Source organism: Lacerta agilis, chromosome 16 (assembly GCF_009819535.1).
Source record: "Lacerta agilis isolate rLacAgi1 chromosome 16, rLacAgi1.pri, whole genome shotgun sequence".
Taxonomy (NCBI): domain Eukaryota; kingdom Metazoa; phylum Chordata; class Lepidosauria; order Squamata; family Lacertidae; genus Lacerta; species Lacerta agilis.
In genome coordinates, this window is record NC_046327.1 from 39,433,496 (window position 1) to 39,685,628 (window position 252,133).

At 46.7% G+C, this 252,133-nt stretch overlaps 8 protein-coding genes across 16 annotated transcripts; 3 read left to right on the forward strand and 5 right to left on the reverse strand.

Moving 5' to 3' along the window:
- The first annotated feature begins 272 nt into the window (after nucleotides 1-272).
- Nucleotides 273-12,141, forward strand: LOC117061053. The gene is made up of 5 exons (XM_033173724.1): nucleotides 273-693; nucleotides 5,251-5,419; nucleotides 10,038-10,215; nucleotides 10,301-10,372; nucleotides 11,793-12,141. The coding sequence occupies exons 1-5, from the start codon at nucleotides 627-629 to the stop codon at nucleotides 11,955-11,957; spliced, it is 651 nt and encodes a 216-aa protein (XP_033029615.1). The 5' UTR covers nucleotides 273-626; the 3' UTR covers nucleotides 11,958-12,141.
- A 1,518-nt stretch (nucleotides 12,142-13,659) lies between these two features.
- Nucleotides 13,660-30,464, reverse strand: CFP (complement factor properdin). The gene is made up of 10 exons (XM_033173684.1): nucleotides 30,366-30,464; nucleotides 25,744-25,894; nucleotides 24,088-24,260; nucleotides 22,606-22,776; nucleotides 21,273-21,470; nucleotides 20,480-20,653; nucleotides 18,754-18,948; nucleotides 15,435-15,546; nucleotides 14,304-14,443; nucleotides 13,660-14,193 (listed from the first exon to the last, which is right to left on the reverse strand). The coding sequence occupies exons 1-10, from the start codon at nucleotides 30,442-30,444 to the stop codon at nucleotides 14,189-14,191; spliced, it is 1,398 nt and encodes a 465-aa protein (XP_033029575.1). The 5' UTR covers nucleotides 30,445-30,464; the 3' UTR covers nucleotides 13,660-14,188.
- A 21,997-nt stretch (nucleotides 30,465-52,461) lies between these two features.
- On the forward strand, nucleotides 52,462-79,713 carry LOC117060983 (leucine-rich repeat neuronal protein 1-like). Its single transcript, XM_033173615.1, has 2 exons — nucleotides 52,462-52,562; nucleotides 76,541-79,713. The coding sequence occupies exon 2, from the start codon at nucleotides 76,655-76,657 to the stop codon at nucleotides 79,151-79,153; it is 2,499 nt and encodes an 832-aa protein (XP_033029506.1). The 5' UTR covers nucleotides 52,462-52,562; nucleotides 76,541-76,654; the 3' UTR covers nucleotides 79,154-79,713.
- A 19,775-nt stretch (nucleotides 79,714-99,488) lies between these two features.
- On the reverse strand, nucleotides 99,489-114,028 carry ELK1 (ETS transcription factor ELK1). 2 transcript variants are annotated; one of them, XM_033173439.1, is made up of 6 exons: nucleotides 113,925-114,028; nucleotides 108,030-108,238; nucleotides 105,750-106,175; nucleotides 103,428-103,838; nucleotides 102,438-102,539; nucleotides 99,489-99,833 (listed from the first exon to the last, which is right to left on the reverse strand). In XM_033173439.1, the coding sequence occupies exons 1-6, from the start codon at nucleotides 113,968-113,970 to the stop codon at nucleotides 99,735-99,737; spliced, it is 1,293 nt and encodes a 430-aa protein (XP_033029330.1). In that variant the 5' UTR covers nucleotides 113,971-114,028; the 3' UTR covers nucleotides 99,489-99,734. The 2 variants fall into 2 exon arrangements, with proteins under 2 accessions (XP_033029330.1, XP_033029332.1); XM_033173441.1 differs by lacking the exon at nucleotides 113,925-114,028 and adding an exon at nucleotides 110,455-110,490.
- A 2,518-nt stretch (nucleotides 114,029-116,546) lies between these two features.
- Nucleotides 116,547-124,434, reverse strand: UXT (ubiquitously expressed prefoldin like chaperone). 2 transcript variants are annotated; one of them, XM_033173685.1, is made up of 7 exons: nucleotides 124,307-124,430; nucleotides 123,987-124,103; nucleotides 123,774-123,855; nucleotides 123,532-123,599; nucleotides 118,165-118,272; nucleotides 117,498-117,561; nucleotides 116,547-116,924 (listed from the first exon to the last, which is right to left on the reverse strand). In XM_033173685.1, exons 2-7 carry the CDS (start codon nucleotides 124,064-124,066, stop codon nucleotides 116,859-116,861), a joined length of 468 nt encoding a protein of 155 aa, XP_033029576.1. In that variant the 5' UTR covers nucleotides 124,067-124,103; nucleotides 124,307-124,430; the 3' UTR covers nucleotides 116,547-116,858. The 2 variants fall into 2 exon arrangements, with proteins under 2 accessions (XP_033029576.1, XP_033029577.1); XM_033173686.1 differs by lacking the exon at nucleotides 117,498-117,561 and having other exon boundaries at nucleotides 124,307-124,434.
- A 446-nt stretch (nucleotides 124,435-124,880) lies between these two features.
- On the forward strand, nucleotides 124,881-141,524 carry LOC117061026 (ER membrane protein complex subunit 3-like). Its single transcript, XM_033173687.1, has 8 exons — nucleotides 124,881-125,070; nucleotides 134,812-134,869; nucleotides 136,407-136,500; nucleotides 138,082-138,186; nucleotides 139,393-139,474; nucleotides 139,621-139,700; nucleotides 140,136-140,221; nucleotides 140,993-141,524. Exons 1-8 carry the CDS (start codon nucleotides 124,913-124,915, stop codon nucleotides 141,101-141,103), a joined length of 774 nt encoding a protein of 257 aa, XP_033029578.1. The 5' UTR covers nucleotides 124,881-124,912; the 3' UTR covers nucleotides 141,104-141,524.
- Nucleotides 141,525-143,822: 2,298 nt separating this feature from the next.
- USP11 (ubiquitin specific peptidase 11) lies at nucleotides 143,823-176,088 on the reverse strand. The gene is given in 28 exon segments (XM_033173688.1): nucleotides 143,823-144,073; nucleotides 144,076-144,118; nucleotides 144,971-145,059; nucleotides 147,165-147,280; nucleotides 148,869-148,891; nucleotides 148,893-149,018; nucleotides 149,759-149,872; nucleotides 150,115-150,185; nucleotides 155,976-156,302; nucleotides 156,396-156,493; nucleotides 160,086-160,131; nucleotides 160,134-160,236; nucleotides 160,238-160,294; nucleotides 161,371-161,469; nucleotides 161,645-161,697; nucleotides 161,700-161,727; nucleotides 162,186-162,407; nucleotides 163,425-163,502; nucleotides 163,504-163,587; nucleotides 163,678-163,848; nucleotides 165,027-165,126; nucleotides 166,238-166,274; nucleotides 166,277-166,298; nucleotides 167,332-167,477; nucleotides 168,055-168,172; nucleotides 170,037-170,167; nucleotides 170,610-170,719; nucleotides 175,947-176,088. Coding segments are annotated over 28 exon segments (2,856 nt in total). The 5' UTR covers nucleotides 176,066-176,088; the 3' UTR covers nucleotides 143,823-143,948.
- Nucleotides 176,089-181,308: 5,220 nt separating this feature from the next.
- Nucleotides 181,309-240,438, reverse strand: CDK16 (cyclin dependent kinase 16). Of its 7 annotated transcripts, none has more exons than XM_033174014.1 (18): nucleotides 240,336-240,438; nucleotides 206,455-206,597; nucleotides 202,512-202,652; nucleotides 200,526-200,659; nucleotides 199,390-199,515; nucleotides 198,384-198,440; nucleotides 197,229-197,343; nucleotides 195,558-195,652; nucleotides 194,703-194,765; nucleotides 194,205-194,328; nucleotides 193,988-194,108; nucleotides 191,894-191,991; nucleotides 190,899-191,004; nucleotides 190,163-190,205; nucleotides 189,643-189,733; nucleotides 186,821-186,898; nucleotides 186,255-186,299; nucleotides 185,187-185,546 (listed from the first exon to the last, which is right to left on the reverse strand). In XM_033174014.1, exons 2-17 carry the CDS (start codon nucleotides 206,573-206,575, stop codon nucleotides 186,262-186,264), a joined length of 1,551 nt encoding a protein of 516 aa, XP_033029905.1. In that variant the 5' UTR covers nucleotides 206,576-206,597; nucleotides 240,336-240,438; the 3' UTR covers nucleotides 185,187-185,546; nucleotides 186,255-186,261. The 7 variants fall into 7 exon arrangements, 5 of the variants coding, with proteins under 5 accessions (XP_033029905.1, XP_033029904.1, XP_033029903.1 ...); XM_033174013.1 differs by having other exon boundaries at nucleotides 186,250-186,299; XM_033174012.1 differs by lacking the exon at nucleotides 186,255-186,299.
- Between the last annotated feature and the right edge of the window lie 11,695 nt (nucleotides 240,439-252,133).

Genomic DNA, 252,133 nt, shown 5'->3' on the forward strand with positions numbered 1-252,133 from the left:
AAAATGCAAACACCCCCACAGACACTGAGATGAGCAGATCAGAATCTCCCCAAATTTATGCTCAAACCCCTGATCCCCCCCCCAGTGCTTCCTTGCTCTTCCAGCATTTGTCAATGGAAGCTCTGTACAGATCATCTCCTTGGAATATCCCCCCCCCCTATTTGCCATCTGCTGCACACCTGCCTCTTTGGGGGGCACTGCAATCTCTTTCCCCTCCCCACAAGGGTGTGACATAGTGCATAGACACACACACACATGCCTTGAGGGGGCTAACAAGAGAGGGGAGAGGAGGGTGTCAGGCCTGTTGGAACTGGCCAATTCTAGCCCCACCTCTCTGCCTCTGCGAGGTAGAAATCCAAAAGTTCAAGAAGGGATGCTGTGGGTGGTGCAGGAAAGTTGCACTCTTCGAAGAGCAATCTGTTGGGTCCAGAGAACTACTGGTGGTCCCCATCAGCCCTGGGGAGAAAAGGGGGCGCATTCAGAGCCTCCCTTTGCTGGAGTAGGGAAAGATCTCGAAATACCCACAGCTTGAGCAGATTAAACATTTAGATTCAGGCTGGCCCTGATTTCTGCAGTGAATTTCTTCTGAACAAGCTGCAACCCCCTGTGAGGACCTCCTAGCAGAGATGGCCTTGGCTGATCTTCACTACACCACAGGCATGAGCAGTGGATTCAAGGTCTACATCTTGGAAGGTGAGTCCCATGCCTTGCCTCTGGCTTTAATGCAGTTTGTGTGCAACTTGCAGGGCTCCCTTTTGCAGCCACAGGGGCAGTGGGATGTAGCGGTTAAAAGGAGCACATCCCCTTTAACCTGCCTGAGTGCTGAGGCTAATGCTGTCCACGGATCCCTGTTCCTATGCAGCCGCCACCGCCTACACACCACTTGTATCCTGAGGGCATGAAAAGCAATTGAAAAATTGAAAAAGCTGTGCTGGGCCTGGGAGAGGCAACACCCTGCCTGCCCCCCCCCCATATCTCAGCTCTCCTTAGATTCTCCTCCTCAGTGGCCCACTTCACAGGGCTCTAACACTGCCTTGCTCCACACACCCCACCGATTCACCCTTAGAAGTGCGTGTTTGAGTGGAAGTATATTGGGGGAGAGAAAATTTTCCATTTTTAATTTGAATCTGCTTACAATATTTTGTTCACGCATTCACCTCCTTCTGATTTTTAAATATGCATACTTTATTTTTATTTGTTTTATAGAATTATAGGCTGCCTTTTGAAAAGGAGAACAGTTTATCCCCACCAGCTGGTGGTTCCTTTTAGATTTGCACACATTACCCTTGTCTGTGTCTATCCTGCTTCCCCCGCTGTTGTCTTCACGGTTGGAATTTGGATTGTATGCTCTCTGGGGCAGAGACTTCTGTCTTTTACAGTGATGATGGTAACGCACCATGTGCTCATCTTGACCGCAGCCCCAAAATACAAGGGGTGTTAGAATCCCCTTTGGGTGGGGGAGTGTTCTGTCTTACCTGCCTAGAGCAGGAAAAGTGGGGTTCAGTTAGGGAAAATAATGCATAGCTGAAGGGGGTCAACAAAGGGTCTCTTGGCACACTGAGACCTATCGGATGTATTGCACAGTAGCTTTCATGGACTTGAACTCACTTTGGCAGATCCAGGCAGCATTGTCATTAATGTTTCACGCATATGATGTGAAGTTGGCTCTCATCCCCACCATAAATCTGGGCAAGCGCTCTGAAACAAGCGAGAACTGGCATGAATATGGGACAAGGTGCACTGCTAATTAACTAATCCCACAACATATGAACGCAGGTCTAGAGGCACAATGCGTTCAGAAGTGGTGTCGGGTGCCACACCAGTACCTGTCTGAACAGGAACCATTAGTCAATGCCATTGTTCCACCCACTTCGAAAACAGGAAGGAGCATTCAGCCCAGACATTTCCTTTGAGGTCCAGACTTATGCACTCAGAAATGGCAAGTGGCATTGCCTATCTAGAACTGCACATAGGATGCAGATGGAGGGAACTGTGTATGTATCTGAATGGTTTGCCTTAAAAGGGATATCAGGTGTTTTTTTTTAAAAAAAAAACCAACAACAACAGGGGTGGGGAAACTGTGGCTCTCCAGATGCCATTGGAATACAGCTCCCATTATCCCGACCTTTGGTAACACTGGCAGGGGATGATGGGAGCTTGAGTCCCAACAACCTTGGGGGGGGGTACAGGTTCCTCATCCCTGTTTTAAATAAATGATGAATCAAAATGAATGAATGAAAGCCAAGTCTCCCTGCACATGGCTCAGCTAGGCTCTTTCCCCAAATGTGCTCATTTTTATGGGTATAGGATTTTTAATTTATTTTCTTATTCTTTTTTGAATGAGGGGCATTCAGAATGGGATCTGCACCCTGAGGCAGTTCAGTCCTAGGAGGGCTGTAACAAGTCCTTTTTCTGCATCTGCCCTAAGACTTAGAATGTTGCCGTTCTCAGCAATTGCTCTTCACAAGCCGCAGGTGCAGCCCAGACATGGCAAACGGGGGGGGGGGAGAAGTACTGCTGTTCAAAACTCCCCTGGTCTTTTGGAGTGGGTCTGTGGCCAAGCAAGAAGGAGGAGGAGGAGAGTTTGGATTTGACATCCCGCTTTTCACTACCCGAAGGAGTCTCAAAGCGGCTCACATTCTCCTTTCCCTTCCTCCCCCACAACAAACACTCTGTGAGATGAGTGGGGCTGAGAGACTTCAGAGAAGTGTGACTAGCCCAAGGTCACCCAGCAGCTGCATGTGGAGGAGCGGAGACGCGAACCCGGTTCACCAGATTAGGAGTCTACCGCTCTTAACCACTACACCACACTAGTCGTCAAAGGGTTCTGTGATACCTGGTGCTACTGGAAGGAAGTTTTTTAATTTTTTATTTTGTTTTGGCTATGGCAGACCAACACGGCTACCTACCTGTCATGGGAAATCAAGGTCAGCCACTTCTCTGGCATTTCCCAATGTGTTGCTCACACCTTTTTTAGATGAAAGCAGAGGTGCCCATTGCCATGTTCTGTGCCTTTTCTGTGCTCCTGTGGAATCATGGCAGGCACACACTCAAGAAAACAGATGCACACTTATAAGATGGCTGTTTTTCGTAATAAGGATCCCTGCCAGAGCCACAAAGCCTGACATTAGGATTGCACTGCTGCTGGACTCCCATTCCCCCTGACTGTTGGCCATACTGGTGGGAGCAGGAGTGCCATAGAAGAAGAAGAAGAAGAGTTTGGATTTGATATCCCGCTTTTCACTACCCGAAGGAGTCTCAAAGCGGCTAACATTCTCCTTTCCCTTCCTCCCCCACAACAAACACTCTGTGAGGTGAGTGGGGCTGAGAGACTTCAGAGAAGTGTGACTAGCCCAAGGTCACCCAGCAGCTGCATGTGGAGGAGCGGAGACGCGAACCCGGTTCCCCAGATAACGAGTCTACCGCTCTTAACCACTACACCACACTGGCTCTCGCCATAGCATTCTTTGCTCTAGAGCAGTGTTTTTCAACCACTGTTCCGCGGCACACTAGTGTGCCGCGAGATGTTGCCTGGTGTGCCGTGGGAAAAATTGAAAAATTCAAGAGAATTACTTTATATATAGTCAATATAGGCACAGAGTTAATTTTTTTAAACATTTTCTAATGGTGGTGTGCCTCGTGATTTTTTTCATGAAACAAGTGTGCCTTTGCCCAAAAAAGGTTGAAAAACACTGCTCTAGAGGCCCTTAAAGACTGACAACTGTTGCTGTCTCATGCTGAGCAATCTTTTAATCTGCCCTGCTATAAGGCAAAAATAGGGAAAAAATAATGAAAGTGAGTTAACAGGGAGGGAGAGAAACAAAATAGGAAATTCTTTCCAGTAGCACCTTAGAGACCAACTGAGTTTGTTCTTGGTATGAGCTTTCGTGTGCATGCACACTTCTTCAGAGGGGAGGGAGAGGTACAAGTCAACTAAGTCTCTCCACACCAAATAGGATGTTTAGGAACTACTTCTTATGTCAATTGCCTGCCCCCCCCCACCGGCCCATATTTCTTCCCTACACACAGGGGTGCCACCTTGAATAAAATATTGGGGGAGGGGGAGAAAGGCCCTGCCCTGCATAATCAATCACATGGTGCAGTGCATATTTTATTAGGGTGGTGAAGCCCCCTTGGCCCCTAGGAGTTGGCTCCAATGCCTGCACATTCCAGTTTAAAACATAGCTCCAGAGAAGTGAGCACAGAAAGCACAGTGTATGACGGCAGAGCAGAAGTCAAGTGTCACACAAATGTGAAATTTGGCAAGAACTTCAAATTCGGTGTTTTGAATTTGAACATGACCAATTTCTGCTTCGGAAAATCAGGTGCTGCATGACAATTTTAATATATATTACAAGCTGCACATGTGCACATTATGAGCCTAGGTCAGCTTTCAACAGTTTGATGCCCTCCAGATCTTTTAGACTGCATCTCCTGTCATTCCTGACCATTGGCCATGCTTGCTGGGGCTGATGGGAACTGGAGTCAAAAATATGTGGAGTGCTCCAGGTTGGTAAAGGAAGGAAGCTGGTCTTTTTTTTTCTTTTTTAAAGGCAACAATTTAGTGCCCAACTCAACGGTTTCCAAATGGCACCATCCTCCATAAGTGCAGCAGAGGCTGGGCCTTTAGGACAAATGCATCACTGTCCCAACAACCTCCATCTGCCTGCCCTTACTTCCACACAGCTCAGGCCACGATCCTGCCTGCCTGCCTGCTTCCCCCTCCGTAGGCTCCATGTTGCCATTATAGAAGTCAGCAGGGAGGAAGAGGTCTGAGTTGGCTCTGCTTCTCCTGGGCTCCACCTTCTCTGGGTCTCCATGCCTTCTGCCCTACCAGTCTCAAGGGCCACCAGTCACCGTTGCATCATGGGAAACCCACATTTGCAAACACAGCCACGTTAGGAAAGAACTTGCTTGCTGCCACTGTGCCGGGTCCATTTTTGCTCTCGTCTCGTGCCTAGTCCCAAACCACAGCACTCAGGGCCAGCCCCGGACATTTTGGTACCTGAGGTGAACCACAAAATGGTGCCCCCTTTTCACCAGGAAAGAAGGGAGCAGTGAAGCTCAACACCAGGAGCAACGGGGTTATCCTTGGGATCCACTGCCTCCGGGGATCTTGCTGCCTGAGGCGGTTGCCTTGCCTTGCCTTGCCCCGATGGCACCCACCCCCACCCAAGCGTGCCTCTGTCTGTCCATCCTGCTGTCAAGTTGCACTGCAAGCAAGACGTTTCGTTGGCGCTCTCTTTGCAGGTCAATCGTCTTTCGAGAACGAGCCGAGGTTCCCCCGCTTCCCAGCCCATCGCCTGCCCGTCTATGCGATCAAACGCAAGCCCAGTGTGGATGTGAGGAGCCCCGAACGAAGCTTGCATGGGCAGAGGGCTTCCAAAGTCAAGCGATCGACCTGCGGGCCTGTGGCAGCGTGAGTGACCTTGAGGACCACCAGGGGGCGCTGTAGCATAAGGGGAGGGAGGCTCGGCAATTTTAATGCAACTTTTGAAATGTTTGGGCTCCAGCCTCTGGCAACCCTTAAAACAGCCCTGTAAGGTGTGTCAGTGTCACCCTCGCCATGCTGTTCATGGCCAGCCAAGACTTGAAGAACAGAGGCCTGCTGATTTGTAGGGTTCAGAGATCCGGTTGTGCCACAATCTCCAAGCACAGCTTTGCTCTTTAGAGCTCCATGTCCCCCAGGAAAACTCACGCTTTACCAGTGAATCAGAGCAAATGGTTCTCCATAGAAAACTGCTGGTTTTGCCAGGGTAGGAGCAGAAACAATGGCTTCAAGTTGTAAGACAGGAGATTCTGACTTAACACCAGAAAGAACATTCTAACATTAAGAGCTGTTCCACAGTGGAACCGTCTCCCTCAGGAGGTGGTGGACTCACCTTCCTTGGAGGTTTCTAAGCAGAGGTTGGGTGACTTGTATGATGAACTAGTTGGGATTCCTGCCTTGCAGGGGGTTGGACTAGATGACCCTTGGGGTACCTCCCAACTCCGTGATTCTATTATTCTCTCCCAGCCCTACCTGGAGACGCTGGGGACTGAACTAGGGGCCATTGCATGCAAAACAGGTGCTGTTCATCTGAGCTATGGCATGCAATGGGGTGTCCTGTGTAACATCCACTTCCTCTAATCCCGTCAGCTCCCCGTTGTGCAAGAAGAGTGAACCCACAATGCACAGCCCAGAGGCATCTGTCACACGGCAGGGTTTCCTGTGTGCATTCTGGGCGCTCTGTGCTGGGTGCTGCCCAAGTCACAAACAGATTATTGCCACTTCCAGGTTGATGGTTGAACAGCTAAAGCTCTGAACCGGGCCTGGAAAATACCATCTGCAGTCCTGGTGGAGCTATGTGTAGAGGGAACGTTGCTAGGAGAAGACATTGCAGGAAGCAAAATGGGTGTAAAAGCGTACATATATGAACATACAGGATTTGATTTATTATAATTATGAAGACAGCTCTCTCAGTTCATTGACCAAGTATTTCGTCATGTTTTATCCAATTTGTGGAGTACTTTTGTGGAGTAGGTCACTGTTATTCCCATTTCATAGATGGGGGAAATCAGCCTTGAGTCCAGAGATCATGATTTGTCCTCACCTAGTCCATCTTTCAATGGAACTGAATACCACTACTTTTGCAAAGCATGTTTTTATTCAGAATTAATTTGCTCTAACACCTGCTTTTAGAGCTATGCAGTTGCTGGCATAAGTTAGAATCACCAATGCACTGATAAATGTGAGAGAGGCAGTGCAGCATAGTGGTTAGAGAGCTGGACTAGAACTTGAGAGACCAGGATTCAAATTCTCACTCAGCCATGAAGCTCCCTGGGGGACCTTGGGCCCATCCTATTTTCAGACTAACCTACCTCACAGGCTTGTTGTGAAGATAAAATGGACACTGTGCTCTGTAAAAGCCATGTACACTGTCTTGAGGCCCTTGGAGGAAGGGTGGCATATAAATGCAGTGTAGGAAGTAAAACAAAAGCCCTTCCTCATTCCCCGTGCTATTTTTCTAGAAAAAGAGGTGCTGGAACTCACCATACCCAATGGCACCACCTGAGTTGTGGCTGAAAAAAGCCCTGCTCATCCCCACTCTTCAGTGCAGGTAGCCATGTTGTTCTGACGCAATCGATATATATATATATATATATATATATATATATATATATGTCCAGTGGCCCCTAAGAGACCAACTAAGTTTGTTCTTAGTATAAGCTTTCTGAAGAAGTGTGCATGCACATGAAAGCTTATACCAAGAACAAACTTAGTTGGTCTCTTAGGTGCCACTCGACAATTTTTATTTTATTTTATATATATATTTCCACTCTTCAGTGGTGAGAGTATTGGACCTGAGAGACCACGGTTCAAATCCTCACTCAGCCATGAAGCTCACTAACTAGTCATCCTCAGGCCAGTCTCAGCCTCTCAGCCTAACCTGCCTCACAAAGTACCTGTAGTTGTGAAGATTAAATGGGCAGGAGGATAATCATGTTTGCCACAGTGCACTTCTTGGAGGAACAGTGGCATACAAATGTACAAACACACAACTTTATCAAATGTATTCAGAGTAGAAGACTAAATTTCTTTTGTAAATTAGGCATTAATTATATTTTCTCTAGTTAAGCCTAAAGGTGCACATATTTACAGGTATATGCATGCAAATTGTCTGGAAACGATGGTTTCCTATTTTAAAATGGTTCCAGTTCCATGGGGACCAGGTGCATTTTAAATGGGATGGAAGAGCCTTGGGCAAGTCAACAATTTCTCAGCTTCAGTCCCTCAAGTGTAGAATGAATAAGCTGTATAGACTATTTTATATTAATTGTATAAAGGTAAATGGACCCCTGACCGTTAGGTCCAGTCGTGGGTGACTCTGGGGTTGCGGTGCTCATCTTGCTTTACTGGCTGAGGGAGCCGACGTACAGCTTCTGGATCATGTGGCCAGCATGACTAAGCCGCTTCTGGCGAACCAGAAGGTATAGGTATAGGTTGTATAAGTTATGCTTATATTTAAAACAAAACTGGGGGTGGGGATGAATACAAGCTGTAGTTCTGTAGTTAAAATGACTTGCACAGTGACACCCACATGAACGGGTGGCCTCTTGAAGATGCTCTGAGCCATATTCTGAAGTCTCATCTCTCTAGATGCCACCTTCTCCTCTGCCAGTGCATGAAGACTAACAGAGGACATGGGTTTCTGCTCTCCTCCCAGTTTATGGTCACAACAACCCTGTGACCAGGCTGAGAAACAGGGACTGGTCCAAAGTCTCCCAGACAGCTTCATATGGCCACCTCCTGACGGGCAAGTTCTGGCACAGGGTCACTGCTTAGCCTGGCATCCAAGTGGCAGAGAATTGCCAAGAGATCTAGTGTGGGGTCAGGCATGCCCCCTTCCACATTGCAGACAGGGCTTAACTTCCACAGGGAAAGTGACAAAGTGCAAGACCCATGACACTCCATCCCTGGAGCGAGAGCTGGGGGTTTTGGTGGGTGAGGGGAGAGCATTTTGCACATCATTAAGGAGCAACCACTTCCTCACTGCTGTTTCCTGTGATGTGAGGCTAAGACCACAAATTCCAAAGAGAGACTCTCTAGATTATTATTATTATTAATTAGTTAATTAATCAAATGTACCTGTATATGCTGTCTTTCATCCATAGATCTCAGGGCAGTCCACAGCATGGCCATTGGCCCTCAAATATGTGGGATGTAAAATGCAGGAGCAGTCAAACACAACATTGCTAGAGTGGACATAGAAGGGGAACTCTAGGCCAGCCAGTCGGAACTCGCTTTTCCCCCTGGGCTGGGATAGACTTCCTCTGTGTAACTGGAGATGGGTGTGGTCTCACCTGGGCAGGTGAACACAAAACCACAGGGACCACACTCCATCTTCCTCTTTTGGACCACGCTCTCAAACAAGCTGTATTGCTAAGATGCTTCTAGCCAAGAGAGGACAAAGGGGCTGTTTTCCCTTATGGAACAGTGTCCTGAGTAAATGTTACTTTTACTAAGTTTAAGTCTGCCATTTGGAATCCAATTGTGAACAGATGATTTCTCGTGAGTAAACATTTTATGCTTTTATAGAAGACTGTGTATTGTCTTATTTTGAGAGGGATTAATGGGGGAAATACCAGGACATTTTAACAAACCTGAGCAAGCTATCTGCTGCGCGTGTGTTTAAAAGGGGAATGAGAACTCTGCTAATTTCTGGGATTTGTAAACACAAGTTGGAATAGGATATCTTAAACAATACCGGTATATCCCCTCCTGCATCCCAAAAACATTCCCACAAAATAGGCTGTGGCTCAGTGCAGAGCAGACTTCACGTATGGATTAATCCAGCCCTGTAATCCAGTATCCTTTGTACAGCAGCGGAGCATATGCCCACGCTGCCCAGGGCAGGGCGCGCTCCTGAGGGGGTGGAGCGTGGAGGGTGCCCTCCCAGGTGCGAGGTAGCCTCTCAGGTGCACGGAGCGGTGCATGCGCCCTGCAGCCAGGGGCGGAGTGAGCTGCCCACGGGGGCGGAGCAAGCCACTGATGGCGGGCATTTGGCATGCCGCCCACCCGCGACTCCCAAGCCTCCCCTGAGCTGTCAAAACAAAGGGGGAAGGGGGGAATGCCGCTGGCAAAGCAGCGCAACTCCCCCCCTTCCCCCGACGGCTCATGGTAGGCTTGGGTGTCGTGGGTGAGCGGCACGCCAAATGTCACCCCCCCTCTGCGGAGACACCCGGGGTGGTCCGCCCCCAACCGCACCCATCTTCCTCCACCCCTGCATTTGTATACTGAAGTGGTTTTCAACCAGTGTGCCGTGGCACCCTGGGGTGCCTTGAGTGACAGTCAGGGGTGCCGCGGGCAACACGGGCCTCAGTCCCTCTTTCCTCCCCTCTCATGCCCTCTCTTGTCTCTGCCTCCCAAAGGCTTGAGCCCTACGGGGTTCCGCAGAAAGAATGTAGTTGGTTAGGGAGCCATGGACTCAGAAAGCTTGGAAACTTCTGCTATACTGTATAGGTAACTCTCTCTCTCTCTCTCTCTCTCTCTTCAGCTCCCTGGAACAGAGGGTTCCTCCTGCTGCACAGATCCCGGTTGCTGTTCCCTGTGTCACCACATCCAGACCTGAGCCTTGCAGAGACTCTCGAGCGCTTCACCCATCCTGCCCACATAAATGCCCCCTGAGGAAGCCCCTCCTGGATCCAGCCCTCACTGTCTCCCAGTTGCAGCAGGTAAGTCCTGGCTAAGTGCTCCTTCCACCTTCGCCTTGTCGTTCCTCATCTCCCGCTCAAAACACCTCTTTCCCTGCTCTTTCAGATGCGGCCTTCAGTTATCACCTGCGCACCCCGCCGGAGCCACCCAGAGAAACCTGAAAGCACCAGCCCTGCAGTAAGTGCCCATTTCCTGTTCTCTCTCTCTCACAGTCTCTTCCCCAACCTGCTGACTAAGGATTGATGGGAGTTGTAGTCCAAGGCGCAGAGAACTAAGCTTTTCTTAGGCAGGAAGCAGGGGGTGCTTCTAATTATTTTTATTCTATTTTTGTAAAGTTGTATATTATTATTTCATGTTATAATGTATATAAAAAAGAGATGAAAATTATAAAACCAAATGACCTGTTTATCGAGCATTCATCCCGATTTGTTTGCAAGCAGATCATACAGTGTTGGATATTTAGTGAGCAGCATCCATTCTCATTTGTTTGTGGGAAGATTTAGAGGGTGGCTGCATCAAAGAAAGTGCTATCCCACACTTCCCAGGACATTTTCCTGACCTGCTACTTTCCTTCTGGCAAAAAAAATCTGATCTCTTAAGTGGGTTTGTTGTGCAAGGCCTCCCAATCAATTATAATTGGGCAGCCTGAATGACTGAACCCAACCCAAAAACAGCAGCTGCCTGGAAGTGTCCTCAGGTGACTTTTATGTCACTGTAACTGTCATGGCTTCTCCCAAAGGATTGTGGGAATTGTAGTTTGGTCACATTGCTGAGAAATCTGTGTTAGAGACCCTTAGTTTTGCCAGACCCTCAACATAACTGCATTTCCCAGGGAATTTCCAAAATTTGTATTTGAGGCCCCCTTTTACAACAGAGGGACGCGGGTGACGCTGTGGGTTAAACCACAGAGCCTAGGGCTTCCCGATCAGAAGGTTGGCGGTTCGAATCCCCACAATGGGGTGAGCTCCCGTTGCTCGGTCCCTGCTCCTGCCCACCTAGCAGTTCGAAAGCACGTCAAAGTGCAAGTACATAAATAGGTACCGCTCCGGCGGGAAGGTAAACGGCATTTCCATGCGCTGCTCTGGTTCGCCAGAAGCAGCTTTGTCATGCTGGCCACATGACCCAGAAGCTGTACGCCGGCTCCCTCAGCCAGTAACGCGAGATGAGCGCCGCAACCCCAGAGTCAGACATGACCCTTTACCTTTACCTTTACAACATAATGTCAAATATTTGTTTGGGCAGAGTACATGCAGTCCTGATTCTAATTCACACACAATTTCCATATATTTTTGCTCAGATAAGCGTGCTGTTCATTTGGAAGGCAGAGAGGGGATGGTAGAGAAGGAGCTAGAGGAGAAGTCACCCTTAGTCCCCCCGTGGAGCCCCCTTTAACCCCCCTGCTGCTCTCACAGCTGGGGGGGGGGGGTTTGAGGGTTGCCTTCCATACATCTGTTCACCACCAGATTTTCAATTCACTTACGGGAATATGAGCACAGAACCAGATGCTGGGGGGGCAGGAGAGGATGCCAGGTTATGGCTTTTTGCAGGTGTCATCAGAAACCCAGATTTCCTGACCAAACCTGTTTTTCCCCAACAGATCTCCCCATCAGACCACAGGACCATGAGCTCTGATCCTGCCCCGTCACAGAGGCTCCATGCATGGACCACGGGCTCTGTGGGGCCTTCAGCACAAGTCAGCAGAGAAGCATCTCCCAAGCAAAGAATCCAAGCTGCAGACAAGAATCCCATCCCCAGCGCTTGAAGCTCTTTGGCTTTGACATAGCAGATCCCTCCTGTGTCCCTATTGTCCAGCAATGAGGAATCCTCCAGATGTTGCTGGACTCCCGATTCCCATCAGCCTCAGGCAGGGGAGCCAGCAGGGAGAGACGATGGCAGCTGCCGTTCATTAACATCTGGAGGACCACAGGTTCCCTGCCCATCTGTATTATAAAAAGGGATGGGGTGGGACTTAGGGGTCCATCCTTGGACCCCTAAGTCCCACCCCCATCCCTTTTTATGGCCTAGTAGGTGTTCATATTCCTACACCACGTCCCTGGCTCAGTGCCCTCCTTCCCTACACCTTGTGTTCTCATTCCCCTTCTAGCCCTACAAATTGAACTGCCTTTCCTGTCTTCAAACCCATTTATGTGACAACCCCGCTGGTTCCAATGGTCCTTTAACACAAGAATTGCTCTTGCCCGGTCAGACACCACGGAGGGTCCATTCCAGTCCCATTTTGTTTTCAGCGGAAGCTGGGCAAGGTGCTCCTGGGAAGTGAAGATGGAGCAGGTGTGAAGGCAAGAGCCCTGTAGTGACCCGGGTTCCATAAGGATGATGTAGACAAAGCCTAAAATTCCAGCCTACGGTTATCTACATGCGTGATGCCGCTCTGCAGTAAAATGGGAAGGGGGGCTGAAAGAGGTTCTTGCTTTGCACAGTGACTGCAACTGGAACTGAGAACGGAAAGTCTGAAAACCTCATACACTCCAGGAGTCCAGGTGATGTGCAGCCAGCAGGTGATGGCTAGAAACTTCCCACCTTGGTTTCCCCAGTGCAAACAAGCAGATAAATTCCAAGAAAGTACAAGAAAAGAAGAAATAGTGCCCGATCCAGCACTCATAGGAGGATCCAAGAGTCACAAGTAGCCTCTGACCGAGGAACCAAACCTAAGACAAAATATGGAACCTTTCCTAAGTGGGACTCAGCCCTGAAAGTGGAGGACAGCCATTTTAAAAAACACATCATTTTATATTTCTCTAATTCATGAGTGTCAATAAAGTAGCGTTGAACTGTGTCTTGTGTGTGCAGTAAGATTTCTGCTTGTGGTGCTTTTGGTTTTTTTGGCCTCAGGTTTGGTAACCAGCGTTGGATCTCCATTCACTTTATAGAAGTAACTGTTGCCAATTCTGCCCTAAATTCAACCTAATGTTTTAGTCCTGTTAAGCCTGTGCCATTACCATGGGGAAAACAAGCCCTGAATTCAAGTTGATATATACTCAGAGGCCTAACAGAGACTGACGCAAAACCCAGAGGTCTCCACTTTATTGTGTCAGGGATATGCATGTTAGATGAGCCCAGATGCAACGACTCAAATAGATGATTGTCTACCAGGACATCCCTTCCTACTCAACTAATCACTACAATGGAATGTATTGCCCTACTGTTACCTCTGCAACCTCAGCACACAGCCCAGCCCAGTAAATGCTTTTCACTCTGGAACACTTACAACCTTTAAGAGCACTCCAGGACAACACAGCAGGCAAGCAAACAGCTAGAGAGGTTACTGTCTATTTTTACAAAGCTCCTATCATTGTTACTAATTTTTTAGCATATTGTCAAAGATGCTATTTTTCAGCAAATCTACATAGAATCATAGAATTGTAGAGTTGGAAGTCCAACCCCTTGCAATGCAGGAATCTCAACACATTGTCTCCCATCCCATTTGAAACCAAACGGGACCCTGCTTAGCTTTGCAAATGTGTGAGCAGTTTTATTGCTGCACCACTAGGAGGCACATACTTTTACACCATATTCAACTGTCTGCAAACAGAGCTCTCAACAAACAGCCTAAAACACCCAGATGCAGAGTAGTGGTTGTTTTTACAGTAAATGAAAACAGCAGAATCCCTAATGTGATTAAAATCTCCCACCTAGGACACACACTGGCTTGATATGCTAAACATTTTTTTTTATTTCAAAAATAACCATCATATATAAAACAACAACCAACAAGCATACAATGAAATATATCTATGTGAAAATGAAAAAAATGCTTACAAAATGGGGGAAAGCTTATATGAATTAATATCCACATTACACAGTGTGTTGACATATAAGAAAAAAACACAACCTATGGTACTGATTATTCCTCATTTCTCAAGGTCACCATTTCAAAAAGAGGAAGCAACTACTGGGGGTTGCAAAGATGAAAGGAAGCTGACATTCACTGGCTCCTGGTAATCTCCAGCACTGAAATCCACAGTTTCTTCAAAATCAGTCTGGGGGCGGGGGGGGGGGGGAGAGAGAGAGAGAGATGTGGTTAAATCCAGGGGAAATTGCTGGGCTCCCCCACTGTTTTCTCCTCCCCAGAAGATCACCACCACCTCACCTTCACAGGGCGGCACATTTTGGCATGGTTCTTGCTCCTCCACCACCAGCCTCTGTCCATCCAGCGGCTGGCAGTTGGGTCTTGGGCGCCCCCAGAAGCTGACGTTCTGTATCTTCCCGTTCTCTCCTTCCACTGTCATTCTGCAAGCCAGAGAGAAAGGATCACAATGAAGGGGCTGCTTGGCTTTGGAGAACACACTCCCCTACCCTGTTCCTCCAAACTGGCTTCTCTGGGACAATAACAACACAGCAACTCCAGCAGGATATGTCTTCCCCCACCTCCAACACAGGGTGGGTGGGTGGGTGGGTGCTGTGCCAAACCACTATAAACAGTCATGGTATCCCCCAAAGAATTCTGGGAGTTGTAGTTTTTTAAGGAGAGCTTGTAGGAGACCCTACCCCATTCCCCTCACAGAGCTGCAACTCCCGGAGTCCCCGGGAAGACCAATTGACTGTCCCAGAACTGTTCTGGGAACTGCAGTTCTGTGGGGGGAATAGGGGTCTCCCAACAACTCTCAGCCCCCTTAGCACACTACAGTTACCAAGCCATGACTTCACCCCACTGGATTCCAGCTCAGAGCACCCCACATATTGTTGCTGGCTACCTTTTGTACCGGTTTTGCATGTGACAGCGAAAGGCTCAGGTGTCTTTATATTCAGGGCCAGACTTAGGGGGTAACTAGGGCCCTTTCCTGGATAATCCAACAATGGAATCCTCCGTTGGATTTTAACCTTTGCTGGATCCAGGACCCCAGGAATTAGAAGGGACTCAGTCATCATACCGCCTAGCCCCTCCCGGCTCAAACTCACAACAGCCTATTTGTTTCCAATCTGATTTTATTTATTTTGATAAATTGTATGCCCATTTGTTTTCCATGTGTGATTTTTATCACTATTATTAGTGAACATTCAATATTGTTTTGTGCAAACTGCCAAGCAGTTTTTGCCTATTAACTCTTGTCAGATAAATACATGAATTCTGCACCAGCTGCAGCTGGCCAGCTAAGCAAGTCAGAAAGTGGTTTCGCAGGCTTGCCCTTCAAAAATGAAACAACTCCCTATTTCTCTCTCTCTCAACTCAGCTCTCTCTCACACACACACGCACACTGCCCTTCCCTCATTTCATACTCACGGGTAAGGGGGGTAGATGGCTTTGCACTCCCTCTTGCGAGATTTCATGGGCTTCTCCCCACACGGCGGGTTGCAGAGGCCCCATGGGCTCCATTCTGTCCAGGCTCCTTTCACTGAGAGAAGCCACACAAATCAGACCCACAGGCTTGGCATCCCCTTGGTTCCACCTCTGCCTACTGAACAACTACCATTCAGGGAACTGTAGCTCTGTGAGGGTTCTCCCAACAGCTATCAGAACCCTTAACAAACTACAGCTCCCAGGATGCTCTGGGGGAAAGCATTCCAACTGTTAAATCAATATGGTGTCAATATGACAAGTACAGTATCTGAAGAACCAGTGGGGCATGGCAGTGAGAGCCTCAGAAAAGGACCGGAAAGACATGGGACTCAGCTACATTGGTAAAAATAAAACATTATAAATGCATTATAACATGTAATACCAGAGGGTGCTGTAGAGCTGGAATCAAAACTATGAAATTTTCCATTATGAGTTTTTCAAAAAAAATCAGAGCATTTCTTATAGTTGTGTAGATGCAGCCATGGGTTCAAAGCCGTGCTCAACCTGAAGCACACTGGGTGGCTTTGGGCCAGGCATTCAAAAGCAAGGGGCGGTGATCAGGTAGGGAGACGTGGCTGGCTCACCTACCCTCTGCCATCGTGCCTCGAGGGCTGCATCTGTTTGGAAAGAGATATCAGATACTACACTTGATCTTAACCAAAAGGCCTAACACAGGGGTCGGCAACCTGTGGCCCATGGACCAGAGGCGGCCCACAAAGACCGTTTTACCGGCCCACGAGCCGCCTCTGAACGGAGCTACGTGCTCGGTGAGTCCCCCGTGCGCTGCGCTAAACCGAGTGGTACCGGAAATTGCACCTGCGCATGCGCAGATACTGGAAATCACGCCTGTGCATGTCCAGATACCAAAAATTGCTTCTGTGCAGGTGTCTGGGCATGCGCAGAAGCAATTTCCGGTGCCGCGGACATGCGTAGACGCGATTTCTGGCACCGCGCTGTGCCAGTCCAGCCCACGAACGATCTCTGTGGGAGTGATCCAGCCCATGGCCGGTAAACCTTGCCAACCCCTGGCCTAACAGATGGGAGTCTGTTACAGAGAACTCATTGTGAGCAGACAGGTGTAAGGTTGCACAATATGAGAACTGAAATTTTAGGTTGGAGATCTGGGATTGGATAAAACTTGGATCCGGGACTGGATAAAATTAGAAAACACAGATTTATTAGATTTGGAAGGGGACAACAATAGATTTGGTTGGCATGCGTATTTGTGGTACAACAAAGGGAGAATACATAAAGCGTTTTATAATCATATAATTATATGATTTTAAGGGCATGGGAAAAACATAAAGAACTATTAGAACAAAAGACCCCATGGTGGGTCTCCCCTGCAGAAGTAATTTCAATCAAAAAATAAATTGGGAGAAAATATGGCCTACATACAGAGGTGTGCTATTTTCTATTGAAAAGGAAGGGAAGTTAATACTGAAATAATATGAGAAGATTAAAGAATATGTGTATGATTGGCTGCAATATCGTCAATTAAATGATGTATTTAAAGAAGATTTTAAAAGGTTTTAGCTTGAGTATTTCAAGTTTCCAAAGAGAAATTATAGAAGATAATACCAAATTGTTGAAGAAAACATAATTTACTGTACTATTAGAATGGGAAACAAAGGATGAAGAGGTAAAAAGTGCAATGATTAAATGGGCGCAAGATATAGGACACAATATACAAATGGAAGAATGGGGAAAATTATGGAGAGTAAATTTAAATTTACTGATTGTATTTTAATAAAAGAGAATTACCTGTACTGTATATGAAAATGATGTATAGATGGTATATTACACCAGAAAAAAATAGCAAAAATGTATAAACAGGTTCAAATAAGTGTTGGAAATGTAAAGAAAAGGAAGGCACCTTTTTCACATGTGGCAGAATTGCAAACTGATTAAGAAGTATTGGGATATGATTTATAATGAAATTAAGAAAATGTTTAAATTGACTTTTATTAAAAGACCAGAAGCTTTTTTATTAGGTATTACAGGTTAAGATTTACCAAGAGAAAAGAAAAAACACTTTATGTATACAACAACTGCGGCTAGGGTGTTATTAGCCCAAAGATGGAAAAGTGAAGAAATACCAACTAAGGAAGAATGGCTACAAAAATTAATGGAATATGCTGAAATGGTGAAGTAAACAGAAAGACTCAGAGATAAAGACAATAGAGAATTTTAGAAAGATTGGGAACTTTTCATGTTGTACTTACAGAAACAATGTAATGATCTAATGAGTAAACATTTTCAATTTTGAACAGAAATAATAATTATCAATATGGAGATATCATGTACAATATTTGAAAGCAGGCAGGGTTTAATTGGGGACGACGACTAGAAAAGGATGTTGAGGGAAGTCGGGGGGAAATGTATTTTGTTGATTTTGATGAATTGATATGTGGCAATGTGATAAAAATGTAAAATCCAATCAAAATTTATTTTAAAAAGGGAAAGAGATATCAGAAAGTAGAATGTTGTTGTTGTTGTTTTTAAAAATCCACATGATAGAGGAACCATGAATGGCCTTATTAGATTGCACCATCTATGCCCAGCATTCTGCTTCCAGTGGAGGAGCCGTTGGGCTCTCAGAAGCAGGACTCAGCCAGCCTCTTATTCACCACCCAGCACCTCAGGAGTATTGTCCAGGAGGCCGGAGCCCCAGGTGTTTGGCACTTTCCTCCCTTCCACCTGAATTGAAAACCCTCTTTTTTATATACTGTAACGCCGCTTTCCCTCAACGTTCACATCTGTGCACATCTATACATCAGCACATGCTGGTTTTAGCATATGTGTGTTATGGGCCAGAGTCTTTGGGGATGTAGCAACACCCCTATGGCATTTTATTCAAATAAATACTGCTTCTTTCATATGGAGGTTCCATTTAGATATCCTGGCTAGTTTTTAACTGAGTGACCTATACTCAAAACAAGTGCCTAATTCTTTCTTTCTTTCTTTCCTTCCTTCCTTCCTTCCTTCCTTCCTTCCTTCCTTCCTTCCTTCCTTTCTTTTAAAAAAGCCACCCAAGAAATGGCCATCACATTGTGGGTGGGGAAGGTGGGAGGAGGGGAAGACAAAAAGTAAACTCAGATTATCTAGGGCTCCTAGCAGCCTCCCATCATCCAGGCTCGCCCATAAGTGGCATTTCTGAAGCTTAGCCTTTCATAAATTCTTGGGCAGGGCCGCTCCTTCCACCTCTTTTTATCCCCAATACTCACAGAAGCATGACTGTCTTTTTATCCCCAATACTCACAGAAGCATGACTGGACATTGTAGCAGCTTCTGATATCGATGGTTTGCCCCACACAGCGCTTGCCCTCATGTGCTCGTCCAATGCATGTCCTGGTTCTCTTCTGAAGTCCAGTCAGCTCATCGCAGGCGATCCTGATATTGGTGCCTTTGTTCTCGCAGTCACTCCATTCGGACCACTCCTTCCAGCGCCCGTCCACTGTGTGGCATTGCGGGAGAAGGAGGAGGGTCAAGAAGAATGCCAGGCAACCTCGATGGTGGGCAAGGTCAGCCAGCCCCATAGTCCAGGGATGGGACTTGAGGGCCACCCACCACCGTAGTCAGACACACGCACCCCATCTAGGCAAATGAGGGTCACCATCCCAGTTCAAGGACACAGCCAGGCAAAAATCGCTACAGGAGAGAACAGAAAAAGGGGCATGTTCTGGCCAGAGCAGGAGCTATGTGGGGTGCAGCCGGAGCATTCCAGGGGCCAGATAGAGAAGTCTGGGGAGCCACATTTGGCCCCAAGGCCTGAAGTTGTCTACCTTGGTGTCAAGCAGATTCATGGGGAGGGGATACTGTAACTTGGAGCAGCCCTTGGTACTAGGGTTACAATTAAATATAAATTATTTCCTAGGGGTACGAATCAAAGAAATTACACGTTGTTTCACACACATCCATATATGTAGTTGTTAAGTGTGTACCTCCACCCCAAATTACCAACTGAGCTTTAAAACTAACTTATAAAGCATTGATTGTTCAAATTATAAAAAGATTTTAGCAAGTTACAAAAATATAGCCTAAAGTCAGAAACATTACATGACCACAACCCGCAAGCAGGAAGTCCCAGCAAAGCAGGAAGTTCCCATGGCATGAAACTTTTCATGATACCCGTGTTAATATATTCTATTAAGATTTTAATTAAATAAAAGGTAAGTTCCAGCTATCCAGATGTCTGCGAAATGTACCAGGCCCAGAGTCAGCATGGAGCATCCATCTGCAGCACCCCAGCAGGAGCCCCCCATGTTGGCTGCCCTGACCCCACTTTTGAAAAACATGTTCGCTTCCTGCCATATATATCCCCGAAATAGTGTCACTTCAGGGCATGGTAGGAAATTTACATGGCAGTTCCCAGACGTAGCCACGAGGCAGGGCAAGGGAGATAAGGAGACCCCCTCAAACCTGGAGCTGACCAGGCCTCACACACACTCATTGGTCAGCAGGCAGGAGCAGGTTGACCTCTTAGCAAGCAGCTAAGCAGAGTATTTGCTTGGTGTCTTTTTAAAGGGAAACCGAATAACTCACAGAAGAAGCCTTGCAAAAGCCCTGAGAGATAGACAGACCTCCACAGTCTCCTCAACATGTGACAGCTCAGAGTTGCCAGAGTTTTTCTGGGATCTGGCAACAATCCCAAAGCACCTAATTCAAAGATATACGGCCTCTGTACATGGAGGTTCCATTTAGTTCTTCTGGCTAGTTTGGGAATATGTGGGGGCTCCCCTTCACCTCTTGATTCCTGAATTTCACACCGTAAGGGATACAAGCCTTCTGAAGAAGGGGCAATATTCACCAACAGAAGAAAGCCAGAAAGTGTTAGCAGGAGGGCCGCAGATGACAGTGGGCATTGGAGGGCTGGAGGAAATGGAAGCAGCCAGGCAAGGGCAAGCGAGCGGGCAAGCTTGGTGGTCTGGCTCTAGATTCCCTCCCACAAGAGCTGCCCCTGCCACACCTCCTTCCTTCCCCATTACCTGGGCAGGGCATCCTGGTGTTACAGGTATCGGTGTGGGTGTCTGGACCAGGGCAGAACTTCCCTCCATGCTTTGGCGCAGGACTGTCACACAGACGCTTCTTCACCGTTCGGCCAACCCCGCAGGTCACCGAGCAAGAGCCAATGGGCTTCCAGCTGCCCCAGCCGCCGTCCTCTGTGGGGCAACACAAAGAACTCTGGACCTCCAGCCGGACTTGCTCAGACAAGCACAAGCTCCAAACGGGCATCACTGTGGCCCATAAAGTGTGGAACTACATTGTCCAGGAGACACAACAGAAATTCATTTGGAAACTCCCTGCAGCAGGACTGGGAAAACTGTGGTCGCTGAGAGGTTCTTGGACTCCCAGCAGCTCCAGCCGTCAGCATGGACAATGGTCAAGGGTTATAGGAGTCCTTTCTGCAACATCCATCCCCAGCCTATAAACTAGGTCTGTCACTTTGGAAAGCATTGGGACAGGCCAGTCTCTCTGGCCATTTCCTTTCAGGATCACGATCCGGCCGGCCAGAGATGGCAAAGAATCTAACATTCACATATGCATTAATTTGTATATGTTAACTGTACTTTTGTAGTATTTTCTGTTCTTTGCATTGTTGTTGCTTTAGTTATCTGTACACCGCTAAGAGATATTTTTAAAATACACTTTGCGATATAGAACTGGCATAAATAGGTACACAGTAAATAAATCCATAAGGGGGGGGCCCTTGTCTCTCCATCACCCGCAAGCTGCTTCCATGAGGAGGGCTGGGTCAATGAGGCGGCTTTCTTTCCTTACGTGGACAGAAGGGCAGTCCGCTGCAGGAGCGGTAATCTCGGTCAGCTCCAGGACAGGGGTTTCCAGGGGGGTCTCTGGAAGGTGGGGGGCTGTTACACTGACGCTGGCGCTGCTGCCTGGGCTGTGGCCCCGAGCCATCGGGAACGCAGGTGGCAGGGCAAGGCTCCCAGTTGCCCCAGTTGCCCCAGTTTCCATGGGCTGTATGAAAAGAGAAGCAAGCACAGAAGATGAAGGGTGTCAGGATGGGCTGTGCAGAAAGAGGGCAAGCAAACCTCGCCTCAACAAGACCTGTTTCCCCTCCATCCTTGCTCCAGACCTCAGTCTGTCCTGTCTCTCTCTTCTCCATCAGAGAAGCTCTTCCAGCCATATTTCTTTTCATGCATTCAGCACCCCAACCCCCCACCCTGATTCCCTCTCCTCCATTCATTCCCATCGCCTTTTTAACGGAGCAAAGGAGTGTAAGAACTTACACTTTTTAATACATAAATGCTGCCATTCATGGACAGAAGGAAAGATTGATTCTACCATTTTCATTTTTTTTGTACTGCACCACAGTTTAAAAAAAACTACCCCAAAAGTAAAACAGCCTTTAAAAAAAACCCCACTATAACCATTTCTTGGATCATTTTGTATGGCTACCTATCAGTGAAATTCTTTTGGCAGCTTACAAAATAAAAATAAGCATCCGGTATTTTTAAAAAGTCAAAATACAATAATTGAAACAAAAAGTCAATAAACACAGAAACCCACCAAAAAAAAATCCTAGAAGAAGCAGAATTAAAGAATTTGCTGCTCATTTCAAAACCCCACTAAGAGAGTGATCCTATAGAAAAATCTACCATGATGAGTGTGGTTAGGATCCAGTGGATCTGTGATGGCTTGTTTCCCCAGCTCAGCTGGTAGTAGCCCTGCTCCTGAACAGAATTTGGATCTGGTGTACTTTACATGAGCTTAACTTACGCTGGCTTATTGTGTATAGGATTTCTCCCTAAAAGATGGTGAGCATAAGCTTTATTTAAAACAATATTAAAACTGTGAAGGCCTAGCCCTAGGGTTTGTTTTGAAACACAAGTTTAAGCTTTATTTACCTTAGTGAACAAAAAGGTACCAGAAAGACCACAAAAACGACACCAGGTGACCTCTCTGGGGAAGGCAATAATCCACTATATACAGTATGTAGTTGGATCAATCCATATTCAACCTTCCTGTGCATCCTTGCTCCCTCCTCCATTTCATGCCTCTGACCTCTCATTCCATCCATTTTCCTTCCCTTCCTGACATCCTTTGACCCAGTTCTTATTTTCCAATATTTCTCCAGCTGTCAAAGACCTACTTGGGCAGATCAGGTTGGTGTCACAGGGCTGTTGTTCCGCACTGTCTCCTAGGCAGCTCCCTCCACAGTCTGGTGTCGGATTGGTGCAAGTTCGCTTCCTTGTCTGCAACCCTCTGAGGCAAGTCACGGAGCAGGGACTCCAGGCAGCCCAGGCTGACCAGCCTCCCTCCCCTGCAAGGAGATAAGGGGCGGCATCAATCATGAATAGCTTCCTTGACATGCTTTTCTGCAGAAATGCTCTTAGGAACCAAGCAAGCTGCTTCATAGTGAGTCAGATCACCGGCCCATCTAACCCACTGATGTCCACAGACTGACTGGTAGCAGCTCTCCAGTTAGCTGATATATTTAGAAGACAGAAAGTGGGAGCTATTAGCGAAGCTGAAAGCTGAAGATTCAGCTCATATATTTAAATCAAATTAAAGTGGGTGGGAGAGAAATTCAACAGTTACAAGAATCCACATTAATGGGAAATTGTTGTCATATAAACAGACAGGTGTGCTAGAGGTGTGATCAGGATGCGATCCATATATCCACTGGCGGAGGAAGATGGGGGCGGGGGGAGTGCACCGCCCCCGACAGCACGATCCTGGTGGGGTGCCAGCGCGGCTGCCCCCAGCCCCTGTGGTGCACCACACCCGTGACGCATGCCATGCCCCCCGGGACACACGTCAGCCACGCCGCTGCCTGCTCTCTGCCCCCGCCCCCACCCCCACCCCGGTGCCGAAGCATGAAGCTCTGCCACTGCATATATCAGGGATGGGGAACTGGGGGTCTTCCAGATGTTGTTGGACAGTTGTTGGCTCAGAACAGATCCAGCTGGCAGGCCCAGGGGTCAGGACGATGGGAGCTGAGAGCCCAGCCCCATCTCGAGAGCCACAGTTTCCCCACCTGTACTAACACACTTACTTGGGAGCCTGTTACAGAGAACTCACTTGTGAGCAGACAGGTGTAAGGTTGCACTATATGAGAACTGAAATTTTAGGTTGGAGATGCACAACTTGTGGGCTGGATTCTAGTTATGTGTAAATTTTACCTGGCCCTGTATGACCCTACAAAATGTTAAGACAAACAAAAAACCCTTGGTTTTACAGATAAGGAAGAGAAGCAACTGGTTTCCATGTGGATTTAATTATAAATATTAATGATTTGTTTACAGCATTTTTACCCTGCTCTTCAGTCAAAAAGGCTCCCAGAGCAGCTGGCAGAAGATAAATAAGAGCAAGGCAGCCCCTGACGAAGACTGACAAACTAAAAGGGGGAAATGGATGAGGAGGAAAGAGGAAAACCAGTCAGCTCAGGCCCTAGATCTTAGCATACCTTCTTAAAAACCAGATGGAATGGAAAACAACCTGATAACAAGAGTGTATATCTGAGCAAGAAACTGTGTAGCTGAAAGGAAGCTGTGTTCAGCCCAAGTTAAAGGACCCTGGGGGACTTCAAGGTGACACCCCAAGTTCAAGAGAAAAGAGCCAAGATGCTTACTGGGGCAACAGGCCATCAGGCTGCAGGTCTGCATCTCCCACTGGCGGGTGCTGGCCTCACAAAAGCCGGCCGGGCCGTCACGCCCATGACACGTCCGGCTGCGCCGTTGGACGCCTTCCCTGCAGGAAACAGAGCAGGGGCTCCAGGGGGACCAGCCACTCCACTGAGCTGCCCTGTGCGAAAAGAAAAAGGAAAAGGAGGAGGTTACAAGTCCTCCCTGCTATGGGGAGTCGTAAAAATCCCCCAGGGAAATTCCACAGATAGCCCAGGGCAGAATTAAAGTACAGCGACTCCCCACTTGCATGGGGGTTATGTCATGGGCCCCCACGCACTTCAGTGAAACTGCGTTAAGTGGGGAGCACCCTTTAAACACCCTCTCTCCCGCTCTCTCTTCAAACCATACCAAAAAATACTGCATCCAAAAATATCTGCAAATGGAGTTGAAGCTCTGTGTCCTGCAGAAAGCCCCAGAAGCCGAAGCCTCTGGAAGGACTTCCACCAGCTTTTCCTCCCTCCCCTGCCCCATACACACCACCACTGCTACCCCAAATTGGCTCTGGAGGGTCAGAGGAACTTCCCAAACAGCATGCAGCAGGAAGGAGAGGGGAGATTCAGGCCAGCAGGCTTGCTGGTGCTGACAGAGCAATCTGCAAAAGGCTATACTGAATTCCTCCCTTAGCTGCGCACTCACAAAGTCTAGGTGCAAATTTGTACTACGGTGAGCTAATTCCCAACGCACTAGTTAGACAGCAATGAGGGCAGCACCCTACTTAGATTTTCTGTTCACAAGGAAGCCATATCCTTGCAGGGAAAATATTTGCCTCTAACAAAGTGTTTGTTTGAAATTAGCACACACACTATCACTGTCAAATTGTGGTGTCACAAAAGCTGTACAAAAAGCAGGGGGGTGTCATGCTGGTTGATTAACCAACATTCCAAATTTCACAGCAGGACAATACCTTTACTGGGGGACCCCCCCCCCAATGTTGTCTGTGTGTAGCTGGCCTGGTACTAGGCAAGGCAGCTACAGCCACACCAGGGACTCAATTGTCCCCTGTGCTTTAAGGCCCAACCCGTGGCATAGTGTCTGGGGTGGGGGGCGGGGGTCCCATTGGGGATAATGAGGTTGGTGGCTGAAACAGCTGAGCATCCAAAAATACTTTTAAGGGGGCCAGTGTTTGGCCCTCCGGAGCCCATGGGCCTTGGCATTTGCCAGGTGCCCCGGCTGGAGTGGGAGAAAGAAAAGAAGCGAGTTCCATGCTGTAACCACTTATACACAATCCATTGACAGCAAATTTGGTGCACTTTTAAAGCACATGGCTTCTTCCAGACAATCCTGGGAAATATAGTTCACCCCCTCATACAACAACTGCAATTCTCAGCACCCTTAGCAAACTATAGTTCCTGTGATTCTTTGGGGGGAAATCCATGTGTGTAAATGTGCTTTGAGCATATGGTGCAAGTCCTGAGCACAACAGCATCCTCCCTACTTGTGATCCTGAGCAACAGCTATTTGGAGGAAGAGTGTGCCATTGTGGCTCGTAGCCACAGAAGGTATTTGGGGATCTCCAGCAAGAGAGATTGGGTGAGCTAGAGAAGGTGCTGAGCGAAACATGGGTGCGGTGCTTAGTGATAGGATTCTCGTGCGACACTCACTGGCAGGCCTGGCAAGGTCCATTCCTGTCCAACTGGAAGCCGTATTGGTGGTTTAGGCAGCAGTCGTCCTGGGCAACCCCTTCCCCCAGCAGGTCATTGCACTTCCCTGAAGTCGCATCAAATGCCCCGTAGCAGAAAACGTTTTGCGCTCCTGAAATGAGAAAACCCAGCTGAGAGCAGGCTGCAAGCAGGAGGATAGCAACCCCCCTCCTAAGCACAAATGGGTGCTGTAAGTTTCCTATGTGGACTTGGGGACTCTCTTCAGGCCACACCCTCCTTGACGCCTTCCACTTGCCTGGAAGACGAACGGACAGAGGTGTGAGCGTAGAAATCTCTGGCTTTGACACAGTTTTTTTTTTTAAATTTATTTAATCATTTTTTTTATACAAACATCAACCGCAAAAGACACAAACAACAAAAGCCATAATAACAATAAGAACACAATTTTACAATTCAGAATTGAATACACTGATACACCTATGACTGCACCTTTTAAAGCAATATTTCCCCACCTCTCTCTCCTCCCCCAACTTCCCACCACAATCCGCCTTATCGCTTAAATATTCATTCCAGATTTCTTCATATTTATCCATTCTTATTTTGCGTCAACATGCAATTCGTTCATATGTAGCTAATCTGTCCATATTATCAATCCATGTTGTGCTGGTCGTTGACCGTAATAAAGGAATCTAAATCTAAATCAATCCATGTGCTCAATGGAATCTTTTTTGTGGCTCTTCCAATTTATCAAAACAAGTTTTTTTTGCTTCTAATATAGCACCGCAATCCATATTTTTTATCCCTTGAAATCTCCCACATTTCTGGAATATAATTTAGAATTAAATTCAGTTCCCCTAAATAACAATTTATCTTGCTATAAATATCCTCACCTTGCACCAAAATGATCTTATCATCGGACAGTTAATCAACATATGTACATACAAGTCTTAGATCCATAGAGGCTATTTCAGTTGATTTTATATTTAGAATCATAGAATCAGAGTTGGAAGAGACCCCAAGGGCCATCCAGTCCAACCCCCTGCCAAGCAGGAAACACCATCAAAGCATTCCTGACAGATGGCTGTCAAGCCTCTGCTTAAAGACCTCCAAAGAAGGAGACTCCACCACACTCCTTGGCAGCAAATTCCACTGTCGAACAGCTCTTACTGTCAGGGAGTTCTTCCTAATGTTTAGGTGGAATCTTCTTTCTTGTAGTTTGAATCCATTGCCCCGTGTCCGCTTCTCTGGAGCAGCAGAAAACAACCTTTCTCCCTCCTCTATATGACATCCTTTTCTATATTTGAACATGGCTATCATATCACCCCCTAACCTTCTCTTCTCCAGGCTAAACATACCCAGCTCCCTAAGCCGTTCCTCATAAGGCATCGTTTCCAGGCCTTTGACCATTTTCGTTGCCCTCCTCTGAAGGAAGGAAGGAAGGAAGGAAGGAAGGAAGGAAAGGTCGGCCAGCCCTGGCCCAGAGCAACCTCACTCACCCTCACATTCTGTAGTCCAAAGCAGCAACTGGTTGCCAGTTTCCTCCACCTTAGAATAATATTATAAATATTTAACTAGAGATTTTTTTATTTTTTTATTTTTATAATAAAAAAAGAAAACACATGGTGGCGGATCCAAAGGACCATATGTCTTCCTCCATGTCACTCCAACTGGTCCTAAAAGCCTGAGCACTTGCAGTTGGAGGGGGAAATTGTAGAAGCCCACATAATTGCTTAAGTCATTGGCTCTTGACTGTTTTCACATACTAATACCACATTCTGTAGAATTCTTTCAGTTATATTTTATCTGCACAATCATAATGAATTCGAGGAACCAAAATTCGAGGCTGAGCAGCAGCAGCAGCAGTGAACAGGGTTATAGACTAGTGAATTGCAGTAGCTCATCTTCATCCCCTCCCCCCCCCCGCCCTGCTCACAGTCGTGAAGAATATCCCTACGTTATGAATGGTCCATGTCACCATTAAGAAAAATAGGTCACAATAGGCAAATATATATGTGGACAGTCCCTGGAGCAAGTGACTTTTCTTCTTTATGTTCTCAAAGCTCTTAACTTAGCTGAAGGTTGTCATCTGAACGGGCCAGGTGTTTAACTGAGAATCGATCAGAGTCAGTCCAACATTTGGAAAACAAGACTTTAGAACTGTTTTGCCCCAAAATGGCAACTAGAAGATGTTCCATTTTGGCATTGGCGGAGGAAGAAGAGTGCGGGGGGAGTGCACTGCCCCCGGCACCGTGATCCCTGTGGGGTGCCATCACGGCTGCCCCCCCCCCCCGGCGCTGAGTGCCACGCCTCCATAGGTGGCGTGCCACGCCCCCATGACGCATGGCAGCCATGCCCCCACCTGCTCTCCGGCCCCCCAGTGCCAGAGCATGAAGCTCCACCACTGCATTTTGGCGACTGTAACCTTGGTTTAAGGAGCCATTTGGTGCCTAGCTTATAAATCTGTTTCTAACACTGCTTTACAGACATCTGCCAAGTGAGGTTAATGCTTCATGCAGCTGCCAGGTGGGCAGACCCTAATGAGGTGAACTGTTTTGCTAGCATGCATCTGGCGAAACTACCAATTGCCCATGGCCATTTGTGCCATAGTAAACATCAGGAAGCCACAAGACTCACTTGTCATTTCTCATCACTTCAGGCCAGAAAAAGTTTCTCTGACTCAACAGCTCCCTGCCGGGAAGCTGTTATTACCTTCACCAAAGCTCTACCAGGAAAGAAACCTGGAAACCCTATGAAGGATGGAGCAATTTTTTCAACTATCCCCTTTGCTGCAAATTAAACAAGAAGCTGCCATAGCACCGCCAGCAGATAGGGCTTCCTTGTAGCAGTCCAAAATCCTGAAAGAATTCCCTTCCAGGAAGTTCCAGCTCTCTCTTCCCTGCTGGTTTTCAGAATATGGGTAAAACCTTTGTTGTTTGGGTTGGCCCTTGAGAACCATCAGCTATAATCTTTGCATAGGAAGGACTATTGCTCAGTGGCAGAACAGCTGCCTGGCATGCAAAAGCTCCCTGGCATTTCCTAGGAGGAGGTGCCTGAAACCCAGCCTGCTTCTTGACAACACTGATCTAAATGGATCTGACCCAGTATTAGGGCAGCTCCCTATGTTCTAGTATTCCTTGCTTCATATGGTTTTGCTGCATCCCCCCCCCCGTTATTGGTGTTCAGAGGTGAGTGGTGCTGCTTATGTAGCCAAAATATGCATGGCAAAGCATGACATGACAAAGCTTTAGTGGGAAAATAACTATGGGAAAGCCCCCCCCCCTCAAAAAAAGCCCAATGAAGACTGAGCTGCATTGCCATTAAAAACTAACTGTTGGGTTGAGGGAAAGGATCCATTGCATTGTATTTTGGTTTGGGTATTTTATTCTAATTTTTGAAGTACCATTTATATATTGGTGAACAGCAACATATTTATTATTTAAATAAATAAATGCCTCAGGTTATAAAGGGATTGTTCTGCATCAGTCCTCCTCCTGGACAACAGAAGGTCTCTGCTGAAACCACATGAGAATCCAAGCCCTTCCAAGGGAAGATTTGGTAAGGAGCGATAAGCAAGTTCTATACCCGTGGGATACTTTGGTCACATAATAGGCAGGTTTCGCACTATTTACCTTTGCCATCTCAGGTTGCATGGAAATGTTTAAGCCAAACCTGTGGCTTGCAGGGGCCTGAAATCTTCCTAAGCACCCCTAGATGCAGCCTAAATATGCCACCCTTTTCCCATGGTGAGGTTCCTGGGCTTAACATCTGCAGGACAGGCAGAAATCCAACAGGCAAAGTATTCCCTGTCACATATATGGGGGAAAGGATTGTGTGCACAGAATTCCTGCCTGCTGTGCAGCTGCTGCTGCTGCGGAAATAAAAAGTGGCAACTAAACACAACAGGATTGTCACTTAGCTACCAGTACACAAAAGTTAAGGACATCAAGCTTTCCCCTGAATGCAGCTCAGAGGAGTCTGTGCGCAGGAGGACATTCTTGGCTTAATTTCTGCTTGCTTTGCAGGCACAGGAACAGGAACAGGCCCTGCCAGAGAATGGTGGCAACTCTCCCTCACTACTAGGGGTGGGTGGATTTGTCAATTTCAATTTCTCTATTTTCTCATTTTTCTAACCTTGAATTCAGTTCTCCATACTTCCACATCAGATTGTAATGATTTTTTAAAATTCCTCATGAAAATTAATCATCAAGTTGGTGCATATTTATCCTAATATTTTATTTTTATTCTGAAGCATTTATAAACCAGTTAACACTTCAAAAATCTCCAAGCAGTCACTTTTATAGATATTATTGTATGCAGTTTTGCCTAAGGCACACATTCTTGCAAAACAATTTCCCCTAATACACTGAATTTTGCATATTATTTTCACAAATATATGCAATTTTTTTGCACAGTTCACCCTGTTATATGCACATTACTTGGCAGGAGAACTGCCCTGCAAAAATTGCAGAATCCCAGATTTCAAAGGATGGTTGCATTTCAATTCACATATTGTTTTAGAGAGTGCAGATTAGGCAGGTCAGCCTTTAAATGCAAAGTGAAGCAAGATTCCCCCCCCCCCCTGCAATTGTTACTCATTACCAAAACATTCCTGTCCCCTTTACCTGCAGGAGCCTCCAGGACCCCAAACCACCAAGACACCACCACCAGGAGCTGGAACTCTTTCCCCCCAGCCATCACCATGGCTGCCTCTGGAGCAGAGTGAAAGGGAGAGAGAGAGAGAGAGAGAGAGAGAGAGAGAGAGAGAGAGAAGATGACATGGCCAGCTATTGGGGAAGTTTGGAGCAGGGGAAGTCCCTGGCCAGCCCCTCCTGCAATACTCCCTTGGAGTGACTCAGCCCTGATAGGTGGGGCAGCACCCTGATCAGATACCTACAGCTGAAGAGGACGGAGTCCAAGGAGAGCAACAAAGCACTCAGAAGGAGGTGCCTGGATAGCTCCGTGTGTTAGAGTGTGGTGCTGATAATGCCAAGGTGGCAGGTTCAAACCCAATGTGAGAGAGTGGCATATTCCTGCATGGCAGGGGGTTAGACTAGATGATCCTTGGGTTCCCTTTCAAATCTGTGATTCTATGAAGCAAAGACCCCCAGGAGATCACAAGTTTGCACCAATATAAGTAAGGTGGGAACATATAGACCAGTAGTTTTCAACCAGAGTTCCTTGGGGTGCCTTGAATGGTGGCCAGGGCTGCTGTGGGCAACATCGGCCTCTGTCCCTCTTGTCTCTGCCTCCCAAAGGCTTGCACAGCTGTTTGTTGCAGCAGCCCTGGCTACAAGCTCCCCAGGCAAAGGGTGCCTCTGGGGCTGGCCAGGGGGTGCTTCCCAGGCCCCTGTGGGGAGAGGAGGCTGAGGGAACACTCCACAAGGGGTGAGGGGCTGCTGGCTCTGCAAGCAAGGGGTGACATAACTGAACTCCTGAGCCCCACAGGGGTGCCACAGAAAGAGTGTAGTTGGTCAAGGGAGCCATGGACTCAAAAAGGTTGAAAGCCTCTGATATAGGCATATGTACACTGACCAGACAAGGACACCATTTCCTGCGTCATCTGTCGATTCATAATGGACCCTGAGATTCATCATGCCTTGATGAATTCATTAGTCTTTGAGGGGTTGCAAGACTCTTTGTTCTCTGTAGGCAGAGCTGTGGATCAATGCACAAAATCTCAAGCATGAAGGAGGAACCTGTGGCCCCCAAGCCATTGTCACACTACAAACCCCGAAAGCCCCAGCCAACATGAGGAATGGTCAAGAATGGCCACAGGTTCCTCACTGCTGATGTAGAGCATAGTCTGTTGGGGAGATGGCAGGAGTCTGTAACATCAGTATCTGAGCTGGGTATTGTTAAAGGTTTGGGTTGGAGTCAATCTGGATGGTACCCTGGGGTCCCTTCCAAACCTGTGTAGGTGCAGTCTGACTCTATAAGAGGAAACCAGCCAAACCAGTTTATTAGTTAAGATAATGGCCTTAGCCTTCCATTTACATTAGAGAGATGTTGCCATGGAGACAAATGGGGTAACTACCACCCCCCACCCCCCATCTAGCTAGAAGCAACATCACCTTGTAAGGTCAAAGAACACTAGCCAGAGTTATGTACTTACTGTGAGTTTTTGGCTGATGCTGGAAGCTGGAGACAGAGGCGGCATGTCTTGCACTGTGCTGGGCCCAGAGCTGAGCTTGGGGCTTCCCTGGAAACCTCATGGGGAGTCAATATCTCTTAGAATGTTAATGCCTAGAGCCCCTCCATCCTGTGCTCAAATAAAACAATATAAAACCTTGGGTAGACCCAGGAACCCCCTAGGTTTCTCACCCCTCCATGATTGGGATGCGCTGTTTAATGACAGGAACCCCAATAGCCTGACAGCCACTAGACAGAGCAGACACACCAGGGCTCTGACAGGCAGGGTACAGGTGAGGCAGAAAGGAGTTCAAGAAGAGAAGGGGGTGCACCTGGTGATACATTAAAGGCACCCTGTCACACAACACCCTAAGTTGGGGAACCTTTGCCTGGTTGAACTACAGAGGCTGTTACAGGTACTACCATTCTGGACCATTGGTGGTGCTTGGTGAGGCTGATGGGAGCCCAACAACATCTCAAAGGCCATAGGCTCCTCCCTCTCTCTCTCTCTCTATATATATATATATACAGACACACACACACACACACACACACACACACTCAAAGGTAAGCACAAAAGGAAATAACAGTAACAATGGAGAGCATAAATTTCATTGTAAGATGTAATCAGGTTCAGTGCCTTTGAAAAGACAGGAGGCTCTTTGGCGTGAGCTTTCATGGGCCAGATCCCAAGTCATCCGGTGTCACCAACACACACAGACTGGGCTTATTTTAACAACCAGGCTCCCCAACTCCGAGCAATCATAAGAGGTCCCACCCTGGCTCACACAAAAGGTCCATTTTAGTTCAGCAACATTGCATCACAGTAGATAGTCAGATGGCTATGGAGAAGCCAGGAGCAGAGCACAAAGGCAGAAACAACACCCACAGGCTTCTGCTTTTTCCTTTCCTTTCTTTCTTCAGAACTGAGAAAATTCAGCTTTAAAAAAATACAGTAGAACTCACTTCAACAGACATCGATGACCCCTTGTGACCCTTCAGTAGTTTGGTCACTTATATAACCTCTAAGTACATAAGGAGAGCCTGCTGGATCAGGCCAATGGCTCATCTAGTCCAGCACACTGTTCTCACACCAGCATCAGAAGCATTGCTGCCTCCAACAATGGAGACAGAGCCACCATGGCTGGTGGCCATCAATGGATTGCTTTAACCATTTTGAGGCTGCATACACATTCTACCTCTAAGGCACATTGGAAGCCCACTTCCCCCCTCAAAGGAGTCTGGGCACTGTAGTTTGTTTGTTTGTTTTTTAAATAAATTTTTATTAATTTTCCAATTATACAACCAATCAATTCAATATCTAACACAAATTATATTCAACCATCGCTCCGCCGAGCTATGACTTCCCTCCCCCACGTCAGTTGGTTTTCTAGTCCAATCTTATCGCACAGTTTTTATTCCTTCATATTAACCAATGTCAAAGGTTTATTCCAATCCTACCAGTGTTTTCAAACTTCCTCTATTCAATCTTAAGTACTCCACAAATTTACTCCATTCTTTTCGAAACCTCGAGTCGTCCTGGTTTCTGACCCTGCCGGTCAGTTTTGCAAGTTCAGCGTATTCCGCCATCTTCGTCTGCCACTCATCAATCGTTGGTAGTTCCTGTAATTTCCATTTTTGGGCAAGCAATATTCTCGCTGCAGTTGTTGCATACATGAACAGTCTTTTGTCCCTCTTAGCTATTTCGTCTCCCATCAAACCCAATAAGAAGGCCTCGGGTCTTTTTGGAAAAGTATATTTAAACATCTTCTTAAGTTCATTATAAATAGATTCCCAAAAGGTCTTGACCTTACCACAAGTCCACCACATGTGATAAAAACTCCCTTCCTCCTGTCTACATTTCCAACACATCTTATCATGCGTTCTATACATTTTTGACAATTTTACTGGAGTCAAGTACCATCTATACATCATCTTATAAAGATTTTCCTTCAAAGCTACACACGCAGTAAATTTCATCGTCTCTTTCCATAATTTTGTCCATGCATCATATTCTATATTATGCCCAAAGTCTATGGCCCATTTTATCATCACTTCTTTCGTCAACTCATACCATTCTAACAACAAATCATACATTTTTGTAAGCAATTTGCCTTTACTTTCCAGTAGCTCAGTTTGTAATCTAGATTTTTTCTCCTCAAAACCAATTTTTTTATCTTCTGACAACAGATTATTCACCTGGTGATACTGTATCCATCCTGTAAAAGTATCTTCAATCTGGTGATATGGCTTTAACTTCCAACCTCTTTCCGTTCTCATTAACAAATCCCCATATGTAGATCTTTTACCTTCCATATTAACTTTCTTTAATGTAAGTACATCAATTGGTGAGATCCACCATGGGGTTTTTCTCTCCAGAAGTCTCTTATTCCTATCCCACACTTCAAAAATGGCCCTCCTTATCACATGGTGCAAGAAACCTTTATGAACTTTTACTTTGTCATACCAAAGATAGGAGTGCCATCCAAATCTATTATCATATCCTTCTAAATCTAAGAGATCAGTATTCTGTAATGTCATCCATTCTTTTAACCAACACAGACAGGACGCTTCATAATACAACTTCAAGTCTGGTAGGGCAAAGCCCCCTCTTTCCTTCTTATCTATCAACAATTTAAATTTTATTCTTGGTTTCTGCCCTTGCCAGATAAATCTTGACAATGTTTTTTGCCATTCTTTGAATTGTCCTGTCCCTTTAATTATCGGAATCGTTTGGAATAAAAACAACATCCTTGGAAGAACATTCATCTTGATTGCAGCTATTCTTCCACTAAAGGATAATTTAAATCTAGTCCAGACTTCTAAATCTTTCTTGATCTCTTTCCAAACTGGTTGGTAATTATCTTCAAATAAATTTATATTTTTGGGGGTTAACCAGATTCCCAGATACTTCACCTTCTTTGATACCGCTATACCAGTTTTTTGCTCTAATTCTTCTACTTTCTCTTTCTCCATATTCTTCACCATCATCTTTGTTTTGGTTTTGTTTAATTTGAAACCTGCAAGTTGACCAAATTTCTCCATCTCTTCTAATATTTTTGGAACACTGCTCTGGGGTTCTTCTACCGTTACCACCAAATCATCCGCAAAGGCTTTTAACTTAAATTCTTTTGCACCAACTTTAATTCCTCTTACTTCCGGGCAATTTCTCAATCTTTTGGCTAAAATCTCCAGGACCATTATGAATAATAAAGGTGACAACGGGCAACCTTGTCTGGTGCCTTTTGTTATATCAAAGCTCTCTGTTATTTCATTGTTGACTATTAACTTTGCTCTTTGATCTTTGATCTGTAGTTTGTTAAGGGTTTCTGGGAATTGTAGCTTGGGGTGGTAAACTACAGTGCCCAGAATCCTTTGAGGGAGGAAACATGCTTTGAATATGCTTTAAACAGGGCCAGCTCACCCATGAGGCATGGTGAGGTGACCACCTTGGGCAGCACAATGCACAGAGACAGCAGATCCCAATGTAGATCCCTTTGACCCCCAGAGCACCCCCAATTAAAACCACCTCTCTCCATATTTTGTGCAGGGGGGTGAGGCTCACTTGGCTACAGATTGTTATTTGAATTATGAAGCCTGGAAGCAGAGTTGTTATTCCACTTTCAGCTTGCAGAACAGCAGCTGTTGAACTGCCCACAGTCTAAGTGGTGGCGGCGATAACTATTTCCTTTCCAGTTTCATTTTTGCTCAAGATCACCCCTCTGTTTCCAGCTGCTTTTTTCCTTGAGAGGTAAAATATTCAAGGTATGTAAAAGAGGGGATTTTGGAAGGTGCCCCAGCCCTCCGGGGGGGGGGGGAGTTGCAATGGCCTACAGGTGCATGAATCTTCCATAGTCACAAGGCTCTGTTGCTGTTTCCCTACTCTGGCATCACTGATGTTTGTATAAGCTGGAAAATGAAGTCATCTCTGCATTCCTGGAATCTGTCACTGCACTTTAGTCTCAAGGCTGTTTTGTTTTTAAGGCAAAATCTTGTACTGCCGTTAGAGTATTTGCATATCTAGCTTGGGCAAACTTTTGCCAAACAGTCCAGACCAGATTTCAAGCTCCTGGTACCAGTTACCAGATCAAGAGAAAATAAATCCAGGACCCAAAAAAGGTGTGATCATTATGTGTGGGGCAGGGAGTGGGGTAGGCACTATTTATATTCTCAAAAACTATCTGTGGTTATTATTATTATTTTAAGTGACTGTGTTGGAATAGAAAGTCATGCTCAGAAACATTCTGGTTCACCGGAAGCGGCTTAGTCATGCTGGCCACTTGACGCAGAAGCTGTCTGTGGACAAACACTGGCTCCCTCAGCCTATAGAGCGAGATGAGCGCCAGAACCTCAGAGTCGTCCGTGACTGGACCTTACAGCCAGGGGTACCTTTACCTTTACTGTCCATACCAGCTAGGTATGAACTTCTACTTTGATTTAATACAGTGGTACCTCGGGTTAAGAACTTAATTCGTTCTGGAGGTCCGTTCTTAACCTGAAGCACCACTTTAGCTAATGGGACCTCCCACTGCCGCTGCGCCACCAGAGCACGATCTCTGTTCTTAACCTGAAGCGTTATTTGTGGGTTAGCAGAGTCTGTAACCTGAAGTGTCTGTAACCTGAGGTACCACTGTACTGCCTTTGTGTTGCTGTTTCTCTTTCTTTGAAGCCTCCTGGTCTTCCTCTGAAGGTCAGCTCATCCCCGCTGTTGTGTGCCAAGTGATAATGAAGCAAAGGGTCCAAAAATGTAGTTATGCTAGGAAAAGACAGAAAATGTTATTTCTATTCACAGATGGGGGTGCGGAGAGAAAAGGCAAAGCTGCAGTTTAAGCAACATGGGGAGAAGACAGCTTATTCACCTGGCCCTCCCCACTCTCTGACCTGGGCTGCCGATCAGCTACAAGACCGGGTTCAAAGTCTTATTGTTAACTCTGGGAACACATGAGGGAGGGCCAGGTTCCCTGAAATACCACCTTCCCTTGTACAGACCTGTGAGATTTCTTTGGGTGGGACTCACCTAACCAATACCATCCCTGTGTACAGTGGTGGAGGAAGCCTCTGCGCTGCCCGGGGCGGAGGTGCGGATGCACCCCCTGGGGGCGGGGCACCACGGCACGTCGGATGCACTGCGCATGCGCAGTGGATCTGGCCGGCACTGCTGCGAGGCGGCGAGCAAGCAGTGGGTCGTGGGGCTGCCCCGTCCATAAAGAAGCACGGACGGAGTGCCGGGTGGCGAGGGAGGGGCCGGGGAGTGTCACCCCCCTCCCCTGGAACCCGGGGCGGAGCGCTCCCTACACCCCGCCCTTCCTACGCCACTGCCTGTGTAAAGACTTCCTGCTTGCACATAGAGACTTTCCCCCATCTCCTCCCCCTTTTGGCTTTGTTGGGGGGGGTCAGAGGAACCCCCAACCCGCACGCAAGGCAGGAGAAGGGGTTTGTTCAGTCCAGCAAGCCAAAATGCACGCCCTGATGGAACAATCATATGGGGAAATTCCACTCCTGGCCCAGAGCCCTGTACCATTCTCTGCCATTGTCCCTGTATTACAGAATGGCCTCGTCTCTGCCTTACATGATGCTGCACCCATCAGCTGCTTCATACATCTTGTAAAGACTTATCTTTTAGCCCAGGCTTTGACCCATAATTTCAGATCGTATCTTATGCGTTTGAATTCCCCAAATCCCTGTTGTAATGATTGTATAGGTTTTTACATTGCTGAATTTTAATGAGTCCCTTCCCCTCCAATAATGTACACCACTGAGAGATTTTCAAAATTGTAAGCAAAATTGTAACTAGCCTGCTATATTGCCAAACCAATCTTCAAGGCTCAGTTTCTCTAATAACCAGCGCATGTACATTGAGATCTTCCTCAAAGGCACCTTTCTCAGTGGTGTTGCCCAGTTTATTGACTGCTCTCCCCAGGGAGGCATGGCTGGTACCTACTTTGTTCTGGTGGTTACATTTTAGTACATTTTAGCAAATGTTTTTAAATTGCTTTAAACAGCATGTGTAATGGGTTGTTTTTAATTGTTATTGCTGTGTTAAAGTTTATTGTGCATTTTGTGGTCTGTGGTTTGTTAGATGCTCCAGGAACATTGAGAAATGTTCAAATATTATAATTGCTGTTGTTTGTTTTATTGATAATAGTATTAGTAATTAGTCTTCATTCATTCATTCTTAAGAGCTGATAACAACAAGCACTGCTTATTAATATTTGGGCAAAAGGGGGGTTAAAATATCACCACACCACATTTGGAAAAGAGGTTTTTCTTTCCTGTTTTGCACAATGGCTTCTGGGAACAACCTTGATAATGATCTAAATTAAGAGGCAAGAGCTGAGACTGAAACTGCAGCATGGAAATTTAACTTCTTCTTAAGAACTGAAAGGGGATTGGAAGAGCTATTTAAGTCAAGGAAATAAGACACATTATTGGAAGAATGAGGAAGCTAGCAGAGGCGGGGGGGGGGAGATCTCCTTGGCAAATAAATCTCTGCTCTGCAAAAAGAAAGAGATGGAACCTCTTCACAGCTCAAACAAAGCAGCTTGGGTGGCTGATACCCCACAGAACTGCAGCAGTAAAGAGATGCTTTTCACACCACCGAGATGAGTGCTGTTCCTTCCTAATGTCTGCAGCTCAAGCTGCTACTAAAGATGTGGGGACCAATTACAACATATTTATTTGTTGGCAGCTCCTACCTGGATAGCACACATTTACGGCCAGGCTGCTGGACTCACAACTTTCATCAGCCCCAGCTGGCCTAATCAATGGTCAGGGATGATGGGAGATGGCGTTCAAAACCATGCAGCATGTTCCTGACATGGTGGTTGTCAGGAGCAAGCTGGCAGTAAATCGCACTGTGCACAGGAGCCCACTCCTAGGGGCAACGGGGGCTTTGGCCCCTGCAATAAAATATTTGAGGGGCCTGGGCCCCCAATTTGATCAGCATTGCTATTCAAATGGTGTACATGCACAGTGCCATTAGTGAGCATTCCCAGGTGTGTTCAAAAACAGGCCTGCATGGCGTAGAAGACCCTGAAAGGCTTATTCTGCTGATTGTTGCAAATCAAGCTGCTGTTTAATGACATAGCAGCAAGGGCAGGACAAGAAGTTGACAATCCTACTTGAGCCACTGCAAACCATGAAATCCCAGTGCAGTCCTTTCCCCTTTCATTGGGATCACATCCACACACAATGTTTGAAGCACTTCCTTTCACCTGTCTTAAATATCCCAGCATTCAGGTTCCATTGGGTAAACTCTGGGTTCTAGTCTTACACAAGTGGGAGAAGGTCTTCCCACCATCCATTTTTCCACACCATGTCCTCTGTAAAGTCAGACAGCTGTAAAGCAACTCTGTGAATGAAGAAGGCCATTTCCAGACTCCCATTATTTTCAGGTGGGATTCAAGCACATACTAGCTACTGGTAATTCAGGTTATGCAATTACAGCAGATTTGGAGATCTTGCACAACAAACCCGCTCTCACCCCCCTTTATTATTTTTTTCCTTTTTGTAATAAAGAACGTGATAGGGAAATGAATGCTCAATAAACTGTTCATGTAATCTAAGCTCCAGGAAAATTTTGTTCAAACAAATCAGGATTAATGTTTGATAACCAGTTCGCCTGAAAGTGACGCCAGTTGGTTTCTGAAATGGTAGACCGTATCACTTCAGTCTTAACTGATACTTTGAATGCTCCACGCTAGTTGGGAAAAGTGCAGGAAAGAGCTTTTCACCTTGGTGTGCCACTGGCTGGCTGGCTTGCAGAGAGCTGATGTGGCTTTGTGATGAAGGGAATAGTTAATAAAAAGTGATTTGCCCCACCTACCTCCTGACATGGTACAGTCCAGTTGCCATCTGTCTGTTTTATGAGTCACCCTGGCTTTTGTGGCTGGAGAAGTCTGGCAAAAAGGTGACCCAGATATAAAGAACATGAGCCACTCCAAGAATGGGAACGTGTTTCATTCCATTCTCCCAACTAGTGTGTGTTTTGCTTTGTTTTACACTACAGCCCTTCACTGTGCTGAATCATTGCTGTTCTGCAATTGCTGAGAAGCAGAATCATATCTGTGGTTCTGAATGGCATTCTATTCCAGTTAAAATCCTGCAGAGCAGAGCTCATCCTGACGGCAAAGACAAGCCACTCCTGCTGCAAGCAATTCTGACTGGAAAAGGCTGCTTGTCTTTTTGTGAGCACGGTTCCATTGTAGGGGCACCTCCAGATGTTGAAAACAAAATAATCTGCCCTTATTCCCTTATGGGGTACACAAGAGCCCTTTGTAGATTCTCCATCGGTAGGAGAATATAACAGAGGCCAACCAGAGAAGATTGAGAAGCAAAGTCTTTATTATCGCTGTTGCAACAGAAGTGTGCATGCACACGAAAGCTCATACCAAGAACAAACTTAGTTGCTACTGGAAAGAATTTTTTATTTTGTTGCAACAGGGTGACTCCATTCACACACAGGAGAGCAGGGGAGGGACCTAGAACAAAGGGGCGCCTGCCCTTATATAGAAATTTGAAATTGCCCACGCTGCCGTTCAAGACCACCCCCAGAAGCATCATCACAGAAGGGGAGTATCCCAGGACCACCTCTCAGATACATCACACCTACATCACAGAAAAAGGCGGTCTCCAACAGATCTGAGAGTGTTGTTTTTTCTCCTGCCTGCCAGTTTATATGATAATGGGTCCCGTCTGTTTGGCTGATTCTGCTTCCCTCCTGGAGCCTCCAGTTGTTGCATTCTAGGATCCTACCTGCCTATCGTTCTAGGATCCAAGCTCAGTACATAACAGTGGGGTAACAGTTGCTTTGACGTAAGTGTCCTTGCAAACAGATTGGAGTGAATGCTCTTTAAACAGCCAACTGCTTTCTAATCTCCCTGCAAACAAATCAGGATGAACACTCAGTAAACAGTTACAGGCAGAGCCGTCTTAAGAAGATCGGCCGCCCTGGCGCGGCTATCCCTCCGGCGCCCCCACCATGCCGCCTCTCCGCCGCCTCCCTCCCGCGCTTGCCGCCCCTTGGGAGGGGGGTGGACGAGCGGGGGATGAGGGGCGTGGCGTTGGAGCGGCGCGGGGCTCTGCGCGCCCTTCCAGCGCTTCCGGGAAGGGAGGCGAGGGTGGCCGGCTCGCGCTCCCGCGCTCCGCGGGGCAGCCGAATGGCGCAGCGCAGCCAGGCAGCTCACGCTGCGCCGGGCAGCTGGAGGGCGTGGCGTGGCCGGCCAGCTCCCTTGCTCCGCTGGGCAGTCGGAGGGCGCTGCCGGCAGGCGCTACCAGCGGGGCTGGAGGGCGGAGGCACCCTCCAGGCCATTGCGCCCTGGTGCGCCGCGCCACCAGCCCCAATGGATGAGACGGCTCTGGTTACAGGTAGGTAGCCGTGTTGGTCTGCCATAAAAGGTAAAGGTAAAGGGACCCCTGACCATCAGGTCCAGTCGTGTCCGACTCTGGGGTTGCAGTGCTCATCTCACTCTGTAGGCCGAGGGAGCCGGCGTTTGTCCGCAGACAGCTTCCGGGTCATGTGGCTAGCATGACAAATCCGCTTCTGGCGAACCAGAGCAGCACACGGAAATGCCGTTTACCTTGCAGCTGGAGCGGTTCCTATTTATCTACTTGCACTTTGACGTGCTTTCGAACTGCTAGGTGGGCAGGAGCTGGGACCGAGCAACGGCAGGGATTCGAACTGCCGACCTTCTGATCAGCAAGCCCTAGACTCTGTGGTTTAACCCACAGCGCCACCTGAGTCCCTTCTTGGTCTGCCATAGTCAAAACAAACAAATAAAAAATCATTCCAGTAGCACCTTAGAGACCAACTAAGTTTGTTCTTGGTATGAGCTTTCATGTGCATGCACACTTCTTCAGATAAACAGTGACTGGAAGCCTGGAAGCAAGCCTGTTGAATTCAGTAGAACTTACTGCTGGACAGACACGGTAAATATTGTGCTGTCAAGTAAGAGGGGTTGTTTTTGCAAATACTATAAGGTAGTGAACACACACACACATTCATTAACTGTATTTAGGGAAGTGACTATGACTCTGAGGCTATGCTTAAATTATGCAAGTGCATTGTGCCACTCCACTGGCAAGTACACTTTAATTCTGGCAAATCTAGGGCTGCCATATTTGAAATAGGAAAAACCAGGTCACTCAAAAATGGTTAAATTGTTGAGGTTTTTATTTTTTTACAAAAAACACACCAAAAAAATGCGATTTTTAAATTGAGTTGCCTAAGATATCCCCCCCCCACGTCAATTTCGCCTTTGAAATCCCAGTGATGTCTGGGAAAATCTGGACATCCGGCAGCCCTAGACGAATCCCTTTTCTGCAGCTGAGAGAAGCAAAGGGGGAATCACCTGGAGCTGAGTGTGAGCTCCACTCAGAGAGCCTTGCAAAGCTGCAGACCCCAAACCCTCCTTTCCCACCAGCTCAGAGTTGCACTGGAGACACCAAAGAAACCATTTCAACCACTTTTTTGTTCCCCTTTTTGATCCCTTGTGCTACGTTCAGCACAAAAACAAACTTTAGAAGAAACACCTAACGCTGGCTCTGTAAATGTAAGTAGGAAAAGAGACACATCTAGGCTGAAGAGCAAGTCAGCTGCATCAATAGTGCTTTGCTAGCACACATGTGGAGATACCATTCAAATTAGGGTTCTCTTCCGAGAGAAAGAAGTTTGGCAGTGCAGGGGTTAAGAGTGTGGGACTAGGGAACAGGGTGCAAATCCCCACTCAGCTTATCTGAAAATAATATTCCAATTTCCTGTTCAGCCAGTGTGGTGTTGTGGCTGGCATGACACACGAAGAGCTGGGAGACCAGCATTCAGCTCTGTACTCAGCCATGAAGCTCACTGGGTGACCTTGGGCCAGTCATCATCCTGCAGGGTTGTTGTGGGAATAGCAATGGAGAGGGGAAGAACCACATAGGCTACCTTCAGCTCCCTGGAGGAAAGGTAGGCTGGAAATGTAATAAATAAAATAGACCTTACATGCATGATGGGAAATAGCGTCATGTAGCTTAATTTCCTGACATGAATTCTCCAGAAACCCTGAAATGGAACCTGAAACATGGGTTGATATCAATTCTGGAGAAAACACACAGTTATCCTGGTGAATTTAGGAACTTCAATTGTTTTCACACAACAAAGGGCTCCATAATTTGACCTGCAACATTTCCTGCACGTGGAATCATTTTGTTTCTCCTGTGCTGTTCTGCCTCATGTTTTCAGCAGGTCTCCTGGGGATACTGGTGTGCGTTCCTGCATTCTAAATGTGTTGATTCAGGCTGCAAATCCTATCCACACTTCCATGAGACTAAGTCCCCTGAACTCATGAGGACACATAGGGGATTGCCCCATTGTTAATTTCAAACAAACAAACAAACAAAGCCTTCATTAATCAGTTTTCATATATAGTAGACCTACAGCTTATGCTTGGTTTACTTATGCAATTGCAGCCATTATACAATTTTAGGGTGCACACATATAGCAGACACACGCTCCACAGAAAACCAACCCTTCACCCTTAAAATTTTAGAAATTATTCCCTGAGAAAATTGCACTTTACTTTAGCACACACAGAACAATCCCCCAAAAGTCATCTTGGCTGTCCTAATGACTCTAAATATTTCCTCTGCAGAAGGAAATATCTTGGAGAAACCTTTCCCAATAGTTATTTCAGCTACAAATCCTTATGGGCATATTTTGTGTATGTATACAGTATGAATCCTGTGACTTGGATTAAAGAACTAAAGTATTTGCCATCTCAGAGGAAGGGCCAGGCAACCAGCAAGTATTATCTTGACAGACAGGAAACAAGCCACACTCTCAAATTTCTGCTGCAGACCACCTCTTTCTGTGTATGATGCTTTTTGGGTGGTCTTTGACTAAGGGGCTGGGCAATTTCAAAAGTCCCTTAAAGGTTCTTTTACACCTTTGCTCTGGGTCTTCACCTCCTTGCAATGCAGTGGGGAAACTCTGTTGCCATGGAAAAATAAAGCTCTACTTTGCTTTCACTGAATTCTCTCACGAATAATGGACTTTGCGGACACTTGATGGAGAGTTGAACTGTAAAAGCCAATCCCAATATTTTCTATAGCACAGCTTTGCACGGGTTGTGGGGAAACGAATAAATGGAGAGGGGGGAGGGGGGACAGTCCGAAGGGGTTGTCCCAGTCAGCTTCAGGAGCTCCTTCTGGGCTGCCTTTCTCACACAACCTTGTCAGAGCATGGCAATGTAGGGATAGTCACAAGGTGGGGCGGTTCTAGGGGTCTTCCTGACTTTGCCTTCTGAGATTTTTGCCTTTGCACACAAATTCCCACAATGTAAGTCAGAGGCCTGTCAATCAGAAGGTTGAAGGGGTTTTTTAAAATCATTTTTTATTGAAAGTTTCTCACACAAAATGCAATAAAAGCCAAGCTAATCTAATGCAAAAAGATTTATGAAAGAAAGAAAGAAAGAAAGAAAGGGAAGAAAATAAAGAATAAAAGTAAAAGTAAATACAAAGCCCTCTAGCCCAATTATATATTAACGTTTATTCCACACACGAAAGAACGAACCCTCCCAGGTCACAATCACGCAGGGCCCTTCATCTCCTGTCTATCACCTTCCTGTGTGTATCTGCATTAATCCAAAATAGAGAAACTCAAAAATCAACACAGAATGAAAGCATGAATTGGAAATCACAAAGAGCTAAGATATGTTTTTGGATGCAGCCAAAACCACCATCATATCCAGACGAAGGGCATCAGGTTATGATTTGGGTGTCTGTCAATTAATATTTGGGACCCAAGTGGCGCTGTGGGTTAAACCACAGAGCCTAGGGCTTGCTGATCAGAAGGTTGGCAGTTCGAATTCCTGCCACGGAGTGAGCTCCCGTTGCTCGGTCCCTGATCCTGCCCACCTAGCAGTTCAAAACCACGTCAAAGTGCAAGTAGATAAATAGGTACCGCTCCAGCGGGAAGGTAAACGGCGTTTCCGTGCGCTGCTCTGGTTCGCCAGAAGCGGCTTTGTCATGCTGGCCACATGACCTGGAAGCTGTCTGCGGACAAACGCCGGCTCCCTCGGCCTATAGAGCGAGATGAGCGCCGCAACCCCAGAGTTGGACACGACTGGACCTGATGGTCAGGGTCCCGTTTACCTTTACCAATTAATATTCACCTAGAACACAAATTGTATGCTGTCATAAGAAAATACATTAACTAACAGGCTGAAAGATAATAAAGTATAAAAATTGCATCTAATTATTTGACATTAAGAAAGATTATAAACAGGTAAGGATGCTCGGGTTATTAAGAATCGTTATTTTATATTACTTTTAACCCTCCATCCTTCCTGTGAGTGCTGGTTGCAGAACTGAAACTACATTCCTTAGCATGGGGAAAGTACTTCTTTCTTAAAGAGACAGATGCAGGTTTTGAAGGCAGAGACTGCTAAATTGGAAACTAATGGAACCCAACATGGCACAGATATTGCTGGTTTTTTGTATCATGAAGCAATTATTTAATGAGCAATTGGAAGAGCTCATCTTTTGCCTTAGGGATCATAGATCTCTCTCTCTCTCTCTCTCTCTCTCTCTCTATCTATCTATCTATCTATCATCTATCTCTCTGTGCTGCTCTGGGCTTTGCTCAAGTGGCTTGACCTCATGAGAGCAGACCGCTCCTGCTCTAGCTAGATCACTTCCCTTGCCACTTCTCTGCATTTATTGCTTTCTTTGGGCTAGTTAGGACCCTGAAAGGAACACAACAGAAGCCTCATGCTCACCATTAAATAAAGTTTATTATTATTATTATTGGGAGGTCCCAAGGAGCTCAGTTTGCTTGCCAGGGCAGTGCAGAGCCCAGGGCTTAAGGATAACCTAGAAAGCCTGCCTTATGTGTTCAGCCAATGTTCTGAACAATACTCAGTCTCCTTGTTATTATCTGCAGACTGTCATACATTCATAAGACTTGCTGCCTGGCACTTTCCAGAACTCCAGTATACAACTGCAATGCCCGCAGGTCACAGTGACATTCAGGAAATTGCTTCATCTTCTTCTCCTTTCCTTGGAACAGTTTATTCCAAGTCATGATTTATTATTTCCCCTTTTCTCTGTCATTTCCATTTCCAAAAAAAGGCTGTCTTTTTTGCTCTCCATGTGCCTGAAATGTGGATCTTGCATTCAAGTATTTCCCCGCCCCCTGATGCATCTAGGACTCCAGTTCAAGTCACCAGCTTCTCGTCCCCCTCCCAGTTCATCATACCGCAACCATTAGGCTCTCTGCTTCTGCATGCTTCTATCAATTTCATAGGCAAATCTATGCTATTGGTCCAGGCAATGTGGGCTTGGAAGGTAAGTTGTGTGTGACCTTGCTGTGATGAACCGTTTGGCCATTTGGCCCTGCAAGCCACAAAGCCATTTTACACCACTGACTGGCATGTTTAAAGGTACCCCTGACCATTAGGTCCAGTCGTGTCCGACTCTGGGGTTGTGGCGCTCATCTCGCTCTATAGGCAGAGGGAGCCGGCGTTTATCCACAGACAGCTTCCGGGTCATGTGGCCAGCATGACTAAGCCACTTCTGGCAAACCAGAGCAGCGCACGGAAACACCGTTTACCTTCCCGCCAGAGCGGTGGTACCTATTTATCTACTCACACTTTGACATGCTTTCGAACTGCTAGGTGGGCAGAAGCTGGGACTGCACCACGGGAGCTCACTCCGTCACAGGGATTCGAACCACTGACCTTCTGATTGGCAAGCCCTAGGCTCTGTGGTTTATAGGTACATAAATAAATTGTTTTATTCAAACTCAGATTTGGTCTCAGTGGTTCTCACCAATTTCCCCCCAAGAACTTAAGGCAAAATTCAATATTCCCCAGGGCACGCAATTAATCTCCAGTTCAAAGTTCTCCTCACCCCCCACCCCAAATTGCCTGTAAACGCACAGGCAAGTGTGAGAACACAGTTTCCTTCTGTCATAGTGCCTTCCCTGGCTTCTGCTTTCTCCCAAAGGTGCTGCTTCAGCAGGAAATCCTGGCCTGTGGTCATTGCACCAGCAGAAAATGCCCTCTCTGAAAGGTTGTTGGCCCTCTTGACATGGATAGGAGTTTGGGCTTAGTATTGCCACCTTTTCCATTGGCCCTGCTCCTCTGCCTTTAACAGAGGGAGGGAGGTACCATGGCCTTCTGTATGTTACTGGTCTCTGCTTCCCACCAACCCCTGCAAACATGGCCGAGGGTCAGGAAGGATGGGCCACCTGCAGCTCCCCCCTCTCGGCTTCACCTGCTAAACCACAGTGTGCTCGGCTGCTGGAAAGGGCACAGCAACAGGGCCAATGCAAAAGGTAGGCATTCTGGGCACACCTTGACTCACCTGCTTCCCTCCGTCTCTCCACCCTCTTTGCCCCTCAAGGATCTCAATGATCAGCAAGATATGTGGAAAGTGAAGAGAAAGTGAAGGGCCAAACTGCATCTAATCAATTTAACTCTGTATGAACTCCATTCCCCCCCCCCTTTCATAAATGCTTCTCTTGAGAGTTTTATGGAGGGGCTCTTTTAATGGTTTGCACATCTTTCAAATCACATACTGTACAGTAACCATTTGTTTTGTTGTTGTTTTATTATACGGCACTTTTCAAAATATTTTTTTCAGAAAAAATGATTTATTAATTATTGAGGTAATTATTAAAGGAGCTTGCTTGTCCCCACCCCCGTTTTCTCTATCTCTGTTGGCCTCACTTAAACAAAAAAAGAAAAGCAAGAATTAATGGATGTGTAATAGCCATGTCTGGCCACACGAGGGAGGTACCAAACCACAACAACACACCATGTGCAGCAATAAATGAGATGCTGGGGGGGGGGGCCTCCCAGCGAAGGGTTTGGTGCGCTGTGTCACATAACTCCATGCCCTCCAACATTTTTCAAATGAAAATAAGGATGTCCTAAGGAAAAGTGGGACATTTTGGGATCAAATCAGAAACCAGGACAGCTTCTGTAAATCTGAGACTGTCCCTGAAAAATAAGGACACTTGAAGGATCTGAAGACAGCCTTTGTCAAATGCAAATTTGAAAACAACAACTCAAAGTACAGTGGTAAGCAAGCAGCATGCATCTCCCTTTCAGATAATTGCCAAATACCCTTTATTATTTGGAAACCCAGACCCAGGGAACAAATGCAGCCTCCATGTCTCTCTGTCTGCACTTTGGGACTCTTTCGCAGCCCCGCCCCCCCTCACTGCCCTTGCTTCACCTGCCTTGAGGGTTGTGGGGGGGGGTGGGGGGTTGCCCAGATGCCTTGCCCAGATGGGGGTTGCCCATAATAACATCCCGTGAACACCTGGATGGATGACAGAGTGAGAGTGTGCAAGTGTGTGTAAACTAGCCTGCTGTACAAAGGTACAATTCACATTCATTATTCTGAGCATTTTGGCCTCTGGACCTTCCCATCACTGGAAGATCTGCCAGAAGAGACCACCGCCTCAGGCTAAACATGCTTTCCACCCCATTACAGCATCTTGAGTCATGCTGCTGTGACGCTGTGCTGTACAAAATGGGGAAATGTAGCATCCCATAGTCTTCCATATATCTCTGTCACAGATGGGAACTAGATAATGGACAGTAATGGACAGAGAACTGTTCTAAGCACCTGGAATGCAAGTCATGTCCCCCTGCCACAGTGAATGCTCTGGCAGTGCTCCTCAGAGATCTTGCGGAGTGAGAGTCAGGAAGGTAGAACCCCAGGGTACTGATGCTGCCTTGATGTGGCACTTGCCTGCCTGCCTGCCTGCCTGCCTGCCTGCCTGCTTCCATGATTAAGACCATGGCCTTTTTTCAAGAGCAGGTCACCCATGGGCAAAGGTCAGGGGTGATGGGAGCTGTAGTTCAGAAACATTCCGAGAAACTCAGGTTTCCTGGATCTGCTTGGGGGGACAGAGCCTAAGATAGCAGTTTTCACAACCTTGGACCCTCAGGCAACTGAGCAGACAAAAATTTCCAGAGCAAGTTCTGTGGCATCATCACATGTGATCTAGAAGATACTCAACACTTGTCTACAGCTGCACATTATTGTAGTGGCTGAGATGTATTTCAAAGCAGCTCTTCCACCAGGATCTCTTGTCTCTTTGAGAAGCCATACATAGCTTCTCTCTCTTCTGCACTACTGTTAAAGGCATGGGAAGTCTGTCCATTTAGATCAGTGCTTCCCAAACTTGAGTCTCCAGCTGTTTTTGGACTACAGCAGGGGTCAGCAACCTTTTTCAGCCGTGGGCCGGTCCACCGTCCCTCAGACCACGTGGTGGGCTGGACTGTATTTTGGGGAAAAAATCATGAACGAATTCCTATGCCCCACAAATAACCCAGAGATGAATTTTAAATAAAAGGACACATTCTACTCATGTAAAAACACGCTGATTCCTGGACCGTCTACAGGCCAGATTGAGAAGGCAATTAGGCCGCATCTGGCCCCCAGGCCTTAGGTTGCCTACCCCTGGACTACAGTATCCATCATCCCTAGCTAGCAGGACCATTGGTCAGCGATGATGGGAATTGTAAACCAAAAACAGCTGGAGACCCAAATTTGGGAGATCCTGATTTAGATAGTGCATCTCTATTTTCAGATTCTGCATGTAGCATCTATGAAAGTGCACCTCATTTGTCAATAGTGCAGCCTTTCACAAGCTGGTGGCCTCTGGATGTTTTGGAATACAGCTCTCACCAGCTCCAGCCAGTAAGTCTTTGCCGACTGGAACTGATGGGACTGAAACATCGAGGGGAGGGCAGTAGGTTGGGGCAGGTTGGTTTGTAGGCGCTGGGTGCAAGAGCTCCATAGCTGGAAATCTCTTCTTGCTAGATGCTGCCAGATTCATCGTGTGCTGTGGCTGCTAGCACTGGGAGATGAATTCAATCTGCAGGGCACCATATGCTCCCAGCTTCTGAAACGCCACCTGGAGATTAGTGCAGTCACTGAGACTAGAAAAGTTGGTCAGCTGCAATATAATTACACCCCACTGCAGCCTCCCTCCCATTTGCTACCACACAAACACCCATCATCCCAGAACCCTGGCCAGGCTGGATGGGGCAGGTGGGACTTTGAGGGCATGAGCAACATCTGAAGGGGACACACACGAAAGCTGTACTTTCTTTGTAGGAAATGCAGATGACTCAGGTCCCAGAAACCCTTTTCAGGTCTGCTCTCAACTCCTTGTGACAATTGTTTTTACTGCTTCTTTGATTAAAACGTGAACCACATCTGTGAACCACATCTGTGTGTCTGAAGAAGTGTGCATGCACACGAAAGCTCATACCAAGAACAAACTTAGTTGGTCTCTAAGGTGCTACTGGAAGGAATTTTTTATTTTATTTTGTTTTCACATCTAAAGTGTTATTGTGTAATACACTTTAAAGTGGGTGGGTCCCAGCCATATCGACTCACCATCTAAGAGCTCCTTCCATCCAGCATTCCCATCATGCCCTTATCAAAAGCACACACAGAGGGGAGAGGAATGTCAACCTTTGGTGATGTCATCTGTATGAAATCACCTCCAGCCCTCCAACTGCCACTTATCCCTCAGGTATCAGAGCTGATTGTATTTTTATAAATTGCAGGATGACATCATCAGGGCCCCCAGTAGCACATTTTCTTCCCAGCCTGTTCCTGACATTGTTAACTGCCCAAATGTACCCCCACTAGAAGCAGAGAATGGATGTTTGAGCCCCTATTCCCTGTCTTTCACCCCTGACCTTCTCATATCCATTAAAGACAGTCTGTTCTTGGACAGTTACAGGTGGGTAGCCGTGTTGGTCTGCCATAGTCGAAACAAAATAGAAAATTCTTTCCAGTAGCACCTTAGAGACCAACTGAGTTTGTTTTTGGTATGAGCTTTTGTGTGCATGCACACTTCTTCAGATACACTGAAACAGAAGTCACCAGATCCTTAAATATAGTGAGGGAGTGGGGAGGGGTATTACTCCCAGGACATTCTATAAAAGATCTCAAAGTAGCTGTCTTAATACAAAGAAATTTCAGAAATAGACTGGAAAGAGAAGTGGCTGAATTGAAACTAATTACCAAACTTAAAACCATGGAGAGACCTGGTCTGAACAAAGACATTGGATTCTTATCTCATTATACATGACAAAGCTATCTTTAGCCATCTCACCCCTTGCCTTTCCCTGCAAGACTAATTGCAGCCATTAAGAGTCGCCAACAGGTTTTCCATACCTATCAGCTGATCACCCATTCCCACCACCCTTCTGAGTAATACCCCTCCCCACTCCCTCACTATATTTAAGGATCTGGTGACTTCCGTTTCAGTGTATCTGAAGAAGTGTGCATGCACACAAAAGCTCATACCAAGAACAAACTCAGTTGGTCTCTAAGGTGCTACTGGAAAGAATTTTCTATTTTGTTCTTGGACAGTAAGGCTCAGCAGCCCCTCACAAGTTTATAAACACCCATTCCCAATCTGACAAATGTGTTGAATATGGAACATTGCAGGGAATATCAGTGTGATCCTATGAATGTGGTGTTAGAGGAGCCCAGGTGTCCTGGCCTCACCCCCCCCCCCTGGACCCAGACATCAAACAAGAATCTCATCTAGTTCTTGATCTGAGAATAATAAAAGCCCACTTCAATTGTTCAAAGCTCTTTGCATATATTATTTTAGTAATCCTTCTAGCAACCCTGTAAGGTAGACCAGTATGGGTCAGTGCATCTGGCTGTAAACCAGAAGATTGGTAGTTTGAGCTCACCCAGGGGATTGGACCAGGTGACTCTTGGGTTCCCTTCCAACTCTACAATTCTGTGATCATTCCCCATATTACAGACTGGGAAGGCACTGAGGAATAGTAGCTTGCCTAAGGTCGCCTCACCCCTACATGGTACATTAAAAGTGCTATCATCATACCACTTTGACAGTCATGGGGAATCCTGGGAACTGTAGCTTCTTAAGGGTGCTGGGAACTGTAGTTCTGGAAGTTCAGCACCCTTAACCACACTGCTCAAGATTTCCCATGGCTATTAAAGTGGCTTAACTTGAGATTCCTGGCTCACACTTGGGCAGGTGAACTTGGAAATAAGTTTCCCTGGGTTCAGTGAGGCTTACTCCAAAGTGGGTGTGCACAGGACTGCAGCCTTTGCTTCCAAGCTGCACAAGCTCTAGCAGAAGGGATTCCGTGAGCTCCTTCTATGCCTACCCCTAATAAGCCTATCCCCGATTTCTTAGGAAACTCCCCCTTCCCCAGTCTGCCCCCCAAGACTTAACAGGCGCGTTCGCAGCCCAGAGAGAGCCCGGGTGTCCTGGTCTTGTGTGTTCCCCAGCTCAGTCTGGAGCAAAGCCCCGGAAGGAAGATACCTCGCCAACGTATTCTTCAGCAGCCTAGCTAGTGCCCCCCTTTCCAGAAAAGGCGGCGGCGGAGATTGAAGTCAGTCTAACATCATCCCCCTACCTCTCCTCCATACATCATGACATCATTTCTGTTCCCTGCCCACCCCACGGAGTGGTGATCTCCATCTGGGCGGTCCCTCGCCTCCCCATTGGCTAGGAAGCTATGTCCGTCATTCCCTGAAGTGGGCGGCCCCCACGCTGCTCTCCTTACAACGCCCCCCCCCCGCTTTGAAATCTGGGACTTCAGAGCGTGACAGCTGGAAGCAGGAGTTGGGTACCTACTGACCCCAGCAAAAGAAGCCGGACCCCGGCTGTGCCATAGGCAAGGCAGCGGGTGAGTGAGCCTGGGTACTACAGTTCACGGTCGAAGGATGCGGTTGCTGCGGGAGACGGGATGCAGGAGGTGGAAGGGGAGGAGTGGGGAAGCAGCTAGGCGGAAAGTTCCCCGGCTTCATCTCGTCCTCTGTACTGACCTAATTCCTCAGCTCCCCTTCCTCAATCCCAGCACCATTCTTCCAGCCCATCTGGGGCTTCTTCTTTTTAACCCATCCACTTGGGTACAATCCAACGATCTGCACTATTCCCCCATCCTGCTTACTGCTCCAGGGACAAAAACCTCAGGGATTCCCTGGTGCCCTAACACCCCACTCCCCACCCACCTAGGACAGAGAATATAAGCAAGCCAGGAGTTCTGCCTGGCTTTTGCAGCCCACCTTTCCCCGCCCTCTAAAGTCAAATCCAGTCGAAGCAATCATTGATTCTGGCACAAAAGGGGAAATGCTATGCTTGTGGTATTTGAAGTGATTTTTAAAGCTGCCCTTCTTTTGTCACCATGGTGCATGCTACATCTAGGACTGGGCAAAAAAAGAGAGAGAAACATCTCCTTGGATCATCCCTGGAGTGTTCCCATCCTAAACTGAATAGGCAGGTGAGGTGGGGCTGGAAGCCAGGGCTTAAGGGATCCATCACAGCCAGGAAGGTTGGTGAGGGAACCCTGGGACTCGACTAACTGGGGGCACAGACTTCCATCCCTGTGCACTTTCAATGCAGACAAGCAGGCTGGGCCATTTTTAAGGGTTAGTTTGACTCCCTGTGCCTGCCTCCAACCAGCTGGTAGCCATCAACACATTGCTTCCTAGTTTCGTTCCAAGTGCTTTGGAATTAACTGAACAGCCCCAATATGCACTGAAGTGCATGGTGTGCCAACTGGCAGCAGGTTTAGCTCTGCTGTGTTACTTCACTGTGCTGTCACTTATGTTTTGATTCATGGAATGGCGAGGTTGAAGTGGTCTTGCTCTGTTCCCAACCTTAAAAGCCTCTAAAATGGCAGCAAAGAAGGAAAGCTCTTTGAGGGTGACCACCGGAAAGGGGAGCATAGTTCAGGAAGAAAGCACCTGCCCAGGTGCATCTCCAGGTGGGGCTGGGAGAGACTTCTTGCCTGAAACTGTAGGAGATGCCGCCAGTCAGTGCAGGCAATACTGAGCTAGAGGAGTCAACAGTCTGACTCCACTGCTCACTGCAACTCTTGAGAGCCTGGGCGGAGACTCTGAAGCAGTGCAGAAACTCAAAGTGGAGGACAAAGTTTCACTGGGAGAAGCCACCCTCCTACATGGGACTCTTTTGTCCTGCCCCAGCTTCCCAAGGAGAACATGCGTTGGATGAGAGCAGGTCCCATGTCCAGTCCCCTAAGATGTCTTCTAGACAGAAGCAGAAGTCTTGGGCAGATGGGAACCACCCATTCATCTGCGCCCTCTCTGCTTTTCAGTGTCATCCTGTAATCACCCTGCACAGGTTGCGAAGGAATAGAAAAATGAATTCCACATGGGGAAGGCGCAGCTCAGAGTATGAAGGGCAAAGGCTGTCCTTTGCTAAAGGCCAGTCCTTCCCCGGAGATGACCTTCTGGGATGGGGGGGGGAGCAATCTCATCAGAAACAAGGAGAGAAACTAGCCATGCTTTCCCTTGAGCAGACAAGAGCTGCAGCCTCACTGGTTAAAGAAAACAGAGGCAAGAGAGAAAGAGAAGTTAGAAGAGCTCTTTGGGATTCTGTGGATATGGTCATTCAGTAATTGTCCACTGATTCATTCATATCCCCACCCCCGTGTCCCCATTTCCTCTTTTTAATGCAACTGAGCTCATTTATGAATTATTATTTTTTGCCTGGGTGCCCTCACATAGGTTAATTTTGGAGATTTTGTTCATGTCCCATAAGAAAAGAAGCTCAGCACATAACAGATAATTTAGAAAGATTCCCAGCCGCGAAGGGGGCTTCGAATCAAAGAGCAAAGAAGAAAAGTTGAAGGAACTGGGCAGTTTTTACATTGGGATGAGGAATGCTTCTGTGAAGAAATTACTAGTTCTGTGAGATGTGCACTGTAATGGGGCCCAGGACTCCCTGAGGCCACCTAGGGGTCAATGAGAGGGAGTAGGCTTGGATACCAAATCAAATGCGAGAACAAAACAACTTTCCTGCTACCAAAAAATCGGTCCCAGTTGCTGGAGGCACATTGGATACACATTCATCCAGAAAGGTTTAGGATAAAATTATCTCTACTTGATGCAGTGACAAATCTCTCAAGGTGCCCTCAGAGGCCGAGGTTCTCCCTGCACAAAGTAGCACCTGAGTGAGTCGCTGGATCAGCTGCCGACTCGGCTTGCTGGCTGCACTGTGTTTTCCCCATCTGTTCATAATAATACTTGTTACTTGCCTTTCCTATCCATGGACTCAAGAGAAGCAAACAGGTTTTTTAAACAAACTAACTAACTAACTAACTAACTAACTAAATATCACAGCAAAAACTACACCAAAAAATAAACTACCTTTTTTAAAAAGCCAACTGGCACTAAAAAAACAACCAGCCCTGAAAAAAAAGCCTTCAATATATGACAAAATGTAGTTACCGGTACTTGTGTTCTGCATATACAAAGCAAAACTCAGGTAAATGGTGTTTGAGGTGCTTATAGAAAGTGCCCTGCCTGCCATGGGAGGATTAAAGAGCCTTTGGATTATGCTTCTTGGGGGAGGCTAGGAGAGCCTGCTTACACTCTTCCTTGCACAACTGCCTTGCAAAGTAGGCCTGTTGCATCTGCAAACTACCCAGGAATTGTGGGAATGTTGAGGGATGTGGGAGAGGATATATTGTTTTAAATATCCTATCCCAACTTGCGTTTACAAGCTCGATAATATCAGCAGAGCTAACATTCCCTTTTTACCTCACACGCACAGCGGATAGTTTGCATAGACTCGCTAGAGTCATAAAAATGTTATCCTTTTTATCCCTCTTTCAATAAGACACTTCACAGTCTTCGGTCAAGTGAAAAACGTTTACTCACAAGTAATCATCTAGTCACACACAGGATCCTAGAGGCAGGCTTAAAAGTTACTAAACAATATACATGTGGTGACTTTCTCCTTATGAGAGAAAGTCCCCCTTTTCTACTCTTTTAAACTGTCAGAGAGAGAGATCAACACGACAACTGAACAGCAACAAAATGGAGCCCGGCCTGAGCTACAGTTGGCCGCTCCCAACTGTGGAGTTCCATATAAGGAAGTTTTGTCTCAGTCCAGGTAGACAGGAAGTTCCGGCTTGAGGACTGAGACAACCTTCTAGAAAAAGTTGGGTTTGACTGCCCCTGTTCTTTTTACATCCCACAGGAATCACTGCCATCAAACCCCTTAATTCAGCTAATCAGAGCATAGGTCATGTTTGCCAGGTAACTAACTTCTTTCTAGAAGTTGAAGATCTGGCAGAGGTCATGGTTATTGTTGGTGGAGATTGCCAGTGGGATATTCTCAATCTCCCTGTGCTTATGATTTCAGTAGTACATGCCTCACCTGCTCAGGCTAAATGGAGGGGGAGGGGGGAAGCAAGACAGCAGGGCTTTTATCCACACTTGGCTCATGCTGGAGTGAGTCAATGGCCAGAGCCAAAGTCGCTAGCCTTTCAGACCTTGCTCAGTTCAAAATATGGTCCTTGTTAGAATATTAGTTGCATACAGGAAGGATGTAATCTTCTGCTCCTAGGGTAGGTAGCTCACAAAAAGAAGGCACTTCTATGCACAATCTGTGAATTCACTTATAGAATTATAAAATCATAGCACTGTGGAGTTAGAAGGGACTCCAAGGGTCATCTAGTCCAACCCTTTGCAATGCAGGAATCTCAGCTAATACACCCATGAGAGATGACCATCCAACCTCTGCTTAAAAATCTCCAAGGAAAGAGTCCACAACCTCCCAAGCAGCTGTTACTGTCAGAAAGTTCTTCCTGATGTTTAGTTGGAATCTCCTTCCTTGTAACTTCAGTTCATTGGTTCAAGTCCTACCCTCCAAAGCAGGAGAAATCAAGTTTCCTTCATCTTCCATATGATAGCCCTTGAGATATTTGCAGATGGCTATCATCTCCTCTCAGTCTCCTCTTTTCCAGGCTAAACAACCATTCCTCATAAGGCTTGGTTTCCAGACCCTTGATCATCTTGGTTGCCTTCTGTATTCCAGGTGTGGTCTGTCCATGACAAAATAGAGCAGGACTATGATTTCCCTTAGGGGATGCGGGTGGCGCTGTGCTCTAAACCACAGAGCCTAGGGCTTGCTGATCAGAAGGTCAGCAGTTCGAATCCCTGCAATGGGGTGAGCTCCTGTTGTTCGGTCCCTGCTCCTGCCAACCTAGCAGTTTGAAAGCAAGTGCAAGTAGATAAATAGGTACCGCTCCGGCGGGAAGGTAAACAGCGTTTCCGTGTGCTGCTCTGGTTTGCCAGAAGTGGCTTTGTCATGCTGGCCACATGACCCAGAAGCTGTATGGCAGCTCCCTCGGCCAGTAAAGCGAGATGAACACCGCAACCCCAGAGTCGTCCACAACTGGGCCTAACGGTCAGGGGTCCCTTTACGTATGATTTCCCTTGATATGGACACTAGACACCTGCTGATGCAGCCTAGAATAGCATTAGGGTTTTTTGCTGCTTCATCACCCAGCTGAGTCATGCTAAGCTTGTGATCCACCAAGACCCCTAGATCCTTTTCATGTGTATTACTGGCAATCCCTCATTTTATATTTGTGCAGCTGGCTGCTCCTGCCTAAGTGCAGAAACTTACATTTATCCCTATTGAATTTCATTCTGTTAGTTTGGGCCCATTTAGTTCTCCAATTTGTTAAAGTCACTTCAAATCCCAATTCTGTCTTCTGTGGCATTAATTTATATGAGGGGGAGACCATTTTCCTTTCAGCATCCTTAAAATAATGACATCTGACTCTGAACATGATTCATTTTGGAGACAAATGAGTCTTAGCTAAATCCATCCCGAAGGCGTGCAGGATTTCAGCCGATGCCATGATACTGACGCCTGACAATGGCTCTCAAAGTCAACCATTCACAGGGTTGTGTTGTCGCCCCAACTCTATTATTTTCATTGTCAAGATCCTACTCTTTGTCAAAGGGAAACTCGCCACTGGGGTAGAAATCATATATCAAACAGATGTAGAGCTCTTTAATCTGAGCAAAGAGTAAGGTTACCATAACTTCTGTCACAGAGCTTCAGTATACTGATGACAACGTAGTGTGTGCACACTCAGAGGATGACCTCCAAACCATCCTAAATATCTTTGTAGAAGCATACAAAAAGCTTGGCCTGTCACTCAACATCCAAAAAACCAAAGTGCCACAACAACAAGCACAAAACAACCCTTCTGCAGTGCCACAAATCCAACTCAATGGAATAACACTGGAAAGTGTCAATCACTTCTCCTACCTGGGCAATTATCTCTCCAGAAGGGCTAACATTGTTGCTGAAATCCAGCATTGCCTGAGCTCTGCGAGTGCAGCTTTTTCCTGACTGAAGTGCAGAATGTTTGAGGGCCAGGAAATTTGCAGGGAAACCAAAATGCTTAAATACAAAGCTATTGTAATACCAATCTTACTGTATGCTTCTGAAACATGGACCACTTATAAACGCCATCTCCAACTCCTTGAAAGATCCCATCAATGGTGTTTCCAAAAAAAATTACATATCACTTGAGAAGACAGGCAAACTAATGCCAGTGTACTGGAAGAAGCAAAGATCACCAGTGTCAAAGCAATGATTCTTCAACATCAACTTTGTTGGACTGGTCATGTTGTGCAGATGCCTGATTATTGTCTTCCAAAGGAACTACTCTATTCTGAACTTAAAAATGGAAAGCGTAATGCTGGTGGTCAACAAAAGAGGTTTAAAGACTCTCTCAAGGCAAATTTTAAAAAATGTAGTATAAACACCGACAACTGGGAAACACTGGCCTGCGAGCGCTCCAATTGGAGAACAAGCCTTTACCAAAGGTGTCTTGGGTTTGAAGACGCTCGAACTCAGGATGAAAGGGAGAAACATCCTAAGAGAAAAGCATGCTTGGCAAACCCTCACCATGATCAACTCCCACCCGGAAACCCCTGTCCCCACTGTGGAAGGATGTGTGGATCCAGAATTGGCCTCCTTAGTCACTTATGGACTCACTGCTAACACTGTGTTCATGGAAGACAATCTTGCTCAGTTACAGGTGGGTAGCCGTGTTGGTCTGCCATAGTCGAAACAAAATAGGAAATTCTTTCCAGTAGCACCTTAGAGACCAACTGAGTTTGTTCTTGGTATGAGCTTTTGTGTGCATGCACACTTCTTCAGATTCTTCAGGTATCTGAAGAAGTGTGCATGCACACGAAAGCTCATACCAAGAACAAACTCAGTTGGTCTCTAAGGTGCTACTGGAAAGAATTTCCTATTTTGTTTCGGATCTTGCTCAGGTACGAGGGATTATCAAAGAAGAAGAACTGGTGCCTGACCCTGTGAACTGGCTTTGGAACTTCCTCCCCAGGGAAGGCCACTTTGCCACCTCCATAGAGAGCTTTCGCTGCAAAGAAAAAGCCTTTCCTTTGTGGGTTATTCAGTTGCAAGCTGTTTTAAGTGTTTCATTTGATGCCTTTAGATTGCTTCAGCCTTGGCTATTTTTAATTTTTGGAAATCTTCTGTGTTGTTTTGATTGGCTGTTGTCAGCTGTCTTAAAGTATTTTTGAGGAAAAGTGGGATTTTAAAAATTTCTTTACATGGATATATGGCTCAGAAATAAAGGAAATGAACTGCAACTGGCACGTGCTGAAGTGTATTCTTCTCTGCTGCTGCTTCACTTACAAATATTCTGGCAATTGCATATTCTTGTCATCCATAGCAGAGCCTCCAGATATCCGCATTCACCAGGGCATCTCCATATTTTCTGATGCTTGTCTCTGTGAAATTTTTCCTTTTTTGTCTCTATTTTTGCCTTTTAAAATTTGTGTTAGTGTGAGATGCTAGAGTCATACAGGTGGACTTCTGATAAAAGAAAGAAAGAAAGAAAGGAGTTGTCTTCTCTATCTGGGGAGGGTCATTGCAGGCAGACAATTTCTGTGACCCTCAGCCTCGTTTTATGCAACACTCCAAGGAGGAGTGGTACAGAGAGGGGTGGGGTAGTACAACGGGAGAAAGCGGTTCATAGAACTGTAGAGTGAGAAGGGACCCTGAGGGTCATCTAGTCCAACCCCCTGCAATGCAGGCATCTTGCCCACAGCCATCCCTGGGTGAGCTCAAATCACCATCCTTCTGGTTACCAGCCAGACTACAATAATGCAAACCCCACTTGTTCATGGGTGAAGCCAGGGGGCAGCTGCTCCCCCCCCCCAAATCAAGCAAATAAATAAAAATACTTAACTAACTGACTGATTGCGTGGCAGAACTCAGTTCACACACATACCACATAAAGCCTCCCTCCCCCCCCCCCCCCGAAAATAAAGCCTGGCTACATCCATACACTCGCTTTTGTCCCTGACTCTGCCCAGACTGCCTGAGGCTGGCACTTAACCAGGGGTGGCTGGTTTCCATGGGGAGGTCAGGAGGCCAACAATAGGGGGAGCCAGAGGCAATGACAATTAATTCTCATTCCTCTCCCACCCTCTGCCCCCTGATGCCTACAATGACAGCCACGAGACTATGGAGGTGGAAACTGATAGTCAGGGCCTCCCTTGGGCTGGTTGCAGGCAAGAAGGCAACAGGTTGGCTCGGAAGAATCAAGGCTGAGGCTGGTGGGGCAGTGCCCCATTTGTCCTCACGGACAGCACTTAACTTCCTGTTCTCTAGTAGTGCAGAAGAACTATATGACCAGGTGGAATTTCCTGGGTTCCTCCACTTGGGTTGGGTGAGCTGGGTTGGGGGACAGACATGGCCAGCTCAAGGTTTCTTGCCGCCTTAGGGGCAGCACCAGACTCAGCGCAGTGGGGGTGGTTCTCTCGCACAGGGCGCTGAGCCAAGGGGGCACAAAATTGAGAAGATGCATTTCAGGGTGCCAGATTTTGTCCTCACACATAGTCCGACCCTGCTTAGGGCTGATGCTGCTTGCTACCTTGACTATGGCATCACAGGCTCCAGGTGTGTGCTGGTTGACTTAACGGGCTAAACTTGCAGGGTGGGGCTCTTAAAGTAGTCCTGAAGGATAGTTCCTTCCCCACTCTGCACAGCCTAAATCCTAACACAAAAAACTCAGTGGTCAGTACAGTCAGATAATGTAAAATCACACTCTGTCAGCATCCAAAAGCCTTCTGAAATAAATAAAAAGTCTCCACCAGCTTCCATTAAACCTACCAAATTCGCATTTGTGTCTCTGCCCACATACCCATAGGTTTCTGCAAAATGTTGCTTGCTCCTTTTTCTCAGTTTTCCCCAATTCTCTGGACTTTTGTTTTTGCCTGTGGAGGAAACAAAAATAAACTGAAAATGGGCAGTGTGTGTGTGTGTGTGTGTGTGTGTGTGTGTAAGCTTCATTAAATGAATGGCTTCCACTGACATGGGGGTTATTTTTCTACTCCAGATCTAGAATTCTTCCTCTGCAGCAATGGCCTTACTGTTTAGGCTTATAAATTTCTCCTGACAGCTGTTCTCCCTCTGGATTAGCATCAGGGTAACAACTATCAAAATAACAGAACCCTCATTTGGGCAATGAAGCCTCAGGACTGTGATATGTTTAAACAGGAACACACAGACAATATCCACTTATCAGTTAGGCTGGCCTTTTCTCAAAAGGGGACAAGACACACATGCCGTTGTCATTATCATCACTTTTCATGTACATATGCTCCTTTACTTATAGAAATTTACTAATTGTCCAACATTATTTTTGGGCTTAAAGCAACAACTAGATAGCACCTTCTCATTAAAGCATGAGTTATTATTTTATATTATACAAGAAACCTCATTCCCAGTGTTGCTTGAGAATTCTAAGAAACAAAAACAAAACAAAATCAATTCTGAGTTAAAATCATTGCAATTTTGAAAGGTTCAGCCCGTCATCTTGTTTAATGGCATGCAATGGTATACAAATTTGGGCAAAAACATTCTCCTTGATCTGAGGAACTACCATGCAAGATTTGGTTACAATATCTTAAATATCCAAATACATGGTGAACAGACAAACAACTTTTAAAAATATTTTGTAGACATATTACAAACCCTGACTCTGTGCTCAAGGGCTTAAGGAAGATCACCCAAAAAACATTCAAAATGTCTAGCAAATGCCCATCCAAATATACTCATGCTGTTAGATCACCTGTCCCACACCAGTGAAACATCCACACAAAAAGGAAACATATTTAGTGCACAAAGACACATTTTGAACTACACAATATTAAGACAAAATATGCAAACTCCTGATTCCAAACCCAGCCAGCTGTACAATTTAAAAAAGCTAAAGTACCACATATGAAAATGAATGAAATAAAGAGATCTGAAACGCTAAACTTCTACATTACACCTTAGAACAAGCCCTTTACTTGTGCAAGGTCCGGGGGCAGGGCCGTAGCTAGAGGGTGGTGAGGTAGGCCCCCACCAGGGGCGCAAGTGGTGGTGGGGCACAAAATTGGCTAAAAATATGTCCATAAATATAAATATTGATTATTGCCTCATAAGAAATGGTTTTAAATAGAGGGTGAATTGAATGGGTGGAAGGGGGAGTTAGTTGGAGGAAAGAAGAGCTAATTTGTCCGTGGCTAGGGGGTGCAAATGTGGACGGTTCTGCCGGGGGCACCAGATCACCTAGCTATGGCTCTGGTGGAGGGACAGTGGCAAGGGAAACTAACTACAGGTTTGGTTTGCACATAAAACTAAGCCATGATTGTTTAGCCAAAGTGTGGCTTGTTTGAATGTCTGAAACCAGTTCAGCAAACTAACTGTGGCACGTTTTCCAGCACAAATTATGATGTGAAACTATGGTTTGTTGTTGGCTTACAAACTATGGCTTCTTTGAACTATGGGTTGGCATTATGTCTGAACCCAACAGCCTTCCTTGACTACAGTTTGTTTGATCACCCCATCCCAGATGCTCACCAAACTATAGAGGCATGAGGGAAAACCAAATCAAGCTTTGCAGAAACACATCATGGCTGGTTTGCTCTTCTGTGAGGTGATTCATGGTTTGTTGAACAAATTCTGCTTAAAACAAACCATAGCTTTGTTTTGTCTGTCTGGCTGTCTTGCTATATCATGCTGTATCATGGCAATATAAAAGTTAAACCACAGAAGACCTCTGAAGGCTGCCCTGTTTTGTGTCATGTTTACTGTTTTATTATGTTTTTATATATGTCAAAAGCCCCCCAAGTGGAGTTAGATGGGTGGAGTATAAATAATAAAATTGTTGTTGTTGTTGTTGTTGTTGTTGTTAAATAGGGTGTCACTATGAGAAATGTTGGAGGGTATGGCAGAAGCCTAACTATTTGGGGTTCTTGAGGGAGAGATGTACAGTGCATTTGTTTGTTTTGCAAAAAAAACAAAAACAAAACGGGGGGGGGGGGACAGATCCCCAAGGGGCTTACAATCTAAAAATAGACAGAAGGGAAGAACAGATGAAAGATTTTATCTCTCTCTCTCTCTGGCTTAGTTCAGTCAGATGTTGGTTCTAGGGGCTTGTTCAAATGGCTTAATGTAACATTATGATTATGTTGTTTTATCATATAAAAAGTGCCCAGGTCCAAAGGAAGGCAGTGCCCCTGTACCTTGGATGAGAGAATGTTGGTAGGTTTTGTTCCCCCCCCCTCCCCTTTGTGATGAGCAGCTGCACCTGCCAAAATCCCTGCTTTCGTAGATCCATTTGACAAGGAGCCTGGTTCTTCTCTGCATCTAGTTACCTGCCAGCGCAGCCGTTGCAAACACATGCAAATAACCACAATGCACAACCATCAATGGGCAGTCACAAGTGCGCCCCCCCCCCCAGCCATAACTATGGGAGGCCTTGTGCCAACACACTCCAGACCCGAGTCCTTCCTGGCATCATGCGCTGCACATGTGAGTGTGTACAAAGAGGGTCAGTTCAAGTTCGGGATTGATGGGTGTGAGGATCAATTATTCAAGGGGCCCAATTAATATTCATAAGCCTCCGGCACCAAACTGTCAAAGACAAGGAGGGGAAATGAGAGCAAGCATCAATATGCTGTGTTTGTGTGTTGCAGGGCAGAGAGAGAGAGAGCAGTTCCATCCCAGTACTTGCAACCCAATACTCCCAGTATTAATAGTCTGTCCATTAAGCTGGGCTCTCAACCTTGGCCCAAGAAATGATCCTAATTAAGAGTAAGAAAAGCTATATTTGTGCATGTTCTGTCCCAGTTGCAGGGATTCCAAAGAAAGCTGAACAAAGTGCCTGGAGATCAGTTCTAAAGCTTACAGAGACTTACAGTGAACCACACGGTCAGGATTCGTATTTGGGCCTGTGGGAGAGAGCAATGCATACGCGTCCTCAGGTGTGTTAAGTGGGTAAACCAGCAATCCAAAGCCTCACTCACACAGGAGCAAAGGAGCCACTAAAAACCTTACTGAGTAGCAACTACAAGTCTTCCCAAATTTCCAAGCCACTGGGGGAATGTTGACTGCATGGCCTGGGGCTGTGACCACAGTGGAATCACTGCTACCGTGTGGCAAACCTTTAAAAGGCATGTGCAAGTGCTTCTCTGTTCAGCATGTCTGTATTCAAGGTAAAGGTAAAGAGACCCCTGACCGTTAGGTCCAGTCGTGGACGACTCTGGGGTTGCGGCGCTCATCTCATGTTACTGGCCAAGGGAGCTGGTGTACAGCTTCCGGGTCATGTGGCCAGCATGACAAAGCTGCTTCTGGCGAACCAGAGCAGCGCACAGAAACGCCGTTTACCTTCCCGCTGGAGCGGTACCTATTTATCTACTTGTACTTTGATGTGCTTTCAAACTGCTAGGTTGGCAGGAGCAGGGACCGAGCAACAGAAGCTCAACCCGTTGCGGGGATTCAAACTGCCAACCTTCTGATCGGCAAGCCCTAGGCTCTGTGGTTTAACCCACAGCGCCACCCATGTCCCATCTAGCAGACGGAGAGTTTCTGAGTTTCTGAGTGATAGGAAGAACTTACCGGTAGCTTAAAATGTCCTGCATGTCACATTGATGTTTGAGAAAACTAGAAGGGGGTAAATCAAAAAGAAAGCAACCCTGTCTTTGTTAGTTGTGGCTGTGGATCTAAGCCCCTGCTCAACACACATACAAACAGAGTTTCTCATTGCTGCTTGCTCAGACCTGCTAAAATTTAGTCTTTGAGAGCAGTGGTTCCCAATAAGCTAAGTGCTGCAGATCCCCCTGTTTTTAAAGCCAAGCCATGGACCCCCTACTTTTGAAAAAAAAAATATGATATCTCTATGGTAGTTTGTGTTATGCAAATGATGCCTGGACCCCCTGCATGGGTTACACAGACTTCCTGGGGGCTGCGGACCACCAATTGGGAACCACTGAGAACAATTCAGGATTCCTGTTGTGACTTTTTTTCTTTCTTTTGCATGTTACAGGCCAGCACATCTCACAGCATGCATGCACATGTGAAATCAGCATATCGCACAGAGTGCTCATGTCGCACAGCGCAGGCCCCCTCAACTGCAGAGGCAAGTCGGCACACCTGAACAGAAGTCTAGTGTCCTGATCAAGGGAGGCCATAGTATCACTCTCTTTTGCCTTGGTCAGACACATCTGGAGTCCTGTGTCCAGTTTTGGGTCTCACAATTTAAGAAGGATGTTGACAAGCTGGAATGTGTGCAGAGGAGGCAGACCAAGATGATCAAGGGTCAAAAAAAAACCAAGGCTTATGAGGAATAGTTGAGGGAGTTGGGTATGTTTAGCCTGGAAAAGAGGAGACTGAGAGGAGATATGATTGTTGTTGTTTAGTCGTTTAGTCGTGTCCAACTCCTTGTGACCCCATGGACCAGAGCACGCCAGGCACTCCTGTCTTCCACTGCCTCCCGCAGTTTGGTGGCTTCGAGAACACTGTCCAACCATCTTATCCTCTGTCATCCCCTTCTCCCCTCAATCTTTCCCAACATCAGGGTCTTTTCCAGGGAGTCTTCTCTTCTCGTGATGTGGCCAAAGTATTGGAGCCTCAGCTTCAGGATCTGTCCTTCCAGTGAGCACTCAGGGCTGATTTCCTTAAGAATGGATGGGTTTGATCTTCTTGCAGTCCATGGGACTCTCAAGAGTCTCCTCCAGCACCAGAATTCAAAAGCATCCATTCTTTGGCGATCAGCCTTCTTTATGGTCCAGTGATAGCCATCTTCAAACATCCAATGGGCTTTCACATAGAAAATGGAGAAAGCTTGTTTTCTCCTGCTCTGGAGGCTAGGACTCAAACCAGTGGCTTCAAGCTGCAATAAAGGAGTTTCGGACTAAGCATCAGAAAGAACTTTCTGACAGTAAGAGCTATTGATAGTGGGGGGGGGGCTCTCTTTCCTTGGAGGTTTTACAGCAGAGGTTGAAGGGCCACCTGTCATGGGTACTTTAGTTGAGATTCCTGCATTGCAGGGGGCAGGACTAGATGACCCCTGGGGGTCACTTCCAACTCTACAATTCTTTGATTGTGAACGAAATTAACAGGATCAGCTGCCTTTGAGAGAATCCACAGGAAATATATGGTGCCTTTGGAATCATCTCGGCTTTGTTTGTTTTCTGCTTTCACAAATGTCCCTGCAGAGCAGGCCTTGAGACAAATCTTATCCCCTGCTAATGTTTGCCCATCATGCTATTGTTAAAGCCACAGGTGTAGGAATCAGAGAGGTTGGCAAGCCTACTTTAGATCCAAACCAACAAATGTCCCTTCCCCTGTATCAACTACCAGGCTATGGCAAAGAGAGCAAGAGAGAGTTTTCTGCATTTTGCACAACAGCATGGCTCTCAACAGTTCAGTTTCATCAAATCCAGGGATTTCCCCTCTTTTGTTTTCATTCTTTATTGCTACGGCTTGAGCAGCAGGCTGACACAGCAGGTGACGCTTCTCCTGATAGGAAGTGGTTGGGCAGGTGCAGCTTGCCCGGCCAAGGGTAGCACAAACTGCAGCTGCCCAAGCTCTTCTGCAGGAGCTGCCTGCCTGTTGTGCCTGCTCACCCCAGTCACCACAGGCCATTTCCCCTTATAATGGCAGGCAATTACCAAACAACAAAAGGCAAGCCAAACAGTAGGTGGTCGTGCTGCATCTGCTGCTCAAACTGAGCCTGTGCTTTGTGACCCTTGCAGTCTGGACCATTTATGCAGCCATTAAAAATCTGTGGACCAGAGACTGTTGAAGGTTCCAGTTTATAGGCACACTTCCATGCAGGGAACAAATCTGCCAAGTCCATTCTGGGACCAGTGTGTGTGTGTGTGTGTGTGTGTGTGTGTGTGTTCATTCACTTCCTATGGGAAATGAGACACAGCATCATTGGAGTGTCCCATGTGCTTCCTCTGTCTTTTCTCAGACTGCAGAAGGCAGACTTTCTTTTCATTGCTGTCAAGAGAATGGAGCCCTTATCACCATCTCTAAAGGCTAGATTGGAGGAGACTCTTGAGAGTCCCATGGACTGCAAGAAGATCAAAGCTATCCATTCTTAAGGAAATCAGCCCTGAGTGCTCACTGGAAGGACAGATCCTGAAGCTGAGGCTCTAATACTTTGGCCACCTCATGAGAAGAGAAGACTCCCTGGAAAAGACCCTGATGTTGGGAAAGATGGAGGGCACAAGGGGACGACAGAGGATGAGATGGTTGGACAGTGTTCTCAAAGCCACCAACATGAGTCTGCCCAAACTGCGGGAGGCAGTGGAAGACAGGAGTGCCTGGAGTGCTCTGGTCCATGGGGTCACAAAGAGTCGGACACGACTAAACGACTAAACAACAACAACAAAAGGTTAGATTGCTTTAGTGCAGAGATGAGCAACCTGTGGCCTCCCAGATGTTGTTGTACTGTAACTCCCATGGTCAGGAATGGTGGAAGCTGTATTCTAGAAGCCTCTGGAGGGACCCACCGGGTTCCTCACCCTGATCAAGTGCTCTTCCTCTTTTTATCTCTTGGGTTTCTTAAGAGGTGTGCAATGAGGCATCAGGTGGGTGAACCCATATACCTTAGTGCACTTTCACTGTTACATTTCTGGTCAGGATCGTTTTAGCAGTATGGAATTTTTAAAAAAAAAAACCTGATATTTTAATTTGTATTTTTCAGCTCTATACTTTTTGAAAAGCTAAGTATTCATGCCTAAATATGTTATTGTGCAGTTTTGAACTTATTTATTTTTGGCCAAAATTATTGCCTTATCTATTGGTGTAATTTTTGAATCATATTTGCTTTTTTAAAGTTTTCCTTCTGGTTTTTAACAATACTAAAGTAAAACATAGCAGCAGTTGTCTTTTGAAGCTCTTTAGTGCCAGCTTGAAAAATCATTTAAAATTTCAGCAAAACTGTTTTCAAAAATTGAATGCTAGGTGAACTTTCACATATCTTCATGTCAGTGGCAATTCTGCATGTAGCACACAGCATTGATTGTGTAACCTCTGGGAAGCATCAGCCTAGGCATACATTCAAAATCACTTCAATCTGATTAGTCCTCAGACTCACCAGCCTTTGACTTTTCCAGATCGAAGCCTGACTTTTAAGTCAAACTTGCAATGTATGACCCACTTTAATTTCTATACACTGTAAGATCTCCCTCTGTCTGTCTGTCTGTCTGTCTTTCTTTCTCCTCTCTCTTTTCTCTCCAGAAGATTATCATGGCAGTTCTTGTGTGAACCACTTTAAATCGAGCCTCAATCCAGTTCTGGGTCACATTCTACCCAGGGAAAGATAGATAAGTCTAGATCCAGTCCATTTCCAGTACTTCACATTTGTTCACTGATAAATCTTCATCCCCTTTTTGTATCAATCTTCTCTTTTAAAGAAATATGCTCCCCAAAACTGTATTTAAATGTGTGCTTTCTCACAAAATACACATTTCTAAATGTATTTTATCTTAAAACATAGACTTATATATGCTTTTAAAAAACTTTTATTTGCTTTTTGAGCCAAGAACCACATCACAAAATTTGGAGAAGAGCAATACCTGAAATATATCTTCATACTGATCACACATTAGTCCAGGAGATGTGGATCAGATCAGTCTGCAAACTGGCAGAAGTCAAAATTCCTCCAGTCTTTGTCATTCTACCTGTTGAACATCAGTGGCCATATTCATAAGCAGTGTAGTTAAACAGAGGTTTAAAAGGGATGTCAAACTCAAAAAGTGGTTTGAGAGCCAAAATTCATCATTCAGGAGATGCCATTACTACAATAATGTCACTTTTTGTGATTGCAAAGTGAAATTATTAAATCTACCTCAACCTGATACAGTGGTACCTCAGTTTAAGAAAGGTCCAGTTTAAGAATGATTCGGTTTACAAACTCCGCAAAACTGGAAATAGTGTCCCGGTTTGCGAACTTTACCGTGGTCTAAGAACGGAATCCAAATGGTGGAAGGGCACCGGTGGTGGCAGGCCTCATTGGGGAAAGCGTGATGCGCAGTGGGAATTATTTAAGCAGAGTTTTCATTGAAACAAATAAAAACCTTTATTAAGTTTAAAATAAACTTCTTCTGAAAAATAGATCACATGTAGAATACAGGCTCTTCTCTATACAGGCACACACTCTGGAGGCACACTTCTCTATCCAGGCGAAGTCTGGAGGTGTGTGGTTAAACATCCACCTTCAGGTAGCACAGTTCTGTACAGCCTCCTAGTTAGTCCAATTATTGAACCAGCGCTGTCAGACAGGTGTATCTGACGCAGACGATCCCAATATTGTTTGGCAGAGTCCAAATCTGCAATATGCAGAACCTGTGGTTCCTCTAGAGCCAACAAAATTTGCACTCTGGCTCTATCATCTTCATCACGTTCTCTCTCAGAGGGTTGTGGATTCAAACCATCTTTTACACAGTGCCAAGTTTATCACGTTTTAAAACTAATTCAAGCTTGAGAGCCCAAGTCAAATAGTTGTTATCATTCAGACGTTCCATCTGGGCAGTGTTGGCAAGATTAACAAACTGCGCAGGTTGCTGAGCTGACATGGCTTCTGCTCCTTGCTGCACCGGGTGGTCTGCTTCTTCGGTACGCGGCCTCAACACTGGACTTTCAGTCCCCTCGAGGTCCTCACCGACAGCACCCTGATTCTCCAGCTTTAGCAATTCACCAACCATAAAACTCTGGGCCCATAACCTGACGCGCAGCGGGAATTATTTAAGCAGAGTTTTCATTGAAACAAATAAAAACTTTTATTAAGTTTAAAATAGACTTCTTCTGAAAAACAGATCACATATCGAATACAGGGTCTTCTCTATACAGGCACACACTCTGAGAGAAACTAGTCACCACAGTCAAGGTAAGTAACTCACACAGCACTGAAAGACATCTACAGACTAGAATGGCAGTTGTGGCAGTTAGACTCCAACGCATGTTCCTGCTGTCATGCATCTTTGTCACGTGACAAAGCGTGCCTCGGTTTAAGAACAGTTATGGTTTAAGAACGGACTTCCAGAATGGATTAAGTTCATAAACCGAGCTTCCACTGTACAAAAATTGCAGGGCATGGGGGAGGGATGTTAGTTTTTTCTGCAGCTGAGGCAACTTGGCTGTTCTCAAAGCACTTGAATGTGAAATAAAGAATATGTTATGTGTACACACATTTTACCATGCGGAGTGCTGGGCACATGTCATGTGGCTTGCAAGGAGTCAGACTGTTAGGCCACATAGCTCAGAACTAGTTGCCCCAAGAGCATTCCACCAACTTAAAGTCATCTTTAAAACAGCATGCAGGGCCATCACACAACACGCACACTATCCATGAGAGCAGAAGGATCAAGCAGTCATAGGACAGGAAGCCCACAACTATGTTCCAGGAATCACATGTATAGTCAAAACTCATTGGGTAAAATGGCAGGCATTTTTCCTGGAACTCCACCTCCTTTCCATATTATTATTATTATCATGGGTGTAGTGAGCCGCTTTGCCGCCCCCTAGCGCACCGCCCCCTAGCGCGCATGCGCGCTGTGACATCACAGTGCGCACGTGCTGCAGCCTTAAAAGTTGCCGTGCGCTGGCAGCGCCGATCGCGGGGGCGGGGCGCTGCCCCAAGTGTCACCCCCCAGGGCGGTACCCGGGGTGGACTGCCCTCTCTGCCCCTTATTATTATTATTATTATTATTATTATTATTTGCCACATGTGTAAAGCTGAATGTGCACAAGTTAAATGCGTAAGTTGTGAGCTTAGTGTAACTGGCAAGAGTCAGTTCCTGTGGCTTACTAAGGGGCCTTTGGCTTCCATGAAGATGGCTCTGTGCACCATGAGTGGAACACACATTTGCAACCATGAAAGAGCTTTGTGTTTTACACCACGAGCTTAAAGTGTGGATCTCTCCACCCTGTGACTCAGGGGCAGCCAACAGGGTCCCATCCAGATGTTTTGTACTGGACTACAGCTCCCATCATCTCTGTTCCCTTGGCCATGCTGCCTGGGGCTGATGGGAGTTGTGATCCATCTGAGGAGCACCCCATTAGCTCCTCCTGCTCTAGCAGCAAGCCAGGTGGCTCTTGCGTAGAGTCCCAAGGGGGAGTACTTCTGCCCATGGAATGCCAGAGCAGAACTCATGGGAATTTCAACATTGCACAGCACTATACTTTCCCTAAACAGATCTCCCTTAAAAAAATTAAAAACCTTTTTTTTAAGAAGCTGCTCTTCTTTAGTGACCAGCCACAGAGCAATGTTTCCCAGCAAAGCTGACAGCTCTGAACAAGAGAGCCGGGGACAAGAAGGGATGTGAAGTCAGGATTAAGAGCATCGGTGGTAGAGGGGGGAACATGCCTTCATCACAGGCCTTGTCAGCAAACAGATATAACGCCCCACCCTGCACCTTGCCACTGCCACAATTTGAACAAGGGAAGCACCCAGATGAGGACAGAGGGCCAGGATCTTTGTGCCATGCCTGTTCTGAGTCCCTGACAACTTCCATCCGCTGTTTTCCAGTGCTGCTCACCCTCAATGCAAGTCCTCTTAAAGTCACAGTCCTAGTCATAAGCTCTACTCTCCACCTCCCCCCTCTACCTCCCCCCTTCTCTCTCTCTCTCTCTCTCTCTCTCTCTCTCTCTCTCTCTCTCTCTCTCTCTTTGACACATCTCTATTTTTAGCTTCCCCTTCACAGCAGCATTTGGCTGCTGTTGCTGCTCTCGGCCCTCGTGCAAATGAGCTCACGCTCTGCCTCACATACTGCCTCAATCGCAGTACCTTCCAGGCCGGCGCCAGTTCTGCGGCTGCAGGAGAGGGGGGGGAACGAGGAGTCTCAAAAAATCCCCCAGCTTCTGCTGGCCCTCTGCTTAGTGGTAGACCTTGTGGAAGGCACCTGTGTGGCACAGTGTCTTGGTCGTTGGGCTAGGACTGAGGAGACTTTGGGGGCCTCAAAGCCTGATGGCTGGACTTGGACCAGTCACTGGGGTCCTCTATTGAGCACAAGGCTAAAATTGGCTCTGCAATGCCATACCCTCCAACATCTCCCCAATGAAAATACTATTGAAGTGTTGTTGTTGTTGTTGTTGTTATCATGCCTCACCCATCTGACTGGGTTTCCCCAGCCACTCTGAGCGGCTTCTAGCCATAACCATAACAAAGCATTAAACATGAAAAAGCTTCCAATCCAGGGCTGCTTTCAAATGTCCTCTAAAGGTTGTCTAGTTAGTCCTCTCCTTGACTCGGGGGTCGCGTAATTCCATACCCTCCATAACCTCCAACATTTCTCTGATGAAAATAGGAATGTCCTAAGGAAAGTGGGACATTCCGAGATCAAATCAGGAACCAGGGTGGCTTCTGTAAATCTGGGACTGTCTCTGGGAAATAGAGGCACTTGGAGGGTCTGCAGTGTTTCTGGATGCCAGATGCTGGGAACCTCAGGAGAGAGGAGAGGGCTCCTGTGCTTGGGTCTTGCTTGAAGGTTTCCCCACAAGCACCTGGGAGGACAGGCTGCTGGACTAGAAGAGCCATTGGACTGATTCAGCCGGTTCTTCTTCATCCTGATTTGTTTGCAGAAAGGTGACATGGTGGTTAGATGGTGTATGGTATTTATTGAGCAGCAGTTCTGATTCATGACCATGAGCATTCACCCAGATTTGCTTCTTGAGATCTTGCAGTCCTAAGAGGGAGAGAGAAGCCTGAGATTGGCCAGAGGCACCTAGCTCTGCTCAGTCCTTGCCCCATCTTCCTATTGCGCTTGTAGTCCAGTCACCCAAGGGGAATATGGGCAGGGGACAGCATTGCTGTGCCCTTCAGAGCAGACAACAAGCAGAAGCTGATTGTGGGTGGGAGATTCAAGGGCCTACATGCAGGCTGCAATATCCCTCAGGCAGAATCCATCACTTAGGTTGCTCCTGTATCACCTTCATGGATTGCAAAGCAGAGTGAATATAAACAGGCGTCTCCTATCCTAGTGTTGCCATGAAGGGAAAAATCACACCTGGTGAAGTTCTCTTTTCTATGCAACCCTCAAGACAGAGGTGGCTAACTTGCGGCACTCAGCTCCCCTCCTCCCCTCCCAGCAAAGCCAGTAGCCAGGACTGATGGGAGCTGAAGTCTGAGGAAGGGCACCAGAGAATGAACTTAGATGGACAAAAGCTCTCTCATGGGTTCTGAATTTGGCAATCCATCATCCTTCCTGATGGGATATAACTTATTGCTCCCGGCATCCTAAACCCATGCCTCTACTTTGCTCTCTCCTCCGGCCGTCCACAAGTCCTGCCCTGCTCCTCACATATCGCACAGGGTCGTGTCTTCTCATCTTCTGTCCCCTGACTCTCTCTCTCCCCCCTGCCCCCACCCAGAGATCTGCACGGCTTGTCAGGACCCAGCTGTTCCACACAGTGGATTATCTAGGTCACCAATTACTCAACAGGCCCTCTTGCTGCCAGCACCACTGTCTAGAAAATCCCATCCTGCACAGATGGGACAGATCAACAGCACCCAGGGTTCAGGAGCTGGTCACTGATTTTTGCTCCCAAGGATGAGGAGGGAATACAGCTCACCCCCTCAAGCCCCCCAAAGCAGGAACAGAAGCGCCAGCATCTACACCAGCTGTTTTCCTTGGGATTAGTCCCAGAACAACCCAAGAAAAGCTGGTGTAATCTGCATCTCATCTGTTGTATTGGCACTGATCAGGGTACCAAACCAGGTTTATTTCATGGCCATTACAGCTTCCTCATAGATGTATTATGCTCACCTATGACATTTTTCATCTCCAGAGACCTCCCAGGGAAAATGAGCACTTACAAACAGTTACAAACAGAGAGAGGGAGACAGAGAAGCTGCACTTGCTAAAATTCCATCTTATTAGAGACCCCCTTCCTCTTTTTGCATCCGGTCATCCTAGCTTTAGAGACAGGAATTTACCTGCTTTGGGCCAGATCAAATTCCTCTTAAATGGAAGAGACAACCGTGTAAGTAGGAGTGTGACTTTGTTTTCAAGCAGCGAAAGCTCTTAAGGATTTTCTTAAGTAGGAATGTGATTGATTGCAGCAGTGACAATGTGCTTCAGCAATGCACTTGGGATGTATAAACACATAATTCTTCTCAGATTTGATCTCTGATTGATGTATGGAGTTACAGATACATTTCTGGAAAGGGTTGTATTCCTTGCACGCTTTTGACTTTGGGCATTCATTACTTTTTAGCCTATGGCCAAGACCAGGGGTCCCCAAACTAAGGCCCGGGGGCCGGATGCGGCTCAGTCGCCTTCTAAATGCAGCCCGCGGACGGTCTGGGAATCAGTGTGTTTTTACATGAGTAGAATGTGTCCTTTTATTTAATATGCACCTCTGGGTTATTTGTGGGGCATAGGAATTCGTTCATATTTTTTTTCAAAATATAGTCCGGCCCCCCACAAGGTCTGAGGGACAGTGGACCGGCCACCTGCTGAAAAAGTTTGCTGATCCCTGGCCAAGACAAATAAAAAAAATCCTACATTTTAAGAGAAGTGGGGAAAATCTATCCAAGCAAAGCCTTTCTGCCTCTTGATTTATTTGGCATCACAAAGACTCTCTGTAGCTATTAGACCATCAACAGAAGCAGGGACTGGGCTTAAAAGGTTCAAATTAGGGGCATTTCCAAGTATTTGGGGGTGGGAGAGCTGTGCCTGGGGGAAGAGAAGGGGATGGGGAATGTGCTTGGAGCAGACACAGCTGAACTGCAGCAAACCAGGAGCTGCTGTCTGCGACACACCGCAGAAAAGTTGGTTTGAAATTCAGATCCCTTTCCCAACAAAGGGCACATATTGCACACCAAAAGAGGAATTCTCCCAAACAGAACTCTTAGCAGGGAAGTCAGATTTAACCTTTTAAGAGTGGTGGAGGAGAGGACCAAAAATGTTGCCTGCTGTGGACATGATGCCAGGGAGCAAAAATGGCCCCACAGCTCACCTTGAACCGCAATGGATGAGAGTTGGTTGCACCAGGAGAGCACCATGGAAACCCCTCCCTCTGCTGCTGACCTCTCCCCATCTTTTTCCAATTGACACCAACTTTTGTGCCTTGGACCCTTCTCATGGCTGTGACATTGTAGCGCCTTAGCCAATGGCTTGTATAGTCTGTGTTTTCATCAGGTTTTGCCCTTTTGTGACCATTTTTGCAAAAGTGCCGTGTGCACAGATGTTGTTGTTGTTAGCCCCTAAAATTCCACTTACTTAGAAAACCTGAGTTAAGAAATGGGATGGGATATAGGCTTTGGGGCACATAATGGGATCTTGTGTAGAAAGCAGCAGGGACTTCTCTACGGATATTTGCACACATTTTCTTACTCTAATTCATTCTGTACTAAAATAGTGATGATTGGAGAAGAGTTGAGAAATAGTTATGTGAAAAACTTGAGGTGGGGCAGGAGACAGGGAAGGGGGGAGCTGTAAGGAACAGCACAGGCCACGCACGGGCTGCTTACGTCCTGACCACGGCTAAATTCCTACTTGTGATTTCCAGACCAGATGTTGCTCACATTGTCCACTACAGTATTGAGGACTAGAAACCTACTCTTAAAAAGAGACAGAGGGTGTGTTCACATTACTCCTTTAGAGCACAGTGAAGTTGTTGTGGTGGGTTTGTTTGTTTGTTTGTTTGTCATTTCACTGCTCTCCCCACTCCCAGCTGTTCACATTCTTGTGCTTCATGTGCCTCTGTTTGTGTGCACTCCAGGGGGCATTGGCTTCCTTTACTCTGTGAAGACGGGTTCACACCTGGTCTTGAGATGAGCTAGGAATGGCTTAATGTCTCCTGCAGCGCATGGGGGCAGCATTCCATGTAGCAAGCTGAAAAGCTGGTGTGGACAGAATGCTTGCCATGGTGCTACCTTGAATTCCTCCACCAGCACTGGAAACACAGGGAGTTCACAGTCAACAGGAAGCAGAATACAGCCAGAGACAGGAAGCTAGATTTGAACTCAGAATACATGCCTGCTCTGAGAAACCCACTTTCATATCTGTCTAACCCAGTGTTTCCCACAGTGGGCAATACCACCCCTTGGGGGGGCACTGGAATGATCCAGGGGGCGGTAGTAGCCTTGGGTGCAAATGGAGGACATTGAAGGGGGCAGTGGAAGCATAAAGAAAGAAGAGAGAAGAATTTTTTGAAAAACCGTTTGTACATGTTTCATCTGTTGTGTAATGACCCTTACTGACAAGTCTGGCGCCTTGCGGGACAGCAACAGTGCCTCCCCTGGATCTAGCAGTCATGCTAGAGACAAGGGCTTCTCCCTTTCCAGCTTCACCCAGGCCTGGAAATTGGGAAGTGTTGTAGAGCATAGGTAGAAATATAAACACATTAAAAAATCACAAATTTGTCACTGCACCTTTCTGTTTGCTTGCTTAAAGAAGGTAGATTTCTGGGAGGGGGGGCGGTGAGTAATTTTTTTTCTGTAAAAGGGGGTGGTAGGCCAAATAAGTTTGGGAACCTCTGGTCCAACTCATTCTCTCTTTTACCTTCCAGAGATGAGCTTGCTCCATGGACTGCCCTAGAGCTCACATCTGACAGATCAAGATTTTCTCCCCAGCTAGACCCCAGCCTGTGGGTTGCCAAGGGAGCCTGTCTGGGGAGGGCACAATGTCCTCCTTCCCGTTCTGCGCTCTGCTGGTGCTGCTCCTGCCGGGATTGCTGCCTGCCACTCTCACCTGCCCGCCACAGTGTGTCTGCGAGACTCGCCCGTGGTTCACGCCACAGTCAGTCTACCACGAGGCCCGTACAGTGGACTGCAATGACCTGCTGCTCACCCGAGTGCCAGGGAATCTCTCTTCAGACACCCAGGTTCTCCTGCTGCAGAGCAATAAGATATCCAGCGTCAGCGGGGAGCTGCAGCACTTGCTCAACCTGACTGAGCTTGACCTCTCACAGAACCACTTCTCCAGAATCAGCGATACCGGGTTAGCTAACCTCTCGCGCCTCATTACGCTTTACTTGGAGGAGAACCAGGTGGAGGAGCTACCTGACCACTGTTTGCATGACCTCACGTCACTTGAGGAACTTTACATAAACCACAACCGCATCTCTTCCATCGAGCCATTGGCCTTTGCTGGTTTGAGCAGCCTACTTCGGCTACATCTCAATGCCAATCATCTCCGTGTCATTAACCATCGCTGGTTCCTCTCTCTCCCCAATTTGGAGATCCTGATGATTGGAGAGAACCCCATCTCGCAGCTAGAAGGGGGCAGCTTCCAGCCACTGGGACGGCTTCACAGCCTCGTCTTGGCTGGGATGGAGCTAAGTGAAGTACCTGCTGATGCTTTCCGGGGGCTGGATTACCTGGAAAGTTTGTCCTTCTATGACAACCATCTTCCACATGTTCCCACCAAGGCACTGAAGGGCCTTCCTCTCCTGAAGTTCCTGGATCTCAACAAGAACCCCATCACAGAAGTTCGGACAGGGGACTTCAAGGACATGCTGCACTTGGAGGAGCTGAGCCTCAACAGCATGGAGGATCTGACCAGCATCCACAAAGGCGCTTTTGAGAATCTCCCGGAGTTGGCAAAGCTCGAGCTGTGCAACAACCCGCGTCTCTCCTACTTGCACCCTGGAGCCTTCTGGGAGGTACCAGCTCTTCGCACCATTCTGGCCAGCAATGCGGCCCTCAGTCTCTTCCCTTTAGGCCTGACAGGGGCCTTGCCAGCTTTGGCAGAGCTCAGTCTCTACGGAAACCCACTACGCTGTGATTGCTCAGAAGCCTGGCAGCCGTTGGCCATGGGACATGTCCGGTTGATTGAATCCCAAACCACGCTCTGCACCCTGCCTTCGGAAGCCGCTGGGCAACAGCTCCAAGAAGAGCTAAAAGGTGTCATGGAAGGGTCATGCCTGCCAGAAATCTCCTCCAAGGATCTCTCCGAGAGGCTGGAGGTATCGGCCGGCTTGACAACAGCTCTGGATTGCCCAGCCAGCTCGGAGCCGCCACCGCAGTTCCACTGGATAACGCCATCGGGGGAGAAAGTCACCACAGGGTCTGGGAGGCTCCATCTGAGGATAGGGGGAACTCTAGAGATCAGTGCCACCAGCCCAGCAGACTCAGGAGTCTACACTTGCGTGGCGTGGAATGGGCTGGGCTCTACCAGCCGCAGTGTGGTCCTTGCTGTGACGGAAGACAGACCCATTGCCCCCATCCAGCTGCTTGTCCTTGCTAAGAAGGTTCAGTCACATTTTGTGGTGGTGGAATGGACGACATCCTTTGCGGAGGGGAGGATGAGAGAGAGGAGTGGTGAGTCCTCCACAGCCCACCCACCTCCTCCACTGCTGCCGTGGTCGTCAGCTACCATGCGAATCCATAATCCCCACCTGAGCTACACAGCACGAGTCCCTGTGGGCATCAAGGAGTTCAACCTCACACACCTGCAGCCAGCCACCCGCTATGAGATTTGCCTTACTGTTGTGTCCTCTGTTCCCAGGTCCTCAGCCGCTGCTGGTTACGTGGATGTCCCCCCATCCTTGGGGACCTCCACCAGCTCTTGGGAAGCTGCCTTAGCAACCCCACATGCTTCTGCAACTTCTCTGGGTTCCTGGGCAACCCAAGAAGGGTCTTCTGCCTCTTCTGTGGGTCATCTGACAACCCCGGTTTCTTTGGCAGTTTCCAAGGGCTCCTCAGCACCCCCAACAAGCCCCTTGGCAACCTCTGCCATGACACCACCTCTTCTGCAGCTGCCCCGCACCCAGCGCTCCTGCCTCAATGTCACCACCAAGGAGGCCTCGCTGGCAGTGGAGCTGATGGGAGGTTGGGCTGGAGGGGCGGCCTTGGCTGCCGTCACCGGCTCCTTGCTGGCGGCCCTGAGTGCAGTGCTGCTGCTTCTCTGCGCCTCACGGCGACTCAAGGAGAAAGGCTGCCGCCATTCGCTCAAGAAGTACATGCAGCATGCGGCGGCCATCCCGCTCAACGAAGTCTACCCGCCCCTCATCAGCTTGTGGGATGCTGAGGGGGACCCACCCCTGCCCATGGCACCGCTGGCACCACCCATGTCAACTCCGCCCCCTCCTCCAGCCACAGGAGGGGGGCACCCTCTCCTGCTGCCCCCTCCACCAGGCCAGATTGACACGTCCAAGACCTACCTGTGGCAACAGGCGTGAAGGAAACAGGCGGCAGGTGGGCACATGTGCCTCGGCCTCCTGCTCCTGGTGGAAGAACTCCCTTCCCCATGGATTTTAGGGTATGGGGCTTCCCAATCCATGCCCTTTCCCCCCACTTTTCTTCCTTGCACACCCACCTTTGCATACACCGCCTCTAGAGAGCACCAGGAAGCTGGGTGTTTATTCTTTAGTCAAGGTCTCACTGTGTAGTCGTAGCCAAATAAGGAGGGGAGTGTAGCAGGTGGATGACAGAGCCCCTGGGACAGGGTAGCCCCTGGGGGGCAAGGGGGGAGAGAGATGAGTTTTTGAATAAAGCTGTGGTATTAAAGAACACAGAGAGTGTTTGGGTGTGTGTTGGTTGGGGAGGAAGCCAACACAGAACATCCCCGTGCAAGCTGTGAAATGCATCCATCTTACCCAAGGTAAAAAAAGAAGTTGCTTTTAGAAACTAAGGTTGAGATGCTTCCCTCTTGTGGGCATTTGGGGATTAACAGGCCAATTTCTCCAGCTGGGCTGGACTGCCGCTTCAGTTTCAGAAGGAAGGGGTGAGAGAGACCTTAAGCACTGGGGAGGGGGGAATATGGTGCCCCCCAAATTCATGATGCAAAATTAAAACAATACTAATCCCCTAAAATATTTTTTTGTTTTTCAAAATGACACAAAATTTACACATATGCTGAAATGCACATGCATATAGGTCCTGTGCAACCTCACATCATTTTGATCTACTTTAGTAGGACACCCCCTGGTTTAGGTGGGTGTTAGGAAGAGAACAGGAAAATGGGAGAAGGGTGCCTGGGAGAGTGTAAGGAAGCCTAACAAAGTTCTGAGTTTTCACATGATTTTTTAAAAATATCAAATCTCATTTTATTTTATTTTTAAAAATCTCATTTGGTGCCCCTGCTTTTCTGGTGCCCTAAACACATGCTTAGCCTCCCTGTTGGATAATCCAACGTTGCGTTTTCCACTTGCTGGCTTCTGGCTAGCCTCAGTCAAACCCCATAGACTCTCTTTGTCGGAAGATGATGAGTCTGCCAGACCTGACCACCTTTTACCATTGAGAGTTGGCTGAGCTTCCTCAGAAGACAGCTGGCAGTTGCTGAGTGCTAATCCCAGGGCCCCATCGTTATCATTTTCCCAATCATTTCAAGTTGTTTGAAATTCCTTGACCAATTGAAGATGATTCTCACACCAAATCCAGGCTACAGAAAAGGTTGGCACAAGGATCATAGAATCGTAGAGTTGGAAGGGGCCACGAGACTCCTCTAGTCCAACCCCCTGCAATGCAGGAATCTTTCACCCAACATGGAACTCAAACACACAAAGTCTCATGCTCTACTGACAAAATGTTATGGCAGAAGCAGCAGAAACAGGAATGGCCATCCCATTATGCATAATTTCAGAGGGGAACATGCATTTGCTGCTGCAACAGTGTGGCTATGCTGTCTCAGTACACACCCTTCTGCTCTTCAGGAACACCAGAAGGCAGAGTCAAGACCGGAAACTGTGTGCTATAATATGGCCATTGATAGGATATTATGCTTGCAGCACTGAAGCCTCTGTTTGGCTCAGCTAGTCCACTGGCACACAACATCACAATCCTGACAGCAACGTTGACATGGTTTGCAGTCCAAACCCTGCAAGGTAATGGGAAATTGTCAGTTTGACTGCAATAAAAAAAATATTGGACTGCAATAAAAAAAATATTGTACAGGAAGAACCTTGTAGGGCAGGCTGAGGGCTAGAAAAGGATAGGACAGGGAGCCAAGGGGCAAGATGGCAAAAGAAAGGGTCAAATGGAAGCAATGGAATGAGAAAGAATAACCTGGGGAAAGGATAGGTTGAGGACAAGACTTGAGGCAAGGAAAGGGGCTAATGAGAGGGGGGCTTCAGATGATGAAATTCTTAAGATCAGCTTGCCTTCCGGGGCGGGGGGGGGGGTAGAAGGATACAGAAGGTACCAAGGAGTAGGGCTGCCATACATCTGGATTTCCACGGACATTACCAGGATTTCAAAGTCAGAATTGGCATCCATGTGGGAATGTTAAGGATAGTAGGAAAGGATATATTGAATAAGTACAGTGGTACCTCGCAAGACGAATGCCTCGCGCAACGAAAAACTCGCTAGACGAAAGGGTTTTGCGATTTTTTAGGTGACTCGCAAGACAAATTTTTCTATGGTCGTGCTTTGCAAGACGAACATTTCAATGCATTCCTATGGGAATTAAATTTCAATGCATTCCTATGGGAAACCGTGCTTCGCAAGACAAAGAATTAATTTCGTCTTGCAAGGCACCGTGTATTATCCTTCCTTCACTCACACCAGTGAGTAATGTAGCAGAGCAGATTCCCCTCAATATAGTAGGAAGCTGGTCTGCAGATTCGTTTGAATCTCTTTAGTTAAGTAATCCAATCTGTCTTGTCCAGATGGATTATTCCTAGTGTTCCCTTTGATCCTTCTTAATAAAGACACAAGAGTCTTTCCTTAAAGTAACAAGACGTTTACTCACATTTCAGTTCATGATTTGATCCCTGAAAGGCTGGCTTTAATTAGTTACATAACAAACTCTGAGTTCATCTCACATGCAGATGGAGCTCACGTGCTGCTGGCTAAGAACCAGCAGACAGCAAAATTACATTAAGAGAACAAAATGGCAGCAAGAGAGCAGCAAGCAAGAGATCTGTGCGAGAGAGAGAAAATGGCTGTGTGACTCGGCTCTTTTATGCAGTCAGCCAGGATCACACCCATCTCCCAGGTCACACGAAGGGGGAGGATGCTCCAGACCAGCGGAACAGGAAGTTACACTGACTGGAGTAACATCCCGCTGCCTGTGCCCACTCTAGGGAAATAAAGAATGTTGTACTTGACTGTTCCAATGGATTACATCCCACAATCCAAGCGGCACTTTGTCTGGATTTTAGGCAAGTCAATTGAAAAATCGTGGTCTTTTGGTGTTTTTGTTAAAAAAATAAAATAAAATAAAAAAGCTCAGCAACTTGGTTGTCCTAGTTTTTACTTTTTGAAATATGGCAACCCTACAAAGGAGGAGGAAGTATAAATGAAACAGGGAGTGGGGCAGAGTAGGAAGTGGGCTGAAAAACCTGGTGAAGACATGGGACTGAAGGTGTGCCAACTCCAAGGGGCCGAGGTGCCTTTGGCCACCTCAGTGTTGGGGGACGCTGCAGAAACTGGTGCAGCCTAGCAGAAGGCTGCCCTGACCTGTGCGGTGCCGAGAGACATGTGTGATGTCAAGCACATGCAACGCACCCTGGGGCCCCTCAATCTTGGGGGCAATGGGGTGCTTCTGAGCCAAGGAGAAAGAAGATTGTGGTGAAGTCACGCTCATGGCCCAGGAGAGGAGGAGCCATGTCCCGTGGCCAGGAAGGAAATGTCCAGACAAAGGAGGAGATTTGGGGGGCTGGGTAATTGTGGGCCAAAGACAGAAGGGAGAGTCATACCCTGTCACCTGTGTGAGGCAGAAATGGGACACTTGTGGCCCTCTAGGTGTTGTCCCAACTCACATTATTCGCTGACCATTGACCACGCTGCCTAGGTCTGGTGGGGGCTGGAGCCCAGCAGCATCTGAAAGGGCCACATGCCCCCTTTGCCACCATCCCTGCTGTAAGAGCTGCTGGGCAGGGATTCAACTCTGCCAGTTCTGTTCTCAGCTACCACTGCAAGAGTGTGGCCTGGCAACCCCATAGAGGATGAGGATGAGGATCAAACTCAGAAGGTGGGTGGGGCAAGCAGCAGTGGTGCTGGCAGGGGAAATGGGGAGACTTGGAGGGTATGCAATGAGATCTGAATGAGCCTCTTACCCACAGTGCTACACCACCTCTCTGAAGATCTCCCCCACTGAAGATTTTAGATAGAGTAGACTCGACTCTGTGGAGCTGGGGGTGGCCAGGGGGTGGTGTGCCGGAATGAAGGAGCGCCCTAGGGAGTAGAGGCCTTTATCTTGGCAGCCAAATTTGGCTTCCACCCCCACATCCCACCAACATGACAGTCAGCCAGAAATAGATCAGCATGCGTTAAGGAACAAAGAGAATGGCTGTGGCAACTACAAATTTGCGCTCACTTTTAAAGCAAACAGCTAATGAGTGCTTGGGAGAAAGGAAGAGGAGGAGCGAGGGTTTCACCCACTTCATTAGGCCCAAGATTGCCAACTTTTCTGCTATTTGCTGGCAGGCCTCTCCACTTAGGTTTTAACAGCTGCATGGCCGGCTGAAGTTCAGAAACAGAAGTTCAGCAAGTGAAGACTCCTGCAGTATTGCAGTGTGTGTTATTCTGAAGGGCTCCGTGTTTCCCTCCGAAATTCTGGAGCCCAACTGAACTGCCCTTCTGCCTACCAATAAATTTCACAAGTCCACCTGAGCAAACTAGAAAGCAACAGGACTTACTTCCCTCCAGTGAATGTGCAGAGGAGAACACAATAGTTTAAAACTTCAAAGTGGGGGAAATGAGTGCAGCAACTGCAGGCCGATCCAGGCTGAGTGTTAGGGCTGCTAAATCTCAAAATAAATACAGTGAGTCCAACAGCAGAGCCCAAGGAGTTTTTTTGGGGGGGAGCAATGCCCAATAGTTTTCGACATCTGAGTGTGAATCCTGCTACAAAAACTCATGCTAGAGGCACATCTAAAAGCACAGCAGGGTGGGTAGGCCTCACTCAGTGCTTTCCTGGAAACGGGTCCAAAAGCAGGAAATCCAGCGAGACTGGCTTTCCATGTGTGTCTGTGTGTTTTGGGTTGGCAACACTACTGAGGACATAACTACACATTCTGTACATGCCCAGGCACTCTCTTCCACCTCATCGTTTCTCCGCTGCCAATCACCCCTTCCTGAAGCGGCTTTTCTTGGGGTGCTGGAGGGAGATCTCTGGGTGCTGATAATGTAAGTCAATTAGGCCCTGAGAAAGAAACATTAGCAAGGCTGGTTAAGGGCTGGTTCTTGCCTCAGGTGTCATCTCCATTATGTAATGGGGACCCTTCTCAAGAGAGAAAGAAATTTTAGGTTTTGAGGTGGTGGTGGGGAACACAGCACAAATATTTTCCCTTTGCAACAGATGAAGGTTGTTCAAGAGTTACTGTAGATGGTTTCTGCTCCTCAAGGCCACCATCGTCAAAGGCCTCTCAGACAAGGTGCCCAAGATAGGGAGCTGGGTGCAGTTTAGGAGCAACGGTTTGTCTGAACTATGCCACTTCTCTCTGGGTTCAAACTCACCAACTTCGGCCTTTTGGGGGTGCGGGGGAGAAGAGACTCTTGCCAAAGAAAATACACAGAATGGGAGAAAGCTCCTAGATCATTGCACATATATACTTGAGTCAAGGCATACTGAGGCATGAAAGAAATGTGTAATGGTCAGAGTTATAGAGATTCACAAAAAACGAAGTAGCATTCTGTTAAATCAGTGCAACACAGCCACATTTAGGATAGGTATTTTGTTTTTCAATTCTGAATATTTATCTTTTTTGCTGAGGAAGAAGTAGAAAGAGATACTTTGGGCATAGCTCACTGTGGAAAAGCAACACAGAAATAAATTGAATTAACACTTTCTAGACTGGCTAAAAGTCAGTTGTTTTAGAAACTGTGTGTGCATAATCCAGCTATTCAGTGGTTCCATCTTGGTCATTCCTGCCCTGCCAGCTTCAGCCAACTAGATGGAGGCAGAGGAGGAGGAGGAGGAGGAAGCAACCACCCTCCTTTACATGTTCTACTCCAAGAAATGCTTTTGCTCCTGGGGATGGGAGAGAAATGATTCCGTTTGCCTTTGAAGACAAACCTATTGAATCCACACTCTCCAAAACAATACGTTAAACCAAAACAGGTATCCTTTAGAATTCAGTTATCCAGATTGTGCAATTCTCCGAGCAATGCATTTACAAAAATGCACATATTACGGTAAAGTGTGCATAAAAAGAATATATTAGTGAAAATTTTAAAAATGTATTATATTAGGGGAAATTGCTTACAAAAAGGTGTACATTAGTCAAAATGGCAGACAAAATGTGTGTAGTATGCTGATGAATTATCACGAGGATGTTGTGTTGTTTTTTCTTATGCTTAACTTGCAGCAGAAATGAAGGAAACTGAATTTAAGATTAGAAAAATGGGAAATCGAGAGAACTGAAATTAACAAACCTGCCTATCTCTAACTGCTACTGCCACGTCACTCCAGGCATGTGTACAAGACAGCCACTTAAGGCCAGCCCTATCTTTGGGCAAGCCGAGGCAGCTGATTGTGGTGGTTAGGCAATGGCAGCAAATGGTTAGTTATTTAACGAATTCTTTTTGTATTTTTACTACCGGGGTGGACTAAGGTAGGAGCAACTGTAGTGAGAGCTCTGCATCCCATGTGAAAAACGGTGTGTGTGTCTTTGTTGCCTATAGGTTCCCTCTGCTCTCCACGCCTGGCTGAAGCATCAGCTGCAAAACCACAGCTAGAAATTCCTCATAACTCCTCTCCCTACAGGGACAAGCTACACATTACACAGCAACTTGGCCTAAAAGAGACATCAAGAAGGCATGCTTTGCATCAGAGAAAGGGAGCAGAAAGGGATCCCTTTATCACCTTCGTCCCTTGACCCCCCCCCCCTTAGCAATATTAGCACAGGCTGTGGCTATTTGGGAAATGACTGCAGAGAAGTGAGAGGATTTGCACGGGGGGGGGGGGGCAGACCAGAGAGAAATTTATCAGTTCTATTCAATAAAATGAGTTGTAGAGAGGGGCACTGCTCCCCAGGAGCCATTAGCTGCAGGTGGCATCCCAGTCTGGACTGAGTCTCCCATGCCCCCCCAGGCCCCCGATACAGAGCATGTGCATTGGGGTACACTTCCAGAGTAACATGGCTTTGGGTTATTGAGGCAGGTGCCACTACCCCCATGAAAAGTGACATTTTGTGTGATTTACATTAAGTAGCCCAAGGGAGAAAGAGGCTTCCAAGAGACTAAGGGATCTGGAAACAGTCAGGTAAAAAGAAAGAGTCAGCAATGAGAGGGTTTTGTTGAAAAATAAATTTATTTACAGGGCAGGATCCCAGAGAGAGTCATCATAAAAAATAAAACAGGATCCAAGCCCCAGTGCAGAGGTAACCAGAGAGGGACCCCTGGCTCAGGGCACAAGACCAGGTCAACAATGAAGAAGATCAGGAAGGGGGAAACTGCAAACTGCAGTACATCTACTTCAGCATGTTGCAGGATCCCCCTGCCCTAGAAGGAACAGGATCCCAGCAGATTATCTACTTCAGACCATAGTGCTGAATCCCTGGATTTTGCCTGGGTCTTCCCATGTGTCTCAACCAGTCCCTGCCACATTGGCACTCTGTAGGACTCAAAGTGCCACTGAGATAAAAAAAGAGAAATCCTGAACAGCACAGACCCAACAAAATTGACAGAGTCCCCAAATACAAAGAGAAGCATGTTCAAGCGAGGAAGGCAAAAAAAGTCACTTCTTTCCACGGACAATTGTTAGTTACTGCAGCAGGTTCCCTTGCTATACATTAGATGCAATTCTTTTGGAATCAGTGGTACAAGTCCCTTCCTCATAGCCCATAAGAGAAACAGGTATAGTAGCATTAGGTCTGAATGTGATGTGAGGCTCAGGGAAAACTGGTGCAAGCCTTTTAAAAAGAGGAAGACACCACATTCCCATCTCTTGGGCACACGTTACTGGGTGGCCACATCCAGAGGCTATTCATTTGGACGTGGTCAAGATGTGATCTTACATCCTCAACAAAGCTTTGCAAAAAGTCTCTGGGCACCTTAACACCATGAGAGATTTAGTGCAGCGTAAGATTTCATTGACTAAAACTCACTTCATTAGATGCCATTTGATTTCGTGACTTGTCTTCAAAAGCTTGTATTGCAATACTGTAAGCCACAAGACAGTTCAGTTCAGTTCAGTTTATTAGTCACAACCAAAAAGATTTTACCCACTGTGACTCTGTTTTGCTTTAACTTGACTTTTCTACTTGGCCCTATCTCAACTGACACACTGGCCAACAGACTTAGCTTTGAAATTTGACAATTATTATATTTGTTTATTAGCAGCTTTATACAATATTGTAATTACCAGTGAAGTTAAACCAGCTTCTTCACTTAGCAAAGTGAAGCTGGTAAGGTTGGAGAAAGGGCTGCAATTTCCACCTTCTGCCTGTCATGCCTACTATACAGAGATTTTACCTAGTCTCTCTATATAATAACAGCCACTCCCTGGTACCCCATTGTTACTTTATTCAAAATCATAAAGGAATCAGTTGGTTTGGGAGATGTAAAGGAGGCAATAAATGGAAGGGTTGGGCCTCAGCTGAGATGAAGAAAGGAAACAATGTGGTTCTAAAAAAGAATGTTTAGGTAGGGGTACTCTTATTTTAACTCAAGAAAATCACCGAGGTGGTAACAACGAAACTGACCAATCACCGTGCTAGACTCCAACTCCTACCTCACACACATTAAACGCTCGCTTCCATCTAAGGACTCAGGAAACACTGTGCCAGGAAATGGGACGGCCATCAGGGGTAGCAGCAGAACTGATGATTCATCGTGCTAGAGAAGAAACTTTTTTTTTTAAGTTTCTTCTCCCGTTAGATTCACAAAATGTTTAGGGGTATGCGTATCCCTGCATATCCCCAGGGGGGAAAGCACTGCTTCTGGTTCTTGCTTCTTCCTGGCTCCCCAATAAAAGGGAGGCAGTGCACCAGAAAACTGCTTCCTTTCTCATCCACCAGTGGAACTCCGGTCTCAGGAAGTGCAAGAGGTGCTCAGCTAGGCTTACTAGGCTGGAGAAAGAGACTTGAGTTGGGAATAAGGAAAGGAGGATAGGGCTACACACCCACACCCACACCCTGTATATTTAAAGAACATTACTCTCCCCAAATAATACCAGGGTGTGTAGCTTACCCCTCACAGAGCTACAGTTCCCAGCACCCTTAACAAAGTATACAGTTCCAAGGATTATTTTAGGGAAAGCTATGTGCTTTAAATGTATGGCATATGCAGCCCAAGCCCATGCTTGGAACCCTAGAAAATAATCAGCTTCTAATTCATACTATGTGATAACTCCACTACCTCCTAATACAGCTTATGATTTCTGTCTCTCAGGATTCTATCTGGTCAGGAAGGGCATATAATGATCCCAGTTACAGTTTAGTGAAACTGCCGCTTAAAGTTATTTCTGCTTTGAGAGCTTGCACCCACACATCTGATTACTCCTCAGTTTCACCATGATGTTGGCATAAAGGGATTCCAACATGGTGACACAGCAGTTTCCCCTCAAATGTGCACCAGCAGCCCAATCCTGTGGAGAATGCTGTAAGTAAGCCCATTGAAATCAATGGGCACACTTTTAAGCACAATGAACTCCACAAAGGATGAAGCTGCAACGTGTACAAGACTCTTGATAAAAACAAAATTACTCCCAATTAGAACACTGCCCTTTAAAAATCAAACACTCCCACTTCTGGGTACTGCAGAATGGTGGATGGAGCAGGAGCCTGCTCTCTCTGACAGGATTGATCTTCGCTAGGGGTTAGGGGAAGTGCAAAGATGATGCACACCCCTTAAAAAACCTAAAAAGATTCCTTTTAGGCTCTTCAGGGTCCTGCTGCTCAAGACATGAGGTCTCTTGTGCTCCCCCGCTGCTCTGAAAGGGGGGGGGGGGATCGAGCCACCAGGCAAAGGCACCAGCGCAACCCAGCGAAGAAAAGCCTCAAGCTCCAGCCAATAGCGGTTACCTTCCCCCAAAACTGTAAAGCTGAAGATAAAAAAAACTTCTGGATTATTTGGAATACCAGCTGTGGCTTCCTTTACTCTGCATGGGAACATTCTACAAGTGTAAGAGAATCTTTATTTGACTTTCACTTCTTTTCTCCTGCTAATGACTACCAAAGGATTAAATAATTAAGGAAATTTGGATAGAGGACTTGACTTTGACCTTACTTAATATTATTTTATAAGGTTAAGTTTTTCCTTTTATTTTTTATGGTTTTTTCCTTTTATTTACTTTTTTCCTGCTAATGATTAAGTGTTAAAGGATTGAGTAATTAAGAAGATTGGATAGGGGACTTGGTTTCAAGTCCACCCCCACCCCCACCCCCACCCCCATATTTTTAAAATTTATCTTGCAGTGGTGTGAAGGTAAAACCATTCCTTTGTGTTATTTGGAAATGAGTAACCTTCTTGGGGAACTGAACACCCAGCTCAGTTTTGGGAGTTGAAATCTTGCTAAACAATTATTATTTACTTTTTTTTTACTTTTTTACTTTGAAAGTTGAGGCATTGAACTGGAGACATTTAATTTGGATTTATTTATTTATTTATTTATTATCAAAAAGTTGAGACTTTTTCTCTCTGCTAGGGAATTGTGAATAATATTGAATGACTTGGCTTGATCATCATTGTAGACATTAATTATAAGACATCCAATACACATCTTGTAACCTGACCTGCCAAAAACTTGGAATCTTCTCTATTATAATTTATTTTTAAAATCTATTTCTTCATTATCATTATCTTGATTGATTTGGTCCAGTGGGGAACAAACTAAAAAAAAACCCTGGGAACACTCCTGGATTGAGCTTTAAGAAGCTGGAGAAATATTCCTCTGGAAACTGTGGGTTCCTGGCTCTCTGGTTTTATCATTTTTTTATTTTTATCCTGTGAGTTTAACATTGGATTTGATTCCTGGGTGAAGGGTACCCTTTCCCTTTTCTTGTTGGGGGGGAGAATTGAATTTGCCTCTTAAGGTGTTGTTTGGTTGGATTAAGAAAAGCTCAGAGAGTAAAGCCATTTTACAGATTTTCTTCCATTTCCCCTGTGTATTTCACTACAGAGAATAACAGGAAAGACTATAAATAACCTTTCCCTTTGGGTGAGCAGAACTTTGTTTTGAGAACAGTCAGGTCAACAGAAGAAGTGTTTTTAAACAGCGAGAGGTAGAAGGTGAGGGGAGGAGAGGGGAGGAGGACATCTGTTGGTGGGAAGTTGTAATTGCACCTGGATTTTTTTCTCTGTTGAAAAGAGAAAGTGTAACAGTAGCAGACATAGAAAAAAGTACATCTGATAAAACTTGTGATAAAATTGGGACAGATTGTGTTAATTAATAGAAATAAACCATAGAATTATAAATATTTAGATATGGCAGCAAAAACAAACACAACCCCAACAGGAGCCTCAGTGGCAACTCCAGGACAGGGGAGAAGGGGTTCCACCTAGGAATTAGAACCAAAAACTGATATTGCAGAGATGATTATGGATTTAAGAAAAGAAATGAGGGAGAATGCAAAAACATTGGGGGGGGGGGTCAATTGGATCAGAATACAAAATTGGTACTAGACTTGACAGGACAAATTAAAGAATTGACAAATAAGATGACAGCTTTGGGAATATCAGTACAGGAGCTTAAAACTAAGACACAAAGTTTAAAAGAAAAGACAAAGAAAGCACAGGCAGAGGGGAAAGTACTAATAAAAGATCAAGAGAAATTGAGGGAGGAGTTTGCAGAAGTGAGGGCCTCCAAGGAATCATCTTGGGATGCAGTAGCAGTATTGGAAATGCACCAGTAGGAAATGACTCTTCGCTTCTGAGGAATTCGAGAAGAATGAGAGGAGGATATAGGATCTAAATCAGGCATGGCCAAACTTGGCCCTCCAGCTGTTTTGGGACTACAACTCCCATCATCCCTAGCTAACAGGACCAGTGGTCAGGGGTGATGGAAATTGTAGTCCCAAAACAGCTGGAGGGCCAAGTTTGGCCATGCCTGAATTCTACATTAATTAAGGAGCTGTCAGAATGGACAGGGATTCAGGAAGAACTGGTGGAAAATTTGATAGACAGAGCCTTCAGAGTTACATCAAGTTATGCCAAAGCAAAAAAATTGCCAGGAGATTGCCTGGGAATTTTTAATTCATGTATAATAAAGGATACAATATTACAAATGAATTATCAAAAAAGATTACAAATAGGAGAACAGAATTCAATCATCCTGGAGATACCTATTAGATTACTTTAAAAACAAGCTAATTACAAATTTCTGACACAGGCTCTGAAAAGTAATCAAATTCCACATAGATGGGAATTCCCAGAAGGAGTTTCCTTTACATATAAGGGTAAAAAACAAAGGTACAGAGACATATCAGAGGCACAGAAATTTTGGAGAAAGTATAAAAAGTGAAGTGAAGCCCTTGACAGAAGGAGAAGGGGAGGGAAGACAAGAAGAGGTAGAAAAGCAACAAGATTCGTAATTAGATAACTAGAAATAATAAAATTTTAAAACAAATCAGAATGGTGGATTTAAAAGTATTAATTTGGAATGTAAATGGCCTTAACTAAGGCAAAAAGAAATAAGAAAGAACATGTGCCACAGGGTTCTGTCTTGGGCCCACTCTTATTCAACATCTTTATCAATGACTTGGATGATGGGCTTGAGGGCATCCTGATCAAGTTTGCAGATGACACCAAATTGGGAGGGGTGGCTAATACCCCAGAGGACAGGATCACACTTCAAAATGACCTTAACAGATTAGAGAACTGGGCCAAAGCAAACAAGATGAATTTTAACAGGGAGAAATGTAAAGTACAACACTTGGGCAAAATAAAAATAAAAATGAAAGGCACAAATACAGGATGGGTGACACCTGGCTTGAGAGCAGTACATGTGAAAAGGATCTAGGAGTCTTGGTAGACCATAAACTTGACATGAGTCAACAGTGTGATGCATCGGCTAAAAAAGCCAATGCAATTCATCTAGATCAAGGGAAGAAATAGTACCACAATAGTTCTGGGCACCACAGTTCAAGAAGGATACTGACAAGCTGGAACGTGTCCAGAGGGGGGCAACCAAAATGGTCAAAGGCCTGGAAACAATGCCTTATGAGGAACGGCTTAGGGAGCTGGGTATGTTTAGCCTGGAGAAGAGAAGGTTAAGGGGTGATATGATAGCCATGTTCAAATATATAAAAGGATGTCATATAGAGGGAGAAAGGTTGTTTTCTGCTGCTCCAGAGAAGCAGACACGGAGCAATGGATTCAAACTACAAGAAAGAAGATTCCACCTAAACATTAGGAAGAACTTCCTGACAGTAAGAGCTGTTTGACAGTGGAATTTGCTGCCAAGGAGTGTGGTGGAGTCTCCTTCTTTGGAGGTCTTTAAGCAGAGGCTTGACAGCCATCTGTCAGAAATGCTTTGATGGTGTTTCCTGCTTGGCAGGGGGTTGGACTGGATGGCCCTTGTGGTCTCTTCCAACTCTATGATTCTATGATTCTCTGTGTTACAAAAACAGAATTTAGATATAATTTGCTTAAAAGAGACTCATGTAGCTAAAAAACATAGAAGAGTCTTGATAAATAAAATAATTGGTTTGGAATTTGTAACCTCAGATAAGAGAAAGAAAAGAGGAGTGGTATTATATGTAAAACCCAAACTGGAGCCGAAACAATTATTTAAGGATGAGAAGGGAAGAATGATTGCAGTACAAATAACATCACAAGGCGAGAAAATAATCTTAATTGGAATATATCCACCAAATGAGAGAAAGTCGGATTTTTAAAAAATGTTAGAAGATAATATGTTGGAATATATGAACCAGAAGATAATTTTAATGGGAGATACAAATGGGGTAGTCTCCCTAGAGATGGACAGAACAATAAGAAAAACAGAAACAAAGGAAGGGAGACTACCCACAACCTTTTTAAAAATGGTGGAGAATTTTGGTTTGAGAGATATTTGGAGATTTAAACACCCACTGAATAGGGAATTCCCATTTTTTCAGAAACACACCACTCCAGTGGAATAATTGACTCAGTATGGCTCTCGAGAGAATTATTGATACAGGCTAAAAAGGTAGAGATACAACCAAGAACACTTTCGGACCATAATTTAATAATACTTGAATTAAAAGGAGAGAAAAATACCCCATGTAGATGGAGATAAAAGAGGGAATTCTGGATAACCAGAACATCTTGCAAAAAGCAGAAAATGCTCTGAGGGATTATTTTGAGCTAAATTTAATCAAGAAACAGATAGATAGATGGTCTGGGATGCTATTAAAGCTGTAATGAGAGGATTCTTTATTAAACAAAATGACAATAAGAAAAAAATTAGAGAAGGAAAAATGAAAGTATTGGAAGAATTGATTAAAAAAGAGAAAGAGTTGGTTAAAAAACCGGGGAAAGTAAATAAAACATACAATAAAGATGCTACAAACACAATATTCAATGATAATAAATCAGAAAATAGAGTGCAAAATAAAAGGGATGAAACAGAAAAATTTTGAATATGCCAATAAGCCAGGTAGATTACTGGCATGGCATTTAAAGAAAAAACAGGGCATAAATTTAAATAAGAAATTAAATATAATAAAATAATAATAATAATAATAATAATAATAATAATAATAATTTATTTACACCCCCACCCATCTGGCTGGGTTTCTCCAGCCACTCTGGGCGGCTCCCAATCAAATATTAAAAACAAAATACAGCATTAAACATTAAAAACTTCCCTAAACAGGGCTGCCTTCAGGTGTCTTTTAAAAGTACTTGGAAAGAAATAAAGAGAGATTTGAGGTAGGATGAATTTATCTTTTTGGGGAAGAATATCAGTGATAAAAATGAATGTATTGCCAAGAATGTTATTTTTATTTCAGTCAATACTGGTGATCAGCAGTACAAGACACTTCAAGGAATGGCAAAAATATATTTCTAGATTTATTTGGTATGGGAAGAAAGCAAGGATAAAATATAAATTGCTAACAAATGCAAAAGAGAGAGGAGGCTTCGCCTTACCAGATTAAAAATTCTACTATAAGGCATCCTGCATTTGCTGGATCCAGGAATGGAAAACATTGAAAAATACAGATATTTTAGATTTAGAAGGACATGATAATAGATTTGGATGGCATGCATATTTATGGTATGAAAAAGCAAAGGTACACAAAGGTTTTCAGAATCATTTAATAAGAAAATAATTTTTATGGTATGGGAAAAATATAAAATTTATGAGAACAAAAAAACACCCACCTTGGTGGCTCTCCCCTTTAGAAGCAATATCTTAAAGAGAGAAAAACTGAATATGAGAAGTAATTGGCTGACACATAGAGAGCTGTTAACCGAAGTAGAACACCAGGTGAAACTAAAAGACTATGAGGAGATAAGGGATTTATTAACAAATTGGTTAGAGTTTCACCAACTAAATGATATTTTTAAAACAGACAAAAAGAAAGGTTTTAGTTGTGAGATATCAAGATTTCAAAAAGATCTGTTAGAAAATAATACCAACTTATTGTCGAAAATGTACAGTTTGCTCTTAGAATAGCATACAAAAGATGAACAGTTCAAGTCGGTAATGGTACACTGGGCAAAGGATTTAGGACATAATATTTAGATGGTAGATTGGAAAAGGTTATGGAAAACAAACTTGAAATTTACGGCATGTTTGAAATAAAATTATATGAAAATGATGTACCGGTGGTATTTGACTCCTAGTAAGTTAGCAAAAATGTATAGGACAAGTACAAATACCTGCTGGAAATGTAAAGAAAAAGAAGGTATTTTTATCATATGTGGTGGACTTGTAAGGTAATAAAAGCCTTCTGGGAGATGATATATAATGAAATAAAAAAATGTTGAAAATAACCTTTGTTTTAAACGAAACAGGTTTCTTATTAGGAATTATAGGTACTGACATCCCAAAGGAGCAGGAAATCCTTTTTATGTATGCGACAACAGCCGCTCGGATTTTACTACCCCAGAGATGGAAAGAAGACAAAGTCCCTACCAGAGAGGAATGGCAAGCTAAGCTGATGCCGAAATGGCAAAGCTGACTGGAAAACTCAGGAACCAACAGAACAAAAACTTTTTAAAAGAATGGGAAATTTTTATAAGTTATCTAGGAGACCACTGATGGAAACATTAGCAGGATTTTAATCCCACTTGTAATGTAATAAATACTTTGGATAATATGGATTGATATAAAATTTAGAGTATGGAAGAAGTTGAAAATGTTGAAAATAGGACCCCATGGAGGGAGTGGGGGGAAGTCGCAAGATTCAGAGTAATTTCAATATATGGATATGTATTTGGATTGTTATAATTTCATATTTGTCAAATCAAATAAAAATTTCAGAAATATAAAAATTAAAATTAAGCAACCCCAAATGCTAAAGTATTTCCTGATTGTTTTGGCTTATAAAATAATTCAGATCCACTGATCTCACAGAATTACTCTCAATTTACAAGATAACTGAACTTGAGAAGGAAAATATACGCAGAATATGCTATTTGCTGCAGTATCGTGTTCCACGGTCCTTTTGCAGTCACCTCTTGAACATGCCACCACATGAGGATCCTTTTGTCACGTGGGTCAGCACTGATATATGGCTACAAAAGTTGTTTTACTCCAGCACAAAAAGTTATTGAAAGCTGTGCATGTTGAAGGGAGGAGGGGGAGCAAAATACCACCCTAGGACTGTGTGCCATTCCTTTGGCTCCTTCGGAGCCGCACCCTCCTAAGTCTCCCCAGGGACTTTCAAGCAATTAACCCCGAAGACACAGGCTTCAGGATGGAGAGCGCCAAAGAGGCCGTTTGTCCTAGGCAAAAGGTTTATAAAGCTACTTTGCTGGGTGCTCTCAATAAAACTGGGACAAGCCCAATGGCACCTGCATGAGAGAGAGGCTCCATGTGGAGAGCCAGCGATTGGAGAAAGCCCAGCTCAAATGGTTCTAAGCATTGTGCAGGCTCCCACATGGCTTGACCATATTGGTCAATCATGGCTTACTTGATCTCCTCACTGTTTGCATATGGTGTACTCAAAGTGTAACCATATTTCACTTAGTTTACATGAAATAATATTTGCATTTTACTGATTGTTTACTCATGGCTTACCTGCGGTTTGCATGTTGGATGGCTAAAGCTAAACCACAGTTTATTGATGAAATCACGTCACAAGTTCATCGTTTACAAATACTTACACATGATGTATTATAGCGTTACACAATGTCTCGCCATAGTTCACTCGTTCCTTGCCTGCGCTTTGCCAATGGTTTATCCTTCCGTCTGCCACTTGGATACATTGGGCTCAGCCACAATGTATTCTCATTCCCACCTGTTTTGCTTTCATGTAACTCATGGCTTAGGATGGTGTATTCACAGTTTGCACTAAATCACAAATTTATACACAAATCACACATGATTTGTTCATAGTTAACACTCATGGTTTGTACCTGATTGAGCTGCAGATTGCTGTTTACACAAAGTGCCTAATTTATTAAATAAATCTGTAAACCACCCCTTGTAAAGCACTTTAGATTTCTCCCGATGGGAGGCAATATGGAAGTGCAAAAAGTATAATCATTATTACTATTAAATGCTACACAAAGGGATGATTAAAATTAACCACATATTTCTTTTAAAGCACAGAAAATCTGCCACTTAAAATGCTCTTGGGCCACATCTTGTCTCTATCATTCAATCTCTACTCCCTTTTGGCTTCCTCTGGCTTCATAACTTGCGGTAGCAAGAGCACATTTAGCATCATCGGCCACAAAAGAGCCAAAGGAATGAAGTCTGTGCATCTTAATTACTTCTAAAGTTACAACTGGGTGTAAGTGAATCAGGGCCAAACTGGACACAAATGCAGCAGGTGTGTGTTTTCAAACTGCAAGAGGGGCAGATGGGTGGGGGCGATAACCCCTTACCCCACCCTTTCCATAGTTTTCTCACAGCTAAACTCACTTTCCATATGGGATCCCTGCTGGTGGAAAAACCATGCAGAACAAACTGAGGGGTGGTGAGCTGTGAATCAGGGAGGGTTTGATGCTCCTCATGCAGAAGACCTCCCTTTGTCAGCTCCTCCCCAGCCCCAGTTTCAAGGTGGCGTGGGGTCATTTCCATGTTTAAATACATGGGCCTGTAGTAACTAACCTGTCACCACAGCAAAAGCCAGTGCAAGGGCTCCCGCTAGTGCAAAGGGGCTTTCTCCCCTCCCCTCGCAGCCAGCCTCCCTCAAATCTGCTCTGGAGGGTCAGGAGAACCCCCAGAGCGCCCCCCAGGGGGAGGAGAGGAGTGGCTATTCCATCTGGCAAGCAGAAATGCTGGCACTGACAGAACAATCACAAGAGCATGACACAGAATTCCTCCCCATGGATTTCATGCCATTGCTCTAGTTTGGCCCTCAGATACGAGAGAGAGAGAGAGAGAGAGAGAGAGAGAGAGAGAGAGAGAGAGAGATTTCAATGAAGTCACTCTTCATCCCCACATCCTGTGTGACCCAGGTGTACAGCTTGGCACAGACAACTATTTTCTTCATTCAGCGAACCCTTCCCACAAGGAGGGATGAGCTGCTGAGCACCTGCTACCAAGTCCCTGAATGTGCCAGGGCATGCATCCAGGGCTCTGGACAGGCTCCCTGAGCTCCCCTAAATAAATGCTCAGTGTTTCCCTGTTGCTGAAGTTGGGGGAACCTCAGTAATGGTAGGCAAGTTGTCTCACAGAGCAGCCTATCCATCATTGCTGAACTTCTGAGGGAACGTTATGGGAACAATCTGAAAACCACTGCCCTGAAAACATGTCCCATAGTCTTCTGTCCACTTAAAAACCAAACACAACTGGAGAGCCAAGTGCTTCTCCTTCCCACCTTGCTTCTTTAAAATAAATCTTGATCTCCCACCCCCACCTTAAAAAATAGATATAAAAAATGGACGGATAAAAAGATAAATATAACTTTAAACCATCTACTTTTCTCTCAGTATAACTTTTTTGATAATAGATAAAACTGTGATATATACTCTGTGAAAAAATAGAAGGTGCCAGGAGTTCTGATTAGGAATCATAAGATATTTGTGAAACAGCATCTTTTCTGCTTCATTAACAAATACTTCTGAGAAATCCCCACAAAAACCTCAAACCAGAAGGGATGATCTGAGGACCCAAGTTAAAAACTCACCTTATGAAAAGACACAGCCCTTTTGTAAAGAGTCACAAATTCCCTTTTGATGTAACTGGAAGGAAGTGGGAAGCTGCAGAAAGAGGCTTAACTTCCTTTTCACAGTTTCCATAGAAAGCCTCCCCCCTCCCCGCCCCCTTGTTTTGGTTGCAGGAAATGACCAGGATACCCTCTAACATGGGAATTTGTCACTGTGGCTTCCAGGGTGACTTGAGATCTGGAAGTAAGTGAGGAGGTATGTGAGGACTTTCTCTTTAGTGACCAGTCAGCAAGTTAAACTTCCCCAGAAGATGGTCAACATCTGATATTTCTCCACTGAAGAAAGAAATGAAGCCATTAAGACCAACTCCCAAGTTGAGAGGATTAAGACTTCTCACTTGGTCATTTCTGTGGTGACCTTTGTCGTCAGCAAATAAATTAAGGAAACCATTCTGTAAAGTCGGTGGGACTTCCATTTTCTGGTCTCCACATTGACGAACTGGTGACCTTTGACCTTTAGGTGCATCAGTACTGAGGTGCATCAGTAGAATAAAACAAAAAGAGGGCTTCCTCAGCTGTAGTTGTGATGTCGAATGGAATGTCTAACGTATCCAAAAGAATCGCCAGAAACATCTCCCACCTCACGGAGCCAAAGGACTCATGGACAACATTGTTTAGCCAGAACTATCATGGCTGACACTGCTACCTTATCTGGCAAAAGTGAACATGACTGGCAGTGCTTCCTCCTCTGGTGTTGACCAGCAAACACACCCAACGCTTTTTCCTTTGCCATGCCAAGCCAATCAACACCCTGTGCCAAAACCATATTTTGTGAAGTCTGAAGAAACATGACCATCTGTGCTTCCTCTTCTCCTTTCAGCCACAACAGATGTGGTTAATTTTGACATCCTTATTTGCACCCAGCCACAAACATGGCTGAAACTCTTTTGGCCCCAAAATAGCTTGCACTCCAACATGCTGATCATCCATAGTTGAAATCAACACACAGTCAACACAAATATGGCTGGTGCTGCTTCTGCCCCCCTGTAGACAACCAAAACAAACATTGCTGGCAGGGTCTATACCTTTCTAACTTTGAACCAAGGCTCTCCTGAGCAAGGAGAGAGGGAGATGATGAGATGAGATAGTTGATTTACCTTGTAGGATGTTAGGAGATAGGTCGCCTTCTTGAACTTGGACCATCACCTCAACTCATCTCCATTATGAGACTGAATACCAAAAAAGAGAATACAAACGACAGCCCATACTGCTATACTAAAGGTACATATGGGCAACCCCTTAATTGGGGCGGCGGGCAGCAAATAACCGAGGTTATAACCTCTTTGCCCCCAGAGAGGTATTTGAGGGTCACATGAAGCTTTTCAGAAGCAAGTAGGTGCAGCACAACAACTTCTTGGTGTTAGGGAGACACCATTTGGTTTCAGAGGAACATCCTGGCCTATTCGAGGCAATTGGATGAGATCTGTTTGCTACTCCATTTCCATCCTTCAAGCAGCTCATTAGTCCTTGGCTCACCAAAGGGATCCTCCGGCCAGTGAAGAAACACACAGTTGTCCATCCAGAGAAGTAATCCCAACTGCTTGGAAAGAAACTCAAACCAGCTCTTTGGCAGGAGTACAGGACACAGCGATGCTGAGCCAAAAAGCTATGGCTTCTGGGGTCCAGGAGAGAGGACTACAGGGGTGGAGAGTCCATCCACGCTGAGAGAGGGGATGTGAACTTGGGAGCTGGAATTGCTGGGAAACTGGAGAGAGAGAGAGAGAGAGAGAGAGAGAGAGAGAGAGAGAGAGATTAAGATCTGCATACACTTATAACAAAAGCCAAATACAGCTTTTCCTGAGCTTTGAGGGGTGGGGTGGGACAATTTTGACCACAAAAGCAGAGAAGTGCAAATCTCCTCTGCTCCAAATCCCCCCCCCACCAAAAAAACCCCCACACACATAGAGGGCTGCAGATGCCTGGAAATGGGGTAAAAAATTCAATTCAGTTCACTTTTACAGGTGAATCTACCTAATTTGCACACAAAATGAAACACAACCATCCTTTGAAATTCACACCTCTCCAAATTTTGCAAGGCCGTTTTCCAGCCTAGTAATGTGTGCAACAACAGATACACTAGGGTAAAGTGTTATGAAAATATATATAAGAATGAAGATAACATACAAAAATGCTTTGTATTAGGGAACACTACTTTGCAAAAATGTGTGCATTTAGTAAAATTTTCTACAAACAGCTGTATATTAAAAGTAATTCACACTGAAATGTTGATGGATTTTAATAAATTTTAATACAAAATCACAGACTGATATGGAAATGTGGAAAAATGAGAAACTTAGAGCAACCAAAATTGACAGTTTCACCCATCAATCCCTATTGAAGCTCCACCAGAAGCAAGTGGCTGCATGAGTATGCAGAGCCTACCTGGAGCAAAGAACTGGTGAGATGAGATATCCCCCCCCCCCAAGCTTTCATTACATACACCACAGCAGAGACACATCAGGTTTTATGCATCGTCCCTCAGATGCCACATCCGTCTCCCCCATGTCCCTCTATTCTTGCCCAATGCTAGGGCATATTTCACATGCATTCCCCATATTAAACATTCAGTTATTTTTGTTTGTGAAGCCATGTAGATACCATGTTAGCCACAATTCACATCTATCCTGTAATTTCTTGAGAAACACTGCATTTTGATGCACTGCCCCCCCAAAGCAACTTCAGATTTGAAAATGTCTATAGTGTGGACAGTGGGCGACTTTGGAACGTATCCAACCATCCTGACACCGCAACAGGGTGCAAATGTGTTTTGAAACACAGCAGAAAACCTGCCTTTGCTGCATTTTAAGTTGGCAATGTGTGCGCAGCCTCAGACTTCCACTCCTTTTCAGAACCCACCCAACCCTTCAGCAATTAAGCAATTAAGCTGTATAAAAGCCTCAAAGAAAGGTCATCTCCACACATTGTGGGGCCCTTACAAACCTTTGCCTTTTTGTTTTCTCCCTTAAATTCTAAATGTGCACCATATGAATGACTGCAATGGCATTTCACCCTAACCAAAATAAATGAACAAGTAGGCTGTTTTTTAATGAAGCACAGCACAGCCACTTCTAAATCCCCAGAGGTGGTATAAAGTTCCCCCCTGTTCTTCTGTCGATACCCATCAGTTAGCAGAAGGTCTCTTAAGACCAAAATGTTGCAGTGTCCTTGTGGAGACTGGCTGGATGAGGAAGAGTGGTGGGAGCCGCCCACCCAAGAGCCCCCAGGGAGGGCACAGAAGACGATGACTTAGATCCCGGATTCTGGTGGTGGGACACTGAACAGCAGCCTGTGGAAAGGACAAGCTGGGAGGTGCTAGAAGCAAGGGGGTTGAGCGATGAAAGGGGGTCAGTCACAGTGAGGGCACAGACTCAGACAGAGGTTGCCCTTGCTACGTGGCAATGGGACAATCCCAGTCCTGCTGTCTCTCCTTCCCCTCAAGAAGAGTCCTGCACGTTGCTGAGCAACAGGCAAAACAGGCCCTGAGCTCCCCCCTTGATGCAAGCCTTTGTCTACTTAGGAGGGAACCAGAGTAACAGGCTAGAGGGGGAAGAGTGGGGTCAGTTTCAGCAATGTCTCAGCTCTGAAGTAAAGCGAACCAAAGGACTCTGCTGTGTTGTTATTTTCAGTTAATATAGAGCTAATTGCATTTCATGCCTTCCATGTGTGCCTGCCCTTTGGTTGATCTGACTCACTGACAGCTCCTTGACACAAAAGGGACCTTGGGAAGAGGGAAGGAAAGAGTGACCTTCTTCCCCCCCCCCCCAGAGTAGCAGCAATGGCAGCAGCAGAGCAGGTGGGATGTGGCACACTTTACAGGGAAACTGGTGGCCAGTTCAAGTTCCCCAGTAGCAGCAGCAGCAGGTACTCTAGTTAAGGGAGGTGGAGTGGGTCAAATCTGCATGGCAAAGCTATCCCTCCGGTAAAACCAATGATCCACTGCAATGCTTGCACATTAGCACTCAGGTGAGCCATTTGGTCTCCAGACACCACTTGCACATTTCCAATTTTGTCCCAGCTATGAGGATGCCAAACAAGGAAGGAAGGAAGGAAGGAAGGAAGGAAGGAAGGAAGGAAGGAAGGAAGGATATACACACAAGTGGTTAAATGCATGCTGGATACCAGAATTTACACTTGCACAGGAGGATTCCAGATGTGCGAGATAACACACAGCTTGTTATATTCCCATTGTAACCAAGCACCAGACTCCCCCCAAAAAACCAATTGTCTCTCTGGCTCCACCCACAATCTTCCACCCTCACCCCCCCCCCCGCCTCAGTCCTCCTGTAATACCTAGGATCTTACACCATACCTGGAAGGAGAGCTTGGCTGGGCTGCGGGGTGCAATGGGGCTGAGCGTGCTCCAGAAATGGATGGTGGGTGGCAAGGAACTCGGAGTGAGCAGCACTGGGGTCTGCAAAGAAAATCAGGACGTCACAACCAGAACATGAAATGGTTGGTGGCAGAGAGAAAACAGCACTCCTTTAAGAATCCTAGTCCAGCTCCATTGGCCTGTTTTCTGTGTCTGGCTCTGAGAAGGCAGAAGGCAGGACTAATGGATTAGATTTTGGCACAGAGAAAGGTAAGAGGCAGGAGCAGCTGCCCTTGCCATTTAAAGACAAGAAAGTGCATTCTGCCTTCTCCTGGAGCACAGGGTTCTAGGTAATAGCTGAGAACAACGAGGCTAGTTGGCTATAGGAAGTGGGTGCAATTTTATGAGGCCATTCTTCTTCATATGTGTTGCTCTTTGGAGCTATTTGTACATAACATTACCAGTGGCAAAGGGCTCCTGACCTGCACTGTTGACTGCCACTCAGAAGAGACCATTTTGGCAGAGTTGGCATGTTGTGTGAAGTGAAAAGGCAACCTCCTTTGCACCCGATCATCCAACCGGCGCAATTCACAACTTGAGGTTAGGACAGTGGGTGGTGGGTGAGAACACCCTTTCCCAATGCCATAAAACAAACTGCCAGCAAATCCCTTTGCTGCACAAAATAGTCTCTCTGGGTTGGTAACCAAAGTGCCACTTGATGGGCCAGATTTGGCTCTGGAGCCCCCATTTGCCAATTCCTGCCTTACTGAGCCACGTGCATATCTGTTGTTTGTTTGTTTGTTTATTTGTTTGTACAAAGCAGAAGTCACATTTGCCATCCAGGGGAAATGTTAAGCATCCCATTCAAATCAGGCACATCCTCCCAGACAAAAACAATTTTGGAAAAGATACCCTAGTTCTACCCCCCAGTTTTCTGGGAACCGAATGGAGTCCAGTCCCAATGGGGCCTACTGATAAACATGGTCTCACCAGTGCATGAGAAGAAATGACCGTGGTTGGGGTCAGTGTGCTCCCTGCCCCTCCAGGTGCCAAGAGACTGTTCACAGCGGCATTCACTTTCTCCTGGGTTGGGAGTGATGGTAGCTCCAGGACTTTGGGCTTCTTGCCCTTTTGGGGCTGTCCCTCAAGAGACACGGTTGCTGGGCTGGGGGACTGAGCTTCCTCTTTCAGCAGACCACCCCCCTCCTCTGGCAGCTCAGCCTCCAAGGACACCTTCTCCAAAGAGGCCTTCTCTGAAGGCAAGGTCTCCTCCTTGACTCCAGCCTCCATTAAGACCAGCAGAGCAGCTGCTTCCCCATCAAGGTCAAGGTTCTCTTCCACCTTCACCAGAACCTTCTCATCAAGGGGGGGAGGATCCAATGGGCTGGGCTCCACTATGACCTGGATGGACGGGAAAAATAAATAGAAGGAAGGGAAGAATCAGTCAGGTAGTATCTCATGCAAAGAGAGGGTTGGGGTCGTCCCCCCCATCAAGCAATATATACATGTTATGAAATTAATTATGAATTTGCTACTGCCCTCCCCAGCTTCCCTTAACCCCCAACCTTGCTTTCAGGAATCCTTCCTCAATCCTGCTCTGCTTTTCAGCTATGCTCACCTGGGACCCATTCATTTACTCTGCTCTCCTTGTTGGCGTACAACCAAATTCTTGCCCTAGCACAGGAGTGGCCAGCTCCCAAGTGACTGCGATCTACTCACAGTAGTGATCTACTCACTGGCAATGATTTACCCCCTTTTGGGGGGTTCAAGTCAAAGTTGTTGAGCTTTTCTTAGGAACAAAAGCCCTGTTTTTTAGGTTTCAGGTCAAAGAGTTGTTGAGCACTTTTTTAGGAAGGAGGAAAGCCCCGTTTTTGGGGGTGCGGGGAGAAAATCTTGACCTTTTTTTAGGCGAGCCAAAGTTGTTGTGGTGAGCCAGTGATCTACCACAGACGTCCAGTGATCTACTGGTAAATCACGATCTACCTGTTGGAAGTGCCTGCCTAGCAAAAGGATTAGAGGGATTCCCTCCCCCTCAGCCTCAACCTGTGCCATCCCCAAATCTGCTCCAGAGGGATTGGGAGAAACCCCAGAACATATTTAGGGAGAGGAGAGGGGAGAGCATTCTGCTACACAATGAGAAATGCTGGTCTCAGAAAAAGGAATCCTACCAGACATATATGGCTGTTACCAACTTTTTTTCCTAATACTTCCTTCACTGTGCCTCATGTTCTGCCTGTATCCCTGCAGATGCCTGTTTAAGACCTCTTCTGTTCCATCCATTTGCTGTTTCCTGAATGCATTGTGGCCCCCAAACCATGCTGCTGAGTCACACCTGCTGACCTGGTCCCTGGTTTCTGCTTTATGTTCTCCTGCTTTTGCCCACACAAACCTCCCCAGCTCCCACTCCCATCCCAGCAAGTCCTCAAGTCAGAGGCAGAGGAAGAGGGTGCGGTGGGGGCAGTCCGCCCTGGGTGTCACCACTGAGGGGGGTGACAAAATGCCAGGCGGCACTCACCGTGGGGCCTGCAGCGTGCCCAAGCCACGCGTCTCTCCTGGGAGTGGCACGGTGGCTTGGGCACCCACAGGCTCTGCGCTGCCCCAAACAGTCCTCCCACCGCCTCCCCCTCAGCTATAGGGCAGCTGAGGGGGAGGAGGCAGGCAAACTCCTCGGAGGCCTGCCCCAGCTTGCTGCTGCCTCTTCAACATCCCTGTCTGAGTTCGAGAGCAGTGACAGCAAGAGCTTCTACCTCCAGGCCCAAATTGGGCCCAGGGGGAGAGAACATGGAGATGGACAGCTGTGACCATGGGAAGGAGGAGGTGGGTCCAGTCAGGGCATCTTGCTGCAGGGCCTCCAAAAGCTGAGGCCAGCATTGTCTCTTCTCCAGTCTTGTTCACTTATTGTCAGCATGCTTCCAGACAGTTGCTGTTTTCTGATGGGATTCAATCACATACTGTACCATCAAATAATGGATTGGGAGGTCTTGCACAATAAAGGTTGGCCTTTTTGCTATGAGGAAAGTGAATGGCAGAAATGCACTGGGAAGTGTGGGATAATACTTGCTTTGACACAGCGTCACCTAACTTCTAGCAAATAAACCCAAATGAATGCTCATTAAATAGCCAATGCCAACTACTCTGCCTGCAAACAAATCAGGAGGAACACTCAAAGAACAGGCCTTCTTTTGAAATATATAGAACCTCCAGCCATCTATCCCTTTGGAATCAAAGTCCTGTCCTTCCAGCAAAGTGGAACACACTACCTGGAGTCGCTTGCGGCTCTGAAAAGCAAAACCTTCCACTTTTGTGACTTACCTGCAGGGGCTCCTGAGACTCCTCTGGCTCCTCAATCCTGATGTGCAGCTGAGGCAGATCATCTACTGTGGCCAAGGAGGGGGATGGTGGTTCAGAGGCGGCGGCAGGGGGTGGCATTGTGGGCAAGAGCTCTGTCTCCTGGCGGGAGGCCCGTCCAGCGGGCGAAGGAGCCTGCAGCGACTGAATAGTGAAAGTGGAGTAGAGCCCAGAGCGCATATATTCATTCCGGCTGCTGCGTGGGGCACCCCCACCTCCACGCAGGGCTTTGGGGGCCCCAAATGACCCCTCGCCCCCTTTTGCTTCACTCTGCACCTGCTCAGGCCTTTTGGCTCCTCCCTCATCCTTTACTCCCTCCATGCTTGAAAGCTCCGGGTAAGAGACAAATTTGTAGACGAATTTCTGCCCACTGACTTTACGGATGATATTCTGGAAGGAACAGAGGGCAGCAAAATTAGCACAGCACAGGGTACAGTGATCAAACTACATCTGCCATGCATCTCACAGAGGCTCTGTCAATGGTATCTTCCAGAAAGGGAGTCTGGTGTGTCCTAGACTTGCTAGGCTACAATTTCCATCAACCCTGAACTTTCCCAATGTTCATGGGAGCTGATGAGATTTGGAGTCCAACCACATCCGGAAAACACCGCATCGGCCACCCCTGATTTGGGGCATACATGAATGCCAGGCTGGCACCTGAACTGCCTCTGCTTGCTGCTGAAACCATACAACCAAGACCAGGCATACTCTGTGCTTTGTACATGAAAACTACGTGGCACAATAAAACTCAAATTCTGCACTGAGAAAAGCTTAATACTCTGACCAGCATTCATTATGTCATCTGTAAATATTTTCTTGTATGGCATGATTTATTATTTTTGTGGAGAGAGACAAGCTCTGCCCCTTCCCTCACTGTTGTTGTTTTAAAAGTGAAGATAGTTACAGTGGTACCTCAGGTTACATACGCTTCAGGTTACAGACTCCGCTAACCCAGAAATAATGCTTCAAGTTAAGAACTTTGCTTCAGGATGAGAACAGAAATCGTGCTCTGGCGGCACAGCAGCAGCAGGAGGTCCCATTAGCTAAAGTGGTGCTTCAGGTTAAGAACAGTTTCAGGTTAAGAACGACCTCCAGAAGGAATGAAGTTCTTAACCCGAGGTACCACTGTATTTGAAGAGAATTCACAGCAGGTTCTTCACCCCTGGCAACAGCATACTTTTGTAGATTTCTTTATTTTATTAAAGAGAAAAATGGATTTCTTTTACAGATGATGTCCCAGACATTAGCCAGTCTATGCTGTGTACTGGCTGCTTTGCAGAAACAGAGACACACACACACACACAACCCCCAGCCCTGGGTAGGTAAGAAATACAGTTATGGTCAACGGACAACCAGCAATCCACCTGATGAAAGCTAAGAGTCCCTAGATGTCTCTTTAAGGGAGTTAGTCGCGGAGATGTGGTTTTGATATTGCTTGAAAGTAAAAGTAATCAGACTTGGTTACAGGTGTATGGGTAGGTATAAAGGAACAGTAGTTTTGAGACACGCACAAAGAAATCCTGTGCAAGTTTACTTAAGAGCAAAGTCCCACTGTATTCCGTGGGGCTTAATCCAAGGGCAGAGATAGAAGCAGAGAAGCAGAAGACACCTTATGGGAGATCTCTCTGGAGATCTGATATCAGGTGGTGGATTAACTGGGTGGTAGGAGCATGTGCTCTTTGCCTCCACTAATGAATCATCTATACATTTGTAAAACAAAAACAAAAAAACCACCAAATATTACACAAATGTCATAGGTTTCCAATGCTGTCTCTTCCAAAGGTAAAATGCCCTGTGTGGTGGTGTGCTGTCCCTGGAACTTCTTGCCACTTGGGGAAGTGGGGAGCCCTGCTGTTCTGCCTCTGTCTTCACCCTTACACAGCCAACACTCAGCCTTCCGAGATTTCACACACTTTCAAGCTTCTCATTGCACAAATAAGGACTAGACATGTGCTTTAAAGAGAGAGGGAGTGATGGGGTTGAATGTGAGAATCTCATAATGCTGAACTCTACTTTTGATAGCCCTGCCCACCAATCCTTCTCTTTTGATAAATATGCAAAGACTGCACACACACCTCACCCCAAATACCCTTTTTTAACTTTCCAGTGCATTCTCCTTCACAGGTAACTGATCCTGAAAAGGCTGGTCTGAAGGGCAAAGAAAGGCAGGGATGGGGTTAATCTAGGAGTCCTTGGTCTTCTTCTGCAAGGGAGATGCTGGGAAGCCAGACTGCGGACTCCCACCTTGTCATAGTAGTAGCGCAGGGCCCGACTCAGCTTGTCGTAGTTCATGTTGGTCTTGTTCTTCCGCAGCCCCCAGAGCCGTGCGACTTCTTCAGCATCAACTAACTTGAACTCTCCATCATTGGATGTCCATGCGATGAGATGTCCGTTGCTCTGCTGCTCCAGCAGCTGCAGGAGGAACTGCCACAGGGTGACTGAGGGATCCATGACTAGAGGAGACAAAGGCAGCCAAGTCAATGGTGCTGTTTATGACATGTTACTGGGGCAGTTTATACCGTCAGGAGAATCAAGCAGTACAGCTTTTCCTAAATGACAGGTTAGGAAAGCATCTATTTAAATGCTCCTGGGTCCAGGAGGGAACAATTCCCTTCACAGAAAAATGCCATATCAGGGGAAAGGTCAGGCTAAATGCTGCTTGACACGCTAGAATTCTGTATGCAAGGAGGTGCCCTCCCTTTCCTCCTTCGGGAGCAATGATGTCATCCCCTCACTCGCATCCTGAAGTGATCCAGCCCCAAAAAGCCGCTTTATGTGTTGCTTGATGTTGCCTCAGCTTTTCTGTGCTGAGGAGCCAGCAGGTGTGTGGGCCTGATTCTACACACGTTCCTGTCACTTGCCTGGGCCACTCAGAGTTACACTCCACTTTTGCAGATCACCTGTTGACCTACAGTCTTCCTGGGAACAATTTAATGACAATTCAACCCACTGTACAAACACAGCACAAAACACAACATATGCACCTGAGCCCACCAGCAGCAAGAAAGCAAATGCAGTGATACCTTTTCCATCATTTTGTTGACTGTATCCTTTTGGGACCAGCAAATTAAGGAGGCTGAAAGTAACTCACTACACAGCAGTCAAGTTACCACTAGTGACAGTTGGAAACACCGGCTGCCAAGTTGTGCATGTGCTTCCTTACAGGGTTAAGGTTATGTCACAAGTTCTATGGTGGTAGCAAAATGGAGTGAAGAGTTAGGGGTACAGATAACAAATGATATATGGGAGTCAAGTATAAAATCAACAGAAATAGCCTCTATGGATTTAAGACTAAGACTTATTCAACAGAAGATAATATTTAGAGTCCACTGGACCCCAGCAAAACTATACCAGAAGAAAATAACAAGTGCAGACAACTGCTGGAGATGTGGGAGTAAAAAGGCGAACTTAGTATATATGTTGATTAATTGCCCGATGATAAGATCATTTTGGTGCGAGGTGAGGAATTGTTATTTAGGGGAACTGAATTTAATTCTAAATTATATTCCGGAAACTTTGGAGATTCCAGGGGGTCAAAAAATATGGTTGTACCGTGCTATATTATAAGCAGAAAAACTTGTTTTGATGAATTGGAAGAGCCACAAAAAGATTCCATTGAGCACATGGATTGATAATATGGACAGATTAGCTACATATGAACGAACTGCATGTCGTCACAAAATAAGAATGGATAAACATGAAGAAATCTGGAATGAATATTTAAGTGATAAGGTGGACAGAGGTGGGAGGTAGAGGGAGGCGAGAGAGGTGGGGAAACAGTGTTTAAAAAGAAAGGTGTAGTCATAGGTATATCAGTGTATTTAAATTTGAATTGTCAAACTGTGTTATTATTGTTGTTATGGTTTTTATTGTTTGTGTTTTTTAAAACAAGTTCTATGGTGGTAATTGATTATATGTCTCAGGCAATTCACTTGCCACTAGAAGATGTGCAGTGATCATTTGCCCATAACTGTTCCTAATAATATTCTACATACACTTGTAGAAGATGCAAAGATAACAGTTGAAAACATAATCGCTGACTGCCCTGCCTTATCCAGGCACAAAACACTTTGCAAAAATCGTTTGCCACCAATCAATGCTCTTTTTCTTAAAAAAAAATGTTTAGGGGTTTTCTCATTTTTCTACTCTTATTGAAATACCGCCCCTCAATGAGGTCAAACATAGATTCACAAAATGTTTAGGGGTATGCATACCCCCGCGTTCCCACAGGAAAAAAGCACTGCTGCCAACTGAGTATGCAGTAACAACTTATCAGTTCTTGCTACAAATTTAGTTCTGGCCCACTTCTTGAGAATAATGATTACACCTTGTTCTGGGATAAACCTGTTATACCAAAACAATAGATTGCAACAGAGCAGACATCATTCTGGTATACAATGCACAGGAACACAGAAAGCTGCCTGTGACCAAAGTAGATCATCTGTATTGTTGATGCTAACTAAAAGCTGCTCTTCCGAGTCCAGGATCCCACCTGGAGATGCCAGGGAGTTAACCATGGGTGTTTTGCAAAGCATCTGTTCTACCTCTCAGCTCCAGCCCTTGCACCTAAACACCCCAACTGCTAAAACAGCTACTATAATAGATCTTTAAATACTTCTCTCTTTTACACACATGCACAGACACAAAACAGCAGCATTCACAAACTAGCCTTGGAAATAAAGTGTGCCAGTAAGTTCACTGCAACTTATACCATAAGTTATCTTATACCATAAGATATCAGCCCCAGGAGTTGTTCAAAATGTCCTGAAGCAAAACTTACTGCATGTGTGCCAGCAGACCTATGAAATACAATACAGGAAGTTGTCATTCTCCAAGCTTGTCATATATACGTAAGTCTAAAACCAGGATTTTCCTAAATAACAATAGACAGTTCTTATACTAAGAGGCTGAGGAAATCAGATTTCTACCTGAGTAAGCAGCACAACATCCCAGAAGAGACAGGATGGATGGATGGGGCACCAATGTACACCATGCTTTACAGTGGAACATAAAAAGGCAGGTCTCTACACTGAGTAGCTTACAATTGACACCAGGAAAGGAAGGAGAGCTGGCTAAGAGCCTATGGCAAGTGCTTCACAGAAAGGTGTGTTTTAAAGGTAAATTTGAAAGAAGAAATAGGAATGACAAAGCAGTAGTAGTAATCAGTACTTTTTTCTTTAAAAAAAAAAGTGTTTAGGGGGACTCTCATTTTGACTCAAGAAGGTCACCATTTTATAGTTCAAATCAGGAAAAAGAAACACAGTAAATGGACAAAGATTCACAAAATGTTTAGGGTTTATTTGTACCCCGTCCATCTTACTGGGTTGCCCCAGCCACTCTGGGCGGCTTCCAGCATACAGAAATACATTACAACAACAAACATAAAAAACTTCCCTTCAGATGTCTTCTAAAAGTTTTGTAGTTCTTTATCTCCTTTACATCTGATGGGAGGGCATTTCACAGGATGGGCGCCACTACTGAGAAGGCCCTCTGGCTGGTTCCCTGTAACTTTGCTTCTTGCAGTGAGGGAACCACCAGAAGACCCTCAGAGGAGGACCTCAGTGTCCCGGCTGAGTGACGGAGGTGGAAACACTCCTTCAGGTCTACAGGGCCAACACTGTTCAGGGCTTTAAAGGTCAGCACCAACACTTTGAATTGTGCTTGGAAACATACTGGGGGCCAGTGGAGATCCTTTAGGACTGGTGCTATATGGTCCCAGCGGCTGCTCCCATTCTGGATTAGTTGTAGTTTCCAAGTCATCTTCAAAGGTAGCCCTAAGTAGAGTGCATTGGAGTAAGTGGGAGATAACCAGAGCATGCACCACTCTGGCAGGACAAGGCACAGGCAGGGAGGGTCTCAGCCAGCGTACCACATGGAGCTAGTAGACAGCTGCCCTCAACACAGAATTGACCTGCACCTCCATGGACAGCGGTAAATATATATAGCATGGCCTATACAGGCATTCATTCATATATATATATATATATATATATATATATATATATATACAGCATGCCTATATAGGCATTCCTTGGAGGGACTTCCGGGAATAAGGGGCAGCAAGAGAGTAAAGGGCAGACATTTAACTATGGCAGTTCCTGAGGTGAATGTCTTAATTCAGGCATTACCGTTGTCATATATGGGACGCGGGTGGTGCTGTGGTCTAAACCACTGAGCGTAGGGCTTGACGATCGGAAGGCTGGCGGTTCAAATCCCCGCAATGGAGTGAGCTCCTGTTACTCTGTCCCAGCTCCTGCCAACCTAGCAGTTCGAAAGCAAGCCAGTGCAAGTAGATGAATAGGTACCGCTGTGACGGGAAGGTAAATGGCGTTTCCGTGCGCTCTGGTTTACGTCACAGTGCTCCATTGCACCAGAAGCAGTTTAGTCATGCTGGCCACATGACCTGGAAAGCTGTCCGTGGACAAACCCTGGCTCCCTCGGCCTGAAGCAAGATGAGCGCTGCACGCCATAGTGAAGTTTCATTAGATTTAACCATCCAGGGGTCCTTTAACTTTACCTTTTACATGTGCATGTATGAGGAGCCATGGGCAGAGGGGCTCTGGGAGGCTGTGCAAGTGACATTTGCAGGCTGCGCCAGAGCCCAGTATGACAAGAGACAGACAGATCTGTTCCACCAGTGCAAGGGAAGGACACTCTCCTTCCTGGCTGGGATTGATACATGCTCAGGCCATGCACTAGAGGCAGGATCCGTGCACGGGAGGGAGAAGCTGGAATAACAACTTCCTTTGGCAGAATACAGAGTCCACAACCACCAGACAGTAATCAGAAAATGTAAGAGACTATTCACTCGTGTCCCCTAGACTTTAATCTCCAGCTGTCCCTGTCTCATATCCTATTGGTAGCCCTCAAAGAGTGATTAATTTCTAAAATGGAAGCAAATGGTGGTGGGGTGTTGTTATTTTTTGGTCACCTCCCACTACTAGATATGTGAGGAGCAGTTGTGGTTATTCAGTGTTAAATGAAAGGTAACTCTGCACATGCTCAGAATCACACACTCTGGACAGCAGTCTTGCTATGGCCTGGCTAAGTCCAAGCCTGAATCCTGGACCCAAGCTGGGGTGGTCCTCTTAGCTCCCCTTTGCATCCCCATCAGCTCCAGACTCACCCCCCCCCCCCACCATTGCTTCAGCTGACAACCCCCGAATTGTCGCAGTGAAGGGTCCTCTGTTAGCTTCTGGTTTACCTTTCCTCCTGGGAGGCAAAGCAACCGCCCCCCCCCATCTAACTCTGGGGAAAGAAGGGCTTGCGCCGGAAGAGGAGCTGCAGGGATGGACAGGAAAAGAAGGCTGATTTTGCTCCTCTGCTGCTGCTCCATCCCCCCCCCCCCGCCCCGAATCTTTGGATTTGGCCTAAAGAAAGGATTTTCTGGTGCTGGATTTAATACAAAACCCCACCAAACACTCAGTAATCCGGCAGTTAATGCAGAGTGTGGAGGCGGCAGGGGGAGGGGGGCGGAGAGAAGCTCCTGGGTAGGATTGGGGGAGAGGTGGGGGGGGCGCAGGTGGTGAGGGCAGGCAGAGGCTGGGAAGAGTCTTTTGGCATCCACAGCGCAGGAGACCTTAATATCGAAGTGGACAGACGAGCAGCTGCAAGAAGCGAGGGGGCTGAGCGGCTTTTTGCAGGAGATCCACGGAGCCCCGAACAGGAGGAGAGCTCGCCTTTCTCGCGAAGGATTCTCTTCCCGACAAGAAGTGACTCCAACTCCGTCGGATGGAGACTCCACTCTGGGTGCCGCTGCTGCTGCTGCCAAGGGACACCCACCTCCCCGCATGCCCACGCGTGAAGCCCCTCCCCAGCTCCTTGAAAGGTGTCCTGCCTCCCGCCCCCCATCAATGATGGCGGTCGGGGGGGGGGGGAGAAGAGACCGGTGCTAGGGATCCCCTGGCCACTTTTCGGGGATGGCGCTGGCAGGCAGCCTGACGGGGCCAAAGGGCTCTGCCCCCCCCCCCGGTGCCCCACAGGCAGGCAGCTGCGGTGCGCGGGGCAGGGAGCAGCAGAGGGAGAAAGGAGGCAGAGGGGGAATCCTTTCCTTCCGCAGGCTCCGGCCCTTGAGGGAGGGAGGGAGGAAGGAAGGAAGGGGCGTTTTCCTGGGGTCCCCCTCCATCCCCAGTTACTCACCCGTGAGCAAGGCGGCAGCCGCCGCACCCGACCCGGGAGGCTCCATGGGCTGCGCTGCGCCGGAGCCCCCAGCTCGGCCGCCGGGGGTGGCGGGCCCCTCTCCCCTCCGCCGAGCGCTTCCCGGTGACAGATCCGCGCTCCTTCTCCTCTCGCCCGGGTCGTCGGCTGGTCCCGAGGCTGCCACTGTCCCGGGCGAGACTGCCGGCTGGCTCCAAGTTGCTTCTCGCCCCCTCGGGACGCGCGGGGTCCCCCTCTTCGCTGGGGGAGGCGGCGGCCCCGCTCTTCTTCTTCCTGCCTCCGACGGAGCCGCGCAGGCCGGGTCCCTCGTCGGGGAGGCAGAGCTGACGGCGCTGTCACATGCAAAGCACGGGAGGCGGAGCTGGCGCCCGGACGCCTGGGTCCTTTCCCGGCGGCGGCTGCTTCCACACCGTCGGCGTGGGGTGGGGTAGGGGAGAGAAGTTCCGGCCGGATTCCTGGGCCCCTCCTCTCGCTGTTGCGTCGGCGGGCGGAGGGGTTGCGGGAGCCAGGAGGTGCCAAATCTCCTGGGTCCTCTCCGTACTAACTGGGGAGGAGTTAAGAGAGGGCGCCAGGACTCCTGGGTCCTCTCCCAGTTCAGGAGGGAAGGATCTGGACCCAGTGATCCTTGCTTTGAGGGAGGGAACTTGAGGGGGAGCGCGAGAGCGAGCGCCAGGACTCCTGGGTCCTCTTCTCCCAGCTGTAGGGGGAGAGTGCGCGGAGAGGATCCTAGCCAAACTACTCCTGGGTCTCTGCGCTAGGAACGAGGAGGGAAAAGAGGCGTGCGGCCACGGGGAGCCGGGCCCATCTGGATCGGAGGGCTCCCATCTTCGGGTCCAGAAGGTAGCGGGGAGAGAGGTCAGGTCCTCCCGGGGTCTCGCCTCTGCGCTGGGAGCCGGGACTCCTGGGTTCTAAGCACAGTGCTGGAGGGGGCGGGCGGGAGCTTGTTCTGCCCCCTCCCTCGAGCCAAGCTGGAAAAGCCCCCCCCCCAACTGCGGAGCCGCCCTTTGACCTCCTCCTGCCCCCACGTTGCGAGGGGGCTGCCTGGCACAACTGCCAGCCCACGACCTGCTCGCCCCCATGCCATCTTTGCGCGCCCCCGCGGTTGCCGCGGCAACGGAAAGCCACTGCGACGGAAGGAGGGGATGCAGGTGGAGGCACGCGCGGGGTGCGGGGCGTCGAGAGCAAGTGAAGGAGGTTGCTGTCATGGGAACCTCTCTGCCTCCTCCAGGGGCCCGCGCCGCCCAGGGCCTCGATTGCTATGGAAACCAGGCTGAGAGGTGGACTGGGCGCCAGAATGGCAGGGAGACCTGTGCATCCTCGCCAGACTCCGGTGGTCTTGGCAAGCTGCTCCATCCCAGGTCTCAGCCCACAAGGAGGAGAACAGCCGCCTACCTTGCAAGATTGTTGTCAGGATAACCAACCTCATGTGTGTCAAGTGCTCAGATTTAGGGCTTAGGCTGCAATCATATCTACACCCCAGTGCAAATCTTTACTTCTGAATAGACATGCACGACTGATCTGTTTCCCATGAAATATATCAAAGACGGAGAGATGAGTGGCCCAGAGCAATTGCAAAGTATATTTCTTTAACCACTGAAAAACTACAGAGTCCACACACATCAGGGTTTAGGACAGAGGTTGTCAGCGTGTTGTTGGTGTAGGACGGTTTTTAATGGATAGGAGAGGATAAGCACTCACTAAAAGGTTGCCTGCCTGTTGGGGATAAAGCATAATAATCTTTGATTTGGTTTTCTTTAAGGGTAGAGCCACAAACTTGAACCTCTAGTGGTAACTCAGGGACACAGTCCAAATGAAGACCCACCTAACATATATTTTCTCCTATCAGATGCTTAGGTTTGGAATGCCATTTGGACTTTCCGTCAGCACTGTGGTTGTCAAGTGGCTTGGCAGGGGGTTGGACTGGATGGCCCTTGTGGTCTCTTCCAACTCTATGATTCTATGATTCTTGTACTGCGAATTCAAGCAGTCAGACATTTGCACGTCTTAGTACCCAAGATTGTCCACTGCATTTTATTTTTTTAACTTTCACAAAAAAGAACCATCTACAAATCAATAGAGTTCAAAACAAGGCGAGTAACAGTAATATTTTTGAAGTTACTTAAACTGTAGTATGGGAAAAGTTCACAGATGTAATGGCTATAATGCTGCTGAAATCTCAAAACAAGGGATAGAATTGTTTACAATGGCTTGTCAATTAAATTATAAACCAGCTGGATCCATGCAGGGGGGGGGGACACATTTCCTCCACTGCTGAGGGAAAAACTCCGCAGAGGTTCAATCCACTTGATTTGGCTTCTAAGGAAAATACCACTTACAAAGCAGAATTTCTGCAATGCTGAAAATTTCTGCCAACATGAAAAGGTATCAGTTTTTGAACAGGATAATAGAAAAGTGAAAGCTATCCTTGTTTGGATACTCAATCTCCCTGAGTATACCCACTTTCTCCTCACAATTGCCTTTCAGTGGTTTAATATTCAGCAAGGTAAAAACAAATATGGGCCAATGTTCTCTAAGACACAAATGACAGAGATTCCTACAGGAATGGGAAGGTGGGTGGAAGAATGGGGCAAAAAGACAACCAACTGGAATAATCATCTTTATTTATTACTTTTGCAAATTGAGACGAACTTATACGAAGACACAGTTCCTGGGAAAACAGAGGCAGAGAAGGGTTGAATATTTGGAGCAGTGAAATCAACCACCCCAAGAGAAACTGTTCTCTCTCAAACTCTGCAATCTGCTGTCCCTGTAAGTACATTCACCCTACCCAACTAACTCATAAGGGTTTCCTCAGTTACAAACGCAGTTCCTGCTGCCACCACCAAAATGCCCAAGAGACTAACTCTTCTTCCAGCATATCACATTGAAAATGTCCCCTCTAGGAAGGGCTGGCGCCTAAAGGAAGATGTCCCTTCTGGTCTCCTCAGGCAAATCTTGGAGACCTTGGAGTTCATGCAAGCCCTGCAGAGAGGAGTTGGGAGTGGGAGAAAGACAGTCTGAGCCTAGGATGGTCTACTGATTTCCTAGAGCATCTCTTTCATACTGCACCAGAGGTTAAGTGGCTATGGGGTGCAGCACTCATCTTGCTTTTCAGGCTGAGGGAGCTGGCATTTGCCCACAAACAGCTTTCCGAGTCATGTGGCAGCATGACTGCTTCTGACACAACGGAACATCACAAGTGCCAGAGCACATGGAAACGCCATTTACCTTCCCACAGCAGCGGTACCCATTTATCTACTCGCGCTGGTATGCTTTCAAACTGCTAGGTTGGCAGGAGCTGGGAGAGCAAAGGGAGCTCACCCTGTTGCGCAGATTCGAACTGCCGACCTTCCGATCGGCAAGCCCAAGAGGCTGTGGTTTAGACCCCAGCGCCACCTGCCAGTCCTATGCACCAGAAGTAAACACGCTTCCCACACCATAGGCAGCACTCCAAGGAAAAGCAGCCCACAACTCTCTGCTGCTTTCCTCCTCCCCATGCTGGATTCCTGCCCAATAGGAATCTGTCTGCTTGGAGCAAGGAACACCCATCATTACCTCTAAAACCATCCGAATATTGGCTTTGATCTTGGCAGAGTCTTTGGTAAGGGCTTCACTGAGCCTGTTGGAGACAGAAGAAATTGTGGGTGAGGAAGGAGGGTGGATGCAGCCTGAAACTCTAAAGCAGGCTTCCTCAACCTCAGCCCTCCAGATGTTTTTGCCTACAACTCCCATGATCCTTAGCCAGCAGGACCAGTGGTCAGGGATGATGGGAATTATAGTCTGAAAATATCTGGAGGGCCGAGGTTTAGGAAGCCTGCTCTAAAGACTCTTGGACCATTCACAGATTAGGGCAACATGGTATACCGGGAGGAATTTGCCTGAGCCCAACTGAACACAGTGGAACTTTATTTTCAAACAAACATGCTCCAGACTAAGTGGCACAAAGAGAGAGAGAGAGAGAGATGGTAGAGTATGCTTGTTTCCATCTAAGAGATCTCACCTGTGCTTTTCTGGCTCTTCTCATTGCTTTGGGGGGCTCCTGCCATCTGCATTCCCACAGCATGGCTTGGAGCAGCCAGATTATTGGTTGCAAGAGATTGTCACCCTAAGCTATTGAAGAGTGCTCTTGTGAGGCCTGCCAACTAAGATTCAGTAGTGTTAGACCTCCCTTGGATAGCATGGGGGGGGGGCAGAGTGGGACAACTGAATACCTTCTACTCACTCTGTTAGTAGCTTGTTCTTCTTCTCAATGAAGGCAAGCGCCTCAGGAAGAGTCAACTCCACAAAGAACCCATAACCCAGTGCTACAAATATGGTGGAGGCATCAGGCCTGCAGGAAGAAAAGGTATTTAAAATGGCATGAATTTATACCACTGAGTAAATGGGAACACTTACTTTGGAAGAATGAACTATTAAAAATATGGGATAATGGGTGCATGGTGAAATTAATGAATATGTTTAATGAATGTTATTTTCTCCTTGAAAGAGAAAACAACTGTTTTCCCAAGGGCAAAATACTTACACCAGCTGAGTAGACAGGTGTTTGGCCTTGCAAAGGTTGAGCCTGAGCTACAGCAGCTACTCTGCCATTCCTCCCTGAAAAACCTGGCTTTTAACTTCCTGGTTTCTTCTGCACAGATTGAGCCGATCTCCCTTTTCCACTTCTCCTGATCCAAAGGCCCAGAGGAGGGTCTGTGTGAGTGGTCTGATGCAGGGCTACACAAAATGCTAGTGATGATGATGATAATAATTTATTATTTATACCCTGCCCATCTGGCTGGGTTTCCCCAGCCACTCTGGGTGGCTTCCAACAGAATATTAAAATACAATAGCCTATTAAACATTAAAAGCTTCCCTAAACAGGGCTGCCTTCAGATGTCTTCTAAAAGTCTGGTAGTTGTTTTTCTCTTTGACATCTGGTGGGAGGGCGTTCCACAGGGCAGACGCCACCACCAAGAAGGCCCTTTGCCTGGTTCCCTGTAACTTGGCTTCTAGTGCTTTATTAGAAAAACGTGAAAATGGCAAGCCCTCCTCATAATTTGTCCGCAAGAGACTAATATGTTAAGCATTACTTATACAAAATGCAAGCTAAGTTAGTTGGCCTCAACAGCCCAATTAACTCACCCATAATTTAGAGGCCCCTTTCCAACTCTCACCCATCTCTCAGAAAAGGAAGTAGCTGACAGGCAGGCAGCTAGTCTCTTGACTAGCTAAACCAAAACTAAGGCTCAAAACTTCTAAGCAAGCAGATAGGCACATATGAGCTCATTCTTGCAGCAAATAACCATTAATCCTGTGGTTATCTTGACTACCATGATGGCATTTACAGGACTTCAGGAACTTTTTCACTGTTTGGTACTACACACCACTGCCTGATCCAGTTAGCCCTTCGATTCTCAGACAGCTGAAATCCTCCTTAATCCTCCTTGGTATCTGAAGAAGTGTGCATGCACATGAAAGCTCATACCAAGAACAAACTTAGTTGGTCTTTAAGGTGCTACTGGAAGGAATTTTTTATTTTATTTTGTTTTGACTATGGCAGACCAACACGGCTACCTACCTGTAACTGGAACTCCTTAAACTGCTACTCACATTCTCATGAATAACATTTATAGAGCAGTGTAAATGTTCAAAGTATTTCACACAGCTTGTTCCACTAAATCTTATAACAACTCTGAAAAGCAGGCTTTGTTACTATCCCCATGCTACCGATGGGAGGCTGAGACTCAGAGATGCTGGGTTACCTTGTAGCAAAGGTAAAATATGCCTTCAATGACTGACAGATGTTCAGTGGCTGTACGCTTTCTTCCAATAATGAGGAAAGCTATCTACTTCCCCCTCCATAGTAGATTCCTCAGCTTCCCTCAGCTAGAAGCACTATTTGTCTGCCTGCCTGAGGCATCTGAAGCTTGAAAAACATCATACACAACACATCTGCTTTCTGATTGTGGAACATAATCTGGATTGAGTAGGATTATCTAGAGATGCCTGCTTTGTTAGAGGGAGTTGGATTACTGGCTTTCTGCCCTTTCTCAACTTTTAGGATCCTAGTGTCACACTTTCCTTAGATGCAAGGATGCCATGAAAGAGATGTGCAGAACATTTTTCAATGGAGAACTAACTACATTCCCTTGTGGGGCACATGCCAATTGTGGGTGATGCCATAGGCAAAACATTAGATGCAATTCTTATATTTGTATAGTAGTTTATATTGTAGTTGCACAATTGAAATAAATATTCCACATGGCAAAAGCACTTGAGGACAGTGTGAAGAAGGTCAGGTGATGGGTGTGGTCTGGGGAGAATCCTTAGGGCAGATAAAGACCCTGCAATCATCTTCTGAGGCCCTTCTTCGTGTTCCTCCTCCACGTGAGGTCCGGGGGGTGACAACACAAGAAGAGGCCTTTTCTGCAGGGGCTCCCCATTTGAGGAATAATAATAGTAATAATAATAATTTTTTTATTTATACCCCACCCATCTGGCTGGGTTTACCCAGCCACTCTGGGCGGCTTCCAACAGAATATTAAAATACAATAGCCTATTAAACATTAAAGGCTTCCCTAAACAGGGTTGCTTTCAGATGTCTTCTAAAAGTCCGGTAGTTTTTCTCTTTGACATCTGGTGGGAGGGTGTTCCACAGGGCGGGTGCCACTACTGATAAGGCCCTCTGCCTGGTTCCCTGCAACTTGGCTTCTCATGGTGAGGGAACTGCCAGAAGGCCTCGGCACTGGACCTCAGTGTCTGGGCAGAATGATGGGGGTGGAGATGCTCCTTCAGGTATACTGGACCGATTTAAAGGTCAGCACCAACACTTTGAATTGTGCTCGGAAACATACTGGGAGCCAATGTAGGTCTTTCAAGAGCGGTGTTATGTGGTCTCGGTGGCCGCTCCCAGTCACCAGTCTAGCTGCCGCATTCTGAATTACACTGGTACCTCTGGTTACGTACTTAATTCGTTCCGGAGCTCCATCCTTAGCTTGAAACTGTTCTTAACCTGAAGCACCACTTTAGCTAATGGGGCCTCCCGCTGCCGCTGTGCCGCCAGAGCACAATTTCTGTTCTTATCCTGAAGCAAAGTTCTTAACCTGAAGCATTATTTCTGGGTTAGCGGAGTCTGTAACCTGAAGCGTCTGTAACCTGAAGAGTATGTAATCTGAGGTACCACTGTAGTTGTAGTTTCTGGGTCACTTTCAAAGGTAGCCCCACGTAGAGCGCATCGCAGTAATCCAAGTGAGAGATAACTAGAGCATGCACCACTCTGGCGAGACAGTCTGTGGGCAGGTAGGGTCTCAGCCTGCGTACCAGATGGAGCTGGTAGACAGCTGCCCTGGATACAGAATTAACCTGCGCCTCCATGGACAGCTGTGAGTCCAAAATGACTCCCAGGCTGCGCACCTGGTCCTTCAGGGGCACAGTTACCCCATTCAGGACCAGGGAGTCCTCCACACCTGCCCGCCTCCTGTCCCCCCAAAACAGTACTTCTGTCTTGTCAGGATTCAACCTTAATCCGTTGGCTGCCATCCATCCTCCAACCGCCTCCAGGCACTCACACAGGACCTTCACCACCTTGACTGGTTCTGATTTAAAAGAGAGGTAGTGCTGGGTATCATCCGCATACTGATAAACACCCAGCCCAAACCTCCTGATGATCTCTCCCAGCAGCTGCATATAGATGTTGAAAAGCATGGGGGAGAGGGCAGAACCCTGAGGCACCCCACAAGTGAGAGCCCAGGGGTCTGAACACTCATCCCCCCCCCACCACTTTCTGAACACGGCCCATGAGGAAGGAATCGGAACCACTGTATAACACTGCCCCCAGCTCCCAACCCCTCTAGATGGTCCAGAAGGATTTTATGGTTGATGGTGTCAAAAGCTGCTGAGAGATCCAGCAGAACTAGGAAACAGCTCTCACCTTTGTCCCTAGTCCGCCGGAGATCATCGACCAGTGCGATGAAGGCAGTTTCAGTCCCATGATGAGGCCTGAATCCCAATTGGAAGGGATCCAAATGGTCCGCTTCTTCCAGGTGTTCCTGGAATTGTTCCGCAACCACTCGCTCAATCACCTTGCCCAAGAATGTAGATTTGAGACTGGGCGATAATTGGCCATACTGGCCACATCTAAAGATGGTTTTTTAAGAAGCGGTTTAATAACTGCCTCTTTCAGCGGGGCTGGGAAGGCTCCCTCACAGAAAGAAGTATTCACCACCCCACAAAGCCCACCACCCAGCCCTTCCCGGCTAGCTTTTATAAGCCAGGATGGGCAAGGATCAAGGAGACAGGTCGTTGGTTTCATTCGTCCAAGCAGCCTGTTCACACCCTCAGAGGTAACAGATTGGAATTGATCCCACGCAACTGGACTAGACAGGACTTTAGCACTCTCCCAACCCGGCCCTGCTCCCACGGTGGAGTCTACCTCTTCCCGAATCTGAGCGACTTTATCTGCAAAAAACTTTGCAAAATCATTGCAGCAGATCATGTGGTCCGTACTCTGCCCCGATGGAGCAGGTGGTTCCGCTAAATTGCGAACCACCTGAAAGAGTCTCTTGCTGCTGTTTCTACAGATGCAAGAGGCAGTGAAGAAAGTCTTCTTTGCCATCGCTACTGTCACTTGGTAGGCTCGACATTGAGCTCTAACCCGTGTCCGGTCAGATTCAGAATGAGTTATCCGTCACGGCGCTCTAGCCGTCTCAGCGATTGTTTCATTGCCCTCAGATCCAGGGAAAACCACGGGGCTGTCTGGGCTACATGCAATCGGAGAGGGCACTTTGGAGCCAAACAGTCAGTAGCCCTGGTTAACTCCACATTCCAGCGGGTCACCAGGGAATCAGCTGAAAGGCCATCAACATGGGATAAAGCATCCCCTACCACTCTCTGGAAACCATTTGGATCCATTAAGTGGCGGGGGCAGACCATCCGAATCGGTCCCACCTCCCTGCAGAGGGGAAGGGTCGTGGAGAAGTCCAGTTGCACCAGGAAGTGATCTGACCATGGCACTTCTTTAGTTTTGCTTTTACTTAGTGTCAGATCACCAACATCCAAAGAGATGAACACCAGGTCTAAGGCATGTCCGTAACTATGAGCTGGGCCAAACATATTCAGGGATAGCCGCATGGAGGCCATGCTTTCCACAAAGTCCTGAGCGGCCCCTTGTAAGGTTGTGTCAGTGTGGGTGTTAAAATACTCCAGGACAACCGAAATAGGTGTCTCCAGGGGTTTTCCCACATCGTGATTTTTTGCCTGCGCCTATTCTTGTGATTCACTGCCCAATGCAGGAGGCAGGGGAGAGCTGAGCCGTTAAGAGTTAATAGGGGCTGTAGGAATCACGTCCGTCCCCCGAGTGTGATTTTTGCATAGCAGACACACCATGATTCATGATACATTGCCAGGTCAAAAGTTATGAAAGAGAGATCACAATATGGATTTCAAACCAGTTTTGGACGATATATTTATATATCACCCAGCCCTAGGCATAATCCTTACTTTTTATATCAAAGACAGGTCTCTCCTGTCACTGGAGCAGACAGGAAGTCAAGGGGCAAGAATACACATGAAAATGGATCCAGATGAGCTCTGTCTTTGTGCTACTCACACTTCTGCATTGACATAGAAATTGCAGCCTAGATCCACTTGAGTTGTCAGCTCCTGGCTTCCTGTCTCCTGAGAGAAAAGGAAGAAACGTTTACAGATCGATCTGTTCTCTGGAGTAAAACAGCTGTTACGGTAAGTAACACGCAATGTCCTGCTGTCTCCTGCATCTAAACCCCCGCAGAACACTGCTGCAAATCTTTCTGTGTAAAGTGCTGTAAGCAACTTAAAGAAGTTTTTAGTTACCTGCAACCGCTCAATAATATTCTTGAGCTGCAGGTACTGAGCCATCTTTTCATAGACCTGATCCCGCTGCTGCAGAACCTTCCTGGGGAGAAACACCAACAACGGTCTGGAAGTATGAACAATAAGTAGAGCAAAAGAAACCGAGATCTCACAGCCTGGGGGTTTGCATGAGATGGGAGAGGCAGAGGATGGGCCTGGGAAGGAGACACTCACTGGAGATCCCTCTGCAAAACATCACTGACGAAAGCTTCGTACTGAAGCACTTTCTCCTGCACCTGCCGCTCGCCCGGCATTGCGGCGAGGTTCCCGCGGGAGCTTCGATGCCAGAGCCTGCAGGGGAGACCAGCGGGGCAGTTAATCGCCGTAACTCGGGGCCCGCCCACCCGCCTTCCTCCCACGGAAACAAGGGGAAGCGGGACGCTCCGCCATCCAGCCGGGAAGCGGGCCTGTGGCGGGGACGCGGGCGGGCCACCCTCCCTCCCTTCACGCGGAGGCTTCCCGCCTCCCGGCCTCGTGCCCGCCCCGCCCTTTACCCGGCAAGTCTCTCAGCTCATGGCAGGGACCGGGGAAGCGGCGGAGGGGAAACTCGGGCGCTGCCTCCGCCTCCCTCTTGCGGCGCCCGCTTCCCGCCCCGGAGCCGAGAGGGAAGATGAGGCGCGGCGGGCGCTCTGCTCGGCAGACTCTATGGCGCGCCGCTCGCAGGGAGGCGACTCCATCGCGGCGAGCGTCGGGGCACAGACTGCGCAGGTGCGGAAAGCGACTTCCGGCTGCTACATCCGGGTTCCCTTCAGAGGGGGACTCTTGTAACTGAAAGAAAACGTGCCTCTTTAACGCCCAGAAAAGGATTCCTCTCATTAGAAACTGCTCGCCCGTCTACGTAATTCAAGATAAGTTTCTTTTGCTAAACAAAACTGTGTTCTGAGGCAGCAAAAACGGTGTAGGAAGTGATGTCGTTTACGCAGGGTCAACTTCCGACCCCCTTTCTCCTGAGCATATACATATCAATATCACCACAAAGCTTGAGAACCGCGGTGGGGCACAAGAGAAAGGCGGCCGGAAGGCGGCGGTGAGTCAATAACGCCACTTCCGGCGCCACATTTGTGCGTTTCCCGCCCCAGGAGGCTCTTCTCTCAGATGCCATGGCGGCTCCGGAGCTGCGTCTGGACGGCTCGATTCGCTTCTGGGTTCTGCTGCCCGTGGCTTGGATCGCGCTCGCCATAGGGGTTCTGCGCCTGCGCATAGCGGGCCTGCTGCGCGGCGAGCGCGTGCTGGGCTGGCTCGAGCAACGGCAGGACACGTGAGCGGCTGTGGGGGCGGGGCTGCGGGAGGCCACGCCCACACTCCGCGCCGATTAAGATGGAGTCAGGGTAGAGGACGTGAAAGTGACGTCTTCCTATTTTGGGCCACCTTAAGCTGGGAGGGGTGTTTCTGGGCGTGTGCACATGTGCTCGCAAGTTTTTAAGTCTTACAGAAGTCTGAGCTACACTAAGGTTACCACATTTTTTCAATGAATCTGGGGACACTTTTCAACTTCCTACTAAATTCATGGGTTTTATCAGGGGACTGATTTGTAAATCCGGGGACTGTCCCCGGGATCCGGACGTCTGGTAACCTTAAGCTACACATGACCAAGAGTCCTGTGACACTTTGTAGCCTGCATGTTTGTTTTCTTTATTTATTGTTACAGGTGGGTAGCCGTGTTGGTCTGCCATAGTCAAAACAAAATCGAAAATTCTTTCTAGTAGCACCTTAGAGACCAACTGAGTTTGTTCCTGGTATGAGCTTTCGTGTGCATGCACACTTCTTCAGATACCAATATCTGAAGAAGTGTGCATGCACACGAAAGCTCATACCAGGAACAAACTCAGTTGGTCTCTAAGGTGCTACTAGAAAGAATTTTCGATTTTGTTTTTTCTTTATTTATTGATCAGTTTAAAATAGTGTTTTTGCTACAATCAAGTGTAATAGCATCTTGCTGACAATCCAGAAAAATATGCACACTTAGAATAAAAAAGCACAAACCACAACTACCAGTAATAAATGACAACCTTCCATATGCCATCTTCCTCAAATAATAGAATCATAGAATTGTAGAGTTGGAAGAGACGTCTAGGGTCATCTAGTCCAGCCCCCTGCAGTGCAGGAATCCTGCCCACAACCGCCTCTTCCAGTTAACAGCCACACACCCTGACCCCTTGTGTTGCTGGGCTGTCTGTGTCTCAGCCACAAGGGCTATGTTCTACTTCATCGTCAGAGGCGTCACACCTCTGAATACCACTTGCTGGGAATCGCAGGCAGTGGCAGAGCATATGCCCGCGCTGCCCAGAGCGGGCACACTCCCAAGGGGGGCGTGGTGTGGAGGGTGCCCTCCCAGGCGCAGGATAGCCACTCAGGTGCAAGGAGCGGCACACGCGCCCTGCAGCCTAGAGCGAGCCGCCAATGGCGGACATTCGGCACGCTGGCCACCTGCAACTGCCAAGTGTCACCTCTCTCAGTGAAGACATCCAGAGCGGTTCGCCCCCATGGCACCCCCCCTTCCTCTGCCCCTGATCACAGGTAGATAGAGTACTGTGTGTTCATGTCCAGCTCACAGGCTTCCCGAAGGTGCCAAATATTGAAACCCTGCCTCCCTCCAAAAACAATCTGGAGCAGGAATGCTTTAACCCAGGGGTTGGCAAGGTTTACACCGCCTGGGTCGGTTCACTCCAGTGGAGATCCCTCTGCGGGCCACATTCCGCGCACGTGTGAGTGCATGCACCCGCGATTTCCGGTGTCTGCGTTTGTGCAGAGCAGACATGATTTCCGGCGCCATGGACATGAGTCCTTGTGCTGGTTTAGCGCAATGCGCAGGGACTCACCAAGCGGGTGGCTCGGTTGGGGGGTGGCTTGTGGGCTGGTTAAACAACCCCTGTGGGCCGCTTGTTAGGTTGCCAACCCCTGCTTTAACCTGTTTTCTGATGAAGAGGAAAGAGGCCGCTAGATAGGCTTTGTTGTGGAGGGTGTTCCAGGACTGCTGCAAAGGCTCTATACCTGCTGGCCACTAACCCCCAAGGAAAAGCAGATGATGTAGAATGGAACAGGGAAAGGGAAATTGATACTATATCTCTCATTTGTGCATGTCTCCACTTCATGTAACTATATGTAACTACTACTATATCCTTAAGGGATGCGGGTGGCGCTGTGGTCTAAACTACAGAGCCTAGGGCTTGCCGATCAGGTTGGCAGTTTGAATCCCCGTGACGGGGTGAGCTCCTGTCAGGGTGGATAAAAAACAATGATTTTTTTAAAAAAACCAAAAAATCAGATTTTTTTAAATTTAAATCGGATTTTTTAAAATAAAATGCTTTTTGGGGAAAATATATTACCATCCAAAGGTTATTCAATCATGAAATAAAGATTAGTTTTTTAATTATGTAGAATAAGGCTGTATATGTTTAATTTTTTGGTAAATAAATTCCATTAATCCATCCATCAACCTTTTATTGGCATCAAACACACAAACATACATATAAAAGAGAAGCGGATTAATACTTACACAGTGGCACAGACTATGTTAGAAGAGAAAAGAGACAAGACTCTGCTGACCACGATCACATCTCTGGGACTCCTGATAACTCAGACGACTGCAGAATATTATGACGAGAAAAGAGGAAATGTAGGTATTGAGCTACCAATTTGGTAAGCTCCTGGTCAGTCCCCGTTAGTAGGAAACATAAGACTTCCCGCTCTGGTCTCCTTCTAGGGATACAGAGCTGGTCCAGGAATTGCTGGCGGAGATTGTCGTAAAGTTTGCAGTGAAAAACCATATGAACAAGGCTTTCCACCTGGTGGTCATCACATGGACAAATCCTCTCACCCTCCACCCTGCCTGAGAACCTTCCCCATAGGAGGTTTGGTGGATTTGCATTGAACCTGGCCAACGAAAAAGCCCTTCTTTCTGGGGGGTTCAGTAGAAAATCAAGATAATTACAATTTGTTTCGTGTGCCCACGGAAGATGAAAATACAGAGGGGGAAATGTTTTGCCTGCTGCCTCTATGAGTTATTGGTGCTCGATGTCCCACAACCTAGTTTTTATTGTGGCCTTGGCAGATAGTAAGGACATTGTGTGCAGGAATTCCACTGATAGCCCCAGTTGTTGAACCTTCCTGTTGAAGTGTTGTAGCCCAATGGGGAGGAAGGTGTCCAATAACATTACCTGGAGAAGAGGGTCTCTATCAGAGTCGAGGCAGATGTTTAGCCAGAATATAAGAAATCTTACCCAGGCAACCCTCTAAACATAAAACTGCATATGGTACACATCGTGGGACTGAAAAAATCTTGTAGAGGAAGACTGATTGCACTCGTTCTACTGTCTGAGTGAACCCTGGGATCCAGACTGGAATGCTGTAGAGCAGTTGAGAGATAATTTTGGCATTAAAAACCTTGAGCGCAGAGGGGATATACGAATTACCCCTTGTTGTAAAAAAGCGCATTATAGCTTGCATAGCCAGCTTACTGGCATTCACCTCCGAGTCTCGGTGTGGAGACCAGAAGAGCCTATGGTGGAAGGTGATTCCTAGATAATTGAATTTAAAGACCTGCTGAATGGATTTACTTCCAAAAACCCAGCTATAATTCTTGTGTGAGTTACCAAACACCAGGATTTTGCTTTTCTCAAAGTTTAAGCATAATTTCATTTTGGACATGTACTCAATACAGGCGTTAACCAGTCGCTTTAGACCTATTCTGGTCCGTGACAGCAAAACCATGTCATCCGCATGGAGAAGAATGGGCGTACTTAAGGCTTGGAGCTTTGGACTGTGAGCGTCCACCTGCTTTAGTAAGGGGGCAAGGTCATTAAGAAAAAGATTGAAAAGCGTAGGAGCAAGTACACAGCCCTGTTTTACTCCTCTGTTTATAATGACTGGTGCTGTCAATTCGTTCCCAGGATGAATTCTTATTCGGCAGGTATTATTAGTATAGAGCTTTTTGATCAGATAAAGTAATCTGGGTTCTAAGCCCATAGCCTCCAATTTGGTCCATACCAACCTGCTGTCGATGGTATCAAAAGCAGCCTGGATATCCAGGAAGGCCACATAGAGATGTTCTTTATAGAGTCGTGTGGACTTAGCGACTAAGTGAGACAGCACCATACAATTGCGAGTGGTTGATTTCCCTGGCCTGAACCCAGCCTGCTCAGGGCCTATGATGTTGTTGTCCTCAATCCAGGTGGTTAATCTGTTTAACAGATGCTTAGCGTATAGTTTCCTGATGTTAGATAGGAGACATATAGACCGATAGTTAGCCGGCAGCTTTTGGTCACCTTTTTTAAAAATAGGGATAATTATAGATTGCTGCCAGGAGCTGGGCATAGTTCCTGGTCTATCGACCAGCGTAAACAATTCTGCCAGAGTCGGAGCCCACCACTCGAATTTAGTTTTAATCAGTTCAGGTGGAATGGCGTCAGGGCCTGCAGCCTTTCCTACTTTCATCTGGCCAATTAAATTTATAACTTCTGAATTGGATACTGGAGGCCACTCATCTAGGAGAGAAAGGGTGTCCTGATCCATTCACAATGTCATTTATGCTCTTCCAGAGATTTTTGTAAGATTATTGGGCAGTTTCTCTGCCTACAAGATATTATCACAGATGCTTGGTTTACTTTTGCAGTTCTCAAAACTGAATTTGACTCAGCAGAGATCACATGCCTCTTCTTCAGAGCAAAAATGTTATAACATGAACAGAGTTGAGAAAAAGACCTTAATCCTATTGTTCTACAAACCTATGAATACAGAATCAACCCCTTCAGTGTTAAGTTTCAAGAAGTTCAGTGAACAGAATAGAAACAATATTTTTCTGATTGTTTGGAGTGGAATGGATCTAATAAATCTATTTAAATTGTTATTATTAAGGTAATGATTATTTTTCTCCTTCCTAAGTACAACAGAAAAGTTGTCCAAATATGAATGATTAACCTATTAAACTGGGGATAAAAAACTAATATGAAAAGTTGTTATTCTAAAAATCTTCATCTACTTGCATATTAAAGTTATACCAGCAAGAATTAGTCTTTATGTAGAAAACTGTGGTTTAAATCAAGCCTTACTGACTAGTGATTTAAATCAAATACACCCTGGCTCCTGTTGTTTGCTCCCAGCTCCTGCCCACCTAGCAGTTCGAAAGCACATTAAAGTGCAAGTAGATAAATAGGTACCGCCCCAGCGGAAAGGTAAATGGTGTTTCCGTGCACTGCTCTGGTTTGCCAGAAGTGGCTTACTCTTGCAAGCCACATGACCCGGAAGCTGTCCGCGGACAAACGCCGGCTCCCTTGGCCTATAGAGCGAGATGAGCGCCGCAACCCCAGAGTCGGACACGACTGGACCTGATGGTCAGGGGCCCCTTTACCTTTACTATAACCTTGAATGATAAAACGTAACTTAGGTAAAATAATAATGTTGCTACCTAGGATAGTCAAACCAACACACTCTGTCTAACTGCCTCGGCAACCTTGACAGGTCCTCAACGCCACCTACTGGGTCTACAAAGAACCACATGAATCCATAAACTAAAACGCTCTTTATTGAATGGGTCATTCATAAAAAACAGATACACCATTCAGAAATGTCAATAGCCCATTCACAAATCCTTCCTTTCCCCTTGTACAATAGCTGTCAATTGTTAATGGCAGGATTTGGGAACGCCTGATCTTTATCGATAACCTCAGAATTCTTTTGCCCACCAAGCATTACCCCTGGCGTCTCCGTTCCTGCAATCATAAACAAAAGAGTGATCGTTAGCACCAGGATGGGCGGTACGGGACTCAATATATGTGCTCATGCTTTTGTACTATCACCGAAACGTCAACATTCTAGCAAGCTGCTTTTGTCTAACGAACACTTACCTGTAATCTCGCCAATATGTGTTTTTCCTTCCTCTTCGCATATCCCGAGGCGTGGGAACCAGCGACTCCACCTGAAATGAAACTATACAGTGGTACCTCTGGTTGCAAACGGGATCCGTTCCAGAGCCCCGTTCGCAACCTGAAAGGTCTGCAACCTGAAGCACCACGTCTGCGCATGTGCGCAACGCGATTCGGCGTTTCTGCGCATGCGCGCACACCAAAACCTGGAAGTAACCTGTTCCAGTACTTCCAGGTTCGGTGCGTTCGTAACCCATAGCGAACGCAACCCGCAGCGAATGCAACCAGAGGTATGACTGTATAAGGCTCTACGTTACAGCCGCATCAGTTCCAACTTTGCAGACAGGGATTCTTATCTAAGATATCTACAGCAAACCTTTTAGGAACTAAAATATCCGCCCAATGAAGTTAAACAATAGATCAGCAAAGCAAGACTGATACCCAGAGAGAACTTGCTGCAAGACAGAACCAAAAAATAACAGAACACCACTAATAAACACATACAGCTCCCAAGTTAAAACAGTACAATGCATCATCAGAGATCTACAACCTCTCCTAGACAATGACAGTTCTCTTTCTCAAGCTCTGGGAGGAAGACCTTTCATCGCCTACAGACAGCCACCCAATCTTAAACAACTCCTCACTCACAATAATACAACAACAGGACTTAACATGGACACTGGTACCAGAGCCTGCAATAAACCCAGATGCCAATTTTGCTGCCACATAAACCCGGACAACACCATTACTGACCCCAACAACATCAAACATACCAAATCAGGACTATTTAATTGCCCATCTTCTAACATTGTATATGCCATCAAATGCCAACAGTGCCCTTCAGCTCTCTATATTGGACAAACAGGCCAAACCCTACGCCAAAGGATAAATGGACATAAATATGACACCAGGAATCACAAGACAGAGAAACCAGGAGGAGAACATTTCAGAAATAGACTTGAAAGAGAAGTTGCTGAATTACAACTTATTGTTGTTGTTCAGTCGTTCAGTCGTGTCCGACTCTTCGTGACCCCATGGACCAGAGTACGCCAGGCACGCCTATCCTTCACTGCCTCTCGCAGTTTGGCCAAACTCATGTTAGTAGCTTCAAGAACACTGTCCAACCATCTCATCCTCTGTCGTCCCCTTCTCCTTGTGCCCTCCATCTTTCCCAACATCAGGGTCTTTTCTAGGGATTCTTCTCTTCTCATGAGGTGGCCAAAGTACTGGAGCCTCAACTTCAGGATCTGTCCTTCTAGTGAGTACTCAGGGCTGATTTCTTTGAGAATGGATAGGTTTGATCTTCTTGCAGTCCACGGGACTCTCAAGAGTCTCCTCCAGCACCATAATTCAAAAGCATCAATTCTACGGCGATCAGCCTTCTTTATGGTCCAGCTCTCACTTCCGTACAGAGCCATCTCATCCATAGAAGCCGGTGGCGCGGTGCGCCAGGGCGCTGGGCGCCCCAGGGGCGCCCCCGCGAGCCCGCCGGCATACCGGGCTCCTCCTCCCCAACCCGCCCCCGCCCCCACGGGCAGGCGGGCACTCGCGCGCCGGCGGGCGGGCTGTAAGCAGCCCGCCCTCACCTCCCAGAGCCCCAGCTGGAGCGCTGGAGCGGCGCGGGGCTTTGCGCGACCTTCCAGCACTCCAGCTGGGGCTCTGGGAGGCGAGGGCGGCCGGCTCGCGCTCCCGCGCGCAGCCGGCCGCCCGCCCGATGCAGCGCGAGCTGCCCAGCAGCGCCGCGCCGTCCAGCTGCGCGCGGAGCGCGAGCTGCGCGGGAGCGCGAGCCGGCCGCCCTCGCCTCCCATCCCGGAAGTGCTGGAAGGGCGCGCAGAGCCCCGCGCCACTCCAGCGCCACGCCCCTCACCCCCCGCTCGCCCACCCCCCTCCCAAGGGGCGGCAAGCGCGGGAGGGAGGCGGCGGAGAGGCGGCATGGCGGGGGCGCCGGAGGGATAGCCGCGCCAGGGCGGCAGATCCCCTTAAGACGGCTCTGCTTCCGTACATTACTACTGGGAAAACCATAGCTTTAACTATACGGACTTTTGTCGGCAAGGTGATGTCTTTGCTTTTTAAGATGCTGTCTAGGTTTGTCATTGCTTTTCTCCCAAGAAGCAGGCGTCTTCTGATTTCGTGACTGCTGTCACCATCTGCAGTGATCATGGAACCCAAGAAAGTGAAATCTCTTTACATTCCAGGTTCCTATGCAATACTTTTCTTTACAGCATTGGACTTTCCTTTCGCTTCCAGGCATATCCGCAACTGAGCGTCCTTTCGGCTTTGGCCCAGCCGCTTCATCAACTTATTACCAAACTGAAAACTATGGAGAGACCTGGTCTGAATAGAGATATTGGATTCTTGTCTCATTACAAATGCTAAAGCTATTTTTGGTCATCTGCATACTATCCCTTGCTTTTTCCTGTAGGACTAATTGCAGTCGTTAACAGTCATTAACACTCGTCAGCAGGTTTACCATACCCATTAAGCCAATCACCCATCTCTACTACCCTTCTGAGAAAACCCCCACCCCACCCTCCCACTATATATAAGGGTCTGGTGACTTTTGCTAATACCAGAACAAACTTAGTTGGTCTAAGGTGCTACTGGACAATTTTTTTATTTTAATTTAGGTATGTGTGTGTGTGTGTGTGTGTGTGTGTGTGTGTGTTTTGCCCTTTTGTTCAAGGTTTCTCCTCCATCCTGCATGTGTGAGTGTGGACCCTGTTGCAACAGACTGTTTTCCTGACAATAAAGATCGGGCTTACTTGCTGCCTTGCTTCATCATATCTTAGGTTGGTCTCTGTTCATTCTCCAACTGATAGAGAGTCTAGCGACCTCTATATGGGCTTCTTGTGTACCTCCTACAGGGAAAGAAGCAGGTTTTTAATATTTCTTTATACAGTGTTATAAGAGAAAAAAACCCTGCTAGTTTTCTTTTATGGGGTACCCAAGAGCCCGTATAGAGCCCTCAAGTGGGTTCCCTATCGGTAGGAGAAAATAACAGAGGCCAGCCAGAGTATATTGAGAAGCAAAGTGGCTAGTAAGCCTGATCTTTATTGCAACAGAAAAGTATTGTTGCAACAGGGTCCCCACTCCCCACACAGAGGGAGGAGAGAACCGAAAACAATGGTGCAAAGTCCTTATATAGACTTTTGAAATTGCCCACCCTGTAGCCCAAGACCACCCCTCTGAAACATCATACATACATCACAGAAGGAGGCGGTCTACAGCAGAAATCCTGTTTGCCATGATTACCTGGACAGCCTGGCCATTCTTTTGTGATGGCTCACCCTATTCATACACAGATACGCCCTTAAGACAGGATTTGTAAGCAAAAAGACAATGGGGAGGCTTTCCCCATTTTCTTCCCTTACTGCAGAGGAATATTTGAGGTCACTGGAAGAGTCAAAATGGCTTCAGGATCGCTCTCCTGTACTATTTCAGACATGTGGTTTATATACTTATGTATGTGTTTGCCTTGTACATTTATGTGCATTTATTTTATATTTGAGACCTTAGAATTCTTATAACAACAGTATGGCCTCAGAGGATGGATGCCAGGAGCATGGAACCCTTTTAGGTACCCTGGACCAGCACATTTAAGGCTTTAAAAACCAAAATCATCCACTGAAAACAATTTTTTCCTTGCAATATTTAACTTTAACCATAAGGAGAGGTGGTGTGATGCAGTGGTTTGAGTGTCGGACTAGAACCTGGGAGACCAGGGCTCAAATCCTCACTCAGCCATGAAGCTCACAGGGTTGTTGTGGGGATTAAATGAGGGGAACGGAACCATGGAGCTCCTTGGATAACAGGTGGGATATGGGTGCAATAAATGAATACATTTTCTCAAAGTGGTTCACAATATTGAAACCAGATGCATAGATGACAGGTCCTGTGAAATGTGTCCAAATCATACTGTGTTCTTAAGTGTGGAATTCTAGAATTGCACAACTGCTTTGTTCGCACCCCTGAACACATTGCTCCAAGCAGCTGTTTGTATGTAGTCATGTGGATTGCATGAGTAGATGTGAGCAGGCCAGTCTTTTACTGCCGTATTTGGTTTGATGATTTGATCCCATTACTTTTGTTTGCAAATTCTGTTGTACCTACAGCTGAGTTGAGTGTTCTTTGTCTGTCAGGCAGATTCTGGCTCGTAGTCGCCTCCTGAGAGAAAACGGACGTTTCCTAACTCATCAGGTAAGGGAGAGTGTGGGTGCAGATGCTTCTGAAAAGCCACTTGCCTCCTTGCCCAGAGAGAGGCCTGTCACTGGCTCCTCAAGGGATAGGCCTTAGGCAAGGGTACAGACATAAAGCTAGGAAATTTAATGGTCCACACACAACCTCCTTTGGCTTATGACCCAAATGTGATCTATTCCCCACAGAGGTTCTGGATTAATACTGGAACCACTCGATAGATGCAAGTCAGAGGGGTTTTTGTCAGGGCCGTCTTAAGCTTATCTGGTGCCTGTGGTGCAAGGATCCATCCGGCGCCCCCGACCCCCGGGCACAGCACGGCACTAATTTGTTGAGCAGCCTTCCCCAAGCTGGTGCCCTCCAGATGTTTTGGATTACAACTACCATCTGCCCTGACCAGCATAGCTATACTAGCCAAGACTGATGGCTAAGACTCATCCGCTTTTCCAACAGCGACAAGCTGAAGAAGAGCGTGCGAAGAAGGGAAGGGCTTCGGCGGCTCCCAAATCCAGGATCGCCTTCCCCTGGTGGTGGGCTGGCCTCCTGCCGGGCCGCCAATCTCTGCTTCTTTGTACCGCCGGGATCCTGAGCAGATCCTTCCCTGCCTCTATCTCTCTGTCTGCCCCACCCCGTCGTGGTGCCTGCAGCCCGAGAAGAGGCAGGTGAGGGGGGCGCTGCCGGCGGGGCTGGAGGGCGGCTCCTCCGGCAGGGAGGTGGCTGCAGGGGCGGCGCGGCATGGCGGAGGCGCCCTCCAGAACTTGCCGCCGTGGCGCCTTGCACCACAGGGCTCTATGGCTAAGACGTCCCTGGTGTTTGTTTTGCTTAGACTGCTGGCCTAAAAAGAACTGATTTGAGGGTTTGAATACCAGAAGTGAAACTTGATTCCCCCTCTCTGAATTTTGTTTGTAATTCTGTCTTGTCATTCTTGATAAGGAGGGTAGAGCACAAGGGTGCTTCTTTGGGAAGGGGGTTGCGGAAAATGCTTGAGACCATAACCATAACAAATGGGGTTTTTTAGTATGTTGTTTTTTAATACATCTTTGCAATGTAAATATATTGAAGGGCAGGCCTCTGCACCTCTCCTGCCTCCACCCATCCTGGCACCCTCAAAAAGGCAGGTGACCAAGACTTCACACCTGTGTGCTTTTACCTGGAAGGAAGCCCCACTTAAGATTTTATTTATTTATTTAACTTCTGAGGACGTATGCATAGCATTAACATAAGAAACTGCATGCCCTGGTTCAGATCTTTCCTCTTCCATGAGGCCATTCTAAGGTCCTATCAGGGAACCTGTAGATGCTGCCACTGCTGCTGCCCTCCCAGCTCCCTTGGGTCCTAGACATCACAGCCAGCAACCAGGGGTGAGAGGAGTTGGTCCAGCATTGGAGACCACAGGTTCCTTTTCCCTGATAAAAGATGCAAGGCTTCCAAAGATAATGCATATGAAACCCTTCAAACCATCTAAAATGCAATGATAAACTTCCTTGTTGAAAACACCTTTAGCTCATCTGGATTTCTGAGGCCCTTCCTCTTTCCCCAGGGCTTCCTCATGCGTAAGCATCACTTCAATAACCCTGAAAGTGGCTTCTTCCGCCAAACCAAGCGTAAAGTGCAGCCCCGAAACCTGCTAACAGGTAACCATGGGAACGGGCATGGGAGTACAAGGGGCAGTGAGAGGGTTCTGCTGTCTCCCCCCCCCCCCGTCCCACTTACTCAATCAGTGCTGCTGTCCAACCGTGGGACTGCTGCCTGGAAGCAGTGATGGACTTGATGGGGCCCAATAAGCCGAAGTTGATAAGGTGGAGGTCCTGTGAGTGGGTGCCTTCTGTGTCCCGCCTTCTTCTTGGAGTGGTGGAACTCCCCTTGAAGGAGCAGCTTTGTACTGTGGGAATACTCTGGGATTCCAACTTGCCGCAGGTGGCTTCTCAGGTGGCTTCTGTGACTATGTGTCCTTTGGCCCAGCTTTGGGCAATCTGCCAGCTACAGCCTTTCCTGGGCCATGATAGCCTTGCCTCAGTTGACTGCCCATCTGGACTACCATGACAGCCTACGTGTGAGACAGCCCTCAAAGGTGGCCCAGAGGCTGCAGTTTGTGGGTAAGTGGGGCACCATGTGGCACCGGTTCTGAGGGTGCTGCTGCACTGGGCCCAATTCAAGTGTTAGTACTAGCATAAAAGGTAAAGGTAAAGGACCCCTGACAGTTAAGTCCAGTCGCAAATGACTCTGGGGTTGCAGTGCTCATCTCGCTTTACTTGCTGAGGGAGACGACTTTTGTCCGCACACTGTTTTTCCGGGTCATGTGGCCAGCATGACTAAGCCACTTCTGGGGAAACCAGAGCAGCGCACGGAAATGCTGTTTACCTTCCCGCTGGAGCGGTACCTATTTATCTATTTGCACTTTGACGTGCTTTCAAACTGCTAGGTTGGCAGGAGCTGGGACCGAGCAACGGGAGCTTACCCCGTCACAGGGATTCAAACTGCTGACCTTTCAATCGGCAAGCCCTAGGGTCAGTGGTTTAGACCACAGCGCCACCCGCATCCCTACCGGTAGTACTAGCATAAATAGCCCTAAATGGCTCGGGGACCAAGCACTTTGTTCTCCAGTATAAACCACCTTGGCAGGTGAGGCTTTGGCGGCAGCATTGGAGACGAGCTGCCAACCATTAGTGGGCTCGGTTCTGTGTGTCCTTGGGCTGGTCCTTGTGGACAGAACCTGATTTGCCCTCCAGTCGCCAGCTCTGTGGGTTAAACTGAGATCAGTTTAACAGATGTCAGGTGCCTCGGGTCCTGTACTGGGAGCAAGGCAGGATATCAAACCAACAAACGAACCAGTTTTGTTTTTTTAAGGCAGGGCTGTGAGCGCTCTGTGCTCAAGTTTATTCTCAGCTGACGTGGTGCAAAATCTGCAAGAAAATGAGCGGTTGGATTCTGTGGTCTGTATATAAATTATGCTATTTAAGCACCCTTCCCTTATTTTGGACATTTTGTTTGAGTAGACCCCTACTTGTGTTTGAGATTTCTGCAGCTATCATACGTCCCCACACGCCCACAAACCCCAAGGAGCTAGAACTTGTTTTTGTTTTCGAAAGATGCTGATATTCACATAAAACCAAATTTTGTTCCTGGCACTTCCTTCTGTGGTTTCCATGTGTCCCTGTGGAATCCCAGGCTGCACAGTGCCCTGTTTGACACACACCTCTCTCCCTCTCTTGCAGATCCCAGCCTGGTTATGGAGATGATGAAGGGCAACTTGGTCCATGTCCTTCCCATGGTCCTAGTTGGAGGCTGGATCAATTGGGCCTTCTCTGGCTTTGTGGCCAGTGAGTGATACGGGGATTTAACACAGGCCTGGAAGCTGCAGGGGGGTGCCCTTGTGGAGACCCATTCCTTGTGCAGCAGAAGATGAGGGGGAACGGTGGCCCTCTAGCTGGTTGCTGGACTACAATCCCCATAACCCCACGCTGGCTAGGATTGATGGGAGGTGGGAGCCCAATAGCCCTTGCAGGGCAACAGGGGGTCCCTCCCCTGGTGGACAGTTTTAGTATTGCTGTATGTGCTATTTGATTACAGTGGTACCTTGGTTTAAGGACAGTCCAGTTTAACAATGATTTGGTTTACAAACTCCACAAAACCGGAAATAGTGGTCTTGGTTTGAGAACTTTAACTTGGTCTAAGAATGGAATCTGAATGGTGGAAGGGCACCAGCGGCAGGAGGCCTCATTAGGGAAAGTGCGCCTTGTTTTAAGAACGGTTTCAGTTTAAGAACGGACTTCTGGAACGGATTAAGTTTGTAAACTGAGGTACCACTGTATTTTGTTTCTAAATCTGCTGCTGTTTTGTTTTTGTTTTGCAGTATAGAAATATTTTAAAATAACAATATTTAAGGCAGGCATAGGCAAACTCCGGCCCTCCAGATGTTTGGGACTATAATTCCCATCATCCCTAGCTAGCAGGACCAGTGGTCAGGGATGATGGGAATTGTAGTCCCAAACACCTGGAGGGCCGGAGTTTGCCTATGCCACCAAGATGCATTCTTCCAGAATCCGGTGTTTCATAGCCTTTGGCTCAGCTTGCCTGTAAACAGACCACCACCCCTAGTCATCCTTTTATTCCAGACCAGAGAGCTTGGGCTGATGGCAGGTTGCCTCTAGCTACATTAGGCGTAGTTATGAATCAGGAAGACCCCCATCCAAATCTGCCCCCTGCCCTGAACTCTTAGGAAAGTGATCACCCTTCTCAACCTCTTTCCCTCCCAGCCACCCACCCAGTCTAGTAATTTACTGGGATTCTGTGACCTGCATGAGGAGATTTGGTAAGAAGGTATTGTAGGCCCTTTAAGTTGCTCCTTTGCTTGCAAGGGGGGGCTTTAGCTTGGGATCTGAGCTGATCTGGAGGGTGGCACCATGCGCAAGAAAGCTGGGAGCTGTAAATCACTGGGGAGGAGGGTGGCGGGGCAGCAGCTGTAGAGCTTGGAGTGGGTGGGTCCAGCTCTAACACCTCTCCATCCCAACCTCCCTCCCTCCCAGCCAAGGTTCCCTTCCCCCTTACCCTGCGGTTCAAGCCCATGCTGCAGCGTGGAATTAGCCTGCCTTCCTTGGACCCCTCTTGGTAAGCACCTGCCTGCCCTCAGGCCCAGCCAGCCCCTCCATGGGTTTGGGGTGGGTGATGGCCTCTGGCCTAGTTTCCACCCTTGTGGGACTGGGGGCCAGGAAGGCTCCCTGAGATAGTCACTGACAGATGTTTTCACTTCCCAGGGTGAGTTCGGCCTCCTGGTACTTCCTCAACGTTTTTGGCCTCCGCCGAGTGTACAGCCTCGTCCTGGGAGAGGAGACCGGTGAGAGACAGCTTGGGGACAGGGAGTGTTGGGCTTTTAAGGTGGGGTGGGTGTCTTGTGTGGGATGTACCTCTTCATATTGCAAAGTGTAGGGTGGACGTTGGGAGTGCTTATTGAGGCACGAGCTTTCATGAACTAGAGACTACTTTGACTGCTGCATGAAGTGGTGCTGATACTTTGGGAACCTGTTTGAAACCGTGGGGGGCAGCGCCGAACCTCTCAGGATTGTAGCGGTCACACGTTGGAACTTGCTCTGTACAGCCACTCACTCCTGCATTCGGAATACTCTTTGCTACTCCACTATTGCTCTATATGTCAATGCAGAAGAACAAGTATCAACAAAAACCCATTTCTGCTGAGAGTTTACACCTAATCAAAGGCAGCCAGACTGTTAGTAGCTGACAGTTACCTCTTGCTGTGTTGTTCTCTCCACAGCTGCAGAGCAGAACCAGCTGCTCCTGCAGGACCCGTTCCTCAGCCCAGCTGTCCCCACCCCACCTGATCCCAACAAGGCTTTCAAGGTACTGCCCTAGATTGTTTCAATGGTTTCACTTAGGTGAGAGCACGTAGCTGATAAGATTAGATGCAGTCCATTTGATGCAAGACTAATTGGCTGGGTGGCATCTTATCTGCAGGGCTACAGCTGTGCCACTCCAGCTGCTGTGCATGCGCAGGATCTCTGCTGTGCCAGTGTGGGCGTAGGCAGCCCTGCATATCCCGAGAGATGGTGCTGTGGCCCAATATGTGCGCTAGACAATATCTGTTTAAAGAAATGACAGGAGAACCCTCTCAGCTATCCTCCCTCCACCCTCAACAAGGAGACAGTGCTGACCTTTCCTATGGGATCATTGTAAAACAGGATTGTGAGTGAGAATGGGAACACTTTGGAAGTTAAGGGCCATAAAAACACCTCGGGAACAGTCAGCGCTGCTCATTTTGAAGTTTAGAGCTTTGTGCTTGCCAGGGCTGCCACCTTGCAAACATCTCTGATGGCAGTGGTGTTTGCACACACAGCCGCACACATCCTGTTCAGCACAAGGATTTCTGTTTGTGCAATGGGACTTCCTTCTCTCCCCCCCCCCAAAGTGTCCCCAAGGGCTGGGGGAACCATATGGAGCAGATTTAAGGGGCACATGGGAGAACATGCACAACCAGGGGTCCTTACGCTGACGGAACGATGGTCTTGGTGTTGTTGGATCCCACCCTCAGATTGCAGCTTGATGCAGAGCTTGCACGTGTGTTCCTGTGGCGATAAGCTGCTCAAGGCTGACAAACTCTTTTTCTTTATCCAGGCTGAGTGGGAAGCTTTAGAGTTGGTTTCTCACCACTGGGCTCTACGGGATGTGGAAGAGCAGTTGATGTCACAGGACCTCAAGCTGGCAGGGATGCCTGGGCCTGACTGATCCCATCCTGTGACCGCTGCAGGCTACTGCTGTCCTATGGGACAAATGTGTGCGCGCAAGAGACCCTTTCACCTCCTTGGGAGGTGGAAGAGGCTGACCCTCCCTGCGTAATCAGCGTGGAACGGCTTTTCGTCTTAGAGGCAGGAAGGTTGCAGCAGAGAGCTTGAAGTCTGTAGCATGACCCCCCCCCCCCAATCAGTCAGTCAGAGCAGTGGGCAAATAGCCTCTGTGGAACTGGCTCTGGGTGCCTGAAGTCTTGCAGGGGTAGCTGGAGCCAGCAGGTTAATGTCAAAAAGCTCCTTTTCTTGTTCTGCTTGCATGCAGAGAGAGAAGCCCAGTGTGGCAGACAGCTTTATGGGATGCCAGTCCCAAGTGTGTGTAGAACAAGTTTGGCTATTAAAATCAAGGTAGCTGCAACAAACCCTGCTTTACTGTCCTTATTTGCAATCTCCATGTCTGGCCTGCCCTTGGTGGCTGGTGCATAAACGCTGCCTAGGTTCTTCCACGCTGCACCATGAAAGAGTTTTCGAGAAAAGCGGCACCTCCTTAACCTTTGCAGGGAAAGGGAGGAGTGCTCAGGGCCAGTGTAACTTGAAATATAAGGCACCAGTTTTGAACGGGGGACACACACACAATGTTTTAACTGAGAGAACTCCAGCAATGCTTCCACCAAGTTGAACAGGCTACTTAGCACTGTCAAAGGCCTCCACCTCCAGCCTCTCCAAGCACCCAAGTTGAATCCCATCCTGCAATGTGGGGTGTACTCTGCCCACCCAGTGGAGTTCTTTCCTCCTTTCAAGAGAGAATCATGGCCTCCAGAGCACAAGCTGGCCACCACATTGGAGGTTGCTGTCCAGAAGTTGGAAGACTCATGCTGTGGTTGCCTCTGTCCTTGCTGGCTGAAACAGAGATGGTTTGGGGAACACGATCCTCCTCTACTTAGGGGTAAATGTCTCATTGAAGCTTGCCAACTGTCTTCCTCCCCAGAGGTCAGTCCACTTCTAAGCTATCCAGCACCGAAGAGCATGGAACAGCTTGAAGGCTACCAGGGAAGCATGCACCTCCCTGCTGCTGCTGCTGCCCAGATTTGAATTCATTGGTGTGGCATCTTGCTACCAGACATTGGTTTTCCTTACCCATCCCTCTGCAGAGCAGATGGCAAAAACAGCACAAGGAAGCTCAAGTCTATTAGGCTGCCACTCTCCTATGGCTTGCTACAATGGCCAGGAACATTTGCAACAGAAGTCCCCACGAGTGGCACCATGCTCCAGCAGAGAGCCTCGAATTCTCTCTGTTCCCACATGTGGGCGTAACTATGATGGGACAGGCAGTGGCAGCTGGAGGCTGGACTGAGTCAAAGTGCTACCACAATTGCATCACAATCTGCAGCAGAGCAGAAGTTGCCAACATGGTGCCCTCCAGATGTTGCTGGGATTACAAAGTCCTATAAGGCCATGGGGTGTTGGGGGGCATCCAGTTGGCTTGCCCTGTTCATGGAAGAGTCCTGGTCCAAAGAGGAATGAAGCGCTCAGGAGGTAAAGAGGGGCAAAAAGAGGCCACATGCCATTTGAAAGAAGTTACTTTATGTACAAGTTTTGCCACATGCCAAAAATATTTTCTTCTGGGAAAAAAACACCTTCAAAAGAAAAGAAAGAAGCCCCCAGAGTCAAGTGAAGGAATATTCTTCCCAAACTGCTTAAGAAAATACCTAATGTGCTTCTGCAGGCCAGCCCTGCCTCCGCAGGTGTCCTGTCCCTGCCCTCCCCAAACATTGCACACAGAAACCTATTTACAAGCCAGTGCAATCCCTGAGCCTGGAAGCAGCAGCAGCGGCACCAGAGACACTCGGCAGAGGGGGGAGAACTTCCATGCACTTCTGTGGGCCCAGGGCAGGCGCAACACCTGAGGCACCAGGTGCCAGGGCAAAGAAGGGAGGGGGCATTCAGTGCTGGTGGCGGCGGGTGGCAGAGACACTCCTCCTCTGCCAGGGTGTGTGGTGGCAGCAGCAGCAGCAGCAGTAGCAGTGACACAGTGCAGGCCCCAAACCCCTCCGTGGCCTTGCCATAGGCTTTGCTGCTAGACTCTGAAGCGGCACCTCAGCCCAGCAGCTCAACCACCACCCCCTGTAGCTAGAGAGGGGCTTTGGAAGCAGCCAGCTGTCAGAAAGAGGTCCATGAAATGCAGGTCAAGGGGAGCCGTTGGCTGTGAATGGAAGATGGTGGTGGGGCAATGGTTAGAATTATTGCTCTCGTTGAGGGGAAGAGGAGGCACTTGGGAGGTTGGGGGGGGGGGAGAGAAAACAAGGGTCTGTTTATCCAGCCAGTGACCAATGGGAGGGTTTTTTGGGGTGGGAGAAGTGTCCCAACCGGCTGCAGAACACCTTTGCAAAGTCCTGCATGGCTGTCTACAGCAGAGGCCCTAAAACCAGGAGCAGCAGAATAAGGGCAACTCCCCCTGATGCTAGAGAGTAAAAGGGGAGGGGGCAGCACCCACAATGCACACATCCCCTCCCCCATGTGAGATGGAAAAGAGGGACACTTCACCCCCTCCCCCTTCACCTTTGCATCTTATAAAAATGCTGGTGCAAGACTATGGCCCTGTCAAGGGGGTAGCACACACACACACCCCAAAACACCCCCTTCAGAGCAGGGGAACTATGCAAAGCAAAGGGCCCTGCACTTTGGGGCACAGCAGAGGGGACCCCTCCCCCCTATTCCATAGCCTAAGTAAAGAGCTGCTGCCCTTGGAGAGAATCCACTGCTAGCTTCAGTCTGAGGAAGGGAAGAGGCAGGGCATGCAGCCCCCCTCCCCGGCTGCAAATGGAGGAGGGAGGGTGGGGTCAAGGTCAGTCCACATCCATAAAGTCCCTACTGGCTTGCTCTCTGGGGTGGGGCTCGCAGCAGGCCCCTCCACCGTCGTCCTGGTCTCTGGAACCTGCGGTACTCGGTGCAGCAAGGAGGGCAGGGTGCCGGATTTGTCCTGGCGCTGGTAGAAGAGCACATAGGCAGCTTTGGACTGTCAGGGGAGAAAAGAAGCATAAGAGGCAGCAGGTGAGGGCAAAAGAGACGCTTAGGAGCCTGAGATGCAGATCAGGGGAAAGAGAGTCACGGGGGGAGTTCAAGTGGCATAGGATTGGGGGGGGGGAGTCAGGAGACATCCAAAGGTCCACACTGTTGAGTTAAAATGTCCTGCACTGCTTTTTCAAAGAGGATCAAAGCAACTTGCACTACAGGACACTCAGTTCACAAAGGATCAATGGAGTAGAGTAGATCACATAACCAAGAAGGGGGGGGGGGTTGTATTTTCCTCGCCCCACATCTCCAGGCCATGAAGCTGATATAGCAAGTCATTCTCAGAGTTGTGAGGATATTGTTGGGTTGGAGAGGGGAAGGAGAGATCCATTGCTTGAGGGCTGAATAACTGCTACCCTGAGCTCACTGGAAGAAGGGCAGGGTGCCAACGTGAGAGATTCAAGTTCCTGACCCTCCCTTCTTAGTCCATGGAAAGACCAATGAAGCAGACAGACCATGGTGCCAAGGCCTCCTTCCTGCCCCCCCCCCCAACTTGTTCAGGGTAACACCAGGGGGCTTCTAAAGCAGGAAAAGGGGGAAAGTATCAGTCTGCTTGAGAAGAGACTGAGGGACAACCAAGTTCTGCTTCTTCCTTGCAAATGAAAAGCCCAGTCTGCTTAGAGACATACCTTGCTGAGATGTGATGGAGGTGTTTTTGTAAAGAGATGCACAGGCCACCGAGAGGGAGATTTTGCCACCCAGCTAGCCAAGAGGGTGGGATGGCATTGCCACCCAAGACACCTGCCAACAAGAGCCAAAAAGCTGAGCCCATCCAGGGCTGCCCTGCCCGACTCACCTCAATCTGGACTTTGGAAACTGCAGAGACACTGCTGTCATCAAAGTAGAACCACGTTCCGCTGTCTTTGTTCCGGGCAAAAGTCGTGTCTAGAGGGCACAAAGACCAGTCAGACTCACCAAAGTGCTGCTTTGCCTTCTGACACCCATTGTGCCCCTGTCAGATGCTTCACAATCACATCCCCTGTCAGCCACTACCTAAGCACTTTGGTCCTCCATTTGTGGAACCTTCCTCCCATTTGAAGAGAAAAGAATCGGGCCAGCTGGAGCTTCTGCACAAACAGCATTTTGCGTGGAGCACCCAGTCCTCTGGGGAGGGAATCTGCAGGGTGGGCTACTTGCATTGCTCCTCTGCTGCATGAATCCTGCTGCTAGCTGAGGCATCCATCAACAGGGCCTCAGTTTACATTTAAAGCGGAATCGAGCAAGTTCTAAGCTGAACTAGTGTCCACTAATATCTCTGAACTACAAAAGGGCTGGTGAGGTCTTCGCAGTTGGAGAAGGGATTTTATTCTGCACTGAGCTTTCCCCCCTCTCAGGGATGCCACTTTCTACCTGCCCCCCTTTCATCTACCAATGTCCATATTTGTTTGCACTTAGCCTTTTCTAATAGCAGCTGTTTACTCCCCGTGTGAAATTCTGCAAGAATAAATTGTTCATTTCTAGACTGTTCTCATAGTCATTCTGTTCCTCACTGCTTTGTTTCCCCCAAAAAGAAATAGCTCTCACACAGGCCACATTCACCTGCATTGGTAAAGAATGGTTTAGCATCCTGATGGGCCACCGCAGGCCATGGGGCTCATGTTTTTGGCAGTGGAGCGGCAAGACACGTCAGTTTCTGCCCTAATTAGCCAGAGTTTAGTGTGATGTCCTAAACTGAACTTAATCATAACTATGGTTACAGAAAACTAACTGGCTTCATAAACCATGGTTTGAAGTTGGCTGGTTTTCACTAACTATGCTTAAGACTAATTAAACTGATTGTTTAATTGTGTATGTTACAACAAGCTGAGGTTACCCCCTTCCTCAAGGAGTTTCACCCGATGTCTCATTTAATTAAGCATCTGCTCTGTTGTATCTGTACAGCATGTCACCAATGCTGGTTTCATTTAGTTGCTTTTACTGACTCCACAAATGTTATCTGCTCCATTGGTTTGTACAGTTTTTAATACTGAGTTTTATTATTCTACTGTTTGATGTGAACCCCCCACCCCCAGGAGGGTATCATATAAGTATTACAAGATGGTGATAACAACAATACAGATTAAAATTCAGATTACAATATTTTTCTGTGTTTAAGATAATGTTTTTTGCTAAATTTTTGTTAGTCAAAATTGGGGGTCATCTTATACATGGAAAAATATGGTATTTCCTTAATCTTCCTGCAGCCCGCCAGAGACATGCTTCCACACACGCTGCTCTTTCTCGCACATGCACACATACGCACCAGGTCATGGGCTGCGCCGCAAACCACAGAAAGTTAAGGGCAGCAACTGCAGCACTGAGAGGAAAGTGCATCTGGGGCCTGCCCCACCCCTTTGCTTGGCGTGTGTGCCCTGGAGAAAGAGACTGAGTGGCAACGGCTGCCTAGGGGGACTTCAGGCTCTCCAGCAATAAAGCACAATGTCCCTTCAGTGCCACCGCCAGGAGAACGGGGGTTGCAGCCAAAAATATCTCAACAGCTTTGAGGGCAATCCCCCCCCAAAAGCTGAGTAACTTCTTAATTTCTTAGTTTGGGGTTCAAAAAAATAGGGGTCGTCTTATACATGCAAAAATATGGTACTACATGGGGTGGGGTTCACCTAATAAGCCCCAGTCAGCAGAAGCCCTGCCCAGGGACTTCCATTCACAATGGCGCTTTCCTTTCCTCTCCCCTCTCTGAGCTCCCCCTGAAATGGGCTCTGAGGGTGTGTGGAAATTGAGAGAACTCGCCAGAACAGCACACGGGGAGGAATCGTTCCATCTGGCGAGCTGAAATGCTTGCGCAGACAGAATTGCTGGAAAGCCACCCATCAGATCTCAGATTTACCTATTGTGCATTTTCACTTTGTAGGAAGGATCAATGAACCAAAGACCCAAGTCTTGGGCTGCCCAACAAAGCTGGCTCTAATTTTGCTGTTAACCATTTCCTTTCAACTCTGGGTATCTCCTCCCCACCTTGCATCCATTGCCTTCAACCCAAAAGGAATACATACAGTGCCCATCTCGGAGACCCCCGTAGTGGTTCGACACGGCGATGAGGTCATATTTGTACAGTGTAGGGTCAGTGTCTTTCTGTGGCTTGATGATAAAATCTGAGAAATCGAGGTCCCTACAGGATAGAGATCATAATGCTGCTGTTTTCTAGGGCCCCCTGAGCAACATCCTCCACATAGTTTTGGGGGAGAACCAGCATTTGCATCATAAGTCACCGCCACCCTCAAGGCACATTCCTAATCACCATGCTAACTTATGGGGTTTGAAGCTGCACTTTCCTGAAGTGTTTTCAAGGACACCTTGAAACATGAACACCCGCTCAGTAATTCTATCCAGCGCCCTGTAATGCCCCTTACTTCCTGCCGACGGCTGAGGCCAGTCTTGTGAATCAGCCCATAGAAAGTGATTAGCTTTCAGTTGTTTTTACTAGACTGCTAAGAGGGAGACGAAATGGCTAAGGAGTAAACCCCACAAAAATCTTGAGTGGAGTCCTGAAGATGGCCACATGGCACCTTGAACGCCTCCTTCCGGCAACTCCTGCAGCCAAGCTAGTGACCAATGCATTGCTCGTCTTCCTTTGGACCCCATCAGTGAGGCCAAAGGGGGGCAGGTCTTATCTCTGGGCAGCCCAGGACTTCCATACTGGCTGCCCAGGCTTGCGCCCCAGAGAGGTCACTTTGGTGTTGCTAACACAGTGGTTTGACTGCCCACTCCACTGTCTCTTGAGAAGGACAGATGGCAACAAGTGACTTCTAACCTCTGTTTCCCAGCAGGTTGTGGTGGGAGGGAAACCCTTTGCTTTGCGTAAGCAGGAAAATGCAGATGACTAACCTCTTAGCAGACTAGTAAAGACAAATGTCTTCTACCAACTGGGTTGGTATAGGAGGAATGCTTAGACATGCTAATGATCAAGTGATCTATAAATGCCACAAATGAACAAATGCCAGGCTGGCTCAGGCTCCCAAGCCACCACACAATTCTAGAGTGCACTCTGTGTCCCCTTAAGTCAGACATGGGGGGAAACCATGTTGACTCTTGACTCTCATCATCTCCACCTTTGGGCCACCCTTACTTGGGCTGATGGGTGTTGAGAGCCCACAATACCTGGAGGGCCCCAAGTTCCCCAGTCCTGCATTAAAGCCATTTTTTAAAAAGCAAATGTGCTCCATTTTATCAGGCATCTTCAGAACTGGGAAAGTGCTCTCTGCAAGCTGCATAAGCCAGCTCCAGTGGAAGTCAACATGCATTCTGAAAAACCTTTACAGTGGTACCTTGCTAGACGAATGCCTCGCTAGACGAAAAACTCACTAGACGGAAGGCATTCGCTAGCGAAAGGGTGCTTCGCAAGACAAAGTTTCCTATAGCCGCGACTCGCAAAATGAAAACGTTTTGCGGGTTTCCCCCCCGTAAAGCTGCGCTTCCTCCGACCGTGCTTCGCAAGATGAAATTTCCGCTATACAATAGCACTCGTGGAACAAATTAATTTCGTCTTGCGAGGCACCACTGTATTGATACTGGCTTCAAAAGGAGGAGGTAACTCTTTGGCCCGTGGAATCCTGAAAACGTAACAAGCATGCCTGCTTCCTCTGAAAGATTTCTCCCAGTGGAATGATTTCAGAGGCATGAGTCACCCCAAATACGCTGCCCCCATGTCTCTTCTCCTTCCCCACAAATTGTCTAATGATTTGGACCAAATGGCTTACTGGATAGGGAACTCCACCAGGGTTGTCGAGTTTCTCCCTGGAGAACTTGGTGTAGGAAAAGCGCTTGAGGTGGATGATCAGGATCTCTGGCAGCGACCACAAGTCCAGCTTCTTGGTGGCCAACTGGTGCTTCTTGCAGGGGGGCAGTACCTGCACGAGAGGAGCTGGGGGTGAGCACAGCACTCAGAACAGCAGAAAAGCCACAGGTGTTTGCATGAGGACTAGCAGGCAACCCATCTTAGGACACAAAGGAGGAATCCTGAGACAGGTATCTGGGTTGGGGGTGGGAGAACAAAAGTGAAAATGATTTGGTCAGGGCACCAAAATCCTGCAACACACACCAATTCTGAAAACTGAAAAATGCCTAGCCAACACTAGTGAAAAGAGGGCCACCAGGAGGATCTGCAAAGAGGCTGGCATCTTTACCCACCAGCCCCGTGGTTCATCATCCCTTGAAGCAAGAAGTCTGGTGTCATCAGCTGTGATGGACCAGAAGACTCTGCCACTGATGCCCGCTGCACATCTTGCCCATGATGAAACCTATGCACATCTTCCCCCCTTACTTAACACCACATGGGGGGGGGGAACTCCCTTCCTTCTCAAGATCCCCCCCCCCCCCAAGGCTCTCCAGTCAGGCTAGGCGAGAAGGTTCCAGCTGTAAGGCCCCTTGGCTGCCCCTACCAGGCCAGAGTCGAGTGGAGCACAGCAAGCAATACCAGGCCTGAACAGTTTGAGCCATAAGATAATCCGAGGCGGTGCAGCTTTGTCAACCCACGACTGGAAGGTCAGAGCCAGCTGCCTCCAGGATTCGGCTCTGCTCCACCGGCAGCTCCTTCCCTTCCTTTGTGCCTCGGAAGCAAGAGCCCCACCCGACCCACCAGGGCTCTCACCAGGGGATTCTCCTCCTCCAGCGTCTCCACGGTGGTGAAGAGTTCGAGGCACTCCTGCAGCCTCACTGGATTCTTCCTTGGCGTGAAGTCCATGCAGTCGTGCTTGATGTAGCCCTGGCAGTGCACACACAGTGGGTGGGGGGTGAGGGCAGCTGGGGGGGGGCGCCCATCACCCTCCAGTTTTTGCCTGTTGTCCCTGACCATGAGAGCCAGGCTGGCAGGAACTGGGAGTCCAGAACCCTCTGGAGGTCTGCCAGGTCCCTGTGGCTGAGCTTGAGGATGCTCCCTCAAGGCAGAGGAGGGCAAGGGAGAGAGAAAGGAGGAGCACTGGGGGCAGGAAAATGTCTCGCCCTCACCTCCGCCTCCGCCTCATTGTAGTAGCGTTTCCTCTGTTGGAGTCCCAGTCCCATCGCAATGTACGGTTGGGCTGTGCCAAGGGGAGAAACTGTGGTTAAAGTGGCAGGAACCCTGAGCATCTCTCAAGGCAGTGCAGGGGGAAGTCATTTATGAAATCCCAGACCAGAAGGACCCTGAAGAATCCTGCTGCTCTCCAGTCACCACTGCCACACCCAGTACTGTCCCTTCCCCTACAGAAGTATCCAGAGGGCAGTGCGTCCGAAGGAAAGGGGCCAAACAATGAGGAATTTTGCCACTGGGGCAGGAAAGGGTTTCCAGCCAAAGGGCCATCTTCACTTTTGTAGGGCACATGTCACTGGTGGCTGCATTTACTCCAGCAATGCATCCATTAAGACCCTACACAGAGCCTTGACACATCACTGACCAGAAGGCAGAAAGGTGAGAACAGGCTCACTTCTGAGGGCTATATCCTTAAGAACACAAGACCTCTGAGATGTTCAGGCCAAGGCCCCACCTAGTCTGGCAATCCTGTTCTACAGGGGCCGACCAGATGCTGTGGGGAGACCCCAAGCAGGACCTGAGGGGAGCAGCACTCTTCCCTAGAGATTGTGAAGGCCCGGAAAAAAACTGGAAAAATTCGGGGGAAACCCGTTTTTTCCCTGAAGCCTTTTTTTTTGTTTTTCTCGAAAAATTGGCAAAATAAAAAATAGATTATGGAATGTTTTATTTTTAATATTATGAATAAAATATTTTAAGATGAGGGGTTCAAATATTTTATAAATCATTTCTAATAGGGTATCAGATTATTCTACTTTCTGTGAGGACAAGCAAGTCCTAGGTTACAAACTCAACTCTCCAATGCAAGAACAAGATACATTTCTTCTTTTAGGAGGTGCTGTTGTCACCAGAAAAGAAAAAGGTTTCAGTTTTGTTTTTGCATGTGTGTGCTATGCATTGGTTCTGTTCCTCTTCACTAGGCCTCAAAGCACTGGAAGAAATATTGAGCAACAAAAAGGCCTGAAAGTATACTTAATTTAAAAAGGTAAGAGTTTTCATTTACAGTATCTGATTCCAGAAAACAGTATCTGATTCCAGAAAACTGAATCATTTAGCTACATTAGTTTATAACCTTTGTGTAAATAATAACTTAATTACTACTAATCTGGTCCTTTACTTCCCCTCCACCCACTACCATATATTAGTGTCTTCTTGCAAACATTAAATTATTTTTCTTCCTACTCCCCTCAGGAAAATGGTGAGACCAACATCTAGCATATGGAAAGCATTTTCACATTACTGTACAAGTTCCTCTGAGAAGAAAAATGTGATTTGTAAATACTGTCAGATGAAATATGCATTTCCAAATGCTACCAGGATGACAAAACACATTCTTGTATGTAACAAGTGTCCTGTAGATATTAAAAAATTATTCATGGATCTAAGTGAAGAGGACCACAATGATGAAAATGCACCTAGTTTTTTTCAGTTACAGGTAGGTAGCCGTGTTGGTCTGCCATAGTCAAACCAAAAAAAAAAAAAAAAAATTCTTTCCAGTAGCACCTTAGAGACCAACTAAGTGTGTTCGTGGTATGAGCTTTCGTGTGCATGCACACTTCTTCAGATACACTGAAACAAAAGTCACCAGACCCTTAAATATAGTGAGAGAGTGAGGAGGGGTATTACTCAGAAGGGTGGTGGAATGGGTGATTGGCTGATAGGTGTGGAAAATCTGTTTACAACTGTTAACAACTGCAATTGGTCTTACAGGAAAAGGCAAGGGGTGAGATGGCTAAAGATAGCTTTGTCATGTATAATGAGATAAGAATCCAATGTCTTTGTTCAGACCAGGTCTCTCCATGGTTTAAGTTTGGTAATTAGTTGCAATTCAGCAACTTCTCTTTCCAGTCTATTTCTGAAATTCCTTTGTAGTAAGACAGCTACTTTAAGATCTTGTATTGAATGTCCTGGGAGATTGAAGTGTTCTGGTTTCTCTGTCTTGTGATTCCTGTTATCAGATTTATGTCCATTTATTCTTTGATGTAGGATTTGGCCTGTTTTGTCCAATATAAGAACTGAAGGGCACTGTTGGCATTTGATGGCATACACAATGTTAGAAGATGGGCAATTAAATAGTCCTGAGATGGTATTTTTTATGTTGTTGGGGCCAGTAATGGTGTTGTCCGGGTTTATGTGGCAGCAAGTTGGCATCTGGGTTTATTGCAGGCTCTGGTACCAGTGTCCATGTTGAGTCCTGTTGTTGTATTATTGTGGGTGAGGAGCTGTTTGAGATTGGGTGGCTGTCTGTAGGCGATGAAGGTCTTCCTCCAGAGCTTGAGAAAGAGAACTGTCATTGTCTAGGAGAGGTTGTAGATCTCTGATGATGCGTTGTACTGTTTTAACTTGGGAGCTGTATGTGAATGTGATTACTAGTGGTCTGTTGTTTTCTTTTTTGGGTCTGTCTTGCAGCAAGTTCTCTCTGGGCATCAGTCTGGCTCTGTTGATCTGCTGTTTAACTTCACCAGGTGGATATTTTAGTTCTAAAAAGGTTTGCTGTAGATCTCTTAGGTGAAACTCTCTTGTCTGTAGAGTTGGAACAGATGCGGCTGTACGTAGGGCCTGGCTATATACAATGGATTGTTTGGTATGTTTGGGATGGCAGCTAGAAGCATGTAGATATATTTGTCGGTCAGTTGGTTTACGGTATAAGGTGGTGTCCTACATCCTGTAGTTTTATAGTAGTGTCCAGAAAATGTATTTCTTGCAAAGATTGGTTCATTGTTAGGTTGATGGTGGGTAAAAGTCATGGAATTTCTGGTGGAAGGTGTCCAGGGTCTGTTGACCATGTGCCCAGATTCATAAAAATATCGTCAATGTATCGCAGGTACAAGAGAGGGTTGAGTGGGTAGGAGTTTAGGAAACATTGTTCTAATCTGCGTGAAGATTTTTGCATACTGTGGGGCCATGTGGGTGCCCATTGCTGTGCCACTGAGCCAGAGGAACAGATCATCACCAAATTGAAGTTGTTGTGGGTAAGGACAAAATAGCAGAGTTTGGTAGCAAAGTCCGCTGTGGTTTTATCTGAAATGGTGTTCCTTATAGCTTGTAAACCATTGTTGTGTGGGATGTTGGTATACAGAGATTCCACATCCATAGTGACTAGAATAGTATTGTTAGGAAGATTATTCAAAGAACGTAATTTCCTCAGTAAATCTGTGGTGTCACGTACGTAGATGGGAGCACTGATGGCATATGGTTTCAGAACAGAGTCCATATAACCGGAAACAACCCACTGTAATAGTGCCAATACTGAGATGATGGGGCGTCCTAGATTTCCTGGTTTGTGTATTTTAGGTTTTTTTCAACATTCAACATTTTTAGGAACGTTTCTTTTAACGTTCTCGTTCAAGAAGTCCTCTTTCTACTCCATCTGTAATATCAGCAGCAACACAAAGTGTTGTCCCATCAGTAGCATCTTCAAGTGAACAATACTGAAGACAGCTGCATCCAAAAATTATTCAATTAATTCATTTGTAGACAAGATGACACCTGAAGATCAGGAAAAATTTGATCAAGTTCTTGCAAGAGCAATATATTCTTCTGGAACACCATTTTCAATAACTGAAAATATGGCAGCTTTAAAATTACTAAGACCATCATACTATTGCCCAGCAGACATTCTTTGAGCAAGCCTCTTTTGGAGTCGGAATATGACGTGTAATGGAATCTGTGCAAGGAAAAATTAATGAAGCACTGTGTCTTGCACTACTTACAGATGGATGGACAAATGTGAGAGGAGAAGGAATTATAAATTTCGTTATAAACAACACCTCAACCAGTTTTTTACAAAAGCATTGAAACAGGAGAGAATAGACATACTGCAGAGTATATCAGCTGTAAAACATACTCCTACAGAAAATGGGAGTGGTACAGTATTTGCTTTGCTGACTGACAATGCCAGCAATATGAAAGCAGCACGGAAGATCATAATGGATAAGTATCCACATATTACTGCAATAGGATGTGCATCTCATGGGCTAAACTTGCTTCTTAATGATATTATGAAACAGGACACCCTTCAAAGGATCTATAGACAAGCAAAAGAAGTTATAAAACATGTAAAAGTTACTCATATTATATCTGCAGTTTTCAAGAAGAAGCAAGTAGAAAAAAATGTGAAGAATAAAATAGTGACACTGAAGCTCTGTAGTAAAACTCGGTGGGCTGGAGTGGTGATCTTCTTTGAAAGTTACTAAAAAAACAAAGAAGCTCTTCAAGAAACAGTAATAGTTGAAGATCTTAAGTACCAGGAGTGTAAGAAACACTCTTCTTGATCAGGAAGTCTTCTGGGTTCAGCTGCAAAATTCCCTGAAGATTCTAAAGTCAATTGCTGCAGCAATCACTGCATCTGAATCAGATAGTGCACTTTTGTCAGAAATTCCTTATCTAATGACAAAGATAAAACAATTGTTTTGAACATCTCAGTATATCTCCACTTACAACTATAGAAGAAAGTAAAGTGAAAGATTTTATTTAAAAAGGGGAAGAATTTTGTTGCCATCCGATTCATGCTGCTGCAAATCTGCTGGATCCAAGATTCAAAGGTGACAATGTATGTGATGATAGCACTCTTACTGCATTTGACTGGATTACAAAACAAGCATCACATTGAGGAGGACTTGATATTGGGAGGGTACTTTCAAATGTTGCAGAATACAGAACATCTTCAGGGATTTGGTCCAGGAATGCAATCTGGGATTCTGCCAAACAGATTCCTCCTGCAACATGGTGCAGGGTCTTTGTACAACACAGCCTCTGACTCCTCTTGCTTCTCGCCTTCTTCAGATTCCTCCATCTTCTGCAGCATGTGAAAGAATCTGGTCTAGGTTTGGAAACATTCACACTAAATCAAGAAATGAGTGGACATGTGAAAGGGTAGAGAGGCTTGTTTCAATCCGAGCAAACCTTCAGTTTTTAGAAGTCCATGATAACTGTGATAATGACAGATACAACAGAGTAGATGCAGAAGCAGAGATTGAAACTGACACTGATCATTACAGTTCAGAAAATGATTCTGATTAAATTTCATGCCCATTCATTGAAACTTAGTCCCACTTCCTTCTTCAGTTCTTTTTATGAAATTTTTTTAATACTGGAGATGAAATATGAATAATTGTTACTTCTGGATTTTTAAAAATTGTTTTGTGGAGTTTTTTTTGTTCCACATAACTAGTAAACAGTTCAAGAGATTGTTGCTCCATTTGTTACAAATACAAATAATATTATTTTAAAAGTAAATTCTGGTTGTAATAATGTTTGGATACACTAAATTTTTTAATATCTAGTTGTGATAATTTATTGCCCATTAAAATTGTCCATAGTTATATTTTATGTTTCTAAAGTAACAGAATGACTTCAATCTGGAAAGAAAAAAGAAGTGCTAATGTAGCATTTTTTTCAATTTTTCCAAAAATTTCCGTTTTGGGGGGTTTCCAAGCTTCAAAATTCCCCGAAATTTTACATCCCTACTCTTCCCTCCTGCAATTTTCAGCAACTGATAGGACCACCAAAATTAGTGGACCTAAGCGAGTCCGTGTTCATTAGTGTCAACGGGTCCACTCTGGTTATGACTGACCCGGGACACAACCCTTAATCAACATTCCAGTAGATGAGTGTTTGTATATCTGAGCTGCAGGTCGTTAAACAAAAAAGGTGAACCCGAGAATTTCAGAGAAGGGGGCTGGAGCAGCCCATGGAGTGGGAGAAAGGCTCAGAAGGGAGCCCCCCACCCCCACCTGACCACCGCAAGGGAATCCCAGTAACTCTCACACCCCCAGTATTGGGAGCCAGAGGGAAGACTCACAGTTGAAGGAGACAGTGCTGCCATCATCCTGGGCAGCTGTCCGGTCGCTGGTCCCGTTGGAGTTGACGGCCTGGAGGGTGAAGAGCAGCTTGGGGCGCTTCTGGCAGCATTTGCGTTTGGCCTGGTTGGCCGTCGGGGGGCTGGGGCTGGAAGAGGGTGTCTGGGGGGACTGAGGTGGCTGAGGAGCTGGGCTGGGGCTGGGCCTCCCCTCCACGCCAGCCCCTTCCTCCCCCACAGAGGCGTCCAAGGGGTTTTCCTCCGCCTCCGAGCTGGGCTCCTGGCTTGTGGAGCCTTCTGCAGTCGTCTCTTCCTCGTCGTCGTCCTCCCCTGTTGTGCATTTGGAGAGGAAAGGGCAGGCAGTGGCCAAATAAAAAACCTGGTCAGCCCCCCCCCCACTATGCCCTCGTGCCAATCCCTCACCTTCGCTCAGCCCATTGGGCCTCTTGTTGTAGAGGTCCTCCTCGTCTTCCTCACTCGGATCGTCCTCTTCCTCAGAGTCTGGTTGTGTCACATAGCGGCTGCCAAAATTGGGGGGAAAGCAAGTCACACCCTTTGCTACTAGGGGCAGCACTATCATGGGCATGCTCCACAGCTCCCCCCCCACCCCCACCCCCCGTGGCAGCACTGTGCAATGAAAGGCGCTGCTGGATGAGGATTCGAGTAAAGAAAACAAGAGACATGCTGGTCAACTGGGAGAGGCACAGGGCTGGAGGGAGAGCAGGGGCAAAGCTACTTTGCAGGAAAATAACGTTAAAAGAAAATTCCGTAAAGTTTTTGCTTCAGGCATGAACCAAGGTTTACTAGGTTTATTAAAGAGCAGAGCGTTTGAGCATGAATGGGCCACATCTGCCCCCTCCCCCCTGGGAGCAAAGTGCCCCAGAACATGCACTGAACACTTCATGCTTTTGGTAATAGGAATATCCCTCTGAGCATCTGGAGACCAACAGGTGCAACTACGGTGCCCTGCACTGCCAAGTGCAGCAGCAAGCCCAAGGCTGCTGCGGGGAGATGGCAGGCAAGTCCAGGAGGCCAATACAACACACCTGCCAGCCCCAGGGCAGTTCTTGCATCTGCCATAACTGCAAACACAGCTCCCTGTGAAGATTTCTCTCCCCTGCAAGCAGCAGACCTAGAGGGAGTGTACAACTGTAGTCAGATGGCTGCCCCACTGGCCTCCCTGCTTTTGAAGGGCCTGAATGGGGAGTTCAAACTCAATCTGGAGTCAACAACCCATCTTCTCACACACAAGACGAGAACCGGAATTGCTGAACCCAAACCAGTTTTTAGGGACATGCAGGAGCGCCCCCAGATTCAACCCCTGGCATCTCCAGGTAGGGCTGGGAAAAGAGCCCTGCCTGAACCCCTGGAGAGTTGCTGCCAGCCAGTGTTGACAATACCGAGCTAGACAGACCAATGGTCTGGCTGAGAGTAAGGCAGTTCCCCATGTTCCTTTGTTTCTACTGAATTCTGTGATGCAAACCACAAAGTGCGGCTGAAGCCGTTCAGGAAGTGCCCTGCCAAAGATGTGGATCTTTAGGGACGGAAAGCAAAAAATGGGGTGGGGTAGGAGGAAGCACAGCATAGGGGAAGGCAGAGGCTGCTTCAGATATGGAAAGCACCAAAAAGGGAGCAGGTGCCAGCAAGGAATTCCTAGGAAACTGTACAGCCCCAAGGGGAAAGCACCTTGGAGTAAGGAAAGGAGATTCCCATCCCACAAACATGTGGGACAGAAGGGGAACCATTTACTTGCAGAGGACAAGGGGGGGGTTCCAGGTTCAAATGCATCCTCAGCCTTGACTGCTCACTGTGTGATCTTGTCTGTGAAAGCCACCCAGGGTTGGTTGACCCAGGCACAGAGACATCATTTTGAGGCCTACCATCCAATCCAATCAATCAATTTTATTACAGCAAGAGCCAGCAATACAAAACAACATAGGTTAAAACAACAACCAACAACAACAACAAAAAACAGCAACACCCCCACAAGAAATCAAAATCCCAAGAGCCGGGACAAAAGATCAATGGCGCAAAAGAAGTTTATAGTGTATTTTTCATTAAAAGAGATTTTTTTTTTAAGCTAAGGTGCAAAATTTGGCCACAGCGTAAGATACGGAGCTCAGAGAGTCTTCCAAAAGGAATTTGTGTAAAATTTCAGGGCTGAATTCCAAATAATATTGCAAAGGTATAAATTATGATAAAAGGGGTAATATGAGTCGAGACCGTTCTTCACTGTAAAGTTCACAAAGTAGGAGAATGTGAGTAACAGATTCCACCTTATTGGTCATGCATGGGCATAAGCGCTCGTGAATTGGAACCCGCAGGAATTTACCGTATAGCACAGCCGTAGGTAGTGCCTCAAATCGGTTCTGGAGAATGCCCATCTATAAGATTCATAAGTAATATTAGATAAATAAGGGGCAGCTGAAAAGCTGGGCCAAGATTTTAGACACCTGTAGTTCTCAGGGAGTAAAGCATCTTCTTTTTGCAATTCGATGTCAAGGAGCCTCTGAGTGACAGTTGTTTCAGGGTGCCATTCAAGAGATCTTTGGGGTTTTTAGGCTCTAAGAAATTTTGATTGGACTGTTTCGAGAATCTAAAGATTGGCAGAGAGACCAATTGTGAGCCATAAAAAAGTTGGGCCAGAGATTTTGCCTGAAAGACTTTTAAAGCCATAGGAAGGAAGCCAGCACCTTTCCTTCTAAATAATCTAAGGATGGCATTTGCACTTCTCTCTGCTGAAGTGGCTGAAGCGGTCAGATGTGCTGAAAATTTGGCATTGTAAGAGAAGGTTATGCCTAAATATTGGAAGTTCTTAATGTGATCTATGACATTTCCTTCATATTCCAATTGTGTTTCCTGAAAGAACGGCCAAAACGAACAATTTCAGTTTTAGAAAAATTAATTGTTAACAATTCGGTGTTACATTGGTCATTGAATTTCTCTAAGGCTCGTTTCAAGCCAACTTTAGTTTGAGAAAGAAGTACAGCATCATCAGCATACATTAGAATTGGGACTTTTCTGCCACTAGAAAACACAGGGGCGTGAGTATCAATTGCTTGAAAGCATGTAATCAGAGAATTGACATAGATGTTAAATAAAAATGGAGCCAGTAAACATCCTTGTCTGATCCCTTTTTGAACTGGAATTCTTTTAGAAAGTCTGCCATCCTGTGCAAGTGTTATCTGAAGGGTATTATTTTCATGTAGTTTAATTAACAGAAGTAACAGCCGCCTGTTAATACCCATGCTGGCCAATTTAGTGCCAAGCCTTCCCCGAGATACAGAATCAAATGCTGCCTTAGGTCCACAAAGGCCGCATCCAGCGTTTCACATATTTGTAGATAAAATAATCAGGCACTAGGCAGTGATCAATAGTGGAACACCCAGGTGTAAAACCGGCTTGTTCAATCTCAAGTAAATCATTTTGGTCTAACCATTCACACAATTTCAAGCACAGGTGGTTTGTATATAATTTACAGATCACATTCAAGAGGCTGATTGGCCTGTAATTAGATGGGTCTGAGGGGTTGCCCTTTTTAAATATGGGAACAATTATGTGAAGCCTACCATCAAGCATGAATGAGGCCACCAGAAACAAAGGTTCCATGTCCCCTCCAAGGTTTATAAAACAAGAGACTGTTCAGACACACAAGCTGCTGGCCCTCCGATATGGAGTAAAATCAAGAGATGGACATTTGAACCACCTGGATCTCACCTTCTGGCCTTCAACTGGAAAGCTGGGATCCAGGAGTGGACAGCAGCCTGACCACAGGTGAGCCACACCAGCACCAGCTCCATACAAATGCAACACGACATTCCCAGGTCCCCAAATACATATGTTTGGGCTAAGGTGGGTCTCAGGTCTAGACAAAGTTGAAGACTACTGGCCGAACTGACACAAAAAAGAATACAAAGGCAAAAATAACCTAGGGCAAAACTCTCCCCACTGCCTTTGGGCGGCAGGCACATCCTGCAAGGCAGGCCCTAGGCAAGTTCTGTCCCACCCACTCCCACCCACTTCAAAGCAGGTAGGCAAAAGCAGGAAGGGCACTCGGGCTGGGAGGAATTGGAGGGGCTGGGGGGGGGGGGCCAAGCTGCTGCCAGAACTCACGAGAGCCGGTGCAGCAAGAGCTGATAGAGCGAGGTCCCAGGAGAGCTGGTCCCGTTGGCACAGACACCAGGAGCGGGTGGCCAAAGAGCACCACCCCATAGTAGGTGTTGCTGTAGTCGCGGCCCTGGGTACGCTCTCGGAGGTACACAGGCGAGCACCACTGCATCTGCCGTGGCCGGATCCTCCAGGGTGGACACAGACACCTCGATCTGGAGGGAGGAGGAGACAGAGAAAGATCCAGAGGGGGCAGGAAACAAGCAATGCCCCCCTTGCCCCCCCTCGAAAGATGAGACATGCATATTACCAGGAAGTGTAGAGTTAAGGCTTTGAGTGTGGTGGCACCTGCCCCCTGGAATCCCACCCCCCTCGGCATATTTGTTGTCTTTTTGGCACCCACCAAGACCTTCCTCTTTCAACAAGTGTTTTAGATATGCTGTAAGCGCCCAAATGGCTGGGGAAAATTATCATTGTTGTTGTTACTGTTATGAAGTGGAGATCCTTCTCACAGTCTGAGTCTGCATTGGAGCTATTTTAACCAGTTCTATAAACAGAATTGTTTTTGCATTGGTTTTTATATATATGGAACCATTTTTCTTTCTACACTTTTCTTGTTTTATGTTTGTAGCTGTTCTTTGTTTTCATTTTACAGTGGTAATTTCATTGTTTCTAACACACCTTGGGGCGTTATAGTAAAGGGTGGGAAGAATATAATAAATATGCAGAGGGCAGGCCCTGTCAGGCCTCCAGATACATTTCAGCAGCAGGCAGAAAGAATAGTAGAATTGCAGAGTTGGAAAGGACCCCAAGGGTGTCTTGTCCAACCCTCTGCAATGCAGGATTCCATAGCTGGCCGGATGCTACAAGAGCCACTTCTGTCCCTGCCCAGATATGCTATTTCTAGGGCCAGTTTCAATTATCTCACTAACTCCTAGATGCCTTCCATAAGGCACTCTTTGTACACATGAGCCCATTTCTTCAACTCTGGCCAACATCAGGTTCCACAGAGGTACTGCAAAGATGCCCCCTCCTCAAAGAGAGCTCCTCCCTGCTGGTCTTCAGGTGCAGCCAACACAAACCCATTCTTGCAGATTCAGGTAGGTAGCCGTGTTGGTCGCAGTAAAAAAAAAAATTGTCCAGTGGCACCTTAGAGACCAACTAAGTTTGTTCTGGGTATAAGCTTTCGTGTGCATGGACACTTCTTCAGGTACCTATTCTTGCAGACCTAGCCTGCCTAGGCATCTTCCTTCTCCAGCCCTCCTCTACTGCAGCCCCCCTGCTCCCACACTCACATGAAGATGTCGTCCCGGTCCAGGATGCAGCTGAGAGATTCTTCCATCTGGTAGATCTTGTAGAAGCGGTGACTGAACACGTCAGCCACCATCATCTGAGAAAGAGAGACACACGGAGTCACCAGAGGGAAAAGGAACTAAGGGAACTCTTTTACTGATTATTTATTTAACCGGATTCAATCAAAATCTCTAAGCAGTTTACTTAACATATACAATAAAATTACCGATTAAAAAAAAATCAGATGTTTTTCTCTCTGCCCCCAAACTCACCCGCTCAGCAGGCACCCCTGTATGCATGGAGAGGGTGTGGCAGAGATCTAGCACTTCCCAGCTTTTGGGACAATCAGTCTGTGCTGTAAAGCAAAGAAAGGAAAAAAGGAAGTTCAATTTAGTGTTGAGAGTCTGCCTGGAACAAAGCCAGAAGCCCAAACCTAAGACATGAGGTGGAACCTGTCTCCCCGCCCATGATGTCACCTTGGGGACCACCTCCTTTGTATGTCACACCCTTCAGCTCACTGCCAGGTATGAGCAAGTCCTGCCACCGCCTCTCTGGTGCACCCAGGCAGGAAGAGTATCTACAGGAAACTGCTGTGTACCAACCACACCATTGGTTCCCAATATAGCTCAGCACTGCCAGCAGCTCTCCAGGGTTTGCAAACAGGAGACATTTGAAGCCCCACCTGAAGGTGCTGGGGATTGAACCAGACTCCAGGCAGGCAAGCAAGGTACTGGCTTTCTGGTCCTTACTGCAAATCCTAGCGACTCAATCCTGATTCATACCTTCCCAGGCACCTTCCGTCTTGTTGCTTACCTGTTCGGGTTTCTTGCTGGGGTCCATGGACACGAAGAAAACCTCATCACCCGGTCCTTGCTGATGGCAGGGAGCACTGAGGTAGCAGAAGGGGTCAAAGGTCACCGAAACCTTGCCACATTCGGGACACACCAGCGTTGACTTGAAGAGCCCATGGAAGATGTCGACAATGATGGAGTGGTTGCGGCGCTTGTGGTTCCGCCACGCTTCCTCCGCTACTTCCTGGGAGGGAGAAGGAAGAGCTGAAGGAAGGACAGGGCTCTCTGCCCCTGCTGGCTTCCCTCTAGCAAGGGGCACATCACTGCCAAGGGTTCCAAAATAATACACCCAAAACCCAGGCACAGGCCTAGCTGATAAATCAGTTTCCAGGACGCAAGGCTGGCAGTTGAGACCTCAGAAAAGCCTTTGTCCCACTGCTGCCCACCAGAGGTTTGGGGCTACAGCTCTGTGCTGGTCAGGGCTAATGGGATTGCAGGCCAAGCATCCAGGGGGAGGAAAGCTGCCTTAGAAACAGCACTGAGCTGCCTGCAAAGCACAGAGACCTCCTGCAAACCCCCTCAAGGACAGGGCTCTCTTCCAGCTTCCCTCTTGCTTGGAAGCCCAAGGGCAAAGCTAACGTCCTCTTTGCCCGGCTGTGGAGGCGAAGGTGGGATGTGTAGTCACCTGAGATACTGTACAGCGGTAGAAGGCTCCAGAAATTCATTAACATTATGAACTGAACTGAACATCCAGTGACAAGAGTATTTCCTGCATCCCACCTTCTAAAGCAGCAGTAGAGGACCTGCGGCTTTCCAGTTACTGTCAGACCCCAAGTCCCATCAGCCACCATCCGTGTGGTCAATGGCTCAGGAATTACTGTCCACCAGAAATCTCAAGGACCACAGGCTCCCCATCTCTGCTCAGGCACCGCCTCAAACAGCCTCCAAATTCATCATCCGCCAGTGAAAAAGCTTTGGCCGAGTCAGCACCTCTCAGTTTTCCACCATGTGTTACAACCAGGGAGCTAGTGACCTGTTCCGTGAAGCTACACTGAGGGTCAAGACTACCAAAGACTCAGCAAACCACTGAACTTCCTATGGAAGCAACACACAGAGAGCATGGAAATCACAACTGAGAAGGTTGCAAGTTTGCCCAGGTTTACTCCCAACGTGCTGCATTCATTTAAAAAAACAACGCAAAAGTGACTGGGCCCCAGAATTGAAATCCCCAACGCTGCCGGGCCCTGCACACCCTGCTCACCTCATCTGGCCTCCCTGCTGCATCCTTCAGCTCTATGTACTCTTTCTTCTTGACCCGGTTGAGGTCCTCATGCAGGCCCGTCAAGCAGGAAGGAGAGCAGCTCCTGGGAATCGTGCTGCTGGTAGCCAAGGAACTGGGAGGCAAAATGGCCCACTTTGGTCTGCAGGGAAGAGGAACGCCAAGAGGGTGGCCTTAAGCCCCAAGGAAGATGGCGAGAGAAAGCACAATGGGGGGGGGGAGGAAGCTCACCTTGAAACATGCGAGGCACGATGGAGCGGTGGTGGCCAGACCACTGCTGCTTGATGAGGTCAGCGTAGGCCTCGGCAATCTCACCCTTCATGCCCAGGGGGTTGCTGAAGTTCAGCTCGTCCAGGTAGCGGTTGTTGAGGAAATACTCAGTAAGAGGGGGCACATTGCTGAGACACTGAGAGAGAGAAAGAGGACCATAGTCCATAGAAGGAGCTCAGCAATTCCAGAACGGAACAGGTCTTGCATATCCTGAGAACCTCAGCTGCTTGTGTATTCCAAGCAAATCTTTAGGTACAAGAGAGTGAAAATAAACTTCCAAGAACGCACTGAGACCTGCACAGAAGACTCATTTCCCCCAAACCATGATATTTATCTTGGCATTTCTTTGCCTCTTTGCTTCCTGGCGGCTCCTCAAGCAGCTCAGAGAGCCTTCTAAGGACACAATATTAAGCGGCTCACCAGTCTGAGGTGGGGGACCTGACCACTTGGCTTCTCTGCCTTAGGAGGATCCATGGGCGGCCCCCTCCCTCGTGGAAAAAGCAGCAGGCCTGGAAGTTTACTTTAAATCTACCTTTCCTCACATTCTGTAGCTGGTGGTCAAGAACAAAAACAAAGCAACTGCGAACATTGGGCAGTGGCATACTAGATCTGGTGAGAAATAATAATAATAATAATAATAATAATAATAATAATAATAATAATAATAATAATAATAATAATAATAATAGGAAAAGACAGCGTTCCCCAGTTCAGCATTCCCCCCCCCAACCCAGAATCCAACTACCCTCCCACAGCCAAGGTTCCAGTTCCAGTTAACCCACCAACACCTAACCCCTGCGATCTACAGGTGTAGGGCGGTAGACAAATTTAATAAATGGTAACAACAACAAGAACAACAACAACAACAACAACTGGAGAACTGCTTCAAGTCTTTCCAGCAGACAGCAGCAAGTTTTGCTATTTTACTCCCCACTAGTGGGCAGATGGAGAACTGCAACAACAGCACACCCTGCTAGCAAGCTCAAGCAAAACCCTCCTTTGGACCAAAGGGCTCAGCCTCCAAGCAACAGCCCCTCACTCCACCAAGCCTCCATTTTTATTTACTGTGCTCATGTCCTACAAGGAGCTCAAGGCAGAGTCGGCTGCTCTTCTCCCCCACCAGCCTTCATTTTTATTCCCACAGCAAGGTGGGTTAGGCATTAAAGAGACAGCAACTGGTCCAAGACCACCTGGCAAGTGCCATGGTCAGCGGGGGAATTTGAACTCGGGTCTCCCTGGCCCTAGTCCATCCACTTAACCAGCTATGCCGTCCTGGCTCCCAGCTCTGCGCCTGCCACAGCCTGCGCCTCATACCTGCAAAGCAGAGTTCATGAAGCAGGTGTTGCCTAAGTTGGTGAGACCGCAGACACCAGGCTGGCCCTGATAGAGTTCCTCGTCCTCGAGGGAGTTCTTCCTGAGAGGGTGGGGAAAAGAGGGAGACTGTGAAGAATGGCAGCCGGGAGGATGTGGACCAGGGTCAGGAGCCAGTCCGCAGTAAATCACAGTGCACAAGTTGCAGTTAACTCTTTAATTGCAAAAACACGTTCGGCACAGGAGTGTCAGGCTAATGAGCACAGCAGCGCATCTCCAGTAAGTCTTGCCTGCATGAAGCCAATACTGAGACAGAAGGTGCCCACCTCTCACAGCTGCCTAAGTCCCCTCCTCTCCAGGGTTTTCCCCAAGCAACTGGAAACTGTGCCCGCATAAAGCCAACCTCTCCTCCACCCTCTTCATGCCTCTTCTGGTTCTGGGACACCAGGGGGAGGGCTGGCCTCACCAGGAGGAGGAGACACCACACACACCCATGTTCCTTTTTATTACTTTTTTATCATTTTCATTTTTTTTACAACTTTAAACAGATAACTTTAAGTCCAAATACAAAACATACATTTATCGTTGATTTCCCTCCCCCCCCATCCGATATTCATTTTATTAACTTTTTCTACTACATATTCTATTCCGTCGTGCGCACCCCATTTCTCATTTTGTATCAATATATTTCTTACTGCTGAATTTATTCTAATGCTGTTAACATTTTAATATGTTTATAATATTTTTTTTCAAATATCTTTTCCAACCTTCCTTAAAAATTCTTTCATACTGATCTTAGTCTACTCATCAGATCAGCCATTTCTATATATTCTGCCAATATCAACTGCCATTCTTCCTTGTTGGTGTCGTGCCCTCCTTCCATTTCTGTGCAAGACACCACGCGTGCTGCTGTAGGTGTGTACACAAATATATTTTGAGACCCCCTGGATTCTTCAGCAGCCGGACTCTGCTCTGCCTCCGAGTCTGGACTGCTCTCTGCCACAGACTCTCCCTGCTCACTAAGACCTGTTACCCTTCAGCTTCCACCACCTCCTCTTCCCAGTCTTCTTCCTCTGGCCCGCATTGTCGTCCCACCACAAATCTCTGGGCTATGAGCCTCTTCCCTTGGGGTTCTCCAGCTGGTTCCTCCCACCATTCCTTGACACCCGACTATCTGCTTTGGAGCTGTGCAAACACCACGTGCAGGTACTCACATGATATGTGGTCTAGAGCTGGGCCAAGTGCCGTCCTACTCCTGGTCTCCATTACCACCACCTGGCAGGAGTGCAGGTGCCAGCAGGGGGAGGGGGAGGAGACAAAGGAAGGAAGGAAGGAAGCAGGAAGGAAAGAAGGAAGGAAGGAAGGAAGGAAAGAAGGAAGGAAGGCAAGAAGGAAGGAAGGGATAACTGCCATGTATCTGGACAAGGGGCTCATAATAGAAGCTGCTATTCCTTCAGTCAAAAACAGCTGGGGGCCAGAAAAGGCAAACTGGTGGCAAGCATCTTAACACACTCACGTACATTTTGAAACTGTTTAACTAACTCCAGCACACTTTGTTTTAAAAAAGGGAATGGGGCAGTGAGGGAGGTGCTAGCGCAGGTGTCTGTCTGAAGGCAAGGCAACTGATTCTTCTTTTCTTGCCCCCTCAGCCTCATCTCCCTCCATCACTCCAGTTTTGTGTTGTTGTTTTTTAATGGCAGGAACAGCAAGAGGGTATGGGCTGGTTTTAAATCAAGCTTATGCGATGGACTCTTCTCTGTTCTTTATTAGAATCCAGTGTAGGAGAGGGGAAGACAACCCAGGGATCCAAGTCCAGGTCAGGGGTTGTGGTGATCTGATCCCCTTGAAGGCTAGCCTGTGGCTTGTGCAGGAGGGGAGCTGGCTAGAGATTCTGGAAGGATGAGCTTAAACACAAATGCTCCTCATTATGGTCTCAAAGCCACACACAGAGGCTCCACACTGGGGACCCCAAGAGGATATGAAGCCATCCTTCCTATCCCACCAGGCTATTGCTCCCTCTAGCCCAGGCTGACCAGTGAGCTCAGAGCAGACTAGGCCAACTGGCCGTAGCTCTCCAAGGCCAACTCAAACCCTTGGACTCAGGTGTGGAAAACCGTTGGCCCCCCAGATCTTGCTGAACTGCAATGCCCATCCCTCTTGGCCCTCCTGGTGGTGGCTGGTGGCAGTTCTGGTTCAGCAACATCTGGGCAGAGGTTCCTCACACCTGCTTTGAATGGACATGCCAGGGATGGATCCTGAGATCTTCTGCCTGCAAAGCAGCCCCAGACCCTGGCGATAGGAGCGTTACCTGCCCTGAACTGAGGCAGGCATCCAACACCGTCATCTGCAAGTTCCGTAGCCGCTCACATGAGCCGTCTGAGTTCTTCACCCACAGCCTTGTCTCGGCCTCTACTGGAACAGAAAACTGGCGTCGGGCTTCCTTCAGCACCGTTTCTAGGTGAAGGAAAGAGGTTGTTTTATTTATTTATGTTTAAAATAGATACGTGGCTAGTGCTATTTTCTGAAGGTACGCAGGGGTATGCATACCCCTAAACGTTTTGTGAATCTAATAGGAAAAGAAACTTAAAATTATTTTTTTTAGTTTCTTCTCTAGTACAGTGAATCGTCAGTTCCGTTGCCACCCCCGATGGTGGCCTCATTTCCTGTCACGGTGTTTCTGAGTCTCAGAGGGAAGCGAGTGTTTAATGTGTGAGGTAGGAGTTGGAATCTAGCACCTCATGCCAATGTGGAAGTTACTGTGAGCTGTCAGCTGCGTAATATGAGGTAATGCATGTTCTTTGTACTTTTGTCCAATTTAATGTATGAATTTTCCCCGATTTGAACTACAAAATGGATTTTCTTGAGTGAAAATGAGTGTACCCCTAAACATTTTTTAAGGAAAAAAAGCACTGTACGTGACCCAAGGAGAAATGGTCCCTCTGTGAGACTGTCTAATGCTCCAAGAATCCTGGGCCTTATTCCTTCTCCTCACAGCCAGTCTTCAACTTGTCTCCACCATCTGGGTCCTTACCGATAACGTCCATTCGGCTAAACTGGGCAGTGACAGGGTTGTCCATGTCACTGTGCTGGCAAAGGTAAAGTTCCACCAGGTAAACCTCCACTTTCTGCATGCTGGAAAGATCCACCACCTGAGAAGGAAGAATCAGAACTGCATCCGTCAGTAAGAGACAGTGTACCATTAAAGGGGATGGGGCAATGCAATTTCTTCTCTGAAGCAATGCATTTCTTCTCTGCCAACACCAAGGATCCTTGAGGAACATCAGTATTTCTGAGCAATGTGGAATACGTTGTTCTGTTCGACTCTACGACAGCAGCAGTACATTAAAAACAGGAAAAGCACAGTTTCTCCACAAACAGTGAGTTTCTAGTTCTTATGGCTGTGTGGGCAAAAGACTGAAACTGTGCAGGGAGTTTCTGCTAAAAGCTCAATAAAACTTCACAGCCCAACTCCATGTGTCTTTTGCTCAGAGGTGATGCTGCCCCGCAATCCAAGCTGAGCTAAGCACAGGACTGCAGCCTTTAAAGTAAGGGGAGCTAAGGTCCTGCGAGAGAGAGAGAGAGAGAGAGAGAGAGAGGCCCACTGTGCACCAAAAGGGAACAAGCAGAGCACTTGCTAGGATGCTGGGCTCCACCAGAGAACAGAATGGCTCCAGAGGGGGATGTGTCCAGTTAGCCTCTCTCCAGCCATGACCTCACCAGGCCCACCAATCTTTTCAGTGCCCCCTGCAAAACAATGCAGCTGACCTAGATTGCAGGGATGTGGTAAAAATTTATGAGAAAACGTATATGAAGGTCGTCGAAGGAACCTACGCTGCCCAGGGGTTGCCAAGCTTTTGGGGTCCATTGGGGCACCTGCAAAGCACCGGAAGTGATGTGAGCACTGCGTGCGGGAAACGCCCTTGCCCCCCCCCCCCCGTGCCGGAGTTAGGCTTGCAAAAAGCCACCAGCTGGCTAAAGGCTCCCTCTGGGTCACATGTTCACCTGCAGGCACTGCACTGGTGATCAATGATAAAGCACACTTCCAGTTAAGATTCTTCTTCTTCCACACAAGACAGCTGCTGTCACTGACATGAGGAGAGGAGTTTCACGCAGAAAGCCCTGCAGCCTCTCCTCACATTCCTGTCACACTCTTGGTACTCTATAACCAGTGCTTTTTTCTAAAAAAATGTTTAGGGGTACTCTCATTTTCCTACACATATTGAAATACTGCTCCTCAATGAGGCCAAATTTAGATTCACAAAATGTTTAGGGGTATTCGTACCCCTGCATCCCCCCCCCAGAAAAAGCACTGTCTATAACCTGAGCTAAATGGCCTGTTACTGGAAAGCGGGCAAAGAATGAGAGCTTCTGCATTGGGAGCAATCTGAGCTAAGGGTGGAGATGCCATCCATTGCCGGACGCCTGCTAGAGGGGGCCAGACATTGGTTTCCAAGGGCTGAGGGTCCATAAACCTCAAAGAGGGTCTCCGTGGACTTTTCTGCATAGAGTGAACAGAAAGCACTTGGGTGCACAGGTGGAAATGAAGGCTGACCTCAGGGTACCTTTGGTGTGGAGACTGTGCCAGTTGCCTAACCACCGTGACTCTTGGGCAACCCTCTCTCCACTGAGAACCAAGGGAAGTCCCAGCCAGAGTGCCCCCTATTGATCTTCCTAGAGTGTGACTGAATGGAGGAAACTGGCTTCTAGATAAGATAAATTCTCTCACACACAATATGCACATCAGGTTAGAATGGGGTGGGGTGGGGAGCCTCTCCTCCTCCCTTCCTTCCAATTCTCTACCTCATTCTCAAAAGCTCCATCTCTCCTCCTCTCCCTTTGTCACAGCAGAATATGCCAGTGCTGACGCTCTGGGGCGGGGGGGGGGGGACAACCTGTGGCCGTCCAGACGTTGTAGGAATCAAACACTCAGGGATGTGATGGCAGCTGGGAATCCCAATATCAGGAGCACAGATTCCCCATCAGTCCATGCTCTCTAAGCTACAAACTTCTCACCTTGCGTTCAATGGCTGGCTGGTCATGCTCAAGGCCATACCAGCTCACCAGCTTGTTCCAGACCTCCTCTGGCACCAGAACGTATTCCTCATGCTCCACCAGTCTATCCTTCAACCGGTATGACTCTGTATCTGGGAGGAAGGAAGGAGGGAAGGAAAAAGGCTTGAAATCCAATAGGGCCGTCTGTCTGTGGAGAAGGAGAAAGGCTGGCACAGGACCTTCATCAGCATAACTCCCTGCTGTAAGACGGGAAAGCTATTTCTCAACTTCCAACACATTTCCCCTTCCATGATACAGCAACTGCATTGAGGAGCTAGCTCTGGGACAGACAGACAGACAGACAGACAGACGAGCAGCTGACTGGGCATCTTTGGATCTGTTGCTACATCTTAGCCCAATCTACCCCACAGGGTTGTTGTCTGGATAAAATGAATGACATTCTGAGCTCCTTGGAGGATGGGGATAAAAATGACATAGTGCTGGTTTTCATCTAGCCATGCTGCCCTGGGAACGTATGTCAAGGGAAGAAGGAAATAATCTCAAAATAAAATAATAGGGCAGAGGAAGCTGTACCTTCAAAGAGCTCAGCATTGTTGATCCGTCCAGGGAAAGAGATGGAGTTCTGATCTCCAGATTCCACGTATGCTCTCCACTGTTTGTACCAATGATTCTCCAGCAAATACCTGTGGGCAAAAAAACAGCAAGTTCAAATCCAGAACCACACCAATGTGCGTAAACATAAGCAGGCAAGTCTTCTCTATCCACCCTCTACCCCAAACAGGGTCAGGAACGATGCCTCCTCCACAAGGAAAGCTAAGTCTCCATCCAAGGCCTTGCAACTGTGCCAAATACTGCATACATCTGCTTGCAGCTTATCAATCCAGACAACTGAGAATTCCCACTATTTTGATTGAAATAGCAAATTCTAGTCCTCTTGACCACAGAGATAAGCTTTAAAAAGTTAACAATCACACTAGCCAAAGGCTCAGATAAGGAGGAGTAAACAAACAAACCCCTGTGTTGCAAAATATGACTCAGCAATATCGAAAGCAACATGATGGCCAGAAGCAATTACAGTATAGAAAACTTTATGGAATAATGCAAAACATCAAAACTATCAAACTGCATTATTCCATAAAGTTTTCTATCCTGTAATTGTTTCTGGCCATCATGTTGCTTTCGATATTGCTGAGTCAGATAAGGAGGAGGCAGGTCATGGCTCCCTTCAGCTGCTTCCTGTCACAGACCCAGTACCAGCTCGCCCAGGTCTGCTAATATCCAAAGTCCTCCTCTCCTCCACTTCTCAGTAAAGATGGGCAACACGGTCAGCTTCGACTGAAAGCAAACAGGGTGTGCCTAAGAAATTGTAAGTTATTTCTAGGCCCACCATCTAAAAATATTTAGTTAAGTAAACACCTTGAACCAAACTGTGGCTTAACTTTAAAGTATATATATATATATATATATATATATATATATATATATACATATACACACACACACACACACACACACACACACACACACACACATATTACCCACACTTCAATCTATGTGCTTTGTTGCAATGCGAAAGGATGCACAAGGTAACTTTTGCTTATCAAATTGTGAATTGCCACTCACCATTAGAAGGAAAGGCCCTCACCTGCAGCCCCACAGAATAAAATAACCCCTTCCAGTTGCTCCTGGTTCAAATATCAACTTAGCTATGAATTTACCAGCCAAGCCCCTGCCATTCAGTCTCAACCCCAACCCTACATACAATTTGCAACTACTGGATAGAAATGGCCATTCCTCACACCCTGCAGGGGCAGGGCAATGGAGGTCCCTCCAGACATCAGCTGCCATCACCCTGACCAGCATGGCCAATGCTCTGCAAAAACTGGAATTTTAGTCCAGCCAAGACCCGGAGGGCACACATTTCCTCATCCCATTTTGCAGGGTCACTGTGTAAGAATTAGACTACAATCCAACACTCGCCTACTTGGGAGTAAGCCCCACTGAGCTCAGCAAGACTTCCTCCTTAGACATGCAGAGTATTGTGCAATGTATATGAAACACTTGGGACATTCGAAGTAAGAGTCTTTCAATTAAATGGATTAAATCTTGTAGCCTCAATTATTTGCATAATTTATTCTTGCATTCAACTTGCAGATGTGGATTGTCTACAGAAGTCAGTTTTAATTTTCTGCTTGGCAGTAAACCAAGATCCCTGCCCATAATCTCCTTCCTTCCTAGCCAACAGCCTGGATTCCCATGGGCAGAAAAACCTGCATTCCACCCCCAAGGTGCTTGATTTTATATTACCCCTTTATACCACCATAGGGTCAGCTCAGACGATGAAATATGTGTCCCATCCTGAAAAACAGTTCCCTCTCCTATTGCCCTGGGGCACTATATTAAGACGTCCACGGAAGGGAACAGGCTGTCCCCTTAACACCAGCCGCACAAGAGGGCAAGGAGCAACCTGACGGCAGCAGAGCCTCCACCTGATCTTCCAGTCACATCTCTGGCGGCTTGACACAAACCACAGGGGCCATAAAAGGGGTCGGCACAATCTTAAATACATATTTGGTGTGTTTTAAGCAGACCACCTCGAAGTTTCCACCCTTTTCACGGAGGAAACTTTGTTCTAGCAGCAGCAGCATCAAGGTTTGAACCCCTTCGTTGTAATATTGTCTTGGACATTAACCTAAGTTCAAGTGCAGAACACTCAGCTTCCGTCCTTTTGTGACTGTGCAGGGGTCTCTGCACATTAAGGAAAGAGGTGGGGAAGGTAAGGGGAAGACTCCCCTCTCCTCTTCCCTACATCCAATGGCACACACTCACCAACTGAGCTCAGCCCTGGGTAGTGCCTCCATCCAGGCAAGCTCTATGGGGCGAGGAGGAATGGGAAGGGCTGAGGCAGGGGGACCCAAAGGCAAGATCCCAGCTTGCAGGTGTTATGCTGACTCAGCATCCAATGGCACAGTCCCACTGAGAACCTAGGAGCTACATCATCTGATAAAGCCAGCATCCTTGAAATTCCTCAAGGCTTTCACCCACAAGAAGCAACACATGAAATGAAAGCATGCCTTTTAGTTAGACAAACATTAGCCCAGCAAAGAGTTCTGTGTAGCTAAAAAGCCTGCCAAGTCTAATATATAGTCTCTCTTTCCTTTGCTCACGATTTCAGGCCCAGACTAGTTCTAACTCAGGATCAATGAAGACCACTAATTGTCCAGGAAACATTTTTAATGCTAGGAAAAAGTTCTAAGTTCTTCTCAGGCTGGGGAAACCAGTGGCTGGGGGATCCCTGAGGGCTACCACAGGGGGACAAACAGCTTGTTGAAAGCAGTTCAACCCCCTCTCCTGGGTGAGTCTGCACCAGCTTCCCAGGGAGCTACATATTGATCATGACACTCATTCACTGCCATGCACGGCTGGCTCCTCCCACTAGTGAGTCATGGGGAGGAAATTAAGTGGGGAACCAAACTGGAACTGTGCAAGCAGTAACTGCAGCAGCTTTCTTGTCTCAGCCCATTGTGTGAGCAGGAGCAGAGAGGAGAAACAGCAGCGGAGCCTGTGCAGAATGAAGGGCACAGGAGAGGCGTAGAGAGTTTTAAAAAAACAAGGACTAGAACAATTACAGGTAGGTAGCCGTGTTGGTCTGCCGTAGTCGAAACAAAATTTAAAAAATCCTTCCAGTAGCAGCTTAGAGACCAACTAAGCATGCACACAAAAGCTCATACCAATAACAAACTTACCGGTAGTTGGTCTCTAAGGTGCTACTGGAAGGACTAGAACAGTGGTTTTCAACCTTGTGGGGTCCACAGCTCCCTCAACCAACCACAATCTTTCTGCAGCTCCCCTGTGGAAGCCACTTACCCTGGGGTTCCATTACAGGACGGGCATTAAGTGGGGACTTCTCTGTTCTGCCCTGCCCCTTTTGGACATGTGTAAGTGGGAATACAAGTGTCAATGGGAACCCAAGCAAACATGTGTAAAACTAAGGAACTGTTATCGTTACTGAAGTTGGGGAGGATTCTTGTTTGTGTGTAGGGAGGGGGAGATTTTAAGAAGATAAACAGTCAGGCAAAAATGTTTCCCCACTTTTTTTTGCCAGTGTTTTATTTCAGGAAGATAATGGGCTGCAAGTTAAAAGTGTCAACTCCCCTGAATGTTCCTCAGAGGAAAAAATAATGCAGGAAGATATGGGCTTCAAGTTAATGAAAGGATGGCCCCCCAGGGCTCCCCTGAATGTTCCTCATGTCACCCCAGGGTGCCACAGCACACTGGTCAAAAAGCAATGGACTAGAAGCTTGAAGCTGGTATGCAATGTGAACTGACTTACTTGTCACACACTTATTACCAAACTTATCTCAATTAGGCTGCAATCCTATGCACACATTTACTAGGAAACAAACTCTTTTGAACTCAGTGGGATGACTGGCTTCCAAGTAAAGAAGCGTAAGATCGGACTGCGCACCTCATAGAACTGTAGAGTTGGAAGGGACACGAAGATCCTCTAGTAAACCCCCTGCAACGCAATGAGGAAGCTCTGCCTTTCTGCTCTGTGACAACTACCTGGGCTGTGGTTCCCCAACTGTCTTCCCCCAGACACAACTGCATGTTAGTTGGCACAAAACAGGTTGGAGAAATAAGGTTTCTCTAAACCCTATCTGGGAGAAAAGTATATATAGCTGACACAGGGAGTCTAGGTAGTCTGACAAAAACAGGAAGTTTGCCAGTTTATGGAGAGTGAAACTAAAACTCTTTCCACAGAAGATAAAGCCACACAAGGATACAGAAGACCGCCAAGTGCTCATGCAAAAGAGACAGGGACTGCTACCAAATGAGGGCTGGCCTTGTAGGTGGGGCAGCTGAGAAACCGAAACTTCACTGCACTTGGATGTAAGGGGGGGGGGTTAAGATGGCTTTGGAACCAAGCCCACAACATGTCTATGGGGGATCATCCCCCTCCAAAACTAAGGTAGCCCTTAAAAACAACAACTCAGTGCTCCTGAGGAGGTGGAGAGCAGGGGCAGCTCTCTCCAACAATAACTCCATGCTTAGTACCTATTGAAATCCTTCCTGTTACAGACACAGTCACCTCAATAATACTGCTACACAAGAAAAAAACAAAGGGGAAGGGAGGTGACTGGTTTTCAATCACATAGTTGTTTAGAAATATTTGAATGCTACAGCAAAGCACACATATTTTGGTAAAGAGTTTAGAACCACAAATTCTATTTCTTTTTTTAAGAAAGAAAAACCATGTAGGAAGAGTGGGTCACATTCAGGAAATGCACTGATGTACACAAGACACAGGAAGGGAACAGAAGAAAATGAATTAAACAACCAAACGCAAGAAGATGCTAAGTTGATTCAGAGCAGCTATTGCCTCCCAAAAGGAAAAAGTGGAATAGAAATTTCATTCCGGAAGTGAGCAAGTCAGCAGTATGAGAAATGTGCTCCAGAAGAACTTGAGGATTTTGCTTCCATCGGAGACTAAGGGAGCCAGAAAGAGGGCATCTTAAGGGGGTAAATCCCGCCAGGTTCCAGGGAGAGGAAATGCTCCGCGAAGCCCAGCCAGGCAGCTCCATCCTACCCCGAGGCAAGGAAACCTCCCATGGAGCCCAATGGGGGGGGGGGGGAATTCTCCCCGCTCTGCAAGGAGGGTCCTGGGGGGTCGGGGCTCTTTCGAGGGCGTTGATTGCCCCACAAAAAGGAAGGAGCGGGAAGGGGGCGCTGCCCTGGGCAGATCAGTTGCCCCCGGGCAAAGTTTCGCCCCCGTTGCTCACGACCCCCATCAGAAGGGGGAAGGGGAATCTGCGGAACTCCGGGCAGCAAGAAGTGGACCCCGGGGGTTCCAGGAAGAGTCTCCTCCCGGGGCGCCCCCGCCCGCCCCCCCCCCCCGCCCCCGCTCACCACTTCTCTCCGGCTCGAAGCGGGCGCTCCCTCCCGGGCTGCTCAGGCCCCTCGCCCTCGACCTGCCGCCTCTGGGCCTCCAGCCCCGGCAGCACCGGCAGCCCCCGCTCCGCAGCCATCGCCGCCTCCCTCCCGCCCGGACGCCGCCAGCCCGGAAGCGAGTCGAGGAGGCGCCCGAGTCCCGGCTCCCGCGCGGTCACGCCCACCCGCTTCCGCCGGCCCTGAGAGGTGTGGCGGGGAAGGGGAGAAGAGGAAGCGCCATCTTGAGGGCGGCGTCCCGCGAGAACGTCGCTCCGTCGCCGCTCATGCCGCCATGTTGGTTGGTCCCGTGACGAACGGGGTGGGGAATTGGACCCGGCCTGTTGGGTGCCCCGTCTCTCGCTGAAAATTGACACGGCGTCTTTTATCCATATCTCGGGTGCCGTCAGAGAATCTCTGAAAGAGAGAAAGTAAAGGGGAAGCGATGCATTCTCTTCCGCAAAACCAGGCCCGTGTCTCAGGGCGGAAGCTTTTGCTGCCATTTTTATTGAGGGCATGTTCCCTGAGCTAGCCCATCTGAAGTCAACTGAAGTCAACCATCTTTGGTGCTGGTAAAAGTGCGGGGCGGAGAGAGACGCCATCTTGAGAGTGGCATGTGTGATTCCCCCCTTTCCAAACCTTTGGTCCTCATCCGTTGTTTAGTCGTTTAGTCATGTCCGACCCTTCGTGACCCCATGGACCAGAACACCAGGCACTCATGTCTTCCACTGCCTCCCGCAGTTTGGTCAGACTCATGTTGGTAGCCTCAAGAACACCATCCAACCATCTCATCCTCTCTTCTCATAAGTATTGGAGCCTCAGCTTCAGGATCTGTCCTTCCAGTGAGCACTCAGGGCTGATTTCCTTCAGAAAGGAGAGGTTTGATCTTCTTGCAGTCCATGGGACTCTCAAGAGTCTCCTCCAGCACCATAATTCAAAAGCATCCATTCTTCGGTGATCAGTCTTCTTTATGGTCCAGCTCTCACTTCCATACATTACTACTGGGAAAACCATGGCTTTAACTATACGGACCTTTGTCGGCAAGGTGATGTCTCTGCTTTTTAAGATGCTGTCTAGGTTTGTCATCATTTTCTCCCAAGAAGCAGGCGTCTTTTAATTTTGTCACTGCTGTCACCATCAGTGATCATGGAACCCAAGAAAGTAAAATCACTGCCTTCTATTTGCCAGGAGGTGATGGGACCAGTGGCCACTATCTTAGTTGTTTTTTTAAAATGTATTTATTAACTTTTTTCAAAACATCAACAAAATACATAAAATAAACCGATACAATTTTAAACACATTACAAATATAAAAATAAAAACTATACAAACAAACTACAAAATACAAAAATGAAAAACAAAAAAATTATTTGTTAAAGACTGCTTCTTTCCTTAACATTGTTGCTTGACTTCCTCACGTCTGCCCTTCCTGCGTTCATTGTCATTCATCTTTAGTAATTTCTTTACATTATACAAACCGTATTTTCTTAAATTATTTTCTTAATTCATTATTTCACATTTCCTTAACACTTAACATAATTCTAAATCTGCAGTCTAACATCTCTTCCAAGTTCCTTCTAAATTTCAATCTTACTATATTTTTTCAAATACATTTTAAATTTCTTCCATTCTTCCATTCTTCGATTGTATCTTACTGGCCTGGCGGTTTTCCCTTTCTTCAGTTTAAGCTTGAATTTTGCTATAAGAAGCTGATGATCTGAGCCACAGTCAGCTCCAGGTCTTGTTTTTGATGACTGTATAGAGCTTCTCCATCTTTGGCTGCAGAGAATATAATCAATCTGATTTCGATGCTACCCATCTGATGGTGTCCATGTGTAGAGTTGTCTCTTGTGCTGTTGGAAAAGAGTGTTTGTGATGACCAGTTTGTTCTCTTGACAGAACTCTATTAGCCTTTGCCCTGCTTCGTTTTGAACGCCAAGCTGGACTACAACTCCCATCATCCCTGTCCACTGGTCCTGCTAGCTAAGGATGACGGAAGTTGCAGTCCAATGGCAAATGGGGACCCTAGGCGGAGAAAGGCAGAGCTTAAACAGAGATGAAGGAGGCTGGCCCTTTGCATTTGTTATGCAAATAAAACAATTTTTAAAAGGAGGGAACCCTCACCAATTTCTTGCTCTTTTGAAAAGGATTGCAGAGCAAGTACGTTTGGGTAAGTAGGGAGATGTCAAAGAAAACCCTGCATAAAATGCAGATTTCCTGTTTTCTGTTTCTGTGACAATTGGAGAACTGGAGTGCGCAGGATAAGTCAGAGATAGAGAAAAGTGTGTTCAGTGTCTCTGCCAGTGTATCATTTTGTGGTCTTCTGATGAAGGCTGGTATTAATAATAATATTCTCTGCTGGAGTAGGACTGTCCCAAATCTGAGCCCCCCAGGAGTGTGGAGACCTCTGCGGGCCAGGCGCCTTTGGTGGGCGGAGCCAGAGGGGAATGTGGGGGGAGCAACAAATGTATTTTACTTTTGTACAGGAGGCTGATTTGTGTCCCACACTCACTCCTTTCCATCCTCCATCCAGATAAAAAGCCTTATCGGTGTTGAAGGGCACATCCCAGGCAGGCAAAAACTCTTGGGGTGGGAACCAATGTCAGGGAAGCGTGTGGCCCTTGGAGAGTTATGAGTGCCAGAGAGACAGATGCCTAGGAGGCTATATTGAGCCATGGAACTGAGGTTCCCCCCGTGAATACACCATTACAATTTCAAGCAAATTCCCCTGCGAAAGGTGAAGGCCCCTTTTAAAGACATACTGTGGTGCTTAATTACAGGATTTGGGCTTTTTTTACCTGCAAGTTTCTTTAGTATACCAGATGTCCCTCCGTCATCAAGACTGCCTAGCTCAGCAGTTTTTACACAAGTTGCTGTAAAATGCCCAAAGTTCAGGACACACCTGGCAAACTCTTTGGTGCTCGCTTCCTGACTTCCTTGTGCAAAAACACAGCCTCATTTTAAAAGGGGGAACATTTTGTATAATTGGTTTAATCTCACAATGTGCTTCTTCTGGGCAATTTTCCTATTTTCTTTCACTAGCAGAGCCCTTTTCAGGTTTTGTTTGTTTGTGTGACTTTGTGACATAGGGGAAGCTTGAGTGAATTACAAGCCTCACAACCCCACAAATGCTTGCATTTTGCAAATCTGGTTTGTCTGAAATCTTAATGTTATGCATCTGCATCTGTACACATAAAACACCATATTCTGCATAAGATGTTGTGTTGAAACGGTATTTGGGCAGGAGTCTCCCTCAGCCCCATCTGGAGATCATAGAATCATAGAGTTGGAAGGGATCCTGAGAATCACATAGTCCAACCCCCTGCAATGCAGGGATATGCAGCAGTCCCATATGGGCATGCGTCGGCAAACTAAGGTCCGCAGGTCGGATCAGGCCCAATTGCCCTCTGGATCCGGCTTGCAGACAGTCCTGGAATCGCCGCTTAGATCGACGTGATTGTTTGGGCTGTGCCATTTTTTTGCAAAAAAAAAACAACAACAGCTGCCATTCCCCCCCCCCACACACACACACGCCACAGCGGCACCTCCCTCCCTCCTGGCTTCTCCCCACCTTGCAGAGGAAGGGAGCTGGGCTTTGATTGGTGCCAGCCAATCCAAAGCCGAGGCGCGGCCCAGACTCGTCACCTGCCCATCATGGGGATCATGACGGGCACATCGCAGGACTTCGGCTGGAGCATGGCATGCTTGTTGGCCCCACGCCTGGCGCCCGGGAAAGCTGGCCCGGAAAGGAGAGGCACTGCCACCATCACTGGCTCCCAACCACAGGCAGAGCGGAGGAGGAGGTAGGAAAACAGGGAGGGAGGGGCTGGGGGAGAGAGAAGCCCCCCCCTCCACCACGTGTGTGTGTGTGCGCGCACACAGTCCGGCCCACCACAAGGTCTTAGGGGCAGTGAACAAGCCCTCTCCTAAAAAAGTTTGCTCACCCCTGCATATGGGGATCAAACCTGTAACCTTGGCGTTTGTTTTGCTCGAGCAATGCCCGAAAGTGGCGTTTCTCAATCTTGAGGTAATTGCAGCAGTAAATCTTTATCTATCTAATGTAGCGGCCGTGGCAGAAATCTGTCGTTAGATGGTGTGTCTGCTTCCAATGCAGCTTTGCTGTAAATCTATCTGTACAATTAGGAGTTAGTTGGTGTCAAGCAGAGGTCTAGCCAGCTGGCCTGATAAGAAGAGTCAACTAGGGGACAAGCCTACCTTGACCCAGCCATTGAACTGGCACTTAAGACGTGAATTTTGGCTTGCTGCCGAGAACAGAGGGGAGGCAGGATGATATCATGCGAGCACCTGTACAACCTGGCATGGAGCCCTTTCTTTGCCTATAAGAGCACCAGCCTGAGGAAATGAGTTTAGTCTCTGAAGAAGCACCAAAGAGCTGAGAAACTAGAAGGAACAGAAGAATCAGCAGTGCAGGGACCAACCTTTTACCACCCACCAGCCTGAAGTGTCGGAGCAGTCTCTTAGAGGTGGGCAGGATGTGCAGTTGAGCTCATGTCTATTTCTCAATTTGTATTGTCTTTCTATTTTAGAAACCTTTGCTTTTGTAGATATTAGTAGCTTATATTCTGAGTTATTTACTAGATGCTATTCTGCAGCATTGCCTTAACTTATTGTTAATATTCGCCAATCAATAAACCATTTCCTTCTTTATCTATCAGTCCACCAGTCTTCCATCTGCTGGGATCCAAAAGAAATCCTTGCTTGCTGTAAGCATTAGACAGCAGAGCACAGCAAGCCAGCCTTATCAGCACCATGCTCTCACCAACTGAGCAACCAGGCAATGCAGGGATATTGAGCTTGAGATCTTTTGCATGCAAACCAAGAACTCTACCAGAGAACACAAACTGCCTCTGAGAAGTTGTGTACCGTAATACCAGGAAAGAGATGTCGGTGAGCTCTTCAGGCAATGGCGAGTGCAAGGTTTGAATGCAGAAAGTGCAGCCCTGAAGGATTGGTCAGAACCCAAGATCTGAAACCACTGTTTGAATTGGTGCTCATAAACCATAGGTTATACTTCAAAAGGCTAGATGTTCCATCTGAATTCAGTAAAACAAGTGGAAAGCCCAGCTGTGGAGCTTTTGTAACTTTTGCAGCAGGGGCAAAACACCTGGAAGAAACAGCACTACCAGCAGAATATTCCATGGGGAAAGGCTAGGGAGGGGGATTTCCCCCCTCTTGCTCCTTGTAAAGGACAGCCTGGTCCAAGTGTACCACCAAGGCTGAAGCAGAACTCTTTCCTCTTCATCAAGACCCACTCCATAACCCAACCAAGCCAGAGTGCGCTCCTGCCACGCGGGTCCCAATGAGAAGCATCAAACACCCAGAATTGTTGGAGACTTTTTATTCAGTTCCGTACATTTGAATATGGCGCATCTGTTCACCCTGAACAGGGGCAAAGGGAGCACCTGGGAAAGAGAAGTCTGCCCATGTCCTTCCCCAGGGAGTTTTCTTCTGCAATGATAATTTCTGATTTGATAAATAGAAGGCTGCTCCCTCAATTCAAGTTATGTACAAGAACAAGAATTTCCTTTTCTGTACCAGGACAAGTGATCTCCATATCTACTCTGTCAAAGGGGGCAGTGAACCACATGAAGATAAGTCCGCTCCAAATGTGAACGATTATCTGCTCCAGGGTTTCAGTTTGCTGCAAGGAAGGGTTGGTTTATCACCTCCAGCCCAGAAACAAATTCTGGGGAACTCCTCTATCCCTGCTACGCACAAAAAAGCAAAGTCCAGATCCTCTGTACATTCATTGTCCAATACATCGTTTTGGGTTTCCCTCTCACACGCAGAGATCCAATCCAGATGTTCTTCCCCAGATGTGCCCCAAGAAATCTATGCTGGTTGAATTCTTGTGGCATTTGTCCCCCCCTGTTCACCTCTGAGAATTCTCAATCCAGGGGTGGGGGAGGGGCACTACATTTTAGCCCAATCAGAACCCTGGCACTTATTTGAGTGGGGGGGGGGAACCAGTGGACGGGTGCAGCACACCTATGTCCCCCTTTTGCTACAGTTCCCTGAACTCTATAATCCCACTCCTTATCTGCCAACAGCAGACAAAATGGAAAGCAGTTCCATGAACCAAATCAGATTGGATTTTGGACCCCCTCAAAAAAGTGGCACCATGTACTTTGGCCAGCCTCTCCCCACTATTCTACCCAGACTGCACTGAAAAAGGAGCTCCCACAGGTCCAATGCAGACCCAACGCTTAATTGACCATGGTCCATTGTCCTCAACCACAATTAAGTGTTTAGTCTCAGTAGCTAAACCATGGCTAGGGATAGGCTGCAAACCAAGATCTGAAACCATGGTTTGTAGTGGGGCTCATAAAACAGTTTATGTTATTAGTGGCTAACCATGACTTCTGCATTGAGTGAACACCATAGTTAAGGCAGTTTCCCTGCCTCTTTCTTTCCATGTTACTCAGCTGCACCCTGTGGGAGAAGGATTTAGCTTGGCGAATTAAACGGAGGTTTCATTGGATACCTGAAACCTTAATCAGCATTAAGGCAGCAAACCATGGCCAGGGCTAAACCACAGGAAAGCATTCTGTCAAGGGTGAAACAGAACACATGCACCTTGAATGGAAGCTCCCATGGGAAATGGGGTTGATAGCCTCTGCGGCCCAGAAATGGATGAAGAATTCAGAGGCCGAAAGAGCTTTTTGCATCACCACAGCTCCTAAGGAAGAAACAGGTAAGAAGAGGGCAGCTGTGATTGGATGGGCTTCAGAAACAGGCCCACCTAGCACAAGTTATGGTGCACCCAATGGAAGAGACTAAACGGAAATGGGAGGCCAGAGTCTAAATTGGAACAAGCAAGGAACAGGTTGTGTGTCATGCAGGCAGGTTATTGGGCTAAACAAAGACCCTTTGTTGCTTTTCTCTAATCCGAAGGGCTGGCATTTCCTGCTTATTGGGTCCCCTTTGTATAGACACCCTTGCCCTTGGCCTATTCACAGCAGCTCTCCTTTGGCATCGGGTGACCATGCCTTGCGTGCTGGGGGCTCTCAGATCTGTCTGCCCTCCCAGGCAGTTGCCAAGCAGAATTTTCCCTGCGCTGTGAAGTCCTTGAATTCCAGCCCAAGGCATATCCTATATAGAGGAGACTCCTTCCCAGATATCTTTTATGTTGCCTGAAGGTTATAATAGTAGTAATAATCATCAGAATAATAATAATAATAATATGGCTCTCGTTGTGGGAGGGTGGAGATTTGTGAACCTTACAAGTGCTTCATGCTGTATATAAAATGGTTACATATGTACATATAAACACACACAAACACACTCACTCACTCTCTCTCTCTCTCTATGCTGTGATCAAAGAGAGAAGGCCGGGTGCCACTTTGTCCAGAAACACGCAGAGAGCAAATGGGTAGCCTTTGGATCTGCTCCCTTTAGTTCTTCGCACCCAGGCCTCTGTCCTGAGCTGGAAAGAACAGTCCTAGCCACCTGGGAAGCTGCAATAGAGTTGGGGTTTGTAAACTGGGGACAAGTGTGGTTGACATTTCCCTCTTCTCTTGAGGCATCTCTCGGCAGCAGAGTAGGAAGGATAGTGAGCCAAAATCTTTGGAGATCCCACAGGCAGGCAGGAATCTCCAATGTTTCCTTTGCTTAAAGTAAGATTTAGTGTAAGTAGAGATGTGGGATTGACTGGCCTTTGAGGAACTGATAGCTTGCTTCAGGGATGGAGAACCTGTGGGCTTCTAGATCTTCCTGGACTACAACTCCCATCATCCCTGATCATTGGCCACACTGCCTGGGACTGATGGGAGCTGGAGTCCAACAACTTCCAGAGGGCCACCAGTTCTGCACCACTTGCTTCTGTGTTGCAAAAAACAAGAGGTGAAGCTAAGATGAGTAAGTCTTTGAAGTCAAGACTTAGCATGAGGCCAAGCAGTGCTGGTGCTGGTGTAGGATGACACAAGCTGGGCTTGGCCCTTGGGCAGGAACTGGGTGACTTCTGAGATCACTGCATAAAGAGCTGAGCTGAGCCAATGGCCCATTAACCCTTGAGTGGCTGGCCTGGGAGTGAAGGAAGAGTGCAAACTGGTGAGCCTCAGAAGAGCTACTGGTTTACTTTTCATGCAGGACAGAGTAGGACCTGGTCATTGGATTTCAGTCTGAGAAGCAACTAAGTAAAGGTGACACAGAAGGGGGAAGGTGTTAAGCTTGCAGAGACTGACAGAGACACCTGTGAAAGTAAATACAGTGGAATAGGGGCCAAGACAAGGGTTCTCTTCACGAAGACCGTCGTGCTCTGCAGATGCTGCTGGACTACAACTCCCATTGTCCCTGACCACTGGCCATTCTATTCAGGGCTGATGGGAGTTGGGGTTCAGTAACAAAAGAGTTTGGGTGGTACCATTAAAAATAGAGCTGTTTGGATTCAGGGATCGTGGAACAAGCAACGAAGAGTGATCATCTAAGCATTGCAGGACAAGTAAGTATGAAACGGAGGGTGGGGGGTGGATGAGGCCCAACCCACCAGGAACTTCTCCTACGCAGGCCTGGTTGAAATAAATGGCACCTGTGTTTAAGTTCCCCGTGGACAGGGCCAGCAAAGGCAAAGGAAGATCAAACCCTGAGTAATGCAAGTAATGCAAGAGGCATGACCGGTCAACAGGAGTAACTCAGCCGAGACTGACCGGCTGAGGGTGTGGGGAGAGCCTGAGCGAGGCACAAATCAAGACCGAAGGAAGACACAAGCAAGAGAAGAAAACATGGGACTTGGCTTTGGTGTGAGGAGAAAATCAGGAGGAGCAAGTAAGTGGCAGATCTAACTGGAAGCAGTGGGGGGAGGGGGGGTTCGCTGTAGCAGAAAAGCCAGACAGATGAATAATCCTGATAGGGATTGAGTTCCCTCCCAGGAATCCTTGAGGATACCTGCTTGCCTGTCCAACACCTGGGCTCCTAAACAAGTATCTGCAACAGGAAAACATCTTGCCTCAAGTCCACAGAAAGGTGACTTGGGGGTGGGGGAGAGAGAAATTTCACATGAAATAAAGAGCTTCCCTTCTTCCAAATCACTGACGTTGTTCACAGCTCCCAGATATACAGCAGATTAGGACCCAGACACAGTGAGCCCTATGCTTCTCCTCCCTCCATGCTTCTCTCCCCCAGCCCAACCGAGGGGGGAGGGGGGTGGGCTCCCTTGTAGTTAATACTGTACACTCCTCAGAAATGGAGAGGCGAGGGCAGGGGTGTCTCTCTATAGATATTTGCAAATATAATATTTATAGTATTGCATTGAAAAAATAAAACTTAAAAAATAAAATGAAACACCACGTGGGGAGGGGGGGCAGTCCGTTCCACAGCAGCAGAGGGAGGGCATCCGTGCCTGGCTGTCGGGTGCTGGGGCAGGCTGCACTTCTCCTTGGCATTGTTGCCCCCAGCCCTCACCCCTACGAAATCCCAGCACAAGTCCTTGCTCCACCGTCTGATATGGCGAAGCCGGCGGTGGGAGTGTCCGTGGGGTGGGGGAGCTGCCTTAGCTCCTGCCCCCACCAACCCCAATCCACAGGTTTCAAAGCAGCAGGCTTGGTCGTCCGTTCTGCCCATTCACTGCGGAAAAACAGCAAAGGGTTATGGGCAGGTTGGATTCCCGCCCTCCCTGCCCCCACTTCCCATTTTGCTATTGCCTTTTGAAGTTTCCTTTCCCCTTCTCAGCCCCCTTGCCAATTCTTTTCCTTGTATCTGATAAAAATACTAAGCATCTAAGAAAAGGCTGGGCAGATTTCCTGCATTGGCAGGGGGCTGGACTAGAGGACATTTCTGGATCTATTCCAGCTCCAAGCTTTCTAGAATGAAGATTCTTACAACTACGTGGGGAGCAGCTCTCTGTAAATGCATGTTTTCCATACATTATCTCAGTCCTCCTTGCAATCCCTCTACAAGATAGGGGAGCACCATATTCCCACCATGCAGATGAGAGATTGAGACTCAGGGCGGCATGCCTGAGGCCCTCTTGGTACTGAGTTCGTGGTGGAGGGCCTTCCTGGCTCACAGCCCCGTCTCTAGGCCTTCGCACTCTGCTCCGTGTGCTCTTTGCACCCTGGCTCCCTCCCCGCACCTCCAGCACCTGACCTCTCTTCTGCCTGCTTCTGATCCCCAGCGATACAGTGCCCACGAGCTGGTGTGTATCGGGGTTGGTGGGATCAGGGATGCAGAAAGGACCACAACCATATGCTGATGAGAGAGGGGGGGTGCCACCTTGTCATGCTGAGAACAGGAAGGGGTGCTGATGGAAGAGGGGTGGCACATATACCTGACCTGGTGGCTAAAATTCAGTGTCCACTACCCGGAACGCGGCGCTGCCTGTGGGAGAGGAGAGACCGTTCACCGCACAGTTGTAGACGATTGCTACAGGGACTGTACAGCTGCATTTCTAACCTGGAAGGCGGGACCAGAGCACTCCCCCATCAGTATATGGCCTTGGGGGGAGGAGAAGGGACAAGAGGCAAGGAAGAGGCCGTCAGGGACCAGCTTGCCCCTTACAATGCTGCGCGGCAGGACTACCTGTTCACAAGAGGGAGAGCTTCCGTCCAGAGCCAAGGCAGAGAATCTAAGCAGCACCCATTCCCCTCTCATGCATTAACACCCAGGGGCATAATCTGTGGGGAAGTTCTCCTGCACAAGTCTGTGGTGGGGTCTCTACTTCCTGCTCTGGCAACTGCGGCTGCCTCACCCTGGCCTCATCCAAGGGCTGACTCTGGCTTGGGTGACTTCTCAGTAGGAAAGGATGGGGAGGAACGTTTGGGGAAAGTGCTGGAGTAAAAGTGGGTGGGGCTTGATTCCCAGTGGGCGGGGCTCTCGTTGCTTAGGCAGTAGCCTCTCACCTGATTCAGGCAGGGAAGCCGATCTCAGGCCCGTCTCTTTCTGTAACTGAATCTCCTTTAGTGCAAATATTGACGTCGCTGCAAGAGGAGGAGATGGAAAGGAAGAAACACAAGAGCACGTGAGAGCCTTTTACAGGTGCTGCTAGTCTGCAAAAATCACGGGAGAAAGCATCTGAACTGCAGCTAAAATCCATTTGTGTGGGAACTGTTCTAAAAATTGTGGGTTTTCCTTACTGGGCTCCTTTGGGAAGGTGGGATATAAATTTAATAAATAAATAATCAAAGGATAGCTCTCTAGATCCACATTTTTTAAACACACTCTTCAATTAGGGATGGGGCAGGATGGCGGTTGCTTAAGTGCCCCTCAACAATGACACTTCATATATTAAAAATTCCGGTCAATTTTGAAAGTGTGTTAAATTTTATTGCAGCTTAGGTTCAAACTATACATTCTTCATCAACCTTCAGTGTTAAGAGGAAAAAATAATACGGTGATCAAATGATTTTTTTTATTAACTGCTTAAATTAAATAACCTTTCCCAATTAGTAGTAGGAAATGCCACCAATCTCCTGCAACGATTTTGCAAAGTTTTTTGCAGATAAAGTCACTCAGATTCAGAAGGAAGTAGACACCACTGTGGGAGCAGGGCCAGGGCGGAAGAGTGCTAGAGTTGCATGGAATCAATTTCAATCCATTACCCCCAAGGATGTGGACAGGCTGCTTGGATGAGTCTGTCTCCTTGTTCCTTGCCCAACCTGGCTTATAAAAGCAAGCTGGGAAGGGCTGGGCGATGGTCTCTGTGGGGTGGTGAATGCTTCTCTCTGTGAGGGAGCCTTCCCAAACCCGCTGAAAGAGGCAGTCATTAAACCGCTTCTTAAAAAAAACATCTTTAGACCCGGCCAGTATGGCCAACTATTGCCCAGTCTCAAATCTTCCATTCTTGGGCAAGGTGATTGAGCGGGTGGTTGCTGAACAACTCCAAGCACGCCTGGAAGAAGTGGACCATTTGGATCCCTTCCAACCAGGATTCAGGCCACATCATGGGACTGAAACTGCCTAGGTTGCACTGGTTGATGATCTCCGGTGGGCTAGGGACAAAGGTGAGAGCTGTTCCCTAGTTCTGCTGGATCCCTCAGCGGCTTTTGATACAATCGATCATAACATCCTTCTGGAACGTCTAGAGGAGCTGGGAGCTGGGGGCACTGTTATACAGTGGTTCCACTCCTTCCTCCTGGGCCGTGTCCCGAAAGTGGTGTTGGGGGATGAGTGTTCAGACCCCTGGGCTCTCACTCGTGGGGTGCCTCAGGGCTCCATCCCCTCCCCCATGCTTTTTAACATCTATATGCAGCCACTGGGAGAGATCATCAGGGGGTTTGGGCTGGGTGTTCATCAGTATGCGGATGATAGCCAGCTCTACCTCTCTTTCAAATCAGAACCAGTGAAGGCGGTGAAGGTCCTGTGTGAGTGCCTGGAGGCGTACTGTTTTTGGGGGACAGGGGGCTGGCTGGTGTGAAGGACTCCCTGGTCCTGGATGGGGTAAATGTGCCCCTGACGGACCAGGTGCGCAGCCTGGGAGTCATTTTGGACTCACAGCTGTCCATGGAGGTGCAGGTTAATTCTGTGTCCAGGGCGGCTGTCTACCAGCTCCATCTGGTACACAGGCTGAGACCCTCCCTGCCCGCGGACTGTCTCGCCAGAGTGGTGCATGCTCTAATTATCTCTCGCTTGGATTACTGCAATGTGCTCTATGTGGGGCTACCTTTGAAGGTGACCCGGAAACAACAACTAATCCAGAATGCGGCAGCTAGACTGGTGACTGGGAGTGGCCGCCGGGACCACATAACACCAGTCCTGAGAGATCTGCATTGGCTCCCAGTACGTTTCCGAGCACAATTCAAAGTGTTGGTGCTGACCTTTAAAGCCCTTAATGGCCTCGGCCCAGTATACCTGAAGGAGCGTCTCCACCCCCACCATTCTGCCTGGACAATGAGGTCCAGCGCCGAGGGCCTTCTGGCGGTTCCCTCACTGTGAGAAGCAAAGCTACAGGGAACCAGGCCGAGGGCCTTCTCGGTAGTGGCGCCCGCCCTGTGGAACGCCCTCCCGTCAGATGTCAAAGAGATAAACAACTACCTGACATTTAGAAGACATCTGAAGGCAGCCCTGTTTAGGGAAGCTTTTAATGTGTGACATTTTAATGTATTATACATGCACTTAAGAGGGCAGGTGGGTGAAAAGGCCTCAAGGGCACCAAAGGGTACATCAGGTTGCAACACCTGGACCCTGAAAGAGCTCCTCCCCACTTAAGGGCGGCACAGAAACTGGATGCTTCTACCATCACTGCTGCTCTGGAAACAATCCCAAGGGAGCAATGAGAATAAACCAGCTGGGGGGTGGGGGACAGAATTTCACCTGTTGCGCTGGCCAGCCAATTCTTTCCCTGCAGGTTTCCAACCAATCAGAAGCAAAACAGCTTCAAAATAAGCTATTGTTCCCTTAACTCTTAGCCTCACCGATCAAAACTTGCCTTCGCCAATTAATCAAGCAAAACTCTGGTTGGTTCATCTGCAATTTAAACAAATCAAAGCTGGCAGCCCTACAAAATAACAGAGGAACCTGAGAAATGGGGGGGGGGGGGTAGAGAGAGAGATTGTGCACTCCAGGAACAACAGATCACAGAGCATTATCAATACCATAGACCCTCACCCTGCTGGTCCACACTCAGAGGTCAACACCACATGCCCTTCCATAACATTGATATGCCCATCCCCATATCCCATAGTGCTGGCCTCCTTCCCTCTCTTCCTCCCCAGCCTGCACCTACTGTCTGGGAGTTTGAGGACTCGTTCGCCCAGACTGTGGAAGAACAGGTGCCGCATGGCCTCGTCTGCAGAGATCCGCTTCCTGCCCTCAAACTGCGTCAGGAGAGAACAGGGAGGGGGAAGAAGAGAAGACGAGAGAGATCAACTCCAGGGGTAGATTCTGTGCTGCAAAGAGAGGGGCCCGCCGTTCTGCTTCCACTGAGGAAGTGGGACTGTATAGCCATTTACCCAGGAGTAAGCTATGCCCAGCAGTCAGCTGGCTGGATACAGATGACTCCTTCACCACATGTTCTAACCCCCACACCGGCTTTCCCCAGCTTGGTTTCCATTTTGTTCTTGGCACAAACAACAACGAGCCCCTGAAGATGGAGAAATGCATTGCCACATAAGGCTCACAGTCCTCAATCCATTCTGCGATTCCCTGAGGAGGGCAAGGCCAAGCCCCAGCAGAGAAGCTGCAAAGACAATAAAGGTCCGCATCCAGCCGGAAGGAGATACAAAGAGGGAGCCACAACTTCTTACCTGCAGCAGCTTCCCCAGGAGGTCAGCCCCTTCGTTATCCAGCCTGTGGAGATCCAGGAAATAAGGAAGGTCAGGCTCTGGAAGGAAAACGGAGGCCCTGCTTCCCAGGTGGAAGTGCTCTGCTGCTCCGCTAACAGCATTAATAGGGGCTTGTAAATGAGCAAAGTACACCCCAACTACAGGTTGGAAAGTGGTTTGAAAAAGGGGCAGGTCTAGAGCAGGACTCAAGGGCCAGTAACGCCCCCAAACCCAAGACACAGGCAAAGGCCTTGTAAAGCCCCCCGCCCCCCTCCTGCCCAGGGTGAGCAACAGCAGGGATTGGGGCAGAGTCAGTTTTGGCTCATGCATCAGAGTCAGCAGAGGAGGGGCACAAGCAGACATCTCTGACAGAATCCATGTTCTGGAAAAGAGAGCCTTTGATCTGCTCCTCTGCTCAGGAGAAAGCAATGGAAGCCAGTGCAGAAAAGGGGGGTGGGGTGTCTCTGGGATCAAGGGCCAGGGAGAAAAATGGCTGTTATAACAACCACCACCTGTAAGTACTTGGCAATCATTTCCTATGATTTCTATGCAATTTTACACACATTTTACTTACTAAGCTAAACTAAATTACATTAACAAAATATATTTTGAATTCCCAAGTTATGTTACAACTTTTTAGCACCCTTCATTTGGGGAATTGAAAAGTTGAAAAGTTCAACCCACCCTAGCACCCCCTGAATGGCAGGTTGACACTCACCTAGGGGCATGGTTGATGAGGGCCTCGGGACGGTATTTAGGGTAATTATAGGCTCGGAACTCTTCATTAGACTGGATTCCAGGCCATGTCTCTTCGTTGGGAGTCCCTGGTGATGCAGAGGAGAGAGAAGGAGAGATCAGAAAAGAGTCAGCTCAGGACACAGGCAGGTCACACTCCTGCCCTGAGCAGGAGAGCAGCGCTGATCCTGAAACAGGACTTTTAAGGAGCACCCACACAAGCACTTCTGCCATGTTTACTTATGTATATGTTGTCCTTTATTGATTATTGACTAGCAGAGCTGTTTGGGAATTCTAAGAAACAAAGAAATCAGTGGTTAAAATCAGTGCAGTTTTGAAAGGCTCAGCCTGTCATCTTGATTCAAAATGGCATCCAGCTGAATCTTTGATCTTCTTTGATCTCAGAAACCACCATGCAAAATTTGGTTAAAGGTAAAGGCACCCCTGACCGTTAGGTCCAGTTACGGATGACTCTGGGGTTGCAGCGCTAATCTTGCTCTATAGGCCGAGGGAGCCGGTGTTTGTCCGCAGACAGCTTCCGGGTCATGTGGCCAGCATGACTAAGCCGCTTCTGGTGAAACCAGAGCAGCGCATGGAAACGCTGTTTACCTTCCCACCGGAGCGGTACCCATTTTTCTACTTGCACTTGACGTGCTTTCGAACTGCTAGGTGGGCAGGAGCAGGGACGAACAACAGGAGTTCACCCCGTTGGTGACGATACTCTAAAAAGCTATCCAAATTCATAGCAAGTAGACAAACAACTTGCTAAAATATATAATAGACTGATTATTGTTGTGGATTTGTTATGGTAATTGATTATTGATCAACTGAGTTGTACCCCCCTCCTTGTCTAGATTCCTCAAAGCAGCTCAGAAGACTCCTGTGAATCAGCAGTCTAGTCTGCCTCTCCCCACTGCTGCTTCCCCACTGATTTCTCGGCAACACAGCAGTGCTAGCAAGGCCACCCCAGGACCATACCCAATATCCGAAAGATGAAGTGCAGCTGCTCCTCAACTGTGGAGCCTGGGAAGAGCGGTCGTCCTGTGGACATCTCATAGAAGATGCAGCCCACACCCCTGTGAGGAGAAAGACAAGGACATCACTGAGAGGAAGGGCAAAGCAAGGACCATGCACTCTAGGCTTTAAATCAAAACCCTGATTCTCTCCACTGGATCAAAACATTATGCTCCAAGAAGATCCAAATTCTGCCATTGAATGTGCTACGCTACTTAACCAAATATGCATCTATTTCTTCATTTTGCAACACCATTTCCTTTTTGTGGTGAAGAAGAAGAAGCAACAGAGGTTTTCCGCAGTCAGTGGGTGGAGCAGCTTCTGGATTCTGCACAGATCTTTGTCCCACCCATGAAAATCAGAAGCAGAATTAGAAAGATATAAGAAAGTATGCAAAACTCACATAATTTCAATAGGGTGCAGAATTAAACTCTTCTTTCTTTGTCTTTTTAAATCTTAATTATCATTTTTAATCATACAAAATTTGCACATTTACATTTACCAAAATACAAACCATACATTTAACACCGACTTCCCTTCCATGGCTTGTTTTCGTTATCATATATGGAAGGGATTTTCAAACTTTCCGTCTTTAGAGTATATTTTTTAGAACTAGCCAGCCAAAGACCTTCCCTGCATCTCCGCCATGGAACTTAGCCTGCATATTGCAGAGGACTCTGGCATGCATTGAAAAGGGCCAGAAATATTTCAGAAACAAGTAGGGCCTGCAACTAAATGTTACAGCGCAGAGTCCTCCTCACTAGCACCCTGGCAATGCTTAGTCAGCATCTATGGCCAGTAAGTATTCTCAGACTGCATGAGGCTAGTGGGGAGGGGTTTCTCTCCTTCTGTTCCACTCCTGGCCCCTCCCCAATGTACAGTGGTACCTCAGTTGTCAAATGTAATCTGTTCTGGAAGACCGTTCAACTTCTGAAACGTTTGACAACCGAGGAGCAAAGGGCGGTCGGCAAAGTCAATGGAGAAAAAAGGGGGGGAAACACAGCGGAAGCTGTTCAACTTCCGATGTGCGTTCGAAAACGGAAGCAATTACTTCTGCGTTCCGAAGCATTCGGCCTCCAAGACGCTTGAAAACCGAGGTACCATGTATTTCTTTCTGCAAACCTTTGGATTCCCCTCACTGGGCCCCAAGCTTGCTGGTATCTCCCTTTTGTTTGAAGAGGGTACCATTTTGGAACTGCTGTTGGAGATTCTTGTTAACTGTTAGCATCTTATCCTCTTCCCTGGCAAACGTCCCCTTGGGAGGCCACCTGACACTCAGAAGGGAAGGCATTCCAGGGCAGGGGCAGCCCATCAGATGACCTCTAGATGTCGTGGACCACAACTCTCATCCTCTCTGACCTCTGGCCGGGCTGGCTGGGAATAATGGGAGCTGGAATCCAGCAAGAGCTGGAGGGCACCACATTGGCTATGCCAGTTCTAGGATGTGCACCCAGTTCACCACACCTTGCATGCTCTTGTTCCTTCACATTACAGGGGAATGCCACATGGCGGTGGGCAAGGTGTCCTTCAGAACGGCTTGTCTGCCACCCCTGGTCTCTACATGGAGGGATTGGGGACAAACTTCTAAGGAACTCCGCGCTGCCCACCACAGTTGGTGTTCCTAGCGAGGCACTGGGACTTGGCTACTGGTTCCATGCATTTTGTTTGCCTCTAGCTTCAGTCTCCTTTTCCAGCTCTGCAGTTTCCTGAGATCCAAGCGGCTCAGCTATAGGCATTCACAGCTGTTCCCTTTACATGGCCTCTGTTTATTAAAATCACCTTTTAAAAAGACAAGAACCATGCAAAAAACAGACTGCACCCCTAGATGGGGAACCTGTGGCCTTTCAGATGTTCCAGGACTACAACTCCCATCTCTCCTAACCATGGGCCAAAGCCAAGCTAGCTGGGCTAAAGAGAAAGTCCAACAACATCTGGAGGGCCACAAGTCCCCCATCCCTGTGGGAGATGACAATTGATGGGCAAATGGAAAGTACTATCAAAATTCACGGATTTCAACGACAAGGAGGGAGAGCTGGCCACAGGCTGCTGAATCCTTACCACATGTCAATCTGGGTGGAGTATTCTGTCGAGCCCAATAGGATATCTGGGGGTCGGTACCAAAGTGTCACCACTTCATTGGAGTAGGTCTTGGTGGGAATGGATTTTGCCCGGGCCAGTCCTGGGAAAGTTAAGTTGCATTGCATTACATTTTACATTTCATTACATTTGTTAGTAAATGTTGCAGAGCAAGGGCAGAGAGATAATTAGTACTCACCAAAATCTGCTAGTTTGAGTTCCCCTCTCTCATTAATGAGCAAGTTCTGGGGCTTGAGGTCCCGATGCAGCACCTTCTGACGGTGGCAGTAGGCGAGGCCCCGCAGCAGCTGGAACAGGAACAGCTGGAGGAGGAAACAGAGCCGTCTCAATGCCTTTCCCTCCAGCTCACTGCTAGATCTGGCATATACAGCACTTCTAACCAGCCATGGATGCAAAATGAGTGCATTTAGGAAAATGTTTCCGATTCATATAACTTCTTTGAATGGTGGGATTTTCTTTGGAAACACGCCTTTATTTTCTCAGGACAGTTCCACGTTTGTTTGATGGGGTCACCACCAATAATCAGAGCATCGAAGGAGAACATGCAAAATAAGTATCGAATCCCCCAATGCAATCTCATGCTGAAACGAGCTTTTGGCAGCAACATCCGTAAAGTTGCTTGCTACGCAGTAAAAGAATCCACTGAAACAGACTCAGATGGGAGTCAGCAACTTACCTTCACATTGTGCATATTTATTACATTGCCGCAGTCGTCAAGATACTGTTTCAGATCTTTATCCTGGGGTGAAAGAAGACACAGGATTGACAGCTTTCCTCTTCATTAATTTAAAACAACTGATTTGTGCAAATAAGTCTGCAATCCTATGAGCACCTACCTGGAAGTTAGTCCCATTGAATTCAAGGGAATCTTGCTTCTGAGTAAACATGGAAAGGATGGCACCCCTTATCGTTAAGACTATATGGGAATCCTTCAACCTAGAGTGGGCATGGCATTCCCATGCGGTGGACTTGCCATAGGACTCAGCAGAATTCCCCCACCCAGGATTGTGCCCTGGACCAATAAAGTGAACAGAAGGTTCATACATCCCACATCCCCATCCTTTCCCCTTAAAGTAGATTCCCTGTGCCTACATGGTTTGCAGCAGGCTGAGCAGGAGGGCTGGAGTCCCACCCAAGCCCTCGTCTCCATATTGGCCCAGCACTGGTAGTGGTCTCAGGGGCAGGGAACTGACACTTACTGTACTTTCAGGAGACTATCCTTGAAAAACCCACCCCCACTTATGCTACAATAATTTCCTACTGAAGTGGCTGTTTCAAGAGGGCATTGAAAGCTACCTTGAGCATTCTTAAACCTATCATAAAACTGTAATTCCCAGGAGTCCTTGGAAGGAAGCCATGACAGTTTTAACACCCTCTATATGTGCACTGTAGGCAACATCTTCCTTCAAATCAGCCAGGCTGTTCAAAATACGGGCTTTTCTGAATGTTCAGCTTTCAGTCGTAAATAATTTGAGATGTTTTCATTCATAAGTGTAAGTTACAGTTCCCATGCCCTCCCCTGTTTACTCACTAAATATTCGAAGACAAGCGTGAGGGATTTCTCTGTATGGATGATATCATGCAGGGTCACAATGTTGGCATGTTTCAAATCTTTCAGAAGTGAAACTGGAAAACAGAGAAAGAGAGGCACGTTGTGGGACCCGCAACAGAAGCACCTCTAAAGAGTTTAATGGAGCCATTCCCAAACTCTGGGCTTTGAGAGAAGAATAGTAAGCACACGACATGAAAGAGAACGATAGAAAGCTCCAGGGAGGAGATTGTCAGCTGTGTCCCTGCATGATCCACTGCTCTGGACTTGCTGCTGCTTGGGGTGAGTAATTTTGCTTTCCTCTACATAGGGCAAGTGTGGGTTTGTGTGTGCCAGTATGCAATTCTCTCTCAGCCTCACCAAGGGCAGCAGAGTCTGTCTTCCTCCTGCTCCCTGCAGACTGGGTGGGTGGGCCTTTGGGTCTGCCCTCTAGACACCTACTGGGTCCTACTGAGGCAGGTAAAGCTGTGAAAGGGAACTGGCTGAGATGGGAGGAGGGGCAGAGATCTGGCTACGGATCAGGAAATGACCTTTCTCGGCTGTGTGTACATTTGCTCCCGTCTTCTTTCCCCTCTTCATGTGAACCACACACGGGCACAGACATCCTTCTCTTTCTGTCTAGACCTCTCTTCTTTTGCTCCCTAAGGTTTTTTAAAAATGGTTTAACCGACATGTAGTGGAAGTGTGAGCTAGGAGAGGTGTGAGGAGAACTTCAGGTCCAACAATTAAATTGTGGCATAATAAGGTGTGGGATTGTGTAACAATGGCAATAAGTAACCTGTTTTAATTAGACTTAGAGAAAGAACATAAAAAGAGTTATAAGGAAAATATATTTTTGCTAAAGTGGAATAAGTTTATTGACAATTGCAGTTTATATGGAATACCTCTGTGTGTTAAAGAGGGGCTTTTCAGTACTTTGACGAGAGATTAATGGTACCCTAGTTGTAGCAACACGCCCTCACTGGTTCCTTTGATTTGTTGCCTTGCTTTTATTCTTCTTTGACTGAATGATGATGATGATGGATCACATTCTGCTAACCTCAGAGTTCCCCCAAGCCCACTGATACCTCCTCCCTCTTGAGCATGGGAAAGGTGTGTGCACATGTCATTATGGCTGCACATGCACCCCTGAACTTGACTAGCGAAGGAAATGATAAGAACGCTGCAGGTGATATTCCTCTTGTCGGCCACATCTGACTTAACCCAGTCTCTACTGCCCTAACATGAATTCCTCTGGACTTCTGGCTGCTACAGTAATTTTTCTGGTCAATGCAAATATCTTATGACGAGTCTGTGTGTTCACCTGCATTTTCAGCCTGGGACTCCCTCCATTCATGGATGCAGCTGTTTGGCTCATCCAAACATCTGCGGCCATTTCCGCTTTCCACTGGTTGTGGAATTCTTGCAGCTGCTCTCTGGGACAGGCAGAAGGTGGAGAGGTCTCCGCAGATGGAGCAAGAGCCAAAGAGAGGCAGAGCTTTTCTCCATCTTCCTCTGCCTTGAGTTCTACAAGGGCAAACCTGAGACTAGTACAGGACACTGTCGGCCAGGGCCATCCCTTGGACTGGGTGCAAGGAAGGAAGTGGTCTGGTGAGGGCAGGGTGCCCCACTGAAACTGACTGACTCTTCTAATTTCAGGGAGAGTTGATGTACCTTCCCGAATGGCTGTGCAAGGTGCTCCTTCTTCGTGCTCCAGACGGATCTCCTTCAAGGCCACCAGGTTATCGGTGAGTTTACTCTTCCCCTTGTAGACCGTGGCGTACGTCCCCTTAATGCAGCAAAGACAGCACTCAGGCTAGCAGCTCAATGCCCAACCTCTAGTCAACTTGCCTCTCACCCCAACTCTCCTCCAAGTCCCAAGCTGCCCTGCAATTTAGTTAAGCCCCCGTGCCAGCAAAGAATAAATTTCACCACAAAAACCAGAGTGTAAAACTTTGTCTATGTAATTGCAGAAAGATGTTCGCAACACCAGACTGGTCTGATTAGGGGAAGAAAGTTCTCTGCACTGGAGAGGCATGATTGACTCTTGAATTAATAACCTTGGGTGCAGTTAATGCAATTCCCTTCTCTCATTTATCCTCCCAAGAGCCCTATGATGGATTCATTAACTGGCCCATTTTACAGAAGAAAGGGTTGAGGCTGATAAGAGATATGGGTCAATAAGGAGTTCTGGATAAGGGTGTTAGTGGCAATCCTGGGGGGAAAACAGATTCCATGTGCTTTAACATGTTCTGAATGCATGTGATGGAAAGGATGGGTGACTGAATGGAACTCCCCAAGGCCATTCTAGAAGTTGAACCAGGAACTCTTAAATCCACTGAACTAAAGGAACCCTCCCAGGTTGACTGAATCAAATCCATTGTGAGAAGTGATACTAAGGTGGGATGAGCTGCAAGTCTTATGGAGACAAAGGAACAAATACACTGGACTGGCCAAGCTTACTGCTCTAAGGCTAAGCCAGGGTGGTGTCATGGGTTGAGTGCTGGGGAGATCCAGGTTCAAATCCCTGCTCAGACCACCTATGGCAAGCCACCCGTTCTCAGCCTATTCTACCTCACAGGGTTGTTGAGAGGATATTAGGTACACCACTCTGCACTCCTTGGACTTGGAGGAAAAGCAAAGTAGAAATCAATAATACATTAAAGAGAGAGAGAGAGAGAGAGAGAGAGATATTAAAATCAGCATGAGAATGACCCTGTCCCATGTGCCCTGAGATGAAGCAAGCCTAGCTGAGTGGTTATCCCAAGTGTGTTCTAGACTGGAATTCGTTCTCAGCTCCGCCTTCCTGAGGACGGTCAGGGCACTCACTTCTCCCAGCTTGTCCAGCTTCACATACGTCTCCAGCTTCCCAAAGCCAATCTCCGACTGCACAAGAAAGCACAAAGAGACAGGGTGGGAGGGGCTGCCCTTCTCCAGCCGGGGGCACCCACTACACTAGCCCCCCTCCACATTCTGGTAGAGACTTTATCCCACCTTTTTGTGCTGCAGAGAAGGTGGAAAGCAGGTGGGAGCTCTGGGAAAGCATGAATGTGACTCTACCACTAAAGCACTATTCCAGCAGAATCCACCTACAGCACGCCCCCCCCCAGTCGGGAGGGGCTCCTGGTCCCTGTTCCTACTGCAGTAAAAGGACAGAGTAGGCAGCTGGGGGGGGCTATAAGTATTTGTCTTAGCCTTTAAAGCCCTGAATGGCATGGGGCCAGGTGACCAAAAGGTTGCCTTCTCCCATACCTCTTCAGAGACAAGGAAAGTGGCTAGTAGGAGAAGCGCCTTTTCAGTGGTGGTGCTCTTTAAGATCTTTCTGGCGCCAGGTGAATGCCTTTCTTTATTCTCCCGTGCCTTTATAATCTGTGATCTTTAAAGATCTGAAAGCTGGATTAATGAAGGTGCTGTGTGCGCAGAATGAGGCCCCCTTGCTCAATGGGACTCCCCACCTCCTGCTGCCCCACCCCCCCTAAATCGGCTGTAGAGGGTTGGGGGAATCCCCAGAATGGGGCAGGGCAGGGAAGAGGGTGAAAAGTCCTGTTTTGCACACAGACCTCCTTCCACACACACAGGCCCACAAAGCACAATGGCAAATTCCAACCTGAATTTTGATCCCAGTGATTGCATATTTTGTATTTTTAGTTCTACTGTGAATTTTATTTCTGCATTCCCCCTCTGCTGGAAATGTGTACACAGTCATTGTTTTCATGATGGTGTTAATATTGTGTTTTATCGTTTTATTTGGCCAACCACCCAGAGAACTATGTCATGGGGGAGGGGCACCATAAAGAAAACCCAAGTGAACAAATTACATTTAAATCTGACTTACCAAAGAGACTCTCCGTAACCGTCTGCTCAAGGGCTTGTCAAACAGGGGGCTGTTCAGAGTGAGCTTCTCGAGGTAACCTTCGGGCAGGCGGATATCGGCGGGAAGTGACAGGCGCTTGTTAATGTCCTGGAGAGGGGAGGGAAATGGGGTCTAAATTCTGAGGGCAGAACTAGAGCTTGTAAACCCTCAATGAAAGCTGGTGTCTTCCGAGGGCTTTCTCTGTCGCTGTGCCCACTCTGCAGGATTCCCTTCTGAAGGGCACGCCTCAGGATATCTCAGTTGGCAGAGCAAGAGGCTTTTAATCTCCGGGTGATGGGTTCAAGTCCCACATTGGGAAAAAGAAGCATCTTGGGTATCTTAGGAAAGGATATCCCACAAGATAAGAAAAGATTATTCTTATATGCCACAGCCGCAGCTAGACTACTGCTTGCAAGGAACTGGAAAGGAAATATTATCCCCACAAAGGAAGACTGGATATGTAAATTAAGCGAATTCAGAGTTGGCGAAGTTAACAGCAACCATAAGGCATCAGACGAATCAGAATTTAAGGACAGAATGGTAATGCTTTGAGGATTACATGAAAAAAATACCTGTTCTAAGGATAATATGTTGACCTGTATAGACTAAGTTTGTAAAGCAGAACTAGAAAAAAGTAATATATTAAGGATGACCAAAAGACGCAATGTTAATAAGAATCTAAACATTAAGAGATGTCGAGTATTGGGGGAGGGAAGCCACATGGGTATACGATTTGTTTTTGTCTTTGTTTCCGTTTCTGTTTGGTTATTATTTTGTATTGTTATTGCTAATTGAATATTGTGTACCTTTTGAAAAATAAAATAAAATTATGGGGGGGGGGAGAGTGCCAGCTGAAGGAGTCTGTGAAAAGTAAGTATATTGCTAGGTAACTGAATAATTCACACTATTTTATTTAAGGTTTCTTGGTGCAGACTTTATTTCTTGGCTTTTTTAGGGTGGGGGGAGAGAATGAGTGTGGGTCATATACACTGTAGAGCCATCTCTATACATCCCTTCCATGGTCCTCTCTAAAAAGTGGCTTGTGCTAAAGGGAGATGGAGAGAGCCCCTCAGTGACAACTGCCCTGAACTTTCCACGCCCATCTTTAATGCTCGCACCTCGGTGGAGATCTTGCGTGCTGGGTTGTTCCTCATGCGCACTCGGACTGGAGATTGCACCTCATCAGATGATGTCCCTGACGCCTGGTCGCTCTCACCATCTGAACCCATCTTGAGGTCTTCGTGGACAATTTCTGCATCACAGAGAGGTGGAGATAGCACAGGCTGGGAAATTAACAACCTTCTTCTCAAGCAACTCCCTCTAATACCCCTCAAGGATCTCCCTTGGTTCTCAATATGTCATTGTACCTTCCCTTCACGGCCACTTACCCACTGCCTCCCCCCACCTTTGCAAAAAAGGGGGGGTCTATTCTGTGGGACAGACTGCCTCCACAATTGGCCTCCCACAAGCAAAAAAAAGGTCTGGTCTTTAATGTGGCAGACTTCTGAATTGGGCTGTCACATTTTGAAATGCTCCCCCTACCTACATTCAAAACTCCTCGCAAACAGAAAATCAGTGCAGGAGGCAAAAGTCTGGGCTAGAACTTTTCTTCCTGATGTACCTGTTTTCTGTTTTCAGTTAAGTTTTCAGTGTTAGACCATTCAAAAGCCACTCCCTCCAGCCCCCTCCGTCTGCTGCTTATGTAGACCAAGACCTAGCTGGTTTGAATAACATGCCCCACATGCACAGATTTCCCCTTTCTCACCCCAACCCAATTTTAAAAAATACCCACCGGCACGATTTGACCATGTCTGTTATAAAGTATCATATTTTAATAAGAAAAGTCCACTATAGCCCAGTATGGTATTTAAGTAGCTGGTGGTTTTCACTTTTTAAATAGATTGTTATGTTTGATAAGTCATACAACAGAAACTTGCACAATGTCATGTAACGAGTTCAGACCCAGTTCCACACCCAAGGCTCTGTGTGGCTTTCCAGGTATTGCAACACTCCAAACTCCCATCCGCCCAAGTCAGCCTGGCCAATGGTCAGGGAAGATGGGAGTTGTAGTCCAACAACATCTGGAGGGCCAGAGGTTCCCCATCCCCGCTCTAGGCACTGAACATGTTGTAAATACCAACAGGGACCTTATCACCTGTGTCTAATTAACTGTTTCAATAAAAAAAATTAAACAGATATATGTTGGTTTCATGTCAGTTTCACTTCCATTTCATGTCACACCACCCTGCTCTGTGTGACATCTTACCCAGTGTTTTTCAACCTTTTTTGGGCAAAGGCACACTTGTTTCATGAAAAAAATCACGAGGCACACCACCATTAGAAAATGTTAAAAAATTTAACTCTGTGCCTATATTGACTATATATAAAGTAATTTTTCAATTTTTCCCACGGCACACCAGGCAACCTCTCGCGGCACACTAGTGTGCCACGGAACAGTGGTTGAAAAACACTGATCTTACCTGATGAAGAGCTGAGGAGAATGCAAAAGCCCGCCACACTTTTTTTACATTTTGGTTGACTCTCATAAAGGTGGAGATTGGGGAGTTTTCACTCCTGGGGATCTAGAAGGACAGGAAGCCGCTTCAGACCAAGTCATTCTGCTGGTCCATCTAGGCAAGCAGCAGTTTTCAGACAGGAGACCTTCCAGTCCTTCTGGAGATGCCAGGGACTTTGGCAGGCTCCATCATGCAGCCACAGCCCTGTCCCTATAAGCCTTTGTGAAACTGAGATGAAACCGAAACGCTTCTATCTGGTAAAAAATGGCAACTGACACAACACTGAGACACAAATCTTAAGATCTGTGTTGATAAGGAGCTAGCACCTGAAGCCAAGTTCCCTGGGAATAAGGCCCCTAAGCCTTGGTTCCCAGCACCCTTACCAAATGCCTTCTGAAGCAAGAAACAGAAATGAAAGGCAAGGGATTCCCAGCTCTGATGTAGCCCAGCTTAGAGACGAGAGGCCCAGGTTGAAAGGATTTCAGGTGGGACTCCAGAAAGGCTCTCCTTTGGACCGGCCAGCACTGGCCAAGCCCTTGTCCACAGCAAGGAGCCCTCCTGGGCACAAGTGGGAGGTGCAATAGTCACCTAGTCGGGCGGAGCGGTTGAGGTGGGCACTCAGGCTGCGGCTGACGGCCAGTCGGGGCCTGCGGAAGGAGCCTGCGTAGCGGTGCAGGAGGGCGTGGACGCTGCGGGAGGTGCTGGGGCGCACGCTCTTCCCTGTGGGGCCTGGGGGGAGGGAGGGAAGCCCACACATGGACAGCCAGGTGGGGCAGGTGATACAAGGGTTATGAGAGGTGCCAGAGAGTCAAGCGGGTAGCAGGATGGAGCGGGATTGGGGGGGACGGGACACAGCAGTTAGCAGAGGCAGAGGCAGCATTGGCATTGGGGAAAGAGCCCAGCCAAATGTCCATCGCGCCACCCAACCACAAAGGAGAGTTTAAGGGGTTGAGGAAAGAAAGCGTGATATAAACAGGGAGGAGGGTGAATAGGAGGCAAATAGGAATCGCAAACAATCCAAAGGGGGGGGGGGAGAAAGTTTGGACACAGTGGAAGAAAAGCACAGATGGCAAAAGCTCACAGGAGGAGAAAGCAATATGCATAAAGAGGCAGGGAGGGGAAGGGAGTCACACCCCCAGAATGAAAGGAAGGCAGAAAAAAGCAGACACACAAAAAGAAACAAACAGAGGGAAGAAAAAGAGAGAGAGAAATATGAAGGAAGGAAAAACAAAAGAAAAATCAAAGCAGAACGGGAATCAAACTTAAAGTGGAATGAAAGGGGTGTAATGGAAAGGCAGGACTTACCTGAGAGGGACAGCCTTCTCCCCACAGCTCTGAGACATCCCCACTTCAATATTAGAGGAGTGGGGTGGACAGTTATAATGAACCCCAATGATCGCCTGATCTGGTTCCGTCACAGCCGAGGACCAAACCTCCCAGCATCTGATACCAGAGCCACATCAAGGCCTTTACTCTACCTGACCGCGAAACTCCGAGACCAGAGGGAGGAGAAGGTGCAAGAAGAGTGGAAGAAATTTAAAGACTATTTGAAACAATGTGAAAAGTTGGACATTTGAAGTGAAATCAGTGTATATAATAGGCGATAGCTAAACAATGTTAGGTTAAAATAGTTTATAAGAAGTTAAGAATTTGTTTTTTTATATTAGAAGTTATGGTTATGAATAAGTTGATAGAGATAAGATAAGATGTTATTTGAAGATTAAGAATAATGGTGAATGATTGTTAAAATAGTTACAAAGTTACTAAAGTAAATTAGAATTGAACGCAGAAGAGAGAACGGAGGAAGTCCCTTAAATAAGATTTGAAATAAGGTTATAATAAGTAGATTGGTGTGTTCCTGTGTTTTTGTAGGGTGAGAGGTATGTATTAGTTTTATTTGATTGTTATTTGTATTTTGTGCTGTGTTTGTTTTATATGTAGAATGTATGTTTTTTATTTGTTGTTCTATGTGGAAATACCAATAAATTTTATTTTAAAAAAAAATACTCTACCTGGCATCGACAGGTGACTATATGGCTTAAAATCAAGAATGTTTTCTAGTGAGGTCTCTGGAGCACCTAGCAGATACCTTGGAATCCCCAGGTTTCCACTTTAAAGAAGAAAACCAACAAGTTTCTAGTCTGCAGTGAGACAGAGATAACCTAAAAATGCCAGAGAACTATAATCTGAATACACCTATGAGAGACTTCTGGTGATCAGGATTATGCCCTCTTCACAGTTCCTTCTTCTTTCCTCAAGGGGAACTATCCCTCTTCCCCATCCCTTCCTCCTGGTTTTCAATGCTCAGTGATTGGATCAGTAGCCAGCCATTCTCTGTGGTCTTTCCCTCCCCTCTGACTGCCAGAGGATTTGCAAGATGGGAGCAAAGGCCTCTTACTGGGCTTCAGTGCAGCCAAAAGCCTCTTGTGCTGCTTCTGCCGACACCAAAGCTCAGCATAAACCGAGAGAAACACTCCCTGCCCCCATGTGTCCGCTGCACTCATCCAGGGTAAGCAATTTCACCCGCGTTCTCTGCAATTCATAAAACCAGGAGGAGGGGATCCGTGTGCTGCTCGACATCCTCTGTCACGCTGCCAAGGAGATTTGTGGAAGGCAGCTGGTGAGTCCTATTCCCACTTCCCCTTCATTGTCACCCTCTGCAGTCAAGGCAACACCTCACCCTAGCAAAGGTGGCACAGTCTTCTAGGAAGTGGCCTCACCTGGGCAGAAGAGAAGACCCCTCACCAATTTCCAGTGGCCACCTAGTTCTGGTTGCCAAGATCGTTGCAGGAAGCTCTTGCCCATTACTTTCTGAAGCAGGGAAACGGAAGCTGCTGTTGGACTCCAACTCCCATCACCCTTGATCACTGGCCCTACTGGCTGGGGTTGGTGGGAGTTGCGAGTTCAGCAACATCTAGGGCTGCAGGTTCCCCATCTTTGTTCTTAGGATAATCTAGTGCTTTTTTTCTTTAAAAAATGTTTAGGCGTACTCTCATTTTCCTACTCATATTGAAATAACGTACTCCTGCGTCCCCCCAGGAAAAAAAGCACTGGATAAATCGTTTGTGAAATATGATGGATAACACTCATGGAAACTTGAAATTGGTTGTCTAGTAGGTGGAATCAATTAAATGTCTAATTCCCAAATCACTAACAAGCCTGCGTTTTAAGTCAACAAACTTTAATATTTCTAATTCAAAACCAAATGGATTAGTTTATATTCTCTGTGCCTACAGGGTCTGCATGACTAAGCTTCCAAACACCACTGTTTTTCACATGCTCTGGTGTTGGTTGCAACCCCCCTTTATTTTTTTTAGGGAAATGTGAATGTCCCATTTTATGTTAGTATTTTGACTACCTTAAACCAAACATTTTTAAAGTTTGGATCTGAAACCAAGCAGCGACCTATCATGTTTGACTAGTATCTACCTGGCAGATTCAACATTTCCTTTTCATATGGTGTTCATTTCTGATCCAGCTGTTTGGTTTGTGGTCAAGAACTCTCTTGCACATCACATGAAAAGCTGCTCCTTTTTGTTTGTTGATCAGTAAACCTTTAGACTCGAGTGCTGGGTGGCACTGGCATGTTCATGCTTCCTCTCCGGGTTAGTAAATAGAGCTTGCAAGAAAGCAGCTGGTCGGAGAAAGGGTCCATGGAGATGCATGACCCTGAGACGAGCGAGCCTGGGGGGGAACCACCAGTTTATGCCTGCTACTTTCTCAAGAGTTGGCACATTAATTGAGATCTTGAATTAACAGATAAGGCTGCATCCAATGCTAGTCCTGAGCAGAGCACTCCCTGAAATTAATGGACAGGACTAACTCAGGTTCATACATTTCAATGGGTCTACTCTGAGTAGGGCTAGCATGGACCTATAACTTGTGACTGAGTTTGTAACATGCTTTCTGACAGGAAAGGTTTACCCAATGCCAGCAAGACTGAAAACAATTATGTAATATTTGCACAGGTTAAGCTACTTGTATCTTCCTACAATTTCTTTTCTAAGGTTTTTTTTTAAGAAGTTAGAACTTTGAACCAGAAATTCACGGAAAAGTACAATGAACCTATGAAGGCAAAAAGACGGACTGAGGAACCACCAGGAGACACCAATGCCTGTATGATATATGCACTGAATTAAGTACACTTACGGTTTTTCTTTATTAAGCAGTTTATAAACTTTTCCAAATAAATAAAAGTATTAAGCAAAAAGGTCCCAGCACCTGACCACTGAAATCCTCAGGCTGAACAAACTGCAAACAAACTTCCCTGTGTCCTCCCCACCCACCGCTCCTACTCCCTGAAACATTAAGGGATAGAAACTTGCTCTTTTAGCAATACTTCAAGTTGGAGGGTTCCATAGTAGGCAGCAGATTCTGAGCAGGATGTGAAGAAGAAGAAGAGTTTGGCTTTGATATCCCGCTTTATCACTACCCGACGGAGTCTTAGTGCGTTCCTGGGCATGTGAGAGCATCAGGGGAGCTCCCCCGCCACACGCACCCTTCTCCGCTGCTGGCAATCGAGAGCACTCACCATTATCGCTGCTGCTGTTGTTCTCCTCTAGGTTGATGGGCTCGTTGAGGTTCTTCTCTGCTGTCCGGCTCCCACGCAGCGTCATGGACAGCTGCCGCTTGATCTTCTTCATCCGATCCATGGTGGGGAAACGGCTGGAGTCACTGCACATGCCAACAAGGAAACAGACAGGATGGTAACAATGGAAATTAAAACCATACAAAGAGGTGAAAGGATTTGTTAATGACTGGCTGTATTATTACCAAATTAATGAGATGCTCAAGGATGATCTGAAGAAAAATGGATTTGGAAATATCAAATCAAACTTTGAAATTGAAATATTGAATAAGTATAAAATATTGTCAAAAATGTATAAAATATTGTTCCAGTTATAGGTAGGTAGCTGTGTTGGTCTGCCATAGTCCAAACAAAATAAAAAATAAAAAATAAAAAAAATCCTTCCAGTAGCACCTTAGAGACCAACTAAGTTTGTTCTTGGTATGAGCTTTCGTGTGCTTGCATACTTCTTCAGATACACTGAAACAGAAGTCACCAGACCCTTATATAGAGAGAGAGTGTGAGGAGGGGTATTACTCAGAAGGGTGGTGGGAATGGGTGATTGGCTGATAGGTGTAGAAAACCTGTTGACGACTGCAATTGGTCTTACAGGAAAAGGCAAGGGGTGAGATGGCTAAAGATAGCTTTGTCATGTATAATGAGATAAGAATCCAATGTCTTTGTTCAGACCAGGTCTCTCCATGGTTTTAAGTTTGGTAATTAGTTGCAATTCAGCAACTTCTCTTTCCAGTCTATTTCTGAAATTCCTTTGTATTAAGACTGATACTTTGAGATCTTGTATAGAACGTCCTGGGAGATTGAAGTGTTCTGGTTTCTCTGTCTTGTGATTCCTGATATCAGATTTATGTCCATTTATCCTTTGCCGTAGGGTTTGGCCTGTTTGTCCAATATAGAGAGCTGAAGGGCACTGTTGGCATTTGATTGCATACACAATGTTGGAAGATGAGCAATTAAATAGTCCTGATTTGGTATGTTTGATGTTGTTGGGGCCAGTAATGGTGTTGTTCAGGTTTATGTGGCAGCAAAGTTGGCATCTGGGTTTATTGCAGGCTCTGGTACTGGTACTCTGGGGAGTCCTGCCTCTTGCCTTAACACTGAATTAGGTGTACTCTTTGGGGTACCAAATAAAGATCTTAAGAATTTTGATTGTACGATTTCGAGGATCTTGAAATTAGCAGAAAGGTTAATTTGAGAGCCATACAAGAGTTGGGCTAGAGGTTTTGCCTGGAAGACTTTTAGGGCCATTGGGAGGAAGCCGGCGCCTTTCCTTCTGAAAAGCCTAAGGATGGCATTTGCGCTTCTCTCTGCTGAGATAGCTGAGGTAGTCAAGTGTGTTGTCAATTTGGCATTATAAGAAAAAGTTATGCCCAAATATTGGAAGATCTTAGTTTGTTCAATGTCATTTCCCTTCATACTCCAATTGTCTTTCTTAAAGGAGCAATAGAAATGTACAATTTTGGTTTTGGCAAAGTTAATTGTTAACAATTCAGTGTTACATTGGTCACTAAACTTCCCTAAGGTGCGTTTCAAGCCCACTTTAGTTTGCGAGAGAAGGATGGCGTCATCCGCGTACATTAAAACTGGTACTTTTCTGCCACTGGAAAACACAGGGGGATGGGTGTCAATTTCATGGCAGCATGTGACTAGAGAGTTAACATAGATGTTGAACAAAAATGGGGCTAATAAACATCCTTGTCTGACTCCTCTTTGCACTGGGATTTCTCTGGAGAGTCTGCCATCCTGTGTGAATCTTATCTGGAGGGTATTGTTTTCATGGAGTTTAATCATCAGAAGTAACAGCCTTCTGTTAATACCCATATTGGCCAATTTGGCCCAGAGCCTACCCCTAGATTCAGAATCAAATGCTGCCTTTAAGTCCACAAAGGCCGCATACAATGGTTTTTTTCCCAATATTTCACATATTTGTAAACAAAATAATCTAACACTAAGCAGTGATCGATGGTGGAACGTCCGGGTGTAAATCCTGCTTGTTCCGTTTCTAATAAGTCATTGAGGTCTAAACATTCACACAGTTTTAGACATAGATGTTTTGTGTAAAGTTTGCAGATCACATTCAGCAGACTAACTGGTCTATAGTTAGATGGATAAGAGGGATTGCCCTTTTTAAATATAGGAACGATTATGGCCAGGCCCCAATCTTTAGGGATTTGCGTTGTTGTATCTATATATGAAAATAGATTTGCAAGAATCGGGGCCCACCAATTTACTTGCACTTTCAAAAGTTCAACCACAATGAAATCAATTCCTGGGGCTTTACCAGATTTCATTTGTAGAATTAGCGAAGTGATTTCAGCTTCAGATATAGGGGGCCATGGCGCATCATTATCTAAAGAAATGTCAAGGGGTGCGGGATACCATTGGTCCCTGAACAACCCATTATAATGCTCTTCCCATATATCTGCAGGGATTGTTGTGCCCTCGTTAGGTGCTTTGGTTTGACTGGAAATAATTTTCCAGAAGTTGGTATTATCTTTTTTATTAGCTTTAATGAGGGCTTGCCAGATAAGAGAATCTGCATGTCTTTTTTTGGTTTTTAGTAGCTCTTTATAGTTCTTTTTTTTAAGTTGCAAGTCTAATTTAGTAATTGGATTAGGATTTTGTTGGAAGATTTTAAAGCATTCCCTGAGTATGAGTTTAGCCTGAATGCATTCGCAATCAAACCATTTTTTGTTGGTAGGGTACTCATTATGGTTAACGCTCCTAAGCCTTGACAATAACGGTTGGAGTTTTCGGGTTAGTGAGTTAAACTGATCAATTGGGGAGATCACTTTGGTGTTGTTGGAAGTCAGATCAGCCCAGAGAAGCTGACCTTCTACTGATTGTGTCCAGAGGTTAAAACTATTATTGACATGCGGGGACCATTTAATTATGGATCTACCTCTTTGTTGTAGATCATTGGAGTCGACTGCCTGTGGGACAAGCCTACACCTAGTGGGTTCCCAGAATTCAATCCTTTTAAGGGATAGGGGTAAATGGTCACTTTCGGTTCTTATATCTATGATAAATTCAATATGTTCATTAAAGAGCTCTTGAGAGACAAGTACATAGTCAATAACAGAATGCCTTAAGCCTGACCAATAGGTGAATTGACCAGGATGATCACCCGGTGAGAGGCCATTTAAGATAACGAGGTTTAATCTAAATGCCATTTGGAAGAGGCATACGCCAGCAAAATTCGTAACTGGGTCAAGTGAGTGACGCCTAAATAGGGGCCAAGATTCGTCATTTGCATTTAGAGGGCCTATTTTGCTTTCATTAATCAGCTGTTCATCTGAATGGCCTAGCCTTGCATTGAAGTCCCCACCAATAATTAGAGAGGCTGAGGGGAATTTATCTGTGACAAGGAGGATGCAATCTTCCAGCTCGTTCCAGGCATTTTTGAGATCAATTTGCTTCATAAGAGGGTGCATATAAACATTGATACAAATAATCTTAAAGTGGGCAGAAAATATTTTAACGGCCATAATCCACTTTTTATCTATTTGCAGTTGGCTGGGGTGGGTTCCTAAATCTGTCGACAAGAAGATACTCAGACCTCCCGCCGGTCTACCACCTTTTGGGCCAATTGAGGCACTGGAATGGAAAGCAAAATAATTTTGTTTTGACTATGGCAGACCAACACGGCTACCTACCTGTAAAAGAAAAAGAAGGTACCTTTTATCATATGTGGTGGGAATGCAAGAAACTGAAAGGCTTCTGGGATATGATACATAATGAGATTAAGAAAATGTTGAAATATACATATGTTTAAAAACCAGAAGCATTTCTACTGGGAATTGTAGGTACAGAAATTAACAGACAAGATATTAAGCTTTTCCTATACGCAACAACGACAGCAATAATTTTATTAGCACAGAAGTGGAAACAAGAGGAATTACTGACAAAGGAAGAATGGCAATTGAAGCTAACGGAGTATGCGGAACTGGCCAAAATGATGGGAAGGATCCGAGAACAGCGGGACCAGAAGTTCATCAAGGACTGGAAAAAATTTGTAAATTATTTGAAAGACAATTGTATTCAATCAAATACGTTGGTAGGATTGCAAGAAGCTTTGTAAGGAAAGGTACAAAAACCACTGCAGATAAGAATAAGAATGTATGATGTTTTAATGTTTTTGATTTTAAAGCAATGGTTAAACAGTGAAAATGCAGAAATTTGAAATGAAAGATAGAAAATCATAAGGAAGGTTTGAAGGAAGTCAGGGCCCTAAAAAGCCAAAATGTATAATATAAGAGGAGATATTGCAATGGAAAGTCACTTCTTCAGATACAAGTGTGCATGCAACACGAAAGCTCATACCAAGAACAAACTGAGTTGGTCTCTAAGGTGCTACTGGAAGGATTTTTTTATTTTTTATTTTGTTTTGACTATGGCAGACCAACATGGCTAGCTACCTGTAACTGCAATGGAAAGTATTATTGTAAAACTAATAAAAATGATATGAAGGGGGGGAGGAAACAGATGGTTAACCCACAAGGTGAGCATATGAGCAACTCCCACTTGATAGGCGATGGGGATGGGGAAATGCCAGTCCACAGGGCGATGTACAAATCCTAACCCCAATCCACTCTTAATGTAGGATAAGCCAGATGTAGCAAATTGTATGCATATACAGTATACTTCGTTATGAATCACCCTGTATTTATCATTTTGATCCTGCTTCTTTGCCTACAAGGTGGCCCATGAAATATTTCAATGCTAAAAAAAACCACTTAAAAGTCTGAATACATGCCGGTGGGGGGGGCCTAATTCAGGATCCTGAATACTTCAAGGGGAGGGGACTCCTGGGTCCTTTGAAGAGGCATCTCACATGCTACTCACATTCGAAATGCATCTGTTTCTTAAACTGTATTTTTAGACATGTAAAATATTTATGTCTTGGGATGTGTATTATGGTCACTGCAGTGAAAGGACTAAAAGTAAAAAGTCTCTGGAAGTATGTGGGGAAGGAATTCTACAAAGTTAAGAAAACTATCGATCAGATGCCTGGGAAAATAAAGAAAAGGTCCCCACGTGTTTCTGGAATGCAGGCAAAGGAGGGGAAGTTTCCACATCTGCGGTGCCCCCCCCCCGAGAATGTCCAACCGCAGGCCCCCTTAACAGCACAATCCTAACAGCCTCTACAAAGAAATAAACCCTATTGAATTCAACGAGGTTTACTGCCAGGTAAAGTAGACATCAAGAAGAGGTGGCAAGAATACACAGAGGAATTATACCAGAAAGATATGGAGGTCTCATACACCCCAGGTAATGTGGTTGCTGACCTTGAGCCAGACATCTTGGAGAGTGAAGTCAAATGGGCCTTAGAAAGCCTCGCTAACAACAAGGCCAGTGGAAGTGATATTCCAGCTGAACTATTTAAAATTTTAAAAGATGATGCTGTTAAGGTGCTACACTCAATATGCCAGCAAGTTTGGAAAACTCAGCAGTGGCCAGAGAATTCGAGAAGATCAGTCTACATCGCAATCCCAAAGAAGGGCAGTGCCAAAGAATGCTCCAACTACCGCACAATTGCACTCATTTCACACGCTAGCAAGGTTATGCTTAAAATTCTACAAGGCAGGCTTAAGCAGTATGTGGACCAAGAACTCCCAGAAGTGCAAGCTGGATTTCGAAGGGGCAGAGGAACCAGAGACCAAATTGCAAACATGCACTGGATTATGGAGAAAGCTAGAGAGTTCCAGAAAAACATCTACTTCTGCTTCATTGACTACGCAAAAGCATTTGACAAAGAAATGGGAGTGCCGGATCACCTCATCTGTCTCCTGAGAAATGTCTATGTGGGACAAGAAGCTACAGTTAGAACTGGATATGGAACAACTGATTGGTTCAAAATTGGGAAAGGAGTACGACAAGGCTGTATATTGTCCCCCTGCTTATTTAACTTATATGCAGAATTCATCATGCGAAAGGCTGGACTGGATGAATCCCAAACCGGAATTAAGATTGCCGGAAAAAATATCAACAACCTCAGATATGCTGATGATACTACCTTAATGGCAGAAAGTGAGGAGGAATTAAAGAACCTTTTAATGAGGGTGAAAGAGGAGAGCGCAAAATATGGTCTGAAACTCAACATCAAAAAAACTAAGATCATGGCCACTGGTCCCATCACCTCCTGGCAAATAGAAGGGGAAGAAATGGAGGCAGTGAGATATTTCACTTTCTTGGGTTCCATGATCACTGCAGATGGTGACAGCAGTCACGAAATTAGAAGATACCTGCTTCTTGGGAGAAAAGCAATGACAAACCTAGACAGCATCTTAAAAAGCAAAGACATCACCCTGCCGACAAAGGTCCGTATAGTAAAAGCTATGGTTTTCCCAGTAGTAATGTACGGAAGTGAGAGCTGGACCATCAAGAAGGCTGATCGCCGAAGAATTGATGCTTTTGAATTATGGTGCTGGAGGAGACTCTTGAGAGTCCCATGGACTGCAAGAAGATCAAACCTATCCATTCTTAAAGAAATCAGCCCTGAGTGCTCACTAGAAGGACAGATCCTGAAGTTGAGGCTCCAGTACTTGGGCCACCTCATGAGAAGAGAAGACTCCCTGGAAAAGACCCTGATGTTGGGAAAGATGGAGGGCACAAGGAGAAGGGGACGACAGAGGATGAGATGGTTGGACAGTGTTCTCGAAGCTACTAACATGAGTTTGGCCAAACTGCGAGAGGCAGTGAAGGATAGGCGTGCCTGGCGTGCTCTGGTCCATGGGGTCACGAAGAGTCGGACACGACTGAACGACTGAACAACAACAACAAAGTAGGTTAGGATTACAGCATAATCTGGGAGCAAAGCACCTGGAAATGGATATATTTTGAAAGGCAGCTTTTGCCTTTTAGTTTGCCATTTCAGTTGTGTAGCTGACCTGTCTGTCACTCAATTTCTCCCAAGCTTTTCTTTCAAACAAGGTTGCAAAGAAAGCTGATAAGAGGTTCCTCAATAAGATTAGTAACTGCAAACAAGTCTGTTTGCCCAACACCACACAGCTTCAGCCGCTAAGTGGAACATAGGAAGCGGCAGAGTCCGGCCACTTGTGCATCAAGGTCAGGATTCCCAACACTGACTGGCAGTGGATTTCAGGCAGGGGACATTTCCAGCCCTATTTGGAGATGCTGGGGGTTGAACCAGGGCACACCTGCTCTACCCCTGAGCTATGGCCCTTTCACAGAAGCAGTGGGGATATGAATACATGCTCTCTGTTCATGTAGAGGTTGAGGAGGCCTAACAGAACGGAATGTGCAGCCTCAAACACTCCCCAGAATCCTCTACAGGGGCTCCAAAGCCTCCATTTGGGGTCCTAGGCTGACAAAAGGAAATGGAAAGTGTTCCCCCCAAAAAAGAGAAAAGGTGAAATCCACTGCTCTGAGGCATCAAAAATTCCCAAGGCTGCACATATTAGCATTTGAGGAGCTTACACTAGATTTGGGGGGCAATGAGACAGAGGGGGAGAGAGAGGGGTGACCCAAAGCCTTCCTTTATGCTTATCACCATATTTGGAGCTGGGAAGAAATTTTGCCCCAGGGCAATTCGGCTAGCGACACCATTAAGCATAATTCATTGCAAGCGCATAATTTGGAGGGTGCGTGTCCATGCTCATCATACACACAAAGAGCCAGCCATAACAAAGAGGAGAAGGAAAATGATTTCATTGGAGGCTTGAACCAGCCTCGTTTGGTCACAAGCTGTATTTTTGGGTATTCTTGCTTTCATCTGCCTCTTGAGCCTTTCCGTAATGAATGGTGGGGTTAAATATAGTCCCAGGAGCCGGAGAGTGTGCGAGGAAACCGCCCAGTCTGGGTATTCAGTTGACAGATGGAATCCAAAGGCAGCTTAAGAGAAACACAGGAGATGGTCCGCTTGGGGTCAGGTTCTTCAACTGCAACACACACAGACACAACTGAGATAGGTGCAAGTCAGAGGCTCACCAGCAGCTGTGACTATTTCAACCAACCCTGCAGCCTTGGGAAGTCTTGGATCCAGACTGCAGTTATTTTGAATGACCAGAACTATTATGAGAAAGCAGTGTGTGAAACTGCTACTGGGAATTTCATTAGCGTGAGCAGTTTCTGAACTCTGGGCGCAGTATTGTGCCTAAAATTTCAGATTAAAACTGCAGAGTGGAAGGAAAGGAGGACCTTTTTCTGCCTCCCCACTTCCAGCTACTCTCGAAGGACTGGAGAAGAGACCCTCTTAAGAATATTGGGGGGGGGGCAGGGGAAGGACTAGACCATGTGAAAATGAACATAATATTTTAGCTGCAGTTCATTTTGAGCTTTGTATTCTTGTTCTAAAAAGTGCACCTAGACATTCTGTTGTTGTGTCCATAATATCAGTTTAAGGTGCTGTTATGAGAATTTTAAGGTCTAAGATACAAAATAAATGTTCATAAATGTACCAGGCAAACACATACATAAATATATAAAACACATGTCTGAAACAGTACAGGAAAATAGTCCTCAAATCATTTTGACTCTCCCAAATTGACCTCAAATGTTTCTCTGCAAAGGAGGAAGGAAATGGGAAAACTTCCCCATTGTCTCTTTGCTCATAAATCCTGTCTTAAGGGCGTATCTGTGTATGAAAAGGGTGAGTCTGTGACCTGGATTCAGGAACTGAGTATTTACCATCACAAATAATGGCCAGACTGCCCATGTAATGCAATCAGTGACCATTATCAGGTACCCTGGCAAACAGGATTTCTGCGGTAGACCACCTCCTCAGCTCCATCTCTTGTAGAAGTTCCAAAGTCTTTTTCTGAAAAGCAGCAGTCCATTTTTCCTTTGTCATTTTCCAAGGTCAAAGAACAACTTTGTAGTCAAAACAATCTGTTATACTGTAACACCAGCAATCATAATGCCAAAGTTTCTTGCTAAATCTTTCAAGACCTTGGGGGGGGGGAGGGTAACTGTTTTCCAAATCCAAATCCAAATTTGCAACAATTAAGTCCTACTTCTATCCTCCTTTTTTGGGGAAACAGTTACAGAAGTTTTCCTTCTTTTCTATCACTTTTGACAGTCCTAATCCATGCATTCCAGCGCTGCAATGCCTGCCTTGCATCTATAAGATGCATCGCAAGGGGGCTGTTAGGAGCAGCCTATCTGGCACAGACATTCGCATCCTGATAATCTAAATTATTTCACCTTACCCTATATTATTTTTTCTGGCTTTATGCCCCGTTATAGTCCTATCTGGGATATCTGCTCTTCCAGTTGTACCGCCATGAAGCCACACAAACTCTTCCTCCTGGTCTCCTGTCTCTCATAGGATCTCCCCTTGCTGCGGTGATTTGGTTTTTTGAAAAAGAAACAGATCTCTTTCAGCACTCACTTGCAGCAAGGCTGTCCAGCGGTCCAACTGGTGGGATCTGCTTCTACACCCCAAAGACTCCAATTTCCACCAAGAGGAGCCAAATGCAAAACAATGGCTTAGAAGGAGGGGCAGAATTAAGGAAGAGGGCAATTCTGAAGACACCTTGGCCAAGTAATTTGTTTTCACTATCAGAAACAGAAAAATCTGCTCCTGGTTTCCCCTGAACTTTTATTCTTTTCAGCAGCCTTTTGCAGCGGGGAGGATGTTGATATTGCTAGAGTTAGACAAATTGCCCAAAGATCCACCAGGAGACCCTGATCAACCTTCCACCCACGTGGAATATCAAACTACTGTGCTAGCACCCTCACAGCAGCACAAAGGGTAAAAATGCACATACAGCTCCAAGCCTGGGAAGCCTATAGAAAACACCATTTCCATAATTTCAGCTTCCTTTTCATTAAAAGCAAGCTTCTAGCCCTCTTGCTTGCACACACAAAACCAGAGAACTTCTGGGCAGAATTTTCAGAGTCCTGTGAACAAAGCGTTTCAGAACTGGACAAGGGCTGGATCTGGCCTGGGACAACCTGGGTTCAAATTCCTGTTCAGCCACAGAACTCTTGGGGTTTTTCTTGTGAAGACAGTATTATTTTATTATTTATTATTATTTATTGAAATTATATACCGTCCTATACCTGGAGATATCAAGGTGGTTCACAGAAAAGATCAACATAAAAATCACAATGTATATAATCAAAATAAAAACAACCCAATAACACCCCCCAAAAGAGTGACATTTTAAAAGGGCACAGTATATGTGCCTGCATGTGCTAGAAAGCCAGGCTGGGACACAAATGTAATGAATAAATTATACTATGAACTGGCTCAGTTTATAAACAAGACAATTATTACAATTGTCTGACTCTACTTATGAACCAAGACAGTTTAAAGAAGGGCAAATAAGCTTGTTGCAAACGACTCTACTCCTCAAATCACACATGGACATGAATCCCAAACATGATTCAGCAACATGATTACTCCTTGTGGGCAAAGGCGGCTGCATCATGGCAGAACAGCGGAAAAGAGTGCGGCTCTGGAGCATGTGGAAAAGGCATCTCGGGAGCCACAGGTGAGCCAGGTGGCTCTCGCTCCAGCTCCAGTCTCTGCTGTGGGGCCCAGATGCTCTCTGGGTGCTGCTGGATTACAGCATCTGGAGGACACTGGAGGGCATCTGATCTTGAGACCTGCTTCTGGCTGATTCTCACTGGGCTCACTCCACATCTAGCATTGATACATCACTGACCAAATCAGAAGAGCACATGGGCAGTGACACTAAGGACAAATGTTTCCAATATTTAGCTTCCCAAGCACTTGGGATTCTCCTTGTCCTGCCAATTGCAACAACTTTAGGCTGGTACCTAGAAATGTTTTTGCTTCCCTGACACCCTAATTCAACACGGAGAAAACATTCCAAGATATTCTGCATCTGCAGTGCAGGCATGGGCACGCTGGTTCCACCACCCCACCCCACTTGAGCAAACGCTCCCAGCCCTGGCCCAGTAAACTTCCTATTTATACCTAATCTTCTCTAAGCTGAGCCTGAGAAATCAGCAACTGGCAGCTACATGAGGCCAAATATATCCTTGGGGTTGCAGTGCTTCCTTCCACCTTCCACACTCCAGGCACTGACTCCCATTAAGAGAAAGGTATGGGAAGTCCTCGGCCCCAGATAAGAGAATCCATTCCCTCTGTTAACCAACTAACAAGTCTGGTCTCCTGCCCGTCTTCTGATAAGCAGGAGAGGCTTTGGTCTAAAGGAGTTAAACAGCGGGTGGGGCTTGTCTGCCAGAGGGTGCACTCAGCTGTGTTTCCATCCTCCAGGAATAGGAAGTTCTGCTTCTAGTTTGGAGAGTGAAATAGCAGCATCCAAATGGTTAGGGTTAGCACCCCATGGTGGTAAAATTAAATTCCACACAATAAAAGAAGCAAAACTGGTAAAAAAAAAAAAAACAATCCCCTTCATTTCAACAGCTTTTGCAGCTATACAAATCTAATCAATGCCTTGCTGAATCAAACCAAGGACCGGCTAATTCAGCAATCTGTCCTTCTAAACAGAGGATCATCCAGATGCAAGATAAGGCACAAAGGTTATGACTGTCCCCTCGACTAGTCTCAGTATCTGCTGCTCAGCAATATACTGCCTTCTACAGAGGTTCAATTTCACTATCGCAGCTGATCCTTTGCTATGAATTTGACTAATCTATTTTTTAAGCCATCTGTGACTGAATTTAGATATGCAGCACAACATAGTTAGACTGCCAGTACGGAAATCCATTTTTGAATACTCCCCTATGTGGAGAAATGGCCCTTTAGTTCTACAGTACTGCCAACAATTTCATCCTGTCAGGCAGATAAGGGCCTAATAATTTTTTAAAAGTCATCACTTCATGGCCTTGCAGTTTAGTCCTGATGCCAACTCCACTGGGATGCTTCTCTCGGGAGCAAGCTGCATGCAAGCAAGTGTTAAAAGTTTGCAGCACAGTATCTGTGAAATCCTTCAAGGGGGGGTGGGGGCCTTTGCTCAGCATTGCTGGGCATGTGGAAGACTATTAAGGGGGATGCATGGAAAGGGCTGCTCAGTTTCTTTCTACTGAGAGAAATATTCATTTCATTTTATTTTCTCCTTATGTTTATATCCCACAGAACCAATTCTGTGCTGCTGAATGGTGGGGGATGAGCAATAGGAGACATTTTTTTAAATTGCTAGTTCGCCCCCGTTCTGTTTTGAGCAGGTCTGCTGCCTTGGATTAGACATGTAGAAGGCTTTTGACTACCAACATTGAGAAGCTAGTAGAAAGTCCTGCTCCACTCTGTAAAATTCATTTTGGGTTTTTTACTTGCCACAAGCAACAAGCAACAATCCAGGTCACTGAAGTTTCAAACCCCTGAAAATATTGTTTGGCTTCCTTTCTGGCTTCTGAGATTTCAGCAGGAATTGACCACACATTTTGGAGCAGGACTTTCTATCCACTGGGGCTAGAAACTTGAGTTTTTTAAAAAATGAAAGCTGACATTTGCAGGGAGGCAAACTTTCTGGCTTTACTGTGCATGACCTTCTCTGCTCTCTGAGAAACTGCAACATCTACACAGGACTTCCCATGCATTTCTCCCTGCCTGTCAGAGAACCACTCCTTCCCAAATGTTCCTCAAAATCTTTCTAAAATAGCAGCTTCCAAATAAAGCAGACAGAAGAAGGCTGTTGACGCAAATATGGGCAGCACCATCAGTCAAAAGGACTGACTCATTAAGGAGGCAAAAAGAAGAGAAGGCTGCCTTGGGCTTGAGGCTCTACATCCTCATGTTATCATCCAAGGTAAGGCGGCTCATGCTTGCTCTACATACGGTCCACACACGCCCCAATACGTCTCAGAACAGTCCCCATGTGGTCTCCCCTTCCAGGTTTTGTTAATGGAAAGTTAGTTCCTCATCAAGGGCAGGATTCACTTCCACATGTGCAGCTGGGCCCCCCCCCCAACATGGGGTTCCAGGGGCTGGGAGACCCCTCAGAACAGGGCACAAGGGGGTCCTTCCATCTGGCAAGCAGAAATGCCTAAACAGACAGAATGGTAGGAAGAGCGGGACGCTGAATTCCACCCAAGCTCACTTTCCTGTTGTAGACGTCAAGGTACTAGGAGAGCCAACTTATTGTCCTGAACAGCAAGTTCCTAACTTACCTTTGAGTAACTTTACTCTCAGGTAGATGCCCAACTGACCAGCACACTTGTCTACTTTATACATATGACCTCCATATGATACACAGTAGAGCAGAGGGGCAAGCAAGGACAAAATCAGAACCCCAAGAGTGAATCAGCTGCAACAGGCGGCCACTGGTCCTATCTCCCTTTTGCAACTTGCTCTGCTTTCAATAAGTTCCAGAAGAGATGAGAGATGCTGCCCTGAAAGAGTTTGCAGAGTGCAAGTCAGCCTTCCCCAACTCGGTGCTCTTTAGCTGGTGCTGCTGGCTGGCAACTCCCATCAGCGCCAAGAGTCAAGAGATGATGGGGTAGTAGGACCCCACACATGGAGGCCACCTTATATTGGCTGCACCTGTTGGACACTGCCCTGCAGCTGGATGGGGAAGGGTGGCACAGAAATGTATAAATAAGTGCTGTACAGAGAGGGGGCAGAAGGCAAATTCTACGGCCAGGCAAAGGAACAGGGGATGTTCAGCTCAAAATGCCCAGTGGGGGGAAACATGCTGGCATTTCTTATATATTTAAAGGGTAAGTTTTATTTTGTTTTTCTGGGAGTGAGGGGTGGGATTCAGAGCAAGGCAGAAAGGCTCGTGCTTAGATATATTCAAGATTACCGGTAAATGGAAAAAGAAGCTCCAGCAGTGCATTGTACAAGCGTGTCTTTTTAACCCAGAGACTCTACTGCCCTAACATGAATTCCTCTGGACCGTATATCACTCATTCTACACATTGAGTGATGGTTGCTCTAAAGAATTAAATAGGTATGTGCATGGCATTCTGTATTTACGCGTGCAAAAGACACAAATCCCATTCATAAGGAAACTTAGGGACAGTGGAGCGGCCCATGGCTGAAAAAGTTTGCTGACCCCTGGACTAGAATAGATGACCAACAGGGTCCCTTCCAGCTCTATAATTATATGAATGTAAAAAATTAAACAGCATGAGGAAAAACATCTGAGCCTGAGCATTTTTAGTGACACAGTAAGTCATACACTGTGTTTATCTACTGTGGATGACATTTCCTGGATCTCGGCATTCATGGTGAACTGCCAGATCCTGAGTGTAGTAGGAGCAAAGGTGGTGTTGGTAAACTAGCAGATACCTGTATTGGGTGACTTCACTGAATCAGTCCAGCCTGGAAGCAAGGGGTCCCTAAGACCCAGGTAGTGTATGGAGTAAGAAAACTTCCTCCCCAGAAAAAGCTCAGTTGTTGCAAATGGAAGCAACATTGCCAACATGATCAGGAATTTTGTGACAAGGATAAAGGGCGCTTACGGTGATTGGCTGAGGTGCCCTAATATCTCAGACAAATAGGGCACCTTGCCGGATCAGACCAAAGGTCGGCAGCATCCAATTTACCCCAGTGGCCAACCCAACTCCTCTGGGAAGCCTGCAAGACGGCATGAAGGCAAAATCCCACGGTTGCTCCTTCGGAAGTGGCGTTGTGCTATTCTACCCCAGAACCTGGGGGAAGGAGAAGGAGGCGTCCCCCTGAATTCATCTAATACCCTTTTAAAGCCATCACTACATCATGGGGCAGCAAATTCCACATCTTAATTATGTACTGTACTGAGTAAAAACAGAATTTACTTTGTCTCTCTTGAATCTCTTGCCCAATTTCATTGGAGGACCCCAAGTATTTGGAGAGGTGGAGAAAAATGTCTTTTTCCATACAATACACAATGTTATAAACTCCACATGTACTTCCTTGTTGTTGTTGTTGTTCAGTCGTTCAGTCGTGTCCGACTCTTCGTGACCCCATGGACCAGAGCACGCCAGGCACGCCTACCTTTCACTGCCTCCTGCAGTTTGGCCACACTCACCCTTTTTCTTATCTAAAAAGCCCCAAATGGTTTAGCCTTTCCACACACAATCATCTTGTTTTCTGCATCTCTTTCAGGTGTGCAATATCTATATAAATAAAAATGCAAATGTTCGTTTGTTCAATACCTCAAATCTCAGAAAGTCCTTGACCGATTGATTTGAAATTTTGACACAAGGTTGTGTTCCAATCCAGGAGTGTCTTTATGTAAAAATATTACATAAATGTCACACCTGTGACAGGTAAAAATTTGATTTTTGGCAAAAACAGTGCCATCTACTGGACGCAAAAGCAGCACACAGTAATTTCATTGGTCGTGTGCATGGGGGGCAGAGCCAGCAGTTTTGACGGAAGAGCCATTTATGAGGGAGGAAGACCATGGAGCCTCTCCGTTGGGAGAGGAGGCAAGCGGGAATTCAACAGAAGCTGTGGGGAGGCAGGCGAAAACGGGGGAAAGACGGAGAGGAGGCAGGCGGGAGTTCAACGGGAGAAGCTGTGGGGAGGCAGGCGAAAACGGGGGAAAGACGGAGAGGAGGCAGGCAGGAGTTCAACGGGATAAGCTGTGGAGGCAGGTGATATCTTCACAGAATTACAAATGTGCGCTTTCTCTTTTCTATCTTCCTTTTCCATTGAACCAAATGAGTCACTGCAACGCATGGCCGGGTACAGCTAGTAGTAGTAGTAGTAGTAGTAGTAGTAATAATAATAATTATTATTATTATTATTATTTATTTATACCCCGCCCATCTGGCTGGGTCTCCCCAGCCACTCTGGGTGGCTTCCAAAAGAATATTAAAATGGAATAATATATAAAACATTAAAAGCTTCCCTAAACAGGGCTGCCTTCAGATGTCTTCTAAAAGTCTGGTAGTTGTTTTAGAATGCTACAAGCTGTGAACCAGAACTGTACAGTATACAGGATTCCAAGAGTGGCTGCAACATGGATTTGCATGGGGACATTAGCATGGAATTTGCCTTTTTCACAGCCGCTGCACACTGGGCTGACATTTTCAAGTGTCTCTGACTGCCATCTTCTGAGCTTCTCAAATCCTGGAGAGAGGTAGATCAGTCAGTAGGGCCTAGAAAAGGGAAAGTAGGAAAGGGAGGGCCGAGAAGAGCTGTGCTCCTAGCCAGGCTCTGCAGACACGCACAGGACCAGAGTTCAAATACTGAATTGAAATACATAGCCAAATAATTGACTAGTCCTCATCAGAAGCAAAAACTCAGCAACAGCTACTATTCTTCCATCGGCCTTTTTGCCACATTCTGATCTAATCATGAGAACCATGCAGCCATGATATGGCTTATTAGGGCACACAATTCTCAAGCCCCTTTTGAGTTTTTTGTTTTTGTTTTTGTTTTATCAAAGAAAGCATATAACCCACTACAAAAATCGAGACTTAAAAATCATATTGTAAAATCACAATAACATTTTTCTTAAAATATTGGAGTCTTCAGACTGATGCAAATGTGTTGCTGTTGCATCATAAACACAATGTGATTTTGCCGCACTGCTGTGGGTACAGCAATTTCACCCTGATTTTGATAAAGCTGTTACAGACCAAGCCTGGACAAAGACTCTCAGTGTGTGAAGCCTGGACAGAGGAGGAAGAACTTTCATTCCTTGCCACAGCCACCCCAAAGGTTAGCTACTTAAAAGAGGTGCTGGGTCTCAAACCAGCCTGAAGATGATGCCCTCGGACTTGGGAGCATGGTTATGTTTGTAGTGAAGTAGAGAGCATTACAGTATATTCTAAAATCCTTGGTTCTGTTGCATTGAATGCTGGGAGATGGGCTAAGTGGTCAGTATACTGGAATGTGCTGGCTCTCATTAGAAAGGAATGCTAGTTAGTTGAAGGGTTCATGATCTTTTGTTAAGTGGTGTGGGGAGTAACCTGTGTGATTCACATACTGATGGGGTTGCTTTCAGCTGGGGGCAGACAGCTATCTTTCCCAGACTTGTCACCTTTTGAACTCCAGGATCTCCCGCCAGGTGCCCTTGCCACAATGGAGAGGGGCTTCATCTCCTTATGTCCTGGGTTTGTGAGTATTTAGTTAGTAATTTTGAATTATGTTTTTATTTTATATTCTTGTAACCTTACTCTTGAGACCTGTGTAACCAATGTTTAGCTTAAAAGTTCTTTCCTTTTAATAAACCTTGAAAGGGCGTTTTGTCTGTGTTTTGTGCCTCTTGACTACAAAGCTAAACTGGTGCCTAAAACGCTCGTCCCTACTGACTGGGGTTTTCCCGTGGCAGTTTAGGGAAGCCGGGGGACTTATCCCTTTTCACCCTCGTGCTTGAAACTGGCCGTGATTTGTTAAAAGGGTGGTGGCAGCTCTACCGAGGGTTTTTGTGGGGTTTTGGGGTGTGGAATCCCCAACCCCCGGGTGACGTGGTTAACGTTACCTCGTGTAGCCACTGAACATCTCTACAATGTTGCTGTGGCACTCTGCACATGCTTGGTTTGACATTCTATTTATTACTTCAAATGGTGTTTGGTGACTGAACCATGATGGCTCTGCAAGCAGGTCTGAGCCAGAGTCCTCTCCCCCAACCCAGTGTGCAATGCAAGCACTGAGAGGCACCTGCTTCCTTCACACCCATTCCTTTGAACCAAGAACGAAAGTCGAGCCAGCCAAGAACCAAATTCACTTGGTTGCAGGAGCCACAAACGCCTTTTCTGTACTTTTTATGTATAGGACCCAGGTTCCCATTAGCCGAGGTTGCATCCTTTCATATTCTCATATATCAGGCATACGTGGATTTGCCACTGCTGTCCCCTCCCAGTTTGGCCCTTCAGGAACTTCTCCAGCTCAGGTAAAACCCCTCAGTTGAAGCACAGAAACCACAGCACCCCAAGCAGCAAGCCAGGTCTTCTCAGAGCCTTCTAACTAAAAGCTAGGATGGCTGAGAGGGCAGGCGGCAGAGGAACTAAAATGCACTTTACGGCAGGGCTGAGGGACAAGCAAGGGTGAATCCCCAGGAATTCCCTGGCTGCCAATAAAGGGGCCCCCCTCCAGCGCCCACCCTTGCCAATAAGGAGCAGTCGCAAGGAGGGAAAGAATCCTACCGCAATGAGAGGTTCAGCGACGCCTGCCTGCTCCCCCCCCCCCGGCACGCAAAGGGCGGTACTCATCATTCTATTAATACGCGTGGGAATAACTTGGCCAACTAAGAGGCAGAGATGCAGCCCTGCAGAGTCCCAGGGCACACAGCCAAACATTGGTTGGACACTGGGGTGAACAGTTGTGTGCGGAAAAGAAGGAGAGGACCCCTAGCCTCTCCACCTGGGACCAAGCCCATTTAAAAGCACTGTGGTTCTGTCAGGGGCACGGCTAGTGATGTTCAATTCTCAAGAATAATCTTTTGGAGAATATTCTTGAGAATATTAGAGAATTTTCATTTTAAATAGGAGAATATTCATTTTAATGCATTGAAAATGATGTAATTTTAATTCATTGAAAATGATATTAGTTAATATACATGTTTATTCATGGGTAAACTTGTTCAGATGGCAACCAAAAACTGTACAGATACTTTTATTCAATGGGGCAATGCAGTGAATTCACATTCTTTGATTTTTTGCACCAAACTTGAAATTGAAAATTCAATGTGAATGACTCATGTTAAACTAAGCCTGCCAATAACCGTATATTTACCATCAACTTTGAATTCTAATTATGTTGTGTATGTATGAAATGTAGCTTTTAAAGTAAAAGGAATATAAAACTCAAGACACACTAAACAACTGAAGATGATTGACAGTGTGGATGGGATCATGGGAGTGGGAGGAGTCTAGAAAACTCTTTCTTATTGGTCAGCAGGTCAGCACAGTTGACATATAGGGAAACTTGTTGTTTAGTAAAGGAACCACAGTGAAAATATATAAGCACAAGCCTACTTGTCACTTGCAAGTATCAAATTAAAAAGTAAAACATGTTTTATAGTTAAAGTTAAAACCATTCTAAGGTGATGGCACCAGTAATTGTCATGTTAAATCATATTTTATTCTTCCATTAGAACATGTACATGTTATAGGACAAGTCAAAAAATACAATTGGGATGTTAAGGTTTAATACAAGTAAATTTAGTAATAGGCTATCTTGTGCTTCTAATAGCTCTAACACTTAATAACTGTTTTGGTGACCAAAACACAGCTTGATAAACAAAACTATATGCATACATATAAAAATAAGCCATTAAATTTAAATATATTATCATTATATGATAATATATTTCAGTATGTCAATCTCTGGTAAATGGCACATTGAATGGCACTGCAAAAACCAGTTACTGGCACTAAATAAAAATAAAGAAACGTCAACTGTTTAAATCAAGGCCACCTCACATGCTGTTACGCATAATAGGTACTTTAAGCGTCTAAAGCAATAAAGCTACTTTCTGTAAATAATAATAATAATAATAATCACACTGTATGGCCAAAGGGTACAAATTGCTAAGAATAAGGGCACACCAAAATAGAAAAAGGCTATTAAATATAGTTGAAATACATACGAATTCATATGTTCATCAAATTAAATGAATAGCATTTTTAAAACTTAAAAAAAAACTGCCAATGGTGAATGACACAATGCCCAGTAATGTAACTGGTTCAAAAAAAAAATCATTATTCATTACTTACACTGGCAACATCACAGCTTGACTTATTATTTACTAGATTTTTTAAAATGTGGGTTGTAAAACTGGTTCTTACCAGAACCAGAATTTACAGTTTATGGAGAATATTCTCCGGAGAATTTCCTCACCTCACATCCCTAGGCACGGCTTCCCTCTCATTTTGGGGAGCACCAAGGACTTTTTGAGATTCCACCTGGAACCACGTACAGGCTCAGCAAACAAGAGTTAGGGTTTCTAGGCAACACAGATTTTAATCTGGTTGGGAAATGTGCTTTTTGGATGGACCACAGAACTGAAAATATTGGGGCAGATATGCCCAATGCTATGCCACGGGGCATTTTTTCAGCCAGAGCTTACCTCTCAGGTGGGCACCATGACCATTCTAAGAGAACAAGGGAGGAGCTCGTGGTGGGCTCCACAACCTCTTTTTCTAGAAAAATAGCACTGCTATGTCAGACTACTAGTCCATATGGTGCAGTGTTATCTATTCTGATTGGCTGCAGCTCTCCAGCGTTTCAGCCGAGAGTTTTTCTCCCAATCCTGCCATGAGATACCAGGGTTTATTATTATTTGTTCAATTCACATCCCATCCTTCCTCCTGAATGAGCCCAGGGCAGCAAACGTATCAATAATAAAATAATTTTTAATACTCTAAAACAGTTATCTCAGGGTTGCCAGAAACTGCCTCTTTCAGGCATCCAATACCTAGGTAAACAGGAATATTAAAAAAATTCTCTTGAAGGTCAGTAATGAAAGAGACAGACACCTCACCAGAGAGGGCATTTCACAAAGGGAGCCACCACCAGGAAGGCCCTGTCACAGGTCATCACTGATCAGGCAGCCACTATGGTAGCACCAGCAACAAGGCCTCGCCTGCCAGCTGTAGGGTCCAAGAGGACCGAGATTGGGGAAGGTTCTCTTTTAGGACTGAACAGAGAACCTTCTGCATGCAAAGCATGTGCTACAACACTGAGCTTTCCGCAGCCCCCCTACAATTACTATTATTTTAACACACGTCTATTCCACTTTTCAGCCAAGTTGGGTTTCCAAAATGGTTCACAGTCAGCAACCAAGCAAAGGGATACAGGGACATCCTGGCTTGTGGAGCAGTCCCTGGCTGCTGGCACTACAGTGCAGGCTCTTCCCAGCAGAGGGAGCAGCTGTGTTCAGGGCTTGACAGATGGCAGAAGATGCCAACCCACAGAAACAGCCCTTCTGGTGATCTGTGCAGCCTAAGAGAAATGGCTCAACATTCTGGTAGAACTGGAAAAATTCCAGGCATCTAATAATCCAGGAACATCCTGGAAATTAGATACTGATGCCTAGGAATTTCTCTTTTACGTCTTAAAATATGCAAAAGAAGGGAACTAAGTCATTTAGCGGCACTTTTTGTATTCAATATTTATTATTCAAAACTAGCTCCTGATAACCCATCCTCTTCTCCCAAATATTCTTTTGCAGTCTAGCTTGAGCATAAAAACTAGAACCCATGGAAAAGTTGCACAACTTGGGGCTCACTCAGTTCTTCACAGCTTCCTCTTCTATGGGATAAAGCAAGCAGGTTGCAAGGTGAAGGCACAGTTGCAGGGGGGGGGCAAGCATTCTTCTCACTCCATATACTAAGGGCACCAGGGGGCAGTTTAGCCTCCACCCCCAAGAGAACATACAATCCCCCCCCTCCATTTAAGTGAAAGACTTCCACTTCCTTGTATAAGAAAAATGAAAGCACAGCACTTGGAGACTGAACATTGTGGTGTTGGGGGGGGGGTGCAGATACAGAGATCTCACAGGCACTGGCGGAGGAAGAGGAGTGCGGGGGGGGGGAGCGCACCGCCCCCAGCAGTGTGATCCTAGGCTGGAAAGAGAAGTTGCTGAATTGCAACTCATGAAGCAAACTTAAAACCATGGTCTGAACAAAGACATTGGATTCTTATCTCATTATACATGACAAAGCTACTCTTTAGCCATCTCACCCCTTGCCCTTTCCTGTAAGACCTTCGTTAACAGTCATTAACAGGTTTTCCACACCTATCAGCCAATCCCCCATTCCCACCACCCTTCTGAGTAATACCCCTCCCCACTTCCTCACCATATATAAGGGTCTGGTGACTTCTGTTTCAGAGTATCTGAAGAAGTGTGCATGCACACGAAAGCTCATACCAAGAACAAACTTAGTTGGTCTCTAAGGTGCTACTGGAAGGAATTTTTATTTTTTACTTTGTTTTTACTATGGCAAACCAACATGGCTACCTACCTGTAACTGGAACTAGGGGTGAGAAGTGCCCCTCCTCAAGGCAGATTCAGCAACACACACACAAAAACAGGGCTGGTTTTTCTCCTATGAGGGGAGTGTTGCACTTAAAGCTAAAGTCGTATTCCTAGGGAAATAATCAACCTGGCTGTCTGGCTGTCTCCATCTTTCATCATAACACCCCCCCCCCTCTCTCTCTCACCCACACAAAGAGAGCTTTTCATTCACCATATACTGTAGAATACCAATTAATTCAAGATTGTGGGTTACTGACAACTTCTACAGTATTCTTTAGTGTGAAAAGCATGGTATTTATTTCATCCTCACACAACAAACCCAGCAAGGTTTTGCATTGTATTTCCCAATCTACAAAAAAGTAGGACCAAGACTACCACGTGTCACCCAGAATTCATGTGTCTCCTTCAAACCTGTGGCCATATTTTGTTGAAGTAGTGAGGGTGAGCTTTTTTGTAACAAACTACTCTCCAAATTGCATGTTTTGCTGTTCGTGTTAATTTAGAAAATAATAAAAAACATTTTTAAAAAGTAGAACCCAGACCAAGAGGCAGCATCCAGACTGTAAATGGAGGAGCCTGGATTTGAATTTGGGTTTCTTGTTTATTAATTCCAACAATCTGTGTGCCACTTAATCCCTATTGCCTCTAAGCAGCGTACAGGAAATGGAAAATGAGGTAAAGCTACAAAATCAGAATTCAATGAAAAAGCCTGCTGCAATAAGAAAAAGTATTCAGTTCAACAGGAAGGGGGCTTGTGTGACCTCCGAGGGAGGGAGTACTACAAAACTGGGTGCAGAATACTGCATGCATGGCTCCTTGTGAATATGAGTCATTCGTCCAAGCCATGTGATGGAGCAGGCAGCCCCTGGTGTATCCTAGACCCAGCATTCCCCAGGGCAGGGCACATAGAAGGAATATCCAGCAACTATCAGTATTTTTATGGGGTGGGGAAAGAGAAACGTTGGTGGGGAAGTTGTTTCACTTACAAGTGCAGGAAGAACACAGCTTCTACTGAGCCAGACCTTTGGTCTTTCCAGCTCCGTTCTTTCTACACGGACTGGCAGCTCCTCTCCAGGATTTCAGGCAGGCAGGGGCCTCCCAGCCCCACCTGGAGATGCCAGAGACTGAACCCAGGATCTTCTGCATGCCAAGCAGATGTTCTACCACTCAGCTTTGGTCCTTCCTCTGCTTCAGGGTCACTTTCCAAGGAGAGACTAAGGTTGAAGGTCAGGACCCCCCAAATCCCCCTGAAGTGGACTAGTACGTCCAATCCACATCCAGCACTCCTTCTTCCCCCCTCCCAGCCTTTTTGCTTCAGAGTTAGCAAGAGAGGAGCCAAGTTGCTTTCCTCCACCACAGAAAGAGAGATAGCAACTTGCAAGTGACACAAGGAAGGTAAACTGGGGGGGGGGGCACTCCAAATGGTCCTTTTCCCAGACCCCAAAAGGGAAGCTGCAGAAAGAAAACTAAAGTACTGTATATTCTGGCGTATAAGACTACTTTTTAATCCAGGAAAATCTTCTCAAAAGTTGGGGGTGGTCTTATACGCCGGGTGGAGAATCTGCGGTCGAGTATATCTCAAACTCTTTATTTTAACTGAAAAAGTTGGGGGTCGACTTATACGCCCAGTCGTCTTATACGCCGGAAAATACGTATCCATTAGCCTCTGCTAATCCATTACCCAAATAGCAAGATGACAGCCAGAACCCAGCACTTGTGACTGATTTGCTTACAGAAGAACCATGTCCGAAGTACCCCATGTACATCCTGGAATGCTTGGCTCTTGCAGGCAGCAGCTGCTGTCTCAGCTTGAGATCAGCTTGTGGTCTGGAGATTGGCAGTGATCTCTGGATCACTCCCACCCCTTCCTGCCCTCCAGCCCACAGGGAGAGGGAAAGGATTAAGAGCCAGAGGTTTCTTTGATGTTGCCCTCGGATGCTGAAGAAGCAATCCACTTTTCATATTCCGTTTTAGAGCAGGTGCTTGCCTCTTCAACAATGCCAAACTTCAAAGACACCCCAACCCTCTTGGCCCTCACTGCTGAATGTATCAGTCTCATCCCGTGGAGCCTGTGGTTGCAGCATGTGTGCCTACAGCTCAGCACTGGATCCCCAGACAACTCTGTGGAAGGATCTGGGGAAGATGGAGGCAAGACACCACATTAAGGCATTACAGGGTCCATCAGCCCTAACAGAGGGACAGGATAGAACTTCATGAGGATGGAGGCTTTGATGCAGCTGAAGCCAGGAGGAAGGCATGTTAGGATATTCTCCTATCAAGGCTCAGCAGATGACTCAATCAGGACTTGAATTAGAAAGGCTTCACCATGAATGGGCCACTCCAGGATTATCCTTGGGGTCAGCGGCCTGGGCTGCACAGGTCTTTAGTTAAGCTTCAATACATCTGCATCCCAAGCCCATGAAGAGACATGGCACAAAGAATTGGCCTGTGAAATAGCTCTCCTTTTAATTTTGCTTCTCTTGGCTGCTTTGGCAACGTGGGGCTATTGGGCTATCCTTGTTGAGACTCAGATGGCTCTAAGCACGCCTTCCAGTTGTCAAGACATTATGCAACATATTCAAGCAGAGCCCCCACCTCCCCATCATTATCTGCTCCCTTTCCCTCTGAAATATCATCGGCATTTTTGTTCATCCTTCTTTCTTTTCCTCTTTGTCATTGTTGTTCAGTCGTTCAGTCATGTCCGACTCTTCGTGACCCCATGGACCAGAGCACGCCAGGCACGCCTATCCTTCACTGCCTCTTGCAATTTGGCCAAACTCATGTTAGTAGCTTCGAGAACACTGTCCAACCATCTCATCCTCTGTCGTCCCCTTCTCCTTGTGCCCTGCATCTTTCCCAACATCAGGGTCTTTTCCAGGGAGTCTTCTCTTCTCATGAGGTGGCCAAAGTACTGGAGCCTCAACTTCAGGATCTGTCCTTCGAGTGAGCACTCTGGGCTGATTTCCTTAAGAATGGATAGGTTTGATCTTCTTGCAGTCCATGGGACTCTCAAGAGTCTCCTCCAGCACCATAATTCAAAAGCATCAATTCTTCGGCGATCAGCCTTCTTGATGGTCCAGCTCTCACTTCCATACATTACTACTGGGAAAACCATAGCTTTAACTATACGGACCTTTGTCGGCAAGGTGATGTCTTTGCTTTTTAAGATGCTGTCTAGGTTTGTCATTGCTTTTCTCCCAAGAAGCAGGCGTCCTCTAATTTTGTGACTGCTGTCACCATCTGCAGTGATCATGGAACCCAAGAAAGTGAAATATCTCACTGCCTCCATTTCTTCCCCTTCTATTTGCCAGGAGGTGATGGGACCAGTGGCCATGATCTTACTTTTTTTGATGTTGGGCTTCAGACCATATTTTGCGCTCTCCTCTTTCACCCTCATTAAAAGGTTCTTTAATTCCTCCTCACTTTCTGCCATCAAGGTTGTGTCATCAGCATATCTGAGGTTGATGATATTTCTTCCGGCAATCTTAATTCCGTTTTGGGATTCATCCAGTCCAGCCTTTCGCATGATAAATTCTGCATATAAGTTAAATAATCAGGGAGACAATATACAGCCTTGTCGTACTCCTTTCCCAATTTTGAACCAATCAGTTGTTCCATATCCAGTTTTAACTGTAGCTTTTTGTCCCACATAGAGATTTCTCAGGAGACAAATGAGATGATCCGGCACTCCCATTTCTTTAAGAACTTGCCATAGTTTGCTGTGGTCGACAGTCAAATGCCTTGAGTCTGTATTCCTAGATCCTATGCAAGACAATGGCCAGCATTTTCACCGATGTATTATCAGTTAAGACAGGCGGGACAGGGCGGAACATGTGGCCTTTCAAATGTTGATGGACTCCCATCGGCCCCAGAAGTTGAGGCTCCAGTACTTTGGCCACCTCATGAGAAGAGAAGACTCCCTAGAAAAGACCCTGATGTTGGGAAAGATGGAGGGCACAAGGAGAAGGGGACGACAGAGGATGAGATGGTTGGACAGTGTTCTCGAAGCTACTAACATGAGTTTGGCCAAATTGCGAGAGGCATTGAAGGATAGGCGTGCCTGGCGTGCTCTGGTCCATGGGGTCACGAAGAGTCGGACACGACTGAACGACTGAACAACAACAACAACGATGGGAGTTACAGTACAGTCCACTCCAGCGATACCTGGAAGGACACCAGGTCCCCATGCCTGTAGGACATGGGTAGGCAAACTAAGGCCCGGGGGCCGGATGCAGCCCAATCACCTTCTAAATCCAGCCCGCAGATGGTCCGGGAATCAGCATGTTTTTAAATGAGTAGAATGTGCCCTTTTATTTAAAATGCATCTCTGGGTTATTTGTGGAGCATAGGAATTCGTTCATTTCCCCCCAAAAAATATAGTCCGGCCCCCCACAAGGTCTGATGGACAGTGGACCAGCCCCCTGCTGAAAAAGATTGCTGACCCCTGCTGTAGGATGTCATCCATGAAGACAATCATTCATTTTATGTCTCCAAGGAGCAGTGTTAGAAACACAGAAATAAAAGGGCAGTAGGGGCAGTACAGGATTCCTTTTGGTGTACCGACCTCCCCGCTGCACCAAGGATTCCCTGCCCGAGCTGCTTCAGGTTGTGGCGGATGTGCTCTTGGAGACACCTAGCTTGGTTGTCTTAGGGGATTTTAACATCCATGCAGACATGACCTTACAAGGGGCCACTTGAGACTTTGTGGAAAGCATGGCCTCCATGGGGCTGTCCCTGAATAAGTTTGGCCCAACTCATAGCCGCGGACATGCCTTACACCTGGTGTTCACCTCTACGGATGTTGGTGATCTGACACTAAGTAAAAGTGAAATTAAAGAAGTGCCATGGTCAGATCACTTCCTGGTGCAGCTGGACTTCTCCGCGACCCTTCCTCTCTGCTGGGAGGTGGGACTGATTTGGATGGTCCGCCCCTACTAGTTAATGGATCCAATTGGCTTCCAGAGAGTGGTAGGGGATGTTTTATCCCATGCTGATGGCCTTTCAGCTGATTCCCTGGTGGCCCGCTGGAATGTGGAGTTAACCAGGGCTACTGACTGTCTGGTTCCGAAGCGGCCTCTCCGATAGCATGGAGTCCGGACAGCCCGTGGTTTTCCCCGGAACTGAGGGTGATGAAATAGTCACTGAGCCGGCTAGAGCACCGGTGGCAGAAAACTAATTCTGAATCCGACCAGACACGGGCTACAGCTCAACTTCAAGCCTACCAAGTGGCAATGGTAACGGCAAAGAGGGCATTCTTCACCATTGCTACTGCATCTGCAGGAAGCAGCAGCAGGAGACTCTTCCAGGTGGTTCACGTCACCGGGGCCTGGTAGGGACCCCAAGATCTCCTGCAATGATTTTGCAAAGTTTTTTGCAGATAAAGTTGCTCAGATTCAGAAGGAGGTAGACTCCACCGTGGGAGCAGGGCCGGGGCGGGAGAGTGCTGGAGCCCTGTCTAGTCATGTTTCATGGGATCAATTCCAATCTGTTACCTCCGAGGGTGTGGGCAGGCGGCTTGGACGAGTGAAACCAACCACCTGTCTCCTTGATCCTTGCCCATCCTGGCTAATAAAAGCTAACCGGGAAGGGCTGGGCGATGGGCTCCGCGGGGTGGTGAATGCTTCCTTCTGTGAGGGAGTCTTCCCTGACCCGCAGAAAGAGGCGGTCATTAAACCGCTTCTTTAAAAAACATCCTTAGACCCGGCCAATATGGCCAACTATCGCCCAGTCTCAAATCTACCATTCTTGGGCAAGATGAATGAATGGGTGGTTGCTGAACAATTTCAAGCATGCCTGGAGGATGCGGACCATTTGGATCCCTTCCAATCGGGATTCAGGCCTCATCATGGGACTGAAACTGCCTTGGTCGCGCTGGTTGATGATCTCTGGTGGGCCTAGTTCTGCTGGATCTCTCTGTGGCCTTTGATACCATCGACCATAACATCATTCTGGACTGTCTAGAGGAGCTGGGGGCACTCTTACACAGTGGTTCTGCTCCTTTCTCCGGGGCCGTGTCCAGAAAGTGGTGTTGAGGGATGAGTGTTCAGACCCCTGGGCTCTCACTTGTGGGGTGCCTCAGGGTTCCATCCTCTCCCCCATACTTTTTAATATCTATATGAAGCCGCTGGGAGAGATCATCAGGGGGTTTGGGCTGGGTGTTCATCAGTATGCGGATGATACCCAGCTCTACCTCTCTTTCAAATCAGAACCAGTGAAGGCGGTGAAGGTCCTGTGTGAGTGCCTGGAGGCGGTTGGAGGATGGATGGCGGCTAACAGATTGAGGTTGAATCCTGACAAGACAGAAGTACTGTTTTGGGGGGACAGGGGGCGGGCGAGTGTGGGGGACTCCCTGGTCCTGAATGGGGTAACTGTGCCCTGAAGGACCAGGTGTGCAGCCTGGGAGTCATTTTGGACTCACAGCTGTCCATGGAGGCACATTCTGTGTCCAGGGCAGCTCTCTACCAGCTCCATCTGGTACGCAGGATGAGACCCTACCTGCCCGCAGACTGTTTCGCCAGAGTGGTACATGCTCTATAGTTATCTCCTGCTTGGACTATTGCAATGCGCTCTATGTGGGGCTACCTTTGAAGGTGACCCGGAAACTGCAATTAATCCAGAATGCGGCAGCTAGGCTGGTGACTGGGAGTGGTCGCCGGGACCACATAACACCGGTCCTGAGAGATCTGCATTGGCTCCCAGTACATTTTTGAGCACAATTCAAAGTGTTGGTGTTGACCTTTAAAGCCCTAAACGTCCTTGGCCCCGTATACCTGTAGGATCGTCTCCACCTCCATCGTTCAGCCCAGACACTGAGATCCAGCGCCGAGGGCTACAGGGAACCAGGCAGAGGGCCTTCTTGGTAGTGGTGCCTGCCCTGTAGAACGCCCTCCCATCTCATGTCAAAGAGATAAACAACTACCTTACATTCACAGTCATCTGAAGGAAGCCCTGTTCAGGGAAGTTTTTAATCTGTGGCACTTTAATGTATCCTAATATCTGTTGGAAGCCGCCCAGAGTGGCTGGGGAAACCCAGCCAGATGGGCAGGGTACAAATAATAGATTATTATTATTATTATTATTATTATTATTATTATTAGCTAATTGCCAAATGGCACCTTGAACCTGGGTTACGGTCCCCACAACAGAATGTCTCTGTGCCCTTTTTTGCAGTGGGATGTTGTTGTTGTTGTTGTTGTTGTTGTTGAGAGGCATTGAACCCTGCTCAGACTTCCAACATGAGATCCCCTCAGAAGAGAACAAGAGGAACAGGAACTGCCAGCAGATCTGCGCCTTACCAGTAACCCTGAAGAACCAGTGGATCTGGACATCCCTGCCCTGGGACTGGAGGTCTGCACACCAGCTGCCTCGGTTTCCCCCCTTCATTTCCCCAAGAGCCACAGCAGCAGAGACAGAGAGTCAGGTAAGAGAGCCTTTTGGGCTGAACTCTATTATGTGCCTGTGTGACCAGCAGTGGCAGACAGACAGGTGATCTTGGTGACGGCTCTTCAACTGGATACCTCCCTTTCGATATGACTGAAGCCCAAGCCTGTCTACTTTCTGCAAGAAGTGCAGAGCTCTTCTCTCAGTGGATGTTTAGTAGTCGGCATAAAGCAATAGCATCTTTAAAAACAACAGGGTATTGCTTGTATCAAGCATGTGTGATTTAAGTTTTAATGCACCCCAAGCACATGGACAAAGTAAGGTGGAAGCTGCACCAAGATAAAATTTATCGAATCTTCTCCTCCTATCTGCTTTCTGGTCAAAGGACAGATCAGAGAACGCAAACTACTCATGCACACAAGCCAGATCTGGTCTCCAGAGACGCAATTTTAATCCTTGGTCTTGTTTTCTTAAGTCTGTTAACAGCTCCACTTCTAACAAAAAGCAAGAAAGAGCCCCCACCTGTATTATCTTTATTTCACTATTACATTGCCAGCTCATGCTCATTCTGGGATGGCAACAGACGACGGGATAATGCAAGATGCATATTCATTCCACAATTTCTCTTCCTTCATCCCCAGTCAAAAATCAATGACATACCTGAAAGGCTACCTCCTTCCTGACAGACCTTCCTGGGTGTTAAGCTCAGCAGAGGTGGCAGTTCTACCACCCTTTCTCTGTGGCAGCCCCTAAGGTGTGGCATTCCCTCCCCACAGAGGTCCACTGGGTGCCTTCACTGTATAGTTTGCATCCTATGCTGAAGAAGCGCCTCTTTACCCTGTCCTTGGAGATGTGAGATAAAGATTTTCAGGACTCACCCTCATATGATTATTATTTGTTTTAAACTCTTTTGAATATTATTTTAAAGTTGCTGCAACCCACCCTGGGATTCAACAGTGAAGGGGGGGGGGGGGTCAGAAACCAAATAAATAAAAATAAACTAATAATGTCACCCCTGTGCCTGGGAAGTGATGTCAAGCATACTGCAGCATCTGACTACCTAGGTATGTCCAGAGACTATAGGGAGCCCCTGCTCTCAATAATGCATCAGGTGGCTTCCAGGCTGGGGCCATATTCATTTTGTGCCATGTAGGGCCCCAAATCCACTGTTACTCCAAAATAAACACTGAATAGCAAAGTGATCGTGTGGCTTTGAAGCAGCCAAGAGCAGTCATGGGGAAACAAAAGTCCGTATGTACAACAAAGATTTTGTTAAAACCAGGACTGTTTGGGCTCAAAAGAAAGGTAAGATTATTCATCACAATTCTGTGCCAAAAAAAACAGCATATGTTATGTAAATTAAGCCACTTTGCCTATAGTTGCTCATTTAACATAATTTATTCCCCTAGCCAGGGGGTGGGCCAAGAAGCTCCTCCTTCCCAGGCCCATCTTCCCCATTTGGAGATTTTATTTATTATTACATTGTTAAAGCCCTTTTTTCCAGACAGTGGGACCCAAAATGGGGGGAGACTAATGAAAGCTGAAACTACCAGGATCCTAAGCTTAGTGTTTGTGTGAGCTTGTGGGATACCCAGGGCCCTAATGTTAACAGGGCCCCTTCCTGGACACAGAAAGGGAAGCCAGGAAGATCAAGAGCCCAAACAGCCCAGAATGTGCTTCACAACTGTACAGATTACAGCACAATCCTAACCAAGTTTACTCAGATGTAAGTCCCAATTAGTTTAATACAGCTTACTCTCAAGTATGTGCACACAAGGACTGCAGCCTTACAGTGCAATCCTATACACATCTACTCAGATGTAAGCAACATTACGGTAACTTCAGTAGGACTTGCTCCCAAGTAAATGTGTATAGGACTGCAGTTTAGTGACTATGATGCTCACAATGCAGTTAAAGAATAGCAAGGGGGTTCTAATTCTTATGAATGGCGGAGGTTCTAATCTAGGTTAGCAACTGAGGGCATGCTACCACGCAGGGGGTGGAAAGATTACTCCAGGTGTGTTAACATAGAATACCATCCGATAGGCGATACAAGTTTAACAGTTCAAAAACCACTCACTAGGCAGCCTTGAGAAAGAGACTTATCTATTCACCATCCACACAGTGAGGAAATTCTCAAAGGATCACTGCAAAGGTGAATGAGAAACATCACACACTGAGACCCCCGGGTGTAGGGCGGTATATAATTCTAATAATAATAATAATAATAATAATTTTAGAGCTAAAGAAATAGCATAACATGATGAGCCAGGATATTAAATACTGGATATGGGAATGCAAGAGCCAGGACAAAACCCACACTCAACTATGAAGTTCACCAAGTGGCCTTGCATTCAGCGGAGCCCAGACCATTGTCCTTGCTGGCAAAGGCAGATGGGAGTTGAAATCCAAAATATGTGGAGGGCAACAAATATTCACATTGGAGAAGACTCATCTTATGAATAAATCCTAAGAGAATAATCAAATACTCTGGTGTACAGAGCTACAGAAGTTCTTTTCTTCCGTGGCTTTCTTGTTTGTCTCTTCCTCTGAAATATACAAGTTGCCTTGCCTCTCTGCTTTTGGGGACACTTTTTGGGCAGTTCACCTGATCTCTGCCTGTGATATACTGTGATCTGGCTTGTATGGGTTCAGATGGGTTTGGAAGTAGGTTTGTCCTGACTGGGGGAAGGAGAGGAACTAAATGGCTTTTTAGACCCATTCCGATTCTATTTTCAGTGGGTTCAGCAGCGAGGCAAACCAAGCTAAACAGCAGCTATACCTGAAAGACCAGATAAGAGCCATTTAAAGAATGGAGAATCTTTTTTCCAGTGGGTTAGGATCTAAGAAGACACCCATAAAATGTAAAAACTCAGAGAGAGGGAGAAAAAACTAACAACCTTTCACCAGTTGCAGCCACTCTGCTTTTCTTCCTTCTTCAAACCAGCTCAGCAGCTAAGATGTTGTCATTGCAGCTCTCACTGCAGAACCTTGCTCGAGACCTGGCACTGTTGCCAACTCCATGGAGTGCCAAAAGCTGCTCGCCCAGGCCCAAGTTGGCAGGGAAATAAAAAAGTAGAAGTAGAAAGGAGCACCTTAGTATGGACATGTGTTTGGGGAGGGTGGGTGTTCCCAATAAGTATGCCTGACACACACCTTCCTCACAAGAGAGCAGGCAAAAGGTTGACAAGCAAATCAGGACAAGCCACCAAGCATGGTAGCTGCTAAGCTGTCAGCTCCAGCCGAGCACAGCAGAGTGTCAGGAAGGGAATGGTAGCCTTCTAGGGAACTCCTGGTTCAAGCATGGAGGCAAACGGAAAGGGAAAAAAACTAGAAAACCAGCCCCCCTCCCAGGGGCCTCTGCACCAAACATCTCCAGGGCTAATACTGCCAGCTGCTGCCCCAAAGCCAATCCCTTCCCAGATAACCCTGATCCCTGCCAACCTCACAGCATCATCACAGGACCCATTTGTCTACCAGTGCATTATTAGTCGCACACAGACGCAGCGTAGCGTGAAGTGGGGAGGAGATGGAAGCGCCCCCATGACATCATCAGGCTCATGAAGAGGTTGGTCTTCAGGTAGAAGGTGAGCAAAGGAACTTCCTCCCACCAGGAGCAGCTGGAATTCCTGAACAGAGAGCTCAGAATCCCCTACGGAGACTCCCTGTGGTTTCTCATCCTGCAGAGCCTCTTTTCTGCACCCCGTTTCCTAGCCGAGGTGCCCTGAGAGCATGCTGAATCCGGGAGCACCCCCACCCACCTCTTAAAGGCCAGGAGGAGAACACCACCAGCTCTCCAATTTGGATGTGAGGGGGTGTGGGAAGGAGAAGAGGGAAACTTGGTCACTTGCACAAAGAAATGGCTCAAGCCAAATAGCAGAGAAGCAACAAATCCTACAAGAGATACACCTCCTTACATTTCCAGGTCCACGGTCAGAGTGAGGGAAGCAATTGCAAGCCAAGGGAATCTAGCAGCAAGAGTCAACGTGAAAAAAGCAAAGATCACCCTGCAAGTCCAAACAGAAAGAAATCCTGAATCATGAGCCATGAGGCAAACGAGAAGCGCCTCCGCAGAGTCCCCCAAAAGGTCCTTGCGAGGTCAGAGCCAGGCAAAAGCCTTGGGCCAGAAGGAAGACCAGAGTGGGGTGGGAAGCCTCCAGGGCACGGCAGTCAACTGGGAGTGGTAGGACTCAATGGAGGAAAAGACTGCAACACAAACGGGGAAGGAAGATGCAGATGCTCAGAACTTCAGGACAATCCACCTCCACCCCCTGATTTAAGCAGCAAGGAGTGCAGACTACCGCCGGGTTTAGCCGGGGTGTAAGGAGGGAATTCAAGGAGATCAATGCGAAGCCTCCCTCAGTCTGATGGCAGCAGACATCACCTCCTGCAGCCAGGCATCAGGGATTAAAGAAGCGGAACAGATCTATTGGGGGTGGGGGGAGGAATTAATGCCAGAGGAAAATTACACGAGAGGTCAGAGCAGATCTCCTGCGTGACCAGAAAGGACCGAATGGCTTCAAAGTGAGTGATCCTATCCCAAGGCAGCAGAGGTGATCCCTCGGGAGACAGATTCCTAACAAGGGGTCAAAGGTCACGCCGATCCCCCCCCCCCCGACCCGCGTCTCTTACCTTGGCGGCGGCTACTGCGATAGCGAGTCCCAGTAATCCTCGGCCATGGCCGCCGGCCCGGGCCGATTCTGGACTGGGGCACCCCTCAGCCGCCCATGGCTGCCCCCCGCCCCGAAGCCCGGGATCGTTCGGCTCCTCCCTCCCAGCTGCGCAGAACCACCCCCTGCCCGGCCGCCTCCCGCCCTGCGACTGGCCCGCGCCAACCCCCTGGCAGGGCTTCACTCGCACCGCCCCTCAGGGCGTACCATTTCCCGCAAGCCAGCGGCAGGAAAAGCCCAAGGCGGCGAGCAGCTGCGTCCTCGCCAGCGCCTCCCCATAATTTAGGACCAAAGAAGGTGGGAGAAATAATACACTCGTCCCCCAGAAAAACAGAGATTTATTTATCTGTGAGAGAGCAGTTAAGAGCGTCCCCCCTCTTTATTTGATTTGGTAGAATCCCAGCCTTACCATTTCTGACATGTGTGAGGGGGGAACGCTCCCCCGATAAGAACTCTAAATGTCTCTCCCATATTTCACCGAGTTCCGATTATTCATAGGCACACTATACTAGAGTTAACTTGAAGCTCTTCAGACCTGAAGAGGCGTTCAGTGGATAATATACAGTAAGGTAGTAGTATTCCAGGCACCTCACCACTTGCAAAGGTATATTCCACGCCGCGTTTTCGCTCAGCTGCTCTAACTGTCCTTCTCGTCTCCCTCCCCCCCCCACCTCCGGTCCCTGACGAGGCGATATTATTTTTACTTTTCGAGGGGGGGGGGATATATCAGCGATTTTGATTATCTCTTTCCAGCAGCCTGTTAGTCAAACTGAGAAAGAAAATTCCCGTTAACATCTCTCTCTTGAGTCCTTTGATATGAGACTGTGGCTTTTCTGGGCACCGCAGCTGATCCAGCTAAATCTCGGGTCACTACTCCTTCCCTAAATAATAAGCTCGCCCAAGCCGCTTTATCAGCTGCAGAATGATGGGCCGGTACCATTTTAGTAGCAGCACTAACAATAAATCCAGTTAAATGAAAGCACACTTTATTTCGATGATGAGCGAGAAGAAAGCCTTCATTTCTGGCACCTCTCTCTTCAGCGATTAAAATGGTTTGCTCTACCTTCAAGCCACGAGCCGTTGGGCACGTGCTGCTGATTATTGGAAAAAGGACTCCGCGAACAAATCATTTATAACGCGCACAAATCATTTTTAAATACCAAATCCTTCCTAAAATCTTGTCAGTGAACGGGGGGGGGGGGAGAACGAGACGCTTTAAGATATTACCCCCCTCCCTTTTGGTTGACAATGGTATAGCTTTCACAGTACTCACAGGCCTTGGCTACTACTACATCTCAAAATAGGGGGAGCCTCAGACTGTGGTCTTGGAGAGTGTTCTGGAAGCTACCAACATGAGTGACCAAATTGTGGGAGGCAGTGGAGGATAGGGGTGCCTGGCGTGCTCTGGTCCATGGGGTCACGAAGAGTCGGGCATGACTGAACGACTAAACAACAACACCTGACAGGTGACGGTGATACCTGACTCAGGTAAACTTGTCCTTGCCCGTTATTTCTTATTACAGCACCAAGCTGGAGCCAAGTGGCGGTGGGCTTTGCTTTTGTTTTATCGAATTAGAATTTTACAACATGAAAGCCTGAGATTTTTTCATCCGCGTTATTGAGGTGATACGGTTTATAATCGCTTTTAGAGAAAAATGCTACTTTTTCTATATAAAAAAGAAGAAAAAGTTAGAGCAGGATCTGACAAGGGAAGTGAGAAATGCAAACAAAACGATGTGATATTTTTTAAAAAAAAAAAAGAAAAGAAAAGCAGCACAAAAGCAGACAAAAGAACAATAGGACTCCGGCAAATGAGGATAATATCCTGGTCACTTGGAAGTGCTCTGCCCAAAGGGAGCCCTTTAAAAGGCAAGAGGCAAATGATGGCTTTTACTTATTTATTTAAAAATATTTATATACCACCATATTAAAAATCATAATGCTTTACAACAATATCAATATGTACTAAAACGCTACACTAAACTTTAACATCAGAGAACATCAATTATTACAGTAAGATGGTTTTTGAACTGCTTGCTTAAGTTTGGTGGCACAGACAAGTTTTCAGCAGACATTCACATGTATAAACAGGAGGCACCTGCCCAATCTCTGCTGGCCTAGCGATGGGTGTTCCCACAGGACTGGGATGAGGGCACTAAGCTCAGTTTCTTTTCGCCAACTTGGGGGAAGACCAATAACTTTAATGAAGATGATCTCAGAGATTGATCTGGGACATAAGGGTTCAGGTGGTCCCGAAGGGCTTTGTAAATTAATACAAGGACTCTGCAGCTGGCTGTATAGGTGATAAGCAGCCAGGGCAGATGTTTTAGCAACAGTTTCATAGGCTGGCAGCTATGTGCTCCCATCAGCAGTCTAGCCACCACATTCTGCGCCAACTAAGCTTCTGGACTAGGTTCAAGGGCAGCCCCACAGAGAATGCATTGCAGTAATCCAGTCTCAGTGCATGGACTATAGTGGTCAGGATATTCCTGTCCAGGAACAGCTGTAGCAGGTGAACCTGACAGACTCTGCCACAGAGGACACTTAGGCATCTAGTGACAGAGATGTATTTGGAAGTACCCCAAAGCTGCAGACCTGCTCCTTCCAAGGGAGTGCAACCCTGTCAAAAAGAGGTAATGTTGTGGGATGGGTCTTAATAGGTAGGAGAGGATATCTTAAATGCAATTTATCTCTCCAGGCGCCCACATGCATGGATTGAATAGAGTTTCCATCCTTAGCAGCAAGTTGAAGCAAAGGAATTAGGCTGTGAATCCTTATTTTAATTAAGTCCACCTGCAAAGCAATCTGGCTCCCCCTTTTTTTACCCCGCTTAAAGAATCAGACGGCAGTGAGAAGTAAGTTTAAAATATGATTTATTTAATCATGGTCATGCATTCCCCCTCACTCTACACCATGGTAAAGTTGCTGGGAGGAAGTAGACTCAATCCTTCTAGAGAACAGACATTTTTCTAACATTCTTAGGCAAAGAGTACATAGCTGGCATCTAAACTCCAGGTTTTTCTGGAGGCTCTGGATTAGACCCATCTCATTCTCACATTAGACCAGGGGTCAGCAAACTTTTTCAGCAGGGGGCTGAAATCTTGTGGGGGGGACTATATTTTTTTTTGGGGGGAAATAAATGAACAAATTCCTATGCCCCACAAATAACCCAGAGATACATTTTAAATAAAAGGACACATTCTACTCATGTAAAAACACGCTGATTCCCAGACTGTCCGTGGGCCAAATTTAGAAGGCGATTGGGCCGGATCTGGGCCTTAGTTTGCCTACCCATGCATTAGACCCAGTTTTGGGATGGAAGCAGGCTGTTTGGGTAGGGCTTGCCAAAGGCAGCACTGGAATGTTTTTTAAATAAAATGGCCACCTCCGTGGATTAGCTACAGGAGTTTCCCTGGGCCTTTCAGCAGCTTTTGATACCGCCAATGATAGAGTCCTAATGTTCCAGCTTGCTGGGACAGGGCTTGATGGCAGAATGTTATGGTGATTCTGGTCCTAGGGCAATGGTTCCAGAAGCGGTGCTGGAAGATAACTATTCAACACCTTGGCCACTGGCTTATGGGATCCCACAGTGTTCCACCTTTGCTCCTGTGTTCTTGAATATCCTACATTAGGTATGGGAAGCTTACCCTCTCCAGATGTTGCTGAATTACAATTCTCATCAGCCCCAACAAGCACGTAGTTCAACAACATCTGAAAGACCAAAGGTTTCCCACTCCTTATCTACACTAAACCACTTAGGGAATGATCTGGCAATTTGAAGTTTGATGTCATCAATAGGTGAATTATACCCACGATTGGTTGATTGATTGATTGATTGATTTTTTAAAACATTTTATTATAAATATCAATACATTACAAAACAAAATACACTTACCTTACCTCCACCACTCCTTCTACCTACCTTTTTACTACCTACCTACCAACCAAGACACAAACATACTGTGATTGTTGACTTCCAACCAGTCTCATGTGTAATTTTGTCACTCATTAAATCTATGCACATTTCATATTGCTTATTTTGTTTATCTTTTGTAATAATGACGTCTTTTCTCTCATCTAACGTCTCTATTTATTAGATTTATTTATACATCTGTCAGGAGATTTGTGTTTTCTATATAAATTTTGAGATAATCATTTAATATTGACCAATCTTTGTTGACTCTTTGTGTGATGTTTCCTCTTAATCTCCCAGATAATTTTTTTCCTAACCAGTCAATTTTCATGGGAATGTTACTACTTTTCCAATTTTTGGCTATTAGAGTCGTAGCTGCGGTGGTCGCATACATAAAGATCAGACAGGTTTTTTTAATTTCTTGTGACATAATACCAAGTAAAAAAGCCTCAGGTTTTTTGTTGAAGAATTTAAACATTTTTAAAATTTCATTATAAATAACCTCCCAGAATTCTCTTATTTTCTTGCACTCCCACCACATGTGGATAAACGTGCCTATTCCTTCTTTACACCTCCAACAAATGTTCATATTATTTTTCATAGAATCATCGAGTTGGAAGAGACCACAAGGGCCTTCCAGTCCAACCCCCTGCCAAGCAGGAAACACCATCAGAGCATTCCTGACAGATGGCTGTCAAGCCTCCGCTTAAAGACCTCCAAAGAAGAAGACTCCACCACACTCATTGGCAGCAAATTCCACTGTCGAACCGCTCTTACTGTCAGGAAGTTCTTCCTAATGTTTAGGTGGAATCTTCTTTCTTGTAGTTTGAATCCATTGCCCCGTGTCCGCTTCTCTGGAGCAGCAGAAAACAAACTTTCTCCCTCCTCTATATGACATCCTTTTATATACAGTTTTATATATACGAAAAAAAGACGAAAAATTTTCGTCTTGCGAGGCAGCCCCATAGACTTTTTCGTCTTGCGGGGCAGCCTCCCGCTAGACGAATGCCTTCGTCTAGCAAGTTTTTCGTCTAGCGAGGCACCACTGTATTTGAACATGGCTATCATATCACCCCTTAACCTTCACTTCTCCAGGCTAAACATACCCAGCTCCCTAAGCCGTTCCTTTATATATCTTTGCCAATTTGATTGGGGTTAAGTACCACCTGTACTGCATTTTCATTACGTTTTCTCTTAAATTATTAACATAGAGTTAATCTATTATCTTTTTTCCATAATCGTTCCCAATCACTCATAGGTATATTATGCCCAACGAATCATAGCTGCTTTGATCTCCTCTTCTTTCACTTCCCAATCGAGAAGGAGGTCATACATACTGGATATAAATTTTCCTTTTGCTACTATTAACTTCTCTTCCAATTTTGATATTTCTTTGAAGAATCCTTTTTTTCTATCCTTACCCAATTGTTGATTAAATTGAAAATATTGGAGCCAATCTCATTTAAGTGCATTCAGATGTCTTCATTTTTTCCCCCAATTTTAATTTATCATCTTCCTCTTTTAATAATATTTTGTATGTTGCCCAAACATTTTTCATATTGTTTTTCTTCACAGTCCTGGCTTCTACCGGTGAGGTCCACCAGGGAGTTTTTGGTTCTAACAAGTCTTTATATTTAACCCATATTTTGTACAATGATTTTTGAATTATATGGTCTAAGAATCCCCTGTGCACCTTTACCTTATCATACACCAGATAGGCATGCCAACCAAAACGCGTTCCTACACCTTCTAGATCCAACAGATCTGTATCTTATAAGATCATCCATTCTCTGATCCAAGTTAGAGCTGCTGCTGCATGATACAACTCCAAATCAGGCAAAGCCAAGCCCCCCCCTCCTTTCTGTCTATAATAATGTTATGCTTTATTCTGGGCTTTTCCCCATTCCATATGAATTTTGCTATGTCTTTCCTCCAATTTTTAAAACAATCTGTACCTCCCAGAATAGGTATCATTTGGAAAAGAAAAATCATTCTAGATAGAATGTTCATTTTTACTACCAATATTTTGCCCCAGAAGGAGAGATGGAGCTTGCTCCAGATTTCTAAGTTTCTTTTCACGTCATTCCACTTTTTGACATAATTGTCCTGAAACAGATTAATGTGTTTTGATGTTAACCAGATGCCTAGGTATTTCACTTTTTTCTTTATTTCCATTCCCGTACTTTCCTGTAATTCTTTTTGTTCATCTATTCCCATGTTCTTGACTAACAAGTTTGTTTTCTTATAATTGATTTTAAAGCCAGCTAATTGTCCAAATTCGTTAATAGATTCTATTGCTTTTGGATACAATCTTTAGGGTTTTCTGTTGTTATTACTAAATCATGTGCAAAAGCTCTTACTTTATAATTCCCCCTACTATAATCCCTTTTATTTTTTCCTCTTTTCTGATCTTATTTATTAAAAAATTTCCAATACCAAAATAAATAATAATGGGGACAGAGGGCAACCTGTCTTGTTCCTTTTGAAATTTCAATATTTCCTGAGAACATACCATTTATTATCAGTCTAGCCCTTTGTTTATGATATATTGCTTCAATACCTTCAAATTTTTCTCCCATACCCATTAAATTAATCTGTTTCTTTAGGAAATACCAGGATACATTATCAAAAGCTTTTTCTGCATCCACAAACATCACAGCCACTATTTTATCAATTCTAAATTCAAGATATTCTAATCAAATATAATAAAGTGCAAGTGTCTCTGCGTCCAGTCCCTGTGTCCGTGGGATTGCGGTACTGCGCATGTGCCCCATGGACAGCCGTTGGGACTTGGAGTGCAGAGACTTCAGGTGGCTGGGCGAAACTGTTGAAGCGGCGGGTGCGCGCTCGCGTGGACTTACTTCTAAGCGGCAGCAGCCGTTACAAGTGGCGGCAGGTGAGCGATGTCAAGCGAGAGCTGCTTGGTCAGCTCTGCGCGTGTTCCCGATGTTGCTAGGGCAACAGGGGCGCTATGCGCAGAGCTGGCTACATCATGTGGCTCTCGCGTTATTAGGGGGAAAAAACGAGATAAGCCCGACTGCATGGTTGTCCACTTTTTTCTGTTTTTACAAATGTTTGACCACATATGTTCTAGCGCCCGTTAATTTAACGGGCTAACTGAGTACTAGTATGTTAATAATGTTCCTGATCTTGGGAGGAAAGCAACGACAAACCAAGACAGCATCTTAGAAAGCAGAGACATCACCTTGCCGACAAAGGTCCATATAATTAAAGCTATGGTTTTCCCAGTAGTAATGTATGGAAGTGAGAGCTGGACCATAAAGAAGACTGATCGCCGAAGAATTGATGCTTTTGAATTCTGGTGCTGGAGGAGACTCTTGATAGTCCCATGGACTGCAAAAAGATCAAACTTATCCATCCTTAAAGAAATCAGCCCTGAGTGCTCACTGGAAGGACAGATCCTGAAGTTGAGGCTCGAGTACTTTGGCCACCTCATGAGAAGAGAAGACTCCCTAGAAAAGACCCTGATGTTGGGAAAGATGGAGGGCACAAGGAGAAGAGGACGACAGAGAATGAGATGGTTGGACAGTATTCTCGAAGCGACTGGCATGAGTTTGGCCAAACTGCGGGAGGCAGTGAAAGATAGGCTTGCCTGGCGTGCTCTGGTCCATGGGGTCACGAAGAGTCGGACACGACTGAACGACTGAACAACAATGTTCATGGTGTTATTCTGTATTTGACTTCCTGGTAAGTAGCTGGCCTGATTTTCGTGGATTATATCTTTCAATATCTGATTGAGTCTTTCTGCCAATATGTCAGCAAATAACTTATAGTCTCAGTTTAATAGAGATATTGAATTATACCCACTTTTCTCCTTTCCATCTCATTGCAGTGAGGCTGTAGAAGTCCTGAAGACAGTAAAGGACTGGATGCGGGTAAACAAACTGAATATTAATTCAGACAAGACAAATGTTAGTAGAGCTAACCTTGGAACAAAGGTTCAACCAGTGTTGGGTGGAAATGCAGATTTGTAGCATGGGGATTTTTCTGAACTTGGATATTTAGGTATCTACTGTGGCCAACTATTGTATTTATTGTTGGCAAGTTCTTTTTAAAGATTGTGCTTATTATTTCCACGTACCTTGTTAACTGCCATGGTCTCATTGAGGAAAGGTGGGGTAGAAATGTTTTAAATACAGTACATAAATAAATAGCAGCATCCTTACTGTGCTTTATTTTTCTGCTAGGGAATGAAACGTTTAGGATTTTAACCTATAAGCTGAATGGGGATGTTCTTATTTTGACCAGTCAAAATATGTCTGCATTCTCAGTAAGCACTTGTGAAATTGTCCTAATACACTCAGGATCTTTGCACTGTCAACAAGAAGCAAATCAAATGAGAGGCAAACAGGGAACAGATGGAGAAAGTATTTTGTTTTATATTTGGTGTTGTTTTTTGCTTCCTAGTAGCAAGCTTGCTGTTACGAATTCTCTGCCAAGATTGTAAGCTGTAAATAGTTCAGTGATAGTGAATTATAAAAAGGCTCCTGGTGGCGTCATGAGTCCGCTCTATGACTAACACACACGTTCATAAAGTCCTGTGGGTTCTCACTTTGGAGGTCAGGCCAGAGGGCACAGTGAATAATCTCTCTCTTTCTCTCACTTTTTATAGCCAAACACAAGGGAAATGGTTTAGTATTAGATTCTGACAGGCCCCGAGACTGTATTTTCATCCAGCCTCAAACTACACAGCATTTGTATCAAGGGACAAAGGCTCCTGCAAATCCACAAATGCAATGAGTCACCCAAAATCACTCTAGACTTCACCCAATAAGAAATTAATCAAGGCAAACACTCAGTTACACATCACAAACCAAATTTAAGTGGTCCTGTTATTTTCTATAGACTGTGTACTGAAGAAATTATACCAGGATGCATATTTCAAAGGAAACCATTAGCTTGATGTTATGTAAAAGGGCCACTTACTAAAGCAGGAGGCAAGCCAGAAGAGTAGAAAGTACTATTATTCTTAGTCCTTTGTTACCCTAAGGTCTCCAGACAACTTACAACATATTTTAAACACACCCACACCCATATATGGTACTTGCATCATATATAAATAGGTTGTAAGTACCATAATAACAGAATTAAACAAACCCCAAAATGGCCACAGGAAGCATTGGTAACACACTAATAACAGGTAAGTGCTCTGTTGACTATGTTGTTGGCATTTGTCTGTCTCAAGAGACAATAGAAGAGTGTGTCATCAGAGATAAAGTCAAACTATTAAAGAGTTACAGCACCTGCTGTGGCTGCAGAGACTGATACAGGACCTACATGTTTTGTTGCAGCTGGGGCAGATGAAGGTGCCCGGTTTCGCTGTTACAGATGCACCATGGCATTTCATCTCTCAGCACTCACCCCCAGTGGTCATTCATTCTCTGGTCACTGCTGTGGATGCACAACCTGACTGTTTCCAGACACTGTGGTCATCTGCAAATAATTCCTATATGGCAGGGTTAATGTTACCAGCCTTCATGTCACATTTCCAGACATCTTTATAACACAGAGTTGGTCTGCCAGTAGGCCTGGTGCCTGAAGCCAGCTCCCCAAAAAGCACATCCTTTGTGATCCTGCCATCTTCCATTCTATGGACATTACCCAGCATAGATGACTTCCCTTGGTCAGTCTGGCTCACAGCCTTCAGGAGTTCCTGCAATAATGTCCAAAAATGTGATGGTGGCTGGAATGCGGGCCACTGAGCTTCATTGTAGCTGTTGTTATAATTATTTTAACCTGTTTGTTTGTTTGTTTGTTTGTTTGTTTAATTCAGTCCCTCTGCATGCCATTCATAACCTTTTGGCTAAACTATTGCAACACAGACTTTGTGTGGCCGCCACTAGCAATGATTCAATAGAGTGAGATAGCCCATCTTCTGTTGCCTTCCAGGAATAATTAAAGGTGATGGTTTGGAATTATAAAGCCCTAAAGCAAGATAGCCAACCTTCAGGTGTTGCTGGACCACAACTTCCATTGTCCCTGATGGTTGGCTGGGCTGGCTGGAGACAATGGGAGTTCAACAATATATGGCAGGCACCACAAGTTAATGAATTTATGCCTTACCCATCAAGAAGTTCCAAGGGTGTCTGAGCCAGCACACCTGCATGATCTCTCAGGTGTCTAGTTCTCACTCCATACCACTATGGTGACTAGGTAAAAACAATAATGTTAGAAAAGTTGGGTGCCACCCAGGCTCTCTGCTGATTGTAGCAAGATTCCAGGAGTTCCAGGTGCTCGCCCAGGGTCTGTGATCCTTTGGGGAATTGAGACACATTGGAGACTGTTGTAGCTTTAAGAACTATGGTTTATTCACCTATTTACACCTTCAGTCTGCCTATAGAGAGTCCAGATCTTACAGCTTGGTCATTTCAAGAGTGGCTTTCCCCCCACAGCAGTGCAGCTCTGGAGTCCAAGGCAACTCTCCCAGCCTGCCCAAGATGGATCTCAGTCTCTGACCTCTCCCTTCTTCCCAGCACACCTTGCTCAAAAGACTCTCTTTTTGTGTCACCTCAAACACACACACCATCCCCATGGCAACCTCTGTCTGCTCACGCCCAAGATTCCTCTCAGATGGGCCATCAACAGCTTTTGTCATGTTAATGCATATATCCTGGGTGAGACCCTGGCTTGGAAAGTAAGCTTTGCCTGCACTTTTTCACTGGTCTCCAATCTTCCCTTCAATCCTCCAGATAATCAAAACCCTACCATTTATTAATTTGTAGAAGAATGGAAGAAAAAGGACAGGGCTGCTGCGCCCTTAAGAGTTGGGCAGCAGAGGGAATTTTAGCACATGCCATTTGCCTCTTTCCCATGTAACCAAAGTGGAGACAGTCTAGCAGCACACACACACACACCAGAAATGTGTGCACCACTCAGACCCCCCCAGGAGGTGTAAGTGAATCTGCTGTATTGATCTTGAAGCAAGGGCCCCTCATTGCTTCCTTTTTTTAAAAAAAGTATGCAAGCAAAAGTCTCTTGCAGAACAAGAGATACACAGGGAAATATGCAGGTGCTATTCCAACCAATGGCTTTGTGAAAAAGGAGCCCACTGCTGCCTTTTAGTGTGACTAAGGTCACAAATATAATTGATGTTTATGACAGTCTTCTATGCTATAGAGAAAAATCTAAAGTCACACATGCATCCTGAACTTCCTGTGGTGAGTCCCAGAGCCTAATTACATGCTACATCCAAATGCATGTAAAAGTATTTTGATACCCTTCCAAAAATGCAAACTGCTTCACAAGAAGGGGGTGGGGGAATGTGCATGCACAACTGCTTAAGTCTCTCTGCTGCCCTATCTGTACTGCATAATCTCCCTCTTCACAGGATTCCAGTTATGTTTCCATTGTGCTCGGAAGTCTGCTGGGAAGGGTAAGTAAATGGCTAAGTACTACCTCCCCCTTGCAAACCACCTAGTCTAAATTTCCCTCTCCAGAGAAGCTTCTCTTTCGGGGGGGGGGGGGAATGGCTTTAGGACTCTCTTACACTCATCTGTAGTTAGGTGCTCAGATGAGGTTTGCTGTGTGTTTTATCTCCAGCAAATTGAATGCCTGGCACATTTTAAGGAAAAGAAGAATGAATATCCTGAAGTCTGTGAAGCAGAGATTTGGGGCAGTGTTGGCCATGCAGAGCAAAACAAAAGAAGCCCTTTATGACCAGTTACCTGAGTTTCCTGAGATGGTTAAGCAGGTGAAGGAGGACAGGCAGCTAGGCAGATAAATTAGGGGATTATGTATCTCACAGCTTTCTTAGACACCTCCTACAGGTTACTGGGACTCAACTTGCCTTAAGCACTTCTGTCTTACTTGCTGACTTCTGAAGCCAA

Bases quoted from the DNA above. Each gene is read 5' to 3' on its own strand.
- LOC117061053 (XM_033173724.1), top strand. From the start codon at position 627: ATGGCCTTGGCTGATCTTCACTACACCACAGGCATGAGCAGTGGATTC. The intron at 5,420-10,037 runs GTGAGTGACCTT...CTCTCTCTTCAG, and splicing joins ACCTGCGGGCCTGTGGCAGC to CTCCCTGGAACAGAGGGTTC. The intron at 10,373-11,792 runs GTAAGTGCCCAT...TTTCCCCAACAG, and splicing joins CTGAAAGCACCAGCCCTGCA to ATCTCCCCATCAGACCACAG.
- CFP (XM_033173684.1), bottom strand. From the start codon at position 30,444: ATGGTGATGGCTGGGGGGAAAGAGTTCCAGCTCCTGGTGGTGGTGTCT. The intron at 20,654-21,272 runs GTAAGGAAAGAA...GTTGCCCCACAG, and splicing joins CGGACTGCCCTTCTGTCCAC to AGGACGGCGGCTGGGGCAGC. The intron at 18,949-20,479 runs GTAATGGGGAAG...AATGCCACACAG, and splicing joins CACCAGGATGCCCTGCCCAG to TGGACGGGCGCTGGAAGGAG.
- LOC117060983 (XM_033173615.1), top strand. From the start codon at position 76,655: ATGTCCTCCTTCCCGTTCTGCGCTCTGCTGGTGCTGCTCCTGCCGGGA.
- ELK1 (XM_033173439.1), bottom strand. From the start codon at position 113,970: ATGGAGCCTCCCGGGTCGGGTGCGGCGGCTGCCGCCTTGCTCACGG. The intron at 106,176-108,029 runs GTGGGAGTCCGC...TGTTCCTTCCAG, and splicing joins TGCGCTACTACTATGACAAG to AATATCATCCGTAAAGTCAG. The intron at 102,540-103,427 runs GTGAGACCATGT...TTTTCTTTGCAG, and splicing joins TCATTTCTTCTCATGCACTG to ACCCCAGTGCTGCTCACTCC.
- UXT (XM_033173685.1), bottom strand. From the start codon at position 124,066: ATGCCGGGCGAGCGGCAGGTGCAGGAGAAAGTGCTTCAGTACGAAGCT. The intron at 123,856-123,986 runs GTGAGTGTCTCC...GTTTCTCCCCAG, and splicing joins GTTTTGCAGAGGGATCTCCA to GAAGGTTCTGCAGCAGCGGG. The intron at 116,925-117,497 runs GTAATGATGGGT...TCCTCTCTGCAG, and splicing joins ATATTCGGATGGTTTTAGAG to GGCTTGCATGAACTCCAAGG.
- LOC117061026 (XM_033173687.1), top strand. From the start codon at position 124,913: ATGGCGGCTCCGGAGCTGCGTCTGGACGGCTCGATTCGCTTCTGGGTT. The intron at 125,071-134,811 runs GTGAGCGGCTGT...TTTGTCTGTCAG, and splicing joins CTCGAGCAACGGCAGGACAC to GCAGATTCTGGCTCGTAGTC. The intron at 139,701-140,135 runs GTGAGAGACAGC...TTCTCTCCACAG, and splicing joins CGTCCTGGGAGAGGAGACCG to CTGCAGAGCAGAACCAGCTG.
- CDK16 (XM_033174012.1), bottom strand. From the start codon at position 206,575: ATGGATCGGATGAAGAAGATCAAGCGGCAGCTGTCCATGACGCTGCGT. The intron at 197,344-198,383 runs GTGAGTGCCCTG...TGCTGCATTAAG, and splicing joins AGCTGGACAAGCTGGGAGAA to GGGACGTACGCCACGGTCTA. The intron at 186,899-189,642 runs GTAGGTGCAGGC...CTCCTCTTGCAG, and splicing joins AGTCCTCAAACTCCCAGACA to CGACGTCAATATTTGCACTA.